The 257,302-nt window shown below is 36.7% G+C and overlaps 2 protein-coding genes and 1 long non-coding RNA gene across 6 annotated transcripts; 2 read left to right on the forward strand and 1 right to left on the reverse strand.

The window, feature by feature from the left end:
- The first annotated feature begins 5,658 nt into the window (after positions 1-5,658).
- NT5E (5'-nucleotidase ecto) lies at positions 5,659-87,613 on the forward strand. Its single transcript, XM_007507867.2, has 9 exons — positions 5,659-6,564; positions 39,511-39,733; positions 49,176-49,364; positions 76,360-76,560; positions 76,859-77,013; positions 78,301-78,406; positions 79,354-79,503; positions 82,079-82,279; positions 83,923-87,613. The coding sequence occupies exons 1-9, from the start codon at positions 6,163-6,165 to the stop codon at positions 84,084-84,086; spliced, it is 1,791 nt and encodes a 596-aa protein (XP_007507929.2). The 5' UTR covers positions 5,659-6,162; the 3' UTR covers positions 84,087-87,613.
- Positions 87,614-111,058: 23,445 nt separating this feature from the next.
- Positions 111,059-230,491, reverse strand: SNX14 (sorting nexin 14). Of its 4 annotated transcripts, none has more exons than XM_056818566.1 (29): positions 230,382-230,491; positions 209,955-210,075; positions 208,824-208,900; positions 208,664-208,742; positions 207,022-207,065; positions 199,774-199,861; positions 196,305-196,389; positions 174,809-174,965; positions 174,132-174,207; positions 173,796-173,840; positions 173,607-173,687; positions 173,392-173,506; positions 171,167-171,322; positions 168,762-168,886; positions 162,051-162,109; positions 160,644-160,670; positions 158,980-159,112; positions 148,088-148,292; positions 145,609-145,692; positions 142,352-142,452; positions 137,045-137,156; positions 131,654-131,694; positions 131,423-131,542; positions 116,185-116,308; positions 115,741-115,905; positions 113,743-113,838; positions 112,401-112,492; positions 112,059-112,115; positions 111,059-111,280 (listed from the first exon to the last, which is right to left on the reverse strand). In XM_056818566.1, the coding sequence occupies exons 2-29, from the start codon at positions 210,057-210,059 to the stop codon at positions 111,242-111,244; spliced, it is 2,688 nt and encodes an 895-aa protein (XP_056674544.1). In that variant the 5' UTR covers positions 210,060-210,075; positions 230,382-230,491; the 3' UTR covers positions 111,059-111,241. The 4 variants fall into 4 exon arrangements, with proteins under 4 accessions (XP_056674544.1, XP_001366641.1, XP_007484344.1 ...); XM_001366604.5 differs by lacking the exon at positions 230,382-230,491 and adding an exon at positions 228,556-229,262; XM_007484282.3 differs by lacking the exons at positions 160,644-160,670; positions 230,382-230,491 and adding an exon at positions 228,556-229,403.
- On the forward strand, positions 229,486-237,291 carry LOC103092394 (uncharacterized). The gene is made up of 2 exons (XR_001628368.2): positions 229,486-229,594; positions 237,072-237,291. It is a non-coding gene; the product is annotated as an uncharacterized LOC103092394 (long non-coding RNA).
- The last annotated feature ends 20,011 nt before the right edge of the window (positions 237,292-257,302 follow it).

Genomic DNA, 257,302 nt, shown 5'->3' on the forward strand with positions numbered 1-257,302 from the left:
CCTGGATTTTTGGTCATCCTTCTCCTTCTGGTCTGATTTTCTTTGGAGGTCATCTTTCATTCTCTTTACCTCATCTTTCATCTCCTTTGCCTCATTTTCAAGCTGGTTGATTTTGGCTTTCAAGACACTATTTTCTGTTTCCAAATAACTTATCTTAGTTTTTAAGTTCTTTTCCCAATTGTCTTCAGCCTCTCTTAATTGTGTTTTGAATTATATTTTGATTTCTTCCAAAGCCTGTATCCGATTTGCTGGGTTTTCTGTTTTATTGCTTGATGTTCCCTCCTCCTTCTCTGTTCTGTTTGCTCTTTGTTCATTGCCTATATAGAAGCTGTTGATTGTAATTTATTTTTTCTTTTTCTGTTGTTTGCTCATATTTACCCTTTCTTTTCTCCCTGCAGTTGTCTGTGCTCTTGCTCCTCTCATTTTTTTTTTTTGGTTTTGGGGTTTTCTGTCAGTCTCCCCTCTTGGAGCTTTGTCAGGAGATCTCATAGTGCAGTCTGTGGGGGAGGGCTATTGGAGCTTGAGCTTCCCTGTCCTCTGGAGGCTTTGATTGGATTACAGTCCAGCAGTCTGTGGGGGAGGGGTGTTGGAGTTTGAGCTTCCCTGATCTCTGAAGACTTTTGATGGGATTAAATCCAGCTAGGTTGGGCTGGATGTGCTCTGAGGCCAAAACCTCCTGGAAGGGGAAAGCAATTTGGAGGGTCTCCAAAGCTGTGACCAAGCTGCCTGATCTGCGTTCCCTCTCCAGCTCCTTCCCCACCACCTGTGTTCACTGCTCTGAGTCTGGCACAGCCCTGTCCGCAAGGTAATCCCTCTAGACCAGCACCTTTGCCTGCCCAGAGGTTCCTGCTGCCAATGGAGCCTTAGTGCTCTAGGTGGGGGAGGGGTCCTGGGACCTTCCTTCTTCCTTCCCCTTAAACCAGAGTGTTCTCGAATTCTGGATTTGGGGGGGGGGGTGCGTCCCTTTTGAATTGTGTCCAGCAGGAGGGTTCCTTGGCTCTGTCTTGTTGTTAGGTTTGATTTTCAGTCCCCTAGGAGCATTTAGTTTGTAATTGGTATAAAGGTTAAAATTATGGTTGACACTGAATGTAATAATTATATTTGGTCACCAAGGATTTTATTTATAAAATCCTAATGAAACACTCAAACTCAGCTGGAAATTTTATGGTGATTTAATTGATATAGTGGAGGAGATTAAGAAGAAGGAAGAAGGAAGGGGCTAGTATCAGGCAGGAATATTAGGAGATCTAGAAAGTATGGTTTTGAGTGTGAAGGAGGAAGGAATCAGCTTGACCTCCAAAGAGGCTTAGCTAAGATGCCCGAACCTGAATCAGCTCAAGGGCAAAACTCACCACCAACACTCCAAGATGTCGAAACACCTAGCACACTCTCAGCCAGAGTCCTCTCCAGGGAAAGAGGAAGAGAGAGGAAGTGACGTACCTTATATGGACAGTTTTACATCACTTTCCTGTGTCTCATCTGTACCAGTGATTGCTTAGCTTGACTTAGGGGTCTGTCCATTTTTCTGCATATGTCTGTTGAAGGCCATTTCCTCAGATAATTAAATCTTGAGTTTGGTGCAGACCTTCCTAATCTTGTTAAACTAAGAAAGGTAGAGAAATGTAGAGTTTCCAAGACCTGATTCTGTTATTCCAAGTATCTCCATTGTTACTGATCATGAAATAGCTAAATCAGATCTTCTAGAGTACAGTCTGATTAGGGTGGGATAGTTTTAAAATTCACATTGGTAAGGAAAGGTTTTCAGAGGTCCAAACTTTTGCTGCCTCTATGCCACCATCTTGACTCCGCCCGACATTTGTATCAATTTTAAGGCAGAAGAGAAGGTGTTTTTTTAAAGTACATGCTGAGGTGACCATCCAATCAAGAAAACTGAGACCAGGTCCTGACTCTGATTCTTAGTGGCTATATGACCCTAGGGAAGTCATTTAAGCTCTCAGTGCTCTAAGCAATTCTCTAAGACTATAAGATTCTGAAAAAAAAAAGCTGATTTGCTTTGGTTATGAGAAAAGGTCTTTGTAAAATGCTACATAAATATTATTATTTGAATAAAGTCATCAGTTCTTAAGCTTCCCTGACTCATCTCAAGACTAACCTAATTATCCTATTTAAAGCTGAAATCTTCCTTCTTTGAATTTCTATTGTGAAGCAGAATCAGTCTTACAACTAGGAGGGAGTGTGGTGCAGTAGAGAGAGCTGAACTTTTAGTTGTTGGACTGCACTTCCAATCATGGTTTTACCACTTGCTACTGAAGACCTAATTTTATGGAACCCCCAAATTTACCTTTGTTCCTTAGAAATTTACCTTCAGGGAAATCCCAGACTTAACCCTTGTCTTAAACTGAACAATAGACCTTAAAGTATCTAATGATCTCAGCCTAGATAGAATTTATAGATATAATCAAATATTAAATACTCTTTTGTCTTAGAAGTTTCTCCCATTGTATCTAGGCCTCTCCTAGTTAATCCAGCCTGGCTGGAATCCTCCTTCCCTAAATTTTAGGTAAGCCAATCAATTCAATTGTTCTTCCTGTCCTTTATTCGTCAAAAAAAGGCATATAAGACCCTAAGTTCTTCAGTTCATTGAAAAATCCTCTTTGGAGGTACAATTTCCCCGGAGGCAAAGACAATGCCAGTTTGTCTCTGTGTGGTATTTTGTGCAGGACTCTGTGTGGTGACCCTTATAGTATTGTCTTCCTTGTCTGATTAAAGACTTGTTCTTTCTAACTACTTTGGTGCTTCTGTGTTTTTCAGTGTTGACACTACCTTTGTCAAGTCTTGGACCTTGAACAAGCTACTTGAACTCTTTTTACCTATGTGTCATTTCTAAAAAGGTCCTTTTCATTCTAAATCTGCTGATACCTGAAACATCCCCTCTAAAAGCACCATGACTTCTAAATGTTCCCTAACCATTTTCTTTGTCCTAGATTGCTTCTTAATTAGTCGACATGTATGTACTAGGCACTAGGCACTATATTAAACACTGGGAACACAAAGAAGTGTAAAAGGTAGCCCCTGCTGTCCAAGAAATCAGTCTAATGGGGGAGACAACAGCTTGTACTGCAGATCTGTTGCTCTGTAAAACAACTCTGTAAAAAATGATATATAAAGGATAAATTAGGAATAGTCTCAGAGGGAAAAAATCTAAGATCTCAGAATAATGTTTTTAAATGCATAATGTAAAATATGTAAGTTTACAAAGGCAACTAATTATTGAAATACAGCCATTAAATTACTTTTAGAAATTCAAGGATCCCATTAAGAATCCCAACTCTATAATATTCTTAACAACTGGTTGTTCTAGTTTCTAATTGTAGGCCACTAATGACTGAGAATTCAATATATGAGGAGGCCATACTAGGGCCCTAATATTTTGCATCTAATTTTTCTCTAATCATTTCCAACAGCTCAATTTTGTTTCTCTAACTAAAGAGTAAGCTTCTTTAAGACACAGTGTATGTATACTTCTTCTGTCTCCTTTCCAAAATAACTAAACATAATGTTGGCATTTAACAAGTCACTCCACAAATACTTGATTGACCAGAAAATTACATGCCAACAAAGCCTGGTTAACTAAAGCAGTAATGGTGAACCCTATGGCATGGGTGCCAAAGATGGTGTTGACTGAGAAAAAAAAAAAACACAGAACTATTAGTCAAAAATCACTCTTTAATTAAAGGAAAAGGGAGTTCAATGCAATAGTAGGCCTCCGCCCAGAGTTGCACCACACAACTGCACAGAATCCAAGGATTGAACTTTGGCTGCTCTGGACACTGACCCCTTGGAAAGCCAATTATGCTTTTCCGAGGAGCCATTCAAGTTGGGGAGCTTAAATAGCTTTCTAGGTGAAACATGGGGGCTGAGGATGAGAAGGACAGTTGATTGACTTTACAATGGTAAGAAAGGAAAATGAGGAATTCCAGACAGGAATAACAGTGAGGGGCTGATGCTTCACAATGGACACAAAAGGGAAAGACCCAGCCCAGGGACAGGCCACCTAGGTAAAGGACTTTAGCCTAGATGGAGAAACCATTGGGACCAAAAAGATACTTAACATCTGCTGAGATGTTATTCCCACCCCAGACCACCAAGAGGTCTATTGTTAGCCTGAGATCAGTAAAGGAAGACTTTCCCTCAGGGAGGAACTCTCATGTGACAAGGTCAAACCCTGGGGTTTCTGCCTCCAAACTAAATAAACTGGGGATCACCAAATCCCTCCAAGCTACAAGTTGGGGACCTCTAGATTCCATATTGACAATGGAATGTGCCATCCCCCAACCTCACCAACACCTCTGCCCCCAGAGTTCATTACTAGTGTAAGAGTTAAATTAATATCCAATACTTCCAAGTATTATATTTATAAAGTTTATTATCTGACAAAATAGAACCAGGTGACTAGGTTTTTTCCTACCTGATTAAAAAGCCCACTCCACCAAAACCAAACATGAAGGAAAAGAGCCAGAACTACAGAACTACACTCAATTTATATCCTGTCTACATCAGCACATAAGGGAAGAAGGAAGGAAGGAAGGAAGGAAGGAAGGAAGGAAGGAAGGAAGGAAGGAAGGAAGGAAGGAAGGAAGGAAGGAAGGAAGGAAGGAAGGAAGGAAGGAAGGAAGGAAGGAAGGAAGGGAGGAAGGGAGGAAGGAAGGAAGGAAGGAAGGAAGGAAGGAAGGGAGGAAGGGAGGAAGGGAGGAAGGGAGGAAGGAAGGAAGGAAGGAAGGAAGGAAGGAAGGGAGGAAGGGAGGAAGGGAGGAAGGGAGGAAGGAAGGAAGGAAGGAAGATGCCTTGATCTGCACTGAATTCATCAGCTATCTCTCTGGGGTGCATAGCACCCATGAGTCCTCTGGAACTGTGGTTGACTGAACTTTAATTAATTATATCTCAGTTTGGGTTCAAGCAATTACTTATTTGTTTGTCACTCATTCACTTCCATTAATGCTACCTTAGATTTTTCAATAGTGACTTCCCATAAATCCCACCCTGAAGCAAACAAGTATATGGACCTCAGTGTTACATTCCTTATTGTGTGACACTGAGTCGTCCTCCTGGATTGGTCACAGAAGTGTTTAGTAATAATAATACAATAATAATAGCAGTGGCGACCAAAATAATAATAAAATTTACAGAGTGCCTCACCATATATCACCTCAGAATTCTAGAGATAGGTGCTACTTTAGAACTCTTATTTTGCAAATAAGAAAACTGAACCAGAGAGAAGTGATTCGCCCCAGGCAGAGTCAATTGCACAGAACTGTCTTTAAGACTTCCAGGGTTGCCCATAAAATATACACAATAGCTTTTCTGAATGGCTGGGAGCCAAAAGCGGCAGATGTGGGGTTTCGGTTTGGCCCACTGCTCTCTTTGCTCATTTTGCCTACTGGGAGGTACACATCGTGGCCAAAAATATATAAAGATCATCCGACCCCTCACTGCTTAACCAAAGCACAGCTGGCAGTCACAGATCTGTCTACTCACGCATAGAGATCAGTCTCTATGACATGGACGCTCAGCTTTTCTTAGATTACAGCACCTACTCAAACTTCACAAGAAGCTGTCGAGGAGGAAAGAAGGTATTTCCAAAGAGGAGGGGTAGACTCTTAAGTAGAGTGCGCTTGTTTGGAGGTTCCTCCCCAATCTCTTCTCTCAAACGCTCACACCCACATGCACACCCACTTACGGGATGATTCTAAGACTGTGGAAGAGAGTGCACCAATTTTAAATTCAAGTCCCGGGGCGCTCCTGCTTCCTTCTTTCTAGCCAGGAATAACTGCTTCCAAAGCGACTCAGAGTAGGTAACAAACTCTGCCCAGCTGGAACCCGCCCAGGGCACAGGACAACCCCGCGCCGGGCGCACAGCCCAGCTTCGAGCTCAGCTCGCTGGGGCGGGCGGGCGGAGCCAGGTGGAGAGAGGGAGAGTGTGCGTTTGGTCCGGGGCCGGGCTGGGAACAGGGGGCGGTGCTCCTCTCTCTCCCGTGGCCTCGAGTGGGAGAAGAGGAGGAAGACTTGAGTAGCTTCTTCTTCAAGGCGTAGCCTTCGCCCCGCCCCTCCACTCTTGAAGCCGTAGAGCGGTCGGTACTGGACTACTCTTCTGGAGCCTGAGGACAGCGCACTGAAGCGGAGCTCCTCTAGCATCTGGCCAGTATGTGCCGGGTCCCGGGATCCCCGAGAGGGAGAGAGAGAGCCGTGAGCTCCTGTGGCCTCGCGCGAGGCTCGTGGTCGATGCTGCCAGGACTGCTGCCGCTGCTGTTTCTGCACGCGCTCCTCTGGTCTGGGGTGATCTCCTGGAAGCTCACCATCCTGCACACCAATGACCTACACAGCCGGCTGGAACAAACAAGCGAGGACTCTGGCAAATGCTTCGTGGTTGAGAAGTGCGTGGGCGGCGTGGCCCGCTTGCACACCAAGATCCGGGAGATACGCGGAGCTGAGTCCAATGTGCTGCTGCTGGATGCGGGAGACCAGTACCAAGGGACCGTCTGGTTCACCGTGTACAAGGGCGCCGAAGTGGCTCACTTCATGAATGCCTTGGGTTATGATGCTATGGTAAGAGGAATGATGCTTGTCTCTAACAGGAGTAAAGCCTTCTCGGGTGTGGGGGAAGTTCGGGTCAACAAAATTATGGGCATACTCCAGTTGGCGAGAGGCTTGTCGGGGTAGAGCCAGGTAAGCTTCTGCCAGGGCTCTGAGTCGTTAAGCTGCTCAGGACTGGGAGTCTTTGAAAGGTGGTCAAGGATTTATTTCCTGGCGAATGTATTTTAAGTACAGTTTATCCCATAGATTGGGATTAAATGAAAGAAATGGGAAGGTTAGAAGCAATTGAGATTGCAAGAGTTACTCAGAATCAGCTAAATTTAAGCTGTCATTCACTGGGTCAAGAATTTTATTAGTGCCTCCTGTGTGCCAGGCACTATATTATTTCTTTAGGGATACAACGAAAGGCAAAAGACAGTCCCTGTCCTCAAAGAATTCACAGTCTAATGGAACAAGTATTTTCCCCTAAAATAATATATGTAAATCCGTTTGCTAACCTTAAAGCCACTCTATAAAATTTAACTATTACCAGTGTGGGTAGATTTTCCACCCACACTAAGTCTTTCCAACTTAGCAAAACCTGCTACCCTTGCCCTACTGCTGGCAGTCAGTCCTGTGAACCTGGGGTCATCCCTGTACTATAAAAAGGATTGTAAAATGGACCCTTAGAGAAGGAATTTAAGCATTATAGCTAGTAGCATTTATGTAGCACTAATATTTGCACAACACTTTACAAATACTATCTCATTTGATCCTCACCACCGTGGAGACAGATGGTCTTATTACCCCTACCCCTTTTTACAGACAAGAAAACTGAGGCAAATAGCATAATGTTAAGTGATTTGCCCAGAATCATAAAGCTAGTAAAAAATGTCTGAAGCCCAATTTGAACTGGGGTCTTCTTGATGCTAGAACCAGCACTCTTATCTACTTATGCTACCTAACATTCATATGTGCAGTTTGTATTGTTGTTCATCTTTCATTTCAAAAAGGACCATCATCATCAGGTATCATCATCAGCATCATCAGGTAATGAGGCAGAGTTGCTTATATATATATATATGTACATATATATATACATATGCATATATAGTATTTCTATATATGTTTTGTGAACATATACATATATGTGTATATATCCTATGTATTTATTTGTATATATACACATTTATATTATTTATTATATGGCATATTATTTAATTATGTATTATATTAATTTTACTATATTGTGTTTATATACACACATATACATATTTATGCATATGTATACACACATGTATCTCTATAAGTACACACACACACACACATATATATATTATATATTTCCATATTGAGAGAGGCAGTGGAGTGTTGCTGGCCCAGGAGTCAAGGAGCAAACCCCATTTCTGACACCTAGCTTTGTGACTCTTGGTAAGTCACTTAAATTCTCAAGGCTCCCAGAGAACTCTGTAAGGAAGTATGTCAAAGCCAATGAATGATTTGTACTGGTAGGGAGAAATTCTTCCCTGAGAGTTTCCTATACCAAAGAAATCACAGGTCCAAGACTACACACATACACACGCATATACACAAATGCACATGTGCATGTACACACACAAAATATAATCATAGACCCAGTCCAACACACACACACACACACTCACACATATATATATATATACACACACACTGAAATCACAAGCCACCCTAGTCTAACACACAACAAAATCATAGACTCAGTCCAAAACACACACATACACTGAAACCATACTCATTCAACATTCTGTAATATAGGGATTAGAAGAAGGGATGAGGGTGATGGAGAGAAAGAGGGAGTGGGGCCAAGAGAGTGAGGAGATCCTTCTCTTCCTCCCTTCCTTCTAAGGGGAGACAGCCAAATCCTGACTCCTTGAAAGGGAGGTATGTCTTCCCAGAGAATATTTTCTGGGAGATGGATGACAGGGGACTAGAGGAGGAAGCATTAGTGAGTTGACAAGATGCACCCCCTCTGAGGAGCTTTGAGAGGCAAGATGATTTCTTATGCCTCTGCTTCCCCCAGGGACATCAACTGTCAGTTCCTTTTCAGGATCTTAGGGCTACCCAACTGTCAAGGAGGGATGTCAGTTCCTTGGGTCAGGCAATCTGGGATCCCTGAGCCCTAGAAGTCATCCCCTTTTGGGGGAGAGGTGTGACCCTCCCCAAATCTTCAGTCCCCTCAACAATGTTGACTAGTGACTGACTCAGACCTAAATCTTGAACAGCAGATGATTTATTGGGGTTTGAGCAGGGAAGAAGTATCAGGGGGTTCAAATAGGAAAGTGGGTAAATAGGGAAACTCTACATTTACTCCCTCTGGCAAATTGGCCCTCCAAAGTCTAGAAGTTCAAGGCTTCTGAGACTTGATCCCTCTTTTTGCCAACTGCCTTAGTCCCTACTCCTAAACTGGCTAAACTTGAATATGAGAGTCCAGGGACAAGTAAGGGAGAGAGAGACCAAAAGAAAAAGGATCTATGAATGGCTCTCTTCAAAAAGTCCCAATCCACAGCCCCACTGCTGTCCTGAAAAGTTTGGTGGAGGTATTCAGGGGTTCAGGAAGGACAGTTGATCTCCAAGGGAACCGGTTTCTTCTGAGCTTCTGGGAATCCACCTCTCTTCTTCCTTCTCCAAGCCAGAAGTGACTTGTCTGTTGGATCTCACAGACTCTGTTCCTTCCTTAGAACTCTCAGTTTGTTCTTTCCCTTCCCCATCTCTCAGCAGGTCCCTTCAAGAGATGATTTCTTGTCCCTGTAAAATCTCTCTTCTATTATCTTATCTTACAATGCATAATGAAATCCTAGACCCAGTCTAGCATACCCCAAAAACTAATTAAAAACTAAAAATAACCAGTACCAAATTTTTCACCTATCCTCAGGACTTAAAAAGTTAAAGCAAGGAAATTCAACAAGGACAATGGTAGGACCCTATGTGTGTAAGTGTGAATGCATGTCTTTATGTGGTGGTTAGTAATAGATAAACCCTAAAAAGCAGCATGAACAAAACAATTTTAAATGTACAAAAGGAAACAAAAAATACAGAAGACACAAATAATGCTGTTTTGCAACTTAACAGAAATTTACAATTGCTTATATAATCGTTTGTCTTTTAATAACTGTTCAGTTCGCCAAAACAAAAAATATTTATTTTTTTTAATGGGAGAAGTAGCTAAATAACACAGTGGATAAATTACCAGACCTGAAATCAGGAGGACCTGAGTTCATATCTGGCCTCAGGTACTTTCTAAGCTGTATGACCCTGGACAAGTCACTAAATTCCCATTGCTGAGCCTTTATCATTCTTCTGACTTAGAATTGATACTTCATATACTTAGTATGATTTTAAAGCAGAAGAGTTGAAAGAAAGAAGGGTTAAAAAATGAGCACTAAATCTTAGGGGCATTGGGAAACTGGTAAAGCAGAATCAAAGATTATTCCCAAGCTCCCAACCCCATTTGGGTAGCATAGTACAATACAGGTGTTCTGAGTCTTTTGATTAATTTTACCTCTTTCACAGGATTGCTATGAGGCCAGTATTTGGTAAGCAGTAAAAAGGTTGTATGTACAAAAATGAATTTCCATCATTATTGTTTAGTCCAACCTCCTTATTTTATAGATTAGGAAATTCAGTTCCATGAGGGAAAGTGACTTGTCCTAGGTCACAGAGCTAGTAAATAATGAATTAGCTATTCAAACCCATGAGGATTTGACCCAGACAGTGGAGAGGGCAGTTTGGAGGTTATCTTCAAAAGGAAAAAACTGAGCCAGAAAGTTCTCTAACAGCTGCTCTGACTGAGGAGAGAGCTTCTTGAATCTCCCCAACCTCCGGGTCACACTAACCTGGGCGCTAAAATAAAATAATTTACTTTGGCACTTGGCAATGCCATTATTGCAGTTACATGCCTGGCAGGAACATTCCAGCTTCTATAATCCTCAGGGCCCAGGCTTCAACTTCTCCATCATGGTGGATGATGCATATGGATAGTTGATGTATTCCCACAAAACTCTAGTTAGACATCCAGAAGGTAAAGAGGAGTCCTTGAATAAAGGAATAGGATTGGGGAGAAAACAAGAGAGCATAGTGCATTTTTTCTGGGAACCCAGGACAAGTAAGAATCAGAGAGAATGTTAAAAAGTGGCAATTCTCCAATAAAATGAGTAAATTGAGACTCGGGAGGAAGGAGGAAGAGGAAAAGTAGAACAAGAAGAAGAAATAACATAATATATTAATTATAATATTTAATAAGAGTGTAATATGCAGAATAATATATTTATATATTGTAATTATATATACTATAGTAATACTATAAGAAGAAATTATAATATAAAATGTTAAAATTAATGATTTTTATAATGCCTTCTCTGTACTAGGCACTAAGCTAAAAAATTTACAAATATCTCCTTTTCTGATGCAAATAGAGGTTATATGACTTGCCCACTTTTGTCCATGGTCACAATAGCCAGAAAATGCTTGTCTGGATTTGAAATCAGGTCTTCCTGACTCTAGATCCAGTGCTCTATCCACTGCCCCAGCTCATGGCTTAGATGGGTAAAGTGAGTTATCTATAGTCACACAGTTGAAGTGGCAGAGCCTGAACAATTCAAACCCATCTCCCCACTCTAGGTCTCATGCGCCTTCCATTGTACCACATGACCCTCTTAGTTACATCTGGCCTTCCCTGCTGGTTTTTGGCTGCTATCCCCATCTTCCTCTCAAGAGGAATGAAAACAGCACAACATTCTTCTAAGAGAATAAAAAAATTTTTTTTTGATGTATTCACACAGCTTTCAAATGTTTTCTTCACATTGGCAGCTGCTATAAGTACAAATGTTGGGAAGAACATGATTGTCTGGTAAGATGTTTTGACTCCTACCTCTTCTGTTATAAAGGGACCAGAGCAGAAACTACTTTCTACGTTTCCTTGGGTAGGAAGTGACCCCTGCTGTGGGGAATCTGCAAAGTGGAAATGATAATATTTGTATTGACCTAGTACATAGAACCAGGCAGCTAGATGGCACATGTTGAGCTTAGAGCTCCTGGTCTTGGAGTCAGGAAGATTTGCTTTCAAATCCAGCCTCAGACTCTAACTAGCTATGTGACCCTGGGCAAGTCACTTCTTTTTGCCTCAGTTCCTCATTTATAAAATGAGGACACAATAGAGAAGAAGTGGCAAACCACTCCAGTACCTTTGGCAAGCAAACTCCATCACATGGAGTCAGACACAACTGAACAACAACAAAAAACACATAGGACTAACATGAGCCAAGTGCTTCAAGAACCACAAAACATTGTTGAAACATGAGTAGTAAGTTAGCCTTACTACTAAACCTTTGTCTTCATTTCCTTTGAGAAGAGTAGAACAAACTTTAGCTTCTTTGTATTTCATATATAAAACAATTCCATTGTCTCCTTTTTTCTGGAACAATTAGCTATATTGTTGCAGAAATAGAATGTTCTGTGATGAGAGTCTTCCTTTTTCCCTCCATTTAAGTTAAATTAGGGAACAGATTAAAAAGTCACTGATAAGAAGTTCAATTTGTTTATGGAAGGAGTTTCTGAGTGAAGATGATAAGATGTATGCCAGAATAGGCAGTTCTCAGATAAAGAAATCAAAACTATTAATAAGCACATGAAAAAGTGTTCTAAATCTCTTATAATCAGAGAGATGCAAATCAAAACAACTCTGAGGTATCACTTCACACCTAGCAGATTGGCTAACATGACAGCTATGGAAAGTAATGAATGCTGGAGGGGATGTGGCAAAGTAGGGACACTAATTCATTGCTGGTGGAGTTGTGAATTGATCCAACCATTCTGGAGGGCAATTTGGAACTATGCCCAAAGGGCGATAAAAGAATGTCTGCCCTTTGATCCAGCCATAGCACTGCTGGGTCTGTACCCCAAAGAGATAATGGACAAAAAGACTTGTACAAGAATATTCATAGCTGCGCTCTTTGTGGTGGCCAAAAACTGGAAAATGAGGGGATGCCCTTCAATTGGGGAATGGCTGAACAAATTGTGGTATATGTTGGTGATGGAATACTATTGTGCTAAAAGGAATAATAAAGTGGAGGAATTCCATGGAGACTGGAACAACCTCCAGGAAGTGATGCAGAGCGAGAGGAGCAGAACCAGGAGAACATTGTACACAGAAACCAATACACTGTGGTATAATCGAATGTAATGGACTTCTCCATTAGTAGTGGTGTAATGTCCCTGAACAATCTGCAGGGATCTAGGAGAAAAAACACCATTCATAAGCAAAGGATAAAATGTGGGAATAGAAACACCGAGGAAAAGCAACTGCCTGATGACAGCGGTTGAGGGGACATGACAGGAGAGACTCTAAATGAAACTCTAATGCAAATATTAACAACATGGCATTGGGTTCAAATCAAGAACACATGTGACACCCAGTGGAATCATGCGTCGGCTATGGGGGGTGGGGGGGAGGAAAAGAAAATTATCTTTGTCTTTAATGAATAATGCTTGGAAATGATCAAATAAAATATTATTTTAAAAAAAAGAATCTGAGAATTCTGTGGGACACTTAAAAACATTAAAGGGCCATTACCACCTGCTCTTGGTGGCCATATTGGGTGGCCATTTTGAAAAAAAAATTTTGTCAAATTGTAACCTGTTGTAATTTTTTCTTAAAAACTGTTCAAGGGGGCAGCTGGGTAGCTCAGTGGATTGAGAGCCAGGCCTAGAGATGGGAGGTCCTAGGTTCAAATCTGGCCTCAGACACTTCCTAGCTGTGTGACCCTGGGCAAGTCACTTAACCCCCATTGCCTAGCCCTTACCACTCTTCTGCCTTGGAGCCAATACACAGTATTGACTCCAAGACGGAAGGTAAGGTTTAAAAAAAAAAACTGTTCAAGGTGGATTACAATAAAACAAATACACTTGTAAAAAAAAAAATGTATGCCAGATCTTTACCAGGAACTTAAAGGGAATGTCTGAATCCTCTTTTTATTGTCTTGGAATTTCCTTGTTTGAAATAGTGCTCAAAATAATTGAACTGGCACTTGGAAATATACTGGACTTCTTTTAGAATGTTGTTGCTAAAGGACGGTCCAGCATGGCATGCTCACATCCAAGAAGGCTCTATGCTCTATAAGTAAATCAGAATATCCATAGCTCAAAGGAAACACTAAATATGAAAATTTAGAGAAATCTCCATCCCAAGGGTTCATATAGGCTCTTTGTACTGGTAGTATAACCTTCTGAGCTCATATTGGTCAGATTAGGCACAGTAGGACTCACTGTGTATTGGTCCCAAGATAGTGATATCATCTTGGTCCTTTTTGAATACTAAGGACAACCACCAACCCTGAGGGTGGGGAAAAGTGAGTTCTTGTGAATAATAAACTAAATCTTTTGTTGCTGAGAAAAAAAAAAGAATGTTGTTGCTAGGAAATGCAATTAACTTTAGATATCAGACTTTTATCATAAATAGTTACTGTACCAATGTAGTGTGGAAAACAGTTTTTCTTGTAATACAGTCCAATCTGTTACAAACTGTAAATAAGCCATGTGTTATAAAATGGGACTCATTTGATATACTTCAGTGAATCTGTTACCAAGTCTTTGTTTTTCATATCCACCACTAGGATAGGACACATGCCATCCATACTATTTCATCCTGTTGTCTATGTCCTACGAATAAATCCACCATGGAGGATCCAGGCAGCATATAGTGGGTCTTCCTTTGTTGCAAGTTCAAGACTCAGGTCTTTTATTCTCGCTACATGATTACTGATCCACCTCTTTTTTCCCAGTTTTACCAATTCTTTGACATTTTCTTTTAAAAAGAAAAAACTTTACCTTCTGTCTTAGAATCATTACAGAAGTGCGAAAAGGGCTAAGCAGTGGAGGTTAAGTGACTTGCCCAGGGTCACACAGTTAGGAACTGCCTGAGGTCACATTTGAATCTAGAAACTTTTGTTTCCAGATCTACCTCTCTATCCACTTTGCCCCAGACATTGTCTTTTATGCTACTTTTCCCATTCAATTCATCACTGTTAATATTGAGTGCCCCCAAAACCTTAGTACAACTTAAAGCTTTATACTTAATGTCTACAATATATAAAATGTTTATCAATTGATTGGCATACCTTTTTAAAAAAACATTTTACTAATGTTTGTAAAAGAAGGATCTGAGAAGGGAACAGTTGAGAGGGGGACCAAGGGAATGGAAGGAGAGAGGGAAATGGGGATAGAGGGAGAGAGAGAATATTCTTCTTCCCCTCTTTTTTCTGGGAGAGGTAGCCAAGTCTTGTCCCCCTGACAGAGAGAATATGTCTCCTCAGAGAATAGTTCTGGGAGATGGAGGATACTCACTGTCACTTCCCTTCAGTGACCTGGGATCACCCCACTATCAAGGAGAGATGTTGTTCCTTATTGTGGAAGAGGCATGAAGAAAGAGAAGATTTGCAGGACAAGCCAAGCATGCAAGAAACAAATCTGGGGACCTGTCTGTCAATCAAGGTGAAGATTCCAAACGGAATGTTCCCAGGAGAGGCAATTGGACCTGGTCAGAGGAGAGGAACTGAGACTTTGGAGCTCTGGGGTTACTGACCAAGAGAGAAACCTCCTTTGGGTTACTGACCAAGAAAGACTGGCTTTTCCTGACCTAGGCAGAGAGAGTGACCTTTGTGGTTTTTGACAGAGTCTGGACTTGAATTACTCAAGCAGAGATTATCTGACTGAAGAAGAAAGAAGATTTAACTGTTGTCCTCCATCTCTCTGGCTGTCTCTGAGTCACAGCTGTGACTGGACTAACAGTTCCCAAAATCCTCCCAATCCTTCCTTGTAGATTAGGGACAAATCTCATCCCTCTCACCTTCAATTTCCATCCTGTCCACCTGAGAAAGAGAACAAGAGTATCATCTCTAAATCTCACAGTTCACCCTAGAGTTATATAGGAAGGTAAGACTGGGGGAGGAGAAAAGGTGGCAGGAGGGCTTCAGGTGGAAGCCTGGGAGGTGAAGGGTGGAGGGTAGGAAATAGTTTGATTTATTAGCCATTAGTGATCAAGAGGCAGCTACAGAGTAACCTCTCTAGCATTATCTATCTCTCTAGCAGCATCTCTCATCTATCTCCATTATAAGTAGGCAGCCTCAGGGTTCCCCTAGTAGCAGCTCTCTAGTCAAAGCCAGAGTATCTATCTACCACAACCAGAAATAGTTTCACAGATTACTTTTTTTTTTATTACATTGGGCTAGACAGTTTGGATCCCTGGGATCCTGAGCTAACATTCCCCTTTTGAGGAGGGATGTGATTCTCCCCAAATCTTCTGACCCCTTTCCTAGCATCAGAAACCAACCAGACCTCAAGGAAAGTGGGGAGTAGGAAACTCTAACACTGGTGCCCTCTGGCAGACTGACCCTTCCAAGTTCTTGGGGTTCAAGGCTAGGTGCCTTGAATCCTCTTCCCGCCAGCTGCCAGTTGATCCCTATTCCTCGGCTAACTAGCTTTTAATTCAGGAGTCTAGGGACAGGTCAGGGAGAGAGAAATGTCAGGGAAAGATCTGGATGGCTCTGGCCAGCATGAGTCCAAATCCAAAACCCCTTTGAGAATTCCAATAGTTATTCTTGAAGAGTCTTAATGGAGGTGTTTTTGGGTCCCAGAAGGAATAACAGGTTCCATATGGATGGACTTTTTCTCAGTTTCCAGGAAAAGCTCCTTTTCTCCTCCACCTCCCAAGCTGGAAGACAGTTGACAGTTGGAACTTCTCTCTCTCTGCCCCTCCTCCACTGCTCTTTAGCTGATCTCTCCTTCAGCTTGGCTTCTCTTTGCAATCCCCTGGATCTCTTTCTTACATCACATGTTCTTTTATTTTTTTATAGCTTTTACATCCCAGTTACTCCTCACTTATCCACCCTTCACCATAGAACCCTCCCTTAATACAAATAAACACAGTCAAGCAAAATAAATCAGCACGTTGGTCATTGTCAAAATATACAGTGTCCCAAAATTCTTTATGCAGTTTTAAGCTTTAATTTAAATTAACTACTAATTATTTATTATATGTTATAACTTATATCATATAATTATATTTATATCATATTTATATAAATTATAATTAGTTGTGTAATAATTATATAGAATTAATTATTATAAATATAAATATTTATTAATTAGTAATAGAATTAAGTTAATTTAAGCTTTCATTTCTTACAATTGCACAGAGACTTTTGGGAAAATATGTCTTCTTCCATATATGTAGTCTGACATCTCTGCTGTGAGACAGGAAGTATGCTTACTATCCACCTTCTCAGGTCCTATCTGGATGCTTCTGAATGATCTGAGTTCTATAGTAGTTCACAGTTGTTTTTTTAATTTACCTGCATATGATTGAGGTTACTATGTAAAGTATTGTCCTAGGTCTGCTCACTTCAATATTCGTGATTTGAAGTCTTTTTTATATATTATAGAAAAAGAACACATTGTCTCTAAAGTCTTACAGAAGACTTAAATTCTAGTCTCACCCATGACATTTCTTTTTAGTTTTCAGCATCTTCTTTCCCATCCCTACCCCTCCCATCTCTAGCCTTAGTCTTTGATTTGAGATTCAACTTTGTCCTCTCCCAAATCCTGAATAGTATAGGCAAGCCCTATTTGAGCCCTTATGTAGGATCCCATCACTAACAAACTTCTCTTGATGTATCTGCCCATGAAGCCCTGGGAGATTTGGGTGTTCCTGGTCAAGGCTCTGCCATAACCAGAGCACTGAATGGTCTTGTCCCCTCCCTGAATTTTAACAAGGGTGTTGCCCTCTATGTGTTTCCTGACCTAATGAGGTCAATATTGTAATCTGCTTTACCTCCTGGAGTTTTCACTCAGGGCTGGTCCTTCTGGCACCTCTAGTTAGGGTATTATGGCTGCTATTGACTACTGCTCTCTGTAGCATTGTTCATGCTAAGGTAGTGGCTTTTCTGTGTCCCCTGGCTTCCCCCCTGGCCATTAAGACACTGCACACACAGACAATTTGAATTTGTCCTTTAGGCACTCAAATTCAAAAACCTTCACCAACACTGGTCTAATTCATTGTCCATCTACAGTAATTGTCCAATGAATTGATGAGCTATCTGCCTTTTCAATTGTGGATTGTAATCTGAGCAATTACTTTATCCATTTACTTATCCAATTAGTTCTTCCTCTGTAGATTGATGTCATATTTTTAATGGTTATGGATGGGATTTAGGAGACCCTATGGTATATTATTGAAATTGACCTAATATTATTGGCAAACAGACTTTTAATTTTTTATGTAGTGTTTGTGTGTGTGTGTGTGTGTGTGTGTGTGTGTGTTCTCTCCTATTAGCAAGTAAGAGGATCAGGTCTAAGCAGTTCATCAGTACTTTAAAAAAAATTCTTACCTTCTGTCTTAGTATCAATTCTAGGTAGTTGAGGTTAACTCATTTGCTCAGGGTTACACAGCTAGGAAGTGTCTGAGGTCAAATTTGAACCCAGATCCTCCCGATTCCACATCTGGCGCTCTATCCACTGTGCCACCTTGCTGCCCCTCCCCAGGACTTTTGAAGGACCCCAAGGATTATAGTATATTCAGAGCAGACCAGGAATCTCCAGAATTCCTGGAGTAGCCTAGAATCCATTGAGGACCTGGAATCCCTTCTTTCTCATGAAGAGGAAGTACTGGTCCAGAAAAGATAGTCCAAGACAACTTTAAATTCAAACTCCCTGACTCTGCCATAAACCCAGCCCTATAGGACCTGAAGGCTCTTTTGTTGTTGTTGTTGTCAGTCTTTTCAGTCATGTCTGACTGTTCACAATCCCACATAGGGTTTTCTTTGCAAAGATACAAAACTAAGGCAAACAGAGGCAAGTGACTTGTCTAGGATCACACAACTAGGATGTGTCTGAGGCCAGATTTGAACTCAGGAATATGAGTATTTCTGATTCTTGACCTGGCCTAGTACCCTATTTATGGTGCCACCTAGCTGCCCCTAAAAAACAAAAAATCCCTAAAGAAAACACCCCATGACTCAGGCATATAATGTGCCATCATAAACGGAATAAAGGAATAAGGAAGAAATTAGCTTTCAGATCTACAGATATGGTAGTAGTCTCTTGGTAACCGAGAATGACGATTGTCTTTGTGCGTTTTGCACAAAGACACTTGTGCGTGAAAGAGATTTAAGTGGAAGAGTCGATGCACAGAGACAGTCCCACTCTCACGGTGTTGGAAGCCTGGGTCCAGTGGCACGAAAAATTGTTACACCTGGAGACTTCCTCAGCTGCATTGGATGGCCCTGTTGTCCTTTGTGCTCCAACACACCTTAAGCACTCCACAGTGCTTTGCTGCATCGCCATCTCAGCCATTGAACCTTCTTATTGGTTTCTTCCGTCTGTTCAGCCGAAGCAGTCTTCACATGCTGGGTGAGCAAAGCCCTGGTTCACCAGGGGTCGACGACCCGATGGCTACCCTCACAAGGTTTAGCCGGCCTGTCGAAGCCATTGCCTGGGGTGTGGCCACTGCCACATGCTAGCAGCTACTGGGAGCCACAAGTGAGAGCTGGGTGTCAGGTGGGGATCAGAGGCTGGAGAGCTGCCCTAGGAAGGCACGACAAGCCCTCCATACCAGAGATACTAGCCCTCTCTGAATACCCCCATACACCCCTCTACAGATAAATAATAGAGAATTACCAAAGGATTATAGAAGAGAAAATGTACAACTTTGATTGTATAAAATTAAAAAGCTATTACATGAACAAAACAAATACTGATAAAACTGAAAGTGAACAGTTAATTGGGAATAATTTTTGCAAGTTTTTTTTTATAAAGGTTTCATTTCCAAGATTCATAAGGAGCTGATTCAAATTTATAAGACTACAATCCATTCTTCTAATTGATAAACAGTCAAAAATAAGAACAGGAAAGTTTTCAGAGGAAGAAAATCAAACTATTAGTAGATGTGTGCGAGAATAAAATGCTCCAAAGCACTAATAATTAGAGAGTTAAAAATTAAAGAAACTCCAAAGTTCTACCTCTTTTTTGGACTACAGTTTGTTCAGTTTTTCCTTTGTCTTAGGAATATTCATATCAATAGAGGTGTGTGTATGTGTGTGTGTGTATGTGTGTGTCTATGTCTGTGTGTGTTCCTATTGATCCCCTATTAAACCACTTCTTTTACCCTGCCTACTGTTATTAAGAACCCTGGATAAAACAGGCAAAAGTCCTTTTACTTTGAGCCTCTTGTCTCTGATGTTCATTATCTGTTCAACATGATTTACTGCTAATTATTACTAAGCTACTTTTAAGCAAGCTGTTATTTTGGTCAGCAGTTAATGTGGCCACATTGTGCTCCTACTGCCCCATCTGAGACATTGGTATAAATTTTGAGATCCCCATATCCTTTACTACACAGATACTCATCTCTATTTTTTGCTTATAAATATATCTTATTGCATGCCTATCTTTTGCAGCGTAATATGCATAAGGGCTGGGGCCTCATTTTATTTTTGTTATATCCTGTAGTGCCTAGCACATAGTCATCACCTAAGGATTTCAAAAATTAAAAATATGTGGAAGGAATAGATAAATGAAATATGTCAATGTCAATCAGTTTGCTGTGCATTTTTGACCTAATGTTTTAATATCATAGAATATCAGAATTTGAAAACTGGAAGAGACTTCAGGATCCAAATAGTCCAAACTATATACAAAAAGGAATCGGTTCCTACAGTTTACTAAGTGATCATCTAGCTTCAACTTGAAGAGTAGTGAGTCATGGCAGATCATTTCACTTTTGGATAGGTCTAATTAGAAGGAAGTTTTCCTGGAACAAGTCTAAATTTGCTTCTTTTCATTTTCCATCCATCATTCCTACCCCCTGAAACCAAACAGAACAAGGCTTATCCCTCTTCTACATGACAACTCTTCAAATATTTGAAGACAGATGTCAAGTCTCCCTCCATGACTCTTCTGTTTTCCAGGCTAAACATGTCCATTTCCCTCAATCTATTTTCATATCTCAAGGCCTTTCACCATCTTGATTGTTTGTACCTTCATCCGTACTTTCTCCAGTATTTGTTAATCATGGTACCCAGGACTGAACACAGTGTTACAGATGAGGTATGACAAGGATAGAGCCAAGTGAGAGTGACCTCTCTACTCTTGGAAGCTCTGCTGCATGTAACACAGCCCAGGTTTGCATTAGCTTTTGGGAGGACCACATTACCCTGCTGATTCATATCACTCAAACAACCAAATATTTTTAGAACAATTGCTGCCTGACCATGAGCTAGACACTGTGCTAAGTGCTAGGCATTCATTCAAAGAAAGGCAAATACAGTCCCGCTCTTCTAGGAGCCCACTTTGATCTAAGAAGACAGCATGCAAACATCTATGTACAAACAGGAAAAATTAGAGCCCATTTCAGAGAGAAGGAATTAAGATTAAGAACTGGAAGAGGTTTCTTGTGGGGAAGACAGGATTTAGGTTGAGATCTGAAGGAATCCAGGGAAGCTAGGAGGTAGGGAATGAGTAGGAAAAGCATTCCAGGCATGAGGGACAGCAAGTGAAAAATGGGATATGGAGTATCTTGTATAAGGAACTGTAAGGAAAACAGTGTATTTGGACTACAGAATATTTAGTAGGGAGTAAGGTGTAAGAAGCCTAGAAAGGTAGGAGAGGAGCAGTTATGAATGACTTTAAAGGGTTTTATATTTAATCCTGGAGGCAAAAGGAAGCCACTTCATTTTACAGAATAGGTAAGGGGTGGAGGTATGGAATAGTCATATCTGACCTTTAGGAAAATCAATTTGATAGCCAATGGTAGGATTAACCAGAGTGGGGAGAAACTTGGAGTAGGGGGATCAACTAGTAGACAACTGTAATAGTTATCAGCTATTTGTGAAGTCTAATACAAGTGCAGTTCTTTATGTTTATTCCAACTGAATTTCATTTTCTTAAAATTCAACCCAATTCCCCAGTCGAGCAAGAGCTTTTTGGACCTTGATGGTCATCTCCTGAGGCAGTGATCACTGCCAGCTTTGTGTCACCTGCAGATCTGAGGAACACATCACCTATGTCTTTATTCAAATCTTTGTCAGTAGCTATGTTAAATATCAGAAAGCCAAGCAACAGTTCAGTCTGTTCTAGGTATTTAATAAATGCTTGCTATTAACTGATTCTATTTAGATATGATAATGAGTAGAGATAAATGCTTCAAACTCTATAACATCTCTTGAATTTGTACCTTTCTGCAGACACACAATAATCATCCTTCTTCAGACTCTCATCAACCTCTTATCCTGACTATTCCAACAATCTCCAAGTGATGTCCCTGCTTTAAGTCACCTTTCTCTCCCATTCATCCTCCACATAGCTACCAAAGTGGTAAGAAATCAGTTATCCTACCAGTATAATTTCCCTGCTTAAGATATGTCAGCGGCTCCTTCTAAGATAAAACACTACCCTTGTTTGGTATCTTAAAGCTCTTCACATTCTACCTCCAGCCTAGTCTTGTGGTACATTTATGCCCTTTTATGCAGAGAATTTTAACCTAGGATCTATGGCCTTTTTTTCTTTCTCATTTTGTTTAATTACACGTAGAAATAATTTTTTAGAAGCAATTTTCAACAATTCCTTTCTGACATTTTTCTATCTAAATTCTCTTATTCCCTCCTTCCCCGCCCTATCCCCAAGATGGTAAATAATCAGATAAGTTATAACAATGTTGCATCACCTTGTTTTTCTTAAAATACTTTGTTAAGTAGTATTAGAATTAATTGGGAGGGGGACTTGTAATCTTTTGTTTTTCATTTAATGTTTTTAAAAACATATTTTGACAAATGGTTTTATAAGTTTTACCAGACTACTAAAAGAATCCATGACTCAAAAAAGAGTCAAGAATCTATGAGTTTGTGCACTCTGTTCCTAGATAAACTTGGTTGACTTGTTCCTCAAGTGACATCCTATCCTCCTGTGTTCATGCCTTTTCATAGGTATCTCTGAGGGCAACTAGGTGGTGAAGTGGATAGAGTACCAAGCCTGAAGTCAGGATCTCATCTTCCTGAGTTTAGATCTGGCCTCAAATACTTATTGGCTGTGTGACCCTGGGTAAGTCACTTAACATTGTTTGCCTTGGTTTCCTCGTCTGTAAAATGAACTGTAAAAGGAAATGGCAAACCACTCAAGTGTATTTGCTGAGAAAACCTCAAATGGTTTCTCATGAAGAGTTGGACATGACTGAACAACTAAACAAGAACTTCAACTCTCAGAATCAGTAGCTTCTTCCAGATCTTAGCTCAAGTGCTGCCTCCTACCTGAGGCCTTTCCTGAACCCCTTTCTTACTGCTTATACCCCTCCAAATACTTCAAATATATTTTATACCTACTTATGTTGTTTCCCCTTGACAGACTGTTACTTCCTTGAGCATTGGGATTATTTCAGTTTTGATTTCAAGTTCCCAGCACCTAGAACAGTACCTGGCATATAGTGGGTGTTTAATAGACCCTTTGTCACTGGATGATTGACTGTTATTGATAGGCATATATGTTGGTGGAAACACAAACTTAATAAAGAATATATTAGTGAAGCTTTCTACAGGGGCCAAATAACTACCCAATAACTTATTTACTAAGATGTTTCCATACTCGTCCATTTTTTAAGCCTGAATGAAGTACATATTTTACTTGTTGAGTCATGGCTAACTCTTGGTCTTCTTGGCAGAGACACTGGAATAGTTTGCCATTTCTTTCTCCAGTTCTTTTTGCAGATGAGGAAACTGATGTAAACAAGATTAAGTTACTTGTCCAGGGTCACACAGCTAATAAATGTCTAAAGCTAGATTTGAAAGCAGGTCCTTCTGCCTCCAAATCTAGCACTCTATCCAGCATACCATCTAGCTGCCCAAGTACACATAATACTGAAGAATTAAATCCACTGGCCAAAATATATAGCCATCACTGGAATAAAATCAGTAAGTCAAACACAGAAGTAGCTATTAAGAGTTTGTTGTATTCCAAGTTATGTTAGATGCTTTAGGAACCTAGAAGCCCTAGAAGACTTCATGGAGGAGGTAGAGATTAGACTGGACTTTGAAGAATAAGTATAATCTATATGGTAGAGAAAATCAGTGCTCCACCAGAGGAAAATACACATGATACATTCAGGAGACATGAATGGAGCAGTTTGGCAGACTGGAGTGGGTAGAACATCCTTGATCTGTCCATCAGTCAAGTAAGAATTACTTGTTACGCGCCTCCTGTCCGCCAGGTGCTGGGAATAAAAAGACAAAAATAAAACAATCTGAAGAAGCTAACCTATCAAAGACAAGAATGAACCAGTGCACTAACATGGAGTTCCCAACAAATATTTAGTGGTGATATTTTAGCAGGGGACACCCTACAATGTTAAGGTGAGTTCCAGGAAGTTTTTATTTAGTCAAAACTACTAGCTGATATTATCCAGAGAAAAGTCACCAACCACCTAATCCTTTCACTCTCTTCCCAGCATGCTAATCTTCCTTAAGGTGATCACTGTGATTTTTCCCTTGCTGTGCATAGCAGGGACAAGAAAAGAATCCTTTCTCTGGTATTTATCTCTCTGTATTCTAATTATGCTATATAACTAATTAATAGCTAACTAAACCTTACACTCCCCTTTAAGAGCTTACTTTTCTTTGAAAAAAAAACAAACATTGCTCTAAAATTATGTACATGGAAAAAGCCAGTTAAGTCCTGAGAATATAGTATTCATTCAACTTTCCATTCCCCTGTCATCTCTGCCAAGGATTATTCCCACTCCATTCAGGTGAATTGTGACCATTGTACTGCCTGGGGCAGGGCCTTGGCCAGGGCGTAATTTGGGTAAATTGAGGTCATTTCCTGTCAAAGATTTGTTGGGCACTATGGGAACAAAACAAGCACTAGGCTATAATTTATACTACTTGGATTTATGTTGGGGGGTTTTCCTACAGTCTGACTTTTGTAGGGCATTCATTCATGGAGGTTTGGAAATAGAACCATCTTCGTCAGCAGTTTGACTTCACTATAACTCAGGTTAGCTTTACTGGCATCCCAGATAGGCTGCTGTTTGTGCAGCAGGTGGGTATTGGGCATTACAGGCATGCCTTGTATGATGCTGACCAGTGTTTCTTCACAGTCACATCATTAATCAGTTGAGCAAAGCCCACCTTAATGTTATTATATTATTAGAGTCATGGGATCACAGATTTAGAACTAGAAGAGACCTTAAAGTCCATTTCATACATATTATTCATGAGGACCAGAGAGGTTAAGTGACTTGCCCCAATGTCACATAATTAGAAAGTATCTGAGATGTAATTTGTAACCAGGTCTTTTTGATTTCAGATCCAATGTACTGTGCTGATATTCTTAAGGAACAGAAGATGAATCATACTGCTCTAGAGTTTATAGCTAGGTGTCACAGTGGATACAGTGACAGACCTAGAGTCTGGAAGACCTGAGTTCAAATCTAACATCAGAAACTACCTGTTTGACTCTGGGCAAGTTACTTAACTTGATTTAGCTCAGTTTCCTCATCTGTAAAATGAGCTGGAGAAGGAAATGTCAAACTGCTCCAGTATCTTTAAAAAAAAAACACACAAATGAGGTCATGAAAAGCCTGACATAATTGAATAGCAACAGTTTACAAAATGTGTCTTGTGTCCATCACAATTTTCAGGAGGAACTCAGCAGAAATATTACTCCCATTTTACAGATGAAGACAACCAGTCAGATCAGAAAGTCCAATTAGCTTGTGCTTAATTACACAGCTACTAAGTATCTAATCTTAAGAAATTTTTAAAAAGCAATGATCTTGTTTTATTTTATATCCTCCTCTCCCACCACACTAGAAATTCCGTGATGGCACTAGAAGGAAAGAGTCTTAGAATAGGACAGGGACTTGAGAGATTCAAACTCTTCATTTTATTGGCATTGAAGATAATACCATTTCTGATCTGGGATCTGACACAAGGAGAGTGTGAAGAGAGTTGACCCTCAAAGTTCAGATTGCTTAACATTTTCTACCAACTTTAATGTTAAATTTCTAATTTTATACTACAAAAGTCACATCCAATATTGCTGTTATTATGTACAATGTTCTCCCAGTTCTACTTTTTTCCCTCTGCATCAATTCCTTCAGATCTTCCCAGCTTCTCTGAAAACTTTTAAATTTTTTCATTTAAGATTTTTGGGCCTGCCTACTTCTGAAAGGATTTGAAGTCACAAATAATTTATAGACACACACATGCACACTGTAAGGAACAAGAAGACATTTAGTCATTAAATTTGATTTCTTTACTCCTCTTCTAGAATGGAGGAATGTCAGAGACATGGTACATCAGAATTTCAGCAAAGTACATAATATCTCTCTTGATATTCATGTGAACAAGATGAAGACAGAATGGTTAGATGACTAATTTGGACCTAAGTCGTCTGAGTTCTCCAGTTAGTGCTCCAGCAGCTTTTTTGAACCTAGCTCCAAATTAAACCAACATGAAGACTAAGGAAGGAAAGGAGAATTGTTCAGGGACCCTCACCAAATTCTATAAACCCAGATTTTTTTGATATTGAATTGAACAATTTTATTTAATTAATTAATTTAGAATATTTTCCCATGGTTATATGATTCATATTCTTTCCCTCCCCTCCTCCCCCCTCTCAGCACCCCACCCCACCCACCCCCATCGCCAATTCACAATTCCACTGAGTTTTACTTGTGTCATTGATCAAGACCTATTTCCGTATTATTGATAATTGCACTAGGGTGATCATCCACATCCCCAATGATGTGAGTCTACATCCCCAATCATATCCCCATTGAACCATGTGATAAAGCAGTTGTTTTTCATCTGTGTTTCTACACCAACAGTTCTTCCTCTGAATATGGATAGTCCCTCATAAGTCCCTCAGAATTGTCCTGGATCATTGCATTACTGCTAGCAGAGAAGTCCATTACATTCGATTGTACCACAGTGTATCAGTCACTATATAATGTTCTCCTGGTTTTGCTCCTTTCACTCTGCATCAATTCCTGAAGGTCGTTCCAGTTCACATGGAATTTCTCCAGTTCATTATTCCTTTGAGCACGATAGTATTCCCTAACCAACATATACCACAATTTGTTCAGCCATTCCCCAATCGAAGGGCATTCTCTCATTTTCCAATTTTTTGCTACCACAAAGAGTGCAGCTATAAATATTTTTGTACAAGTCTTTTTCCTTATGATCTCTTTGGAGTATTATAAAGGTTAAAATTATGGTTGAGATTGAATGTAATAATTATTTTGGTCACCAGGGATTTTATTTATAAAATCCTAATGAAACACCCAAGTCAGCTAGAAATTTTATAGTGATTTAATTGATAGTGGAGGAGATTAAGGAGAAGGAAGAAGGAAAGGAGTAGGTTTTTCTCCCCTCCCCCCACCCCAGCCTGACTAGTACCAAGATTAGGAGATAAGGTTTTGGAGTATGAAGGAGGAAGGAGTCAGCTTGAACTCCAAAAAGGAAAGGGCTAAGCCAAGATGCCCAAATCTGAAATCAGCTCCAGGGCAAACTCACCGCCAAACCCAGACAAAATAACTGCCACCACTCCAAGATTGTCAGAACGCCTAGCAAGCTGCCAGCCAGAGTTGCCTCTCCAGGGAAAGAGAAAGAGAGAGGAAGTGTATAGATGGTTTTACGTCACTTTCCTGCATTTCATCTGTACCAGTGATAGCTTAGCTTGACTTAGGACAGCCCAGGTCTGTCCACTTTTTCTGCACATGTCTGTTGAAGGCCATTTCCTCAGATAATTAAATCTTGAGTTTGGTGCAGACCTTCCTAATCTTGTTAAACTAAGGAGAGTGGAGAAATGTAGAGTTTCCAAGATCTGATTCTGTTATTCCAAGTATCTCCATTGTTACTGATCAGGAAATAGCTAAATCAGATCTTCTAAAGTATAGTCTGATTAGGGTGGAATAGTTTTTAAATTCACAGTATAAACCCAGCAGTGGTATGGCTGGATCAAAGGGCAGACAGTCTTTTAAAGCCCTTTGGGTAGAATTCCAAATTGTCTTCCAGAATGGTTGGTTCAATTCACAACTCTACCAGCAATGAATTAATGTCCCAACTTTGCCACATCCCCTCCAACATTCATTACTTTCCTTTGCTGTCATGTTAGCTAATCTGCTAGGTGTGAGGTGTAAACCCAAATATTTGATAGCAAATAACTCATTATCTGGTTTATAAATTGTGTCAAAAAGAAGTCTCCCATGTTGAATAACAGTAGAGTGAGTGATGTCTATAGTTAGGGACCCTGATTTATTTTGGAACCAATTATAGACTTTTGTTTGGATCACAAGGTTTCCTTGTGTAATCATTCTTTCGGGTTTCCAGTGCATATAGCAAGCTTAATAGCTTGTTTTTCACAGTATTGCCATTTGCATTCAGAATTCTAATTTTGGTGATCTTAAAATTTTATAGTTGAGCCCTTGATAGGCAACATGGAGAAATAGAAAATTGGCCTCAGAACTAGGATGACCTAGTCTCAAGTACTACCTCTGACCTCAGTGGCCTTGAGTAGCTGATTTAATCTCTCTGTCCTCTGGACAATTCTCAGCTTTTCTTTTCTGAAAATTTTCCTCCTCACTGAACAAGTATTTATTCCTTTCCCCTCACAATAAAGACAGAATCCCTGTAAAAATAACACACACATAAAGCAAAACAACAGTAGCTAGGTAACACAGTTAATAGAGTGCCAGACTTGGAATCAAGATGACCTGGGGTCAGATATGCCTTAGATATTTCCTAGCTATGTGATTGTGGGCAAATCACAACCCAATTTGCCTTGCCTTTGCCCTTCTTTCTTAGAATTGTTACTAAGAAAATAAAAGTTTGAAAAAAAATAAAGCAAAACAAAATCTCATTTTGATTATATTTTATTATTTTTTTAATTTTATTTTTGTCTTGAAAAACACATTTCCATATTGGCCATTGTAAGAGCATACATACATAACCAAAACCCCAAAAATAAAACCATAAATACACTGATGGGAAAGATGACTCCAACAGTTCTTTCTCTGGATGTAGATAGCATTCTTTCAGGATTGTGCCAGATCATTACTTTGCTAAGTTTTCACAAATAATCATCATCCAAGATTGCTGTTATGTACAATGTTCTCCCAGTTCTGCTTATTTCCCTCTGCATCAGTTCCTGTAGATCTTTCCAGATTTTTCTGAAATCATCTTGCTTATTTCTTTTTTATTTGCTTATTTCTATAGCACAATAGTATCCCATCACCTACATGTACCACAATTTGTTTAGTCTTTCCCCAATTGATGAACATCCCCTCAATTTCCAATTTTTTTGCCACCACAAAAAGAGCTGCTATAAATATTTTTGTACAATTAGGTTCTTTCCTCCTTTTTATTATCTCTTTGTAGACCCAGTAGTGGTATTACTGGATCAAGGGATACACCCAGATTTAAAGCCCTTTGGGCAGAGTTCCAAATTGTTCTTCAGAATGTTTGGACCAGTTCACAATTCCACCAACAATACATTAGTGTTCCAAAGATGCATATCTAGACAATTCTCTGAGTTGCAGAGAAGATGCTGACCTAGATTGGTAGAGACAGTTTCTTCACTCATGGGTTGACTATATCAATGAAACCCCAGGTCCAGACCACATCTATTCCTAGCTCTGTTCACCAGATACTTTCAAGGCAACCACAAAACCAAAATGCAAGCATAATGACCAGCTCAGAAGTGAAGGCCAAAAGGTTAGCGGCAGCTTGTGGTATCCTTAGAAGATATTTCAAGGGTGTAACTAAATTAAATGCAGAGTTTCCTGTGGTTACCACCCCAAGCAGGTCCATCTCTCAAATGCAAATAAATAGTAAAATACTTTCCGTTCAATTATTCTGACTTTTCTGGGAAGATATTGACTTCATTTCCCCCCCTGCCTTTTCCTATACTAAGATGAATATTCATATTTACATATGGGAGGCAAAAACCAAACATATGAATAGCTCTATACTACTCCTGCTAATAATAGCTTAAAATGTTGGAGAGGGGAAGAGATGGAAAGCCATTTCATTTCCCAATGAAGATTAATTGTGTTCTTTTAAAATGTCCAAGGTCACACTGACCTCCATCCCCAATAAGGGCCCACTGAGTATTGTTGGAATCCACCAGCCATTTACAAATTATGCTGCCTCCCTATAATACCTGTCCTTTAGTGATACGTCATACCCTTCTTTCTTTTAATTATTTATTTGTAATTGTTTTTTATTTTAAATTCCAAATTCCCTCCCTTTAGCCTCTCCCCTCACCAACTGAGAAGGCAAACAATATGATATCAATTACACATGTGAAATCGTGGGAAACAGATTTCCATACCAACCATGTCACAAAACAGCAAGAAAAACAGTGAAAAAAGTATATGCTTCATTTTGTACTCAGATTTCATCAATTCCTTCTCTGTATGTGGATAACAATTTTTATCAAAAGTCCTTCAGAATTTTCTTTGATCATTGCATTTATCAGAGTGGCTGTCTTTCACAAGTGATTATCATTATGATATTGCTGTTAACTACATACAATGATCTCCTGGTTCTAATCACTTTACTTTGTATCAGTTCACATGTCTTCTCACATTTTTCTGAAACTATTCCCCTTGTTATTTCTTACATAGCACAATAGTATTCCAACACAATCATATACTACAACTTGTTCAGCCATTTTCCAATTTATTAGCATCTCCTCAATTTTCAGTTTTTTGCCACTGCAAAAAAGAGCTGCTATAAATATTTTTGTCAATATAGGACCTTTTCCTTTTTCTGTGATTTCTTTGGGACACAGACTTCTGAGGCAAAGCATATACACAGTTTGATAGCCTTTCAGGCATAGTCCCAAATTATTTTCCAGAATGGTTGTATCAGTTCACAACACCAACAGTTCATCAGTGTATTTTCTCACTTCCCCTCCAATATTTATCATTTCTGATAGTGTGAGGTGGTACCTCAAGGTTGTTTTATGTCTCTAATCAATAATGCTTTGGAACATTTATTCATATTACTATAAATAGCTTTGATGTCTTCCTCTGAAAGTTGCCTATTCATAACCAATCTCATAAGCAATGTTTTAAGTGATCAGAACAAGTGACCCCCAAAACAAATGTTTTAGGTGTGCTTTTTGTTCTACACTGACTCACAACATGACTCAGAAAAAGTTCTGACACCCTGGCCAAATAAAATATTGAGCATTTACTTGACATTCATTGCTCATTCAATCCCTCCATTTATGCCTTGTGGGAAAGCTAGTTGGAAAACTAAATAGTCGGAATGTAGAGAGCCAGCTTCCTCACATCCTGGTGTAATGTCAGTTTCCATGTCCAAAAGGTTTTCCCTCTTAGTATCCCTTGCTTCCTACAAAATTCAGCTCATGCCCATCTCCTACGAGTTGCTAGAGTACATGTTTCTTTCCAATAGAATATAAGATTAAGCTTTCCTTGGGCAATTGACTGTTTCATTTTTGTCTTTGTATCACCAGCATCTTCAGAATGTAAAGGGTGAATATTATGGTTGAGACTGAAAAAATCTAAATTTAAATGGTCACCAAGGGAAATCCCAAATAATAAAATACCCAAGTCAGCTGCAAATTTTTATGGAGTTTTAATTACAACAGGAGGAAGAAAATATCAGAGGGAGAGAAGGAAAGAGGAAGAGAAGGAAAGAAGTTTAACTCAGAACCACTCTGGCTCAGGCTGAGCCAAAGTGGGCCTTAAGGCCTTGGAAAGCCAAAGCAGAGAAAGGGGTCAGTCCTTATCACTCGTGTGACCAGTCTGAAGGAAAGTTGTCTGCAGGGCTCCTCCAAGCTCAAGCTCCAGGATTGAACTGAACTCTAGCCCTCTCCACAGGAAGTCCAGAGAACTCCGGAGGCTGTTCTCTACCTCACTTCTTGTGTCTCACAAATGCCAATGGTGGCTCAAACTTGACTTAGGACAGCCCAGAGGTCTGTCCTTTTTTTTTTTTTTGCACATGTCTGTTGAAGGTCATTTTTCTCAGATGATTAAATCTTGAGTTTTGATGCAGACCTTCCTAATCTTGTTAAATGAAGAAGGGAGGAGAAAATGTAGTTTCCAAGACCTGATTCTGTTATTCCAAGTATCTCTATTGTTATTGATCAGGAAATATCTCAATCAGATCTTCTAAAGAATGGTCTGATTAGGGTGGAATAGTTTTGAAATTCACAAGAACAAACCTAAAGTCTAATAGATGCTTAATAAATACTTATTCAATAAATTGTATCATAATGCTTCTATGAAAGAATGTTTCTAAGGGCAACTAGATGGCTCTGAATAGAGAACCAGGCCTGGAGACAAGAGGTCCTGGATTCAATTCTGATCTCAGACACTTCCTAGCTGTGTGTCCCTGGGCAAGTCACAACTCCCATTACCTAGCCTTTACTGCTCTTCTGCCTTGGAACCAATATTTGGTATTGATTCTAAGATAGAAGGTAAGGGTTTTAAAGAATAGAAAATAAAAAGTTATTAATTAAAATAATAATAAAAATAAAGATGCCCTGTTAGTGGCAGAGTAAGGACTTGAACCTGCATCCTCTGGCTCCTTATGCAGGTCTCTTCCATTGAACCATATATGGTACTAACTTTACTCTCTAGGGATGCTAAGCTTTAACTTGCCATCATGTGGAATTAATAAGGTTAAGTTCAGTGAACTTTGCTTATTCCAACCCATTCCTTTCTCCCGCACACCTGACCAGCCTCATGAACAGTGTTTTAAGTGATCAGAGCAAGTGACCCCAAATCAAGAATCTTAGTTGTGTTCTTTGCTCTAAACTGCCTCACAATGTGACTCAGAAAAATTTCTGACACCCTGGCCAAGTAAAATATTGATAAATTCAGAGGAAAGCATGAAAAACACCAGACTATTCTCTTAACAGCTCACAAAAAATTCCTCCCGTTTTGAAATTGCTGTAAAATTGGACAGGAAATGTTAATTGGATTCTACTTTACCAAATGCTAATCTCCTTATTTTGTTTATTTTTTCATTTTGGCCTAAATGGCAACCAGCATTTTAGGTATTTGGCTGATAAAAAAACATTGAATGGACTTGGAGGAAATCCTCATTTCCTGAAAACTTTAAGTAAATATCCCTTTGATAGATGTCAAGTATCTTGATTACTTCATATCCTCTTTTCTGAAAGAAGGGCTGAAACCAAATGAAGATTTCAGTATTATTGAAGAGGTGACAAGCAGGCAGAGTTAGCATAGTGCTTCTATATAGCTAGTGTTTTTTAAGTATTTTATTAATCTTTAGGTTGTGAAAAAGTTTATTTCTTTAAATGCAGTTTTTGGATATAAAATTAGAGTATTTCATATGACTGCAAGGATTTGAGGAACAAATATAAACTAGAAATAAAATAGTCAGAGGAAAACATAAAAGTTTTTAAAGGCAAGGAAATAAGTATGAAGGGCCTTAAGCCAACATGGCCTAGACCTGAGTCTTAAGAGAGAGCGGATCAGTCAGTCAGTCTTTTAACACTCACCACAAGGTCTGTCTAAGCAAGGATTCTAGTGACAGCAGGCCAGCTCCATTTCAGCTGACTTCACCAGAGAGAGTTCCAGCCAGAGTCCTCCTTAAAGAGCCTTCCAGCCAGAGACTGTTCCAAAGGGCCTCTCTCCAGAGCCTCCAGAGGGACAGAGTTGCCTCAGAGGAGCTCCAGTGAGACCTCCTTAGAGATTGTCCTCCAAGAGCTTCACTTCTCCAGAGCCTCTCTCAAGAGATTCTTCCCAAGCGATCCTCATCAGAGATCCTCCAAAAGGATTTTTTTTCTCCTATGTCACCTCCCCTAAGTCCTTACATCTACCAATCACTGTAGACGTTTTCCAAAGGACTGCCCATCTGAATTCCTGCGAAGTCGACTAATCTCCTCAGTAAGTCTGAACCAGTGAAAACACAGCTGAGTCAACTAATCTCATTAAGAGAAAACTTGCCCAACCCTTTTAGGTACCTAGCATCCCATTGTATCAATTCTAAAAAACAGGCATGGCTCAAAGAACTCCTTGCCTTATTATAAGCATGGGTCCAAGTACTTTCATTGTTTAGCAAGGAGTTTTCTCCCCTAAAGCAGTCTTAAGTATGGGTGGAGTAGAGGTCCTCCCATAGCAAGGATTTTTCTCCCCTAAAAATGAAGACTGGGGAGTTGGGGAAATTGTATTCAAATCCTGCCTCAGATTTTACACTCATCATGAGGTGGGGCAATTTTCTTAACATCTCTAAGCCTCAGTTTCCCTTGGTGCTATAGATAAAGAGTTGGAGTTGAGAAAACCTGAGTTCAAGTTCTGATTCTGAAACATACCTGCTTTATGAACTTTGTCCTAATCTTAGGTACCTATCTAGTCACCTAACCATTCAGAGTCCTATGTAACTCTTTAAGACATTTGCAGGCTAGGTCCTGCTCTGCACTGGTAGAGACAATCCCTTTATTGGGAATTTCCTATACCCATAAAGTCATGGCTTTAAAGCTGTGTGACTCTGGGCAAATCATTTAACTTCTGTTTGCCTCAGTTTCCTCATCTTCAAAATGAAAATAATAATAGCACCTGTCTACCAGCATTGTTGTGATAATCAATGAAAATAATCATTGTAAAGTGCTTAGCCTAGTAGCTGGCACAGAGTAAGTTTTAAATAAATGTTAGCTTTATTATTATCTAGTAAAAAAAAAAGATTTTAGAAGAGTGCATAAGGTAATAGACCTAGGGAAAAGTATATGCTATATAACTCATATTGGACTAACAATATAAAATTATGCCTAGAAAATAATTTACCTTTAAAATGCATTAAAAATCAAGAGGTTTGGTGCTAAGGAAGGTCTAATTTCAGTTAATTCAACAAACATCTATTTAGTGGCTGCTTTGTGCCAAACAGTGCTAAGTGTTAGAGAGTCCAAGAAAGTCCAAGTTCTTTTCTTTCTTTCTATACAATTTGTTATTTGATCACAACTGGGTCCTCAATACTGCACAGAAATCTTTTCATTCCTCTCTATTCTCTCTTAAGCTTCCTAAAGCACCTATTCTAAATCTCTTCCCTTGTCTTCAAATGCTTAGCTCCCACTTCACCCCACCCTATCTCCCCTACTTCTTCCCCACCCCACCCCCATTCCTCCATCTCTAAACTGATGATATTGAAGTCATCTAATCTTAGCTGCACCACCTAGGGGAAGCTAAGTGGCCCAGTGAATAGAGTGCTGGACTCAGAGGCAAGAAGACTCTAAATTCACGTGTCATAAATATTTTAGAATATAGAAGTGTTTTTCCTTTTTCCCTCACCTTAGGAAATAAACCTAATAGTGGTATTGCTTGGTCAAAAAAGTATATACAATTTTATAACTCTTTGAACATAATTCCAAATTATTCTCCAAAATGGTTGGATCAGTGCACACTTCCACCAAGAGTATATTAATGTCCCCACTTTTCTACACTATTTGGTAAAAAAAAATAGTTTTTCTACACACCCTTCAATATTCATCATTTTGTCCTTTTATCATTTTAGCCAAGCTATTATGTGTGAGATGATAATCTCAAAGTTGTTTTTATTTGCATTTCTTTAATTGATGATTTAGAGCATCTTTTCATATAATTATACATAGCTTTGATTTCTTCATCCAAAAACTACTTGTATCTTTTGACCACTTAATCCTAGGGAATGGCTCATATTCTTATACAATGATCCCTCACCTATCAAGGGAGTTATGTTCCAGAGACCTCCATGACAGATGAAAATCAGCAAAGTACCGGTGTTATATTTATTTTATTCTTTATATATATAAAGGCTTTATAAACCCTTCATGCTTTCCTTTAAACCTTTTACACATTCTTATTAATCTTTCCCACCCTCAAACACTGAACCAATCAGTACCCAGGATACAGAACATAGCATTGTGGTTGGTTGCCTTTCAGCCAATAGTGTGCCGTGTACAATCTCACAATGGCAAACTTAAGCAATGTAATATTATAAGGAATATTAAGATTGAAGGACAGGGGATAAGGAAAGTTTTGTAATAGGGAATGGAGGAGTTGAAGGGATAGAGGGAATATGGCTGCTAGTGAGTGTAAATCTTGAAATTTCTCAGACTTGTGAATCCTCCATTGGAACAAATTCACTACTGGGAAACATTCCCCATTTTGATGTGAGAACTTGCCAGGATCAGAAATGGGAGGACCTCTACTCCACCCATACTTAAGACTGCTTTAGGGGAGAAAAATCCTTGCTATGGGAGGACCTCTACTCCACCCATACTTAAGACTGCTTTAGGGGAGAAAACTCCTTGCTAAACAATGAAAGTACTTGGACCCATGCTTATAATAAGGCAAGGAGTTCTTTGAGCCATGCCTGTTTTTTAGAATTGATACAGTGGGATGCTAGGTACCTAAAAGGGTTGGGCAAGTTTTCTCTTAATGAGATTAGTTGACTCAGCTGTGTTTTCACTGGTTCAGACTTACTGAGGAGATTAGTCGACTTCGCAGGAATTCAGATGGGCAGTCCTTTGGAAAACGTCTACAGTGATTGGTAGATGTAAGGACTTAGGGGAGGTGACATAGGAGAAAAAAAATCCTTTTGGAGGATCTCTGATGAGGATCGCTTGGGAAGAATCTCTTGAGAGAGGCTCTGGAGAAGTGAAGCTCTTGGAGGACAATCTCTAAGGAGGTCTCACTGGAGCTCCTCTGAGGCAACTCTGTCCCTCTGGAGGCTCTGGAGAGAGGCCCTTTGGAACAGTCTCTGGCTGGAAGGCTCTTTAAGGAGGACTCTGGCTGGAACTCTCTCTGGTGAAGTCAGCTGAAATGGAGCTGGCCTGCTGTCACTAGAATCCTTGCTTAGACAGACCTTGTGGTGAGTGTTAAAAGACTGACTGACTGATCCGCTCTCTCTTAAGACTCAGGTCTAGGCCATGTTGGCTTAAGGCCCTTCATACTTATTTCCTTTTTCTCTCTTTCTCTCTTTTCTTTAATTCCACATTTGTATTAATCAAAATCTGTATAAAACCCAGTTGACTTGGGTATTTGAATAATTGGGAATATTACCCTAGTGACCACCTTATATTTGATTTAAAAACCAAGACACTGTAGTGAAACATATTTTCTGTGGTCAAATTTACTCACCCTCTCTTATATCTATCACAATTTATATCTTCCACCATTTTAACTCACTACAGTTTACAACATCACTCTTTTAACTGTTACAGTTTAAGGCCTTCAACCATTTTAAATCTAACATGAGGTAAAAGGAGGGACATACCCCCTGCTGATAAGCTGTCTTGAGAAATGGGCCACCTATGATAGCTTGAGGGGATGTCTTCTCTATTGATTGATGTTGAAGATATCCCCGGGCAGGTAAGCATGGACCCCCCTGAGGGACAAGCCTTTCCCCAGATCAAGGTTGCCTGGCAGGGTCCAAGAAGGGCTATTTATGGTTGAATGGCTGTCCTAGGTTCAACTCCCTCTATGTCCCCCTGAAATGATAATCCTCTTATCTGACTGTGGTTTTGATGAATTTTAATAACAAGTTGTATTGGGAGGTATTAGGGAAGAGGGAATTGGGATTTCCCTAGATTGAGTTTGAGTCTCTCTCCGCTATTGAGCTGAGGCCAGGCCTCCCAGGCTTACAGTTCAAGCTGCTTCCCTTATGTCCTTTTGTTCAATGACATGATCACAGGAATCCAGGTAGAGCACACAGTTGGAAAAATCCAGGAACAGAGGTACTTCTATTCAGAGACAGGGAGAGAGACTCCTTCTAGTTCGAGGGCCAGGAGAGAGAGAGCCAGGAGACCCACTGTCACTGTCACTCTAAGTTGCCCCTTCCCCCACCAACTGTCATTCTTGTCAATATCTTCTCTCTAACATTCCAACTGCTGTTTGTTCCACCTGAGTGGCAGAAAGTCCAAAAGTTGCTTCAGTTTTCCTTTCCACAGGGAGCAGTAGTGGTGTACTGCATTTCCATTGTGTACAGTATGTATTCATCCACAAAATCCCACAACATAGTGAAAACTCCATGATTCAGAATTAGATTTTTTTTAACCCATAATACAGTGAAGCCGCAATAAGTGAACTGCAATATAGCAAGGGGCAACTGTATATTTGACAAAATTCTATATATATTTAGATATGAGACCTCTATCTATGAAACTGTCTATAAAAATTTTTCCCCAACTTACTGCTTTCCTTCTAATCTTGGCTACATGAGTTTTTGTATTATTTAGTATCTATTTCCATTACTATTCATACAAAAATTTTTTAATTTAATGTATTCAACATTACTCATTTTACATAACACAATGCTTTTTATCTCTTGTTTATTCATAAATTCTTCTCCTATTCATAAAGGTAATATGTTCACTGTTTTTCTGAACTGCTTATACTCTTCCTTTTATGCCTAGGCCATCTATCAATTCTGATCTGATCTTGGTAAATGGTGTAAGATATTAATCTTTATCTTATTCCTGCCAGTACATGTTCTAGTTTTCCCAACAATTTATTTTTTACCAAATAGTGAATTTTTATCCCCAAAACTTGGGTCTTTACTTTTGCCAAATACAATACTATAATATTACTATAATATTTTACCAGCGTTTATTTTATATCTGATCTGTTTCACTGATCTATCTTTCTGTTTCTTAGTCAATACCAGTACCAGTTTTGATATTTTTTGTTTTGTAATATAGCTCAAAATCTAGTACTGCTAGACTTCTTTTCTTTATATTATTTCATTAATTCTTTTGACATTCTTGACCTTTTGTTGTTCCAAATGAAGTTTCTTATTTCTTTTAGTTCAATAAAATGGTTTCTTGGTAATTTAATTGGGATGACATTAAATATATAGTTTGGTTTAGCTATGTTGTGATTAAAACTCTCTGGAGACTATATCTTAATTGATAATTATTTAATTAAATAATAAAAAGTAGACCAGAGAAAAAGAGGGTACTGGACACATGTAGCCAACTAGCAGCATTTTCATTTTAATTATAATGCCTCTGTACACACATGAACAATTCTCATCTTTAAAAATTAAATTAGTCTCCAATTAACTTTTATTTTGTTTTCATTGCTCCTTAATAATAATTTCATTGCATTATTATCTGAAAAATGCATTTAATTATGCTTTTTTGCATTTAACTATAAAGGTTTTATGTCTTTAAATATGCTCATTATTTGTAAAGGTACCATGTACTGCTGAGAAAAAGGTATTTCTTTCTATTCCAGTTTAGTTCTCTCTAGATATCTATTATATCTAGTTTATGTAGGATTTTATTTATCTCCTTGACTTCTTTCTTATTTTTTGGTTAGATTTATCTAGTTCTGAGAGAGGAAGGTTAAAATCTTCCACTATTATAGTTTTGTTACCTATTTCCACCTATAACTACTTTAACTTTTTCTTTAAAAATATGGATGTTGGGGGCAGCTGGGTAGCTCAATGGATTGAGAGCTAGGCCTAGAGATGGGAGGTCCTAGGTTCAAATCTGGCCTCAGACACTTCCCAGCTGTGTGACCCTGGGCAAGTCACTTGACCCCCATTGCCTAGCCCTTACCACTCTTCTGCCTTGGAGCCAATACACAGTATTGACTCCAAGTCGGATGGTAAGGGTTTTTTAAATATATATATATATATATGGATGCTATATATTTGGTACATATAAGTTTAATATTGACAATGCTTCATTATCTTTGGTACATTTTTAACATAATATAGTTTCCTTGTTTATCTCTTTTAATTAGATCTATTTTAGCTTTAACTTTCAGATAATTATTGCTACCTTTGCTTTTTTGCCAGCTTTTTTCTTTACTAGTTATCATTATTATTAACTATTATTAAACTAGGTATACTTGAATTATTTAAGTACTGAAAGTGATTCTAATGTATCTAATTTCTTTTTTCTTTATTCATTTTCTACTAGGCCCTGGGAAATCATGAATTTGATAATGGAGTGGAGGGATTGTTGGGTCCACTACTTAAAAAAGTCAAGTTTCCAGTTCTCAGTGCTAATATTAAAGCCATCGAGCCTCTTGCATCTCAAATATCTGGGTATTATCATCCATACAAAATTTTAACTGTTGGTGAAGAGAAAGTGGGAATCATTGGATATACTTCCAAAGAGACACCTGTCCTTTCAAAACCAGGTAATTTTTCCTTTTATTGCAAACATTATTTTAATCTAATTCAACTTAATAAGATTGTGGCATATTTATTACAGATTCTGCATAAAACCCCCAGATTTTGTGATGTTGGGTGGCAAGACAGCACTGATTTGAGATATTTCTTGATAGGATTAATTTTGTGGAGCTATATCTGAACATTCTTATCATTTGCTCTGCTTATTGAACTATTTTGTTGACATGAATAGAAACTTTGTTTACTCTAGTCTGATAGAAGGTGGAAGAAGACCATTCTTGTCCATATCTCACTAAGGTTCATTCCAACTTCATTCCAGTCCTCAAGTTTTGTGATCTACAAAGTTAAATTCTCTCTTTTGCAGAGTGAATCAATCAACTTAGTGAGGGAGTCAGCTCTGCTTTAACTGGCATTATGTAGCTATCTGAGAAGTGTTGCCATCCATTCTGAGCATGGAATGAGAATTTGAAAATAGTTCATTTGAATTGGAGATGGGGCAAATTAGAAAGATGAGCAGTTTATCACCTCACTCCTTAATAAATATCCACAATCTGATACCACTCTTTTGTTGTGCTGTGTAGCCACCATAAAATCAAAGTTATTGAATTTGAAAAATCAAAGTTATTGAAATTGAAGTTGGCAGGAACAACCATTCCACTCTCAACTTAACTGAGAATCCTTCCAAAAACTTCCAAAAACTTCCCAAAAAATTGAAGACCTCCAATGAGTGGAGATTCCACCACTCCTTAGCATAGCGCAATTGCTATAAATTATGTTAAACGGAAATTTGCCCTTTTACAACTTCCAACCATTGGCCTAGTTCTGTCCTTTTAAGCTAAGCAGAACTGACTGCCTTTCAGCTTCCCCTAAAGTCTCCTTTTCTCTGAACTAAATATTTCCCATGGTTTTAACCAACCCTCTTGGCATATTTTCCAAGCTTCTGACCCTTCTCTTGACACTCCCCATGGCAGCCTTCAGTTTGCTTATTTCTTTCCTAAAATATGGTATGAAGGACTGAGCACAATATTTTATGTGTGCCCTCACTAAGGCAGAGTACTATAGAAGTTATCCTTTTTTGGAAATTATACCTCTTTTCAATATAGCTTCACTTTAATGCATTAGCTATTTTGAATGTCCTATCAGATATACTCTCATTAAAATAAAACTACCAATAGTAATTAATTTAAAATATAGAACTTTAAAGTTTACAAAATATTTTTCTTTTATAACAACTCTGGGAGGTATGTGGTACAATGCAAGTATTTTCCCCCATTTTATAGATGAGGAAACTGAGGCTCAGACTTCCTGATGAAGTCAGGAAGACTTAGTTTGGGGAGTTCAAGAACTTAATCGACTTGCCCCGGGGCAAAGCAAGCAAATGAGTTTGGGTTTTTTTAAGTGTCTACTTTGTTATACTAGGTGTGAGGGATACAAAAAGCAAAAGTGATACAATCCCTTCCCTCAAAGAGTTTATAACCTAGCTGAGGGACTCATGTCTATGTATCAACCAGCATATACAAAATATATACAATATGCAAATTGATTCCCTAATCCATTCATATTTATTATTGCACATGTTCTCTTCTCAAGCTTCCTATGCTTTCCCTTCTCCTGGTCTCCTTTTCTCTTATGTTTCTGATATAACTGAGACTATTTAGTGTGAACATCTCTACTTTTCCTTTTTTTTTTTTTGGAACAACCTTAACTTCTGTCTTGGAATTACTACAAAGTATCAGTTCCAAGGCAGAAGAGCCATAAGAACAAAGCAATTGGAGTTAAGTGACTTACCCAGCACCACACACATCTTTTCTCCATTTAACACATTCAATCCCACTTTCTCCATGCCATGACCCAGCTCTCATGTCTATGATAAACTCCCTCCAAACCTCTTAGCATCCCTAACTTTCTTTAAGACTCAGTTCAAGTGCCACTAACTACATGAGGCTTTTATGTGTCCCCCTGATTGATCCTGACTCACACACACACACACACAAAGACCTTAATATGTACTTTGTATTTATTTATTCACATACATGTTTCTCCCTCAAAAAAACTGTAAGTTCCTTGAAGAAGGAAGCTCTTTGGATTCTGTCTTTCAGTCTCAAAAGAGTATCTGGCACTTAGTAGACAAAAGCTGCTCCTTTTAATTGTTTCAGCTAATTTATTCCCTCTGTCCTCGATAAATCAACATTTGGCCTCGTTGGCAGTATCGACATTTCTGGAAGGGGATCTTAGGAAGGATCAGACATTGTGCTTTCCAGGGTCTGAAGATGACTGTCATCCCCAAATACATAAATTATGCAAATCCCACAAATGGCAATTTACAACATATGTCATTTTCAGGGAATAGTCCTTAATGACTTAGAACACATGCACAATCTGGCTCTAATATTTGAATTTCCACAGATAATTTACACTTTGATGTGCTGAGTCACTGAGGAACGCCTCATGGTATTCAGTCAGTGCCACCATCAGGAGCAGGAAAACCACATGATTCTCACCTTCTACTTACTTCATGAAGGCTCTACTGATTCAATCTTTAAAAAAAAAAAACAACTTTCTTACATTCTGTCTTAGAATCAATGGTCACGTAGATTTGAATCAGAGTCCTCCCATCTCTGAGCCTGGCTCTCAATCTTCTGAACCATCAAGCTGCTCCCTCTTCTGAGCCAATATTGACTATTAATTGCCAGTTTTGGTAGCCTAAGTTTTCATGCGGATAGTTTGGTTCCTCAGATTTGGAGTTGGAGCAAAACGGATTATTTATAAGACTGTTAGCTTATCGCTAACAAAATCAAGTTCACTTAAAACTATAGAATGAAAATGATACTGAGCACAGATAAATTATAGCTTCCCTGCCTTTGGATTGTCCATTCTGGCCTACCTCAAAAGATTGAGGGAGGGCAGCTGGGTGGCTCAGTAGATTGAGAGCCAGGCCTAGAGACGGGAAGTCCTAGGTTCAAATCTGGTCTCAGACACTTCCCAGCTGTGTGACCCTGGGCAAGTCACTTGACCCCCACTACCTAGCCCTTACCACTCTTCTGCCTTAGAACCAATACACAGTATTGATTCTAAGATGGGAGGTAAGGGGTTAAAAAAAAAAAAAGAGGTTGAGGGTGAGCAACTCCTGTCTCCTCATGGACTGACTTTTTTTACTTAGGGCCCCAGGAAGCTACTTTAGATGAGTAGCCTAAGACTTAGGCCCCTGGGCCAGTTCTGTCTTAAAGATGATTTCACTATCAGTTAAGGAAAAACTAACCTGACCTGCATGGGGGAGGTGTTGCTTCTGTGACAATTCTCCAGATAGGAGGAAGGAGGTACATTTCCTCATTTCTCAACCAAGATTGATCATTATAATTACACAATATTCAGGTTTATTTTATTGTTATTTTTGTTTTTTATGGTCATTGTTTACATCATTTTCTGTGTTCTATTTATTTTACTCTGCATCAGTTCATTCAAGTGTTCCCAGTGCTAGACTTAGAGTTAGGAAGACCTGAATTCAAAGCCAGCCTCATGTACTACCTATGAGATCCTAGGCAAGTCACGTAGCTTGTTTACCTCAGTTTCCTCAACTGTAAAATGGGGATAATAATAACACCAACCTCTCAAGGTTTTTGAAAGTGATAAATGAGATGACTTTCATAAAGCTTTTAGCATAGTGCCTAGCACTTAGTTGATTTTTTGTCTTTCATCTTTGAAGGGGACCAGTGATATCACAGAGTGATGTCTTGGATTTGAGTGAAGAAGAGTTGCACAAAGACTTATTCTCTCTTCCAAATTCATCCAAGTTCAATGGCAAGACCAAAGTTAGGATGACTAGTGATTTCATTTTTATTTCTTTGTACACTATAATATTCCATTACTATCATATAGCACAAGTTGTTCAGCCTCAGACATTCCTTAATTAGTAGGAATAGATTTTCTACCAGTTCTCAGCTACCACAAAAAGTATTGACTAGGGACAACTAGGTTGGCTCAGTGGATAGAGTCAGGCCTAGAGATAGCAGGACCCAGGTTCAAGTATGGCCTCAAAAATGTCCTAATTGTATGACCCTGGTTAAGTCAATTAACCCCAATTGCCTAGCCCTTAACACTCTTCTACTTTAGAACCAATAGCTAGTATTGATGCTAAGAGACGAAGTGGGGGTTGTTGTTATTTTTTTAAGTTATTGCTAAACAAATTGTAATATAAATGTAGTGGACTATTATCATGCCTTAAGAAGATATAAAAAATGGAGAATTCAGAGAAATTTGAAAAGACATATAAAATGATGCAAAGTAAAATAAACAATATTAGGGAAATAATATTTTTGATAACCACAACAATATAAAGGGAGAAATAATGAAAGACTAAAGAATTGTTATTAATCATAACTTAAGAAAGCCTCCTTATTAGCATCTTCTATCCCTTCACAAAATGGTGCTAGACTAGAGTGAAGTGAGGCATACATGAATGAGACCCTGTCTTGAGTCACCTTTTCTCTCCACTCTCACCCACTGACCACATGGGTTTAACTGCTATTTCTGTATTCATGACATACACACACACATACATACATACACTCACATACACACACACAACCCTCAGCTCTGTCTTAAGCTCCAGTTTCACATCATGACTGCCTGCCTATTGGGCAGTTACAATGATGGCTTAAAATGTCCCAAGCAGGATTCATTCTCATTCTCCCCAAATTCACCCCTTTTCTCTGCTTCCCTATTTTTGTCAAGGTCATCTCCATCCTCCATGTCACCCAGGCTTGCAACATTGACATCTTTCTGGACTTATCAGTGTGGAAACCTGACTGGAAGTCACAACAACCAAATGAAAGGCTTTTCTAGGGAAAAGGCCCCTCCTCTTGGGAGAAACAAAACCTCAAAAAATAAAGAAGACATCATCCTTGACTCGTCATTCTCACTTCCCTCACATTTCCAGTTGCCAAATGATGTCACTTCTGCCTCAATAGCACTGCCCCACCCCCTCTCTTCACTCAGCCACTTTCACACTAGGTCAGCCCCTTATTACCTCTCACCTGAACTATTGAAATAGACTCCTATTTCCCTGACCCAAGTCTCTCCCCAATCTAATCCATCCTCTCTACAGCTTTGTTGTCCTTTGGTCATTTTAATCATGTCCAACTCTTCATGACCCCATTTGACGTTTTCTTGGAAAAGATATTGGAATGGTTTATCATTTCCTTCTGCAGTTTATTTTATAGATAAGGAAACTGAGGCAAACAATATTAAGTGACTTGCCCAACATCACACAGCTAGTGTGTCTAAGGCCAGATTTGAACTCTGGAAGATGAGGCTTCCCAATTCCAAGCCCCAGTGCTCTATCCACTATGCTACCTAGCTGCCCCATCAACCTCTTAGAAATCTGTTTCCCTCAATGGTCAGTTTAGATGCTTCCTTTTAATTGAAGCCTTTCCTATTTCCTCCCAACTGTTGTATTTGTCTTCCAAATACTTTTGTATGTATATGCTGTCTCTCCCAATTGAATATAAGCTCTGATGTCTAGAAATATTCCATTTTTGCTTGATCTCCCCAGGGCCTAGCACAGTGCCTGGCACAGAATGGACACTTAATCAATATTTACTAATTGATAAATATATTTTCAATCATAGTCAGAATGATGATTTGGTATACTGTTTGACTACTTGTTTCATTGGGAGTTTTTTTATTATTTAAATTGGAGGCGTTATTGGGATGTGACTAATAAAAAAGTAACATCAATAAATATTCAAAAAGAAAAACAAAAGAAAATTTTGTTTAATCCACATATTATTAGGGGCTAGTTGAAGGTTTTTTGTTTTTGTTTTTAATTTTTTAATTAGAGCTCAGAAGGGAAATCAAAAAGAATGCTGGATTTAGAACATGGAGAGAGTTGGGTTGAGATTCTAACCTATAACACTTGCTAGCTATTTTTGTGGGGGAGTCACTTAACTCCTTTCAGCCTAAATTTCTTAATCTGTAAAATAGCAATAATACTATTAGGATTACTAGAATATTATATGAATCAAATTAAAATAATGTGTATAAATTACCTTGTAAAATTTAAAGCAAGATAAAAATATCAGCTATTGTCCCATTTTACAGATAAAAAGGGTTCAGATAGTAAAAATAATATGCAAAAACTGTAAAAATAATACTCAATGAATTGATTATATTTTTATAATTTTTTCACAAACTGCCTATGAATGTGATTTATGTTTTCCTCTGTTAAAATATCCAACCCAATCCATTTTTCAGCACAGTCAATAATTCTATCAAGGAAAGTGGAGGGAGTCTCTCCCACTTCCTGCTTTTTAGGCATTCAAATTTAGACCAGGTTGCTGGTCATCTGGAATTTTCATTTCATAGTTTCAATTATTGCCTCCCTGGCTCTGTATCCCCACAGATAAGTTAGCTTCCCACCCAGGATTCTCAATTGGCCAATTGGCAATTCAGGGGTTCCTATTAGGGTCCTCTATAACCTGCTGTTTCTCCCTCTTTGTCAATAATTCATCCATAAGGATGTCAAAGTCCAAATAAGAAGGATTGTAAAGCTTAATTAAGTGCTTGAACTGCTTTACAACTCCCATTGGTTTGTCTTCATATTTTGAGGTATTTTTCTTAAAACACTCAATCAGCTTGTGTAAACCTTTCGTGGCATATGATATTCAGTACACCACATTCTGGGGACACTACAGGTACCTCCCTTAAAGGAAACATATGAGCTGGTGTGCTTTCTAATGCTTCAGTTTCCATTTCTAATTTAGTTGGTTTATCTGTTTTAGTTGTTTCGTGTTCTTTGCTTTCTGCCATTGTCACTTTAGCCTTGAGTAATTCCTCATATTGAGTTTTCATTCTATCTAGTTTAGTCTCTAGATAGTTAACTTTTAACCTTAGATCATTCTTTGCAGTAGTTTGCTTGATGTTTGCTTTGAAAATGTTTAAAAACTACTGCCCAAGATTCAATCATCATGTAAAAGTACAAGCAAACCAATACTAGCACAGGGACATAAGAGATTAGGTCCAGGAGTGTCGATGAGAATAATGGCATTAAAAAGCCATAGGCAAGTGAATTTTGTATATAATCCAGTATAATAGAGAAAAAGAGATTTGGCAATAAAGCCATATTTAACAGAAAAAAGCCCCACAGTGATTTTATGCAACTAATTCACCAGCTTTTCTGAGAGCACAGAGTCTTTGAGTCAAGTTGACTGGAAAATAGGTTTTGGAGCCACCTAGAGTTGAGCTCACTGTTATTAAAGAACACAGTGAAACTGTCAGCTCTAGCTGCTGGTTCAAATGGACCTCCTGCTGTGATAATGGTTCCAGCTGCCCAATTTGACAGTTGACCTCTTAAAATCAGATTTTCTGGTTCTTTGTTCTACATAACTCTCCAAAACTGTAAAAATAATAGGCAAAAAATAAACTATTTATTGAGAATATAAGGATAAAGAAAGAATTTCTAACTCCAACCCAATAAAACTCCCTGGTTCTGCAGGGAACTGCTTCTCCTGTTTCCACAAGCTACACTGATCCTTCCTGATCTGACTAACCCAAATTTTCACTATTCTACAATAAACTAAACACTATTATCCTTATACAAAGTATATAATTCTTTGTCTCCAAGTTATAAAAATAACAAAGGCTAGCTGGCTGAGCCTCAGCAAGAACCAAGGTAAGACTCTTTCTTTGATCTTCTCAGATATAAAAACAATTTACATAACATCAATAGACAGTCACTAGTGTTTCCCAAGTTGGAAAAGGAAAAATCACTTAGCTTCTTCAGATTTTTCCCTCCTTTCCTTCTACCTTAGACAGTGAGGAGAAAGAGAAAAGTTATCACCTCTTCCCAGAACTCTGAGAGTGTAATTCTGAGACCAACTGCCACAGAAAAACTGTTACCCCTACCCCACACACTGTCAACATTTGAAACTGGCACTGTCTCAAATCTGCTTCAAACTCCAATTCTTTATCAAGCCAGCTTCTCTACTTCTTATCTCTAAATTAATATAAAAAGACTTAATTTCTAATATCATCCTTATAAGATTAAGTTATTTGCTCAAGGTTACAGTTCTAGTAAGTTTCAGAGTTGGGACTTGAGTCATACCAATTCTTATAAATCCAATGTTCTTCCTATTTAATTAACCTATGTTTCAAAAACACATGGCGGGGTGGGGGAATGCATACCTAAATTATTTTTCCTCTGATAGTTGTTGTGGGGACATAAAGTATTTTATAATACTTTAAATGTTATATAGATGTCAATTATTATTAGCATTGCTGGTGTTATTATTTTCAATTAGTAACAGTAGAGAAATATAATACAGGAATTGGCTATATAGAAATTACAGTTCAAATGGATAAATTCAACCAAGGCAAAAGAGAGAGAAGAAAAGGGACAGATTCATTTACTATTAATTATGTTATTTGAAGGCTCTTCATGAATTTGGGGAAGAAAAAGAGAAAGGAAATAAGCATTTATATAGTACCTACTATGTCTCAGGAACTAGGTTAAGTATTTTTTACAAATATCTCATTTGATCCTTAGAACTCTGTGAGGTAGGTATTATTATTATTCTCATTTAACAGATGAAGAAACTGAGGCAGATAGAAGTTAAGTGGTCTTCCCATGGTCACACAGCTAATAAGTATCTGAGACTGCATTTGAACTCAGTCCTCCTGACTCCAGGCACAGCTGCCTCCTCTTCCTAAAAAATTTGGAGATCTCATCACTTTCTAAATTTAGCATATACATACATATCTATATACACATATGCTATATATCCACTATGCTATATATATTAAACTTTCTAAATTCAATTTAAATATATTATAATTTAAAAATTAAATATACATATATATGTATTTAGAAAGTGATAAGAATATATATGCTAAATTTAGAAAGTGATGAGATCCATATCTATAGCAAGTGGATAGAGGTCCAGCTTCAGAATCAGACCTGATTCAATATCTATCTCTGAAACACTCCCTGCATGACCTTAGATAAGTCACCTAATTTTTGGGGGCTCCAGGCAACTATCATCTTAAGATTATGAATAGTTAGAGGTACACTGGGTAGCACTCATAGCACAATAGATAGAGCCAGGCCTGGAGATGGGAGGTCCTGGATTCAAATACTCAGATACTTCCTAGGTGGGTAACCAACAATGGGCAAGTCATTTAACCCCTATTGCCTAATCCTTACTGCTCTTTTGCCTTAGAAGCAATGTTTAGAAGCAGTTCTAAGACAGAAGGTGCTATTGTTGTTTGTTTGTTTTTTAAAGAGTAGAAATAGCAGAGATGAGACCAGCCTGAATTAATGGAGTTTCCCTCCCCCATAGGTCTAATACAATTAATACCATACCACCTTGGTGCATCTGAACCAAGTTTTTTAAAAAACCATTTGGATACTATTTGAAAACTAAATAATCAATATTTATTTTGTTTCTTTTTTAGGAAAATATTTAAAATTTGAAGATGAAATCCCTTCCTTGCAGACCCAAGTGGATAAGCTGAGAACTCTGGGTGTGAATAAAATTATTGCCTTGGGCCACTCGGGTTTTGAAATGGATAAGCTCATTGCTCAAAAGGTTAAAGGAGTAGATGTTGTAGTAGGAGGACACACAAACACCTTTCTCTATACAGGTAACTATTTTGATATGATTATATTGGCAAGTCCATAAATAACTTTAGTCATCTTTCTTTCATTTGCTAGTTTTTATTTCTGTTATTGAAAATTAAATTGTATCAAGTGGCCAGATGTATTATGTACATAATTCTCACTCAAATGGAAGTTACTAAGCTGCTTCCGTGATGTAGTCACAACAGGCAAGCCTTCCTAAAGACACATCTGTATTTTCCTCTCATCATCACAAAAATTCTTAGAACAGTATCTCATTAGAATGTGCCCTTTTCTTTATCTTTGTTAGTTTAAATTTTTTTTATCTTTTTTTGGCTTATTTTTGCATTCCTCCTTTCCCCCCTTCCCAGCGTAAGAATTAAAATTGGGGGTTTTGACTCAATAAGAGAATTATAAAATAATATTGTGGTCACCAATTTTAAAATATTACAGCTTAAATCAAAATGACTTTTAGTAGCTTTTATTTAGAAAGAGGTGGAAAGAGTGAAAGTGGGAAATGTAGATCAAGAGATAGATTCTTAACAAGCCTACCAGCCCTAAGAGCTTCCCCCTACAAAGTGAAGTTCAGTTCAGCACCTGGGCAGGAGGCTTCCTCAGGCCTTGTAGAGCCTTCAGCCAGAAGTCCACCAGCTCAGCCTTCTCTACAGCCCAAGCCACTCATCCAGCAAGCCCATACAGGGTTCAGGGAAAGAGTCTCCTCCAAAGCCAAGGCAAGAATCTTAGCCACTCACTCCAAATGCCAGGAAAGCAGTGGTTCCCCCAGACCATGTTGGTTTCTTTTTATACCCCTTTTTCAATATCATTTCCTATCTCTCCTGCTCTGCAAAGAAACCAATTGTGGTCTTTCAATTTTTGCCTGATACTGCCCAAAGAGGAGCAGTGCTTGTGGCCTTTTGGGGTGTGAACTAGTAAGTGACTTGTGAGTTCCTAGTTACCTAATGGTTAATTGGGGTACTTTAAATTTTCTTGATTTGATTAGCTAAAAATAGACAAAGGGAAAGTTAATCTTATCTTCACACCAGACCATTCCTTACAACAAGAATTTTAAAAGAAGTGGGAAAACAGTTCAACAAAAATTAACCAACATATCTAAAAAGTCTGACATCATATGTAGTGTCTCTCACTCCTGCAAAGAGGTTGGTAGAGGTGCCTTCTCAGGTATCTTCTTTGGAGTCAACTTTATAGGTTCATGGCCTTCAGCTTTAAATGTTTTATTGTTTTGTTTAACCATTTACATTGTTGTAATTGTGTATATGAGACATACACACACGCATGTGATTTTCTGTTAGTGTGTGTGTGTGTGTAGGTATATTTTTCCCTGTTCTTGTATTGATTTAAAATCTTGAACCCTAAGGACTACATTTCCCACAATCCACTTTTCCTTTTCCTGTTTGTGCATTTTCTTACCTGAATGGGATTTTGGAGTTTTGGTTTCTGCTCACCTGGTCCCTCTGACTGGTACAAGCAATAAGGAAGGAGCATTTTGGGTGCTTGCTGGAGTTTTTTTTAATTCCTCTTTGCTCCAAGTTGATTTTAAAAAATAGTATTAAAATAATACTTGGAGTATTAAATATTAATTTTAACCTTTACATTCTGCTTACTTCATTTTGCATCAGTTCATATAAGTCTTCTCATTCTTCTTTTTCTCCTTCATTGGTACTATCTTATTTTTTTTTTGAAAATTTTATTTAGTCAATTTAGAATATTTTTCCTTGGTTACAAGAGTCATGTTCTTTCCCTCCCCTCCTTCCATCCCCTTCCCATAGCTGATACACAATTCCAATGGGTTTAACATGTGTCCTTGATCAAAACCTATTTCCATACTGTTGTTTGCATTAGGGTGATCATTTAGAGTCTATATCCCCAATCGCATCCCCATTGACCCATGTGATTAAGCAGCTGTTAGGTTTTTTTTCTGTGTTTCTGCTCCCACAGTTCTTCCTTTGGATGTGGATAGTATTCTTTCTCATAAATCCTTCCAAATTGTTCTGGATCATTGCATTGCTATTTCTAGAGAAGTCCATTACATTCAATTGTACCACATTGTATCAGTCTCTGTGTACAATGTTCTCCTGGTTCTGCTGCTTTCACTCTGCATTAATTCCTGGAGGAATGTCATTCCAGTTCCCATGGAATTCCTCCAGTTCATTATTTCTTTGAGCACAATAGTATTTCATCACCAACATATATCACAATTTGTTCAGCCATTCCCCAATGGGGAACTCATTTCAAAGTGCATCCCCTCATTTTCCAATTTTTTGCCACCAAAAAGAGCGCAGCTATGAATATTCTTGTACAAGTCTTTTTCCTTATTATCTCTTTGGAGTACAAACCCAGCAGTGCCATGGCTGAAGAAAGAGAAAAATAATGAGAAAAATAAACCTCACTCACAATTCCTCAAACCATTCTCTTTAATTTTTTTTTATATCTGTTGGATCTGAATCACTTTCATTTCTGAGTATATCCTATAACTCCCCTATCTACAAAGCCATTATTATAATGTCAGATAATAGAAAGGCAGTTTAGAAAAATTAACCAAGCCTAACGACAGGTGCAATATTCTACATCCATGACCTACCTGTGCAAATAAGTAAAAGAGGTATATTTTATTTTTTTAAAACACTATTGACATTTCTTGTTTTTAATGTCACTTCTTATTTCACTTTACAAATAAATCTTTCCCATATCCAGCAAACATCCCTCATAATAACGAACAAAAAAAGAAAGAAAATAGGAGAGGGGACATTTCATCAAAACGAAATGATACATCATCTAAACTCAACAGCAATGTGCACCATTCCATTCCTGTAGTCTCCCATCTCTGTAAGGAAGGAAAAGAGGTGCATTTTCTTATCTCTTTATCAGATCCAACTCATGGCATTATAAATATTGTGTTTATTATTCTATTATATTATTATTAATCATTAAATTGAACTATTGTGTTCAACTTTATTTTTGCTATTGTTCTTTCCATTTATATCAATGTAATAATCATTGTATATGTTTTCCTTGTTCTACTTACCTCACTCTGCATCAGTTCATGTGAATCTTCCTATGCTTCTCTGAATTTACAGTGATTATTTCTTAAGACTCACTGTTATTCCACTACTTTTCCTGTACCACAATTTATTTCCTATTTCTCAGTTGACAAATCAATCCTATCACTTTGTGACTAAAATGCCCCAACATTTTTTATTTTTTATTTTTTAAATATGTTCCCCAAATTACATGTAAAAACAATTTTTAATATTCATTTTTTAAGTTATAAATTCCAAATTCTCTCCATCCTTCTCTCCCCTCTCCCCTCCAGATGGTGAGCAATATGGTAAAGATTTTACAAGTAAAATCACATAAAACATTTTTCTATATTAGTCATTTTGTGGAGATCTCAAAAGTAAAAAGAAAGTGAAATATATCATATTTCAGTATACATTCAGACTTCATCAATTCTCCTGGAGGGCAGATGACATTTTTCATCATGAGTCCCTGGGATTATCTTGGATTACTGTGTTGCTGAGAATAACCATGTCATTCACAGTTGTTCATCAATAATATAGCTGTCCCTATGTACAATGTACTTTTGGTTCTGTTCATTTTGCTTTGCATTAGTTCGTGTAAGTCTTTCTATATTTCTCTGAAATCATCTTGTTTTTCATTTCTTATAGTAGAAATAGTATTCCATCATAATCATATGGCACAACTATTTGGACAGTTGATAGAGAACCCCTCAATTTCCAATTCTTTGCTACTACAAAAAGAGCTGCAACAAATATTTTTTGCAAATAGGTCCTTTTCCTTTTTTTAAAATCTCTTTGATATATAGATTTAGCAATGGTGTTAATGAATCAAAGGGTATGCATAGTTTTAAAGTCCTTTACACATAGTTCCAAATTGCTCTCCAGAATGGTTAGATCAGATCACAACTCCGCCAACAGTGTTCCAATTGTCTCACATCCCCTCCAACATTTATCATTTTGTTTTTCTGTCATATTAGCTAAATGAAGTGGTACCTCAGAGTTGTTTTAATTTGCATTTCTTTAGTAAAGAGTAATTTTGAACATTTTTTCATGACTGTAGATAGCTTTTATTTCTTCATCTAAAAACTTCTTATTCATAATTTTTCAGTTTTTTTCACTCCAATATCTTTTGACAGCCTCCTTCAAAGGTAGGTTTTAAGGTCCCACAGGCTTAACAAAAAAGGTCTTCAGCAAAGACATGACTAGGGAGACCATGAATTTCCATTCAAAGGAAATTCAATCCATTTATTCAAATGGCAGGGGCCATTCTTATAGAGCTTTATTCCCATATCCACTTATTTTGTTTGTTCTAACTGAACTGTTGGGCTCTTAAACATGATGACTGGTAGCCAAGATTGACCGGCTATTGGCAAGAAGTCATTGTACTATCATGGATTATTATACCTCCAAGAAAACAAAATGATTTAGTGTCTGTCCCTCCAATTTTATCTTCTAGCATCCTTTCTATCTTCTCATTCCTCTTGCTTTGTTATTGTCATTTTTCACTCTTATCCAAATCTTCGTGACCCTATTTGAAGTTTCCTTGGCAGAGATACTGGAGTGGTTTGCCATTTCCTTCTCCAGCTGGATGAGGAAACTGAGGCAAACAGGTTAAGTGACTTGCTCAGAGTCTCACAATTAGAAAGGTCTAGGATTAGATTTTAATTCCTTTTGCTAAACTAAGAAAATTCCACAGAATAAGGTGTGCCTTTTGCTTAGTAGCTGTATCTAGTTAAATATTTAGTACTATAAATTTAGAACTACAAATAACAGACTCATACATATAGAAATGGGTTGAGGAAATGGGTCAAGTCACTTATTCCATTCTCAGTCAGTTATCCAACATATCATTATTAGAAGATAAAACTTGTTCTAGTAAAAGTCTCATTGATTGGTGCACCCATTAATTCACACCCCAGAGTTCAGATATTTATCATCTGAAATGATAACTTAGGAATTAGGTTATCATGTAATTAAGTTATAAGCTGGTTGAACCAACTGAAAAATGGATTGGATGGGGAGGGTGAATGAGACAGAGAGGGAGTAATTATTTCATTTAATTCTAACACATAGCCAGAAAAATAACAGATTCCTAAAAAGTAATCTTGCCTTGATTTCTTCCCCACTCCTACCCCCAGATGGTAACTGATGTGTGTGTGTGTGTGTGTGTGTGTGTGTGTGTTTGTGTGACAGAGCGGTATTAATTCATTTAATTCTAATGCAGAACTAGAAAAATAACGCCATTTCCATAATCCCATCATTGAAATGAACAGTATTATTTTTACCTTTCCCATCCTCAGACTCTTAAACCCTCTGGATCTATTTCTCTCTCCTGTCCCAAATATTGTACAAATTCAAGATGATTTTGTTTCCATCTGCTGTGTGTTTGTGCAAATAACCTAGGCAATTTATCAGTATTTCCCCCTTAGGGAAGAACTGGGTTTATGGTATTGTAGCATAATCCCTTGTGCATGTTAGAAGCTACAGTTACAGGACCAAGGAAGGGAACGGATATTCCTTTGAAGAAGTTAAATTCAAGAAACAAACAGATCCATGTGATTATCATTAAAAAAAAATGGCACTGAACAAGTTGGATCCTGCTATAGTTATCCAAGAGGATTCCTTTTTTGGTATTCCACTTGACAGGTTCCTAAAGAGTAATCTTGCCTTGTTTTCTTTTTTTCCCCCACTTTCCAGATGGTAACTGAATTTCAGTGTTTACATCTGAACCTCCACCTTTATCATTTATGCATCCAAACTATAGCTATAGCACTTAACATCTGAGTATTTACTTAGAAGACAAATAATAAGAGTTTACATTTCTGTAAGCACATTAAGATTTGCAAATCCCTTTCCATAATAATAACTCACTTTTATATGGGATTTTACAATTTGTAAAGAGCTTTGCATGTATTATTTCATTTGAACCCCATAAAGACCTGTAACTTAGCTGCTTATATTGTCTCCATTTTGTGTGTTAGGGAATGTCCTTCCCTAGGAGTTTCCTGTACCATTGAAGTCCTACTTCCCATCCCTAATCCTCTTATCCTACATATAAAGAAACTGAGGCTCAGAGGCCCACACCACTAATTCCAAATCCAGTGTTTTATCCCCTAAACAATGCAGCCTGTAGAAGGAGCTTTTAATCTTAGAATAGTCCAGAGCTCATTTTAGAAAAATGTGGCTAAAAACAAAGGAATTTGGGGCAGCGAAGGGGCTCAGTGAATTGAGAGCCAGGCCTGGAGTTGTCCAAATCTGGCCTCAGACATTTCCTAGCTGTGTGACCCTGAACAAGTCACTTAAGCCTAGTTGCTTAGCTCTTATTGTTCTGTCTTGGAATTCTAGGACAAAAAGTAAGAATTTTCTTTTAAAAAAGGAATTTGAAAGGACCTTCCCCACAAAACTAATGGTGATATCATTGCAGAGCGAAAGATAAATTGTCAGATGTTCAGAAAACCAACACTAAGAAGTAAATCCCTTTTCTGGGTATTTGTTGAAGCTGCCACTTACCTCTGGCAACTTTCCTTAAGGGTGAATTTTGTGAGCCCTGACCTAGAATAAAAGTGGGATTGTTTGTGTGCCTGGTAAAATAACAGACAGGACCTAAGAGACCCACTTCTGGAAATACCAGATACCCTGTTTTCCTTTTCTCCCTTTGACTATCTAGAGAGCTAGGGAGATTTTCTCCCCTGTGCAATTTTGAATGTTTCCATGTGTTCTGGAAGGAGATAACATTCCTGAGTTAAATCCTATTACACATGATTTAAAAGTTTGTTGAATCAGTCTATTAGAGGGCAGTCAATTTTATTCTAGACTAGATAAAACAGATGTGTGAAATTTTCAAATATTCTCTCTGACTTGGAAGTGTAAGTACTGACTCACCCAGGGTCATACAACTAAGCAGTAATTGAGGTCCAGTTTGAACCCAGGACCTCTCAGTCTCTAGTCCCGCCTCTCAATCTCCTGGGCCACCTAGCTGCCCCACTTAGTACAAGTTTAGTCTTAGCTCTCTGTCCCTCCAGGTCTAGCCCGTCTAAATATGGAATGCTTCCTTGCCAAGGGGGTGACTAGTTCAGCCATAGAAACTCTCAAAGACCATCTATTGATTATTATTAATAACTTAAATAATAATAACTATTAATAAGGACTCATTATCTCTGGGGAAGAGGCTACCCACAAGGATCAAATCCCAGATATTGACTGTTGTAGTTGAGTCATTACAATCATGCCCAACTCTTTGCAACCCATTTTGGAGTTTTCTGGGCAAAGATACTTGAACGATTTGCCATTTCCTTCTTGGTTCATTTCTACAGAGGAAGAAACTGAGGCAAACAAGATTAAGTGACTTGTCCAGGGTCAGCAAGGCAGTGTCTGAGGCCAGATTTGAACTCAGGAAGAAGAACCTTCCTGATTCCAAGCCCAAATGTTCTATCTAGCTGTCCCTAATATTCTTAGAACAAAAGCTTCTCTCCAAGGTTCATTCATTCATTCATTCTTCAATGGTTTATTCAGCAACTACCAAGTGCAGAATACTCTGTTAGTTGCTGTGGGAGGTTTAAAAAATGTACAGGCCAATGAGGGATAAGGTTCAAGTAGAGATAATTATAATGCCCAGGCTTAGATTATCTCAGATCTCAGAGCTGGTCAACAAAGTCCTATCTGAGAGTAATGATCTGTGCCCTCAGGAGAGGCTTAAGGGAGCAGGTGGCATCTCAGTTGGACTTGAAAGAGGGGACAGGAGTTTAATATTTGGAGGAGAAGGTACCTGGACAAATGCACTCTGGCAAGGGAATACAGGGCTTCTTTGAAGGACAGAGCTGACCAGTTTGGCTGGAGGATAAAGTACCCAAGGAATTCAAGTCTAGTAGAGTGGCACTACATTATGGAGCGCTTTGAACTTTACTCAGCAGGCAGTAAGGAACTTCTAAGGATTACTGAACAGGAGAGGACGTGACTAGATTTCTAAATGAGAAAGATTATTTCAAGCTGCTCCTCTGTTTTCCTTGCATTTCCTGAAATCTGAAATCTCTGTCTGGTCACTGAATGTGCTGACCCAGTTTACTTTCAGTCCTATTATGATGGCAGTCCAACTTTCTCAGCATGGCTAATAACAACCAGGGAATCTGGGACTTGGATTCAGATTCTGCTTTCCACTCTTGGTAAATGTGTGACCATATGCTTCATGATGGTGGAAGCATGCACACTGATGATGATGGTATGGTACTTTCCAGCAAGTGGCAACTAGATTAAATTTGATTGCAAAACTTACTCCAGTTTCACAGCACTCCTCATCAAGGTGCCTGTTCCAGAGAGACATGTCTTCAGCTCCAATTTTGGTCTCCTGGATTTTAGGTTGTCCATAAATGTGCATATATTCCATGGGCCAATGTAAGTTACAAGAAGTGCCTCTCCCACCAGTCACTACTCAGAAAATTCAATTCATGGCATTTCCATGAGGACCAAAAACCTTTGCACCTGGTCTCTCTGGTGACCTGTGTTCAGAGAAATAAATCCAAAGAAGAGGAAGCCAAGGGCTTGAGGTCTCAGGCATGCCTTTAAAAACATCACATAGATACTTCTAGCTGTGTGACCCTGGGCAAGTCACTTAACTACAGTGGCCTAGCCCCTACCACTCTTCTGCCATGGAACTAGTATTTAGTATTAATTCTAAGACATAAAGTAACAACAGTTAAAAAAAAAACATATTGCAGCAAGCACAAATATTTTCCATATTTATTTGGTCAATCCAGTTTCCCATGGCTCTCCCTCTCCCCAGCCCTCTCCACAGAGAACCTTGGCTCATGTTTTACAGAAAAATGTGAGACTTTTCACCATGAGTTTCTTCTTCTCTCCTCTTCTTCATATCTTATTAGTCATATGTCTTCTAACCCATATTCTTCACCCCTGTCTCACACGATGAAGTAACCTTACTCCTTAGCAAGAGTAATCCTGTTTAATCAATCCCATTCTATCTCATCTACTCCAACAGATCACTCCCTCTGTCATTCCTACTCAATCACTTATTTTCATTCTCTCCCTCTCCCTGTCCTTCTCCCTCTCCATTTCCCTCTCCCTGTCCTTTTCCCTCTCTCCCTCCCTCCTCCCTTTTCTCTTCTCCCTTCAGTCTATTTGTTGTTTTTATTGACTTAAGTCCTAATGCCTCTTCTAGAAGCAGCTATATAGCATAGTAGGGAAGTTAGGTGGCATAATAGGGGCAACTAGGTGACATGGTGGATAAATCACTGGGCTTGGAACAGGAAGACTCATCTTCATGAGTTCAAATCCAGCCCCAGACATTACTAGCTGTGTGATCCTGGCAAGTCACTTACGGCTATTTTTGCCTTAATTCCTCATCTGTAAAATGGGCTGTAAATGACAAACACTCCAGTATCTTTGCCAAAAAAACCCCCAAAGAATTGGGGTTTTCACAAAGAATTGGACCCAACTGAAACAATTCAACAACAAAGCCACTTTGCCTCATACATGAGGTCCTGATGTGTTAAAAACTAAATGTTCCAGCCTAACAATTCTGCTAATTATAATGGATCACTGAAGGAATGCTAGCACATATGTTCCATGTTGTGGCTATTTGTCCTTTGAATTTCATCTTCAAATGTTATTTATTATAATGATCCGCTGGCGTGTCTAGAGCTCACGCTAATTCTCCTCAGGCTCATTTTCTTCGTACTTCACTTAGCTGTTTCATGAAGCAATGCTGCTCATTAATTTTTATCATCTTTCATAAAGTTTTAGAAATAAACTTCTATTCCAAACAAATAGTGCATTAGGCTGCTTCATCTTTGCACTTGCCAAAGATTGGAGATCTAAGAGTTGAAAGGGATCTTGAGGCCATTTAGTTCAATGCCTTCATTTTACAGAAGAGAAAACTGAGGTCCAAGAAGGTCCTGTCCAAGACCTAGTAAGCATTAAAGGAAGAATTTTAATTCAGACCAATTACAGCCAAGGTTGTTGGGTTTTGTTTTTTTCATTATACTGAACTTCATTTGTTTCACTGGCTGTAATAATTTCTGGGCTCCTTCGGCAGCTAGGTAAAGCAGTAGTTAGAGCATTTGACCTGGACTCCGGAAGAGTTGAGTTCAAATCCTGCCTTAGGTACTTATTAGCTATGTGATCCTGAACAAGTTACCAAACTGTTTTTTCTCAATTGAATTTCTTCAACTTTAAAAATGGAGAGCACAATAACAACTACCTCCCAGGGTTGTTGTCAAGTAAGTTATTTGTAAAATGTCAGCACAATGACTAGCACATAGTAGGGACTTAATAAATCCTTATTTTTTTCTTCCTCATTTTGGTTCTTGTTTTGCATCAGTTAAACTTCTTTAAGACAATAATATTAAGAGGAAGCTAGGTAGTTCAGTGGATAGAGTAAAAGGCCTGGAGTCAGGAGGTCCAGGGTTCAAATTTGACCTCAGATACTTCCTACCTATGTGACTCTGGGCAAGTTACTTAACACGAATCCTTGCTGCTTTTCTGCCTTGGAACCTATACTTGTATTGATTCTAAGACAGAAAGTAAGGGTTTTTAAATATATATATTGAACAGAATTAGTCTAAGTGAGGCCTGGAGTCAACCTAAAAGCATAATATTAACATCATCTTTTAATGCTACTTGTACTGATTATTGAAAGGAGAGATGAATCATTTAATTTTGGCAATATGGTATTAACATTACTGGTTGCATTTTTTATCAAAGTTTTCATGCCTCTTCCATTTTTACCATATTTCATCATTTATTTCTCTTTAGACTGTGCTTTCAGCATCACTTTGTGTAATTCATCCCATGTTTCAATTTTTCATACTTGTCATTCCTAAATAAGAATACTAACACACTATTGGTGGAACTATAAACTGATCCAACCATTTTGGAGAGTAATCTGCAGTTATGTCCAAAGGGTTATAAAACTGTGTATAACTTTTGACACAACAATACCTCTGCTAGGTTTGTGCCACATGATGATCAGGGGAAAATGGAAAAGAACCTATATATTCTTTTTTTTAATTTTTAATTAATTAATTAATTGAGAATATTTTTCTGTGGTTGCAAGATTCATGTTCTTTCCCTGCCCTCCCCCAACTCCCCTCCCATAGCCGACTTGCAATCCCACTGGGTTTTACATGTATCATTGATCAAGACCTATTTCCATATCGTTGATATTTGCACTAGGGTGATCGTTTAGGGTCTATAACCCCAATCTTATCCCCATCAACCCATATGATCAAGCAGTTGTTTTTCTTCTCTGTTTCTACTCCCACAGTTTTTCCTCTGAATGTGGATAGTGTTCTTCCTCATAGATCCCTCCGGGTTGTTCAGGATCATTGCATTGCTACTAGTAGAGAAGTCCATTACATTCGATTGTGCCACAATGTATCAGTCTCTGTGTACAATGTTTTCCTGGTTCTGCTCCTTTTACTCTGCATCACTTCCTGGAGGTTGTTCCAGTTCACATGGAATTCCTCCAGTTTATTATTCCTTGGAGGACAATAGTATTCCATCACCAACATGTACCACAATTTAGAACTTAAATGTTCTAAAATATTTATAGCAACTCTTTGTAGTGGCAAAGAAACTGAGAGGATTCCCATTGGTTGAGGAATGGCCAAGCAAGTCATGGCTTATGATTATGATGGAATACTATTACAGTATAAGAAATGAAAAGCAGGTTAATTTTTTTAAACCTAGAAAAACCTACATGAAATAATGAAGAGTGAAATGAGTAGAATCAAAAGAACATTATGTATAGCAACAGAAATATTGTTTGAAGAATGCCTTGTAAATGTCCACCTCAAGAAAGAACTGATAAATAGAAACAAGCAAGACATAGTTTTATATGTGCATATATCTTTTTTTCAAATTATGCCTTTTCTAGTGCAGAGAAGGATGGGGGGAAATTTTTAATATAATTAATTTTTTTATTTTCTCAAAAAAGGTAGAGTAGTATTGTTACATTTATATATCCTCATTTGTTCAGCCATATCCCAACTGCTGAGGATATACTTCTAGATCTGCTATCATAAGTAATGTTATAATTTTGCTTTAATAAGTCCACATTGTTGAAAAAAGTAATAGTTCCATTAGCATTCAAATCAACTTTCCTTTCTCCTTCCCAGAGCCATTGCAACAAAAAAGTTTTTCATCTTTTCTAGTTTGATGAGTATGAAATGATGACTCAGGGGTGTTTAAATTTTCAGTTGTGTGTTTATTGTAGATTTTGAATCTTATGGTTGTTATTAATATCCTCTTTTTCTCCTTTTGAAAATTTATTTTTCCTGATAACTTATTTAATGGAGGATGTCACTTCAATTCCCAATCTATTTTCGGATGTCAGACTTTTGGGGGAAAGAAAGTTAATACAAAGAGTTTAACCTAATTTGTATCTTCTGATTTTAGCTACACTGGCTTTTATTTGTGTATAAGCTTTTTTTCCCTTAATGTTTTATTATTACTTTATTTTAATAACAAATGTCCACCTAAGTTTTATATGACTTAAAGTATAAGCTGCTGATCTAAATCTATTTTTTGTCAAATTACATTCCTGTTTTCCCAAACATTCTTGTTGAATTAGGAATCCCATCTCTAGTAGTTTGTGTTCTTGATCTTATTAAATACTCAATTGTTTTTCACATTTGTCGCTAGGTATTAACAGTACAATCCACTGAGCTGCTTTTCTGGGGTTTTTAAAATCCAGATTATTTTGATAATTACTTCTTCATAGTTTCTCTATTTTTTAAACAGATAAATTATCCAGATAATTATTACTTTGAGGTCTAGTAACACCAAGCCTCTCTCCTTTTACTCATTAAGTCCCTTTTAACCCTTTATTCAAAGGTTGTTATTATATTGTCTAATTTAATAAATTTCTCACTAGTAATAATAATCATAGCAATAATAAAAATAATAACTGGCATTTATAGAATACCTTCTATTTGCCAGGCACTGTACTAAGCCCTTTACAATGCTATTTAGCACTAAAACTGTAGAGGAATTGGTGATAGCATCATTTTTTCTATATTGGCACATCCCAACCACAAACACTAACTCTTTCTCAAATTATTCAGATCTTTTATTACCATAAAAATTTGTACGTATCTAGGTTTTTTTTAATTAATTCTCAAGTTTTTAATGCATTGTCTTGTTATCTTTGTTGTTTTTGTTATCTTAAATGGAATTTTACTTCTGATCTCTTTCTAGATTTTGTTAGAGATGCAGAAAACTGATGTTTATATGAATTTATTTTGCATTATGTTACTTAACTGAAACCACTGTCTCCTTTTTTTTTTTAAACCCTTATCTTCCATCTTGGAGTCAATACTCTGTATTGGCTCCAAGGCAGAAGAGTGGTAAGGGCTAGGCAATGGGGGCCAAGTGACTTACCCAGGGTCACACAGCTAGGAAGTAACTGAGGCCAGATTTGAACCTAGGACCTCCCATCTCTAGGCCTGGCTCTCAATCCACTGAACTACCCAGCTGCCCCCTGTCTCCATTTTTTAATTGATTCTTTGAGTTTAAGACATGTATAAAGCATCACATTGTAAAGAGAGATGTTTTGATTCTTATTTGCCTATTCTTTAATTTTTTATTGTATTGTTTCTAGAGAAAACATTTGTAACACTTTATAAAGAAAAGAGTGAGGGCCTCCTTGGTCTTCTTGAGAAAACTTACAGTGTTTCTCTGCTTTGCTACCAGTTCTTTTATTTAAATAAACATTTGGTTTAGCTCATCCATAGTAAGGGTTCTTTTATTTCTGTGCTTTAAAGGGCTTTTAATATAAATTAGTGCTGTATTTTGTTGATGGTTTTCTGTGTCTTGATTTAATCATAGATTGTTTTTATTAATATGATTAACTAATATTGAATAATCCTTGCATTCCTAATATAAATCCTCTCCATCCCTCCCTCTTTCCTTCACTTTCCCTTCATACACATGTTATTTAAAACATTTAAGCTTATAATATGTAGCAAGTAAGTTTTGTTTTCTTCCTAATCCGCTCTTCCACTTGCTCCATTTTATAAGCAAGTTCATCCCATTCACATCCATAATTATAATTGTTAATTTTTCCCTTTCTATCATGTACTGTTACAACTTTTTACTATTAAAAGGGAAAGAAAGAAATCCACAGTAAGCATCTGCAATTTACATTGCTTAACTTCAGATCCCATCTCTTCCCCCTTTGCCTATTTCCCTTCTAGTCCAGATCCAGCCTAATAAGTCTTGCCCCTTCCCTTTTCCCTTAGTAATCAGCCCTGGGTAGGTGTAGTTTTATTTTTCTTGAATCCTCCCTTCCTGGACACCACCTACTAATCACATTCCTCTGTTGCCTCCTTTCTGTCCTATCCCCTGTCTTCATCATTTTGTCAAACCTCTAGGACTCTAATCTTGCTCTCTTTTAAATTTCTTTTTTTCCCAGACCAGTTAAAAGTGAAATATATGAGATCCCCATTTCTCCCCATTCTCACTTTTTTGTTTAAATGACCTTCTAGAATGTCCCAATTGCAAGAAATAAATTTCTTTCTCCTCCTTTTTCTCTTTCCTTCCCCTCCTTTGTGTATTTCTTGTTTTTGTTGTTACTTTTTTGTTTTTTGTTCACTCAAGCTCAGAACTTGTCCTTTGTTTTCTTACTGCTCCTGGGAAGAGTGATATTTTCAAAGAATTAAAGTTTTTTTCTCTGCCTTTCAGAATGTAAAACATTGGAATATTCCTTAGCCTTTGTCTGCTGAACATACTTGTTTATAGTTCTCTTAAAGTTTCTTAATCAGATGCTGTATCTTTATTTCAGGCACCATCCTGACTTTCTCGCTAGAATACTTGGAAGTTATTGACCCTGTTAAAAAATACACTTTTCCCTCCTGTAGATTATTCTTAACTTTATAGGATTATCAGTATTGGTACAAGCATTTTTCCTTTGCTTTCTAATAAATCTTATTTCAATCTTCCCTTACCTTTCTCCTTCCTAATATATCTTGTTCCTACATGATTCCAGTGGTAGTTCCACAATATGTGATATGTCTCATTTTAGTAGCTTTAAAATATTTTATCTTTCACTGAGCATCTTGGAAACTTGTCAATCATATTTCTAGATAAATTAAATCGGGGAATGCCTATATAATGGCATAACTTGGATTCTCTTAATTTGCACTTTACTCTGGTTCTAAATCCTCAAAGTAATGATTTAGTTTCATTTTAAATTTACATATTCAAATATGTCTATAATATATTTATCTTAATATAATATTAAATTATAATATGTAATTATATAGAAAATAAATAATATAGAAATGTAATTTATTGTATTATAAACTGTATTAAATATTATTTATATTTTAAATATATTAAATATAATTTATATTAATATATCATGTAAATATATTTTATTACATATTATGTACATTGTATGATATGTAATTATATAAAGTATATGAATATATTAAATGTAATAATTATATAAATATGTTTAACATACATTTATATATTTGATTTTATTATCATTTTTTTCTGACAAACCAGTGATCCTTATGTGGTCTTTCCAAGCTTTGTTTTCCAGAGCATTTCTTTTTATTGTAAGATATCTTGTACATGTCTAATTTTTCTCTTTTTAAACATTTATAACAGTATATAAATTATAATTTTTTTAGTTCTCTCATTTATTTCATCAAACAATCCTCTATTAAAGATCTACTCAATGCAATAGATGTATTTCTTAGGATCTCTTAATACTGCATGGATTCCAGTGCAGCTCATGATCTATTTCCATTATGACTCAACATCTTCTCTGTATATCTATATGTTTATTATTGCTTTTTATACTCAAGTTATCACTGGTAATATATTACAAGCCTACTGATTACTTTTTTGAATGATTTGCAATTTTTTCCCCTGGAATTTTGTGATTTGTAGCCATTGTCCTTCTGTCCAAGATGTGTCCTATGATTCATACTGTTAGTGGAAGACAAGCAATATTAAAAATAAGTGATTTAGTGGAAAGATAGTTGAATATCATTAGAAGTTCTATTTAGTCTTCCAAATGCAATCCAACCTAGTCTTCCTCCCATGCAATCTAGGCCTGCCTCACTGTCCACATTCAGCCCTGATTGCCTAAGTCAGTGGATTGTCCCTCCAGTGGCATAACATACTCCTTCCTGTATAATGGAGAAAGGGCTGGAATTTGGAATCAGAGAACCTAAATTCAAAACCTAGTCATAACACTGTGTGATGAGGGAAGTCATCTCATCTCAATGGGCCTCAGGGTTTCCTCATCTGTGCACAAAAGGGAGTTGGACTAGATAGTCTCTTTGGTTATCTAAATCTATGATACTATGAGCCTCCATTACAAAAAAAAAATTGGGACATCCATTGCTTTGTTAAGGTTTTCCATCTTTTTATAATTTTTCAAGCTTTTCATTAAGAATTCTCATTTTCATCCTTATGTCTATTTTATTAGGGTGTTTTTTTTTCAAACTGAAGATTCTTGTGGACATTACAATCATTTTCTAGGGTTCCATTTGCATTTATTGCTGAATTATTTTATTCTAAAGTCTTTCCTCAATTCTCTTCATTTATTTATTTGTTTATCTGTTTATTTATCTGTTTGTTTGTTTATTTTTAGTATAATCCTTACCTTCTGTCTTGGAGCCAATACTGTGTATTGTATACTGTATATTGGCTCCAAGATGGAAGAGTGGTAAGGGCTAGGCAATGGGGGTTAAGTGATTTGCCCAGGGTCACACAGCTGGGAATTTGAGGCCAGATTTGAACCTAGGACCTCCTGTCTCTAGGCCTGGCTCTCAATCTCAAACCACCCAGCTGCCCCTACTTCCTCAGTTCTCTTACTCCACTCCATTTTGTTCATTCCCTTTTCTTCTCTTTTTTTTTCCCCTTCAGGGAGACTTACTTGTCAGAATTCCTTTCCTTTCCTCTCTCTTTCCCTCCCTCCCTCATTCCCTTCCTTCCTTCCTTTCTTCCATCTATCTATCTATCTAAGTCCATCTGTCTATCTATGTGTCTATCTCTAACTAGGGAAGCAAGATTGATAGGTAAGCCTAGTTCATTTCTAGTTGTTTCAAGTTTATGAGGATTAATAATTATCAGATTTTTCTTTCTTCATTCTCTGAAGCAAACGTTGCTAAATGAGTTATATTTAGCTTCATAGTAGTCATTTTGCTCCCACTTTTGCTGAGCACTATGAGGAGAAATGGCAGAGCATTCTGTATTCTTTGTTATGAAATCAATGAGCTGTCATATTTTTAGTGGCCTATTTTTAATATCTTCTGGTTTTATAGACAGAGGTGTCCATATAGATTTGGTCCTGTTCCTCTAGTTCTGCATTAGCTCAAGACACAGACCATATATCACACCATTCGATTGGCATTCATTGACATTCTAAGAACACAGACTCTCAGCCTCCTCTGAATTTTTCTCTGCTACTCTGCTCGACCCTGTTCAATGGGGAAATCAAAGCAGGTCACACAGCACTGAGGGTTCACAACTGGCCAACCTTCTGTTTGGTAAGTCTTTCCCTACTTAGCCATATTGGTCAGTATTAAAAAAAAAAACATATGATTTAGTGGTAGAGAGAATGATAATTAGACATGCTATCCAGTTTTCCAAATAGAATCCATCCTGTTCAATCTAGGCATTCACCTTCTATTGCTAAGACTGTCCCCTAAATCCTTTACAAGTTGGTAGAACCTGCCAGAATCTGCAATCCCCTAGCATACCTTATATACCTTGAGACTGCCAAACCAACTCCAGGCCACAATGAAGCATCAGAATAGGACACCCATGGAAGCTTAAATGTAATTAAAAATATATTTACAACTGTGTAAGGTCTAGAGTAAAGCATTTTGTGGGGCAGCTAGGTGGTTCAATGGATTGAGAGCCAGTCCTAGAGACATAAAGGTCCTGGATTCAAATGTGTCCTTAGATACTTTCAAGCTGTGTGTCCCTGGGCAAGTCACTTAACCTCCATTGTCTAACCATTACTGCTCTTCTGCCTTAGAACCAATATATAATATGGAAGGTAAGGGTTTTTTTTTAAAAAAAAGAATAATCATTTTAATTATTCAACTGTCTGGTCCTTTGTTATCACAAAGAATGCTAAAATAAATATTTTCATCCAAAAAAAAAAAAAGAATAAAACACTTGTTTTAAAAAAATAAAAATGAAAAAGGCATGATATGGAAATTCCCCATGGCTTCAAGTGCCTCTAATTCCATGACATTCCATCTTCAAAAAGAATTGTTATACATGTGATAGAATTTGCAGCAGTATAGGATAGGAAATAAAGTATTTTTATAACATGACTAAATATTTGGAAATTGCTCTTGACTTTCTGTACTTCTTACTACATGAAGCTACAATTTCAAGGAAATTTGTTATGTACACAATGGAAGTATTAAATGGGACTTTTCCAAGTTCATAAGACTTAAACCACTAGATTCCTTATTTTTCATTCTTTAAAGATAAGGATACTCAATTAGAAATCTGTTAAATGACACCAGGCTCTCTTTTTCCAGTAATCTTGGCTAGATATAAACCTCAGCTTAATTATAAGTGTCAAGAGACTATTCCATTTGTATACAAAATTGCTAAAATATGTTGTGACTTTCAAAGTTTCTAGTTACAATATCTTAACAGGCCAAAAGAAAGATGAGAATTATTACTCTATGAAAGTGACCTTTATCTTCCCTGCTCTGCTTTCCCTTCCTCCAGACATCCACTAAGCTATATGAGACATCTTGTCATGGAGGAACTTTCACTTTAGTTGTTGCCTATCTGCCTCCCTTTGGAAAATGACTCTCCCAGGCTGCTATTTCAAGAAAGCCATGGCTATGCTTCACTTAATTGCCTCATCTATAGCCCCTTTGTCAATTCCTTGACCATAGCTCTTCTTCTCCCTTCCTTATACTTCTAGTTCTGGAACTACAAACTATGATTGAATCAATTCATCCCTTGTCCCAAGATGGGACCTATCAATCTATACACCAGTGGCCTCACTCACTCCCTCAAGAATATGTAGAACCAAAGTGGCCCTCCCTTTTCTATGTGTGTTGTCCCTTCTCTATTAGAATGTAAGCTCCTAGGAAGAAAGGATGCCTTGACTCTAGTATTTGCATCCCAGGAACATTTGTTCAGTCGTTTCAGTTGTGTTCCCACTCTTTCCATTTGGAGTTTTCTTGGCAAAGATATGAATGGTCTGTTTCCTTTCCCAGCTCATTGTATAGATGAGGAAACTGAGGCAAACAGGGTTTAGTGAGTTGCCCTGAGTTCCATAACTAGTAAGTGTCTGAGGTCAGAGTTGAACTCGGAATGATGAGTCTTCCTGACTCTTAAGACCCATTCTCTAGTCACTGCACCAGCTAGCTAACTAACCTGTTTGGCAGAGGGCAGCCCTTAGTAAATGCTCCTGTATTCATTCCTCTGTAAAATAAATTACAGCACTACCTCCTTTCCAAGGCAAGAAATTCATGTTGTTGTTGTTTTTTTCCTTTGATCATAAAGTGCTAACTAAGCACTGTACCACTCATCTCATGTGATGATGTTGGTAGCTGGAACTGGTATCTGAAACTCAGATTTCCCAAAAGCCAGGAAGATGCATCAGGTTAAAAAAGTTAAGAGGCTGCTAACTTGGAGAGGGGGAGACTTCTTTAAACTTAGCACCCTTGATCCAGGAGGAATATTGTTATGGAAATTTTTTTTCCCTGTGCTAGTGATTTGGTGGGTTACATTTGAGTAGGTAGAAGAGGGGGTTAAAGTAGTTGGTGCAGGTGCAAAGCCTAGAGGTCCCACTGGCTGCAAAAGGTCCACTTCATTTCCAGGCTCTCCCTGGTTCATTATGGAGGTTAGTTAGCATGTGAATAGCAGAGAACAAAAAGTCTATTAAAAGAAAAGAAAAAAGTCACTTGTCTGTCTATCCAGACCAAACCAAGGTCATAGAGGATCCCGGGATTCCTTAGGTGCTCTTTCCCAGGAAATCTAAGGGCAGGTAATTGATGCTCACAGTCTTGTGTCTGGGGAGCTCCTTTTTCCCTCCGCAATATTGGTAAAAGGCAGTTAAATAAAGTCTAAGGATCCAGATTCTATGGTGAAACACTCAGTATCTCCAACAGACTCCTTAGCTCTTCTTTGCATAGAAATTCTTAACTTGGGATCAGTGAACTCTCACCAGAAAAAAAAAAAAGTTTTTCAATTATATGATTATTCTTTGTGTTTTATTTTATGCCTTTTAAAAAATGTAATAGTGAGAAGGGAGCCGTTAAATTTCATCGGACTGCCAAAGGATTTTTATTCTGGGAAGTTTATTTTAACTTGTCCTCTGGGGAAGGAGTGGAGTACAGGGTCACCCTGCCCCCTTATGGGTATACCTGGAACTACACTCCCCCAGGGCTTCCAATCTGACCATTTTGCTACTATTCATTCAACAAACATGTATAAAGCACCTGCTGTGTGACTGTTCCTTAGTCCTTTCCAGTCATGACCTTATTTGGGGTTTTCTTGGCCAACATACTGGAGTAGTTTGCCATCTTCTTCTCCAGCTCATTTTACAGATGAGGAAACTGAGGCAGAGTGCAATGACTTGCCCGAGTCACACTGAGGCTGGCTTTGACTCCAAGGCTAGTGCTCTATCCTCTGAGTCGCCTAGCTGTTGTGTGATAGTAGAAAGGAAATACAGCATAATGGATATTACCAGCTTCCAGAAAAGAGGACCTAGGTTCAAGTTCCGCCTCTGTGTGATCCTGAGCGATTTTAGTGCCCCCAGACAACTCTTCAAGCGACGTACACAGATCTGCACTGGTGGAGGGAGTTGCCTCACTGAGAGTTCCCTGGACCGATGGAATAAGGTCCACTAAAAAAAAAAAGCGCCGGTCACTATGGAGGTCAGGTGATATACAAAGATGGAAACAAAAGAGGCTTTGCAGTAAGGCAGTTTATAGTCTATTTCAAGAAAACATCATTAAAGAGCAGCCAGGTGGCTCAGTAGATAGAGATAGATAGATCTGGCTTTAAATATTTCCTGGCTGTGTGACTCCAGGCAAGTCACTCAACCCTCATTGCCCAGCCCTTACTGCTCTTCTGCCTCGTAACCCATACTGGTTATCAATTCTAAGACAGAAGATAAAAGTTTAAAAAATAGAAAGAAACAGGCAAGTAAATACAATACATTCTGAGAGAGAAAATGAGGGCATTATCAATTCAGAGCCGGTTCCTTGCCTCCTTATCCCTTCCCCACTACCCCAGTTCTTGGGATAGAGGTAAAGTACTAGGACCTTCTCTAATGCAGAATTTCCCAACAATTCAATGCTACTTGTGGTTCTGGGAAGAGGGCGGGGCTAGCTATGGAAACATCTGCCATCGCGAGGTCCGTGCGCTTGTCCAGGAGAACAAACTCTCCTCACTTGAAGCTGAAAGTCTTCACTCTGTATTTCCCCTGGAAGTGGGGAGAACGGATCTCGGGACATCTCACATCTCGCACCCCGCCCTGGATCGCATTTGTGCCTACGCCCTTTTTTTTTGTTTGTTTATTGGCTTTCAAATCAGGACCAAGATCCTTTTCAGAGGATGCTAGTAGCACAGCTTTATGCCGTTGGATCGAAGCCTAGGGGTAAGGCTTCTTCTGGCTTCTGGCTAAAAATTCTTCACTCCATTTGGTCCCCTTCCTGACTAACAGACCTTGTTTGGGAAATGCCTTCCATCTGGTCAACGGGGGATTGTCTTGTCCTGGCATAGACGTAATTTGTAAAGACGGTTAAGCCAGGAAGAGTCATTCTAGATCCGTGGTAAAGAAAAGATTTTGAGAAAGGAACCACCTGCTAAAAATAAATAAGCAAATAAATAAATGAAGTGAATTCTTGGGGGCAACTGGGCCTCTCAGTGAATTGAAAGCCAGGTCTAGAGATGGGAGGTCTTGGGTTCAAATGTGACCTCAATTCCTAGCTGTGTGACCCTGGGCAAGTCACTTGACCCCCATTGCCTAGCCCTTACCACTCTTCTGCCTTAGAACCAACAGAAAGGAAGGAAGGAAGGACGGGAGGGAAGGAAGGAAGAGAAGGAAAGGAGAGGGAGAGAAGAGGAAGAATTCTAAGATTGGGTTTGAGAAGGAGTATGGAAAGAACAAGAGGCTAGAAGGCCGAAAGGCCTGGGTGCTAGGTATAAAATCTGCTATTTTGTCCTCCTAGGACCTTAGGAGGAGGTGCTGCAGTAGATTGGGTACTTAGAATTAGGAAAACCTGAGATCACATCCTGATTTCAGGCACTTACCAGCTGTGAGACCCTGGGCAAGTAACTTAGACTCTCTATGCCTCAGTTTCCTCATCTATAAAATGAGTGTAATAATAGTACTTACCTCAATAAGATTATAGTATTAGAATAAAAGGACATATGTAAAGCACTTTGTAAAACTTAAAACTCTAAATGCTATTAGAAATACAGAAGAAAAACATGATTTATCACTTGTTTATATGGGTATATGATTTGGGGTTTCAGTTTTAAAAGATTACTCTATTACAAAAATGAATAATACAGAAATAGGTATCAAGTGATAAGAGGGAAGAGGGAAGGGAGACAACATGAATCATGTAGCCATGGAAGAATATTTTAAAATGTAAAAACAAAAAAATAAATGCAGCACTGAATTCATAAAAATAAATAAATATATGTAATACTACTACTAATATTAAATCATGTAACCTCCCTGAGCTTTCATTTCTTTATGGAGAGTTGTTTTGTTGTTGAGTCATTTTGCAATTGTCTCCCTTCTGGCCTCAGACCCTCAGACTTAGGGGGCAGCTGAGTGACTCAGTGGACTGAGAGCCAGGTCCAGAGATGGAAGGTTCTGGGTCAAATTTGACCTCAGACACTTCCTAGCTAGGTGACCTTGTCACTTAACCCCCATTGCCTAGCCCTTGCTGCTCTTCTACCTTGGAACCAATACATAAGAGTGATTCTAAGATGGAAGGTAAGGGTTTAAAAAAAATTTTTTTTAATAAATGCCTTTGCTCAGACCCTAGACTTAGTAGTGGCATTCCCTTGAGTGCTTCACTCTGCATAGAAAACACCTTCAAGTTGAAGGAGAAATTTTCATTTCACTATTTGTAGACCTTATAATATTTACTATAATATCAATAATTATTTTCTTTATTAAAAGGGGAGAAATTGCTAACTTTTTGTAATATAATTGGACGTGCTCTAGTGCAGCAAGGAATTGCCCACCAAAAGGGGATTAACATGTAATATTCATTTACAAATCAGTATATAGTTAACTACACAAATAATTTTTAAAATATAATTAACAATAAAAAGACTTCTGTGTATGGTAGTGTTTAGTACATTTTATATTTTGTATAGAGGTTAAAAACCTTTGTTTTCATAAAAATCAGCAGCTCTTTAGCATAATTCCTAGCTTTATTTTGTCCTTCTCTCCATTACTTTTTGTGCATGCCTTTTGTATTAAAATCTACATTGCCAACATTGCAGCTTGAACTTAAAACTTGTTGTTCAAATAAATATTTAACTAAAAACTTACTAGCAATGTGACCCTTGGCAACCCATTTTACCTCAGCTTCCTCAAATGATTTTCTTCTTGTTATTCCTCCCATAAAACACCCCATCTCCGATGCCTTTGTTTTGGCTCTACCCCCTTCCCTTACGTGCCTGGAATGTACAACTATCTCACTTCTACTTTTTGGTTTTCTTTAAACTCTGCTCAAGCATCACCTTTCCTAATTCCATCAGCTACCAGTTCCCTTCTCTCCTCTCCCCTCTCCCCAACAAATTTCCCTAACATTTATTTTGCTTGTAATTTTATATTTATTAAACTCTTACCTTCTATCTTAGAATCAGCTCTAAGTATTGGTTCCATGGCAGAAGAGCAGTAAAGGCTAGGTAATGGGAGTTAAGTGACTTGCCCAGGGACACAGTGCTAAGAAGAGTCTGAGGTCAAATTTGAACCCAGAACCTCCCATTGTTAGATCTGGCTTTCTATCCATCCTCTAAGCCACCTAGTTGCCCCTATACTTTTTTTGCACCCTTACCTTCCATCTCAGAATCAATGCTGTGTATTGGCTCCAAGGCAGAAGAGTGGTAAGGGCTAGGCAATGGGGGTTAAGTGACTTGCCCAGGGTCATACAGCTGGGAAGTGTCTGAGGCCAAATTTGAACCAAGGACCTCCCATCTCTAGGCCTGGTTCTCAATCCACTGAGCTACCCAGCTGCCCCTATGCTTTTTAAAATGTGCAGCTTATTTCCCCCAGTAGCTCCCTGAGGGCAAGAGCTGCTTCATGAGCTGTCTTTGTATCCCAGGGCTTCATAAATGCTCATTGACTGATTTCCTTTTCATACCAGAACAACTTCCGTGACATATTTTGTAGCCTGAAATCTGTTACATTAAACCCATCTGCAGCTCTGTGTTAGGAATGCAATGGAAGAAGGTGCTGTTGGCCGCTGAGCCCCCACCCCTGGGTTGCTCTCGTGAGCATAGCTGAGCCTGCTGCCTGCCCCCACTCTAAAGGCTCCAGGAGGATCTGAGCTCTTCTGCTAGACTTCCGGCAGGATTGCATAGACTTTCTGCTCATGGTGGCCCCTCAACACTTAAGCCAAATGCAGTTCTGTCAGCCAGGAGAACGTGCATTCCTCGAGGGCAGGCACTGTTTGGCATTGCTTGCTAAGCGGTGGATTATAGACATGAAGCCTATAGCATGCTCTTCAGCTTAAGGCAGCTCCTTGCTAGCTTACAAACGAACTCTGGAGAAGCCAGGGATCCACCAGGGAGGAACAAGGCATCTGTCAGCTTTTAACAGATTGAATGCTTCTGCTCAGGTTTTTCTCTTCTTACAAATTTCTTTGTTATAAGCTTCCTTCTCTGGAGGAAAGAGGGATGCACAGGGAAATGTAAGTGATGTAAAAATAAAAGGTAAGAAAAATCTATTTCTAAAAAAAAAACAACAACCCAATCCCCAAAATGATTCTCTAGTACAAGAACTCTTTACCTGAGGTCTGTAAGTCACTTAACCCCAATTGCCTAGCACTTCCTGCTCTTCTGCCTCAGAACTGGTACTTAGAATTGATTCTTTTCCCCACCTTTATTAAGTGTTATTTTTTAAATTTAATTATTTTTGAAATTTTTATTTAATTAGTCAATTTAGAATATTTTTCCTTGGTTACAAGAATCAAATTCTTTCCCTCCCCTCCCCTCATCCCTTCCCTTGGCTAAGGTGCAGTTCCACTGGGTTTTACACAATTGTTATTTTAATAACAAATTTCCACTTAAGTTTTGATCCATATTGTTTCCCTCACTTCTTCCCTCCCCCATCCTGGAATTGACAAGCAATTCAATCGGTGTTATTCACGTATTATCATGCAAAACCTATTTCCAAAAATCGGCAGAGGTAGGCAGTCCACAATTACAATATGGCTCATTTCCCATAGAGAGAGGTAGTTCTTCCCAGGCTGGCAAATATTCAGGGAGAATAGTTCTTCCCTCCCCTACAGTGGCTCAGTTCTGCTATTCAAGGTGGGGATGAAAAGGGGAAATTCGGTTTTGCCACATCCTTTGTCAGTATCTTTTTTTTTTTTTTTTTTAGAAAAGACAGCTAGAACACAGAGGTACCTACAAGCTATGGTGAGAATGAAGTCCAAGTTAGGCTCTGTTAAATGATGCTCTGAAAGGATTCAGATGGCATTAGGGTTTAGTTTGCCTGGCTTTATAAGGGACAGGTAAATGATAAGGTTTGGCAACTAAACCATTTGCTGGTGTTGGAGCACAGGGCAAATGTCTGAGGCAGGATTTGAACTCAGGTCTTCCTCATCCTAAGCCTGGTATTCTAGACACTACATCAACTAGCTGAGTATTGGTCATTTCCTATGAATGACCCTAAATTCCAAAGGGCTACCTTGAGGTTGTCAGCCCCTTCCAAAGAATTCCAAATAGGAAGTCAAGGGAAGTTGAGGGTGCAAAGCCTAATGGGGAGAAGAAAAGAGACTGGCTTTAAAGAGTGGGGACCTCCAAAAATGTATTTTGGGAAAGGTTAGTGATGATTTCTTCCACCAGCAGAATGCAAGAGCTGGCAGGGTCTGCTAATCAAGAATGGCTTCATTTATAAGCACATGGATGGGCCATCATCTGAATCTATCCTCCTCTATCCTCCTGTCATTTAAAGTCTTTCTCTATCTGCCTTGGTCCTATTTTCCAAGCTGATCACACATTTTCCCCTTCATACTCTCTTATGTTCCAAGCAAACCAGCCTACCTGCTGTTTCTCCAACATCACATTCCATCTCCTATCTTTTGCCTTGCATGGGAGATACCTCTATGGCTGTAGAGCTTTCCCTTTTCACCTGGACCCTTTGACATCCTTTTCTCCCTTTAAGGATCACTTTAAGTATCACCTCCCTAAAGGAACCTTTTCTGATTTCCTCCAGTAATTAGTATTTCCTGCTGCCCACAAATTATATTTCTTTTTTATATATTTTCTATTTATTTTGCTGTTTATGAAATATTGTTTTCTGTCCTTCACCCCACCCACCCAGTAGCACATAAGCTTCTACGGGCAAGTCCTGGTTACTTTTTGTCCTTACGTCTTCATTGCCTAGCAAGTGCCTGGCACCCAATAAATACTTTGTGAATTAAGTTGAGACCCAACATAATCAGAAAGTTAGGCAGGCAGTTAAAGAGGGGAAGGGGAAAGTAGAATCCAATCGAGGGCAGGGAAAGGGGGGAGAGGTGAGAGGAGTCCAGAGAGACACAAGAACAAAAATGAAAGGAATCTCTGAAGTGGACACAAGGGTTCCTTATGACATGGTGAACTGGGAGGAGGAGGAAGAAACCCTTTCAAACTCTTTGGATGGTATTTCAGGGACATTCTCTAAGCATCATCAGGATTTCATTAATAACAAACAACTTTATGTAGATGCCATGATGGATAAACAGGAGTGGTCATAGGCTGAAGGGCTCATCTGTTATCTGTTTGGTTTCAGGCCGTCCACTTCCATCCAAGGAAGTGCCTGCTGGAGACTATCCATTCATCGTCACAGCTGATGATGGGCAGAAGGTCCCAGTTGTTCAAGCTTATGCCTTTGGAAAATATCTGGGATACCTAAATGTCGAATTTGACAATGAAGGAAATGTAGTCACATCACATGGAAATCCTATCCTCCTAAACAGCAGCATCCAAGAAGGTATGGCAGACTGAGCAACTGGGGAAAAGGGGGAGGGGCAGGGATTTTGCCAACTCCTGAAGAAGATGAGGAATGTTTTTGGTTTTGTTTTCATTTTTTTATTGTTTTTGGAGGAGGATTGTTATTTATTTTATGTTGATGGGCTTTAACCCATCTTTTTAAAATGACACCCTACCAGGGGATCAAAATATAGTTGAGAAAAGGGGCAAATGATGATCAGCTTGAAGTGATCTCCAGAATCAGATCTGGGATAATGTCTATGAGCCATCTCTAACCACAGGGTTTGCTTCTCTTTTAGAGCCAACCATAAAAGCTGATATCGATGCATGGAGGGTAAAACTGGACAATTATTCTAAGCAGGAGTTAGGGAAAACCATTGTCTATCTGGATGGCTCTACACAATCCTGCCGCTTTAGGGAATGCAACATGGGGAACATGATTTGTGATGCTATGGTAAGTGACATGAGACATCTCTAAAATTACCAGTCTGGGATTTAGTGTCTTATGCTTTGCAATTGAAGTGGGTGGCACTGGGGAAATTTCCTTTTAGAATTTTGTTTTTTTTGCAATAACCTACAAGTAAAATCAGGGCATTGTATCTGCCTGGTAGCCTGGTTTGGATACTGGCACTTCAGTAGGGCTCTCATAACAGAAAGACTCTTCAGCATTAGGGAAGTGGGGCATTGTTTTGAAGGGTATATGTAAAAAACAAAAACAAAACAAAACAAAAACCCTATCCTTTTGAGAACTTGATATTGGTTGTCTAAAAAAATTTTTAATGTGTTTTCCATTTAAAAGAAATAATTATCTGAATATGCACAAGAAGCCTACCCAAACACGAAATAGGCATTGTTTAGACTTGGATTGATTAGGTTTAGCTACCCAAAAGTCAATTAGTTGACCCAGTTATTTTTGTACTATATCTGGGATTTGCTTTCAGAAATCCCTATGCTTGACTAAAGAATAATATTTTGTACAAATGTACAAAATGGGGTTTGTCTTTCTTAGGATCCCTAGTGCTTAACTTAGTGCCTGGAACATAGTTGGTGCTTAATAAATGCTCATTGTCTTGACTTGACTATACAGAGGCGACTGAATTCTTCAGCTTGGTAGGATATTACCTAAAGGAGTGATCTACTGATCCCTGGTGTCCTGAAAGGATTCAGATGCCTCCTCAGGCTGAACAGACTTCTCCTTTTCTCTTCTTAGTCACCGTTTCTAATACTGAATAGTCTTATGCACTATGTTATTCTTTAGGCTTTGGAGCTCTTGCTAAGCATTTCTTCAGAAATGCCTCTGATCCAAGTCTATCCAGCAAGCATTTCTTAAGGTATTGGGACAGATGCTGGTGGCAAAAGGGGAAAAAAATTAAATAGTCCTCCCCCTCCAGGGGAATGTCCCCCATTCTACTGGAGGAAAATAGCATGTACACAAAGAAATATCTTCCAAGGAATTTTAGCAGCTAGAATATGGGAAGAATGTGGAATCAAGAGAAGGCTAAGAAGGTGCTGCTTGAGTGAGCTGTGGGTTCCAAAAGGTGAAGGTGAAGGTGAAGAGGGAGAACACTCCTGGAATGGGGCACAGCCTGAGCAAAGGCACAGAGGCAGAATGTAGTAGAAGGACTCTAGAAGGAGCAAACGTCATTTAGCTTCCTTAGTTTTGTGCCAGATGAGTTTCTGGGGTCTTTGCTGAGGAAAAAAACATGAAAGTGTTTGAGATCATTTTGTGCTCCTGTTACAGATTAAGAACAACATTAGACATCCTGATGAAAAGACTTGGAACCATGTTTCCATGTGTATCCTGAACTCAGGAGGCATTCGATCCCCCATTGATGAAAAGAACAATGGTATATTCTTCCATTTGGCTTTGTGCCTTGGGAACGTGGTTCATCCTGTCTCTACTTCTGCTAATGGTTCCATCCTGGAGTGAGCTGCCTAATTTCAGGAAATTCAATCCCAGCAACATCATAGGACTTAAAACTGGAAAGGACCTTAGAGCCAGGATCTTTTGATTCAGAGCATTTCCTCCTTTGGCATCTAATAATAATACTTGCTAACATTTCTAGAGCACTGTGCTAAGCACTTTAAAATTATGTCATTTGATCTTCGCAACCCTAGGATATAGGTACTGTTATTATCCCCATTTTACAGATGAGGAAACTGCCAAAAAGAGGTTAAATGACTTGGCCAGAGTCACACAACTACTAATGGACATCCTGACACTAGACCCAATGCTCTATCTAGCTATCCTAACTAATAGAAAAGAGAGCACAGTTTTATTGCTAAGGTAGTTTAAAAGCTATGCCACTGTATAAATGGAGATTTTGAACCTTTGACTTCATTCCCCAGAAGTCTTTAGTATTTCCCCAAATTCCCTATAATCTCTCCTGCATCTCCACTTTGGCGATATCATGTTATTGATATTAAGTAGATGTATGCACCTCCCAGGCTCTCTCTTTGACCTGCAACTGAGCTGAATTCAGGCAGTTAAACTATATATCTTTATAAATATATATACAATATATATTTATAAAAGATAATATTTAGTCATTGTATATTAATTTTACCTTTACAGCCACCTTGCTCAGGGGCAGAGAGTAAGACTAGAGGCCCTCCTAGAGCTCCCTTCCATCTTTATAATTCCTGGCAATAACTACTAGAGAGTCGATGCTGCTTTCTGCTCTCTCTTCTCCATTCCCTTGACCACTCCACCTGCCCAGCACTAAGGGGATGCCCATTTGGGGTTTCTTCCAGCTGATCCTCTGTTGATGTCACTTGTGATCCCTCCACGCAGGTACAATCACATGGGAAAACCTGGCTTCTGTGTTGCCCTTTGGGGGCACCTTTGATCTCATCGAGTTAAAAGGCTCCACCTTGAAAAAGGCCTTTGAGCACAGCGTGCATCGCCATGGCCAAGGCTTTGGGGAGTTCCTGCAAGTGGGTGGTAAGTTTTGTCCCCTCTCCATCTTGCTTGAGCTGAGGCTTGATGTCTCTAAGATATTAGAGTTTGGAAGGCAATTCCCGGGTCATCTCATATAGCCTTCTCATCTTGTAGGTGAGAAAACTGAGGAGAGGGAAGGTGAAATCACCACCCCTGATGATGGGGACTTCCTATCTTGGCTCCTCAGTTCAGTTCTCTTCCCACTGCGCCATGTACCTCTAGCATGTAACCTCTGTCTCTCTACTGTCAACCCAGCTTGTGGCTGGCCTTCATTCTTTGTCTTCCTCTTGCTTACTGTAGAGAGGAAAAACAAATCTTTCTATGGACCAGAGGCAAAACTCCAAAGCTCTGAGAGAAGCACCCCGATCTTTTTTTAATTAATTTTTTTAGTCTTAAAAAATTTTTATTTAATTAATTTAGAATATTTTTCCATGGTTACATGATTCATATTTTTTCTCTCCCCTCCTCCCTCACCCCCTCCTGTAGCCAATGGGCAATTCCACTGGGTTTTACATGTGGCACCCCAATCTTGATGGAGGTCAACTTCTTCTGAAAAATGACCTTTTTAAAAATTTATGGTTTAAAAAATTTAAGTTCATATTAATGATATTAGGATCATACTGTCTTCAAGCCATATCTTCTGTCTTAGAATCAGTACTAAGTATCAGTTTCAAAGCAGAAGAGCTGTAAGGGCTAGGTAATTGTGGTTAAGTGACTCACCCAGGATCACATAGCTAGGAAGTATCTGAGGCCAGATTTGAAGCCAGGATACAATCATAGATTCAGAAGAAATCTCTTATTCAATCCCCTCCATTTATAGATGGGGAAACTGAGGTTCAGGAAATTAAATGACTTTTTTATTATCACAAAGTAGTCAAACTGAGATATGAACCCATGTACTTTAATTCTAAATCCAGAGTTTTTCCCATGGTAACTCACTAGGTGATGTTTTAAAATCCAGTTTTCTCCTTTTAAAAAAATTTCATATTATGTATAACCCAGAAATTTTTTTAACAAAAATAAAAAGTTCATATTAATGATTCTATTACTTTTTTAGCTAATAAGATTAAACTGTACACTGCACTAAGATTTTGTGGATACACTAGATTTTACATTTTTTTTATGATTCTATTTTACTTTTATATCATCCCCATTTCACTTAAATTCCTCCTTTTCTCCTCCCCAGAGAGTTGGGAGGGACAGGAAGAGAGGTGGAGGAAGACAGGGGAAGGGGGAGGAGGGAGGGAGAGAGAAGAAAGAAAGAAAGAAAGAAAGAAAGAAAGAAAGAAAGAAAGAAAGAAAGAAGAAAGAAAGAAAGAAAGAAAGAAAGAAAGAAAGAAAGAAAGAAAGAAAGAAAGAAAGAAAGAAAGAAAGAAAAAGAAAGGAAAGAAAAGAAAGAAAGAAAGAAGAAAGAAAGAAGAAGGAAGGAAGAAGAAGGAAAGAAAGAAAGAAAGAAGAAAGAAAGAAGAAGGTAAAGAAAGAAAGAAAGAAGAAGAAAGAAGAGAAAGAAAGAAAGAAAGAAAGAAGAAAGAAAGAAAGAAAGAAAGAAAGAAAGAAAGAAAGAAGAAGAAGAAGAAGAAGGAAAGAAAGAAAGAAGAAAGAAAGAAAGAAAGAAGAAGGAAAGAAAGAAAGGAAAGAAGAAAGGAAAGAAAGAAAGAAAGAAAGAAAGAAAGAAAGAAAGAAAGAAAGAAAGAAAGAAAGAAAGAAAGAAAGAAAGAAAGAAAGAAAGAAAGAAAGAAAGAAAGAAAGAAAGAAAGGAAGGAAGGAAGGAAGGAAGGAAGGAAGGAAGGAAGGAAGGAAGGAAGGAAGGAAGGAAGGAAGGAAGGAAGAGAGAGAAAGAAAGAGTAGAGAAAGTAAGAGAGAGAATGAGAGAGACAGACAAAGACATTCAGCAAAACTAACTAACACATGAACTGAGTATGATACTAGTGGGGCAGCTAGGTGGCTCAATGGAAGTGAGAGCCAGGTCTGGAATTGTGAGTTCAAATCTGACCTCAATCATTTAACCCCAGTATCGCCTACCCTTTACCAGTCTTCTGCCTTGGCACTGATACTTAGTATCATTTTTAAGACAGAAGGTAAGGGTTAAAAAAATGTATATAGGGTATCTGAAAACATACACAGTATTCCATACCCAAAGCCCCCACACCCTACCTCTACAAAGAAGGGAAGGGGGTGAATTTTCTCTTCTTTGGTGGATAAGATGTCATATTTAATATCACTAAGAATTAATACTAGCCATATAGAGTGGAATTCATAAATCCACATAACAATGGCATTTGTTAGTCCATTTACATTGTTATTAGAACATCATTTTCTTGGCTCTCTTTACTTCATTCTTCACTGGTTCATCGGTCTTCCTAGGAGTCTCTGAATTTGTTGTGGTTTGTTATTTTTCATTTCATGTCCCACAGTTTTTTCAGCCATTCCCTTCTGGGCAATCCTAGTTACAACCTCCCTTGGAACAATGGCGTGTTCCTTCTGTATCTCCCAGAGAGATTTCCATTCAAGACTTCAGCTCACTTTCTTCAGAAACCTCTAGAACTAATAGTAACTTAAACACGCATCTCCTTCCTAGGCATCCATGTGGTGTATGATCTGAGGAAGCAACCCGGGCAGCGAGTGACTAGTTTAGATGTCCTCTGTACCAAGTGCCGCGTGCCAACTTATGTGCCTCTCCAAACGGACGAAGTCTACAAGATTGTCCTCCCCAGCTTCCTCGCTGAAGGAGGGGATGGATTCCAAATGATTAAAGAGGAATCTTTGAAGCACGACTCTGGTAAGCCCAAGTAACAGACTCTGAGCACCTCTCCATCATGCACGGGTAGAAAACGGTACTTTGTGAAGACAGGGAGGACAGAAAAAACAAAACCAGACCATTAGCCTGGATTGGGTTAGACTTAACTTCCTGCAAAGTAGTTTTTGGGTTAAGGATGAAAAATCCCCATGCAAAGCCATAGCTGATATTTGAAGCTTGCCAAGTTCTTTGCATCCATTATTTCTTTCATTTTCATCTCACAACGTCCCTGTGAGGCAGTTGTGCTTATCTATATTTTGTAGAATCAGAGATCTAGAGGCAGGCGGGACCTCAGAAGCTGTCTAGTCCATCCCCCTCATTTTAAAGGAAACTGAGACTCTGAGGGATAAAATGACTTGCTGGGGTTACCCAGCTAATAAATAGTAGAGGCAAAATTGGAAGCCAGGTCTTCCTGACTCCAAATCCCTCTTTCCGCTATACCATATTTGCTTCTGATATGTCAGGTTTTCCTTTCTGGGTAATCTTGCCTTGTGTTTTAATGCGAATAGGTTATGTCAGGTGGCAAAATGATGGGGGAAAAGGAATGTTTTGGGGTTTTTTAACCCTTGCATTCTGTCTTAGAATCAAGACTATACATTGTTTCTAAAGCAGAAGAGCAGTAAGGGCTGTACAATGGGGGGCAAGTGACTTGCCCAGGGTCACATAGCTAGAAAATGTCTGGAGGCAGATTTGAACCCAGGTCCTTCCCCCACGCACACCAGGTCTGATTATGCACTGAGCCACCCCGCTGCTCCCCCCAAGCACTTCTGATAAAACAAGATGAGAATCAATCTAATAACAAGCATCTATCTATGAAGCATCTGATATGTGCCAGACATTGTTCTAAGCACTAGAAATACAAATATTCTAAATTAATTAATTAAGCAATAAAAAAAGAAATACAAAGTTAAAAGTACCCAGTTTGTCTGCCAAGGCAGCTTCCATTGTAGCAGGAGAGAAGATATGTGCCTCTGGTAAAATGTGTCGGATCTATACAAAATGAATTCTAGGAGGCACTTCTGAAAGCCCTGACACGCGGGGGAATCCACCAAGGTTTTATGTAGAAGGTGGTCCTTGAACTGAGTACCAAAGGAAGCCAGGGATTTCAGGCAGCTAGGGGGTGCCCTGGAGAGTCAAGAAGATCTGAATTCAAATCCGACCTCAGACACTAATGAACTGTTTCATCTTTATAAGTCATTTAAATCTCTTCCTCCTTTTCCTTAGCTATAAAATGTGAATATAATGGAGATGTAAGATCATTTAATCATTGTAAGCGCATAATAAGCATTATATAAATATTAGCTTAAAAAGAAAAAAAATTAGGAGGCTGGATTTAAAATTAGGAAGACCTGCATTTAAATCTGCCCTTAGATACCTAATAGCTATGGGGCTGTAAGCAAGTCACTTAACCTCTGTCTGACTCAATTTCCATATCTGTAAAAGGGGCATAATAATACCTTTGTGTCAGAATGGTTGGTGGGCAAACTTTCCTTCAGGGCTCAATCCCAAGGAGAATGGGGAGGCTGATCCAACTTTCCACTGCATTGCTATCATTGTGAAAATTCTTCTCCTCTTCTCTTTCCTCGTTCTTTTGGCTGCTTACATTTTCTCTGTGTGCTTTCCAGGTGACCAAGATATCAATGTCGTTTCTGAATATATCAGCAAAATGCAGGTGGTTTATCCAGCGGTTGAAGGCCGCATCAGCTTTTCTTCGGGCGGTCACCTTCGAGCGAGCCTCTTCATCATCTCTCTCACATTTGTGGCATTAAGTTTGGTTCTTTACCAGTAACTAAGTTTTTTTTTTTTCCATGAAACTTATGAGGGGGGAGGGGCCACAAACAGACTGCTCTGCAATTATATTTTTAAAATATTGGACAGGGGTTAGGTTCTAATTTGTGCTCAGTGACCTACCATTATGAAGCAAAATTCAGCTTCACAGGGCTCCTTGAAGCAAATGCTTCCTGAATTATAACAACTCATTATTTGGGGGGATTAGAAAGCCACGAATGAACAGGAAAAACACAAGGATGATAAATGTCCCTCACCCTAAGCAAACTTTTTAGCTTTAATGTTTTAGGATTCAGTGGGTCCAAATCTGGCCTCAGACACGTACTAGCTGGGTGACCCTAGGTAAGTCACTTAACCCTGATTGCCTAGTCCTTGCTGCTCTTCTGTCTTAGAGCTGATACTAAGGCAGAAGGTAAGAGGTGTTTTGTTTTGGTTTTTTTTTAAGTTTTATTCTTTTAAAAAAATTTTTTTTGAATTTAAGGATAGTGGGTAACAAACAACAAAAAAATCACTAAGTGGGTACCACTTCCCAGGCAGTTTAAAAATATATTTTTTAAGTCTAGTAGAAACGATCCTCCTTTTCTACACCCAGCCCAGGATGTCACTTCTAGAAGTGCAGACATTTCAGAGAGAGGTTTAGTGTCTTCTCTCATTGTCACTCTCAATTGGTCTCTTGTACACTAAAAGCATTGTTTTTGAGCCATTCTTACTCAATGCCCTTCATGCTTGAAGCAGGTGGTGGAGAACTTGCCCGGTTAATGTGATATGAGTTCCAGGGCGGGATTTTCCTCTTCCTTTTTTTAAAGGTTTTTAGTTGGAATAGCAGTATGACATAATGAAGAGCCTCAGAGTCAGTTTCAAAGAGTTAGCCTCAGGTCCTGACTCTGTCACATACTTAGCTGTGTGTCTACAGGCAAAGCCATTTAACGTCCCAGTGTGCTGGGCAGCTTCCTAAGATTTTAGGATACAAATGAACTTCTGATCCAGTTTGGTAGAGGGAATTTTCACACTAGGATTTCTTAGCATGAAAAAAGTCAGACTTAAAAAAAAAGATTTTTCATACATTTCACTTGGATATTATATACATATATGCATATATATATATACTTAAGCAAAAATGCATGTGATTAATGAAGAACAGATATTTCAAGTAGCCTTATTTTCTCCATGAACATATGCCAATTTCTTTTTTTTTTCCAAACCCTTACCTTCTGTCTTGGAATCAATACTGTATATTGGTTCCAAGGCAGAAGAGTGGTAAGGGCTAGGCAATGGGGGTCAAGTGACTTGGCTAGGATCACACAGCTGGGAAGTATCGGAATCCAGATTTGAACCCAGGACCTCCCATCTCTGAGCCGATTTTCAATCCACTGAGCCATCCAGCTGCCCCCTATGCCAAGTTCTTAAAGAGAGAATCCTACTAATAACAGATTTGGGGTACCCCCTCTAGATTCATCAGTTTTGTTCCCGTTGCTTTTCTTAGCTGGATAAATTTTATAATCTAAATACATGAAAATGGACCTATCTGGATTGTCTGGCTCCCTTTATCAAGGAAAAAAATAATTTGCCTTTCTCTCTGTTTAGCAAACTGTATAGGACAGAAGGCACAGAAAGAAGTTATAGCAAGGAGAAACAGGGTTAAAAAAAAAAAGGAAAAGCTAGATCATTGAGGACCGATATTCTACTACTAGAATAGAAAAGTATGATCCCAGCAGTAAAGATTTGTAGGAAAATGAGGCTACTTACCAGTTAGCCCCAATAGTTTTCTATTCTTTCAACTACCCAGTTTCACTTATGGGTACAATAAGACCTCTCAGAGGGGCTTCCTAGCAAGACTGAGCCCAGGTCATCCAAACAGAGGAGACAATCCATCCTGGGCCCTTAGTTCTCTAAGGGAGAAAGTTCCATCACCCACCACCGTAGCCTATTGGTCTTGGTCTGATGTCTGTTTAATCAGGATGCTTCAATTATATTAGGGTGGACTATTGTGACCAAATACCATGTCTGCGGTGGCAAACCGACAGGATTAAGTACCAACATGCAGCAGGTAGGAGGCATTTAACTAAAATTGGACAATATAAATAATTCTTGGGCTCCACAGGATCAGATTTAAGGCCGTGACTTTACAGGTCATCGAGGGTCAAGCCTCTCACTTTACAGACAAGGAAACTGAAGGCTAGAGGTGAAGCGACTTGCCCCAGGTCACTATACTCATGTAAGTGCCTCTATACATGTTTATATGTATGTATTTAAATGTAAATATAAGTATACAGAGAAGTGGCAAAAATGCTGTCCTTTCCTTACTGGAAGTACCTGGTCCATCTTTGGGAAAGGGCGGAGTGCTTGGAAGCAATAGCTTTATCATCCCACTTTGGGTAGCCAGAAAGACCCTGATAGGAAACCGAAAGAGAAATAAGGGCACTGTGGGCAGGGGTGAGATCTGGGGAGGAGACGGAGGTCTGGAAAGAGAAATTCACTGAAATCCACCCAAGGGAGCCCAGAAACATACGAGCTTTGCATTGGTAATTGAGAAGAGCCAAGCTAAGGGAATTCCCCTTGAAGTACTTGCTTCTCTGGCATAGCAATAGATGACACACGTAAGCAACCCAAGAAGGAGGAATCATCCCCTGACCAAACAAGTGGGGAAAACAGCTGCTGACATACCTCATTTTTGTCTTCTCCTTCCTGTGTCCAAATAAAAGCATCCTAACTGGAAATATCCCTATCTAGCTCTTCGTTAAAAACCTTACTTCAGCAGGTTCACCCACTCGAGTCATAATGCTTTTTTCTACATGCAGCTCAGCTTAACAGTTGGAGGAGCCGTTAATAAGGTCATAAAAGCTAACAGTTTGGGGTGCTCCTTTTTCTTTCTTTTTTTGTAAAGTTGGGATGATTAAATGGATTCGTTTGTTGAAAAATGAGATTTTATACTTTTTTAAATGTAAAAAAAATAAATTATTTTATGATGGTATTAAAGAATGTCAGTAAGTAGCCTAGAGCACTTTGCAAATGTGCACTATGTACAAATTGTAAGCAATCAAATTCCATTGAGGACTGACTAGTCTTGAGTAGTAACTGCTAGCCTCAAAGTATATGGGTGTGTGGGTGTATATTTTTATAAGTGTGTATACATAAGCTTCATTGAATAGAGATGAAATTTTTGACAGTCTCCTTTTGGGGGTTTCCTGGACATCACACATATTTTCTTGGTCCCACCCCATTCAAAGAAGTATTCACAATCCCAGCGCCCTACAGCTATCATCACCTCTTAGGGAGGCACAGTTTCAAAGGTGTTCCTGACTCTCCAGGAATTGGGTACCTTTCAGGGACCTGTGCCAATAAGATCTTTTTAGTCAACTATTTATTAATCAATAAACATTTATTAATAAGCACATGTTATGTTCCAGGCACTATTGTGCTCATCACTGGGAATACAAAAAGAGATCAGATAGTCTGCCCTCAAGGACTTGAGTGACTCCATTTGAAATACACCAATATTTTCAAATAAATGCATTTTTTTAAACAAAAGCATTTGAGACTTTGTTTTAAAAATAGAAACTAAAAATTGTGAAATACTCTTATCTTTTATTTAACATAAAAAAATGGAACTGCAACTTTATATAGAATGAACCAAATGTTAGTTAGGACTTTTTAATATAATTTTCTCAACAAAATTCTATGATATGATTGGACATCCTGCATTTCCCCTTTGACCTATTACCAAAAAATTCAGGAGTTTCATCGGTTTTCCCTTTGGAGCACCTACCAACAAACCATCATTGAGTAGATAATCAATCAATCATAGAAAAACTGAAGCAACAAAGATATTGACTTGATGAGGTAGGGTAGATGCTAGTATTAAATGGGGAGGGATGAATAAGAGCTAGTCGTTTTATTAGTGAATAATTTGGTGGTTGGGATTTTTAAATTCTGTCTGCAAATCTCATAAAGAGGCATGGAAAATGGAACAAAAACTTGGCTGTGGAGTGGGAAGATGGTGATATGCTAGAACCTGGAGGAGCCAGGTTCCCTGTAGATAGCACCAATAAGGAAAATAGAATACAGGATTCTCTACCCAGCCAAGGATTGCACAGAAGAACTTTTAACTTTTATCTTGCAGGAGCCCTAAATGTCAAGTTGACAGTGCAGTGCAAGCCCCATGATCGCTAGTGAGGTCCATCACATGCTGGAGCTTTGTGCCCCACAGCTAGGAAGGACTAACCCTGAGCCCAGCATGGAGGAAGAGCCTCAGATAAAGGGTTCAAGGGCAGGAAGACTTGTCAAGGGAGCTCAGCATGGGAGAGGCCACAGTAGCCCCTGAGCCCAGCACAAGTGAGGAGGAGTCTAGACAAAGTCAAAAACAAGGCTCAGAAGCCCAGTGACAACAGGGAAACCCTAGACAGAGCCCAGGATTAGAGCAGTCCCAAAGTCCTTTGAAGAAGGGACCAAGTATAGGCCCTCACAATGCTATTGAGGAGTGCAAAGGTGGGGCATAATCCAAGAACAGGTGTCCCAACATATATACCAAGGAATACACCAGACTATGCAGAAACACCTCGAACTACCAAGGGATGAGTCTTAAGAAACCTGACCTAAAATAACTATAAAATTTAAAAAAAATAAAATAAAATAAAAATAAAATACTATAAAATTAAAAAAATAATAAAATAAAATAAAAAAATGCATGGAAATGATCAAATAAAATACTATAAAATTAAAAAAAAAAGAAACCTGACCACAAGAACTATGAAGAAAAAGGCATTGAATATGAAACAAAATGAATACTTAGGGAAGAAAATAGCAAGAAAGAAATGACACTTTAAAAAAGACACTAGAGAAGCTCACCCTAGAACAGAATGCCCTGACATTTATAATAAGCCATATAGAAAATAACAACTCAATGATACAAAAAATTTTAATATCCCAAAATTGAAAAAATGCAGAAGAAAATATAACAGAAATGATTATAAAAAATAACTACTCTGGAAAGCAGGTAGAAGGGAGATAATCTAAGAAATACAGGACTACTGAAAATCATGGCCCAAAAAAAAAGTCTGGATACTGTATTTCAAGAAATTATAAATGAAAATTCTCAAGAACTCTTAGAACCAAAATGCAAGGTGAAAACAGAAAGAATTCACTAATAACATCCTGAAAAAAATCCCCAAATAGAAACTCACAAGAATGTCATAGCCAAAAATACAGTGCTTGGAGGAAGAAAGGGGTTGGAAATCATTATTACATAAGAGAGGTACATGAAAAGTTTTAAGTATAAAGGAAGAGATAGCAGGAACCTCATCATCAGAACTAGATAAAGGAAAATCAAATACAATTATACACACATATGTAAAAATTTCACTATAGAAATACATAGGGAGAGCTTCCAGGTAAACATGGCAGCAGTCTAGATGCAAGACTCGTCCTCTCCTCAGCACCCACCAATATAGACTACCTCAAAAGACCAAGAAAACCAAATTCATAAGAATGAAGGGACTCTACAGTAGGACACAGCATTGAAGGTACATGGGATTTGGGCATTTCCACACTATAAGGGGGTGAAAAAGCTCCCACCAAAACCATGAGCTGATCTACCCTCCCCCACCACACCTACGGAGCCAGAGTCAGAGCCAGCACACCCCAGAATCAGTGAGCAAGGGGCACCTCTAGAGTGAGTAAGGGGCCCCTCTAGGTCCTTGGGAGCTGACTAAGACCACCAAAGACCTACCCCTGAAAGCAGCTACACCTGAAACCCCAGTGGGCTGGGGAGCGCAGACTGTGGGCACTCGCAGGAAAATACCACAGAGAAGGGCAGCAAACAGCAGAAGCTGTGGAGATTGGGGAGCTTGCCTCAGGCAAAATCCTTGCTCCTTAGCTCCATACACAGAAAGCCTTCCCATCTCACTCAGATTTCTGACTAAAAAGGGAAGGAAAAACCTCCACAGTGATAGCAAATTGTGCCCAGGAGCAACAACCTCCCTCTAAGAAAAACAGGAAGAAGGGGCTGACCCTGGAAAATTTTTACGGAAGAAAAACCCAGGCTACAGAGGAAATTCAAATAAACCCAAAACCTTCCCAAAACAATGGAAATTGTACACAAGCTCTTGAAGAATTTAAATTGGAGCTTATCAAAAATATGGAAGCCCTCTGGAAAGAAAAGTGGGAAATAATTCAAAGAGAAAATAACAGTTTAAAGGACAAGAACGCCCAATTGTAGAAACAGCTGGAAGCCACAAAAAGCAAGATAGACCAAACCAAAAAGGAAAATCAAAAGATTATAGCGGAAAATCAGTCCTTAAAGACCAGAATTATGCAACTTGAAGACAACGATCTTGCAAAACAGCAAGAATTAATAAAGTAAAGTCAAAAGACTAAAAATAGAAGAAAACATAAAATATCTCACTGACAAGATGACAGATCAGGAAAACATCATGACAAGACTGGTTTAAGATTAGGAAAGGAGTATGACAAGGTTGTAGATTGTTATTTTACTTATTTAATCTATGTAAAGAATACATTGTGTAAAGTGCCCAGTTAAATGAATCAAATGACAGAATTAAAGTTGCCAGGAGAAATATCAACAATCTTCTAATTTTAGTCAATACCATTTTGATGTCAGAAAATGAAGAATTAAGAATACTCTTGATGGCAGTTAAAGGGACAATATAAATGTTGATTCAAAGCTTAATGTAATAGACACACATACACACACATTCTTGGCAACTGGTCCCATAACTTCTTGATAAATAGAGGTAGAAGAAATGGAAGTACTGTCAGATTCTATATTTGGATCCTCAAAAATCATGGCAGACAGCACTTGTAGACATGAAATTAAAATATATTTCCTCCCTTGGAATGAGACATATGGAAAACCTGGACAGTACTGAAAAGCAGAGACAACACATTGTTGACTGAAGTCTTCATTGTCAAAACCATAATTTTTCCAAAAGTAATAAATGCTTTTGAATTGTGGTGCTGGAGAAGATAATTTTAAGATTCTCTTGGATGAAAAGGAGATAAAAGTAGTCAGTACTTAAAGAAACGAATTCAGATTATTTATTGAAAGGATGAATACTGAAACAGCAGTTTAAACACTTTGGCCACATAATGAGAAGATAGGTATCATTGGAAAAGACTTTGATGTTGGAAAAGATTGAAAACAAAAGGTGAAGGGGACAACAGGAGAGAAGATGGATAGTGTCATGGAACAAATGGACATGACGTTGGACCCATATTGGAAGATAATGGAAGATAAAAGAGTCTTAAATACTATAACACATAGGGCCACAAAGCATCAAACATGGTTGAACAATTGAACAATATCAAGAAAGTGGTCTACAGGAAGCACTTGGACATCTCTGCCTACTCTGATATGAAGAAAGAAAGGAAAAGACTATTCTTCTTCTATTCTTGTTCCCAAGGTAATGCTGACCTAGGAATGGTGTAGAGGTTCTAATTCAAATCATTAAATGTATTTGAAAATAGATATAGTTCCTGATAAAGGCAAAGTACCTGGATTTTCCTCTTCTTTTTTTTATTAAAGCAGCAGACAAATGGTAATGGAATAAAGAAATAGAGAGTGTGTTTCAAAGAACTAGGTAAGACCCTTTAGAAAATTCTCATATTGTGGTCCTAAATAGGTTGTGAAAATTAAGAGATTGGGGTACTTCTAGTATCATAAGAAAATGGCATATTAAACCTTGACACATGACAGGAGTGACAGAATAGTATGTCAGTCAAATTTTTCCAAATAAATATCTCCACATAATCTGTAGATCATAACTGGCAGTATCTGAGCTGCTAGAGAAACCACAAGCCCTAAGACACATATAAATTCTTGCCTGAGGCAAGGAATAGAAAATAAACTTATAATTTGAATTCAAAGAACTTTAGACTTGAAGACAGCACAAAGTAATTCAGAGATAGTTGCATCATTGTCCTTCAAAGTGGAGTCCCCAATAACAATTCAATGATATAAGTGTTATATTAATGATGAATAGCCAATAGTTTTTGTATACCAGTGGCTTCTAGTATCATTTTTACTCAGTTGTAAATTAAGTTGTTAACTATAGTAACACTTCATAACCCTCTAGAAAGTACAAGTTTTCTGACACTTAAAAATTATAAGTAACTTTTAAAATTCTGACTTAATTTAGTAAATGTATTTTAAATTATATATATATGTGCATATATATATATATATATTTGGAGGGACTTGTGGAAAGTATGAAAGGAGATAGTCTTGATTGTAATTGGGAGCAAATGCAATTCAGTTGTCATAAAATATGAAATATGATAATGAATTTAAACTTTATACTCTAGACCCAGGACAAATAAAATTTGAATCAAAGCACTGAGCACTGATAACCCCTCACCTCTATTTCTTTTTCTTATATCCATGTGAGGAATAGGAATATAAACACAGAGAGATACTTCCACTTCCTAGCTTCACAAGTAAATCTCTTTCATTCATATTAAAATTATATCTACATGTAATATGAAAAATATGTTATAAAATAAATAAATAATGCAAAAACAAGGCCTTACCCTGCTTTATGAAAATAAATACACATATTTCCCTGAATATAAAATGGAGATAATTGCTTCTATACTACTATCTCATACAACTATTTTGAGAAATGAATAAAATAGTATTACTAAAGTTATCAAATCATAGAGTAATATCTATTTGATTTCAATACATTTTAAATATTTATAGAAATTTTTTAAAAAGTTTTTTAGGTGGCATTTTCTTTTATATCACAGTGTTGTTTATTTTAAAAATATTTCCCTTGCAATATAAAGGCAGGGAAATAAAAACACAATACAAAAAAATGCATTTGATATTTTATACATTTGGTTTGTGGCTAGATTTCACTAAATTTAAATGTAATGTTTCTCATTCTGTATAAAAGTCATTTAAGCTTAATTTTAGTTTTAATTATCATTTTAAAATTTATTCAACTTAAAACATTTTTACAAAGTTATGAAAAATTCAATGTCATGTAGCTTCATTTCAGCTAAAAAAGTAAAGACTTTATGGGGCAGAATTCCAGGTAATCATGGCTGCAGTCTAGATGCAAGACTCTTCCTCTCCTCAGCACCCACCAATATAGACTACATCAAAAGGCCAAAAAAAACAAATTCACAAGAATGAAGGGACTCTACAGTAGGGCATAGCATTGAAGGTACATGGGATTTGGGCATTTCCACACTATAAGGGGGTGAAAAAGCTCCCACCCAAATGGGAGCTGATCTACCCTCCCCTACCCACCTACAGAGCCAGTCAGAGCCAGAGCCAGCCTGCCCCAGAATCAGCGAGTGAGCAAGGAGCACTTCTAGAGTGAGCAAGGGGCACCTCTAGGTCCTTGGGAGCTGACTAAGACCACCAAAGACTTACCCTTGAAAGCAACTACACCCGAAACCCCGGCGGGCTGGGGAGCTCAGACCTTGGGTGCTCTCAGGAAGGTAGCACAGGGAAGGGTAGAAAACAGTGGAGACTGTGAAGATTTGAGAGCTTGCCTCAGGCAAAATCCTTGCTGCTTAACTCCATACAAAGAGAGCCTGCCCATCTCACTCAGATTTCTGACTAAAAAAGGGAAGGAAAAATCTCCACAATGATGGCAAATTGTGCCCAGGAGCTACAAACACCCTCCAAGAAAAACAAAAAGAAGGCATAGACCCTGGAAAATTTTTACAAGGGAAAAACCCAGGCTACAGAGAGGTAGAGGAGGAAATTGAAACAAAGCCAAAACCTTCAAAAAATGGAATTTGTCCAAAAGCTCTTGAAGAACTTGAATTGGAGCTTATAAAAAAGATGGAAGCCTTCTGGCAAGAAAAGTGGGAAATAATTTAAGGAAAAAATAACAGTTTAAAGGGCCAGAACTCTCAACTGGAGAAACAGCTGGAAGCCACAAAAAGCAAGATAGACTGAACTGAAAAGGAAATTCAAAAGATTATAGCAGAAAACCAGAAGATTATTACAGAAAACCAGACCTTAAGGACCAGAATTAGGCAACTGGAAACAAATGATCTTGCAAAGCAGCAAGAATTAATGAAGCAAGTCAAAAGACTGACAAAATAGAAGAAAACATAAAATATCTCACTGACAAGATGACAGAAGAGGAAAACAGGGCAAGAAGGGACAATTTGAGAATTGGTCTAACTGAAAATCCAGAAATAAACAGAAATCTTGACATCATACTACAAGAAATCATCCAAGAAAACTGCCCTGATGTTCTTGAACAAGGGGGCAAAATAGAAATTGAAAGAGTTCTTAAAATACCCTCTAAACTGAATCCTCAAAAGACAACTCCCAGGAATGTAATTCCCAAATTCAAGAGCTTTCAAGCTAAGGAGAAAATTCTACAAGAAGACAAAAAGAGACAATTCAGATACCAAGGAGCACCAATCAGGATCACACAAGACCTGGTAGCTCCCACACTAAAGGACCACAAAGCCTGGAACATGTTATTCAGAAAGGCAAGAGAATTGGGTCTTCAACCAAAAATCACCTATCAATCAAAACTGACTATATACTTTCAAGGGAAAGTATGGGCATTTAGCAAAATCAAAGATTTCCAAATATTTGTAAAGAAAAGACCAGAACTAAGTGGAAAGTATGATATCCAAACACAAAGATCAAGAGAAACTTGAAAAGGTAAATAAGAAAGAGAGGGAAATGGGGGAAAATGTTTTTTTTTTATTCAAACTCTCTTCTTTAAGGGCTATAATTAGATCAAATTTTATATATATATGGGGAAATGTTATTTGTAACTCTCAAAAATGGTATTCATGATTATAGTAATTAGAAGAATCATTCACAGGAAGAGACTGGAGCATTAAGGGCTATAAGATGATATGCAAAAAAAGAAAAAGGGATGGGGGAATTGAGGATGGTACCAAGAGATACTTGAAGAAATAAAACAAATAGGATAATCTTTATCAGGCCAAGATTCACATGGGAAGGGGAGGGGAAGAATACTCTTATAAGAAGGAGAGGAAGAGAGAGCTAATAGGTAATACTTAAACCTTAATCTCAGTGAAATCAGTTCTGAGAGGGAAGAGCATCTATATCCATTGGGGTTTTGAATTCTATTGTATCCTACAGAGTGAGAAGAGAAAACTAAGATGGATAGAGGAAAGGGAGTACAAAAAGGGAGGGAAAGAGAGGGGGGAGGGAACTTAACAGACCCCCCAAAAACAAGAAGGGAACAAAAAGGGAGGGGCCAGAAAGGGAAGCATATTAAGGGACGAGATTAAGGGGATTGATTAAAAGTAAACCACTGGTCTAAAAGAATATAACAAAAGAAGAAAGGACAAAACTAGGAGAGGATATCAAAATGCTAGGGAATACACAGGTGATTTAAGTGGAAAAGCCAATGCACAGAGACAGTCCCACTCTCTCGGCATTGGAAGCCAGGGTCCAGTAGCACGAAAAATCGTTACACCTGGAGACTTCCTCAGCTGCATTGGATGGCCGTGTTGTCCTTTGTGCTCCAACACGCCCTAAGCACTCCACAGTGCTTTGCTGCATCGCCATCTCAGCCGTTGAACCTTCTTATTGGTTTCTTCCATCTGTTCAGCCGAAGCAGTCTTCACATGCTGGGTGAGCAAAGCCCTGGTTCACCAGGGGTCGACAACCCGATGGCTACCCTCACAAGGTTTAGCCAGCCTGTCGAAGCTGGGGTGTGGCCGCTGCCGCATGCTAGCAGCTACTGGGAGCCACAAGTGAGAGGTGGGTGTCAGGTGGGGGTCAGAGGCTGGAGAGCTGCCCTAGGAGGGCATGACAAGCCGTCCATACCAGAGATACTACCCCTCCCTGAGCACCCCATACACCTTTATGGAGTGGCAAAATAACCCAAACTCTGCTCCTAAAAAGGACAGATTCAAGTCTCTCCAAGCCACGGTGCAGCGTGAGATCAGGAAGTTGCAAGACCAATGGTGGGAAAAAAGGCAGAAGAAATCCAGCGGTTTGCTGATATGAAAAACTACAAACAATTTTTCAGTGCCCTCAAGACTGTCTATGGACCATCAAAACCCACCACCACTCCCTTGCTATCCTCTGACAGTGACACTCTCATAAAAGATAAAAAAAGGCATCAGCAATAGGTGGAAAGAACACTTCAGTCAGCTTCTCAACCGACCCTCTTCAGTCGACCAAAGGGCCCTTGACCAAATCCCCCAAAACCACTCCATTGAACAACTTGATGTCCCTCCTTCAATAGAGGAAGTCCAAAAAGCCATTAAACAAATGAGTGCAGGCAAGGCACCCGGTAAAGATGGGATCCCAACCGAGGTGTACAAGGCCTTAAATGGAAAGGCGCTCCAGGCATTCCACATAGTGCTGACCAGCATATGGAAAGAGGAAAACATGCCCCCAGAACTCAGAGATGCCTCCATCGTAGCCCTATACAAGAACAAAGGCTCACAAGCAGCCTGTGACAACTACAGAGGCATCTCACTATTCTCCACTACTGGAAAGATCCTCGCCCATGTTATACTCAACAGACTCCTATCATCTGTTTCAGAGCAGAACCTGCCTGAATCACAATGTGGCCTTCGACCAGATCGCAGCACCATCGACATGGTCTTCACGGTGAGGCAAATGCAGGAAAAATGCCATGAGCAGAACCTGAGTCTCTACATTGTCTTCATAGACCTGACAAAGGCGTTCGACATAGTGAACAGGGACTCATTGTGGGTGATCCTCAGCAAGCTCAGTTGCCCAGCAAAATTCATCAAACTGATCCAGCTCTTTCATGTCGACATGACAGCGGAAGTCCTATCTGGTGGAGAGACTTCCAATCGCTTCAACATCTCCAATGGCTTGAAATAAGGCTGTGTCCTCGCTCCGGTACTATTCAACCTATTTTTCACCCAGGTATTACGACATGCTGTGATGGATCTAGACCTGGGTGTCTACATCAAATACCGACTGGATGGCTCACTATTTGACCTACGCCGCCTGACTGCAAAAACAAAGACAACAGAGAGACTCATCCTGGAAGCTCTCTTTGCAGATGACTGTGCTCTCATGGCCCACCAAGAAAATCATCTCCAAACCATTGTGGACAGGTTCTCTACCACAACAAAACTGTTTGGCCTGACTATCAGCCTCAGCAAAACAGAGGTGCTATTCCAACCTGCACCAGGGAGGCCAACGAACCAGCCATGCATTACAATCGACGGCACGCAGCTTTGTAACGTCAACACTTTCAAGTATATGGGCAGCACCATTGCCAACGACAGGTCCCTAGACCACGAGATTAATGCCAGGATCCAAAAGGCCAGCCAGGCACTTGGGCAGCTGCACTCCAAAGTCCTCCAACACAGAGGTGTAAGCACTGCGACGAAGCTCAAAGTGTATAACGCAGTGGTCCTCAGCTCGCTCCTGTACTGTTGTGAGACATGGACACTGTACCGGAAGCACATGAAACAGGTGGAGCAATTCCACCAACGCTCCCTCCCGTCAATCATGAGGATCTGATGGCAGGACCGAATCACCAACCAGGAAGTCCTCGACAGAGCCAACTCCACCAGCATCGAAGTCATGGTCCTCCAAACCCAGCTATGATGGTCTGCACATGTCATCCGCATAGTCCCACAGCGAATACCAAGACAGGTATTCTACGGTGAACTGTCAGCTGGACTCAGGAAACAAGGCCAACCAAAGAAAAGATTCAAGGATCAGCTAAAGTCAAACTTGAAGTGGGCTGGCATTACACCAAAGCAACTAGAACTTGCTGCCTCTGACAGAAGCAGCTGGCAAACCCACATTCATCATGCCACCATCACCTTTGAAGATGAGTGACATCGACATCTTGCTGCTGCACGTGAACGCCGACACCAGGCCACAACCGCACTCCCCATAACAACTGGCGTCCCATGCCCCATGTGCCACAAACTCTGCACCTCAGCCTTTGGACTCCAAAGCCACATGAGGGTACACTGTAGATGAAACTGCACAAAGACAATATTCATTCTCGATCACCGAGAGACTACTATACATACATACACAGGTGACAAATCATAACTTTGAATGTGAATGGGATGAACTCACCCATAAAATGAAAACAAATAGGAGAGTGGATTAGAATCCAAAATCCTACCATATATTGTCTACAAGAAACACACCTGAATCCAGTAGATACCCACAAGGTTAGAATTAAAGTTTGGGCCAAAACCTATTGGGCCTCAACCAATGGAAAGAAAGCAGGAGTTCCAATCATGATCTCACAAAGCCAAAGTAAAAATAGATGTGATTAAAAGTAATAGGGAAGGTAAATACATCCTGATAAAAGGGAGTATAGACAATGAGGAAATATCAGTAATCAACATGTATGCACCAAATGGTATAGCATCCAGATTTCTAAAGGAGAAACTAGTGGAATTGAAGGAGGAAATAGATAGTAAAACCATATTAGTGGGAGACCTGAACCTACCACTACCAAATTTAGATAAATCAAATCAAAAAATAAATAAGAAACAGATAAAAGAGGTGAATGAATCCTTAGAAAAACTAGAGTTAATAGATATCTGGAGAAAAATAAATAGGGACAAAAAGGAATACACCTTCTTTTCAGCAGCATATGGTACATTCACAAAGATTGACCATGTACTAGGTCATAAAAACACAACAAGCAAATGCAGAACAGCAGAAATAATAAATGCAACCTTTTCAGATCATAACGCAATAAAAATAATGATCAGTAAGGGTATATGGAGAGCCAAATCAAAAATTAATTGGAAATTAAATAATATGATTCTCCAAAATCGACTAGTCAGAGAACAAATCATAGAAACAATAATTTCATTGAAGAAAATGACAATGATGAGACATCCTTTCAAAATCTATGGGATGCAGCCAAAGCAGTACTACGGGGAAAATTTATATCCTTGAGTTCATATATAACAAATTAGGGAGGGCAGAAGTCAATTAATTGGACATGCAAATCAAAAAACTTCAAAGTGAACTAATTAAAAATCCCCAGAAGAAAACTAAATTAGAGATCCTAAAAATTAAGGGAAAAATTAATAAAATCAAAAGTGAAAGAACTATTGAACTAATAAATAAGACTAGAAGCTGGTATTTTTAAAAAACAAACAAAACAGACAAAGTACTTGTCAATCTAATAAAAAGAAAAGGAAAGAAGGAAACCAAATTAACAGTATCATAGATGAAAAGGGAGACTTTACCTTCAATGATGAGGAAATTAAGGCAATCATTAAAAACTATTTTGCCCAATTATATGGCAATAAATATGCCAATCTAGGTGACGTGGACGAATATTTACAAAAATATAAATTGCCTAGATTAACAGAAGAAGAAATAGAATTCTTAAATAATCCCATATCAGAAAAAGAAATTGAACAAGCCATCAAAGAAATCCCTAAGAAAAAATCCACAGGACCTGATAGTTCACAAGTGAATTCTATCAAACATTCATAGAACAGCTAATCCCAATACTATACAAACTATTTGACATAATAAGCAAAGAGGGAGTTATACCAAATTCCTTTTATGATACAAATATGGTACTGATTCCAAAGCCAGGAATGTCAAAAACAGAGAAAGAAAACTATAGACCAATCTCCTTAATGAACATAGATGCAAAAATCTTAAATACGACACTAGCAAAAAGACTTCAGCAAGTTATCACAAGGGTTATTCACTATGATCGGGTAGGATTTATACCAGGAATGCAAGGATGGTTCAATATTAGGAAAACCAGCCACATAATTGACCATATCAACAAGCAAACCAACAACAATCACATGATTATCTAAATAGATGCAGAAAAAGCCTTTGATAAAATACAACACTTATTCCTATTAAAAACACTAGAAAGCATAGGAATAGAAGGGTCTTTCCTAAGAATAATAAACAGTATTTATCTAAAACCATCAACCAACATCATCTGCAACCGGGATAAACTAGATGCATTCCCAATAAGATCAGGAGTGAAACAAGGATGCCCATTTTCACCACTATTATTTAACATTGTACTAGAAACAGTAACAGCAGCAATTAGAGAAGAAAAAGAAATTGAAGGTATTAAAATTGCAATGAGGAGACCAAGCTATCACTCTTTGTGGATGATATCATGGTCTACTTAAAGAATCTTAGAGAATCAAACAAAAAGCCAGTGGAAATAATCGACAACTTTAGCAAAGTTGCAGGATACAAAATAAACCCACATAAGTCATCAGAATTTCTATATATCTCCAACACATCTCAGCAGCAAGAATTAGAAAGAGAAATTCCATTTAAAATCACCCTACACAATATAAAATTTTTAAGAATCTATCTGCTGAGACAAACACAGGAACTATGTGAACACAACTACAATACACTTTCTACACAATTAAAACTAGATCTAAACAATTGGAAGAAACATTAACTGCTCATGGGCAGGACAAGGTAACATAATGAAAATGACCATCCTACCTAAACTTATTTACTTATTTAGTGCCATACTGTTACAGGCAAGGTCCAGCCTCAATCACGACTCCAGGGGTTCCCGACAGTTGGCAAACAATCAGTCAAGAAAATAACAAATGGAAGACAGCTGTGTCTTTATGGCATCTGATAGCTGCTCCGCCATCCCCAGGCTTGATGTTTATTTTTATACCCATTTTCTTGGCACACAGATACATTACCTAACATACATGTCTAAATAGAGATAATTGGAAAAGTGATATATTAACTTTTAACAAATCACTTGATTAACATTCTATATTCTTGTATTGTGATTACAGATTCTTGCAGAATAAAGGTTTCACTAAAGATGAATGATTTCATCACAGATGGCTTAATTTTCTCATTACCCTGTGAGAAATTTTTGAACTTACAATCAAGGAAATTTACTTATTACTTTTAACAAAAAGGAATAATTATTCAGAAGTTCTTGAAGACAACTGGAGGTTGAGGGGTACTGGGAACACAATTCAGATTTAATATTAGATTGGTCATTTTTCAGGATTTACTAGGGAGTTTCTGAGTTACTGGTTTGTGAAATCGAGTCACTGAGGCATGATGAAGCTTAGTTTACCTGTAGTGTACCTGTATATATTTTTTTAATTTTATAGTATTTTATTTGATCGTTTCCATGCATTATTCATTAAAGACAAAGATCATTTTCTTTTCCTCCCTCCCACCCCTCGTAGCCAACGCGTGATTCCACTGGGTATCACATGTGTTCTTGATTCGAACCCATTGCCATGCTGTTAATATTTGCATTAGAGTGTTCATTTAGAGTCTCTCCTCTGTCATGTCCCCTCAGCCACTGTAGTCAGGCAGTTGCTTTTCCTCAGTGTTTCTACTCCCTCAGTTTGTCCTCTGCTTATGGATAGTGTTTTTTCTCCTAGAATCCTGCAGATTGTTCAGGGACATTACACTGCCACTAATGGAGAAGTCCATTACGTTCAATTATACCACAGTGTGTTTGTCTCTGTGTACAATGTTCTCCTGGTTCTGCTCTTCTCGCTCTGCATCACTTTCTGGAGGTCGTTCCAGTCTCCATGGAATTCCTCCACTTTATTATTCCTTTTAGCACAATAGTATTCCATCACCAACATATGCCACAATTTGCTCAGCCATTCCCCAATTGTTGGGCATCTCCTCGTTTTCCAATTTTTGGCCACCACAAAGAGCGCAGCTATGAATATTTTTGTACAAGTCTTTTTGTCCATTATCTCTTTGGGGTACAGACCCAGCAGTGCTATGGCTGGATCAAAGGGTAGACATTCTTTTATCGCCCTTTGTGCATAGTTCCAAATTGCCCTCCAGAATGGCTGGATCAGTTCACAACTCCACCAGCAATGAATTAATGTCCCTACTTTGCCACATCCCCTCCAGCATTCATTACTTTCCATAACTGTCATGTTAGCCAATCTGCTAGGTGTGAGGTGATACCTCAGAGTTGTTTTGATTTGCATCTCTCTAATTATAAGAGATTTAGAACACTTCTTCATGTGCTTATTAATAGTTTTGATTTCTTTATCTGAGAACTGCCTATCCATGTCCCTTGCCTATTTATCAATTGGGGAATGGCTTGATTTTTTGTACAATTGATTTAGCTCTTTATAAATTTGAGTAATTAAACCTTTGTCAGAGGTTTTTATGAAGATTTTTTCCCAATTTGTTGTTTTCCTTCTGATTTTAGTTACATTGGTTTTGTTTGTACAAAAGCCTTTTAATTTGATGTAGTCAAAATTATTTATTTTACATTTTGTGATTCTTTCTATGTCTTGTTTGGTTTTAAAGTCTTTCCCCTCCCAAAGGTCTGACATGTATACTATTCTGTGTTTACCCAATTTACTTATGTTTTCCTTCTTTATGTTTAAGTCTTTCACCCATTTTGAATTTATCTTGGTGTAGGGTGTCAGGTGTTGATCAATTCCTAATCTCTCCCACACTGTCTTCCAATTTTCCCAGCAGTTTTTATTGAATAGTGGATTTTTGTCCCAAGACCTGGGATCTTTGGGTTTATCGTATATTGTCTTGCTGAGGTCACTTGCCCCCAGTCTATTCCACCGATCCTCCTTTCTGTCTCTTAGCCAGTACCAAATTGTTTTGATGACCGCTGCTTTGTAATATAGTTTGAGGTCTGGGACTGCTAGGCCCCCCTCATTTGTGTTTTTTTTTTCATTATTTCCCTGGATATCCTTGATCTTTTGTTATTCCAAATGAACTTTGTGATGGTTTTTTCCAAATCAGTAAAGAAGTTTTTTGGGAGTTCCATGGGTATGGCACTAAATAGATAAATAAGTTTGGGTAGGATGGTCATTTTTATTATATTGGCTCTTCCTACCCATGAGCAGTTAATGTTTTTCCAATTGCTCAAGTCTAGTTTTAGTTGTGTGGCGAGTGTTTTGTAGTTATGTTCATATAGTTCCTGTGTTTGTCTCGGGAGGTAGATTCCTAGGTATTTTATTTTGTCTAAGGTGATTTTGAATGGGATTTCTCTTTCTAGTTCTTGCTGCTGAGCTGTGTTGGAGATATATAGAAAAGCTGATGACTTATGTGGGTTTATTTTGTATCCTGCAACTTTGCTAAAGTTGTTGATTATTTCAATTAGCTTTTTGGTTGAATCTCTAGGATTCTTTAAGTAGACCATCATGTCATCTGCAAAGAGTGATAACTTGGTCTCCTCCTTGCCTATTTTGATGCCTTCAATTTCTTTTTCTTCTCTAATTGCTACTGCTAGTGTTTCTAGTACAATGTCAAATAGTAGAGGTGATAATGGGCATCCTTGTTTCACTCCTGATCTTATTGGGAATGCATCTAGTTTATCCCCATTGCAGATGATATTAGCTGATGTTTTTAGATATATACTGTTTATTATTTTTAGGAATGACCCTTCTATTCCTATGCTTTCTAGTGTTTTTAATAGGAATGGGTGTTGTATTTTATCAAATGCTTTTTCTTCGTCTATTGAGATAATCATGTGGTTCTTGTTGGTTTGCTTGTTGATGTGGTCAATTATGTGGATGGTTTTCCTAATATTGAACCAGCCCTGCATCCCTGGTATAAATCCTACTTGATCATGGTGGATGACCCTTCTGATCACTTGCTGGAGTCTTTTTGCTAGTATCCTATTTAAGATTTTTGCATCTATATTCATTAGAGAGATTGGTCTATAGTTTTCTTTCTCTGTTTTTGACCTGCCTGGTTTTGGAATCAGTACCATGTTTGTGTCATAAAAGGAGTTTGGTAGAACTCCCTCTTTGCTTATTATGTCAAATAGTTTGTATAGTATTGGGATTCTCTGAATGTTTGATAGAATTCACTGGTGAATCCATCAAGCCCTGGGGATTTTTTACCTGTATATTTTTTATGGGCCTTTATGATTGATTTGTATGCTGGCTTCATGAGAATAAGTTTCAGTGAGTGGAAAAGTTCTGGGCTTGGCCTATAGCTGCAGTTTTACTGGGAATTATGTAACTAAGTAAAAGTTAATGCATGATAGTCTTTTGGGATTGGGTTTGAGGGTCTGATCTTTTGGTGATGTTTTAGAGAATTAGGGTACAGGTATTTTTCTCTTGCATTATTCCTTCTGAGACTAGGGGGAATAATAATCCTGTCAATTCCATAGGTAAGGGATATTGATGAGAGAGGTCAAGCAAGGGGGGGCTGAGTGGGCAATCACATCTTGTCAAGGGTCACTCTGTGGCCCCCTTAGCTACCATTTGTGACTGTCAAGGCGTTGTGGCCTGATAGCTCCCAGCACCATACCAATCGACCTCCCAAAAAACTTTTTTACTGAATTAGAAAAAACCGTAATAAAGTTCATTTGGAAGAACAAAAGATCAAGGATATCCAGGGAAACAATGAAAAAAATGCAAAGGAAGGTGGCCTTGCAGTACCAGATCTCAAACTATACTATAAAGCAGTGGCCATCAAAACAATATGTTACTGGCTAAGAGACAGAAAGAAGGATCAGTGGAATAGACTTGGGACAAGTGACCTCAGCAAGACAGTCTATGACAAACCCAAAGACTCCAACTTTTGGGACAAAAATCCACTATTTGATAAAAACTGCTGGGAAAATTGGAAGACAGTGTGGGAGAGATTAGGCCTGGATCAACACCTCACACCCTACGCCAAGATAAACTCAGAATGGGTGAATGACTTGAACATAAAGAAGGAAACTGTAAGTAAATTAGGTGAACACAGAATAGTATACATGTCAGACCTTTGGGAAAGGAAAGATTTTAAAACTAAGCAAGACTTAGAAAAAATCACAAAATGTAAAATAAATAATTTTAATTACATCAAATTAAAAAGTTTTGTATAAACAAAACCAATGTAACCAAAATTAGAAGGAAAGTAACAAATTGGGAAACAATCTTCATAACAAAAACCTCCGACAAAGGACTAATTACTCAAATTTACAAAGAACTAAATCAAGTGCATAAAAAAATTATGCCATTATCCAGTTGATAAATGGGCAAGGGACATGAATTGGCAATTTTCAGTCAAAGAAATCAAAACTATTAATAAGCACATGAAAAAGTTTTCTAAAACAACTCTGAGGTACCACCTCACACCTAGCAGATTGGCTAAAATGACAGCAAAGGAAAGTAATGAATGCTAGAGGGAATGTGGCAAAGTTGGGACCTTAATTCATTGCTGGAGGGCAATTTGGAAATATGCCCAAAGGGCAATAAAAGACTGTCTGCCCATTGATCCAGCCATAGCACTGCTGGATTTGTACCCCAAAAAGATAATAAGGAAAAAGGCATGCATAATGTGAATTTTAAAACTATTCCACCCTAATCAGACCATTCTTTAGAAGATCTGATTTAGCTATTTCCTGATCATGGAGATACTTGGAATAAAAGAATCAGATCTTGGAAACTCTACATTTCTTATCCCTTCTTAGTTTACCAAGATTTGGAAGGTCTGCATCAAACTCAAGATTTAATTATCTAAGGAAATGTCCTTCAACAGACATGTGAAGAAAAAAGGACAGACCTCTGGGCTGTCCTAAGTCAAGCTAAGTCATCATTGGTACAGATGAGATGCAGGAAAGTGATGTAAAACGGTCTATATAAGGCACAATACTTCCTCTCTCCTCTTTCCCTGGAGAGGATACTCTGGCTGAGAGTGTGCTAGGCAAAAATCTTGGAGTTTTGGTGGTGAGTTTTGCCCTTGAGCTGATTCAGGTTCAGGCATCTTAGCTGAGCCCCTTTAGAGGTCAGGCTGATCCTTCCCTCCTTCACACTCAAAACCTTACTTTCTAGATCTCCTAATCTTCCCGCCCAGGACTAGCCCCATCCTTCTTCCTTCTTTTTAATCTCCTCCACTATATCAATTAAAATCACCATAAAATTTCCAGCTGAGTTTGGGTGTTTCATTAGGATTTTATAAGTAAAATCCTTGGTGACCAAATATAATTATTACATTCAGTCTCAACCATAATTTTAACCCTTACAATAAGAATATTCATAGCTGCACTCTTTGTGATGGTAAAAAATTGGAAAATGAGGGGATGCCCTTCAATTGGGCAATGGCTGAACAAATTGTGGTATCTTTTAGTGATGGAATACTATTGTGCTCAGAGGAATAATAAAGTGGAGGAATTCCATGGGAACTGAAACAACCTCCAGGAAGTGATGCAGAGCGAAAGGAGCAGAACCAGAACATTCTACACAGACACCAATACACTGTGGTACAACTATATACTTCCAGGGGAAAGTATGGGCATTCAACAAAATAGAAGATTTTCAAGTATTTGCTAAGAAAAGACCAAAACTTAGTGGAAAATTCGACATCCAATCGCAGAGAGCAAGAGAAACATGAAAAGGTAAATATGAAAGAAAGGGAAAAGGAGAAAAATCTTATCTTTTTCTTTAAGTCAAACTCTCTTCTATAAGGACTACATTTATATCAAGTTATATATATTAATATGTGGGGAAAATGTAATGTGTAACTCTCAAAAATTGTATGCATCATAAGAGTAGTTAGAAGAATCACACATAGGGAAAGATTGGGACATCAGGACGATTTGGTGAAAGGGGGTGAAGAAAGAAAAAGGGAGGGGGGAAATCTTCAATGATACTAAGACTTACTTCAAGAAAAGGTGGGGGGTACTAAATAGAATAATCTTTCCCATACAAAAATACACATGGGAAGGGGAGGGGAAGAACTTTCATATGAGGAGAGGAAGAGAGCGTGAAGTGGTATTACTTAAAACTTACTCTCAGTGAAATCAACTCTGAGAGAGAAGAACATCTAGATCCATTAGGATCCTGAATTCTATCTTATCCAACAGGGTAAGAAAGAAAGGAAAATTAAGGAGGGGGAGGGGATAGGGAATATAAAAAGGGAGGGAAGGAGAGGGAGGAGGGGAAGGGAGCATAAAAAGGGAGGGGCTAGAAAGGGAAGCATATCAAGGAAGGGGACTAGGGGGACTGACCTAAAGTAAATCACTGGTTCAAACGGTTATAGCTAAAGAAGAAAGGTCAGAACTAGGGGAAGAGATCAAAATGTCAGGGAATCCACAAGTGACAATCATAACTTTGAACATGAATGGGATGAACTCACCCATAAAACGTAGACAAATAGCAGATTGGATTAGAACTCAAAACCCTACCATATGTTGTCTTCAAGAAACACATATGAGGCGGGTTGATACTAACAAGGTTAGAATTAAAGGATGGAGTAAGACCTTCTGGGTCTCAACTGATAGAAAGAAGGCAGGAGTTACAATCATGATCTCTGACAAAGCCAAAGCAAAAATAGACCTGATCAAAAGGGACAGGGAAGGTAAATATATTCTGTTAAAAGGGAGTATAAACAATGAGGAATTATCACTAATCAACATGTATGCACTAAATGGTATAGTACCCAAATTTCTAATGGAGAAACTAGGAGAACTGAAGGAGGAAATAGACAGTAAAACCATATTAGTGGGAGACTTGAACCAACCACTATCAAATTTAGATACGTCAAACCAAAAACTAAATAAGAAAGAGGTAAAAGATGTGAATGAAATCTTAGAAAAATTAGAGTTAATAGACATATGGAGAAAAATAAATAGGGTCAAAAAGGAATACACCTTCTTCTCAGCACTACATGGCACATTCACAAAGATAGATCATACACTAGGTCACAGAAACATGGCATACAAATGCAGAAAAGCAGAAATAATAAATGCAACCTTTTCAGATCATAACGCAATAAAAACAATGATCAGTAAGGATACATGGAGACCCAAAGCAAAAATTAATTGGAAATTAAATAATATGATACTCCAAAATCAGTTAGTTAGAGAAGAAATCATAGAAACAATTAATTTCATTGAGGAAAATGACAATGGTGAGACATCCTTCCAAACCTTATGGGATGCAGCCAAAGCAGTATTCAGAGGAAAATTCATATCCTTGAGTGCATATATTAACAAATTAGGGAGGACAGAGATCAATGAATTGGAAATGCAAATCAATATATATTGTGGTTCAGCATAAGAAATTAAATGGACATTCAGGGGGAATTTTGTGAAAGCCTCAGGTGACATGCAAATGTCAGCAGACAACACAGAAAAAGCTTAGAAACCCAGGAATACATAAAATATACGTATTGTATATCAACATATTTTGTCTTTTAATACCATAAATATTTCTTTTACTGTATACACCCCAAAAAAGAAAAATTCAAATTTCTCTGGTACAAATAGAGGACCTAAAAATTTTACATGGATTTGCTTGATCACTGGAGAGGTTGGAAGAGGGGTCCTAACCCCCCACTTTGTGGAAGAGAAACCTTTAAAATCTTGCCCTCAGGGTAGGTCCTCGTTTCACTTTACCGAACCTTTCTTTAAAAACTTGGTTAAAATAGTCCACTGTTTCATACGATAAATAGATGAAATGAAGAGCAAGAAAATTCTGTACAAAACTATTCCAAAGGAAAAAGATCAAAAACAATTTGGGCATTTGCCCTGTGCCATAGGGATTGAGCCATATGTTCCCCAAATGAAAAGCCAACACTCCATCTGTTCCTGTCAGTCCCCTGTTGGCTGCCTGGTGAATACATTCACACTATGGCAGGTCCAGGATCTTGGATCAAAGGGAATGTATTGTTTTATAGCCCTTTGGGCACAGGTCCATATTGCTCTCCAGAATGGTTAAATCAGTTCACAACTCCCCAACAGTGCATTAGTCTCTCCTTTTTCCCATATCCCCCTTCATGTTTTGTCATTTCCCTTTTCTGTCATAATAGCCAGTCTGATAAATATGGTGTGGTGTTCAGAGTTGTTTTAATTCTCATTTGGCTAATACTTAGAGCATTTTTTTTTTGGCATGAGTACAGTTGAGTTTTAATTACTTTGAGAGCTGCCTGTTCATGTCCTTTGACCATTTATTATTTGGGGAATGGCTTGTATTCTTATACATTCAAGTCACTTCTCTATGTATTTAAGAAATGAGGCCTTGATTAGAAACTTTTTGTAAAAATCTTTTGCATCACTATTATTACTTTCCACCCTATATTTTCCCTTTTAGTTTCTACCACATGACCCAATTTGCTCTCTATCAGCCTTAGCCTCCTTCTCCTCCTAATTTCCTGTAGGGTAAGATAGATAGCTATACCCAATTGTGTATGTGTAATAAAAGGTACTTCCTCACTATATCTGATAATACATTAGTGGAGTTCAAAAGGGAGCTTGTTGGGAATGTAACCAGTGGAAGAGATAGGAACCCAGATGGGTTGGCTCCTACTCTCTTTTCACCTCTCCTATGTGAGGCTGCTGAGAGGTGCTGCACAGGTAACAGGATTCCCTGATGTGAAAGGGTGATGGAGAGTTGAAGGGTGATCTCTCCTATCAGACAAACTGGGGGGTAACCCCAAATTCCCTGGCATGGAGAGGACTTGGAAATAAACCTCCTTGGTGACCTTGCTTCAGCGGGGGAGGGTTTGGATTGCTCCCTGTTAAAGCTGTTTTCAGATACCTTCTCAAGGTTCCCAAACTAAGTCACTTGATAGAAATCTGATTGCAAAGTAAAGTGAAATGACTCAGATAAAAGGCAGGGGGGGGAGATGGCAAAGAGGGACTCGGTGTCCCTAATTTGTTTCCTAAACATGGTCTCTTACTCAAGTAGCTATAAGGCAGGCTTGAGTTTCAACATCCTGTCTCAGCTAAAATCTCCCAAACTCTCTCAGAGAGAATGAGAGTGAGAGAAAGAGAGAGAAAGAGAAAGAGACTAAAAGAGAGACAGAGAGAGAGAGAGACAGAGAGAGAGAGAGAGAGAGAGAGAGAGAGAGAGAGAGAGAGAGACTAGAAAATAACAGAACAGGTGCAAGAGGGCTGAAGGGGGGTGGAGGAGAGCTGGGCTCTCCTTGACAATGAGTTCATGACTCCCTCACTTTGAAGGGTCTGATCCTCTGTTAAGATGTTCCTTGAGGCATCAGACTGATGATATCATTTAACAGAAGAAAATTGAATTGATAAGTCTCTTTTATGGCTCTTGGTGAGGTCCTCAGCAAGGAAATTACATCCTGCTAGGTTGAGGTCCGTTCCAAAAAGCCCAAAATATGGATCTTTCTCAGGTCTCTCCTCCTCTCCCAGGATGCTTTGCTTTTCAACCAACATTGCTGTCACTCAAGCCCTTCTTGCAAAATTTCATCTTTCCCTCTTGTACCCTTCCTTACACGTGTCAGTTCCAATGAAAGTAAGGTTTACACGCTCTCCTCCCCACCTCTCTCATCTTTCCCTCCACTGTAAAAGCTTTCATGCCTCTTTTATGTGAGATAAATTACCTCATTCTATTTTTTCCTTCCCCTTTATCCCAATGCATTGCTCCTTATTATTTTTTTTAATATGTGTGAAGTAATTATCTAGGGAACTTGGATCCTGCATGCTCATCCTAGTGATAGGAACCTAGAAGTCATAAACCTAGTCAAATTTCTATTTGTATCCCCAGCAGAGAACACAATGTTTAGCACGTATAAATATTTAATAAATGATTACTCAAGATCCAAGAAGGGCAAGGAGAGGAAGCTGCTATGAGAAATTTATTAATCAGGAAAATTAATAGGAATAAATTAGTTGACCATATCTTAAAATGATCATATTCTTGTGCTTGTATACTATGATTCAAAATTCTTCCCTGTCTACTGTCATGTGAAGAAGCTATATTTTTATCTTCTAAAACTGCAATACTACTGGGAGGCAGTGTGACCGAGTGGATTAGAAGACAGCCTTAGAGTCAGGAAAGTCCTGAGTTCAAGCCTCATCTCAGCTGAGAAACACTACATAAGTCACTTTCCTTCTTGGTGTTCAAGGGAACTAAGACTATGCATTGCAGAACAGTTACCCATCTGCACTGGGAGAGGGAATTAGGAATTTCTTCAATTGAAGTTCTCTAAACTGCTGATATCACAAATCTAGAACTAAAATGAAAACTGCAATAACAAAAAGAAATATGATTTGGAAAAGGTCAAATTAAAACTTAATAAAAAGAAACTTCAAATTTAATCAATAATAAGTTTGTTAGTCTTTATTAAAACAGAAAAGCAATAAAAATTTCAGACACTGAATTACATGACATTTACAAAAATATACAAAGGAAGAACAGAATATATCATATCTCTTCTGTACTAGTGGTATGGCAGGTTTCAATTATTTGGGGGGCTTTTTCCCAGATCCCAGCTTGTTACATCCAGGATGATACGGAAGTAACATCCTTTTGTACCTGGAGTAAAAGTAAACTCAATCAACATAAAATATATAGCAAAAGAAGCATTTCTAAATCAAATTGTATCAAATACTAAAATGATTCTTTTTATTAAATTACCAAGGTGAAATATATAGGACTGATCTCTGTTGGAGACTTCTAAAGATTCTTCTAAAAGATTTCTAAAATATGCTTTTTTTCCATCTCAGTAATTATCTGCTGAACTATTACTCAAACCTCCTCTTCTCCTCACCCACTTGTAACTATGTTTTTATAATGTTGATGTTTATATGATAAAATTCACTCTCATTGGAATTGACTCAATGAGGGAAGAACATACACAATCAATTGGGCATATGATATTATATTCCAATTCTACTCTAGAAAAAAAAGCAATAGGTACCCTAATGCCTTTCTACTTTTTTTGACAGGAAAAGAGGTGAGAAAGAATAAAGCTGAGGCAGCAAGGCCTCAATTACTTCCTCAACAAATATTAGTTTATAGGGTAATAGATTTAAAGCTTAGAGAGGGCCTTAGAAAGTTATCTAGGCCAGTCTTCTCATTTGATAGCTGTCAGGAAATTGAAGCCCTGGAATGTTAAATTAATTTACTTTACTTCTATCTTCTACTACCATCTATGATGGATCAAGGAATGAGAAAAGTCATTAATGACAAATATTTTTTAAAAGAATGGTGGACAAAATCTCAACCCTTATGTCCCTAATAATATAAATGACAGCAAACCTTTTGGGAAAAAAATGAATCAGAGACAATAAAATGTTATGCCATTCATTACCTTATTGAGTTCTGGGAAAAGCTCCTGTATCACAATGTCCAACAGAGCATAAGTCAACTAATATGCCAAAAAAGAGGGAAAATTTGTATTAAAAGGCAATAGACAAAGAAAGGTAGAAAAAAATGCTCACACCATATTATTTCTCTTGACAACTACTGTTTCCAAGACAGAGTTTTAAATATATCACTAATAGTATGCTATGCCTGATATCCACAGAATTTCTTGGTTTGAGCAATTCTAATATAGTTATTCTTGTGTTCTACCCCTGATCTCATATAGCTGAAGGACTCCATTACCTAAGACAATGTTTCAAAGAAAGATTCTGCTTTTAATAAAACATACCTGTTTGTTGAGCACTGGCTGCTGGAGGCCATCAAACAGAAGTCTGATACCTTCATTCTTAGCTTTATCACCAATGCATTTACCTATAAGATCTAAAGAAAGCAACACAATTCAATATTTTTCAAAAAAGGTTACTTCAAAATCATTATCCCACCCACCCCCCTCTCTCTCACACATGCGCATACATACACACACATAGCCATATAGCTCTTTGGATTTCTTGTTTTTTCTCCTACACAAGATTTCATATTCCTTCTCCATGACTTTATCCTGGCTATCCTCTATGACTGTAATGCACTCTTCACCTCATCTCAGTCTCTTTAGAATTTCTGGTTTCCTTTAAGGTCTAACATAAGCTCCAACTTCTGTATAAGGTCTTTCCTGTTCTAGCTATCCCCAAAATTTTGTATTTATTTTGTAGAAATGTTCTACATACTTATATGTGTGTACATTGCCCTCACATGGACAGAAGCTCCTTGGAAGAAGGAGCTATTTAATTTGTATCCCCAGCACTGGGGCAGCTAGGGGGCACAGTGGATAGAGTGCTGGCCCTGGAGTGAGGAAGACCAGAGTTCTAATCTGCCCTCTGACACTTAGCTCACTGGATGACCCTGCACAAGTTATTTAATCATGTTGGTCTTCAATTTTCTCATCTATAAAATGAACTGGAGAAGGAAATGACAACCCACTCCAATATCTTTGCCAAGAAAACCCCAATAATTGGGCAGAGAGAGACACAACTGAACAACACGCCCAGCACCAAGGAACATGGGTAAGTTGTTTAAAAAAAGAAAAGATTACTACAAAATACCAAAATACAAGGTAATTTTGATGATGGGTAGAATGGGAGCGAGACCTTATGCAGAAGATGGAGCTTAATCTAGACCTTAAAAGAATCTCAGAATTCTGAAGAGACAGAGATGAGGAGATAATAAAATGTTTTATAATCATGGAGAACAGCCTGTGTAAAGTCATGGAGAATAAATATGGAATCTCATATAAGAGTAAAAAACAAGAAACCATTTATTTCAAACTAGCTATATGGTTATATGGAGAAAGAGGGATGATGATGAATAGCTTGAATACTATTTATTAGTGAAATAATTCTCAGGAATTATTTTTTTATCAAGTGTATTTAGAGACTTCAAGATTTAACAGTTGAAAATAATTTTTCTTATTCTCCTTAAATCTAGTAATTTATACATAAAAAACAATGTGTAACTGTACATATTATGAAATTAATTTTTGTTATGAAATTGGTGACTTCAGAAAAATGTGCTAATTTAGATTTTATGGACTCAAATTAAACATATATCTCAGTTAATTTTTATAAATGTTGCACCTGGAATGTAGTTCATCATTTCTTCAAAGGTCTGTTTTGCCCGTTTCTGCTTGTCTTGGAGGGAACGAGGTTCAGTGTTTTCACAGAACACAGCATCTAGAAGTACCAAACACAAAGGTCTATCAAAATTCAATAGTTTATGCCTAAGACACCAAGCTACTTAAGGAAAAGAATAGTCATTTTCTTTATTCTAAACTTTATCCAAAGTTTAACCAAAAACCTAGGATTCTCCTATCTACTCTAGGAAAACAAAACAAACAACACTGTCTAGGCTGTCTAGATTGAGTAACAATTACATTAAGGAGAAAAGTATGTAATTCTGATTAAGGACAGATTAGTTAAAAATGGGAAGAGATGGATATTTGAAAAGCAAAGAGACCTAGAAAAGTTTACAAAGAGATCTATCTAATTCCAGGAAATCTTTGTTGTTGTTTTTTAATGAAGACTAAATGTTTTACTTTTCAAAGGCTTAATTGATTTTTTCTCTTTAAAACATTTATTTTAAAATTTTCAGTTCCAAATTCTCTCTTTCCCTTCAGCAATTCCCCCACCTAAAGGAAGGCAAGCCATATAATACCCATTATATATATATAAAGTCACACAAAACATATTTCCATATTAGTGATGTTAAAAAAAAAGCAAAAAATAGGAAGTTAAAGGGGGGGGGGGGCACTGAGTGCTTCAATCTGCACTCATGAGAGTTCATTAGTCCTCTCTCTGAGGTTGATAGTTTTTTTTATCTTGAATCCTTTGGAATTGTTATGGATTGTTATATTGATCAGAATGGCTAAGTCTTTCACAGTTGAGCATCCTTAAAATATTGTTAACTGTGTACAATGATCTAATTCTATTCATTTCATTTAACATACAAGTCTCCCCAGGTTTTTCTGAAACCATCTTTAACTCATTTCTTATAACAATAGTATTCCATCACAATCATATGCTACTACTTGTTCCACCATTCCCCAACTGATGGGCACTTCCTCAATTTCTAATTCTTTGATACCACAAAAAGAGCTGCTGTAAATATTTTTTGTTCATATGGATCAATTTCCTTACTCTTTGATCTCTTTGCGATATAGACCTAGTAGTGCTATTGATAGGTCTAGGAGTATATAGTTTTATACCCTTTGGGCATGGTTCTAAGTATTCTCCGGAATAGTTAGGGCAGTTCACAAGACCACCTCTTCGTGTATCTATTTTTCCTTCAACATCCTTTTCACTACAGAGAATTTGGATCTAATAGCTACATAAAGAGATCTTAAAAAAAAAAATACATATATATATATATCTTTTTTGCCTTCAATATTCATAAAGCCTCAAAAAAACTGATTATACACTGGGATACAAACATGAAATAGGCAAAAATACAGAAAAGAGAGATTCTTTGCACTGCATTTATAGACCATAATAAAATTAGCAAGAAATAATGATGAAAAAAAAAGACATAGATCCACATGGAATCTAAAAAATAATGTATTTAAAAACATTGGAAAGGGGAACAGAAATGTTCATATTTATTTTTAAGCCTGCATGACTGTTTCTTATTCTCCTAATTTCAATGTCAACCATGATTAGTATTGTTGATCCCATTTTTATGAACACATATTCTATTTTTAATAACATATTTTATATCTCTTATAAAACTTTATATTAAACTTCTTCCAGACACAGATGTTACCTTATTTATACTTGCATTTCCCTTAGTGACTAACGCAAACATAGTGAGCATTTAATAACTGGTTTTTGGGTAAATGACATTTTGTTTTCTAAAATGTCTTCTATTCTTTAATAGAATGTGTTCTTTGACTTTTGTTTCAATTTAGCATGCAATACTGCTGTATTTTTTCATATAAAACAATGGGCCATACTCCAAAGGACAATATTCACATAAATATCTTTCTTTAATGCGCTATAAAATTTTTTGAGTAGAGTGACATGCATAAAACTACTCAAAAGAGCACAAAAGTAAATAATACAAATATGGAAAATACAAACCTCTGAGAAGTGTTATAAGTGAAACTAAACGGTGTTCTTGAAACAGCTGCTCTAGTTTGCACTGCAGATAGTAATCAGTATATGTCTCTAAGGTATTTTTCAAGAGGATTCGTATTCCCATCAAGAAATGATGAAGCCAATCAGGAATCCGGAAAACCACTCGACCTAAAAACGATTTATGTCAACCTGTTTTTTAAATTCTGACATTTGTGAATAAAATACATATAAATCAGGCTCGTTGGCATGTTAATATTATATCCATAAAAGCTACAAGTTAAGAAGTTTAACAAGTCAGCAATCAATTCTGATTGATACATTATGTTAAAAAAAATTTAGATCTCCAATTAAAACAGATTCTGAAGTTGGACATTTTGTAGGTGCATTGTCTGGCATCTAACATAAAACTGAGGAAAAAAATTAATATAAGAAAAAATTATCCCTTACCTACATACATTAAGTAATCATAGACTCCCTCTACAGTCATCATCTCCATAAAATAATTCTGATTTTGCTTTCTCTCTGTGTTCTCAGAACGGTTTGCATTATTCTTGAATAGGTCATTGAAAAGCTGTAAATTCAAATTATGATTAGTTAAACATGGATTAAGTCTAAAGTGATGTCATAACTCTTCATGAAACAAAAGAAAATACCTGGTCAATGACTGTTCTCCTCCACCAACCTCCTACACTAATAACTGATTTCATAAAAATTAAATTGGTCCTACTAACAAACACACAAAAAGTAAATTATTTTAACCAGCAGTTCCTTGCAGATCCTGTAATATAAATGTCATGTTATTTTCAGTTTAGCTACAACAGAAATATTAACTACATAAAAATCCTAATCTGTTACTACTGTGGAAAGGAAACAAGAACCAGTTCTGAACTTTCTGCCACTGTGTTGGAACAAGCAACAGTGGGAATAATAGAGAGAAGAAACTGTCAAGACTGACAGTTGGTGGGGGAAGGGGCAACTGGGAGTGGCAGTTGGGTCTTGTGACTAGCACTTCCTTCACATGGGCTGGACTTCTTTCCTGGTGTTGGAGGTGGGAGGATCTCATTCAGCCCAGTCTGGAGTGGAGTACCGCTACTTCCTTCAGCCCAAAGACACAGGCCCTATCAGCTCTGAATGTTAGAACTTTCATTGGTTGCTTGCTGTCTACTGCTAAGATTCTGAAACTGACAAAACTAGTACAGAGAACGGGAGTGGGAGAAGCCCTCCACCAGCCTGTGAGGCCTGGCCTTAGCTCCAAGCTGAGGAAGACTCCAACCTTATTTAGGGACATCCCTTACCCCTCTTTCTTGATACCTCTAAAATCCAAAATGGTTATTAAACTTTATATTATTTGAATTTGCAGTCAGATAAATGGACTATCTTTTCTGGGGATAGAGGGAGCTGAACATCAGTTCAATCATTCAACAACAAACAGTTCTTATTGAACCCCTGCTGCTTCCTTTCACCAGGGGGCATCTCTCTCCTTTGCCTCACCGAGCAATATTCCTCTCTCCCCTCAACTCCTCCATACCCTGCTACAAACTTTCCTTATCCCTTGTTCTTTCACTCCTCCCATCTTTTCCCAGTAAATATTACACTACCAAAGGATGAAAACTAAATATGTACAAGAGTGACTCTTACCCAATAGAGCTGCTTTCCCTTAATTTAAAGTTTCATAAAAGCCACTTTGTGAATGGGTGCTCTTTCTTCTCTCCAAATTTGACAGTTAACATGAGTGTAGACTTATTAGGAATGGATCTAAGTATACCCAACACAACAACCCAACAAAATTAAAGTTCCTTAAAGGGAAGGAATGCTTTCACAAAAACTGTGCCTGGGATAGTGCCTTATATATTTCTGGACTGTAATAAGTGTTTTTTGAAGTGAAAAAGATTAAATAAAATAACATCTCCCTTAGCTCAGTGGTTCTCAACCTTTCTAATGCCGTGACTCCACAATACAGTTCCTCATGTTGCAGTGATCCCAAACCAAAACATTATTTTGGTGGCTACTTCAAAACTGTAATTTTGCTACAGTTATGATTTGGAATGTAAATATCTGATATGCATTATGTATTCTCATTGCTACAAATTGAGAGGTTGAGAACCACTGCTCTAGCTGGTCAAATTATCATAAAGAAGATGCATAGACCAATATCTCATTCTGTACACCAAGATAAGATCAATATGTATATATGATTTAGATATAAAGAGTGATACATAACTAAATTAGAGGAACACAGAATAGCTTACCTTGCAGATCTTTAAAGAATGGAAAAATTTATGACCAAACAAGAGATAGAAAGTATTATAAGATGTAAAATGAATCATTTTGATTATACTAAATTAAAAGGCTTTTATACAAACAAAACTAATGTAACCAAAATTAGAAGGAAAACAATAAACTAGGGAAAAAATTTTATAACAAACATTTCTGATAAAAGCCTACTTTCTCAAATTTATAGAGAACTAATAAGTCAAACTTATAAGAATACAAGTCATTTCCTGATTGACAAATGGTCAAAAAATATGAACAAGAAATTTTCAGATGAAGAAATCAAAGCCACTGAAAAGGATATGAAAAGATGCTCTATACCACTCTTGTTTAGAGACATCAAAACAATTCTGAGGTACCAACTCCCACCTAACAGATTGACCAATATGGCAGTAAAGTAGTAAAAGTTGGAGGGAATGAGGCAAAATTGGGACACTAATACATTATTGATGGAGTTGTGAACTGATCCAACCATTATGGAGGGCAATCTGGAACTATGCCCAAAAGGCTATAAAACTATGTGTAGCCCTTTGATCCGTATCTGTATCCCAAAGAGATAATAAAAAAGGGGAAATAACCTACTTGTTCAAAAATATTTATAGAAGCTTTTTTTTTTTGGTAATGGCAAAGAATTGGAAATTATGGGAATGTCCATCAATTGGGGAATGGCTGAATAAATTCTGGTACATGTTGGTAATGAAATACTATTGTGCTATAAGAAATGACAATTTCAGAAAATGTTGGAAAGATCTGAACTGATCTGGGACAATCCTGAAAGACTTATGGTAGGGAATGCTATCCACCTCCAGAGAAAGAAATGTTTCATACTGGTGTAATTTATGGTTTTATTTTGGGGATTTGGTTATATATGACTTTGCTCTTACAACAATGACCAATATGGAAGTGTGTTTTGTATGACAATAAAACATTTTAAAAAGAAGATGCAAAAACATATTACTATAAGCTAATGATTAAATCAACATTAGCTTATTAGAACTACTCATTCTTTACAATAGTGATTTTCATTTAACTATATATATATATTTTTTGACTTGACAATTTTATTTTTGTGCAAATTCCAGAGAACCTCTAATTTGGAGTACTTTTTTATGTAGAAAAATTTCATTTAATCAATAAGTCAACAGTCTCTTGCCATGTGGTAGTAGTCACTGTACTCTGTGCTAGAAACCTGAAAAAAAAATGAGGTAGTCCCTTCTTTCAAAAACCTTATATTCTTCCAGAGAAAGAACTGTGGGAGTAGAAACAGAGAAGAAAAACAACTGCTTGATCACATGGATGGAGATATGATTGGGGATGTAGATCTAAACAATCGCCTTAGTTCAAATATCAATAATATGGAAATAGGTCTTGATCAATGACACATGTAAAACCCAATGGAATTGCGCATTAGCTATGAGAGGAGAGTGAGAGGGGAGAGATGGAACATAAATCATGTAACCATGAAAAAATTTTCATAATAAATTTTTTTTAAAAGCTTATGCTCTATAAATTAATTCACGTGTTATTTACTTAGAATTTGTGATGACTCCAATACAAAATTCCCCTTCAAACTATCTATACTATTTGCCGTGTGTGTGTGTGTGTGTGTGTGTGTGTGTGTGTGTGTGTGTCTGTGTGTCTATGTTTCCACTTTTCAGGTCCCTCTCTAGAGGTAAACTTCACAAGTTTTCTTCAAATATTAAATCTATAGCTATATATAATGTTCTCTTGGTCCTAGAGGTTTTACTCTTCATTATTTCATGTAGTTTTAAAGCTTTTAAAAAATTAATCTATTCATCATTTCTTATGGCACAGTAATATTCCATTAGTCATATATCACAATTTGTTTGGCCATTTCCCAATTGACGGACACCCCCATGATTTCCAGGTCTTTGCCACCACAAAGAAAACTGCTATAAATATTTTGAAACATGGGTTTTCTTCCTTTTTTCCTGTTCTCCTTGGGAAACAGATCCAGCAATTTTGTTGCTGGGTCAAAGAGTATACAAAGTTTTATAGCTGTCTGGGTGTAATTCAAATTACTCTCCAAAATGTTTGGATCAGTTCACAGTTCCACTAACAGTGAATTAACTCCCCACTTTTCTACATTTCCTTCAACATTTATCATTTTAGCCTATAAACTACATATCAAAAGAGCTTTTTCCCTCTTTAGACTTGACATTTATAACTCGTATAGAAAAAAGTTCAATGGTCAACTAAATCTAGTTATATCCAACAGTCCATTTAGCACTGTATTGTTAAAATTAAAGGATACAGCTTTCCTTTTGGTTAACTATTAATAAACAAACTTCTTTGGGGGAATGTACTTTGTAAGGGAGTTTGGGGATGTTTGTTGTGCCATGACAAAATATGTCAGTTTTTTCCCCCAAAAGAAAAGATAAACTTAATTCAGAATATATAATATGGCCAAAGCCTAAACAGTAAAAAAAACTGACATTACTCTTTTTTTTATTCTGAAAAACAAAAGAGATTTTTTTCAGTAAACTTACTTCTTTCTTTTTTCTTTTTTTTAATTTTTATTTGGTCATTTCCAAACATTATTCATTGGAAACAAAGACCATTTTCTTTTCTTCCCTCCCCACCTCCCTCCACCTCTCCCACAGCCGACACGCAATTCCACTGGGTATCACATGTGTCCTTGATTCGAACCCATTTCCATGTTGTTGGTATTTGCATTAAGAGTTTTCATTTAGAGTCTCTCCTCAGTCATATCCCCTCCACCCCTGTAGTCAAACAGTTGCTTTCCGTAGGTGTTTTTACTCCCACAGTTTATCCTCTGCTTGTGGATAGTGTTTTTTAGATCCCTGCAGATTGTTCAGGGACATTGCATTGAGACTAGTGGAGAAGTCCATTACCTTCGATTGTATCACAATGTATCAGTCTCTGTGTACAATGTTTTCCTGGTTCACTCTGCATCACTTCCTGGAGGTTGTTCCAGTCTCCATGGAATTCCTCCACTTTATTATTCCTTTTAGCACAATAGTATTCCATCACCAACATATACCACAATTTGTTCAGCCATTCCCCAATTGATGGGCATCCCCTCGTTTTCCAATTTTTGGCCATCACAAAGAGTGCTGCTATGAATATTCTTGTACAAGTCTTTTTCCTTATTATCTCTTTGGGGTACAAGCCTGGTAGTGCTATGACTGGATCAAAGGGCAGACAGTCTTTTATCGCCCTTTGAGCATAGTTCCAAATTGCCCTCCAGAATGGTTGGATTAATTCACAACTCCACCAGCAATGAATTAGTGTCCCTATTTTGCCACATCCCCTCCAGCATTCACTACTTTCCTTAGCTGTTATGCTAGCCAATCTGCTAGGTGTGAGGTGATACCTCAGAGTTGTTTTGATTTGCATCTCTCTGATTATAAGAGATTTAGAACACTTTTTCATGAGCTTATTAATAGTTTTGATTTCTTTGGCTGAGAACTGCCTGTTCATGTCCCTTGCCCATTTATCAATTGGAGAATGGCTTGGTTTTTTGTACAATTGATTTAGCTCTTTGTAAATTTGAGTAATTAAACCTTTGTCAGAGGTTTTTATGAAGATTGTTTCCCAGTTTGTTGCTACCCTTCTGACTTTAGTTACATTGGTTTTGTTTGTACAAAAACTTTTTAATTTGATGTAGTCAAAATTATTTATTTTACATTTTGTGACTCTAAGTCTTGCTTGGTTTTAAAACCTTTCCCTTCCCAAAGGTCTAACAGGTATACTAATCTGTGTTCACCTAATTTATTTATAGTTTCCTTCTTTATGTTCAAGTCATTCACCCATTCTGAATTTATCTTGGTGTAGGGTGTGAGGTGTTGATCCAAACCTAGTCTCACACTGTCTTCCAATTTTCCCATCAGTTTTTATCAAATAATAGATTTTTGTCCCAAAAGCTGGGGTCTTTGGGTTTGTCATAAACTGTCTTGCTGAGATCATTTATGCCAAGTCTATTCCACTGATCCTCCTTTCTGTCTCTTAGCCAACCAAATTGCTTTGATAACCACTGCTTTATAGTATAGTTTGAGATCTGGGACTGCAAGTCCTCCTTCCTTTGCATTTTTTTTCATGATTTCCCTGGATATCTTTGCTCTTTTGTTCTTCCAAATGAACTTAGTTATGGTTTTTTCTAATTCAGTAAAGAAGTTTTTTGGTAGTTCAATGGGTATGGCACTAATCAAACTTACTTATTTCTACTACCTCCTTCCCTCAAAACCTCCCATTCCTAGACTCCAATCTGAGCATCAAGTAGGATTTAAATGGCTCATCCTTTTCTTAAGACCCCAGGATAGCAAGGGACCACTGGAATTTTACCCAGCCTATTCCAAAGCCCAGGACATTCTTGTTGTTCATTAATTTAATATCTTCTTTCTGCTCTGCAGAACAGTAGGTATGACCAATAGGAATTAGTTATCATTAGAATTAGATTCAAAACTCAAAATAAAGATTTTAGCCTTCAAGGTAAAAATGTCTAGCACTCAACATAGCTACAGTCTGGGTCTGGGACATGACTACATATAGAACTATACTAACAAAATTTTCATTACTAAAGCAATGACCAATTTAAGCAGTACTATGCAGCTCTGAGTAATATGAAATAAAAGTAAACTTTAGGAACAAACTAATACCCACAGTGTTCCACTAAGTTAATGCTTTTCTCAGACATCAATAACAACAAAGGCACAGAGTAACATAAACAACTGATACCCATGATCTTCTAGAAGAGTAGTTATTTTTTTAATATTTACTTCAGTTTAAAAACACTATGTGAAAATCGAGACCAAAGCAGCTCAGGTCAGGGCCATGAGTTGGGGGGGGGGGGGGGGCGCGCTAGATAGCTGTGGGAAGGGCCCCAGTGGAGCCTCTTGGCAGTGGCCGGAGCTTGGCAGTCAGGCAGGGAGAATAAGGCTGAGGAGAAGGATGAAGAGGCCAAGCGAGGGGAGGAGGGGAAGAGGAAGAGGAAGACCAGGAACAGGAGCTGCCCAAGGAGGAGGAGGAGGAGGAGGAGGAGGAGAAGGAGAAGGAGGAGAAGAAGGAAGAAGAGGAAGAGGAGGGCATGGAGGAGGAGGGAGGGAGGAGGACAACCAGGATCGGGAGCCCCCCCAGGGATGAGGAGGAGGAGGAGGACTGGGAGGATGAAGACTATGAGGATGAGGAGAAGTTCATGGATCAGGAGGAGGAGGAGGGGGGCGGTGAGGAGGAAGAGGAAGAAGAGCAGCAGCAGGAGGGGGAGAACCAGGACGATGTGGATGTAGAACAGGAGGAGGAGGAGGAGGAGGAGGAAGAGGAAGAAGAGCAGCAGCAGGAGGGGGAGAACCAGGACGATGTGGATGTAGAACAGGAGGAGGAGGAGGAGGAGGAGGAGGAGGAGGAGGAGGGCATGGAGGAGGAGGAGGAGGAGGAGGGTCGGAGGAGAAGGAGAAGGAGGAGGTGGTGGAGGTGGAATGCCAGGTCAGTGATGCCAGCTACCACAAGGAGGAGGAAAATGATGAGGGGATGGAGGATGAGGATGAGGAAGACTGTGACTGTGACAGTGATGACATGGATCCAGAAGGAAGAGGTGCAGGGGTTGGAGGAAGACTACCAGGATGAGTATGTGGATGAGGAAGAAGATGCCCCCCAGGAGGAGGAGGAAGAAGAGGGATAAAGATAAAGATAAAGAGGGAATCTGGGCTGAAATTGTTCAGAGGGCCATAGCTGAGTGCCTGTGAAGAGACCCTGCAGCCCCAAGGGGGTACCTTGAGCTCAGCCACTGCCCTGGCCCCCTCCTCCTCCGGGGCCCTGAGGCCCAAAGAGGATGCCAGAAAGCCCCAGAAGATTGTATTGCACAAGGGCTCCACTGGCCTGGGCTTCAACATCATAGGTGGAGAAAATGGAGAGGGCATTTTTGTCTCCTTCATCCTGGCCAGGGGGCCAGCCAACCTGAGTAGGGAGCTGCGCCGAGGAGACCACATCCTCTTGGTGAACGGAGTCAACTTGAGGAATGCCACTCACAAACAGGCCGCGGCTGCGCTGAGACAGGCGGGCCAGTCGGTCACCATCATGGCCCAGTACAGACTGGAAGCTAATTGATGCAGGCCCTTGTGAGGTTGCATTAAGAGCTGAGTTCTTCACTACAGCAAATGAATTCCAAAGATGAGCACTTCCCATGAACCAAGAGACACAGACATTTTTATTCAACTCAGCTTTGGGGAGTTCAGCAACAAATATGATTATTTTCATTAAAATTGGAAGATTTGCCATTTTAAAATTTACATCACATATGATGCTTAAAAAGCAGAATGACACAAGCTTCTTGTCAAAGTAGCATGAGGAATTTTGAACTATAGGATGATACAGATAATCCAGTCTTTACTTTTTTCCTATTTATTCCTAGGCTGAAAAAGAATGAGATACTTTTCTACTTTTTCTATTCTCAAGTGATTTTCCATTTAGAAAGAATTACTGAATACAAACAGGCAGAACATGGTGAAATCTAGGGCAGGTCTCTTTCCATTTCCTGGCCTCCATTTTCTTCTCTGTAAAGGGAAGGTAATTGGATGTAGATGACCTTTATACTCATTCAGCCTGAGCTTTACAGAGTGGCTCTCTCTAGAAAGGAAGAACTAAAATATAAATTACCTAGATTAACAAAAGAGGAAATAGACTACTTAAATAATCTCGTATCAGAAAAAGAAATTGAACAAGTCATCAAGGAACTCCCTAAGAAAAAATCCCCAGGGCCAGATAGATTCACAAGTGAATTCTAGCAAACATTTAAAGAACAGCTAATCCCAATACCATACAAACTATTTGGTAAAATAAGCAAAGAACAAGTCCTACCAAATTCTTTTTGTGACACAAATATGGTACTAATATCTAAGCCAGGAAGACCAAAAACATAGAAACAAAATTAGACCAATTTCCTCAATGAACATTGATGCAAAAATCTTAAATAAAATACTAGCAAGGAGACCACAGCAATACATCACAAGAATTATTCACTACAACCAGGTGTGATTTATACCAAGAATACAAGGCTGGTTTAATATTAGGAAAACCATCAGCATAATTGACCATACCAATAATCTGACTAACAGAAATCACATGATTATCTCAATAGAAAAGACTTTGACAAAATACAACACCCATTCCTATTGAAAACACTAGAAAGTATAGGAATAGATGGGCCCATCCTCAAAATAAGTAGTATTAATTTAAAACCATCAACAAGTATCATCTGCAATGAGGAAAAATTAGAAGCCTTCCCAATAAGATCAGGAGTGAAGCAGGGATGCCCATTATTACTATTATAATATAGTACTAGAAATGCTAGCTTTAGCAATTAGAGAAGAAAAAGGAATTGAAGGGATCAAAGTAGGCAGTGAAGAAACTAAACTATCACTATGATGGTTTACCTAAAGAATCCTAGAGAATCAACTAAAAAGCTAGTTGAAATAATTTTAGCAAAGTTCCAGGGTCAAGATAAACCCACATAAATCATCAGCATTTCTATATATTTCCAACAAAAATCAGCAGCAAGTGTTAGAAAGAAACTCCATTTAAAATCACTCTAGACAATATGAAATATTTGGGAATCTATCTGCCAAGACAGTCACAGGAATAATGTGAATACATCTGTAAAACACTTTCCACACAAATAAAACTAGATCTAAACAATTGGAAAAACATTAATTGCTCATGGGTAGGACCAGCTAACATAATAAAAATGACAATCTTGCCTAAATTAATTTATTTATTGAATGTCGTACCTATCAAGCTACCAAAAACTATTTTATAGAACTAGAAAAAATAACAAAATTCACCTGGAAGACCAAGATCAAGAATATCAAGGGAACTAATGAAAAAAGTGTGATAGATGAAGGCCTAGCAGTACCAGATCTTACACTGTACTATAAAGCAGTGGTCATCAAAACAATCTGGTACTGGCTAAGAGACAGAAGGGTGGATCAATGAAATAGACTAGGGGTAAATGACCTCAGCAAGAACGTGTATGATAAACCCAAAGATCCCAGCTTTTGGGATAAGAACTCACTATTTGACAAAAACTTCTGGGAAATGAGAAAAGAGTATGACAAAAATTTTGTTTAGATCAAGATGGCACACCCAAGATTAAGTTCAAAATGGGCATATGACTTAAACATAAAGAGTGATATTATAAGTAAATTAGGTGAACATAGAATAGTTTACCAGTCAGATCTATGGAGAAGGAAAGAATTTAAGACCAAGCAAGAGATAGAGAACATTATAAGATGTAAAATGAATAATTTTGATTAAATTAAAAAGGCTTTATACAAACAAAACTAATGAAAACAAGATTATAGAAGGGAAGCAACAAACTGGGAAAGAATTTGATAACAAATTTCTCTGATAAAGATCTCATTTTTCAAATATATAAAAACTAAGTCAAATTTATAAGAAGCCAAGCAATTCCCCAATTGAAAAAAGGTCAAGGGATATGAATAGGCAGTTCTCAGAGGAAGAAATCAAAGCTATCGGTAATCATATGAAAAAATGTTCTAAATCCCTCCTTATTACAGAAATGCAAATCAAAACAACTCTGAGATACTACCTCATAACTAGCAGATTGGCTAATACGACAGTAAAGGAAAGTGATAAATGTTGGAGGGGATGTGACAAAATTGGGACACTAATGCATTGCTGGGGGAGTTATGAGGTGATCCAACTATACTGGAAGTATACTTGGAACTATGCTCAAAGGTTTTTAAAAGAAAGCAGGCCTTTTGATCTAGTAATACCACTATGAGGTCTGTATCCCAAAGAGATTTTTTTTAAAATGGGGATGGGCCTATTTTTACAAAAATATATATAGCTGAGCTTTTCGTGGTAGCAAAAATTGGAAAGTGAGGGGATGTCTCTATATTGGGAAATGGCTGAACAAATTGTGGTATATGTTGGTGATGGAATGCTATTGTGTTATAAGAAATGATTGATTTCTATGAAAACTGGAAGGACCTACATGAACTGATGTGGACTGAAATAAATAGAACCAGGAGAACATTATACCCAGTAGCTGAAACATTGTAGGATGATCAAATGTAATAGACATGTAGAGAAAGAACTGTGGGAGTAGAAATGTAGAAAAAAAAACATGTGATTTATCACTTGTTTATTTGGGGTCTTGGTTTTAAAGGATTACTCTATTATAAAAAATGAACAATATGGAAATAGGTTTTGAGTGATAATACATGTAAAACCCAGTGGAATTGCTTGTCAGCTACAGGAGAGGGAAGAGAGACAACTGAATCATGTAACTTTGGAAAACTTATGTGTAGGTTTGTTATTGGAATAAAATAAAGAAAAATTTAAAAATAAAAATAAATAAAAACACTATGTGGTGTGTTTAATTATTCAGTTTTTCAAATAAACTATCATGCAAAATAACTGCAGACCCACAATTCCAGCCACACAAGCTGGCTTCATCTACTAAATGGTTTCCAAAAAAATGTCATCATTTACTTCTAAATCACATCATTATTCCAGTTCCATCCTAACTCCCCACCTCAAAACTGTATATAAAAATAAGTACAGAAGCTGTAAGGAGGAAAAACTCACAAAACAGTGTTCTCACATTAGCCATAAAAAAATTTCCACTCAATAACAGATTCAAACTCATTTTTAAACAATTTAGCAGTCCTCTTACCAACTTATTTTCAGTATCAGAGAATAGTAATTTTATACATTTTGTTGCAACTAGATGCAATTAAAAAGCAATATGCTACTTAGTTTAAATGTTTCACAAAAGAATACCTACTCATGTTAATACCACATAGTACATACTAGTATATTTCCAGCCAAAACATTTTGCAGTAGACAAGACATAAGATTCTTTGTCCCTTCCCAGTTGCCTCTGGACTCCATTCTTAGCCAAAATAAGATCAAAAGAGATGTCACAAATCACTTCTTTTTTACTCCAAATATAAATGTTTTACTGTTCTCCCTTGAATACTCACAGTATCCTTTACAAAAATGTATCAAGTCTTAATCTAAAGTTTTCTTGGCATCCTAACAACATTTCTGCAAAGATTTTCTCTCCTTTGCAAAATTCTGAGGTAGCAGGTAGCAAGTGGTGGGGATGGATAGCCCTTCTCCACAAGACCCACCTCCCTGGATGATGACTGTAAGGGCCTTTGGTCTAAAAGGTGCCTCTGTTCTCAGGGTTCCTCTACTTATCTTCATGTTGGTAGCAATTAGTCAGCAATTGTTGGTGATAATATAATAACACCATATACAATATTTTAATGTATTATGATTTTTTAAACTCCTGGGGGAAAGATAATTTAACTAAAATTAAAACAAAATATTATCTTGAATAAATTCTTCATATAAGGTCTATTTAACATAGAATAACTGTGTTTATGAATGAATAATAACTGGTCTTTTCTGAGTTAATTTCAATAAATTGTTAGATAAGAAATCCTGCATAATATTGATTATACAATCGTTTCCTTGTAGGAATCAATCTATAAGAGGAGATTGTTCTGATGTGTATGTTTTGTGGTACTGGAGTATTACAGAAGATTGAACAAGTTTTATGAAAATTTGCATTGGTGTTTCAGATTTGTGTCATGTTGTGTTATTGGCAAAAAGTTATTTTCTTTACTGAAAGGTCTATAAGCCTAAGACTGTAGGGAAAATAGCAGCATGAGAAAAACAAAAATTGGCAAACAAGAAGGATTGGGGGAGGGGAAAGGAGAAATGAGCATGAGGAAGACAAAAGCTATTTTGTGTTAGCGATTAAAGAGACTGAAGTTTAAGAGAAATAAAAATGAAAGTTGAGTAGACATCTGATCATCCCCACTCCCTTGCTCCAGGGCCTCTAGGTGGAGCTACTGCTTGCCCAACTTTTTCATGCAGCCTAGGGCATGGGCAAAACAGTTAACGCATGGTCACAAACACTATTTGTTGTAGTATTTATGTATTTCTTTCTTTAAATGTTATTGTTGATATTTTCTGTTTCTTATATCACTGTAGTTTTCCTAACAATCCCTCCTCTTACCCTATCAGAAAGACATCCCATATAAAAAAATAGCATTTTTGAGGAAAAGAAAAAAAAAGTCAGCACAACTGAAACAATACACTGATAAGGTCCAAGCACATCAAAATCTAACATTTGTGGACCTTCCCCACCTCCACAAAGGGATATTTTGGGGGAATCTTCTCATATCTTGCATTTGAGTTTTACCTGATCTTAATTGTTACATTTACTTTTTTTTTTTAACCCTTACCTTCTGTCTTGGAATCAATACTGTGTATTAGTTCTAAGGCAGAAGAGTGGTAAGGGCTAGTGTAAGGATGATATTAGAAAATAAGTGTTGTTTTATTAATTTAGAGATAAAAGTAAAGTGGCTAGCTTGAGAAAGAACTGGAGTTTGAAGCAAAGCTGAGAGAGCATGTTAATTTCAGATGTAACAGTTATAACCATTTTTCCTATGTCAATTACTCTCTCTGGCAGTTGGGAGTTGGTCTCTGGCCATTGGCAGAGAAAGACTCTCTCAGGGCTGGAGGAGGTAACATCTTTGCCTCTCTCTCTGTCCGAGGGAAAGATCTGAAGGAGGTTCAGTGATTTCCTTTCCCCACTTGGGAAACACTATTGACTATTTATGTCTTCATAAATTGGTTTATATCTGAAAAGACCAAAGAAAAACCTGGTCTTTGGTTGAGACTCACAGACTCAAGAGTCCTAACTTGATTCTTGTTGAGACTCAACCAGGTAGCCTTTGCTATTTTATAATTTGAAGGCAAAGTTAAGATTTATAAGGATAATAGCAGTAGTTTTATTTAGATAGTATAAATATGGGTTAGTCAGATTACGGAGGATTAGTGTAGCCTGTGAAACACAGGTAAAGTGGTTCCTTGCGGAACCTGGGAGTTTATTTGGGTGGATTTAGAATCCCTTAGAATTAGAAATCCTTTATTTATCTTTATATATTTCAATAAACATTTTAATTTTTATAATAAGACTCTCTTAAGCATCCTTACGCCTGACCCTGAAGGGAATTTCACATTTGCGCTTCACTGAGGATACTTTTGATTAGCTCTATCAAAAGTATCCAAACAGTTTGAACCTGATTGGTGGGTTAAACAGTTTTGAACCTATATTGGAAAAGTTTTTCCATCTAAATATTTTATTTTATAACTCACCAAAATGTATTTTTATACGAGGCAATGGGGGTTAAATGACGTGCCTAGAGTCACACAATTAGGAAGGGTCTGAGGCCAAATTTGAACCCAGGACCTCCCATCTCTAGGCCTGGCTCTCAGTCCACTGAGCTACCCAGCTGCCCCCTGTTACATTTACTTTTGATTTTGGGGTGTGACATTGTTCTCTCCATTAATGTTAACATTCACTGCTGCTATTTATTTTTTTCATTTTTGTCAATTTATAAGGTTTAAGATAAAACTTCAGGGTGGTTTTGATTTGCATTTTTTTATTAGTGCTATGGAGTATTTTTTCATGTAATTGCAACTATTTTGCAGTTTTTATAAGAACTAAATATATGTACTACAAATGGATATTAGTCATGTATGTATATAATTATATATTTTGCATATGAAACTCTTACCAGAAAAATCAGATACAATTTTCCCCATGTATTAACTATTTACCTTCCTATTCTAGATGTATTTATGTTATCTGTGTAAAGTTTTTCAGTTTCAAGTTCTCTTTTGCTTTAAACACGGAATTAGTATTTTTTTTAAAACCCTTACCTTCCTTCTTGAAGTCAATACTGTGTATTGGCTCCAAGGCAGAAGAGTGGTAAGGGCTAGGCAATGGGGGTCAAGTGATTTGCCCAAGGTCACACAGCTGGGAAGTGTCTGAGGCCACATTTAAACCCAGCACCTCCCATCTCTGCGCCTGGCTCTCAATCCACTGAGCCACCCAGCTGCCCCCAGAATTAGTATTTATGTAATTATTGACCATTTAATAGGTTCCAATCTTTTTTCTGACAGTTTTCAAGCACCAATCTCATTTTCCCCATAAGTTCTATAATTTTTTTTCCTCTATAATTTTTATTGTGCAGTTTTGCATAGCTTGGTGCTTATTGGGAAATGTATATGTAGTATTATAGCAATAACTGACGAGCTATAAATATTTTCTGTACCCCTTGTACTGTGACAAGCAGATCCTCATTTAAAGGAAGCAACAATCATGGCACCATCAAGTTCATTATTAAGGTATTTTGGCTTATGATATATGTCTGTTTCCAAACAAAGAAAATCCATAATGCAATTTTTTAATAAAAACAAGGATCTTTAAGAATGGGGGTGGGGGGGGGGAGGTAATCCTATCCTATGCACATCATAACACCATCAACTCACACTGGGCAAAAACCAAAATGATGACAATCAACAATCTTTTTTAACATACCGTACGTACCTTTTTGTTGTTTTCAGAAGTTGGGCTGAGAATTGTTAGTTCTGGTCTACTTGGCTTAGGCTTTGGAGATTCACAAGAATTAATGAAATTCATAATAAAAGGTTCCAAATGCTGGCCCTTCTGCAGTGACACAGAGGTTGATAAAATGTAATAATAAGGGACAGAAACAAAGTAATTAACTATGACTTTGTTAGTAATAACATGAAATATTAAGAAATAATGGCCACTTACCTCTTTCATTAGTTTTCCTGGAACGGATTTTATAATTTTCCCTGAAATTTAAAAACATTAACATGTCATCTTAAATCTTACCTGGTAACAGTCTGTACTTTATTACTATTAATTACCTAAAAAGTTTGAAATGATAATTTCACTTATCATTTACTCTCAATGAAAATTTACACTGTGAAGCAATAAATTATTTCTAAAGATGTAGGAATTTTTTTCTTTAGCCACAGTAATTAATAAATCAATACGTTAAGCAGAAGGCAATCTAGGAAACATTACAAACTTTAAATTCAACTCATTCTACTATTTTATTTCAGAGGCAGTTGGGTAGCAGAGTGATTAGAATGCTAGGCTGGAGTCAGGAAAACCTGAGTACAAATTTAACTTCAGATACTTAATAGATGTTTACTCAGTTTCCTCAAATGAAAAATTACTTTATTTTTATAATAATGCCATCTACCTCCCCCATTGTTATGAAACTAAAAACATTTGTAAAGTATTTAGCACAGTGCCTGACATATAGAAGCCACCATATATGCTAGTTGCTATTACTGCTGTTGTAACTATTATAATCATCATTATTTAATCTATTTACTAATGGGTGCAGTAATTTCTGGTCAGATCTCCTATCTGACAAATTCAGATGCTAGGTAAGTTAAATTTCATTTCTAAAATGCAAAAAAACCTTGAAAATTTTTCTAAGCCATTAACTTTCACACGATCACTACACATATACCCTTTACCTCCCAATTGTGTGCCAAAAGCACTGAGTTACTTGAGTACTTTATGAAATAAGCATTTGGCCTTTTTTTAATAAGAACTCAAGGTATGGCCAAGTTAATGTTTTTCATTCTTGCAAGGATTTACATAATTTTAAACACCATTCCTTCTTTCTCAACATATATACACTATCCTCTCATCCTCTGGCAGATGACCTTTTCCCTTCTATGCACAAATCATTTTTAACATTTACATTTAACTTTATAGAAATCCCTTATGTTAAAAGAGGTCTTCTCCTGCTTCTACACTCAATTTACAGTCCTTAATTAACCAATATCCCATTTTTTTTCTCCTTTTCTCATTTATTTCTCTTCATATCCCAAAACACCTAAGTCCCAATACTCTGATTTGAGGACCAACTCTTCTGCAAATGCCTTTTTTCCAGACAATCAGTGAACACTAGCTGTTAATATAATCCTTAAGATCAAAGATCCCTTTAAATATAGTTTTCAATCAGCCATAGTGCTTACAATATATTGCCATTTAACAGTCCTTTTAGTATAATTTTTAAGTTAAATAAGAATATTTTGCTTTCTTTTGTGCATCAAAAAGATACTACTATGCGGCAGGTAGATGGCTTGGTGGATTGAAAGCCAGGTCTAGAGTTGAGAGGTCCTTGGTTCAAATTAGATGTCAGCTATTTCCTAGTCACTTAACCCCCACTCCCTAGTCCTTACTACTTCTACTACTCCTCTGTCTTAGAATATATATGTGTATATATAACTACTAATAATAATTCACATAATTCTTGAAATTTTGCAAAATGCATTCTTTATTATAATGCCATCAGGAAGGTAAGTAAAAGTATAATTGACACATTTTGTTGATGAGGAAACTGAGACTCAAGAGAAACATGACTTACCTATAATCACACAGCTAGGGTGTTTTGGAGCTGGAATTAATAAATTCAGGTCTCCTGAATCTAAATCCAGAATTCTTTGTACTATATACCATGTGTTTTTTTTTCCTTATTCCACTTCCCCTTCTCCCCATCTAACTATTTCTACCTGCTGCAGCCCTATTCATATTTATGAATCAGCTTGAGTACTATAATTTCCATAAAAAAATTTTCTAGAACTGTCTCTACCAAGCATATACAGTAGTTATTATGTTCATGTCTTAACTCCATTAAGTTGGTAAGATCCTCGGAGAAAATGACCATATATTATATGAAGTATATGAATGTATATGAAATGTATATATATGAAATATATGAAAGTCACTTGCAATTAGAAGACAGTCAATAAATGTTTGGTGAATAAATGAATAAAATATAAGTGGTAATCTTATAGTAGTTTTTTTTTTTGACCCTTTTTTTCCTAAAGAAGTCAGAACAAAAAGCACGGGAACTGTAGAGACATGATTTGAAGGCTTAAAAGAAGAGTGCTGAGGATTGATGGAGGTTATATTTTAAACTTCTAGGTGCTATATAAGGAGATTCTTAAAGCCTTTCTCTCCTTTTAAAAACTAAACCACACATGGAAAAGGGTTACTAATTCCATTTTCAAATTTCACAATAAAATAAAAACATTTTAAAATGAGACGGCTAGCACAATTTTTACCAGTGAGATTTCATGTCACATCTGAGAGCTAGAAGTTTTACAACACTATACTTATGATATGACTTAGGACACACAGGACATTAAAGCCTACTCAAATAGCTCCAACCATAACTTTCAATTAAGACAATCTGCTTCAATTTATATACAGTTCAATATGACCAGAAATTAACAATTCTGGGTTTCATGGTGCTGTGTAGGAAGGCCAAAGGAGAACATCTGAATTAAAAAGCTATAGTTGGAATGATTTAAATAGTATCTAAATCTGGCCTCCAAATATTCTAACACCAAACTATTTCCTGAAACAATAGGTTTAAAAATTTAATTTCATAAATCTCTAATAAAGAAAAATTATTCCCCTAGTCCAGTGATGGTGAACCTTTAAGAGATAGAGTGCCGTGCTTAACCCCCCCCCCCCCCGAATGTGTGCCGTGCCGCTCCCCACCACATGCTGGGTTTTCCCTGCCCCCTCTTACCCCACACAGGGGAGGGAGGAAGTGCTCCCATTGGGCTGCTGGACAGAGGACTGGGTGAAGTAAGGAATGTCCTCAGCAAGTGCTGAGAGGGGGAGGGGAGTGGCCAGAGTACTCTGCTCTCCTCTAGCTCTGCTTCCTGTGAGCCACCCACCTTACCCACTGTGAACTCTCATTGGGCTACTGGGTAGAGGGGTGGGGGCTGTGAAAAAAGTCATCAGGTGCAATGGAGATGGGGAGGTACAAGGATGATATTAGAAAATAAGTATTGTTTTATCAGTTTAGCAATAAGAATTAGAATAGCTGGCTTGAGAAAGAATTAGAGTTTGAAGCAGAGCTGAGAGAGCATGTCAATTTCAAATGTTGGCAGTTATAACCATTTTCTGTGTCAGTTACTCTCTCTGGCAGTTGGCAGTTGGCAGTTGGTCTCTGGCAGTTGGCAGTCAGACACACTCAGAGACTCTCTCTCAGGGCTGGAGGAGGTAATATCTTTGCCTTTCTCTCTGTCTGAGGGAAAGACCTGAAGGAGCTTAGTGTTTTCTTTTTCCAACTTGGGAAACACTATTGACTATTTCTGTCTTCATAAATTGGTTTATATCTGAGAAGACCAAAGAAAGATCTGGTCTTTGATTTGGACTCAGAGTCTGTTAAGACTCAAGAGTCCTAATATGATTCTTGTTGAGACTCAACCAGCTAGCCTTTCTTATTTTATAACTGGAAGGCAAAGTTAAGAATTATAAGGATAATAGTGGTAGTTTTATTTAGAATAGTATAAATTTGGGTTAGTCAGATCTGGGAGGATTAGTGTAGCCTATGAAACACAGGAGAAGCAGTTCCTTGCAGAATCAGGGAGTTTATTTGGGTGGATTTAGAATCCCTTAGAATTAGAAATCCTTGTTATCTTTATATATTTCAAGAAATATGTTATTTTTTATAATAAGAATCTCTTTCGTGTCCTTGTGCCTAGCCCTGAAGGGAAGTTCACATTTGAGCTTCACTTCATTTTAACACTGAAGATACTTTTTATTACATCTATCAAAAGCATCTGAACAGTTTGAACCTGTATTGGCATAGTTTTCCCATCTATTTTTATGTAACTCATCATTATTATTTTTACAGACGGGAGCAGCTCCACCCAAGTCCCTTTGCCTTTCTAGTAATGAACTCGAGGACAGGGAGGGAAGGTGCTGCATGCCCCCAGAGAGCTCCCTGCATGCCATTTTTGGCACCCATACCATAGGTTTGCCATCACCCTAGACATTCATTGGCATGAGTTGAAACTTTCAGATTTTATTTAGGGCTTGCCACTGGTAATTTAATCAACTTTCCAAAAAACAATGAAATTTTAATCCTAACTTTCTTATCATTTCATCTTTTAAAAAGAGCTCATTAAAACAGGGCAACCCACATTCCACAGAATGATTACTATGTAAGTGTTTTTAAACTCAAGACTAAAGCTTTTTTTCATCCAAGTATTTTTTTCTAAAAGTTCTAAATTGTTCATGGAAAATTCAAACAAAATAAAAATACTGATTCAAAACAGAAAAGATTCTTTAGAAAAAGAATCTCATAACTCTATATCTATGTGTTTATAGACAATGAAAAAATTATTTAAATAAAATTTATTTATAGCAGTGAAGCCAAGTAATGAGATGCCACTAAGAATATAAATCTAAGCCAAGAAAAACAAATGTTTATAAAAAAGTGCAATTTCACTTACTATAAACTACAGAAGTGTCATTAAGTTCTGAAACATGAGAATTCCTTAAAATTCAATAAAGAATGAAACAATTTGACAATTAAATTAGTCTAAGAACTTTAGTCTTGGCACTAAAGAAAGGTTGATAAGATCAGTCTTTATTATACCGGATAGAAGAAAATTCCAGAGAGTGGCATATATGGCATACATATTTATTAATAACTACATATGCCCACAAGTGAAAAGCTCTGAAAACATTACTTTTTCAACTCCAATACATTCAAATTTAAGAACAATGAGGTGATAAGACTAAAAGAAAGATCTAAGGGTTGATATAGATGGAACATTGATATAATCAGAGCCCAAATGACACATAGTTTGAAATCCTAAGTTGTCATTTAGAACTGCACCTAGAAACAACTTATAGAAGCAACAGAGGCAACTTATAGAAATTCTTAAGCATAAGAATAACAGGCTATAATAACTATGCAATTCTGCAGATAACTAGAATCTGAATCTAAATGTATTTGTTGGAAGTTCAATAATTAAATTATTACAACTACTAAAATGGACATAGTTTGCTGTGAAGGTTTTTACAAGGTACTTTCCTCACAACCCCTTAAGATAAATAGTAAATGTATTAATGTTACCATTTTATTGATGAGAAAGATAAGGTTACGGTTATATGGCTTGGCCACCATCAGAATTACTAAGTGTCTGAGGAGATGTATATACCCAAGATTCCTAACTTCAAGATCAACACTATTTCTACAATATCATTATTGTCTCTTCTGAAATCTGAAAGTATTTCGTAAACCCATAACTGCTTATCAATTGGATCATCTATTTTAATCCTGTACAAAGTTATTTTTAAATGACTTACCAAGATTTACATCCGGTAGTATTTTATCCAGAAACTGTGTCTCACCACCATTTGGAGAGAGAAAATCTGCCAGAAGTTGGCTATTACTCAATTCTGGATGTTGCAGAAGTTTCTTCAATTACCAAAAAAAAAAAAAAGGAAAGTTTAGCTATTACAACAACAAATCAAATATTTATGACTGAGTCCTTAAAAACTATAGAAAATTTTCAGAATGACACAGGCTAATTCCCCAATTGACAAATGGCCAAAGAATTCTCATGTTTCAGAACTTAATGACACTTGGTATAATAATAATTGATCAATGACACATGTAAAACCCAGTAGAATTGCTCGTTGGCTACAGGAGGGGATGGAAGGAAGGGAGGGAAAGAACATGAATCATGTACCAAGGAAAAAGATTCTTAATTAATTAATTAGACGAACTTGATTTTTAAAAAATCTCCTGATTAGAGAAATGCAAATCAAAACAACTCTGATGTACCACCTCACTTCTAGAAGACTGGCTAATATGATAGTAAAGGAAAATAATAAATGTTGGAGAGGATGTGGCAAAATTGGGACACTAATGCATTGCTGGTGGAGTTCTGAATTGATCCAACCATTCCAGAAGGCAATTTGGAATTGTGCTCAAAGGGCTTTTAAAAAATACATGCCCTTTGATCCAACAATACCACTTCTAGGTTTGTACCCCAAAGAAATCTTAATAAGTTTGCACAAAAATATTTATAGCCACACTCTTTGTGGTGGAAAATGAGGGGGTATCTATCTTTGGGGAATAGCTGAACAAATTGTGGTATATGATGGTGATAGAATACTATCATGCGGAATGAAATGAGCAGAACATTGTACACAGAGACTGAAACACTGTGGGATGATCATATGTAATCAACTTGGCTACTGATAGCAATGCAATGATCCAGGACAATCCAGAGAAAGATTAGAAAGAATGCTATCCACATCCAGAGAAAGAACTATGGGAGCAGAAACACAAAAGAAAAACATACGACTTATCACTTGTTTATATGGGTATAGGATTTGGGGTTTTGGTTTTAAAAGATTAATTTATTACAAAAATAAATAATATGGAAAAAGGTATTGAGTGATAATACCCATATAGCCCAGCTTGTCATCTCCAGGAGAGGAAAGGGAAGAGAGGAGGGAGAGTATATATCAGGAAGCCATAGAAAAATACTTTTTAAAAAATGACACCGGCTATTTAAGAAGTAGCAGTGTGCCTCAGTGCCCTAGAAAAGCCAAGACCATATCAACAATGAAAGTTCTGATCCTATTCTACTGTACTACTTACTAACTTATGAATCTGGGAAGGCAATCTTAAGATACGACAATCTTAGACTATATTAAGAGGGGCCTATCTCTCCCATCAGGAAGAAGAGGATAATATTTTTATATTCCACTGTGGTCAGATCACATCTGGAGTACTCAATTCAGTTCCACATTATTACACTACAACCATTTTTGTCATATCCAACTCTCTCCCAGCAGAAAGTCTTTACTGTAAAAAAATGAGACCATGATTAACATCTCCTTCTCCTCATGAATTCTACTTTTCTAATAGACCTCTTCATATTCCTCCTCCTTTGCATTAGCTTGAAAAAAAAAGGCTACCTCTTTCTACTTTTTTACCAATGTCAATCCTTCTTTTGTGCTCTTGATTCAGTTTCCTTTTCTCTTCCTAATTTTCAGTGTTTCCTTTTCACCTGGCACCTTCAATGCTACCTTTAAACATGACCAAACTTAGAAATAACAACCTCCTTCCCTTATTTTACTATCTTCTCCTCAAGCTACTGTCTTTCTCTTTCCTACCTTACAAACTCCTAGAAAAAGTTTTCTACACCCACTGCCTTCACTTTCTTGTTCCTTTGCAATGACTTCCATCCTCATCATTTCAACAAACTGTTCTCTAAAAAGTCAATAATGATCAGTTTCTCTATTACTAAATATAATGATTATACAGATGTTTTTCAGTTCTTATACTTTGTGAAATCTCTGCTATGTCTACACTACTGAGTATCCCCTCCTCTGAATAGGAGACAAAGTAATAAGGCAGTGGAAGCTCTCTATTCACACACCCCATGAGCATCTGAATGGTCTTCCTTACCTCTTCCTCAACATCCCTAATTCCCTTTAAGGCTTAGCTCAAATGCTATTTCCTTTAGATATTTCTCAATTCCTGCTAACTCCCTCAACTATCATTGTATATTTTTTTATAAATATGCTGCACTGATTTATCTGTGAATATGTTGTTTTCCTCCTAGCAGAATATAACTCCTTGAGGATAAAGATTATTTTACTTTATTGTATGAACTCCCAGCACCTAGCACAGATACTTACACAGAATGGTCATTCAACATATACTTTATGGTGAACTATTTTAAAGACATTGACAAGCTAAAATATATCTAGAGGAAATCAAATCAACATGATGAGTGGGCCTGGAATCATACTACATGAGAATTAGGTAAATGACCTGGGGATGTTTAGACCGAAGGACAGAGAAAGAAGGAATATAACTGCCCTCAAGTATATGAAAGGTTCTCATGTGAAAAAAACTTTAGATTTGTTCCACGTGTATAACACTGCAGAGAGGAAGATTTTAGCTTAACATAAGGGAAAACTTTCTTACATTTAGAACTTTCTAAAAGTATAGTGGACCACCAGAAGATAATGAAATCACTACCTTCAAAAGATGTCTATTTTAAGAATAAAACTCCTATGCCCTCACTTTATTTACTCCTTTAGACATTAAGGTTCTGAGGAGACATCCTTCATTAGAATACAAACACTTCATCAATGTATGTTCTTTCAATTTTTCAAATGCATTTAGTTTTCTATACTTCTCTTGCCTGTGTTTGCATTTTGAAATATCTATTGATCTCCAGTCTTTTAATCAGGAATACTAGGAAGTCCTCTATTACATAAAAGATCCATTTTCCTTTATAAGATTATGCTTTATCTTCACCAGGAAAGATTTTGTTTGGGATTGTAAACTTTAAGCTTTTGCATTCATAAATATAGTTCTTAAAAAAAAAAAAGCTCAAGTCTCTTCTTCATGCTTTACTATTAACCAGCTATATCACCTGAAGCAAGTTATTTAATTTCTCTGGGTCTCAATTTCTTTACCAATAAAAAAGAGGTTTCAACTAGATGATTTTTCTAAGTTCCTCACCACATCTAACATTATAGAATCCCATAAAAGTCTCATCAGGATGTTCTCTAAACTTCTCCCCATCTTCTTTTGAAAACAGCTTAAGTATCTAATGACTAGGGAATGGCTGACCAAAGTTTGGCATCTACACAAAATGGACTATCAAACTACTTAAGAAATGAAATATGAGAATAATACAAGAAATACGTTAAGACTGTGTAAGGGGGAAATTTGGATAACATGTGAAGGGGATAGAGTAAGGATATAGAAGTGTGCATGGAATGAGAATTGTCAGAGAATCAAGGAATCAAATTTTGGAGACAGGGCTAGATGAGAAGCTTGTGAATTTTAGATTTACTCCAACCTGCTTAGTCTAGCAATCAGGAATGTATACACTCCTACTTAAGGATTAAGAGAAGGATGGCCTATGGCAGATGTGCTAGCAAGTGACAAATCAGAAAACAACTGACAGACCCCCTGGGCTGTCCTAAGTCAAGCTTAAGCTATCATTGGTACATATGAGATGAAGGAAGTGATGTAAAAAAAAGTCTATATATTCACATCACTTCCTCTTGCCTCTCTCTTTCATGGCGGAGATGTGGCTGGTGGCAGCGTGCTGGGCATCTGCGTGCTAGGTGAGTGAGTTTAGACTGATTCTTTTTTCCTTTATTTTCAAAAGCACTATCCTCTTAGGAGGCTCCTCATCTCGGAGTAGACCTCGTGGCTAGAAGCCAAGCTAGTTTTAAACTTGGAGGAGGCATCGTGGCTGAAGTCTCTGAACTTCCCTTAGCTTAGGCTAGGCGGGAAAATTCTTATACCTCTTTCTCTCTTCTTCTTCTTAATTGCTTCCCTTTATATTAATTAAACCACCAAAAAATTCCCAAACTTACTTGAGTATTTTTATTGGGATTTGAATTAATCCCTGGCAACCAACTAAATTTATATTCAGTTAAAAAAAAAAACTAAATTTACCCCTTACAAGCTGACAGTTAGAGTTTGGAACATGGGGAGAACCAGGAGAGAGGAGAACTGAGAAAGCAGAGGAAGGAGCTCGTGGACTTTCTTGGTCTCCCCTGAGCTTATCCTTGTTCATGTGAAGAAGCCTGTTTAGTGATTTTACCTTCTTTCGTGGCTGAAAGATATTTCTAGCAGTGCCTCATCTATATAAAAGTTTGATCTGCCTGAAGAAGAAATTCACATTGACTGGAGTGAAGAGCTGGAGAGACTGCCTCCATAGGCTTGGCCTATATCTTGAGTGACCCAGTCATTAGGGTCTCCTTTCTTGATTTAGCAACTTACTCTATTCTTAAATCAAGACTGTTTGGAAGTGGCTATAGAGTTAAGAAGCTAGGAACAGAAAGGGCTGGGATTTTTTAGTTAGCGAGGAAGTAAGAGTAGGTTTAACTCTGTTGAACACTGAAGAGGATCCATGAGGAACCAATGGGTTATGGGAACAGTTAGATATCTAGTTTTAAGGAATTTCCTAACCCTCCCACCTACCCTATCTTTTATTTTATTAAATAAGCATTTTAGTGTTTGAAATCAGTCAGACAACATTATTAAAAGTCTGAGAGCAGCCATCTTGGTCCCAGTGCTTGAGAAGAGTCTTTATAACCAGATTTGAGGTTCCTTCCTCCAGCTCACTCTCTCAGTTCTCCCCCCTCCCAGCTCTCCCCATGTTCCAAAGTCCAACTGTCAGTTTCTCATTCACCCCTCTCTCCAAAATTCCATTCCTTGACTCTCTTGACACTTTTCACTCCATGCACATTTCTGTATCCTTACTCTATCACTTTCACGTTATCCAAATTTTCCCCTTACAATTGTCAGAGTAAAGATGAGCTGATGCAGCATAAAAAAATCTGAACCCTAAATAGCAATAAACACTTAGAATATAATGATATGACATATCATGAATATAATGATACATATATCATAAAAGACTGATTAATATAAAGTCAAGAAGGGAATATGAAGACAAACAAGATGATATTTGTTAACATATCAAAGTTCATGAAGTTTTTTGAAAATAAAAATTGAACAATTCTTGGTTAACTGTTAATCTTTGTTCATTACCAAATTGGTAACACATAAAAAAGTTATTCTATTTATTTTTAATACTTGGATAGATGATGATGATCTACCTGAAGATATTCCTGAAACTCTTCTCTTTTTGATTTTAAGAATTCATAGTTTTTAGGCCCAATGATCCTCTTGGATGGAAGCTGAGCATCAGGAAATGTACCTGCAATGAACATTTATTAAGGATTTTTATCACTATTTATATTTTTCTTTAGAAGCAATTTACAAAATTTTGACTATAAAAAGTCCACATATATAACATTTTATACTTATGTAGCATTTTTCTTCAGAGGCTGTAGAAAATTCAACTTATATGTTATTAAGCATTTTGCCTTTTTTTTTTTTACAAGATCAATTAGCAAGCACCAAACTATGTGTCAGTCACTGGAGATGCAAAGACAAAAATGAAATAGCCCGAGACCTCAAGGAGCTTTCATTCTCTCAGAGATCATATATACATTAAAAAGTTTACACAAAATAAATATGGGGGAGGAAATAACAGCTGTAGAGTTAGGAAAGGTTTCACGGTGAAGGTAGCATTTAATCAGAACTTTTCAGGAAACAAAAGGTTCAAAGGCATGGAAACAAGGAAGCTGGGGATTCCAGATGTAAGGGACAATGTTCCTTTATGATAAATGGAGCAGTTTAATCATTTAAAAGACACAAATATAGTTTTTGGAAAAGCACAGATTCATCTTGTCAAAGGATGTAAGATATTGCTGTGAGAAGAATACTTCAACTCCTAATGCAAGCAGAAAAAGAACTTTGGTTAACAAATACTGCTAATATATATTGTGTATGAATAAACTTTGGGAGGAATATGGAGAGTTTGGGGGAGAAAATGATCTATGGTCAGAATATGAGGACTTTAAACAATATTAAAAATGTAAAATGTTGCCTCACTTATATAGAAATGACTTAATGTTATAAAAAGGCAGGAAAAATATCTTATAAATTAGAAACTAAGAAATTAAGTTTCAAGAGTACCAAAGACCCTCAACTGATCTGCATTTCATGACTAAAGCAGTGTCAACATGGAATCTAGAAACCCCCGAACTTGTAGCCTAGTAAGATCTGATGAACACCAAATTTTAGGACAAGTTTATAAGTTGGAGACTCCAAAGCTTGCACTTGTTCCCTGTTCCCCCAAGAATCCACCTGGAAGGGAATCTCGGGCTAGCAGTTTCAGACTGAATAATGGACCCTAAGGTAACTGACAATCCCAGTTAGGTGGGGCTAAGCAAATGCTGAATACTCTATTTGTCTTAAGTAGTCTTCCCCATTATCATAAACTCTTTCCCAAGAAGACCATACCTGGGCAGGGACCATCCTTTTAGTATCCATTTTAAATAGCTCCTTCCCTTACACCCTAGCTATGATTCCTTTCCTAAGCTTGACAGTATCCTGTCAGTATAGGTCGAACACTCCCATTTCCTTGTAGCTATGGTAATGTCTAGTAATTTCCCTGCTCCTGAATCCCCCAAATGGTACATAGGTAATCCAAATTCTTTTGTTCCTTGGAGTAGTCAATCTAGCACGGTGGGCTCTCCAGGGGTCAGTGACCAAAGCAACCATGGTCTTGGGACTCTGTGTGGGTTTGTAGCGTACAGTTCTGCGAGGAGGCCTAAATTTTAGTGCTAAACTCCTTTCCTTAAAGAGTGATTTTTATGACTATAATAGTTCTGTGTTTTTTCCAAGTTAACAGCAGGTAAAGTCAAAGAAAAGAAGAAATAATAAACTTTAAGAGAATGAGTTATAATTTTAAAAAGATTATGGCTCCATAAGGGAAATTGAGGACAATTCAAGTAAAATCACTCAAAGTCAAGTGGGGGGGCGGGGTGTCTCAAAATCATTAAAATGAAAAAGAATAGTATAATGCATCTGCTTTACTATATTAGTATCCAAAATAGTATAATTCATTTTTATTGTTAAGTAAATGGTTGTATCAATAATAACAAATAAGTATTTACTAAGAACCTACTATGTGCAGGCACTATTATGAGATAATTAATAGAGGAAAGCACTATAATTGAGGGAGCTAAAGAAAGGATTCTTATAAAAAGATTTTAGCTGAGATTTGAATAAACTCAAAAAAGTCAGGAGGCCAAAATGAAGCATTCTCATTCTAGGCATTTAGAATAGTTAGTGAAAGATGCCAATAGTTTGAAAAGTCTTTTATTCAAAAAACAGCTTATGGACAATCACTTTGGTAGCTATGGGGAGGCTGACTAGAAGATGAGGCTGAAAGCATAGAAGCCAATTAAAAGACTACTACCATATGTCCATGTAAGAAGTTATGAAGGCACAATCTAGGGTGGTGATAGTACAACTAAAAGGAAGGGGATCAATATGGAATGATGTGGACTAAATTTCCTGAAATAAGATTCCAAATAAGATAAATTCTATTTCAACAATATCATCTGAGCAATATAGTAATGAACAACAACACTGAAATAAGGATAATCTTAGGGATTTAAGTCCAGGGTAAAAATAAACTGGATACCCACCCTTTTCTGACCCAGGAGAAAGAAATTAAGTCAGAGGTGATTATGCCAGTCATAATATTCCAGAAGAGCTTTGGGGGAAATAGAAAACGACATGGTACAAAGTTGTCAGGGTGAAAGGGGGAACCACCTGAAGGGCAGTCCAAATTAGTGGCTATAGGGTGAGACCTTGAAATCTTTTGAACTTTCCTTACAAACTCTCTGAAAAATGCTTTAGAAAAATACAAGACGAGTGTAAGAATCCTTTCAGTTAAGGCTCTCTAGAAAAGTATGTTAGAGGTGATGGCACTTGAGTTACTCATCAAAGAATGGAATTTGAATGACAGATGAGAAGGGGGTATCCTCTAAGCACAGGGAACCATGCCAGGAGGCAGAAGACAACATGTTGAAAAGCCAATCCAATTCCCTACTATAATCAAACTCTTCTTTAGAGATTATACTTAACTATTATGTGAACTTTAAAATGTTTTTCTTTGCCAGTTTCTCCCTAGATCTATTTGTCACTACCACATCCTCAAGGTATATCTAAGTATATATAATTCAAATTGATAATTTTTGTTTCATCATAAATATTCAAAAGTCACTTAAGAGGTAATCAAATATTTCTAGTCATATCTGTTAAAACATTCATCGAAAATGGTAAATACATACCCAGAGACACATGCACATATACATACATAAAGATAGTTTGGTAATGGTATCCCATTTTTTAAAATTTAAAATAAGGAAGAATTACATAAATCTCACACCCCCCAAATTCTCATGATTAGCTATAGAAATAAAGACCTTGAAATGAAAAAAAAAAGGAAACATACCATGAAATTCTGTTAGTTTTGATTCAAGAACATAGAATTCAAGGTATCTTCGGTAGACAGACCAATGCTCAGGTTCATGCCCAACTGAAAAGTATGTAAACATGAAATAATCAAATGATTTTTCATTTATTTTAAAGTGTGAGATAAAAGCAATGGTTTTAAGACAACAAACATATGATGAAGGAAAAGGCAACCCAAATCCTTAATAAAGATATTCTTCTCACTGTTATTTATAACTTCAACTATAATGGAATTCAAAATAATTTAGACAATGCTCGAGTTAATCAATCATGAGTTTTATATTATAATGATATGCATTTTCTACCATAAAATTACAACATTGGAAGAGACTTTAAGGAACCACATAGATTTAGATTTTAAAATGTAGTTCTAAAGAGATAAAGGTTTAGATTTCAAAGGATGGCTCTTGAAATATAAAAATAATACTGCAGTGAAGGAAAATCTCTGAGGTTATAACATCCAACCACTTCATTTTAGAGATGAGGAAACTGTGGCCCATTCAAGTTAAGTGAACTGTATAATGATGAGTTAGTAGCAGAATATGTCTTCTGATGTAAACTATACACTTATAATTATTAATTAAATTTTTATTTAAGTCAAAAAATGTTTCCCTAAACAAAACATCTGCACTGAATATAAAGCAAGTATGAGTAGTATTGGGGACCACTAAGTAGCCAATGGATAAAGCATATTAGACCTATAATCAAGAGTTCAAATCCTAACCTAGACATATTATCTGTGTCAGTTAACCTCTGTTAGTTAGGGCAAGTCAGTTAACCTCTGTTCCTCCATTTCCTCATCTGTAAGATCAAGATAATAATAGCAGCCACCTCCCAGACTCCTCAGGTGGTTGAAAGGAAAGTGCTCTGCAAACCTTAAGCTGTTATATGAAGATTAGCTACTATTATTGTCCCCAAAAGCAGTTATGGTCAGTTTTAATTTGCCAGAAGATATTCCAACTGTTACAGATGTGAAAAAAATATAGTTAAGTGACATTTCACCTAGGAATAACCCTAACATTATTCTTTAAATATAAGGTCATGGTTACATGAAACCTTATTTACAAGAAATATAGCATGAGTTTAGCAATAAACTTGTTAATACCACAGGAAAAAATAAAATAAAAACATATACCAGTTCTTCAAAAGTCTAAGTTTTATTGCTTTTTATTTTTAGGTTATTCTTTAAAAATAAAAGCATGAAAAGAGTTAAAATCATCAAGTATAAATATGAATATGAACAACTATTTATATTATTTGCTTGATATAATTATTGAATATAGTCATTCAAAATTATTTTTACTAAAGGAAATAAGTTCTTACAACTTTTATAAAATTCTAATGGCAAAAATTTATAACTAATAACTAAAAAGTTTTAGATAGCCTCCCAAAGAATAGTGGGAGCCATATTTCAAGTATTATGCATGAATACCTATCTCTTTTTTTTAATTCCTCCCACCCCTATAAATTTCAACCTACAGAAGCTGCAGAAAAAACAAAAGCAAGTAGTTATGTTCCTAGTGGGAATCAGATGTGGCATTTTCAATGGCTCAAGACATACATTTAAGAAAATACTGGGAGAACAGCAACAACAGCAAAATTGAGCAGCACTGCCTTAGGTAAGTACTGCAGGACTAGGCAGAACAGATGTGGATTTTGGTTATTACCAAAATGCAATACTCAACTACTGTGGGTATCCTTCCTTCCTAATTTCCACATTTTACTTTCTGGCAACAGCAGCTTTTGAAAAAAAAAATCCAAGTAACTGATGCCTTTAGAAGGAAAGGCAGTCTCCCTAATCTCAATCTTACTCTCCTCCTGCTCTCCCTTACCCAAAACTTGCATGATTTGAAGTACTCTTGTTTACAATGACTGCCCCAATTCTTGGACCAAGTCCAGGGCGGTAGTTGCTTATCCTGCTGTGGTTGCTGTTCACCCACAGCATCTATTAGACCAGACCTGAAACAATCAAAAAGAAAATACAGAGCAAAACAGGTAGGCTTTTTTAGAAGTAGGTACTTGACTATGCCCTGTCATTTATAATCATACTACAAATGGTTTATGGGCATGAATATCTTTTAAATCAAATCTTGTACTCGGTCTATGGTGCCTAATCTGTGTGCAATACATGCTAAATAAGCTTATTTGTTGAGGATGATGACAATAAACTCCTTTTAAAAAAAGGAAAATTACTATCCTATGAAATGCTAGGAGTATTAGTTATTCAAGAGACTGTTCAAAAAATAATGACTGACAATGAAGACAAGTAAGATTCTATGTGATTTTTTTTTTAATTCTGGAACTAAAGCAACTATAATATTGTTTTTATAAACACAGATCAAAACCCAACTGTGACAACCGGCACAATGCTCATTAATGCCTGATAAATGGCAAGAAACAAACAGAACAATTCCACTTCACTTTTAAGAAATGTTATGCATTTATAAAATGCTTCCCACCTGCTCTTCTATCATTCCTCTCAACATCAATACAAAATACAGGAATTCTTTCCTTTTTCTCCTTCCTGTCAGCAGAGGAAGGATCATCAAAAAAGTCCACATATGGGATACTTATTTTCCATGCAGCAAGATTTCGGGGAGTACTTGGAGTGCTGACAGCCTCTACTGGAGAGTCATCTTCCATTACAACAATACCTTCTTCAATCTGCAATGAAAATGATATTAACATGATGTGGTTCAATTAAAACTACATCTTAGTTTTTTAACAAACAATATTAATACATGTGTATCCTTCAAAGTAGCCTTTTGGGAAGGCTGCATGCTTATACCAAATATAGTCCTTGCACAAACACCTTCAGTACTCTTCTTTTGGAATTGCCTTTCGGCCTGAAGCAAATTCTTTCAACTTGTCTCCCACATTGTAAACCTGAATCCAATGGAGAGTGGATTTGATTTTCATAAACTACCAAAAGATATTTCACACCAAGTTTAAAGAATAAGAAGGCAAAAAATAGAAGTATGGCTACATAAAACTGACATTTTGGGGTATTTTCAATTTTCAATTCAATTTTCAAAGTCTTTTTAGAAGAATTCAAAAAATATTTTAAGAAATAATAACATCTCTGGAAAAATCATATCCCTTCTATTATGAGGGAAAACAGAAATGGGTTGCAAACAGGAATTAGAGAGGAATTTGCACAGAGATCAGTGTGTTGGACCCTACTGCATGCTGTGGAATTGGAGAGATTGAATTCTGGAATGTGGGGGAGCAGATAAAAGTGGGCACAAAGAGCTGCCAAGGGGATTTTGGACTTCCTGTTACTGGGAGAGCCTGAAGCTGATACTTCCTCCTGCATTCGATCTGTGTGAGCCTAGGAGGAGTTTGGTTTCCTATTCCTTGAAACCAAAGCTACAAGCTCTGGCGTTCCTGTCTGTATAAATCCTGCCTACTTTGTGATCCACTGGTGTTTCCAGTCTACCAAAAGAGTTTCCAGCTGCTCTGAAGATCTGTGTCTGGCCAGCCAGTGAACCTGTCTGTCATAGGAAGGCCTATATCCATCTGGCCAGGATTGATCCCTGAGATAAAGAGTCAACCCAAATTACTTTGAAGAACTATATACCTTGCCTAAATTTATCTGGAAGGATTATAGTATCAGGTAGTCAGATAGCTGAGGAATTTTTAGACAGCCAGAGTAGAAAAATTAGGCAGCCAGAAGACCAGAAGCAGGGGTCTTGGAAGGTGGGAGGTTTAGCTAGAATCCTTAGATTCAAGGTATCCTATGCCCTAATCCTCCCTTCCAGATTACGGTGGTAAAATAAACCCTGTCCTGGTTTTTTACATTGGTCTGAGGTCTGTGAAGTGTACTGGCCCTGTGAGAAGGCTCATGAGGCCCTTCTCAGTGGGGTACCAAGGAATCAACCAATCCTTAGTATCATACCATTACCAACACCATCTATCCAGATTATCCACCTATTGTATAAACACATAAGTTATGATACATATATTTTTAAAAAACCACAATACTTTATAGTCATTCTACATGCATTCAATGAGTTTTTAGAATCTTTGGGCAGCTAGGTAGTTCAGTAGATAGAAAGCCAGATCTAGATTTGGCAAGTCCTGAGTTAAAATCTGGCCTCAGACCCTTCCTAGCTATATGACCCTAGGAAAGTCACTTAACTCCAATTACCTAACCTTTACTGTTCTGCCTTGGAACTAATTCTAAGACAGAAGGTAAAGGTTTAAAAAAAAAAAGGAGAATGGGTCAAGATGGCATGGACCCATCTGATCTCTATCAAACTATCCTCCAAAAAAAAAAAAAAACCCAAAACATAAAATCACACCTCAGAATTAATTCTGTATTAGCACAATCCACAAAAAGGTGAGGTGAAGTAATTGTTCAGCCCAAAACAACTTAGAAGGCCAGTTTGGGGGAATCTAGTACATCTAGAAGGATGGAGGTGAAGCACAGAGCAGCATAGCAGCATGACAGGGCAAGCCCCACTGAGGCCATAGGTCCCGAGTTCAACTGCTGCACCAGCAATGGGACAGAGCTTCTTGAGCTCTCAGCTATAGACAGTAAAAAGGGAACAGGGGGAGGGTAGACAACTGCTCAAAAAGATACTGTCAGGGTTCCCTTGCTGGTAGTTCAGTGCACAAGATTCTTACTGTATTACCTCCAGGCAGATCCAGGAAAAAGTCGTGGGGCGTACTCTAGGGGGGAGGAGGGGCACTAGCACTCATGCACTCATGGCCACAGCAGAGCAGGAGACTCTAGTTACAGCTCCAAGGTGAAAAAGAATACTTTTGATTACCCCCAGACCAGACCAACGAGCCTGAAGAGTATTAGACTTAAAAATTATTAGTGTTTATACTGTTTAGATGATATCTAAAAGTAAGAGGAATGTATTGAAAGGAGGTGGAAGGGGAAAATGGAACAGGGTAAATCACTGCACATAAAAGAGGCATGTGGAAGAAAAAATGAGGGAGGTGGGGAGGAGAGTATGTGAACCTTATTCTCATCGATATTGGCTCAAGGAGTGATAATATATCAATAATATGAGGGAGGAGAGATGAGGGGAGGGAGAAAACATGATTCATGTAACCATGGAAAAAATAAAAAAATATATATTGACTCGAGGGAAGAACATACACAATCAATTGGATATAGAAAACTATCTTATCCTACAGGAAAGTAGGAGGGAAGGGGATGAAAAGGAAGTGGGCTAACAGAAACGAGGGCAAATTGGGGGAAGTAAGGGTCAAAAACTAAACAAGGGGAAATAGGATGAAGAGTAATTATACACAATAACCATAATGAGGCAAAATTTTTCACAAGGCTCTCTCATAAAGGCCTCATTTCTCAAGAGAAATGAGTCAAATATATAAGGATAAAGCCCCAATTGATAAATGGTCAAAGGATATCAGCAGGCAATTCTCAAAGTAATTAAAGCTCTCTACAGTCATGCAAAAAATACTCTAAATCACTAGAAGTTAGAGAAATTCAAATTAAAACAACCCTGAGGAAGGAACCACCCTACATCGATCACACTATTATGACAAAAAAGGAAAATGACAAAACTTGGAGGGGATGTGGGAAAACTGAGACACTAATGAGCCCTCTTAGAGAGTTGTGAACTGATTCAACCACTTTGGAAAGCAACTTCAATCTATGCACAAAGGACAATAAAACAATATCACTACTAGGTTTGTACCCTAAAGAGATTTTTTAAAGGGGGGGGGGTTATCCATGAGTACAAAAATATTTAAGGGAGACCCTTTTCGGCAGGGCAAAGGATTGGAAAGTAAAGGTATACCTATCAATTGGAGAATGGCTGAGAAAGTCATAGTAGTAATGGAATACTGTTGTGCTGCAAGAAATGACAAGAAGGAACTTAAGAAAACCTGAAAAGACTTACATGAACTGAAGCCGAGTGAAATAAGCAGAACCAGGAGAATAATGTACTGTGATAGGAATATTGCACCAAGAACAACTATGAATAATTTAGCTATTCAAAGCACTATCATGATCCAAAATCCTCCCAAAGGACTCATGATAAAAGTGCCATCTACTTCCAGAAAAAAACAAACCGGTAAGAATCTGAATCCAGATTTAAAAAAAACAAATGTTTTTCACTATCATTCTTAAATTTTTTATTCAAATTTCCTTCCACAAAGTGATTAATATAGAAAAAGTTTTACCTGATTGCACATGTAAAATCTATATGAGATTGTTTACCATCTCAATAGGAGGAGGGGAAGGTTTGGGAGAGGAGGGAGAGAATTCAAGTCTCAAAATTCCTTGAAAAATACTGGAAACTTTTTATATGTAATTGGGGTAAAAAAATTTAAAAAAACTTTAAAATAATTTTAATGGAGGGGGCAGCTAGGTGGTTCAGTTGACTCCAGAGAGCCAAATCTAGAGACTTGGAGATGGGAGATCCTGGATTCAAATGTGGCCTCAGATACTTCCTAGCTGTGTGCTACAGGATAAGTCACTTAACTCCCCATGCCTACCATATTGGTTCTAGGACAGAAGGTAAGGATTTAAAAACACATTTAATGGAGTCTGAAATCTCCACATGTTAGAAATCTAAACTACCTTTCCTCCTTTTTCTTTTATACATTCTCTTCCAGAGCTACTGTTAGCTAAAATAACTGCATTTCAAAGGGTTGTTTTGCATGTACTGTTATGAAATCCTACTGATTCTATAAAGTCATCTCTGACCACTTCAATGTAAAGTGATCAACCACTCATTCCTCTTAATTCTGATAGCACTTACTGTCTTGCACCACTCACTACGCATTTACAATAAAATGATATGTTATTCACAAATTCAAGTGCAACTGACTTTTCGGGTTTTTTGCATGCTGAAGTGTGAAGTTTGCTGGTGTTTAAGTTCATAAAAATGGAAAATTTTTTTAAATGAAATTCTACCAAATTAGCTCTAAAAAAGTTTATAAACTAAGCTCAATTAGGATAGTAAATAACTATACAACTGAATTGAACTGAACTAGCTATGCCATTGGAAGGAGGCATGATAATTTATTTTTAAAAATCACCCATTGGTAAGAAAAAAAAAATAACCAGCTTCCCTGCTGGCCAGCAGCCAAGCCTCTTAGGGAACTCTTCTGTGATTTGAGAATCATTTCAATGAATAATATTAGTCAGACAAATGCAACAGATTAAATTTAAGAAATATTTACTAAGAGTTTACTATTTAGAAGTCACTTTGAGGCACTGAGAATATGAAGATTAAAAAAAACATACTACCTATGCCCTCAAAGAATCTGCAATTTACCCAGTGGAATAGTGCGTCAGCTATGGGAGAGATGGTGGGAGGGGGGGAGGAAAAGAAAATGATCTTTGTTTCCAATGAATAATGTCTGAAAATGACCAACTAAAATAATGTTTAAAAAAAAAGAATCTGCAATTTAATAGAGAAGCTAAGAGATGGGCACTAAAGAATCCTCAAAAAAGATGAGTGCAATGTTGGAGAGCGTAAAAGAAAAAAAAATATTAATACCATACTCCAGGATTTAGGCAAAGGTCTGTCAGAAACAATTTTTATTCATTTAACATTGTGCTATATCCAAATACTTATAGTTTAGAAAGAGAAATGTTCAAACTAGTATTGTTGATTTCCTCCCTTTTTCAAGTCCTTGGACATCTTTCTAATCCAAAACAATTTAAGGTAATATTTGGAGTTATCAAAATAGAAAAACAAAGTGATAAAATGTGAAAAACAGTTTGAGGCTAACATTCCAAAACTATAGTCACTAAAATTCGTCACTTAATCTTCAACTAGAATTACTCAATTCCTTCCTTTAACCAATCCTTTCAAGGATTTAAAAGATTTCTGCCTATAGCTTAATATAATTGTTTCTAAACAAGGGAGTATTTCTGTCAGATAGATCAATAGGAGAAATAGGGAATTAGGAAAGGCAAGAACTATTTCTCCTTCCATTTTAGCTATTGTTCTGAACCTTGTATATGTTTTCCTGAGAGAGATAAGGGTTTTAGGCTAGAGAAAATGTCATTCCTTAATATTTTCACTCTGACTAAAAAGGAGGCTTTTAGTATGTCTCTGGAGGGATATTCCTTATAAGTATGATCCTGAAAAATTTGACTTTGTGCCAATATGGCATTTACAAACCTTTAAAGATAATATTTTCCTAGACTCCAGAAAATAGTAGCATGATACTATAGGATCTATTATTTCCCTGCCCAACAATGTCTAGTTTTTCCAACCTATCCTAAAGGGTCAGGGCTTCGTTTTCATGACCTGTTGGCTTTTTTATTTCTTATTAAAGTGGACTATAGGAAATAATAACAATATGTAGGGGCAGCTAACTGGCTCAGTGGATTGAGAGTCAAACCTAGAGATAAGAAGTTCTGGGTTCAAATATGACTTCAGACACTTCCTAGCTGTGTGACCCTAGGCAAGTCACTTGACTCCCACTGCCTAGCCTTACTGATATTCTGCCTTGATCCAATACTATGTAAAGGTTTTATATGTATATTTTTAAAGTAGCATTTATATGGTGCTTTAAGGTTCAAAAAGCACTTTTCAAATATCTCATTTTATCCAAATACTAATCCTGGGAGATGATAGATAGGAGCTATTATACCTATTTTAGGGCTAAGGAAACTAAGGCAAAGGTTAAGTGACTTGCCCAGGGTCAAATAGATACTAAGTATCAAAAGTATGACCTAACTGAGATCTTCCCAACTACAGGTTCAATGCTCTTATCTATCCACTGTGCCATCTAGTTTCAATATCAGTTCCTAAAATTTAAATTTTTCTGTTTCTGAAACTTACACCAAAGTAATTCTCATGTGAATACAAAATGAGCCACATGTTATCTGTGTGGAGATGCTGACTGACTCCAGAAGTTAATGAATCCAAAACATGGTATTAACTGGCAGAGGAAAAAATGAAATCCAGTACTCAAACACAGAAAGTTGATTAAAATTCTGATAGTACAGGGATGTTTTGAGAAGAAACAAATGCTTGCAGAACAGACTTAAGTCTTTTATGTTGAGGATCAAACTATTGTTGTATTATATTTGTTTGAAAGTTTATCTATTTACCTACAGAATTAGCAACTTAAAAGTTGTAAGGGATTTAAAAAACTACCTAGATTCTTGGTTAAGTTTGTTTTATTAATCCTGAATACCAAGTGCAATGCCTTGTATATTCTAGATGCTTGTATGTTTATAGAATTAATTTTAATTAACTAAGGCAAGATATCTATTATTCTCTAGTAATATGGCACTAAAAACAAGCCTCACCATTAATGTGAATCCAAGTTTCCCCCCTCAACTCTGCCCCAGCTCACAAGTGTAAAGATGGGATTAACTCTTCCCCTGCCCACTTTTAGATTTAATCACCAGAAGTATATATCCCCCAACATTTCCTTAACTGAGGGGTGTGAACCTTAAAAATTCTCAGACCCTACTTCATAAGATTTGGTTAAGACCATTCCCCATTTGGGCAGTGAAGGTACTTGATCAGGAATGTGAGAACTCTACTTCACCATACTTAAGCATGCCTTAGGGGAAAATAAAGTTGTAAACTCTTTGCTGAACAATGAAAAAAACTTAAACCCATACTTATAGTAAGACAAAAGTTCTTAAGCTGTGCCTAATTTTAGATATAATACAAAAGGTTGCTAAGTTCCTATAAAGGTCAGGCAACTTATGAACTTACAAGGAGCAAAGAGGTGAAAACTTACTCAGAGATTCTAGTCTACTCAGATGTGAATTACTCAAAAGATTAGTCTACTCAGGTGTGAACTAAGAATGGTCTGTCCTTTGAAAAACGTCTACTGTGATTGGTAGATGTGAGAACTTAGAGGAGGCGACATAGGAGAAAATTCCCTTTATAAGGAGATGAGAAATCTGAGAGCAGGACAGGCTCTTGGGACAGTCTCTTGAGACAGTCTGTTGAAGACAGTCTGAGGGAGGCTGACTCTGGCTGGAACTTCCTCTGAGGAGACTCTGTCCCTCTGAATCCTTGCTTGGACAGATCTTGTGGTGAGTGATAAAAGACTGACTGATCCCTCTCTTCCTAGGCTGGCTCATGCCGGCCTAGGCTGGTATAGCCCTTTTCTCATTATTTCCTTTTTCTCTCTTTCTCTCTTTCTTAATTCCTCATTTGTATTAATTAAATCTCTATAAAACCCAGCTGATTGGGTATATTTCATAATTGGGAATATTTCCCTGGCGACCACCTTATATATTTGATTTTAAAACAAGACACTGTCTTGAAACATATTTTCTGCAGTCACAATTTACTCATCCACTCTTTTATCTACTACAATTTATATCTTCCACTAATTTTAATCATTACAGTTTAAACCCTCAACTATATTTTAATTATTACAGGGGAGGTTCACAACCTACATGCTAAACTGGGTGACAACTCAGAAACAAGTGACTGCCCCCTGGGCAGTCCTAAGAAAATTCTAAAACTGTAATAGGTCCACGTAAAATGGAAGGAAGGCACAGGAAGTGATGCAAAGAAGGATCTTTAAAAGTAGTTACAACTTCCTGTGACCAGGTTTTTTTATTTTCCTTCAAACTTAGCCTTGGAGGAGATACAGCTTGGGACTTTGGACTACTCTTGGATCTTCCTTTAGGACTACCATGTGGGTGAGTGAAAATGCTGACTCCTTTCCTAGTATCCGGAGAGGCTCCCTCCCACATCTTGGAGGAGGCTGCATGGCTGGAGTACATGTTTAATTTATCCGTAGGCCCTCTGGCTGGGGCTTCTGGAAGCCTGCTGGAGTAAAGCCAGGGCTGAAGGAAATAGTCTAGTCCATTAAGCTAGATTTTTTACTCTGCCCTCTTTCTCATTTCTCTAATTTCACTCTTTCCCTCTATTTTATAAATAAACTGCTATAAAAGTCATTTGACTCAAGATATATTAATTTCAGCTACCACATTCTCAAATATTTAGTCCAGCCTTAATTTTTAACCCTTACATAAAAGGAGGCATATCTGCCTGAGAATGCCCTCTAAAATATCCCCAACAATTGGATACTTGTCATCCATTAAGAAGGAACTCATCTGTCCAAGGGAAACCAATCTACTTTTGGATATCCATAATTGTTAATAAGTTCTCCTTACACAGAGCCCAAAGCTGCCCATCTGTAATTCTACTTATTATTGCAAGTGCTATATTCTGTGAATTTTAAATTACTCCACCCTACTTAGACCTTACTTTATGGGAAGATAAAGTTGTAATCTCCTGATTGAACAATGAAGGTACTTAGCTCTTACCTTATAGTGAAGCTAGAACTTTAAGCTAAGTCTCATTTTTAGATCTTAATACAAAAAGGTGTTAAGTAACTATAAAGGGAAAATTAATCACAAAAAGGTCAAGTAACTAACAAAAGGTGAACTTAACAAAGAAGTGTTAAGTAATTATAAAGATATAATCTAATCAAAGATGAGAACTAAAGAATGGGCATTTAGAGGAGGGGACACAAGGGTGAAAGGTCTATATATTTGGCTCGCTTCCTCTCTCTGGGACCTTTTGGCAGCGAAGAGGTGGCTGACAACAGCGTACTGGGCCTTTCGGCATCTTGATGTGGCTACAGCTATTTTCCAGTTTGGTGGTGAGTTTCTGGCTGAAGTTCCCCTCCTTTACTTTCCAATTTTATCCTCCTAAAAGCCTCTCATCTTCTTCAGAATCCAAGAGGCAGAGATTTTAAACTCCCCCTGGCACAGGCCAGGCAGGAGAAATCAGGCCTAGAGATGGGAGGTCCTGGGCTCAAATCTGACCTCAGACACTTCCTAGCTGGGTGACCCTGGGCAAGTCTCTTAACGCACCATTACCTAGCCTTTACTGCTCTTCTGCCTTGGAACCAATACCCAGTATTGATTCCAAGACAGAAGGTAAGGATTAAAAAAAAAAAAACCACAGTGTATACACTAAAAATGTGACAAACAATTGTTGAATGAATGGTGAACAAAATGTTTGCAAAGATTTAGAAACTGAAGGGGTATCCATCAATTGGGGAATAATAGCTGAACAAGTTGTGGTATAACATTGTAATGGAATATTATTGAGCCATAAAAAAAAAATTAACAGGATGAGTTCAGAAAATCTTGGAAAGATCTATATGAACTTATGAAAAGTAAAGTGAGCAGAACCAGGAGAACAATATATGCAATAACAGAAATATTATATAGTAATCAACTGTGAAGGACTAAACTATTATAAGCAAAGCAAGTTTCCAAGATATCCACAAACTACTAGTAATGAAAAATAATATCCAAAGCCAAAGAAGGAACATGTTAAAGTTAAACATACCATCTTCCACTTTTATTTCCTTTATGATTTTTTTTGTATTTGTATATGTGTCTTATCATAGCATGAGCAATATGGAAATATGTACTGCATGAAAGCACTGGTTTACTCTATATCAAGCTATTTACTGTGAGACAGGTAAGGAGCAAGAATCTAAATCCCAAAATGTCAGAAAACTATTGTCAAAAATTACTTTCACAAATAACTGAAAAAAAAAGTTTTTTAAAATAAAACAAACAAAAACACTACCTTCTGTCTTAGAATTTATACTTGTGTGAGTTCCAACACAAAAGAAGCCTAAGCAATAGGGGTTAAAGTGACTTTCCCAGAATCATAAAACTATGAAGTGTCTAAGGCCAGAGATGAACCCAAGACTTCCAGTTTCTAGGCTTGAAAACTGTAGTTCTTTAAGGATATGCTATAACAAACTTTTCATTAACTTATATTGGACTTTCCCTCAACTGGGATGAAGTTTCAGTTGTCACTTAATTCTATTATTAAAAATTGTTCTATATTTCTGCTATTCAATGCAGAATAATACAATTCACTGACCTGATTTATAATAAAATTATTTGAGAAAAATGGATGCTAAGATCAGAATGAATTACATGAAAACAGCAAGTTGTTCAATTTTGGAAGTTAAAAATAGAGGTACATTAGACTTTGTTGGAATAAGGCTATATTATAGTTATGTCAACATCATGGAAACAATACTCCTACATGTAAACAAAAAAAAAACCAGTTTTTGGAATCACATTAACCATGAGCCTATTTCTTTTATGTCATCACCAGAAAATTAAAGGTAATTTTCTGCCTTAGTAACAAAAGTAAAATCAATTCAAGAGGTATTTGTTGAACATCTAGTTAGTATAGACAGGGCACTAAGCTTGGAATTCAGGGTTAGTAAAGGAAAAGTAACTAGCAAAATGCTATATTAAAGAAAAATTATGGAATAAGATATGTGATAGGAGAAAAAAATAGTGAAATGGTAGGTCTAAATTTATCAACTGCAGAAAATCAAAAATCAGATATACATTCATCAAATCAAGAGAAATGGAGTTTTTACTCACAAAGTCATCTTCACCTTCAGTTAAACCATAATTGGGTAACATAGCTCCCTCCATTGTAGTACTCTTGAATACTCCTTTGATTTTGCTTCCTATTTTGCTAATCCCAAATGATTCTCCTCTTTTTTGGGTGCTCCTGGACAAGCAAAAATACATTAAATATAAAGCAAACAATAGCAGTATTTTCTATAATTTGATTATATGATATGTACATTATAGCAACTTCAAAATGTTCATTTAAAGGCTAACATTCAAAAGGTGACTTACAGCAACATAAATCAAAATAAAGATACAAAACTCCATTAAAGTAAAAATAGAGTAATAACTTGCCATAATTACTGATAACTACAATATAATGATGATATAAATTACAAATACTTTGGCCTCTTCAATATTTGATACTTACATAAACTTTAACTGGACAGAAAATAATTCCATTAATTTGTTTTAATAGATAGCAAAAGCTAAAACAGCATTTAAAAACTTTAGAATCTTTTAATTATACAAAGATGGATCTTATTTTATATCCACAGACCAGAAATAAAGAAAATGTCCAAAGGAATGGTTAGAGTGAACATGAGGATAAAGAGCTAATGTAACAACATTCAGCAAAAAAGCTTGAATATAAAAGTTTACAAACTTTAAAAAACAGATAGCCCCAAAGCAACAAAAAAAAGTAAGCATAAAAGCAACTATTTGTTTCAAGTTATTCCTTATTGTTATGTTTCAGCATTCATAAACAAACATTTTAGCCAGCTCATAAACTCATGCTTACCATGTATTACTGCCCTTACAGCAGAACTCTAAACAAAAGGCCATCCTTAGCATTTGGGAAATATGCTTTAAAATACATAATTTTTGCCAGTATTGAAGCAGTCTTTTAACAAGAGACACCAAATAATTTACTGTACTAATATAAATGTAGGAACAAGTGACAATGACTATGATAAGCTCAAAAACCGTAGATGATAACTAACTATATCACATTTCATATATAAGTTTTGAAATATGAAACAGAAATGGAATATTATTTTCCATTAGAAACAAATGGAATTACAGACACTATAAAAATGCTACAAAACAAATGGTTTTATGGAGCACACTAATGAAAAATTTCAGTTCTAATTTCTAGTTCACTCTGAAAGGTTGTAAATTCAAGAATATCATAGGCAAGACATTGCTTCTAACCCATAAATATGAATGCTATTTGCAACATATTTTGAGATTTCTCTAAATAAAATGTTTATTAAGAATGCAGTTGGCATAATTTTATACTGTAAACAAATCACCTATCACTTTTCTTGCAATGACCTCCAGGATTGCAAAAATTAAGTCATATCAATAAACCAAAATTAAATATCATTTTTTTCAGGGTTCTACATGAAGAAGAAATGAATCAGTGTTCTAAATAAAAACAAATAAATAAAATCTAGGAATCAAAAATCTATGATCCAACATATTTGAGAGAATGTTATTTATAACTCTATGCAATGTTATTTCTTAAAGGGATGCCTAAAATATGATGGCTCGTTTAAAAATTAAATTCTTCATTAGCTGATGTAAGGGCAGCAGCACAATAGTATCTTTCTTGTCAGGTGCAGTTTGTGGCATTATTAAACAGGCAATTGTTTGTTTGTTTTTTAATTACATGCTGGCTCAAAACTTACCGAAAATCATCCAAACTTAGGCTACCTCTGCAATAACAGACATGGAAAATCATACATGGAAAAGTGAGAAGGAAAGTCTAGAAACAAGTAACCTCTAAGTCAAAAACCTCTAATTCAAAAAGAAAGTTTAAAATATTAACCAGGGATTTGGTACTGTTATTTATATTGGAAAAAGTCCTTAGGAATCATTTCATAAAAATAAACAGGAACAAAGGGGCAGCCAGGTAGCTCAGTGGATTGAGAGCCAGGCCTAGAGAGGGGAGGTCCTAGGTTCAAATCTGGCCTCAGACACTTCCCAGCTGTGTGACCCTGGACAAGTCACTTAACCCCCATTGCCTAACCCTTACCACTCTTCTGCCTTGGAACCAACACAGTATCAATTCCAAGTTGGAAGGTAAGGGCTTAAAAAAAAAATTAAATTAATTAAAAGGAACACAAGGTAGCATTGTTAGATGAAGAGTGCCTGGACCTATAAGTTTTAGGCTTTAACAAAGAAGAATTTTTGAAAACTTATTATACTTGAAATCTTTCCAAATTAATTATAACTACTCCAAATTGGAGTCATAAGTTGCTTGGTTCATTGTCAGCTGCAGAGAAAGTAGAACATTTTTTTTAAATCTGCACTGTATTTTAGCTTCAACATTTATTAAGTATCTACTGCAGTAGAGATATTTCCCAATTCTTGGGAAGTTCCATTATGTGTATATTTATTCTGTGAAATGTACTGTATAAGAAAAGAACCATTTCAAATCTATTCAGTACTCGAGGTAAAAGGCAGAATTTATTAACACAAACAGATTTGGTTCTCAATTTGTTCCCTTTATAGATTGCCTGAGTAATTTCATTTAGTGATCCACCATATAGCCTTAAAATTATATAGTGAACTTTGGAATATCCAAAGTTTGACATTTCAGTTTATAGAGTAAGCAAGCTCTTCTCTTCTCTAGGTGTTCTTTTGATTATTTTTTATGTATTTAATTTCAAACTAGGTGGGATATGGGGGGAAGAGAGAAAAGGCAGTCCATTTTTATGACTGGAAAGCACCTTGTAAAAATATTTATTAGAGAACATGATCCTCAATAATGCCAAAAATAGATTTACAGTGGATTTCAAAAATAGATTTTACTGTGGATGTATGGCTTCCATTAGAATGGGTAACCAAGAGCTCAAATATATTAATCCTGAACTTAACTAAGTAATTATATCATTTTGTTGAAAGAGTCTTTAATTTTTTAAAGTGATTAAATACTCTACAATACAGAAATTCAACATCTAAATTGTTACAGTATACTCAAGTTGCAAGGCCCCTTATATACTTAATATTTATTAGACTAATTAAAGGATTCATAGTGCCAATACACAATAGTTATATTTTATAAAGAGAGTGAAATTGTCCAATATGCATACCTGTTGAATTTTGAATTTCTTGTTGGTGATTCTGCTCCTCTTAAAAGCTGTCTGAAATACTGACATAGGGGAGGAAAGAAAAGGGAATAAGTAACTACTATGTGCCAGGCATTGTGCTAAGCACATTTTTAAAAACCCTTTTGGTGTCTTAGAATCAATACTCTGTACTTGTTTGAGATAGAATTTCAACTCAAGTCTTTCTCTCTCCAAACTGCGTAAATAAAATTTTGTACCCCTGAAGTACATTTCTCAGCATCCCTTTCCCTTTGTCCCCATGTTTTGTTCTTCCATTGTATCAATAAAGTTATGTGTAACTCTGCCCTCTTTCTCTTCTCCTGAGTGCAGGTTCCAGGAAGCTTCTCTTTACTTTCCTCTACTTCAAGTTATTATTAACAAATCTTATAAAAATGTAATACTTGGAGTATTAGATATTAATTTTTAATCTTACAAAACCCAACATTCTATCCACTGCACCACTATTTGATATTGTTGCATTTTAACTTAAATCAATGTTTATCACCCCCCCAAAAAAGGCTATCTATATCAAATTCGAAATTCTTCACAAAAGGCCTATTCCTGTGAGATGAGAGCTATTTCCACCATGGAATGGAGATGATCTTGAGTTTTCAAGATATATACCTGAAGAAAGTAGGCACTTACAGTTTCTACTGAACAAGAAAGACTTCAAGGGTAGTCCTGATAATACATTGTATTTGTCACCAAAGGATCTAACTAACTATAGAGATATTCACCTTACAATAGTTGGACAAAGGGTGATGAATTTTTGGCCATGGGAACAAGAGTCAACACCACTTTATAAACTAAAATTATATCCAAAACATGATGGAAGAGGAAGGTGAAGGTTATATATAGTATCACCTTATAAAATAGTGAAAAGTGGTTAATCCCTCAGAGGATCAGCTATGAGATACCAGATGAATCCAAGAAAATTTGGAGAAGGAACCAAAAGGCCAGTTGTTCTAGAGGTTTCCACATCTGATGCAATGGACCATATAAAACCATACTCAATGACTCTCAGGTCAGACATAACCAACAATAAGATAAAAGCAGCTCATCAAGGATGTTTCATGGGCGTCTCAGAAGCTCCCACTTCAAACCAAAGTATGGTGCTTAATATAATCACTGAGCAAAATGATGACAGCTAGGTTTCAGGTCATTCTTACTGCTATTCACTCACTTAAGTGGCATCTAACTTTTTATGAACCCATTTGGGATTTACTTGGCAAAGACATTGGAGTGGCTTGCCATTTCCTTCTCTACTTCATTTTACAGATGAGGAAACTGAGGTAAAGGGTTAAGTATTTGAGGCTAGATTTGAATTCAGGAAAGTGTCTTCCTGATTTCAGGCCCAGCACTCTATCCATTGTGACACCTGGCTGCCCTTTCAGGTCATCTACCTTTGGACAAAATAGTCAGAGGTCTGTCCCATAGGATCCTGGCTCACAATTGCTCTAGTTGATTGAGTCATGATAGGTGGAGGGTTTAACTTGAGCTGTCTAAGGTCTACTAGTGTCCTGCCCCATATCAATCCATATCCCAAAAGTGATTCATCACCTGACTTCTGACCTGGGCAGCCAGATCAAAAATATCAGCTATGAAGCACAATAATGCTTTCCCTCCACTTCTCAATTTGAATAGTAAAGAAGAGAAGGACTTATCAAATCAACAACAAAGTCTTACCTTACACCTTTAAAGCTGCATTGCTACTTGTACAATAGACCATGAGGCAGTATGATTTCCATTCCTGGACCCTCAAGATTGCAAGGATGGAGTGGGGGGAACAAGTTACTATAGGCTAACAGCAACTTGAGTCACCAATTACACTAAATGTGGAAACCCTTTCAAAAATACTAGAAGCCAGACACAAAAATGGGACCCATTGCCAATACTGCTAGTCATATCAGTAACAAAAATGGAACTTCCACATTAGGCATCTGACTTAGTACTCAGTAAAATATTTGCAGCAGAAATCCAGAAGAAACACTTGGAAATGACCAACTATGTAAAGAAATATGAAACGTAAGTGACACAATTATAAGATCAACTTTCACATCAAAGAAGAAAATGAAAAGATTACAGATCTAGAGCTAGAAGTAACTTCAGAGAACCCACACTAGAAGTTCAGGCATAAAGATCTACTGCCACTGGTGATATGTACTAACAGTGCACAGTAAGGGACAATAATAGAAACAGGACCCTCATATTCTAAATCTTGCATTTCTAACTAGTTAGCACTAGTTAAACATCCACTGCAAAATCTGTAGTTTCAGCAATTAGTGTAAAGCATGAATTGTAGACTGTTCAATTAACCACTCTGTGTACTAGATCTATAACATTCTATACTAGGCATTAGCTTTGTACCTTCTGTTTTATTCATTGCTTATATTGTTCTTAGAAATATTAATTACCTATAGTAGTCCTCCAATGTATAGCACTCCCTCCCCATATTCCCACTCTGAAAGGGCAACAAAATCTCTCCCTGATAAATGATGACAAGGTAGACAATGAAGGAACATGGAACCTGCACACTGGGGACTCTGGCATTCCAGAAGAATCCTCTAACCTTGTGCATGCTACTTATTCCCAATGGCAACAAACTCCAAAACATACCTCCACCTGAGTTTGGAAAGGGAGATGCTAAGCGATCAGACCCCATAAATATGCCAACCCTGATCCACGGTGTGTGGAAGCTGCCACCCTATAGTGAAGCTTCTATTCCATGCTATAATAGCTCCAAAGAGGCTACTCTACTAGCCCCTCAGCTTTTCCGTCAGCCCTAAGGCTACCTGATGAGCCCTTAGTCTATCCCACCAGCTATCAGGATATTATATGACCAAAAACCACCTCTGCTTCAAATAGAATTCTTCCCTCACTTCTGGATTGAATAGAGTTTGAGTCTCCCATTCCTGGGGCAAGACCCCAATACAGACTTGGGTGCGTTTCTCCAACATCACTGAGCTTGACTCTTTCCCCTTCTTTCTTCCCTTGTGACTCCTTCCCCTGGCAACTCCACCAGAATAGCCAGGAATCAGAGAGACACATCATCAGGGAGGCAATCTTCTACTTTTTTTTTTATTCCTAATCCCTAATCTCCCACACTCCTAGGCTACTTAACTATATACACATTATGGATTGACTCTTTTCTTCCTGGAGAAAAGGAAGATCATCAAATCTTACCATCTTCCCTTTCGCCATGCCCTTAGGTCCTCCAGATCATACAATCAGCTGTGCTTCTATGTCTTCCAGATCTTTAGGCCCTAAGGATATTCCTTTTGTCCTGATGCTGAACATTCTTTTATGTGTTATCTCCTCCAATTAAAGTATAATTTCCTTGAGAATGGAGACTGTCTTATTTCTCCTTTTATAGTAATTAAAGTTCTTTATTCATTTGTTCATCTTATAAAACCTTCTCATTTTGTAGAAGAAGAAACTGAGACCCAAAGAGTCTAAGAGATTTCTCTAAGCTCATATTATTAGTAAATGACAGGCAAATTGCCACTTAGGGCTTACAGCTCTAAGCTCAATGCTCTTCACACTGTACCATATTACTGTCCTAAGATTCTAAAAGAATAGGAAATTATATCAATACTACTTTAACAAACAAAAAAACTAACACTGACCAAGATAAAAGAAACTCCAGACCCATAGCTATACCTTCTCATTAACCAAAAAAAAAAAAAACATCTAAAAGCAAGAGAAAAACACAGTTTGGACACAAACTCAATGAGAGTTCTTGGAAGAGTAGTGAAGTAAGAGCTTAAAAATATTTTTATAAATGGAACGACAGTCCTGGAGGAAAAAATTGTAAAAACAATAAGAGATATGGAGGCAAGCATTGGAAAGGGAATAAATAGCTTGGCATAAAAGTTTTAAAATCTTGCTCAAGCAACTAACTTTCTGAAAATTAGAATGGTCCAAATACAAGCCAATGACTCCAAAAGGCAACAAGAAATATTAAAACAGTCAAAAAAAATTAAGCTATTTCAAAGCAAGTAATAATTTACATGAAAAACAGCCCGAGTAGGACATTAATTCATTGCTGGTGGAGTTGTGAATTGATCCAACCATTCTGGAGGGCACTTTGGAACTATGCCCAAAGGGTGCTAAAAGACTGTCTGCTCTTTGATCCAGCCATAGCACTGCTGGGTCTGTACCCCAAAGAGATAATGGACAAAAAGACTTGTACAAGAATATTTATAGCTGCGCTCTTTGTGGTGGCAAAAAAAAATTGCAAAATGAGGGGATGCCCTTCAATTGGGGAATGGCTGAACAAATTGTGGTATATGTTGGTGATGGAATACTATTGTGCTCAAAGGAATAATAAAGTGGAGGAATTCCATGGAGACTGGAACAACCTCCAGGAATTGATGCAGAGTGAGAGGAGCAGAACCAGAAAAACATTGTACACAGAGACTGATACACTTCTCCATTAGTCGCAACGCAGCGATCCTGAACAACTTGGAGGAATCTACAAGAAAAATCACTATCCACATTCAGAGGAACCACTGTGGGAGTAAAAACACCAAAGAAAAATAACTGCTTGATTACATGGGTCGAAAGGAAATGGTTGGGGATGTAGACTCTGAATGAACATCCTGGTGCAGACATCAACAACACGGAAATAGGTTCTGATCAAGGACACAAGTAATACCCAATGAAATTGCATGTTGGCTGTGGGAAAGGTGGGTGGAGGGGAGGGAGGGAAATAATGTGATTATTGTAACCAAGGAATAATGGTCTAAATTGACTAAATAAACTAATTCAAATGAGGGGGGGAAAAAACAGCCTGAGTAGAAAAAAATTCAAGAATCATTGTACTTTCTGAATGCCATGACCATAAAAAGGCCTACACATTCCATTTCAAGAAATCTTTATTTAAAAAACTGCTGGGATTGCTAAGAAACCTAGGGCACAGTGTAATTAGATCTACCAGGTACCTCCTGAAAGAAATCCTCAAATGAAAACTCCCAGGAACATCATGCCAAAATCCAGTTTCCAGGTCAAAGAAAAAATACTGCAAGTAGCCAGAAAGAATTGAAGTACCAAAGAATCAAGATCACCCATGATTTTTAGCTGCTATAACAGAAGAGAATTTGGAATACAATATTACAGAAGGCAAAACAGAATGGGTTATAGCCAAGAATGGACTCAGAAAAACTGAAAATAATGCTACAGAAGAAAAAAATGGATTTTTAATTAAAAAGACTTATGAACATTAAAGATACAAAGACCATAGCAGTGGAGAAACTTTGAAGTTCACTCACTTAAGTGAAGAGAAACAACAAAAAAAAAGGTAAACATGAATGAATAATGATAAAGGACTAAAGAATAATGAACTCTTTTCATTCAAATATGAGATGATAAATGTATCCCCCCTGAGCCTTACCATCATCAGGGTTCACAGAGGAAATTCAATCAGACAAGGTCTGAAAATATTCTGTTATGTCTTAATGATCTCAAGAAAAGAAGAGAGAAAGAAGAATAAACTGGGGGCAGGTGGTGGAGGAAGGAAAAGGAAAGTTATGGAAAATTCTCTCATATATCTGGAGTGAACAAGTATACAAACAAGGAGAAGAAGCAGAGTTGAGTAGAGAAATCCATTTCACTCAGTAAGGAAATATGAAGGGGAGAAGGAAAGGAGAGAAGGGAATTAGAAGGGAAGGATTAGTCTTAAATTTTAAGGATGTATAAAAAATATTTGTAATTTTTTTAGATGACAAAGAATAGGAATATGAAAAGATGCCCATACATTGAGGAATCGATGAGCAAATTATGGAACATAAATGTAAAGGATTGATTGTGCTGAACTCTCATCAATGAAATAACCAGCCTCAACTCTAGAAGACTGATGATGTAACATGCTTCACACTTCCTGATGGAAAGGTGAAGATCTCAGAGAGAATGAATGAGACATTTAGAATGAAACAAATATTTCTTTTGTGAGGCATGACCAATGTAGAAAATTGCTTTGACTGAGTAACATGTGAATTACAGGTTTAGTTTCCCATGTGTTCGTAATAGGGATGAGGGGTGGGGTTATTAAAACAAAATATACTCATTTTTAAAAGTTAAAAGAGACAAGTTGTATAAAAGAGATGGCAGTCAGTGACAATGGAGAATATTCCCATAAAAATAAAAGCAAAGATTCAACCAAGTATCTTACAAGTTATAGTCATATTTGTGTAGGCTTTAACTATTTGGAATAAATTACATATCTAATCCATTTAAATTTTCATAGTAGTGTTCTTTTCTGCTCTGAAATTCTATAATTTCTACAGGGCATTTATAATAAGAGTTTCCCAGGTTTTCCTATATTACACAATCCTCTAAAAAAAATACAAGGAATCATGTGAAATGAATGTTTCAGTTCAATCCTACCTGACCATATCCATATAGATATGGCTTGAGAATTTATAACAACACTTACCATTTAACTACTAAAACCTGCTTATAATTTCCTTTGGGGAAAAAGTATATGTAGCTTTTTATAGTTAATATGCAATGTTACTAATGAGATATTCTTACACAAAAAAATTTTACTTCTTTCTACCTTCTCTTAAATACAACATCTATTATACTTTTCTCTAACAATTTTATACCCAGTTGCACACAAATTGTGGTGGGACAACTGAATGCAAGGACTAAACATTTTATTTTAAAAACCTCTAAATCAGGTTCCTGCCAACTTACCTCATCACTGTGACAGAACATCGGAGTAAATACATTCTCTAGAAGAGAAAGAACATGCTCGTATGCCTCAAACAGGCACCTCATAGTTTGAAGTTTCACAACATCTATATAGATGCCATCAGCAACTAGGGAAAAAAAACAGAAAAATTGATGTAGAACAATACAAAATTTATTTATTCCTTATGTTCATGATAATGAAAGATCATATACATTTTATATAAATAACATGTTTTATACTCTAGTAAGTCAGCCAAGTCAACAAGAAATTTATGAAATGCTTACATTTTGCTAGGCAAAAAAGGGGGGGGAAAACTCTTTCTACCTTCAAAGAAAGTATATTCTAACAGTAGAAACAGCATAAGTAACTAGGAACATGTAAGTTATAGAGAGAGTAAATAAAGGTCATCTGAAAAGGGAAAGCATTAATAGCTATGGTGAAGAGAATAATTCTCCTGCAGAAAGTGGGTGTTAAGTCAAGTCTTGAAGGAAGTGAGGAGAATTAAGAAGAGGATATATAAGACAGCAGATAATTGTAGGCATGAGGGATATACTAATGCAAAGGCAAAGAGATGGGAGATGAAATGTTGTATTCAAGGAACAGCAAGGAGGCCAATGTCACTGACTCATAGAATACAATGAAGGAAGTAAGGGATAAAAAAGACTAAAAAGGTAGGAAGGAGCCAGGTTATGGTAGCTTTACATGTCAAACAGAGGACTTTATATTTGGTTTCAGAAATAACAGGAAGCCACTGGAGCTCACTGGCCTGGGTGATGGCAACATGATCAAACCTAAGTTTTAGAAAAATCAACATGACAGTGGAGTAGAGAATGGATGGGAATAATGAAAAGATTTGAGCAAGGAAAACCAGTCAGCAGGCTATTTCAGTAGTCCAGATAAGAGGTAATGGGGCTTTAAAAAAGATCATGGCTATCTGAATGGAAGTAAAAGAATATATACAAGAGACACTATAAAGGTAGAAGTGGCAAGATTTGGCAAAGGATTGTATACTAGGGGTAAGAGAGACTGAGGAGGGGCAACTGGGTGGCTCAGTGGATGGAGTCAGGCCTAGAGACGAGAAGTCCTCAGTTCAAATCTAACCTCAGACACTTCCTAGCTATGTGACCCTGGGCAAGTCACTTGACCCCCATTGCCTAGCCCTTACCACTCTTCTGTCTTGGAAGATTCATCCAAGATGGAAGATAAGGGTTTAAAAAAAAGAGAGAGAGAGAGACTGAGGAGCTGAGGATGACCCTGAGGTCCTAAGCCTAGATGACTGATAAGATGTAGGAATTCTCCACAATAATAACAAAATTGGAAAGGCAGAAGTTTAGAGAAAATAATGAGTTTTATTTTGGATAGATTGAATTCAAGATGTTTATAGGACATCCAGTTTGAGCTGCCCAAGAGGCAGATGTTCAATGAGTGACTATAGCAAATAAGAGAAGTTAGGCCTGGATATGCACATCTGGGAATCATCTGCATAGGGATGTTAATTGAACATATAAAATCTGCTGAGATCACCAATGGTATATATAGAAGAAGAAGAAAAGAAGGAGGAAGGAGGAAGGATGAAGAAAAGAAGGAGGAGGAGGAAGAAGAGGGGGAGGAGGAGGAGGAGGAAGAAGAAGAAGAAGAGGGCCTCAGGACAGGGCCTCTGGGAACACCATGACCTGGATAAAGAACCAGAAATGGGGAGAGAAGAAGTAGTTGGACAGATCAAAAATTAATAAAAAAAGAATAGTGTCATAAATGCCTACACAGGAGAGGACCCCCCTCAAAAAAAAAAGGAAAATATGATCAATAATGCTGTACTGAAGACAGGTCAAAGAAGATCACAACTTAGAAAAAATACATTCAATTTGGCAATTAAGAGATTGAAAACTATAGAAAGCACTTGCAGCTAAACGCGCAAGGTGGGAACCAGATTGTAGAGTGTCTGCAGAAAAGAGTGAGTTGATGTATAGGAAATGATTGCAGTGTGCTTTCTCAAGGATTTTAGAATTAAAACAGAGAAGAAATGATATAAGAAGATAACTAGTGAGTTGGATGGATCAAGTGAGGGTTTTCTCAGAGAAATTTAAATTGACACTTAAGCTCTCATTTCTTCATTTGTAAAATTCTATAGGTAGAATAGATCGAAGGTTCCTTCAGCTCCAAAAGACTTTGATCTTGTAGATAGAATATTACAACTAATTGGTTTTTGGTTATAGGAAAGAGCGATGGTCAGGAAAAGAGCTGGGCTCTAGACTTGGATCCAGTTGGAACTAGATTTTTATAATCTGATTTTATATAATTTCTTACTGAAGTTTCTTAATGGGTTAATAAGTATTATAAATATAAAATCTACCTAAAGAAATAAATCTCAAAAACTATAAAACTCTATGTATTATCATTAAAGACTTACTTCTTTGAATCTCTTCCACAATAAAAGGATCAAATCTAATTTTGTCAATACTTTTATCCAAACAATAGGTTTTATATATTTTCTTCACCTCTTCATGAAGAGACATCATTTCATCATTTGATAACTCTGGTCTCAAAATTCTGTCATTGAATTCCTCTGGAATATTAGGAAAAGGCGGAAAAAAAGGAATCACCCTATTTAACAAACAACACTTAAGCACATAACATAAAAGTCTTAATTGTGACAATTGATCATATTTTTTATTTTGTCTATATGATAAAACACCTGAATGAAGACACAAAAATCAGCTGATTATCCAAACATCTAATATGCTTGAAATAAATGTCCAAATATCTATAAAATATTATAAGTTGCCCAATTTTGCACACACAATTAAAATGACAAGGTGAAAAACATCAGCCACTTTCCTCAAATAATATAAGGTATTATTTGCTTAAAATATTGTCAATCTCTACAAATAAGAAATTAACTTAATTCACTCAAATAACAAAAGACAATTTTAAAAAGCTAGTTTATTATTTCCAGAGAAAGCTGCAAAAGCCATTATGTTGCTGAAAAAAAGAGCAGGATCTTTTCAACATTGACTCATATCTGAATTACACTTTTAAACATTACACTTTTTCAACATATTCCTCATATCTGAATTACACTTTTAAAAACTGGGTTTTGCAAGGACTAGTGGAGTTACAGAAAGGGTAGAGAAAAAAGGATTAAATGGTTAAAGAATAATGTCAAATAAGAGTGTGGGGAATTTTTTTTTTAGTTAAAAGATATGTGGTCTCCCCATCTCTTTCAGGCCATAAATGTAAGTTCTACTCACTAGACAAATCCCAGTAATGACAATCCATGGGAGCTTTGATCTATTGTATTTGCAATTTGGGCCATTTGCCCCTCCTGACAAAATCTGGTATGACTCTTGCTCCCAGGGGCTCACCACATTAATGGCAAACTTAGTGCAAACACCCAATCAAGACAATCTACTGTACCTCAGGATACCCAACTTTAAGAGAGCCAACAGGCTCAGCTTCCCCAGGAACTGACATTCCAGGTATGCTCCCTTCACCAGTTAAATAACTCAATGTTACAATTTAATGTAATGTGAAAATGAGCTACAGGTTTTTTTAATTTTGTTAACAAAAATACTATTGCAAAACTTTTACTGTAATGAAATTAGCATCTTTAAGTCAATGGTCTTTTTTAAAAAATTAGCACAACGAACAAAATTATTGTGAACAAAGGATTTTGCTGTAAAATAAGCAAAGTCCTATTCTATTAAGGTGGTCACCAACTGGATCAGGAGGATGTAACAAATTCATCTAGTACAAAAATTGCTTTTCTCTAATCCTTATCTATATTATAATTATTTGTGATATTGCCATGGGTAACAAAATTCTTTAATTTCCCCCAAATATTGCCCAATGTTGCTTTATCTTTTCCCTGTAACCAAAAGACAATAAAAAGTTATATTCTATCCACAAGATCAAAGTCTTTTGGAGCTTGAAAGAACCAACAATCTAGTCTAACTTTTTAATTTTACAAATGAAGAAATGAAAATTTAAGTGCCTTATGAGACCACACAGGTTAAACTGCTGAATGGTGAGCTGGGCTCCAGCGGAAGAAACAAAGGCACAATCCAAGTACCAATTCCAAAGTTAATTCTTTCCAACACCATTCCACATTTTACCCCATAAGGAACATAAATTTTTAAATCTTACTGAATAATTAAGAGTACTCTCCTCTACTCCTTCAATTAACATTTTCCTGATAACAAAAGAACCAGAACATTGTTATTTTCCTTGAGGGATTCAAAAGGAAAGGTAATTCTATTGGAAAGACTGAAAGAAAGCATTCTATGACTGAATTTTTCCTGTAAAAGAGAATTATACCATGGCAAAATTAACAAAATACTACCACTTAGAATCTTGGGCATATATATGTATTTTTTTAATCATATTGAACATTTTGTTGTAATGGGTTGTTTGCTTTTTTTTTTCTAATAAGATTTGGCTGTAGCTAATTAGAGGCCAAATTTTAACATGCAGAAGTGTGCACGTCAGAAAAAGTGGTGGGTGATGTGTTATTTTACAACATTTCAGTGCTACACAAGTGGAGTACCTTTGTAACAAAATCTTACCTGCTCACTCAAAAAATAATTTTTTTTTTAGTTAAAAAGCATATTCAGTAAGCATAAAGGTAAATCTCACCCACGGTCAGACAAAACTGTAACACATGTACTGCTCCTTCTTGTTTCAGAAAATTCATGAAGCGAAACAAAAGATCTTGCTGTTCTCTAATCTCCTTCAATTCTAACTTCAGTACCTTGAAACAAGGTGTAAGACAGTCAAATACTCTGTAATTTTTCTTTATACTCAAAGCAATAAAATAATCTGTTATAAATAAAAGTACTTTCCCTACTTACAGAAGGCTTTTTATTTCTAGGCTCTGCAAATTTCTGCAAAAAAGGAACCAAAGAGGAAGCAGGTTCTGTTGCTTTTTCAGGCTACAAAAAAGAGAATGAACCAATTCAATAAAATTCTTATTTCATTTGGTTAATATGAAACAAAATGCAATACAATTTGAAATGCTTTCTAAAATTGTCAATACTCACTGGACTGTCATCTATGAAGATGATAAGTAAATGATTCACAGTATCCTAATGGGAAATAATAAACATAGGTTGCTATAACAAAAGAAATAAGCTGAAAATTCATTGTATTCTGCCCAGAATCCTGGAAGACATCTCAAATTATGAAAGTTTCTATGTCAATCCAATTAAGAAACAAATGAGACAGTGGCAAAATATTTTCAGTGATGTGCCCAAAAGGGACAATTTTCTAAAGAACTATAGTAACATGTCTCTCATTCTTTGCAGAAGATATGCAAAAAATATTACTCTGACACAGGGAATAAAACTTTTATTTCAGTTTTAGTGCTTCAATCTTACTGGATCAGCTAGGAAATCCAGAGAGGGAAGAAAAACAGAACCAGACAGGATCTCTCTTATAAGTAAAGTCAGGGATCTAGAAAAAGAAAAGAAGTAAAAAATAAGTTATACAATTGTGACATAATTTGGGACTACAATATGCTATATAAATTAAAATCTAACAGAAAATTATTTTCATAGTAGTAAATAGGTTAAATATTAAAAAGTAAACCTTCCACCTAAGAAAACTCATTAGAAAGATAAATTGTGGAATCTCCCACATAAACTATTAAGAAAAGTTAGATAGTGATCTCTCAGGGTTGTTTTAAACACAATCCTTCCAGGACATAGGAAAATGACCTTTTTTAGAATGTTTCTTAGGTCTAGTAACAAAGTTCCTAGTGCCTACAGAGTTGCTTAAAACTATTTGAGAATTTTCTAAAAATTGGAAGGATGATTACCTTACCAACACAAATTCATTTTAAATAATAGCTTTATCTTTGATTAAGAGTGCCATGATATCAACGATAAGGTGAATACCATTCAAGTTTAACACTTAAATTGGTATCTTAATATCTGATGAATATTTTGAAAATAAAAAATGTTTAGGACAATCTCTAATTATATTCTATGACTACCATAATCAGAAATAGCAAGGGAAAAGGATATGCAAATATTGTTATAAAAACTCCCAATACCTGCAGTCTGTTGCTTTGGGAGGCAAAATATAAGGGAAGAGTAATTCAGTAAGTTTCCTCAAATAGTGTAACTCATCTCTTCGACTTCTCAAAGCCACATGAAGCTCTGGCCCATATTCCTCTAAAGCAGCTTGTTGTAAAAACTCTGTATTTTTTACTATAAAGATAAAAATCAGTATTAGTTTAAGCAACCTTAGCCAGTTATCCAGAAGAATAAAAACTACTCAACTACAAAAATCTCAAATTTTGATTTTTATTTGATCCATAATATTCTAACCCCAAACTCTAAACATGAAGCATGCTAATAACTAGTATTTTTTCATACATTAAAGATCAAGAAAAATGCATCAATTAAAATGAATTACGACAATCTCTGGTATAAAAATATTACATATATACCAGTAACGTAAGAATTCCTAAGACAAGAAATGTAGTCAGATACTATGGCTGTCTTCCTAAGATTTGAACTAGATGGCAGAATTGTGGTTGATTTACTTTACTTTCAGCAAATGTATCACTGAGCTACAAGTTAAAACAAAAAGTTTGCTCAACACTGATTTAAGAATTAGTTAGTAATAACAAACAACTAGAAACAAAATACGTAACTATCAACCAAGGAATAGTCAAATATTGGAACTGTATTGATTTAGAATCTTGAACCCTAGAGACATTTCCCACAATCCCCTTTTCCTTTTCCTGTTTGTGTATCTCCATACTTGGAGGGAGTTTTGAGTTTCTGTTTCCACCCATGTAGGCTCTCTCTGACTCAGACTAGCGGGAAGGAGGGAGTTTGGGGGTGTTTGCTAGAGTTTTTTTAATTCCTCTTAGCTCTAAGTGGATTTCAATGAATACTATTAAAATAATACTTGGAGTATTGAATATTGATTTTAATCTTTACAGAACAAAAATGTAATTAACTTTTGCTGTGCTACATGGCAAAGATGAATATGAAAAGTTCAGAGAAGCATAAGAAGGCATATGAATTAAAGGAAAGCGAAGGAAGCAGAACTAGGAAAATGATACACACAATGACAACCCTGTAAAAGGAAGAAATAAACACAGCCTAATTGAGTATAATGATAATGACCAAAGGGAGCCTTGGAAAAGAGGTAAGAAAAGCTACTAACCCCCTTTATCCTTTTTGGACAACTATGGATGTGATACACTACATTTACTGTCAGTCTAAGTTGATATGTTCATTGACTAAACGTTTTGTTGAACAGCCTTTTTTTCTTTTGTTACGATTGCTGATATAGAAACAAAAGATATTAATTTAAAAATTTTAAATAACTAAAATGAATCAACCACTTACAAGCTTTTAAAGCAACTACCTTAATGTACAGGCAACTAATTGCATACCACCTAAAGTGAAATAAAATTCCAATATTCCCAAGAAGGAAATGAAATTGCTGACTTCTAAAATGTAAAGATGGCTATAAAAATATATGATCTAAGAGTTTTCAAAAAAACAAATGCAAGTTTAGAGAGATAAATTTAAAAAACTGTGAGGTTTTACTTCATACCCAGCAATTTTTCAAAAGATGGAAACTGTCAATATTAAAGTGACCATGGGAAGTTCTATACACTAACACATTGTCAGTAAGGCTGTGAATTACCCCCCAAATTTCTAGAAAAGTTTCAAATTATGTACAGAAATTTACAAAATTATTTATGATGTGGCTGATCCAACTACTAGGTAATAGATGAAATACAGAAAGAAAACTCAATTATATGAAAATATTGTGAACATAACTTTTTGTGGTAATTAAAAAGTAGGAAAAAAATGGGTCTTCTTCCTGGAGGATGGTTGAACAAAAACTGTGGCTTATGAATGCACTGGAATGGTATTGTGCCATTAGAAACAAACAAACAAAAAAAGTAGATTTCAAAGAAATATGGAAATACTTGCATAAACCAATGCAGATGAAACCAAGTGTTAATGAGAATGTAAATGATGTGTAATTGTATTTGAGTGAGATGTATGAGAGTGTAAATGATGGTATAATGTGTATTATATCTACAATAAACGTCAGTTGAACTAAAATTAAATGAAAGGTCAAGAATGGATGATGAAATACACCTCACTTTTTTTGGTAGATGGAACAGTTTAATGTTGTATATGCTACCAGTCGAAATCTTTGGTAGGCTGGTTTTCTTTAACTATTTTTATTGCTACAAGGAAAGATTCAGTGGGAAGGAGGAGGGAAAGGAAAGAAATACACTGACAAAATACAAAAGGCAGCAAAACTTTTAAATGTTTGTAACACTTCTTCAAAAAAGATGATTGTAGGATATTTTTAGATGAAGTTAGGAGCTTAAAAGTTACTACCTAATTTTTGTGCTTCTAACAGAAATGTACAATTTCAGAGAATAAATCCATACAAAGACAAGGAAATTCTGGATTAAAAAAAAGATATATCTAATTCATCATCATTTAAATGTATCTTTGGATAAATTCAAGCTCTGAAACTAAGAAACCACCAACTTGATGTAAATAGGCCTGTTTTCTTATCTGTAAAATGGAAATAATTTTTCCACACCTTACCTCACAAATACTGTTCTGAGGAAAGTTTTATAAGCCAGAAAGCATTATGATTTATACTTAATCCTTACCAAAATAAAAACAGAATCTTCATAATTCAACAGAATTTCAGTTAACACATTCCATTAATCATAACCTAAGAAACAGTATTATGAAATGTAATTGACATGAGTTGTCAGAAGAATCCAAAATGACATTTTCTAGTGATTTTGGCTTCTGAATTCCACATTCGTAATGAGCAGGAACAATTAAATAATCAGTTAATTAACAATTAATTTAAAATTGATCAAAATTTACATTTTAGTCAAATCACTCTATCTGTATAAGCAGCACTACCAAGACTTTTGATGCTATATTTTGAGATTTCTGCTAAAAATACCACATCTTAGGCATCTCCCACTCCCCCCTGCCCCCAATTCCTATTCTCTTCTGCTTTTCATCCTGGAGTTCTTCTCATACTTTATTTTTTTTAAACATTATTTGATTTGGTCATTTTCATACATTATTCAATATTCATCCATATCACCTAGATTGCCATATTTATTGCCATATAATTGGGCATAATAGTTTTTAATGATTACCTTAATTTCCTCTTCATTAGAGGTGAGGTCTCCCTTTTTATCTTGGATACTGTCAATTGGGTTTTCTTCTTTCCTTTTTTTTAATTAGATTGACCAGTACTTTGTCTATTTTATTTGTTATTTCAAAGTAGTAGCTTCTATTCTTATTTATTAAATCAATAGTTCTTTGACTTTCAATTTTATTGATTTCTACTTTGATTTTTAGGATCTCTAATTTAGTCTTCATCTGAGGATTTTTAATTTGTTCACTTTCTAGTTTTTTAATTTCCATGCCCAATAGATTGACCTCTCAATTAAGTTAATTGCCCTTCTTAATTTGTTTACATATGAACTCAGGGATATAAATTTCCCCAAGTACTGCTTTGGCTGCATTCCATAGGTTTTGAAAGGATGTCTCACCATTGTCGTTTTCTTCAATGAAATTATTGTTTCTACGATTTGTTCTTTAACTAGCCGGTTTTAGAGAATCATATTGTTTAATTTCCAATTAATTTTTGATTTATCTCTCCATGTACCCTTACTAATTATTATTTTCATTGCATTGTGGTCTAAGAAGGTTGCATTTATTATTTCTGCCCTTTTGCACTTGTTTGTAATGTTTTTATGCCCTAATACATGGTTAATTTTAGTGAATGTTGTAAACCTCAAATTTCCTTAGACTTATAATTGTTGAAAATTTCACCATTGGGATATTTCATACTTGGAAAATTTCTTACTGATAGTCTATTGGAATGGGAACTCCATTGGCATGGGAGGTTCCTTCTCTTCCCTTCTTAAGATTACTTTAGGACAGAAACCCTTTGCTGAACAATGGAAAGGACTTTGACCTATGCTTAAGCATAGAACAGGAATTTCTTTGAGTCATGATTGATTTAGAATTTATACAATGGAGATACTTGGAATAAATCTCCACCCTATTCAGTCCTAATAGGATTGAGTAAGGGCTGCAGCCTAGATCAAAATTTAATTATTCCAATCTCTACCATACTCAAGTTAACAGGATTTAGAAAGGGCTGTAGCAAAGGAGTATAGATTTAATCATTGGAAAATATGACCTTCAACAGACATGTGCAAAAAGCCAGAAACCTCTGGGCGGTCCTGGGTTAAGCGAGAGCCTCCATTGACAGGGAAATTGATGAAGAGTGATTGGTAGATGTGAGGACTGAGGGGAGGCAACTTGGATGGTGTCCTTAAAGATAGGAGGGTCTGGAGACAGAAGGGGGGGAGTTTTTGGAGCGGTGTGGTTCCTGGGCTCTGAGGAAGCTTGCTCTGAAGGAAGCTGAAGGTGGGGGCCTCTGAGACTGTTTCTCCATTTTGGACACGTGAGTAATAGGGACTGATCTCTTTTCTTTGCCCCAGCTATCTAAGGGCTTGGGCCTTTTGGCCCAGCCTAAACAGAAGGGGTATTTAAGCCCTATTCCCTTCTCTCCCCTTTCTCTCTCTCTATATATCTCTAATTCCTTTCTTGCTCCTATTGTAATTAAACTCCAAAAAAGGCTGACGGCTGACTTGAGTTTTTCATTTAGGAATTACATAGCTGATTCCTTGGCGACCTTAAATTAATATATATCAGTCTTTTAAAGTGATTCCCTTGTAACATTGTGGCTGACCACACGGGAGTCTAAAGAATCCTCTCAATAAAACTTTTTCCTTGCCTTTTTACTATACTGTTTCACCACTTAGTTCTTTTTTTTTTAACAAAAAAACTTGGCTTAAAGACACAGCTGCTAGAACACGTGAGTATAAAAAACTTTTTCTCTTTTCTCCTTAAGTTAAATTGGAATCAGCAGTTTTTTCTTTTTCTTCCCTTTAATCTTAAGGGACAGCTGGGTAGCTCAGCGGATTGAGAGCCAGCCCTAGAGGCAGAAGGTCCTGGGTTCAAATCGGACCTCAGATACTTCCCAGCTGTGTGACTCTGATAGACAGAAAACAGCTGTTTTTAAATCTCAGCAACAGGACTCTAAAGTCCTGGCTGGAAGAACTGTTTCTAAATATCCTTTCCCTTAAGGAACAACTTCCTGGATTAGAAAAAAAAAAACCCTGTGGAAAGTTTGTTGCTTTGCCCTGCTCCCCACGTGTTTTGTGAAATTACAAAATATACATATAAAAATGAGTACTACATTCTTTGACAATTATATGGCAGCTGAAGAAGTAGGGGCATTGAGGAATGAAGGATACCTCCAAATTTTTATATTAATAGGTACTGTCATTTTTGTACTCCTCAATACTATATTTAGAGATGAAAAAATAAAAAATATTGAGGATAAAATAAAACAAAATGAGGATAAAATAAAACAAAATGAGGATAAATTAAAACAAAATGAGGATAAAATAAAACAAAATGAGGATAAAATAAAACAAAATGAGGATAAAATAGAAAATATTGAGGATAAAATAGAAAATGTTGAGGATAAAATAGAAAAAAATGAGGATAAAATAGAAAATATTGAGGATAAAATAGAAAATATTGAGGATAAAATAGAAAAAATTGAGGATAAAATAGAAAAAATTGAGGATACAATAGAAAAAATTGAGGATAAAATAGGAAATATTGAGAATAAAATAGAAAAACTTGAGGATAAAATAGGAAATATTGAGAATAAAATAGGAAATATTGAGGATAAAATGGGAAATATGGAAGATAAAATAGGAAAAATTGAGGATAAAATGCAAGCCCAATTAGAAGATCTAAAAAGTTTCTTACAGGATCAATTGGCAAAAAACCACTCTACCAGAAACAGACCTGTTTCTGAACCTTTGAATGAGGAAATTTCCTTCCCTGAAATAGAGATGGAAAACACCTTCCCTATAGCCCAGTTAACAGACTGCTTCTCTCGTGCAGTGCAAATCTTGTCTGAATTTAATCCCCAAAACCCTTCCCCTGCAATCCCAGCTTCTCATGTTCCTTCTCCTACAGAAAACCAAATTCCAATGCAAGGGAGATCTTGTCCTCCTAGAGAAACCTGTCCTTGTCAAACTGACCCACAGGTGCAAAATTCAACTAGAGGCCTGTTTCCTCTAAGAGAAGTACCTGAAATAGGACGAAATGGGGATGTGGTGACTTTAAGACATAGGATACCGTTTACTCCCCAAGAAATAAATGAATTTACACGAAATATCCCCACATATGAACAAGATCCTTTTCTAGTAACAAAAAAGATGGGAGACATATTTTTTCAATATAATCCGTCTTACAAGGACGTTGAGAGCTTACTACAGGCTTTTTTAAGTGAACGTGAAAAAAATAAAATAATTGCTCATGTCAACAAAACCCGGGGGCGTAATGCAGCACATTGGCCATCTCAGGATCCCGAATGGGACTATAATAATCCTGAGGACTATCTACAACTATACCGTTGTAGAGAGGCCATCCTCACAGCCATGAAGGAATGTGCGGACAGTACAGATAAGTGGATGGAACTGGAAAAAATTAAGCAAAAGGAAAACGAAACACCCTCCAGATTTATGGACAGAATTATCGAGTTTGGGGACAGATACTTAGATTGGGACTTAAATAAAGAGAATAGTTTAAGACAAGTTAGAAGAATCTTTGTAAATAATTCATGCAAAGTAATTAAAAATTATTTTAAAACACAATGCCCAAGATGGTCAGATATGGACCTTGAAGAATTGCGAAAAACAGCTATATATGTTTTTAAGGGAAACGAAGAAAAGGAGAAAGAGAATAATGATGACATGGAGGAAATGAAGAAAAAAATGAGATGTGTAATAGATAGGATAACTAAATTAGAAAGTGGGCATGATAATGAACCAACGACAATTGCCCCTCTCCAGAAATCCAATTATCAATCCATTACTTGCCACTTCTGTGAGAAGAAGGGCCACAAAATGATGGAATGTAGAACCTTTCTTAAGATGTTTGGAAGGAATACACAGTTTAATAATGGTTTTAGAAATAATAACTATAGAAATTATGATAATGGTTATAGAAACCAGAATTCTAGAAATTATAATAATGACTATGGAAATAACTATAATGAATATAGAAATAAGAACTTTAGAAACCAGAATTATAGAAATAGGAATTGGGAATTTAATGACAATGCTCAAATTGAAGAAAATTTTAATGATAATACTCAACAATATATGAGAAATGGCGCTCGTCCAAAAATTACTCGAGGTACTAATGACCCTCAGAGAGGTGCCCTTCAGGGGGGTGCCCAAGGAATATCCCAAACACAATGATGGTGCCCGGGGGGGGCTGGGGCACAGGAATCAGAGGATACAACCTTTGATTTCCCAGACCCTGATGTCCTACTACCCGTTGTCCCTATCCACTGCCCTCCCCATACTAATGAACCCCATGTTACCTTAAAAGTGGGTAACACCTATTATGATTGTCTATTAGACACCGGAGCTTCCTGGTCTGTATTAAAGAGAACACCTGATTTACAATGTTATTCTATTGGCTCAGAGAATGTAATGGGAGTATCAGGAATAACCCAAAGAGTTAAAAGACTTCCTCCTAGAATGGTGTCTGTAGGACCCCTAGAGGTACAACACTCCTTCCTTTTGATGCCTGACTCCCCTTTAAATTTGCTGGGGAGGGACCTTCTATGCAAACTCAGAGCCACAATAACCTGCTCCCCAGATGGCTCATTATCATTAGAAGTACCAGAGGAATCTTTAAATTTACTCCCTGTACTTCTCTCGGAAAACCAGGAGGCAAAAGAACCTTCCATTTTTGAAATACCTAAAGATATACCGGAGTCTCTTTGGGCCACATCTTCTTCTGACGTAGGCTTACTTAAATCTGCTGTTCCTGTGCAGATAAAAACTAAATCTAGCCCACCTCCTTCTATCCCTCAGTATCCCCTCTCAAAGGAGGCAATTGAGGGTATTACACCAGTTATTAACTCATTAATAGAACAGGGAATAATAATCCCTTGCAAATCTGAATACAACACGCCCATCCTGCCAATTAAAAAACCAAAAAAAGGACCCGATGGCAAACACATCTATAGATTCGTACAGGATCTAAGGGCAGTGAATAATCACGTTATAAAGAGACACTCCGTAGTTTCTAACATACATACTATTATTTCATCTATTCCTAGCACAGCTACATACTTTACAGTAGTAGACTTGTGTTCAGCTTTCTTTTCCATACCAATACATGAAAACTCCAGGCATATTTTTGCTTTCACCTGGAAGGGCTCACAATATACCTGGTGTCGGCTGCCACAGGGTTATGTCGAAAGTCCGAGCTTATTTGAGCAAATTTTGAGCCAAGACACAGACAATATAACATTTAAAAATAGCAAATTAATCAAATATGTAGATGATCTACTCTTGGCTTCAACAGATGCAGAAACATGTCAAGAAGATAGCAAACACCTTCTTTTGGAATTGCACAAAAGAGGACATAAAATCTCTAAGGATAAAGTTCAATGGTGTCTCCAAAAAGTAGAATATTTGGGATTCATCTTGACTGCGGGTGCTCGTTATATTTCTCCAAAACGAATTGAGAACATTCAAAAATTGAGTGCTCCTACCACTAAGAAACAGCTGAGAGCAATTTTAGGAGCAACAGGGTTTTGTAGACAATGGATTCCTTGCTATGGGGAAATCACTAAACCCCTTATAGCATTAACAAAGGATTCAGTTCCTGAACCCCTCAAATTAGAGCCTGAACACTTGTCAGCTCTAACAGATCTGAAAAAGGCTATCATGTCTGCCCCTGCTCTAGGCATCCCAGATTACAACAAGCCATTTACTTTATATGTGCATGAGCGAAGAGGAGTAGCCTCTGGTGTGTTAACTCAGACTTTGGGACCTTCTCAGCGCCCAATTGCTTATTATTCTGCCCAACTAGACCCAGTAGCAGCAGGAGCACCACCATGCCTTAGAGGAGTAGCTGCTACAGCCTTACTAGTAACAAAAACCGTTGATTTAGTATTGGGATGTCCATTAACAATAATGTGCCCACATGAGATTGAAGCATTATTGGTAAAACATAGAACACAGGCATTCTCGGATCAGAGAATTACAAGGTATGAAATAACCTTATTAAATAGTGAAAATATTACCTTGAAACGCTGTTCAACTCTTAACCCTGCCACCTTGCTTCCAGATTTACCCACTTCAGGAGAACCACTACATAACTGTGAAACATTAGTGTCCATGGCAGAAAAGCCTCGAGATAATCTCTTGGACACTCCCTTAGAAAATGCAGATCTGATTTTATTTACCGATGGTTCCTCTTTTATGAGGGATGGCATACGTTACACTGGAGCTGCCGTAGTCTCAGAATTTGCCACTGAATGGTCAGCTTCACTACCTTCTAACATTAGCGCTCAAGGAGCAGAACTCATAGCTCTAAAACAAGCTTGTATAATTGCCAAGGATAAAAAGGCAACAATTTATACAGATTCTAGATATGCTTTCGGCATTTGTCACTCAGTCGGGATGCTATGGCTCCAAAGAGGATTTTTAACCTCAGCTGGAAAATCCATAGCTAATGCAGAAATTATTAATGAAGTTCTTTCTGCTCTCAAACTGCCTAAAGCCCTAGCTGTAGTTCATTGCTCTGCCCATACAGGTGGCTCTGACCCTGTCTCTAGAGGAAATGACCGAGCAGATGCCGCTGCAAAACTAGCAGCCATAGAAGGACCTGGATTAATTTTAACATTAACAACCACTGATAATTTAAATTTATCACTCTCCTATAATGAAAAGGAAGTGGAAAAATGGAAACAAAAATTTAAAGCAAAACAAATTAATGGAGTATGGGTGTCACCTGAAGGAAAACCCCTGCTCCCTAGAAGTTTCTATAACCAAATTTGCCAATCTATTCATAAAAATGGTCATTTTGGCACCCAGGGCATCGTGGACTCTGTCAAGAGAGTATGGATAGCCCCTGGTATAACTACTGTAGCCTCTAAAGTATGTTCAGCCTGCCCTATTTGCCAGGCATATAACCAACATGCATATCGTGGAAAAGCCTTTGGGGGACGTCCTCTGGCTTACACACCTTTTGAACATCTACAGATAGATTTCATTACAATGCCAAAAGCTGGACGTTATAAATTTTGTCTAGTAATTGTAGATCAACTAACCAGATGGCCGGAAGCATTTCCTACGACCCGAGCCACAGCAGATTTTGTTGCAAAGATACTTTTAAAAGAAATTATTCCTCGTTTTGGCCTACCAGCACGTATTGACTCCGATAGAGGGAGTCATTTTACCGATTCTGTCTTAAATCAAATATATTCTTGCTTGGGGATAACTCCAAAATTCCATGTTCCATATCACCCCCAGAGCTCAGGCCAAGTGGAGAGGATGAATAAAGAACTTAAGACTATGATTGGCAAATTATGCACTGAGACCCATTTAAAATGGCCTGAAATTCTCCCTCTGGCCCTATTTTATCTTAGAAGCAGGCCTAGAGGAGACTTACATATTTCACCATTTGAGATGCTTTTTGGACATCCGCCTATACAGGCTAAGCCTTTCTCCCCGGCTTATACATCGCTATTAGGGGGAGATATTACTATTGCTTCCTATATACAGGAGTTACAGCACAAACTACGTGAACTTCATGAATCCGGAGCTGCAGTACAAGCTGGACCATTAGACTTTTCTCTGCATGACCTGAACCCAGGAGATAAAGTTTATATCAAGAATTTCAAGCGAACTGGAGCAACTGAACCTTCATGGGAAGGACCATTCCAAATATTATTAACTACTCCAACATCTATAAAGATTGGAGAAAGAGACTCTTGGATTCACTGCTCACATGTGAAGAAAGCATCTTCTGCTGAGACTGATTAACTCTATCTTATCATATGAATTGTGACTCTATCTTATCATAAGAATTGGAGATAATAATCCATAGACAAATGGATGCTGGTTTTTTTTCTTTCAAGAATATATTGAATTACTGATTTTTTTTCTTATTTTTTCTTATTTCTTTTCTTTTATTTTTTGATCAGAATATTTGATTTTTTTTTCTCATTTTTTGTACTGAAGGTACACATAATTAATATTAATATTTTTTTCCCTGCAGTAATACAAGTTAATATATATACTCTTGCTATAATATCAATATATGCCTAAAAGCTTTAAACTATGGGAACCTGCCATTTATTGATAAAATATTATAGGACTGTGATTAATGTTTGTGTCTGATTCCAGGAAAAGGGATAAAAACAAGGAGCACAGACTAAACCTGAATAGTGCCAATAGAGCACACATGAAATATTAAAGTGAGACTCAAGGTTGCGACGCTTAACTTATGTTTAAGTCGTAGGACTTCCTTGTATCTACACTCCTTTTGAAGTACTCAAACAAGTACAAAGCTTGACTATCATGCTGGCTCCCTATATCTCTGAAGGAAAAAAATCAGACAAGGGAATGACATTTCCCCATCAAAATAGAATTCTAATTCTTTCCTTCTTATATTATGGCAACTTCCTGTAGTCTTGGCTACAAATGGCTAAGTGAAATATTACTGTATTCTGTCCTACATACTTGTGGGATAGAAATTACTTTAAACTGGACCTATACAAGGCCTATTTTGAATTTTTCTTATGTTTTTGATTATTTTTCTATTCTTTTGATAATTGACACATACACCCCCATAACTGAACATTGCATTCTGAGCTAAACTTGATATATTTTTTTAAATACTTACTTCAGGGGGGATTGTATTTTAATTTAAAATCTAAGAATTTTTGAATTTTTTTGTTTGAGATTGTATTTTTATAAAAATCCAAGACTTTTGTTTAAGATTTTACTGTTATAAAAAATTTTCAAAGATTTTGATTTTGTTCGAGAAAAGATCTTCAAGAAAGAAGCTTGAAACTTTTATATCCAGAGAATGAACTTTTGCAGAAAGATGCCAAAAACCTACACTTCATCAAGAAGATCAAGAATGAACTTTGGATGTGATTGATTGGACTGAACTTTTGATTGAACATTTATTGTAACATTTATGCCAAAAGGGACTGCCCCTAATTTGGCTTTCTGTCAATGCGCCTAGCAAACATTGGTTTTGCTTTCTTTTCTTTTCTATTTCCTCTCTCACTATTCTAATTTCTCCTAGAAAATTGAATATTGTGTATATCTTTAGTTAGAAGTGAATTTAGAACTACAAAATGATTATGTTAAATGATCAATGGGGAGACTAGTCTCCCAATGATCATCAGGGGGGATTGTAAACCTCAAATTTCCTTAGACTTATAATTGTTGAAAATTTCACCATTGGGATATTTCATACTTGGAAAATTTCTTACTGATAGTCTATTGGAATGGGAACTCCATTGGCATGGGAGGTTCCTTCTCTTCCCTTCTTAAGATTACTTTAGGACAGAAACCCTTTGCTGAACAATGGAAAGGACTTTGACCTATGCTTAAGCATAGAACAGGAATTTCTTTGAGTCATGATTGATTTAGAATTTATACAATGGAGATACTTGGAATAAATCTCCACCCTATTCAGTCCTAATAGGATTGAGTAAGGGCTGCAGCCTAGATCAAAATTTAATTATTCCAATCTCTACCATACTCAAGTTAACAGGATTTAGAAAGGGCTGTAGCAAAGGAGTATAGATTTAATCATTGGAAAATATGACCTTCAACAGACATGTGCAAAAAGCCAGAAACCTCTGGGCGGTCCTGGGTTAAGCGAGAGCCTCCATTGACAGGGAAATTGATGAAGAGTGATTGGTAGATGTGAGGACTGAGGGGAGGCAACTTGGATGGTGTCCTTAAAGATAGGAGGGTCTGGAGACAGAAGGGGGGGAGTTTTTGGAGCGGTGTGGTTCCTGGGCTCTGAGGAAGCTTGCTCTGAAGGAAGCTGAAGGTGGGGGCCTCTGAGACTGTTTCTCCATTTTGGACACGTGAGTAATAGGGACTGATCTCTTTTCTTTGCCCCAGCTATCTAAGGGCTTGGGCCTTTTGGCCCAGCCTAAACAGAAGGGGTATTTAAGCCCTATTCCCTTCTCTCCCCTTTCTCTCTCTCTATATATCTCTAATTCCTTTCTTGCTCCTATTGTAATTAAACTCCAAAAAAGGCTGACGGCTGACTTGAGTTTTTCATTTAGGAATTACATAGCTGATTCCTTGGCGACCTTAAATTAATATATATCAGTCTTTTAAAGTGATTCCCTTGTAACATTGTACCATGTGGTGCTGAAAAGAAGATGTATTCCTTTTTGTCCCTATTTATTTTTCTCCACATGTCTACTAACTCTAATTTTTCTAAGATTTCATTTGCTTCTCTCACCCCTTTCTTGTTTAGTTTTTGGTTTGATTTATCTAGTTCGGATAGAGGAAGGTTCAGATCTCCCACTAGTATAGTTTTTCTGTCTATTTCATCTTTGAGCTCCTCTAGTTTCTCCTTTAAAAATATGGATGCTATGCCATTTGGTGCATACATATTGGGTTCAGATATTTCCTCATTGTCTATACTGCCTTTTATCAGGATGTAGTTACCTTCCCTATCTCTTTTAACTAATTTATTTTTACTTTGGCTTTAACAGATCTCATGATTGCGACTCCTGCCTTCTTTTAATCAGTTGATGTCCAATACATTTGGCTCCATTCTCTTACTTTCACCCTATGCGAATCTACCTTCCCCATGTGTGTTTCCTGCAGACAGCATATGGTAGGGTTTTGGATGCTAATCCACTCTGCTATTCGCTTGCATTTTATGGGTGAGTTCATTCCATTCACATTTAGTTATGATTACTAGCTGTGTATTTCCCAGCATTTTGATTTCTACTCCTGGTCCTGCCTTTTCTTCTTTCACTATTTCCTTCTATACCAGGGTTTGTTTATAATCAGTCCCCCTAGTTCCCACCTTTATTTTACTTCCCTTTCTACCACCCTCCCTTCTTATTCCACCCCTTCTTTTCTCCTGTAGTCTTTTTAAAATTCTCCCCCGCCCTCTCCCTCCCTTGTACTGCTTCCCTCCCCACCAGTCCGTTTTTTACCCTTCTACTCTCCTATAGGGTGCAAATTTATTCTCTGCCCCAATGGATTGGGTTGTTCTTCCCTCTTTGAGTAGTTGAGTATTTCCTATCTCCAACCTCTTCAACCTCTTTACCCTTCCAGTATATCTATGTTCTCCCTCCTCCTGCCATGAGCTACTTTGTAACATATCAATTTACACCCATTTGTTTCTTTTCCCATTTCTTTTAGTATTAGCCTCTTTTTTTTTTTTAGTTCTGGTTGTGTATGTATATATGTACATATATACACATACGTATATGTATTTATGCATGCATATATCTATATACCTATTTATGTCTTGTCCTTTCATCCTATACAGTTTGTCACTGTTCCCTCTAAGTGTAATTCTTCTAGCTGCCCAGGTGATAGCAACAGTTTTTAAGCTTTACCAATGACCTATGTTCTTATAGGGATACATATTTTAAGTTATTGAGTCTCTTTAAAAAAATTTTTTTTGTTGTTTTGTTTTTTCTTTTTCCCCTCTTTTCTAATTACCTTTTGATGATTCTCTTGAGTTCTGTGCTTGGACATCAAATTTTCTGTTCAGGTCTGGTCTTTTCTTTACGAATGCTTGGAATTCTTCTATTGTGTTGAATGACCATACTTTTCCCTGTAAGAATATAGTCAGTTTTGCTGGGTAGTTGATTCTTGGTTGTAGACCTAGCTCCCTTGCTTTCCGGAATATCATATTCCATGCCTTTCGGTCCTTCAGTGTGGATGCAGCCAGATCCTGAGTTATCCTCACTATGTTTCCGTGGTATCTGAATGGCTGCTTCTTGGCAGCTTGTAATATCTTTTCTTTGGTCTGATAGTTTTTGAGTTTGGCTATAACATTCCTGGGTGTTGTCAGTTGGGGATTAAATACAGGAGGTGATCTGTGTATTCTTTCAATCTCCACTTTCCCCTCTTGTTCTAGGATAACGGGACAGTTTTCCTGAATAATTTTCTGTAGTATTATGTCCAGCCTTTTTCTTTTGTCATGGTCTTCTGGTAGACCTATGATTCTTAAAATGTCTCTTCTCGAATGATTCTCTAAGTCTTCTGTTTTGTGAATGAGATGCTTCATATTTTCCTCAATTTTTTCATTCTTTTCATTTTGTTTTATAGTGTCCTGTTGCCTTGTGAGGTCACTTAATTCCAGTTGTTGTATTCTGGTTCTTAAAGACTGAATTTCATCCCTGGCTTTTTGGTCATCCCTCTCCTTCTGGTCTGATTTTCTTTGGAGGTCATCTTTCCTCCTCTTTACCTCGTCTTTCATCTCCTTTTTCTCATCTTTCATCTACTTCACCTCATCTTTCATCCCCTTTGCCTCATTTTCCAGCTGGTTGATTTTGGCTTTCAAGAAACTATTTTCTCATTTTAGTTCAAGTGCCTCTGTTTCCAGATGACTTATCTTAATTTTTAAGTTCTTTTCCCAATTATCTTCAGCCTCTCTTAATTTTGTTTTGAGTTCTTCCACAGCCTGTATCCAATTCGCTGGGATTTCTGATTTATCGTTTGCTAATCTCTTCCTCTCAGTTCCGATTGCTGAGTAGAAGCTGTCTATTGTAGTTTCTTTCTTCTTTTTCTATTGTTTGCTCAAATTCACCCCTTCTTTACTCCCCGTATTTGTCTGTGCTCTTGCTCCTCTCTTTTTTTTTTTTGTTTAGGGGCTTCTGTCAGTCTCCCCTCTTGGAGAATTAACAGATCTCTTGGTGTAGTCTCTGGTGGAGGTGTGTTGGGGTTTGAGCTTCCCTGTCCTCTGAAGGTTTTTGATTGGATTAAAGTCCAGCAGTCACTGAGGATGGGTGGGGAGCCTGGACTTCACTGAGTTCTGAAGACTTTTGATGGGATTAAGTTCAGTTTAGTTGGGCTGGGTGTGCTCTGAGTCCAAAACTTCCTGGAAGGGTGGAGCAAATATGGAGGATCTCCACAGCTCTGGCCAGGCTGCCAGGTCTATGCTCCCTTCCCTAGCTTCTTCCCCACCGTCTGTGTTGGAGACTCTGAACTTATCCCAGCCCTGGTTGCAATGTACGCCCTCCAGACCATCACCTTTGCCCACCCAGAAGTTCCCGCTGCTGCTGGGGTCTGGGAGTCTCAGCGCTCTGGGTGGGAGGGGGATGGGTCCTGGGACCTTCCTTCTGTCTTCCCCTTAAACCTGAGTGATCTCGGATTCAGGCTTTCTGGGGGGTGTACCTTTTGAATTAAGTCCAGCAGGAGGGTTCCTTGGCTCTGTCTTGTTGTTAAGTTTGTTTTTCAGTCCTCTGGGAACATTTAGTTTATGATCGGTTAGGAAGGGTCTGAACTTCTACTCCTTCTAGGCCACCATCTTGACTCCACCTCTCCTCTTCTCATACTTTAATTTTAGGCATTATTTGGAAAACCCTTCATCTCTGGCTATAGTCTCAAATGCGCCCAGAGTCAAAATAGGTCAAAAGAAGGAATCATCAGATTGCTTTGCTCCTTAATGTCATTTCCAGATACTCTGAAGCCATCACTTGACAACCTTTTCTGAAGTTCTGTAAATCTTGAAATTTCTCAGACTTATGAATGTTAAAAATTTCCACCTTGGGGAATTCTCAATTGGAACAATTCCCTACTGGGAACATTCCACATTTGGATGTGAGAACTCTACTTGGACAAGAAATGGGAGGACCTCTACTCCACCAGTACTTAAGACTGCTTTAGGGGAAAAAACTCCTTGCTAAACAATGAGGGTACTTACGCCCATACTTATAGTGAGGCAAAACGTTCTTTAAGCCATGCCTATTTTTAGAAGTAATACAAAGGGGTGCTAAGTACCTATTAAAGGTCAGGCAACTTGTAAACTTGCCAGGAGCAAAGAGGTGAAAACTTATTCAGAAGTTTTTCTAGTTCAAACTTACTAAAGGGATTAGTCGACCCAGCAGTAAATTCAGAATGGGCTGTCCCTTGGAAAACGTCTACTGTGATTGGTAGATGGAAGAGCTTAGGGGAGGTGACATAGGAGAAAACCCCCTATATAAGAAAAAGCAGAATCCTTTTGGAAAGATCCTTTTGAGGAGATCGCTTGAGGAAGATCCTTGGGAGATCTCTTGAGAGAGGCTCTGGAGAAGGGAAGCTCTTGGAGGACAATCTCTAAGGAGGTCTCGCTGGAGCTCCTCTGAGGGGACTCTGTCCCTCTGGAGGCTCTCTTAAGAGAGGCCCTTTGAAACAGTCTCTGGCTGGAAGGCTCTTTGAGGAGGACTCTGGCTGGAACTCTCTCTGAGGAGACTCTGTCACTAGAATCCTTGCTTAGACAGACCTTGTGGTGAGTGATAAAAGACTGACTGACTGATCTCTCTCTTAAGACTCAGGTCTAGGCCATGTTGGCTTAAGGCCCTTCATACTTATTCCTTTCTTACTCTTTCTCTCTTTCTTTAATTCCTCATTGTATTATTAATTAAATTCTCTATAAAACCCAGTTGACTTGGGTATATTCATAATTGGGAATATTTCCCTGGCAACCACCTTATACTTGATTTAAAACCAAGACACTGTAGTGAAACATATTTTCTGCGGTCAATTTACTCACCCACTCTTTATCTACTATAATTTATATCTTGCACTATTTTACTCACTACAGTTTACAACCTCAACCATTTTAACTCTTACAGTTTATGGCATCCACTCTTTTAAATGCCACAATTCATGGCTTCACTATTTTAGTTATAACAGTTCATATCATTCATCTAGATACTGCCCCATCTAGATTGTTAGGAAGTTTTTTAAAGTAAGAGATAATAGGTGAATAGCTCAGTTGTTGTTCTGAAGTACATAAAATGTTAGAAGAGCCGAAGAAAGACTTCTAATTGTCATGTCTTATTTCCAGCCCAACCTTCATAATCATGCAAGGAAGAAAACCTTATGGAAAAATCCCACCAATAGCCACCAACTGATCAAAGAATTGTGAGAGCAAGAGAGAAGTTGACATGTGGCAGGCAGGTCAAATTACTGCTAATACCCTGACTATCACTTCTCTTCTCCCTATGCTATACATTCCAGAACAAATAGTCTCACAGACCAGCATGCCTGCTTCAAAGTCAGCCCCCATAGCCATCATCAAGGTGAGAAATTCTTGGAACTGTTCTTGATTCTACTACAGTCAACCAAAACAAGTCTAATCCTTCCTCCATGTGACAGAGCTTTTTGTTTTTTTAAACCCTTACCTTTTGTCTTGGTAGGAATTCCTAAAACAGAAGCACAAGGCTAGTGTGAATCTTAAAATTTCTCAGACTTGTGAATGTTAAAAATTCTCAGACTCTACCTTAGAACATTTGGTTAAGACTATTCCCCATTTAAACAATGGAGGTACTTGATCAGGAATGTGAGAAATTTACATTACTCCACCCATACTTAAGCATACTTTAGGGGAAGATAAAGTTGTAACTCCTTAGTGAACAATGAAGGTACTTAACTCATACTTATAGTGAGGCCAAAAGCCTTAAACTAAGTCTATTTTTAGATCTAATACAAAAAGGTGCTAAGTACCTATAAAGGTCAGGCAACTTGCAAACTTGCAAGGGGCAAAGAGGTGTGAACTTACTCAGAAGTTGTAGTCTACCCAGAGAAGTTGAGAACTAAAGAAGGTGTGGATTAAGAATGGTCAGTCCTTTGGAAAACGTCTACTGTGATTGGTAGATGTGAGAACTTAGGGGAGGTGACATAGGAGAAAATTCTCTTTAAAAGGAGGCAGCTTGCCAAAGCTGAGAGAGACGGGGCTCAGTGGCTGAGCTTAATTCAGCCTTGGAAGCGGAAGTGGAGCTTAGGAGCTGAACTGGTGGGTCTCTCTCTGAACACTAGAATCTTGCTTGGGACAAATCTTGTGGTGAGTGGATTAAAGACTGACTGATCTCTCTCTTAAGGCTTAAAGCCTAGGCTGGCCTAGCCCTTTTCTCATTATTTCCTCTTTCTCTCTCTCCCTTTCATTAATTCTTTAATTTGTATTAATTAAAATCTCTATAAACCCCAGCTGACTTGGGTATATTTCATATTTGGGAATTTTTCCATGGTGACCACTTTATTTTTAATATAAAATTAAGACACTGTCTTGAAACCATATTTTCATGGTCAAAGTTTAAGGCAACCATTCTTTTAACTGTTACACTAGGCAAATGAGGATTAAGGGTCATACCCTTAGAAAACTTCTGTGGCTGGATATGAACCCAGGTCCTCCCAACTCCAGGCCTGGCTCTCTATCCATTGAGTCCTCTAGCTGTCCCTTTAGATTCCTGAGGACAGTTATCATGTTAGGGTTTTCAAGGCAGTGCTCTCTTCTGATTTTCCTTGTCTTGCCACTCCTCAGTTTCCTTTACAGATTCTTTATTCAGATCAAATCCACTAACCCAAGATATCTCTCAAGGGTTTCCTCCTAAATAATCAGCCTTGAAATTCATACCTGCCACATCTAACTGGAGAGGGTAAAGAGTAGAGAGTTCTCCCAGATATACTATTTAGTTTAAGTGGGGCAGTCATCTCTTCATTTTCTTCCTGAACTTGATCATCCTGCCCAAGGCCCTTATCTTCCTACAAGGTCACATCAAGGCTACAACTCAGTCTTTATCTGTACTTCCTGACCCTGGGCTATCTTCCCCCATTAGACAAGGAGCTCCTTTGACAATAAGAACTATCTTTTGCCTTCTTTTATATCCTCAATACCTCACACAGTGTCTATATGGTGCACAGTAGGCACTTACTAAATGTTTGACTAAACTTAACCCATAACCTTTCCCAAGCCTCTCCAACTGTAGCAATTCCCATCTCTCTTAGAAGCTAGAGCTACTTAAGACCTAGAAAAGAAAGGTTCCAGGTACTTTCAAATGGTTAAACATCAGAAACAGGTTTGGTGTTTTCAATGGAAATGATATTAAAGAAGATGCATTACCGTTAGCTTTGCACTACACTCTAAAGACTCCTGGGCCTTTCCTTCAATATGTGTTGTCTCCTCCTACTAGAATGTCAGCTTCCCAAAAACTGGAGGTGTCTTGCTTTTTTTACTTATATCCTGATTGCTTACCACAAGTGCACATAGCATGTGCATATTAAATGCTTTTTCATTCATTTATTCATTCCAATAGGAAAGATAAATCTTCAATGCAAGATCAACATGCCAAGAAACAACACATAGAATCAGAAGGCATTCACTTCTCATAATAACATAGGTCAACAGATGAATACAAATCAAATTTTTTTATTGTTTCAATGCTGTTATTAAAAAGCATATCATGGAGGCAATCTGGCCTCAGATACTTCCTAGCTATGTGACCCTGGGCAAGTCACTTAACTCTCATTGCATAGTCCTTACTGCTCTTATGCCTTGGAACCAATACACAGTATTGATTATAACTCAGAAGGTAAGGGTTTAAAAAGAAACACACACATCATATGCTCACACACTGAAGAAATTAAAAAAACTTTTACTATATGTAATGGAATATTAGAAATTATGAATAAGGGGGCAGCTGGGTAGCTCAGTGGATTGAGAGCCAGGCCTAGAGACGGGAGGTCCTAGGTTCAAATCTGACCTCAGCAACTTCCTAGCTGTGTGACCCTGGGCAAGTCCCTTAACCCCCATTGCCTAGCCCTTACCACTCTTCTGCCTTGGAGCCAATACACAGTATTGACTCCAAGACGGAAGGTAAGGGTTTTAAAAAAAAAAAGAAATTATGAATAAGATTAGAAGCAGAAAATCATGGAAAAAGTTACATGAACTAATGCAAAATGAATTAAGCTACCCCAGAAAAACAAAATACTGGCTACAACAAAGTTAAATTGTAAGAACAACAAAACAAATGAAATTGAATGCTACAAAGTTATAATGACCAAGATTGGCCCCAAAGAAGCTTAAGAAGATACATCAAACCCCCCAACCCCCCCGTTCCCTTCTTTGCACAAGTGGGAACTAATGAATGTGAAGTATTGCATATAATGTCATAATTTTTCAATATATTAAGTTTGCATAACTTTTATTTTCCTTTAAAATAATATTTAATGTTATTCTTTTAATCATAGGGAACTAGAAGGGGCAAGAAGGAAAAACACAAAAGAAAATATAGATGTAAAAAATTAATATAAATTTATTTTATCAAAAAATGAAAAAGCAACATACTATGCAATTTGTTTTAATCTATAGTTTGAAAAGCTAATCTGCCTTTAAAATGTCAAAATAAGGTAGAGGTCAGTTTTGTAAAGAAGCAAGTACACAATGGGTTTCATAATTTCAAAAGGAATTTTGCAGAATGAAATTGGGGCAATGTGATTTTTTTAAAAGCCATACAAAGTTCATAAACAAGAGAAGAGAGGCAAACATTCTTACCTATCAATAATTATTTTGGAAATTCTAGGGAAAAATTATAATTCAAAAAATTTTGTTCAAATTGTATCAGGAAAAATGGGTTACCTTTTTGATTTGCTTTAGATATCATTTCTATGTGTTTCATTGCTGCTTTTAACAGCTTCTTGGTTATAACTGCTGTGATATCCACCTAAAGAAGAAATTTCAAATCAAAGTAAAATATTTCAGAATTATCATTAAGATATCAAATGCAAAAATGCTAATATACTAATTAATGTAGAATAACTGCAGTTAAGATATTAAAACTAAGATAATTAAAATTAAGATAACTATAGCAAACACGCTAATATTCTAAAAGCCATATGTATTCATAGAACATATTGGCTGTAATATACCACTTGCATCATTAATATCTTTCAAATTTCCTTTAAAATGAACATCTGAATTGTTGGAATTAAAAAATTACAGAGTTGCAAAGGCCCTTAGAAATCTCCCTGACAAATCCTAAACGAAAGCACAAACTTCCCCTCAATAAACTTGTGCCTTGCGCATGATAAATATTTGCCGTATTTTCCTTAATAGTACAGACAGCATTGAAGGACTGTAATGTCAAAAGAAGTTTTGTCTTCATTTTTGGCAATACTAATCATTTCCCCTTATACTGAGCCAAAATCTGATCCACTGTCATTTCTATGTATTGGTCCTCTGGGGTTAAGCAGAATGAGTCTAGTCCTTCTTCTAGAAGAAAAACCCTTCAAATATCTGAAGAAGAAAAAATCTGAAGAACTTTCCCCTTAAAATTTCTCTTTCTTAGGCTAAGGATCCCGAGTCCTTTTATTTAAAAAAATAATCTTAACACTATATAAAAAGCACATTTACATATATACTTTAGAACAGGAGAGGATCATACATGAAATTGCAAGTCTATTATGTAGAGCCTAATTTTTAAAGCTGACATATCTGTCTATGATTGCTTCTGGACTTCTTTATGCTCCCTTCTCATCTTGGAGAGACAAGAAGATGTAAAAAATAAATATTCACCCTGTATTCTATACTTTTATTTCACTCTGTAACTGTGAGAACCCCAATCCTAATCTCTCTCTTTTTCAACCTTCCTAATACACTGAAAAGAAAAATAGAACCCTTGTAAGCACAGTCAAGAAAAACAAATTCTCACAAAGGTTAGGTCAAAAAATGTATGGTTGGAGGCAGCTAAGTGGCTCACTGAATAAAAAACCAGGCCTGGAGATATGAGGTCCTGGGTTTAAATCTGACTTCAGATACTTCCTAGCTTTATGACACTAGGCAAGCAAGTTGATCTCAACTGCCTAGCCCTTACCACTCTTCTGCCTTGGAACCAATCCTTAGTATCTATTCTAAGACAGAAAGTAAGGAGGTCTAAAAAAAATTTTGTCTGGTTTTACAGCTTGAGTCTGTCACCTCTCTGCATAGGTCCTGTTGGATTGTAGTTGGTTAAATCTTTCAGTCTTTTTCTTCTCAGGATTGTTGTTGGTATATGAACTGTTTTCTTCCTTTTGTTCACTTCACATGGTATCAGTTCATACAAGTCTTTCCAGGTTTCTTTGAAAATATATCTTCATTTCTGATGACCCAATAATATTCCATCATATCTACATGCTATAATTTATATAGCTTTTGCCAATTAACTAGGACCTCCTTAGTTTCCAGTTCTTTGCAACTATAAAGAGGTACTATAATTATTTTTCTTTCCCCTCTTTTGTTGATTTCTTTAAGATATAGGCCTTGTAGTTACATCATTGGATCAAAAAGTATGCATTACAATGGGAGGGGGTTGGAAGGGAGAGAAAGAACATGAATCATGTAACCATGGAAAAATACTCTTAATTAATTAAAGTTTTAAGACAAAAAAAAGTATGCATTAATTTAGTCACTTTTAGGACATAGCTCCAAATTGATTTTCAAAATGGCTAAATCAATTCATAGCTCCACTAAGGAATTTAATGTGTCTATTTTCAACAACATCTCCAATATTTGTTATTTTTCTGTCTTCCAAACTTGCCAAAATACTGGATATAAAGTGAAATTTAAGTTACTTTAGTTTTGTTTCTCTAATTATTTGGAATATTTTTTCATATGACTATAGAGACCTTGGATTTCTTCTTTCAAAAAACACCTATTTAGACCCATTAACCACTTATTTATATGGCCAGCTAGGTGGTGCAGTAGATAGAGCACTGGACCTGTCGTCAGGAAGACTTCAGTTCAAATCTAGCCTCAGAAACTTAGCTTGCTGTGTGGCATTGACTGCCCCAAGTTTCCTCATCTGTAAAATGAGGATAATAATAGTATCACCCAAAATTGATGAGAATAAGATAATATTTGAAAAGTGCTTTATAAACCTTAAGATACTATATAAATATCAGCTATGTCCTGAAGAATGGAATTTCCCTATATATGATCAATTCTTTATACACCTTGCAAATGAGGCCTTTAGGGTGACTTCCACCCAAAATGACTTTCCTTACCACTTTTTCCATTATTTCCACTGAGATCACTGAATATTTATCCTCCTAGATTATTTTAATTAATATTTTTCTAGCTTGATAAAATAATCTTTTGGTCATTTGACTGTTATGGCACCGAATACGCATATTAATAAGTAAGGTAATGTTATTTTTATGATATAGGCTTGGTCTACCCATGAGCAATTAATATTCCTCCAAATACTTCAATTAAGCATGTCATTATTTCTGTAAAGAATGTCTTATGGCTTTATTAATATATTTTCTGCATGTGCCTTGGCAGGTAGATAACCCAAATATTTTATACATTTTGTAGTTATTATTCATGGAATTTATCTATTTATCTCAGTAAGATTTTCTGGATAACATACAGAAATGCTAATGATTTTTATAAAATGATTTATATACTGTAATTTTACTGAAGTTATTATTTCAATTAATTTTTAGTTGATTCTTTAGGATTGTCCAATTAAACCATTACATCATTGCAAAAAGTAAAATTTAATTTCTTCTTTGCCTGTAATTATTCTCTAAATTTCTTTTTTACTCTCTCTCTACTATGGCTAGAATTTCTAGCACTCTATCAAATAACAGTTGCCTCAAAATTACTATTATTAGTAGTAAAAGCAAATACTCATATAATATCTATCATATGCCAGGCATTATTATGCTAAGCACTTTTCAAACATTCCCACATTTGATTTTCATTATAACCTTGGAAGTTGAGTGCTATTATTAACCCTACTTTATAATTGTGCAAACTGAGGAAAATTAAAGCTTAAGTAACTTACCAACCCTATTAGAAAATGCCTGAGGATAGATCTAAACTCAGGTCTTCTAATCTTCAGGCCCTCTACTGTCCCCTTCTCCAGACTAAAAAGACTAATTTCAAAAGGAACAACTGAACCACATTTAACCACACATTTCATTCTAGAGGACAGAAGGGACATTTAAATTGATAAAAATAAAAGGGAAGAATTATTTAATATATTCTATATAGAAAGGAAGTAACAAATTATTCAGGAGTAATCTTAAAATAAAACCCAGAATTTCCCACTAAAAATGTATACCTTGTGAATTCTTCGGACTAAAACAGATGCAAAAAACCGCAATGTTACTCTTAGCTCGTCAACAAAAGACTCATCATCAGTTACATCCCTGTGAGTAGGCCCAAAAAAAGCACACTTTTAGGAATCTAGAGAATCTTACAACTCAACATAAATTATTCAACTTAAATTACCCACTGTGAAACAGCACCATACCTACAGATACCAAAAATAAAATAAAATAGTGTCTGTCCTTAAGAAGATTACAGTATATGAGTGAGGGGATAAAAAAGAAAAAAAAAATTATGTACACAGATAAGTACAAGATAATTTAAGGTCAGCACAATATGAGAACAGAGGTGGATGTATATAGAAAAGCTTCCTGATAGCTAAAGCGTTTGAACTAAGCCTGGAAGGAATCAAGGGATTCTAGATGATAGAGAGAGAGAAAAATTCTACAACATAGGACATAATAAGAAGTTGAAGATAGTGGCAGTAAGTTTGTAAAAATCTAAAACAGGTAAAGAAAACAATAGGAAATAAAACTGGAAAGATGGGCAGAAGGCAGGGCAGCTTGGTGGATCAGTGGATAGAGCGACAGGTCTGGAAGAAGGCGTTCAAATCCAGTCTCAAGACACTTTCTATCTGTGTGGCCTCCTGGGCAAGCCACTTAACCCCATTGCCTAGCCCTTACTGATCTTCTGCTATGGAACTGACACAGTATCAATCCTAAAATGGAAACCAAGGGTTTTTATTTTTTTCTAAAGAGAGGCAAGAGGCAAATTATGAAGAACTTTAAATGCCAAGCTAAGGCATTTATATTTTGCCCTAAGCAAAAAGGAAGCTACTGAAGACTTCTGAGACATAGAAGGACATATTAGAAATGTCATGGAAAGCCATGACATGACAGCCATGGGAAAGCTGCCTTAACAGCAAGTGGAGAACAACTTGGTACAGAGAAAGACTTGGAGACAGGGAGCCCAATTAGAAAGCTATAATACTCTGGGCAAAAAGTGATGTGGTCCTAATTTAGCACAAGAGGAAAGAAGGGTTATATGCTCAAGATATTGCAGAGGTAGAACTGATAAGACTTGGCAACTCTATATAATGAAAGCATAAGAGAAATGAGTTTTAGAGAGAGAATTGTCAGGCTAACTAGACAGGCCTTAGAACCCTTAATAGGACCTTTATATCCTCAAGCCAGTGTGGCTGGATCAGACTATGTAGAAAGAAGTCAAAACCTTGAAAGGTTGGAAGTTTTGAATGCAGATAAGTGAATTTTATATTCAACAGGGAGTCACTAAAGTTTGGGGATGGGTAGGTGGTTCAAGGGATACAGTACTGGGCCTTGAGTCAGAAGATTCATCTTCCCAAGTTGAAATCCAGCCTCAGACATTCACCAGTTGTGTGCTCCTAGACAAATCACTCAATACCCATTGACCTAGCTCTTCCAGCTCTTCTTGCCTTGGAACCAATACAGAATATTGATTCTAAAAAAGAAGGTAAGAGTTTACCTCCCAAAAAAAGGAAAGACTGAAAATTAAAGAATGTAGAAAGGCTAGTGATGATGATCAGCTAGAAAAGACATGTGTGACTAGAATCTACTCCCCAGGACTCTCTTACCCAACATTCCATTTGCATGTGTACATAAGGAGATTATATTTTGATGTAACCCCACCCCTCTCTCTCTTTTCCTAGGCAGTTGTGGAGGTTGTGTGAGAGTCCAGAGAATTTTACCCATTTATTTTTTACTTAGGCTTTCTACTTTTGTCCTTTTATTTCTTCTATTTCTGATGATTATTAATAAATTTTATAAAATATAATACTTAGTTGTTGGACATTTATTTAAATCTAATGTTGACGAGTCACGAAGGGATAGAACCCTTGATCTTCTTTTAAGATAGCCTTTAAATAAAGATAGGGAGTAGATTGCTTTAAGAAAAACACATTTTTCACCTGCTGAGGCCCTTTTTGCCCACCACCTCAGGGGAACTCTTTGGAGTCTTCCCAGCGTTGGAGAACAGAAGTGGTTCTCTGCCCGCCTGCTTTGATTTGTGGGACTTGGGCTGGGGGTACATGCCAAGCCTGGAGCCACCACTCACCTGCCACGTCTTTTGAGCAGTTTTTCCTGCACAGAAAATACATTTCCCTTATATTACGAAGAGCTGAGACAGCCCTGAGCACAGGGCAGAAGCACAATGAGCTGGAGATCTTGGGATTTTTCCATGCTACCAACCCCATCCCCCTTCTAACTTCAAAGCTGATTTTAAACTGACCCTGGAGGTTTTCACGCAACTGACTGAGAGGGTGGAAACTGAGGATTTAGCCCACCCGGGGGTCTCCCGTGCCATCCTCTAGACCCTAAAACCTTGCATAGCATGGGACAGCTAGTAGCTCAGTAGATTGCAAGCCAGATTTTTAGAAATTAGGCTCTGGTTTCCTGACCCAAACATCAGGTGTAATCTGTATTCTATACTCAAATAACCTTTTGTTCTCCCTGGCATTTTTGCCCCTAAGTGGGAGGAAAAGGAAGATAACTCTTCAAAACCTCTTAACTTTACACAGTACATAATAAGGTAGCACTACCTCTGAACAGGAACTAGAATTGCAACTGATTTAATCATTTGATTTAAAAGCATGGCCCACTCTATTACTACTGTTCCTGGGAGTACTTTTATCGATTGGATACTTTGAAATTTATCCATTCCTCCCCAAGAAAAACCAACTGAAATATATCTTGAGTAATCTGAAGATGCAGAAGAGAGATTCTACCCAGTCTCTGCAACACATCCAATATGGGGTTCATCTACACTATGCTCAGTATGGAAATCCCCCTCAGTATGGGGAACCCTAGAAGTGTGACCAAAGGAATCTAGATGGATGCTGATACTAGGGAGGGGAAGGAACCTTAAAGAGCCTTTTCAAACTCCATTGTCTTATTGATGTTAACTGTTTCAGTTTATTCCCCTCCAAATAGTGAAGAGTATCTGTAATGCAGCTATCAGAATGGGAGAAAAGAACTCTTGGACTGATTGCTCAAATGTAAAATCTTTTAACATTGAGTGCCTATATCCCGTCATGCTTATTGTATTTGCTGTTTGCTTTAAAATTCATTTTTGTTTTTTAAGTTCACATATTAATCTAATCTAATATCTTCCATTACACTATGTCATTTTCAGCTACTTGTGTTTTGGGCATTATCTATATGTTCTGTTACACTGTCTTTATTTGTATCCTCCCCCTATGACTGGACTGAAAAAAATACCATTATAAAAGTTCATAAACAACTTGGACAAATCCTTTTCCATGGCAAAACTACACGTACTTAAGTATGCTGAGTTTTGTCACCAGATCCATCAAGGTCACATGTTGCCTTAATAACCTTTTGTTTCTTTTTGCCCTTGTTAATTTTTATATAGATGACGATGGATGGACTCCATCAAACTGGTTACAACCTGTATACAACCTTTGGAGAATTTAATGAGCTAAAAATTTCAATTGATTTTAAAGGGTCTTCAGAAGTGATTTTCAAATGTCTAGTAGCACCATTACTTCTGAATAATCATTTGCCTACCTTTGAGTTGTTTGTAACAAGAGGTAAGGAGCCATTTAGTAGTTGAAGTGAAGTGCAATAGCATTATCGTATTCCCCACCTCCACATTTATTAAAATGTAATGGATGAGACATCATGATATTCACTATTGTATTCCTCGCCTCCACATTGCAATGGATGGGACATATAAATACATACCTTTTATGGCTGTTACAATCTCATACCAGAGGAGGAAGGTTCCCAAGGGGCTTTTTACCCTGTGATGGGTTATAATCTCATCCAGGAGGGGGGAGGATTTCCCAAGGGGATTGGTTACCCCCGGATGTTTTTTTTTGTTTGTTTTTTGTTTTTTGTGACTTGAGCTTACTCTACCCTTCCTCCAGAATGATCTAGATTCTTGGTGACATTTTAGACCCAAAAGGTTTTCATCAGCAGTACAGAGTTTTGTTTTTTTTCTTCTGGCCTCTCCTGCCAAATTTTGGAATGATGGCAGTAATAGACTTTGTTAGAAATATCTTCACCAAGGTTGAAAGACTGGCTAGATTCTGGAAAATTTGTGACAAGTATCCATGAGTTTCAAAGGTTTTTTTTATGTAACAAAAGTGGCTATAGAGATGCATGTGAATCCCAGTGATAGCAGATTTGTTTGCTATTGTCATTAAATGGGCTTTTGTGATTTGGGGGATTTGGGCACTTCTTTGAATGTGCATTAGCTGCTATACTACTGTTTTTTTAAAAAGCTGTTACTTGGTGAAAATCATGTACACTCACACTGTGGATCATGGCCAAGTTAAAAAGGAAATGGATCTCATTCTTAGCTGAGAAACCTTTGTATTGTGCCTCTACTTGGTTGATACCTTTTCATGGAATGTGAAGTATGTATTTTTAATTTTTTTAATTTTATTATTTTTCCTTATATGTAAAATAGAGTGAGTTTTCTTTTTTCTCAATTTTTGTACTTGAAGCACATGTTACCAGTATTAATGTTCTTTTTTTTGTATTTTGCACTAGGATAAGTTTAAAATGTCCATTAGCTCTAATGTCAATGCATACCTAAAAAGCTTTAGGCTATGGAAACCTACCATTGATTGTTAAATATTATGGGACTTCGATTAATAATTGTCTGATTCCAAGAGAAGGGATCACAAAAGAGCCACAGTGCCAAGGAGCACAAAGTTAACCTGCACAGTGCCTAGGAGCATAACAACCAATCCTGGTGGGATTGATGAAAGGACACTATTCTTTCTTTGGAACCAGACCATTCTGATTTAACTCCTTCAATTCCTCCTCCTAAACCCTTGATTAAATCTAACAAGAAACACACTCTATCATCCCACCTGGCCTGTGAGGTTTTTCCTCATTCTGACCCAAACCAGGACTTGAACCTCTCCCTGTCAGGCCTCTCTCATTCCCCAACCCTCCCATCACCTTTCCTCCCAATCTATTTCTCTACCCTCCCTTACCATCCCACTACTCATACTCTCCCTTCTTCTAACTACCCAATGCCTGCCCATCTCCCCTATAACCCACCTGTACCATCTCTACTTACCTTATTCTCTTGGCAATCCTTTTCTCTGCCCTCCTTCTCTTGACCAATCCCATCCATCTTACTCTGACTCTTCCTCTAGAGCAGTGGTTCTCAACCTTTCTAATGCCATGACCCCGCAATACAGTTTCTCATATTGCAGCGACCCCAAACCAAAAAATTATTTTGGTGGCTACTTCAAAACTGTAATTTTGCTACAGTTATGATTCGGAATGTAAATACCTGATATGTATTATGTATTCTCATTGCTACAAATTGAGAGTTTGAGAAATGCTGCTCTAGACCTCACCCATCCTACTCCTCTCCTTCCTAGCCCCAGACTCGCCCCTGGCCCTTACATATATTTTATATCTTCTACTTCAAATGATTACTAATAAATCTTATAAAATATAATACTTGGAGTTATTGATAGTCATTTAAATCTTACAGACAGGAAGGGATAGGATCAAGGGTGCATTCAGGGGGATGACTGGCCTTTATGTAGAAGAGCCATTTTTTAATCACAAATCAGAATGAAGGAGAGAGTAGAAAATGATATCACATCACTGGTCAGATATGTTGGAGGGGCACTGGATGAATAGTGTTACAAAAACCAAGGAGACAGAATATGAGGCAATGATTACTGACAATGTGAAAGGCCACAAAGAGATCAAGAAGGATAGGGACGGAGCAAAGGCCTTTAGATTTGGCAATTAAAAGGTCATTAACAACTTTGGGGGTCCTTTCTGTAGTTTGTTTTTATTTTATTTTATTTTTATTGGTCACTGATATCTTTGGAAAGAGCACTTTCACTTAATGATGTGGCCAGAATCCAGACTGCAGAGGGTTTATAACAGAGTGAAAGGAGTTAACAGAGGCAATAAAAGTAAATCGCTTTAGCTAAAAAGGGGAGTAGAAATAAAGGACAATAATTTTCATGAAGTGCAAGATCAAATTAAGGGTGTTTTTAAGGATAGGGTTGGTGGGAACATTTTTGTAGGAAGCAGAGAAGGAATCAGTAGATAGGAAGAGACTGAAGGTTAGAAAAAGAATTAGAAGGGTAACAGCAATTTGTTGAAGAAAACCGGAGGAGATGGATCAAGGGGACTTTTAGAGGAGCTGGCTTTGGCAAGGGGAAGATCATTTCTGAGTAATAAGAAATGAGGTTAAGAGAGAAGAGGAAATTCTTGGCTACTAACAAAACAAGTGCATTTAATTTTAAGAAAATCAGATATCAAAAAATGTTCAGGTTATAAAAAAATTTAAATCTCAGGTTATAAAAAAATTAAATCTTAGAAGGATTCTCCTACTTTTGGACAATAAACTACTTTGCACTTCCCTGAAATCTAAAGATATCTGGAAAGTGGAAGAAAAAGCCAACAGTGAAGTCCTTGAGGATAAAGGTGGTACTGGCAAATTTCCCAAAGGTACCACTGTTAACTATGCTTCATAAACCCAGAAAGTGCTTCAATAAGAGTTCAGCATTGAAATGTAGCTCTTGAAACCTAATAATGACATTTTGACCCACCAGTTAAAAATGTCTAGTCACATTACTAAAGAATTCATAATAAGATTCTTCAAGTGGGCTGATTTGTACTATATCTATTTTGTTAGCACTGTACAAGTTAACCTTATATTTTAAGGGTTAGTATTCTCAAAAGCTGGCCCACTGCCTTCTGTGTGCTTTGTAAACCCCTAAACACCTAATTCAGTATCACAAATACAATAAATACTATTAACATTCAAAATTTCAGAGGGAAAAGATTTTTTTCCATTAATTCTTTTCTGAAAATCATTACTATGTTTAATTTTAAAATGTACATTAAAATTTCTCAAATTTATGTAATTTAAAAATAAAATTTGCATACTTACTAATAAAAAATAATAAAACTTATATTTAGAATTGATTAAAAAAACTTTTGAAATAGATTAGTTCTCGACAAAAAAGTTCCATATTTTTCCCATTATATTTTCATCCTAAAGGATAAAGATTAAATTTAACATTCTAGGAGAGGTTGAGGGGAAAATATATCTTTTACATATAAATATACAAATATGAAATAATATGAGGAGGAAAATAGCACTATAAAGTTTTGAATGTATATAGAGAGAGAGAGCCATTGATTCTGCTTGGTAGTCATTCTACGATATTGAGTTTTCTAAAAAAAACAAACAAAAAAAACACAATACATACCTGTACCAAGGATAAACAAAGTTTTCCAACACTAATTCAAGCACCTGGAGAGAAAACATTTTTTTAGAAAAGCAGAACATTAATTCATTTTGGGAAAAACATCATTACATTTAATAATATGAAACACCTGTTAACATTAACAAATTTCTACTGCCAAAAACTAAGATCTCTGAAATGCCCACATCTTTGCAAGATTCCCATAATTAAGAAGTATTCTTGGTGGCAACAATCTAAGTAGCCCCAGGAATAATCAGAAAACTGTCAAGGTGCTCCCAATTGAACTTCAAAGCATGAAGGAAGAATAAAGGGAAAGCAAGTGACATTTATAGTTTGAAAAGAGACTAACATTCATAATTTCATTTGAGCCCCAAAACAATTCTCTAAGGCAGGTAATACAACTAACTAATAGAATACCATTACTAAAGATCAGGGATTAAGTGATTTGACATATTCACAAAGATAGTTAAATCCCAGAGATAATATTTGAACTCTAGTGTTCTTAAAAAACATGTACAGCACACTCTCCACTATACAAGAGTAAAAAATAAGATTTCACACTTGCCCCTTTGCTATTTCAAAAGTAGAATGTATGGGGGATACATATGCATAAATTAATTCCTGGAGACAGATGGAATAGGTCAAAGACTCAAAAAAGGAAGTGTGGAAAATGGCAGTCATAGTAAATTAATTTGCTAAAAATAAGACACCACTAGTCTATATGCCACTATCATGGTACCAAAATCTCCACATCTGGCAGTATGTATGAATGTAAATAGTACTTAATGTGTTAACATAAGTTATATTAGTATGGAAAATGGTATATTTCTAAATTAACAGAGTCTTAAAGTACAATGTACAGAGGTATTCCTATATAAAATAAATGCTAGGGAATGTTTAAAAAAACATGTATGTCACTAGCTTCTTTTGGGTAAAGAGGAATGGAAAAATATAATTAAAGATTTAAAACTAGAAGGTATTTTGGAAATTCAGAAAAAGAAAAATACCAAGAGATTAAATGGCATCTTGCTCCACTTTCCTCCAGTTAAGGAACAGAAAGCAAATTGAAAAAAGGAGAAATAATGAGGCAGGGTTCAGAGGACTTGCTTCTTCCCCAATTAGCATAGTAAAAATTTACTATACAAACAGGTAAAGTCATCAATGTCTATTTGTACTCCAGTTGAGTAAATATTAAAGCTAGAGTCACTACTAAGGAGGATAGGTAATACTTTTAACATCTAATCCCTCTAGCCAATGTCCTTATTTGGAAGTTACCTGGATAGAATGCAAAATGGGTATCTTTCCTTTCTCTCTAATCACAGAAAGGCAATAACAATAATTATTAATACTTTGAACAAGGCATAACAGTATTTCTTTTGAAAAGATTTCTGAACAAAATTAAAATGCTAGATACACAAGCATTCCTAATATGTCACTCAAGTTAGACACAAATTCTGTTTTAGTTTGTACTGTCAGTTTGTAAAAATAAGCTAACTGCACTATAAGTGATATAATTCATACCATACTCTTAATTAAGATTACAAATGAACCATCTGTTGAAGTAAATTTCTTTGAATACTTTACCACGACTTCTGTGCTTAAATGTGCATGTTTGGAGATGCTAAATACTTAAACTATCTATTACCTCTGAGAGAGAGGCATCAACTTTAGATGATACTTTCAGGTCTAGCCAGGGCTGGTAGTTTTCAAGCAGTAAAGTAGGTCTGAAAAATAGAAAGCAATTGAACTGCTTAAAATGCAGAATCTAACATAAAGAGAAAATGAATAATGAACACATTACTTACCTGTGCCTTTCACATTTCACTTTACCACATACAGCACAGCTATGACCTTGGGGAAACAATTCTTGGAGTTCTGAGTGCTTAAAGAAAAAAAAAAGAAGTACTGAGGAATCAATCATATTTCTTTCCAAATAATATTTCAACAATAATTTACATGAAAATGAGCTTTAAAAGAACACAAAATTCTAACAAGTTTTCTGTTATTATAATATTCAAAAAACAGTAACTTGGAAATTTTATCCTGTTTTAAATGTTTAAACAATTACCCCAAAGTTTCCCTAAAAAAGCCTGAAACTTAAGAATTAAGAATTTTGGAAGCCCAAAATGCCATGTCTTTTTATTCCAATCTTATATGTAATTACATATCCAATTATAAAAATAAATATTTTAAATAATACAAATAATTCAATATAAAATACATGTCTAGGGCTGAAAACTGAAGTTTCTATTTTTTAGGCCACCTGCAAGAAAGGATATTTTATATATTATATATATATATATGGAACCCTGTTCCTCTCAAAAGACTTGTCATGTCTCTTAAAGTTTTAATATCATTAGGATGGAGGAGAACAATGATAAGGAATTTGCTGAGAGGAAGATAGAAGATTTTGCTGCCAGTCAAAGGGATAACTAAAAACTGAAAGCATTCTCAATTAAAATATAAATAAATTTGAATTTTATCATAATAGTATCTATACATATTTTAAAAATAATAGCAAATACAAAAAATGTAGTACCAAGCATTCCTTAAGGTCTATAAAGTTCTGCCTTAGATACACATCAGCTATGTGGTCACTGGTTGAGTTACTTAACTTCTGAACCTCATACAATTTTATAAGATCTTAAGTGATACAGCACTTGTAGATTGGCCTTCATAAAAAGAATTTCCTCACCAGGCAAGGGGGAGGAAAGAAGCATTTATACAAGGACGGCCATGTGCCAGGCACTGTGATGAGCACTTTTTACAAATATTTGAAATATTGTGGGACCCTCAGGTTGGAAACCAAGCAACTAGAGATAGTATATTGGTGACATAAAAAACAGAATGGGCATTCAAATCTTAGAGGATTAATTATACCTCACAATATTAAAAATGCTTTAAATGCAATAACATCTTTAACAAATAAATTTTACCTTGGGCTTGTATTTTATTGTGAAAAAAATATTTGGCAAAAGTGTGTCCGGTCCTAATGAGCAGTAGAAAGTGACGACTCCAGCCACAAATGACCAGAAGATCATTAAGATATGAAGATACCTTGCCAAAAAAAAAAATGAATATAAACAAGATATACAACTGAATCCATTTTTCTTAAATAGCATTATTAGCTACTGGAGCAAATTCACAAAATGCAACATGAATATTTTAAAATATTATAGATCTCTCTCCACTTCAAAAGGTAAAAAAATTCAACATCAAATAATTTTTTCATAAAATAACTATTTGCAATTGTATAAGGAATAATAAAGTAAACTTTATAACAACTCTATGAGATCTTTTGAGGAAATGTGTCTAGAATTAATTGATATTTCTTTATACTCATTTCCCATAATAAACATTCACAGAGCCTTATATATGGGAAGATGACAGCATTAGGGATGAAGGGGACCTTAGAGATCACCTAGTCCAACTGCCTCATTTTTCCAGAAAAGTGAACTGAGAGCAACAGATGCTTAGCGACTTTCCTGTAGTCATACAGATTTAAATTAGGATTTAAATCCAATACCTCTGACACAAACCCAACTCTTTTCTGTACTGCACCACATTAAATGTTCATTAAATTGAATTCACATGTATTCATCTCCAAAAAAATTAAAGTATCAATTATAATTACCTCTTTGTAATAGCTAGGGATAAGGTAATCAATTACTATACTAGTTCTAGCACTTATGTATCTAGCAAAAAAAGTTTCCTTTTAATTTTTGAATACACAAGTGAAGAAACTTAAGATCAGAACATTTTCTTTATAATTTTCTATTCAGTTTCTTCCTCACTTTTTAGGTTAAAATGTAAATCTCAGCACCTCTGAGTATTACAGTATAAATAAATAGTTCTAAAACGAATTACAAACTAATACCAACCATATCAAAGAATGTTCCAACTCCCCAATAATCAGACAAAATCAAATCAAAATAACTGCAATTTTAATTAACAGAGAAAATTAATAAAGACAAAAAGGGAAACAACAAATATTGAAGGGGTTTATTAAAAAACAGGCAATTATACTCTGAGTGGAGCTTCAAACTGATTCAGTCATTCTGGAAAGTAGTATGTGAAGAAAATGACTAAATTTTCATACTCTATGAACCAGAGATTCCACTGATTTCCACAGAAAGTCATCTGATAAAAAGAAAGGTTTTATATTGTAAGGATATTAGAAAATAAGTATTATTTTATTAGTTTAGAGATAAGTAAAGTGGCTAGCTTGAGAAAGCATTGGAGTTTGAAGCAGGGCTGAGAGAGCATGTTAATTTCAATTGCTGACAGTTCTAACTGGTTTTCTGTGTCAATTACTCTCTCATCAGTTAAGCAGAGACACTCACTCAAAGACTATCTCTCAAGGCTGGAGGAGGGAAAGATCTGAAAGAGCTTAGTGTTCTCCTTTCCCAACTTGGGGAACGCTATTGACTGACTATTGCAGTTTTTATAGGCGGATTAAACTCTGAGAAGACCAGAGAAAAATCTGGTCTTTGGATTGGACTCTGAGTCTGCTAAGGTTCAGAGCCCTAACGTGATTCTTGATGTGACTCAAACAGCCTTTGCTATTTTATAATTTGAAGGCAAAGTTAAGAATTATAAGGATAATAGTAGCCATTTTTATTTAGATAGTATAAATTTGGGTTAGTCAGATCAGGAAGGAGTAGTGTAGCCTGTGAAACACAGGAGAAGTGGTTCCTTGCAGAACCAGAGAGTTTATTTGGGTGGAGTTAGAATCCCTTAGAATTAGAAATCCTTTTCTACCCTTATATATTTCAATAAATATTTTATTTTTATAATAAGAGTCTCTTTAGCATCCTTGAGCCTGGGCCTGAAGGGAAGTTCACAAGTGAGCTTCACTTCATCACTGAAGATACTTTTGATTACACCTATCAAAAGTATCCAGTTTTTCTATATATTTTATGTAGTTTGCCATTATTATTATTTTTACAATATACAAAATATTTAAAGCAGTACTTTTTATGGTAGCAAAGAACGAGAAAGAAGTAGATACCTAGTACCTAAGGAAGGGATAAACATGCTTTGGTATATGAATATAATGGCATATTATTGAATGATTAGAAATAATGTATGAAGCGGGCAGCTGGGTGGCTCAGTGGATTGAGAGTCAGGCCCAGAGACAGGAGGTCCTGGGTTCAAATTAGGTCTCAGACACTTCCTAGCTGTGTATCTCTGTACAAGTCACTTAACCCCCATTCCCTAGCCCTTACCACTCTTCTGCCTTAGAGCCAATACACAGTATTGACTTGTGAACTTTGGATTACTCCATCCTACTTAGTCTAACAAAAACAGGAATGTCTACACCCATACTTAAGGATTAAGTATTTAGAAGGATTGCCTATGACAGACATGTGCAAGCAAATGACAAAGCAGAAACAACTGACAGACCCCTGAACTGTCCTAAGTCAAGCTTAAGCTAACATTGGTACATGTAAGATTCAGGAAAGTGATGTAAAAACCATCTATATTTTTTGCGTCACTTATTCTCTCCGGCCTCTTTGGCAGCAGAGAGGTGACTGGCGGAGTGTGCTGAGCGTTTCAGCATCTTTGGTGGCAGCTTCTATTGTCCTGGTTTAGCGGTGATTTTTCCTTGATACCATACTGGAAGAAGTTGAGTAGCCTAGTTCTGGTGAGGCATCTTTAATGAGCTCTCTCAGAGTTTAGGATGATTCTTTCTCCTTTACCTTCCAAACACTATCCTCTAAGAAAGCCACTAATCTTCTTCACAGACCTTGGGCAGAGGACTTTGAACTCCCCCTGGCACAGGCCAGGGGGGAGAAATCCTACACCTTTTCCCTCTCCCTTCTCCTTAATTCCTTCCCTTTATATTAATTAATTCACCATAAATTTACAAACTGATTTGGGTATTTTATTTGGGATATTCCCTGGCGACCAAAAATTAACTGAGATTAGGTCACAACCCTAAAATTATCCTTACAGACTCCAAGAGGGAAGGTAAGGGTTTAAAAAAAAAAAAGAAGAAATATAAAGCCAAAAGCCTTTCTTCAATAGATAAGTATTCAAAGGATATGGTCTTCAAAAGAATTACACACTACTAACAAATAAAAGAATTCTCCTAATCACTAATAATAAGAGAAATGCAAGCCAAGCAGCCCTGAGATTTTAGCCTCACACTTGTCAAACTGGTAAAGATGAAAAAAGACAGGAAATCAATATTAGAGGAATTGTGGAAAGACTGAAACCTTATGTACTGTCTGTACTGTGAACTGGTACAACCATAGTAGAAAGCAATTTGTTATTACGTACATTCATGCCTTTTGACCCAGAGACTGCAGTGCTAACAAAGCCACTGATTAAAAAACAGATAGGTTCTCTCTTTAATTCACTTTTGGTGGAACTGTGAAGTGGTCCAGTCATTCTGGAAAGCAATTTGAAACTGCACAAAAAGCTATTAAACTCTGCATATCCTTTGACTTAGTGATACCAGTCCTGGGTTATACTCCAAAGAGATTAAGGAAAAAGGAAAACAAATGAACAAAAATATTTATAGCAGTTTTTTATAGTAACAAAGAACTGGAAACTGAAGGGATGCCCATAAACTGAAAAATGAATGAACAGATTATGGTATATGAAGATGATGGATGGTTTCAGAAAACCTGGAAAGCTTTTTAGGAACTTTTAAAGAATCAAGTGAAGAGCACGCACCAAGAGAACAATTTAAAAATAACAATACTGTAAGGATAATCATCTCTGAAAGACTCAGGAATTCTAATTAAAACAATATCCAGGGGGCAGTTGACTAGCTCAGTGGATTGAGAACCAGGCACAGAGATGGGAGGTCTTGGGTTCAAATCTGTTCTCAAGATACTTCCTAGCTGTATGACCCTGGGCAAGGCACTTAACCCTCAATTGCCTAGCCCTTACCATTCTTCAGCCTTAGAACCAATACCCAGTATTGATTCTAAGACGAAAGGTAAGGGTTTTATTTATTTATATATATCTCCAAACAAAATTCAAAAAATCTCATGAGAAATGCTATCCAAAGAGAGAAGTGGTGAACTCCCAGTGCAGATCAAAGCATATTTTCTTATCCTTTTTTTTTCTGAACATGGCTATTACAGAAATTTGTTTTGTATGACTAACTATACATATTTGTGATGGATTTTGTTTTTCTCGCCTTCCCAAGCAACAGGAGGGGTAGAAGGAAAAGGCGAAGGGAGAGAAATGGGAACTGAGAATAAAAATGAATTTGAAAAAAAGTTACATATTCACTAAAATATTTATAGCAACACTTTTTGTGGTAGCAAAAACCGGAATGCCTATTGTTTAGCATGGCTAAACAAACTGTGGTACAAGAATGTAAAAGAATACTACTATGCTATAAGAAGCATGAGAAAAATTTGAATTAATCATTTATTAAGCACTTATTACAAGCAAAGCATTGTGCTAAGTGTTAAGGACACAAATAAAAGACAGTCCCTCAAGGAATTCACATTCTAATGGAGAAGACATACTTACAGAAAGTTTTAGACAGAAAAGTACCAAAGGCTTTAGGGTATAGTGGTAAAGCAGATAATAATGCCTCTTCATTAGTCAGCCAGTCAAGCAACAAAAATGTATTAAGTACCTATTATGTGACAGTCTACGGTGCTAAGCCCTGGGGATATAAAAAGAGGCAAAAGATAGTCTCTGATCTTAAGTTCACAAACTCATGGAGGAGAGACACCAAACAAACAAATATGTAGAAACAAGCTATATAAAGGATAAATAAGAGATCATTAACAGAAAAAGGCAATAATTAATTAGAATTAAAGAGTTGGGAATGGCTTCCTAAAGAGGATGAAATTTTAATTAGGAATTAAAAGAATCTAGGGCAGTCAATAGGCAGAGATGAGAAGAGAACACATTCCATGAATGAGGACTAGCCAGAGAAACACCTGAAACTGAGAAATAGAGTATCTTGTTCATGAAAAAGCAAGGAGACCAATGCTCATGAATCAAAGGAACACAGCCAGGCTCAATGTATAAGACTAAAAAAGTAGGAGGGAGCTAGGATATGAAGGGCTTTACACATCAAATAGAGAATTTTATATTAATCTAACAGGGGAAAGGGAGCCACTAAAGTTTATTAAGTAGAGGAGTGACATGGTTGGGTCTATTCTTTAGAATCACTTTGATGACTAAATGGAGCATAGATTAGAATGGGGAGAGACTTAAGACAGACCTGCCAGCAGAATATTGGATTAATTTAGGGCTTGGTAGCAATTGTATTTCTATCTAACAATCAATAAACATTAAGTGGCTACTATGTTCCAGGCACTCTGCTACGCCTGGATATGAAGGGTGAGAGATAGTAAGGAGTTGAGGATGTCACTTAAGATGACAAGTCTGAGACACTGAGAGGACGGTATAGGGTAGGAGAGGTAAAAGAGGAGGCTTTGGACATGTTGAGTTTAAGGTATCTACTGTAAATCTACAGTTCAAAATGTCTGAAAAGTTGTTGGAGCCATGAGAATGGAGATGGAGATTGGCTTAACAGAGAGGTGTGGGTAAGATGGCATTTAGGAATAATCAACACAGAGATGATTAAATACAAGGAGCTGATGAGATCATCAAATGAAGTAGTACCAAGGGCCCAAAACATTAAGCCATCTTCTGGATAAGGATCCTTCCTACAAGAAGTCGGAGAAAGAACAGTCAGGAAAACTAGGGAAAAGTGGCACCTAAAAACCTAGAGGGCAAGAAAGAGAAAGTGAAAATGCAAAGGAAGGAGGACTTGCAGACCCAGATATCAAACAATATCAAACAGATATCAAACTATAAAGCAGTGGTTATCAAAACAATTTGGTACTGGCTAAGAGACAGAAAAGAGGATCAGTGGAATAGACTTGGGGTAAATGACCTCAGCAAGACAGTCTATGATAAACCCAAAGATCCCAGTTTTGGGGACCAAAACCCACTTTTTGATAAAAACTGCTGGGAAAATTGGAAGACAGCATGGGAGAGATTAGGTTTGGATCAACATCTCACACCCCTACACCAAGATAAACTCGGAATGGGTGAATGACCTGAATATAAAGAAGGAAACTATAAACAACTTAGGCGAACACAGAATAGTATACTTGTCAGATCTTTGGGAAAGGAAAGACTTTAAAACCAAGCAAGAGCTAGAAAAAAACACAAAATGTAAAGTCAATAATTTTGATTACATCAAATTAAAAAGGTTTTGTACAAACAAAACTAATGCATCCAAAATTAGAAGGGAAGCAAATTGGGAAACACTCTTCATTACAAAAACCTCTGACAAAGGTCTAATTACTCAATTTTATAAAGAGCTAAACCAGTTGTACAAAAAAATCAAGCCATTCTCCAACTGATAAATGAGCAAGGGACAGGAATAGGCAGTTTTCAGTTAAAGAAATCAAAACCTATTAATAAGCACATGAAAAAGTGTTCTAAATCTCTTATAATCAGAGAAATGCAAATCAAAACAACTCTGAGGGATCACCTCACAGCTAGCAGATTGGTTAACATGACAGCAAAGGAAAGTAATGAATGTTGGAGGGGATGTGGCAAAGTGGGGACATTAATTCATTGCTGGTGGAGTTGTGAATTGATCCAACCATTCTGGAGGGCACTTTGGAACTATGCCCAAAGGGCAATAAAAGACTGTCTGCCCATTGATCCAGCCATAGCACTGCTGGGTTTATACCCCAAAGAGATAATAAGGAAAAAGACCTATACAAGAATATTTATAGCTGGGTTCTTTGAGGTGGCAAAAAATTGGAAGATGAGGGGATGCCCTTCAATTGGGGAATGGCTAAACAAATTGTGGTATCTGTTGGTGATGGAATACTATTGTGCCCAAAGGAATAACAAAGTGGAGGAATTCCATGGGGACTGGAACAACCTCCAGGAATTGATGCAGAGTGAGAGGAGCAGAACCAGGAAAACATTATACACAGAGATTGATACACTGTGGTACAATCGAATGTAATGGACTTTTCCATTAGTGGCAATGCAATGACCCTGAACAACCTGGAGGAACCTGCAAGAAAAAGGACTATCCACATCCAGAGGAAACACTGAGGGAGTAAAAACACCAAAGAAAAACAACTGCTTGAATACATGGGTCTAAGAAGGGATATGGTTGGGGATGTAGACTAAATGAATACCCTAGTGTAAACACCAACATGGGAATGGGTTCTGATCAAGGACACAAGTAATACCAGATGAAATTGTACCTTGGCTGGGGAGGGGGGGTGGGGGGGGGGGGGAGAGGAGTGGAGGAGAAAGAGTGGGTGGAGGGGAAGGAGGGAAATAATGTGATTATTGTAACCAAGGAATAATGTTCTAAATTAACTAAATAAACTTATTCAAATGAGGAAAAAAAGAAAGAGAAAGTGATAAAATAGAAAGGGATAAGATGATAGATGTTTCAGATGTTGCACAATCTAATAATGCCAAAGACTGGTGGTAAGAACTTTTCTGGGTCTTCATCAAAGTTGACTTTAATAGTTGTTTCCAGGCTGCATGTCCACAAGGGCTGCTTCCCAGGATAATGACTGCATACCAAAGACTCTTGGGTTCATGGTCCTGAGCTGTCTCTTCAGGGTCTGAGGGGAGATGGTGGTTAAGGTGTTGGTAGTTTAATATAAAAGTCACTCCCTCAGGTTGTCTTACTGTTTCAGGCAGAATGGTTTATGAATGGCAATTGATGGGGACAAATGGCACCTTTCTCCACAGGCACCACCTCCCCAGATGATAGCTGTGAAGGCTAGATTGGAAAGGCTAAAACCTTAGTCTGAAGGATGACTGCAAGGCATAGGATTTTCACTTGTTTATTTGGGTTAAAGTTTTGGGGTTTTGGTTTTACAGGATTATTCTCTTACAAAAATGAACAATACAGAAATGTTTTGCATCTACCAGCTCTAGGAAGGGGGAGGGAACAAAGGAAGCAAGACAATTTGGATCATATAACTTCAGAAATAAAATATCTTTAAATAAATAAAATATCTTTATAATAAAAAAAATAAAAATGTGTTACATCAGATGGCTTTCTGCCAAGGGATGGAAACCAATGGCTGAGAAAAATTCTAGTAATATAAAAAATATAACAAAATTTAAGGGAAAAAATGGGTAAATGTGGAAACAATCTGCTGGGGAAGATAGGATAGGATTGGTAATTAAGAGTTTATACAATCAGGAGAAGATTCAGATCTTCATGGAACTATTGAGAATGAGAGAAGCTATGAGAGATTCTGAGCTAAATAGAAAAAGGGAGGGACTCAGGATGGGGAATGGCCTGTTTTCTAAATAAAGCATAATACTAGAAAAGAGGTGTAGGGGGAGAGCTTTAGGAAAAGGGAAGTTCAGAACCACCTTAGTAAGAAGTGTGAAGAATGTGGAAGATTACAAAGTTCTTTGCATATAATAAGGCCCTCTCTTCCCCCTCCAAAAGATCAAAGCATTTGTATGAATTCTTCCTTCAGAGGTGGAGAGTGGTAGGGATAATACACCAGTAGGGTTGGGAAAAATATATAATGAACTAGGAAAATGGGACAAGGATTATTGAGTAAAGAGAAGCCTAACAATAAAGTGACTAACAATAAAGTGACTTGGAAAGAAAAGGAAAAAACAAAACTACGGTAGTAATCATATTTTAAGTTAGTCCTCTAACTTATTTATCTACTACTGAAACATGACTTCAAAATTAAAGAAACTTTTGATTCAAAAATATGAACTTGATCCTTAGAAGCTGTGATTTCCTTGCAGGAAAATTCCCACTTGATAGTATCTGGGTAGTTAACTGCCTGAGGCATATGGAGATTAAGTGATTTACATAGTAACAGTCAGTCAGGATTTGAAAGCAAGTTTCTACCTTCAAGCCAATGATTAAAATGATTCACTTTTTGTGGCTGTTCTGTACCTGTGATTTTGTTAAAAATAGAGAGCCATGGTGGAAAATATGTCAACTGCCAGAGGAAGTATAAATTCAGAATGCTCATCACCAAATAGCTACAGGGTGATTAATATTTTTTGTAGAGCAATTTTTAAAGAGGATATATGTTTTAATAATACTTAAAAGCTTAGGTTCAAAATTCTACTTACTGAATTTCTACTGTTTCAAACTGATTTTTAAAGTAAATTCTATAACTAGTTGAATGAAAGCAGGCAGTATTATTAAGAACAATTCATTCATTCAAATATTTCTAAAATACTTAGGGCAGTGATGGCAAACCTATGGCATGGGTGCCAAAGAGCCCCTCCACCCAGTTACTAGAAAGCCAGAGGGTCTCAGGGCAGAGTTACTCCCCTGCTGCTCTCCATGGGCCTGAAGACACTCCTCACTTCCCTCACCCTTCTGTCCAGCAGCCCAATGGGAGCACTTCCTCCCTCCCCTGTCTGGGGAACAGGGTCCAGCACTCCCTCTCTAAAAGCTCAAATCACTGACCTAGGAGGTGAACTGGATTTCTTTCTTTTTTTCCATTAAGATGCAATTTCATAAGATTGGGGAACTTTCTCCATAGAAATTCCACCTAGCATTTCAAAAATTGGTTTCCATTTTATTGTCTTAGAGGTACACTGGGACAATGAGAGGTCAGTGGTTTAAGCAGGGGCACACAGCAGGACAATGGAAAGCTCACAGAAAGGACCTGAACCCAGGTTTTCCTAACTCTAAAGCCAGAACTCAGAGAGCAATTAAACCTACCACCTCTCAGAAGGGCACAAAAAAGTTAAATATTTACTAAACCTTTTCATAACCAAAGAAAGATGTCTGAATTGAACAGGCTAAATCATTAAATAGTGAGTTAGTTATCTGTTAATTGAGGTGTGTAAACTGAGACTGAATTTCCCAAGGAAGTTAAAAGAATTCATGATTCAAATTGGGGCTAAACCAAATGATGCATCCTTTCCAAATTTAAAAGAAGACTTTCAAATCTGGCCTCAGACATTTACTAGTTATGGAAGTCACTTAATCTCAACTGCCTAGTCCTTACCACTCTTCTGACTTGGAACCAACAACTAGTCTGGATTCTCAAACAGAAGATAAGGTTTAAGAAAAAATTTTAAATAAATGTCTACCACACTAATCAAGTCCCATTAAAACCTCCAAACCCCTTTTCCTAAAATAGCAATTAAAGATCATTCTTAAGAACAAAATAGAACTTTTATATCTGTAGTCTCAGGAATTCCTTTCTTGCTCCCTTTTAAAGGCGGTAAGTAGGAGGATCTGCTCAGAGCTTAATAATCACAGAAATAGTGTTTGTAAGCCAGGCCAACAAGTTTGTAATACTTTCTCCAGATAACAATAAAAGTAATAGTTTAATAATCCACAGTGAAACTTGCTGGGTTCCTCTCTCCAATTCTCCATTTTTCTCTTCAAATACCAGTTTTGTTCAATCACTTTTTAAAACAAATACTCTGAATCCCTTGGCTTACGAGGAATTAATTCTAGAGTAGATGTGAGGAAAATAACCCAACTTCAGAAGCATGCCAAAAGTGATTTGTTTACTTTAGGAGTAAAATTAAGAGTACAGTAATTATAGATACTTATTTATACATATATCAGACACTAATCTTTACATATGTTATCTTATTGATCCTCACACATTATTACTATCTTCATTTTACAGCTATGGAAGCAGAGGCTTAGAAAGGAAGAATTACTTGCCCTGAGTCAAAATTCAAATGCAGGTTTTTCTGACTTCAAGTCCAGTACCTTATTCACCTTGCCAGACTGCCTTCTTCTAGAACAGATACTAAATAGATAAAGTCTAAGCAATTAGGGTTAAGTGACTTGCCCAGGGTTACACAGCTAAGAAGTATCTGAGTTCATATTTGAATCCAAGATCTCCTGTCTCCAGACCTGGTTCTCTATCCATTGAACTACCTACCTGCCCCTGTTGATTGTGCTTTTAAAAGATTAAAAATGAATAAAAATATTAAAATTTCAAACAAGTAAAAAAATGAGCAGATAAAAATACTACACAATTATCCAAATGCAGGGAAATCTCTTTCCTTCTAAAAAAAAATTCCAACAATCACTTCATAAGTAAGAATTCCAAAAAGAGAATCCCCATTTTCTCTTTCAAAGCTAAGGAACTGGATCCATTGAGGTGTTCAGAAATAAAATCTGTGATTGGCTTACTTTGGAGAAGAAAAAAAGGTCTTTTAGGAGTCTTGGAGGTTCAGGATATATGGAATTCCATAATCTATTTCTGGTTCCAATCAATCAAAAATATTATTTGCATGCTTATCTAATATGACTTTTCTAAATATTTACATTTCAGGGTGTAACCCAATATTCAAACTCCTCCTCTTAAAAGAAAAAAAAGTTCTCTATTCCAGATTTGTAACAGCCTAGTCTTTCATTCACTCAACAAACATTTATTGAGCACCTACCATGTGCCTGGTGTGGTGCTTTATGCTACGTATGCAACAGTCCTTGCTCTCAAAAAAGTTTATGTTATACTGGGGTGGAATAGGGGAAAGAAAAAGTATAAAGTAAATTCAAAATAATTTCAGCAGATGGAAAGAACACTGACAAAGAAGAAAAATCAAGAAAAGTCTAGTATAGGAGATAGCATCTGAGTTAAGCCTTGAAGGAAGCCAGGGATTTCATTAGGCAGAAAATGAGGCAATAATTCTAGGCATGAGAGACTGTTGCCTTTGTTGGACAAGAAGATGGACTAGAATGCTGAATATTAGCAAAAATGTGAAAGTAGGCCAGTTTGCGTGGAATGAAGGACATAGACAGACAGATAACTATTTATCCAGCCCTACTGTCTCTTCTAAGTCTCAGTCCTGCACCACCAAATACCAATTTTACTTTTCAACCTGGATTTTCCCCAAGATCTAGTCTCATTATCTTTCCCTCAAAAAAAAATTCCATCATCCTCCAAATTTCCCTTTCTATATCAACCAAAGGCATATCCTTCCTGTCCCCCAGTTTCATAACTTCAACATTATAACTCTTCTTTATCCCACGTATCCCATCAGTTGCCAGTTCAACTCTACACTGTCTTCTTGAGTCCCTGGCCCCCTTCTCACATAGCCAACTGTGCCCTACCAAGCCTGAGCCTTGTATGATTCTCACCATTCACTATCTTCACTCCTCCAGGCTGAATGAAGCTGGAGAAAACCATGCATCCCTCTGTCTTAAATTCACTACTAATTCTTACATCTCCTTATCAATTCACTATCCCAATTTCCAAGGCACCTCTTCTAAACCTTTTCATATCTCTTCAAATCTCCTCTGGCTTCTTCCTAAAGCCACCAAGTTGCTTGGTTTGGATGTAAGGATGGAGTGGAGAGTGGAGCCGAGAAGATCAGAATTCAAATCTAGCCTTAGACACTTATAGGCTGTGCAACCCTGAATAATTTAACTTGTCTGCCTCGGTTTCCTCAACTGTAAAATGGGGATAACAGCACCTCAAAAAGGCTGGTGTAAGGTCAAATGAGATATTTGTAATGTGCCTAATATGCATAGTGCCTGGCTCCTAGTAAGTATTTTTTTTTACATTTATTTTTATTTTTTAATATATCTTTTTTAACATGTCAATTTAATTTTTAATAATCGTTTTCTGCAATTTCACAATCCATGTTCTCTCCCTCCCATCCCCTGAGGATAAGTAACATGATATAGCTTACACATGTGTTATCATACAATACATACTTCCATGTTCATCATGTTGTGAAAGAAGACACCCATGGCTTACATTAAGAGAAAAATTTATGGAGTAAATAAAGTTAAGAATGAAACACTTCAATCTGCATTCAAACTCTTATCAGTTCCTTTTTTGTCAGTGGTTCCCTTGAAGTTATCCTGGATCACTACATTAGTGATCATTGAACTTTATTGCTGTTATTACTGTGTACTATGCTCTCCTGGTTCTGCTTACTTCACTTTTCATCATTTCATGTCTTTCCAGGTTTTTTTGTGATCATGTTATTTGTCATTTTTTATGGTACAATATATTTCATAACAATCATACACTACAGTTTGTTCAACCATTCCCCAATTGCTGGATATCCCTTCAGTTTCCAGGTCTTTGCCAATACAAAAAGCTGCTAAAGGGGGCAGCTGGGTGGCTCAGTGGATTGAGAGCTAGGCCTAGAGATGGGGGGGGTCCTAGGTTCAAATCTGGCCTCAGACACTTCCCAGCTGTGTGACCCTGAGCAAGTCACTTGACCCCCATTGCCTAGCCCTTACCACTCTTCTGCCTTGAGCCAATACACAGTATTGAATCCAAGATGGAAGGTAAGGGTTTAAAAAAAAAAAAAAGCTGCTATAAAGATTTTTGTACAAAGGCCCTTCCCCCCCGCCCCCCCCCCCCAACTTAAATCTCTTTAAGATACAGATTTAGAAGTGGTACTGCTGGGTCAAAGGGTAGGCACAGTTTTATGACCCTTTGGGTATGGTTCCAAATTGCTCTCCAGAATAGTTGGAGCGGTTCACAGTTCCACCAACACTATTAGTTTCCCAATTCTTTCACAATCCCTCCAACATTTACTGCAGAGTTCATTTAAATTTCTTTAATTAATGATGATTTAGAACATTTGTTTTCATATGACTAAAGATCATATCCTTTGACCATTTGTCAATTGAGGGGATGCTTTGTATTTTCACACATTTGATTCAGTTCTCTATATATTTGAGAAATGAGACCTTTGTCAGAGAAACTTGCTATAAAAATTTCCCCCCAGTTTGTTGTTTCCCTTCTAATCCTCATTACATTGACCTAGTAAGTACTTTTAATGCTTATTCCCTTTCCTTCCTTCTTCCCTGCCACCATGTACCCATCTTCTCAGCTGGGACTCTTGCCTCATATTAAAAAAAAAAAGAAGAAGCAGCAGCCTTCTCTGTAAACTCCCTCTTCTCTCTTCTTCCTCATTTCATATCAGTGGGATGCCTACTAGCACTATACTTTTCCTTCAGGCTCTCTCACCTGAAGAGATATCCTTACTCCAAACCAACTCCTCAACCCATGCAAACAATCCCACTCCATCTCATCTCATCCCTGTCACCCCTACTCTATAGCCCAGTGAAGGTGAATCTTTTAGAGACTGAGTGCCGAAACTGAAACCCTCCTAGCCTTACCCCAGACAGGGCCACTGGGCAACGGGGCAGGTGATGTGAGATATGTCCTCAGGCCCCTGTGGAGAGGAGGAGGGGAGCAGCCACCTCTGGCATACATACCATAGATTTGCCAACACAGCTATAGCCTCAATATCTCTGTCTACTGGTTCCTTCTATATTACCTACAAACATGCCCATGCCTCTCCCATCCTCAAAAACTCAACCAATCCTTCTATATCTCATAACTATAGCTCTTCTAGGGCTGAAGTTTGGAATTAAACTCCCTAAAGAAGTCATCCACAATAGGAGCCTACAAACTCTCTCCCCTCGTACTTCTTAACCCCCTGCAAACCAGATTCAGACATCATCATTCCACCAAATCTTCTCTCTCCAAAGTTATCATTAATTTCTTAATTGCCATGTCAACCCCTGCTCAATAAACCCTAGTAGTTCCCTATTACCTCCAGGATCAAATACAGAAGTCTGTTTGGCATTCAAAGCCCTTCATAATATAGTTCTATCTCCCTCTTTGTCCCTACTCCCCCACCCCAATCGTTCCACTCTTCTTACTACTAGCTACTGGTCATATGTGATCTAGTGAACTCTACTATATAGTTTTTAAAGTCCTATTTAGCTTTCTAGAATCACTGCACATTACTCTCACCTTTATAATCCAGCCAAAGTAGCCTCCTCTGTATTTCTCACACATGAAATTCCCTACACTGTTGATCTCCCGTACTTGGAATGGCCTCCCTTCCTTACCTCAGAAACAAAGAATATCCATATTCCTTTAAGAGGTAGCTCATTATGGTACTGGCTAAGAGACAGAAAGGAGGTTCAGTGGAATAGATTTGGGGTAAGTGACCTCAGGAAGATAGTCTATGATAAGCCCAAAGAACCCAACTTTTGGGACCAAAATCCACTATTTGATAAAAGCTACTGGGAAAATTGGAAGACAGTAAGGGAGAGATTAGGTTTGGATCAACACCTCACACCCTACACCAAGATAAATTCAGAATGGGTGAATGACTTGAAATATGAAGAAGGAAACTATAAGTAAATTAGGTGAACACAGAATAGTATACATGTCAGATCTTTGGGAAAGGAAAGATATTTTAAGACCAAGCAATAGTTAGAAAAAAAAATCACAAAATGTAAAATAAATAATTCTGATTACATTAAATAAAAAAGGGGTTGTACAAACAAAACCAATGCAACCAAAATTAGAAGGGAAGAAACAAATTGGGAAACAATCTTCATTACAAAAACCTCTGACAAAGGTCTAATTACTCAAATTTATAAAGAGCTAAACCAATTGTACAAAAAATCAAGCCATTCTCCAATTGATAAATGGGCAAGGGACAGGAATAGGCAATTTTCAGATATAGAAATCAAAACTATTAATAAGCATATGAAAAAGTGTTCTAAATCTCTGATAATCAGAGAGATGCAAATCAAAACAACTCTGAGGTATGACCTCACAGGTTGGCTGACATGACAGCAAAGGAAAGTAATGAATGCTGGAGGGGATGTGGCAAAGTCCAGACATTAATGCATTGCTGGTGGAGCTGTGAATTAATCCAACCATTCTGGAGGGCAATTTGGAACTATGCCCAAAGGGTGCTAAAAGACTGTCTGCCCTTTAATCCAGCCATAGCACTGCTGGGTTTATACCCCAAAGAGATAATAAGGAAAAAGACTTGTACAAGAATATTTATAGCTGCGCTCTTTGTGGTGGCAAAAAAACTGGAAAACGAGGGGATGTCCTTCAATTGGGGAATGGCTGAACAAATTGTGGTATATGTTGGTGATGGAATACTATTGTGCCCAAAGGCATAATAAAGTGGAGGAATTCCATGGGAACTGGAATGACCTCCAGGAACTGATGCAGAGCGAAAGGAGCAGAACCAGGAGAGCATTGTACAGAGACTGACACACTGTGGTACAATCGAATGCAATGGAATTCTCCATTTGTGGCAAAGCAGTGATCCTGAACAACCCAGAGAGATTTACAAGAAAGAATATTATCCACAGAGAAAAAACTGTGGGAGTAGAAACACCGAAGAAAACAAATGCTTGATTACATGAGTTGAGGGGGATATGATTGGGGATCTAGACTCTAAATGATAATCCTAGTGCAAACATCAACAACATGGAAATAGGTTCTGATCAAGGACACAGGCAAAACCCAGTGGAATTGCAAGTCAGCTATGGGAAGGAGTGGGGGGAGGGAAGGGAGGGAAAGAATATGATTCTTGTAACCAAGGAATAATGTTCTAAATTGACTAAATAAAATTTTCAAAAAAATTAAAAATTAAAAAAAAAGAGGTAGCTCAAGTACCATTTTCTTCATAAAACTGTTTCTGATAACTCATGACTAGAATTCTCTCCTTTATCTTGTTCCTTCAAGGCTCAGCTAAAATCCCACCTTAAATCTCTCCTGATCCCCCTTGATAATTAGATCTTCCCTCTATTGATATTCCCCAGTTTTCCAGTCTATAGCTTTATACATAGTTATTTGACTGTTGTTTTATCTATTAGACTGTGAGCTCCAAGGCAGCAGAGACTATTTTGTAGTAACCTAAGTCAATGGCTCCTTCCTCAGAAACCAAGCAGAGGGCATGACTGTGGCATTTTCCTCCCTTCTTTATGGTGGTGAGCATAAGATGATCCATCCCCTTTCTTTATATCCTCAGCACTTAGCACCATTCCTGGCACATAGCAGTCACTTAGTAAATGCTGCTATCTAATCCTAATCCCTCCTTCCCACAATGCTTTTTATACATTTGGATCTGTTCACTTTATATGCAACATATATATGTCTACCATACATAAATGTAAGTTTCTTGCAAGCTGAGACTGTTTTGCTCTTTGTATTTGTATCTCCTGGTACCTTATAGGTGCCCAACAAGAAGAGGGGAGGAGGTGATTATAGGCATTAGTTAATCCACTATGATGTGTCAGAGAGTATAAAAAGTCAAATCAGCCTAGAAAAAACAAATTGAAGATTATGAAAAACTTTAAAGGCCAAACAGAGAAGTTTATATTTAATAACACAATAAGAAACCATTGAAGTTTTTTAGGAAGGTTAAGTAACAAAATCATATCTGTTTTCTAGGAACATCAATATAAACAGTTCTGTGGAGGATGAATTGGAAAGGAAGGAAATGGAATTAGAGACTAATCAGGAAGCAAGTGCAATAGTCCAGATGAGAAGTGATATGGGCCTGAAACAGAATGTTAGTTGGTTGAATGGTGAGGAGATAGATTTCAGAGATATAGTGGCTAAGACTGGGATGGTACTGGTTTATGAATTTGGGCATCTAGGGCAATGAAATCTTCAATAAAAATAGGAAAGTTATATAAAGAACAGAATTAGAGATTAATCTAGAGGTCAAGGTTCAGAGTTCAACATGAGGGTTTTGTTTTTTTTTGGTTTTGGTTTTGCTATTTCAAGTTAGAGATATCTATGGGACATCTAGTTAGAAATATCTAATACTAAGCCGGTCAGGAGAGATGGAGAGCACCATGAAAGCAAGATATTCAACTGATCCAGCAAAGATGTTTGAGAGGTGGCCAGCCAGTTGAAGAGAATTCTGTTTTCTGATCTTATTAAAGAGTATTCCTAGTACACTAGTCAAGATATCAGCAAGACTTGGATTCATATCTCATTTCTAACATGTTCCGACTGTGTAATCAACAGCAAGTTATTTAACCTATCTGGGTTTCATCTTTCTCAACTAAAAATAAGAATAATATCTATAGCACCTATTTCTCTGGATTATTGAGAGCCTTAACCGTAATAATGCATGCAAAATGCTTTTGCACCCTAAAAGCTACTTAACTGTCAATTATTCAATATCTAGCCATAAGATAAAAATATAAGCCAGTAAAATAAGCTGAACGGAAAAACCTATTTGTTTTTCGTAGTAAACTGGAGTCAAAGAAATTAAGTTCACACAATAGGTAACTAAACTAAGTCTCTGGCTTTTTCCCCAGAAATCAAACAGAAGGCATGACTATGGTATTCCCCTGCCCCTTCTTTAAGGGAGTGGAGGAGAGGATGAACCACAAGCATTTTATTTTCTTAATCAACTTGTTCTGACGGACAACCATAAAGTCCCGAATTAATTTTGCTCTATGATCACAAACTTGGTTCTTCTGATGGAATAGGGCGGTGGATGTAGGCCTGGTGAGCCAGATATAAAAAGAAGGGTCTGAGATGTTCAAGTCAAGATGGCAAGAGTCGAGATGTTGGATCCTCAAATCCACCGTGCTAGTGAAGGAAAAAGGAGAGCCCGCCTGTGTGGGTAGGAGAAGTCCTCAACACCCCAGGGGGTGGCCAGCAGTGACTTCTCAGTCTGGTAGGTGCCTTGACCCCAAGGTCCACCCTCCAATCAGGTCTCAGTCACCTGTGCCAGTGCAGGGAGCAGGGGGAGGGGCAGAGGCAGAGGGCTGGGAGGGGTTGCAATTACCTGTTAAGAAGCAGGGAAGCGACACAGAGACACAGCAGCAGGAAGCAGAAGAGGGGGTACTGGCGGCAGATCTCTCGCCCCAAGTCCAGTCGCAATCGCTGCTTCAGCTTCTCCCCCACAGTCCGCACCCATGGAACCATCTCAGCGGAGACAGCACAGAGAATCTAGGAGAACGCGGCCCCCATCGACCCTCCTACTCCCTTTAAGCTGCTTGCACCGCAGGACTCACAGACGCACTGACGCCACCGCAGCTTCTGCCCACAGCCCCGCCCCGTGGGAGCCTCCAGGAACGCATGCGCATCAACCTCCCTCAGAGCACTTTTTTCTGGGGTCCTGCCTCAGAGAAAAATTCAGCCTGCAGTCCTCAGTTTAAGTTCCAGAGTCTGGTCTCACCTATTGCTCCAGACCAGAGACCCCACCTACCCCGAGTCTTCCATGCACACATTCGCCCCAAGTCGAAGATGGCTGCTGCCCTCTTTTCATTGGGTGCAGATCTTCTCCGGTGGAGGGAACAATTCCACCTAAGTCCAATTACTCCCAGAAAATGGAAAGAAACCAAAATGCCGAGTAATGAGTAATCGAGTAATCGCTGGGAGGAAGCCCAGAGGAGAATCAAAGATAGCGGAAGTGGAGTGACGGAATGGCAGCCAGTCGCAGTGCCTGCTGGGAATTGTAGTTTGCCGGGGCAGCAGTCCACAGGACCCTCTACTTGCCACCTACACCTACCTCCCAGTCCCCGGGAGCAGTAGAGAGGAAGATAGGGTTTGGGTCTAGGAACCCACTCAGGATTTAAGTAAGGAATCTTGAAGCTGTGGAACCAAAAGCTATGGTGGAGGCTGAGACCCACTAGAATAGGGAGGTGCATGGAAGACTCACTGAGGATTGTGGGTGGAGCAACCTGCTAAGGGGGAGGGGGAATCTCTCCACTTGGTTCCACAAACCGCCTCCAGATCTTGCCCGGAACTGCAGGGATGAGAATGGGGCCTGGAACATGAGGTTATGACCGCCAGTCCCTTGGAGGAGGAAAAAGTTGATCTAGGTAACGTTTCATAAACTGGCTTCAAGAGTTTAATTCTGCCACCTAACGTTGTACTGCTACAAAGTGTCAAAAGTTTCAATACAGGCAAAAGTAGATGTTAACTGTCCATTAGCCTTCACAGTATAAAAATATGATTGGAAACAGCTAGATAGCACAGTAGGTAGGTAGAGCACCAAGTCTAAAGTTCAAATCTGGCCTCAGTCACTTCCTTGCTATTATCCCAAGCAAGTCACTTGATCTCGATTGCTATTAGCCTTTGCTGCCCTTCTGTCTTAGAACTGATACAAAGAAGGGGTTTTTAAAAGAATGAAATGAAAATGATCAGAAAAAAACATGGACAAGTCACCTGCTAGTATGCAATGGTGGGCTCTGAAATGCTACACACAGAATGTTAATATTATAAAACTCCACCCCATAGAAGGTTTCATCTTAAGGACCTATGGAAAAACAAGGTTGAACATAAATAATGACTAAGGCTTGGGTAGGTTGCAGTCAAAGGATGGAATACTCGTCTCATAAAAGATTTTTAAAAACCCAAATGTGAAAGTTTTAAAGCTTTAGTTTCACAAACAAAATTACCAAAGAACCCACCCTAAGCACCAAGACCCTTTAAGTCAGGGAATATTTATTTAATTGGCACCTCAGTTGACTATTTTGGTTTATCACTTTAGACTCGGCTGAAGGCTATAAAGTTTTGATTACCACTTAAAAAGCAAAAGAAAAAGTCCAGTAGAAATTTAGCCAGTATGAACATACTTTAATGTATTCTCCCCTACAAAGTACTCACCTTGGGAAGGAAAGTACTCATAATCCAATTATGAGCAGTAGCTCAACACATCTTTGTATCTCTCATTTGTAGTTGTCCTTCAGAGCAGATAGACATTTTTTCTGTGGCTCCTGGATTTAAATACACCAAAAAAGAAAACACCTTTGAACAGCATAATGGTCCTATAGGGTCCACCATATTGACCAGGCTTGAACGACTTTAGCTTTAAAAAAAAAAAATCAAATCTACCTTCAAAAAGATGAATTGCTACTAATATTGATATTTTTTTAATTGCTGCAAACAATTCCAAAAACAGGAGTTCTGATAAGAAAATGAACAATGATGGCATACTTATAGTATAAATACATATAACTACTTTGAAGGAGGTTCTACTCATTTGGATGAATAACTCCAACAATGTATCACTTTTTATTACTCTCCACTTAACTCACATTGCTACAGCAATCATATTTAATTTATTCCTTGCAATATGCTATAAGGTAATATAATATCTCTATTTTACTGGACTATGAAGTTTAAGAAGTTTAGTAGATCTATTCATTTCACATCCAGTAAAATCTTCCCACTATACTATCATCTCCTTTCAACATTACCTACTGTTTCTTTTGTAATCTCTTTGTAAAGCTGTATACTTCTCATATTGTTCTTTTCCTCTGGAAAAGTCACTAAAGTGACTAAAGTAATTTAAGTGACTATCAGTCTTTTTGAGTTATCAAACTCCATTTAAAGTATTTACCAAAAGCCTACATATGCTTTTGAAACATTTTAAATCACTGTTTACAGTGTACAATGATACACATATTGACATTCAGGACTGCTATTAAAAATACATATTATCTACTTTTCTGAAAGAATGCAGCTACGGTCTGCAAGTTTTGTTCTTTTTTAAAAAAAGAATACATATTACAATGCCTTACTCTTTCCTCTTCTGACTTTATATAGTATATTTGATGATGCCATCACAAAACCTCATTCCTTTCTTCACTTACAGAGGGTTGTCTATGATTCTATAAAGCCATGTTAACAAATACAACCTAGGGCAGTTGCGTTCTACCATGCTGGAAAGGAAGACAATGTTAAGTGAAGTCTTTCTGAAAAGCAACCTAGCTCATCTCCAGGAACCTGGCCACTTGGTGTCAAACTGGCAATAGCAGACCATAAAATAAAGTGCAAAATGGCTTTCAGTTCTTTGGGATCCCCTACATTCTTGTATCGATTATAGCAAAATGGTGGGAAAGGGTACAAACCAGAGCAAAAAAAATCAGTTTTTGGACCATCTAAAAACAATTTGGTAATCAGTTAGAGAGAACCTAGAAGGAATGGATATACTGTTGGAGGAATTGGATCATATAAATCTTGACATTGACTGTTGTAATTGAAAACAGTCAAAAGGAAGTTAGAATAGAAGGGCAACTCATAGATTCTCCTTAAAAAGGTATGAGTTGCTACAGTTGGTTTTACTGAGCTTTCAAAAACAATAAGAAACATTTTATGGTTTACTTCCTTATCTTGCACAGTTCATTATAAACATTTGCAAAATAAACATAAAAATAATTGTTGCTTATAAGGTAGAAAAACTGCCACAGAATTGGACAAGATTCTCCAAATTAGATCAATTTACACTTTACTAGTAGGTGACTTCAGTGCAAAGATGGGCTTAGAAAATAATGTTGAAAGTTGGAAAAAATGGTTTAAAAGTAACTATAGAGATAAAAAATGTGTATTTATCAGCTTTATAACTCATTTAACTACAGATTATGAATATTTCAAAATGTGCATGGGGGACATGAAACCAAGAATATCACAAAAATAACTTATTTTGTGTATATGTATATATGTAGAGAGACAGGAAATAGTTCATTACTGATGTTGGAATATTTTTTTATAAAATACATTTTTATTGATAACTTTTGTTTTTACATATCCTATATTTCCCCTTTTATTCCCTCCCCCCTCCCAAGGGGTCATCCCTTATAACAAAGATTTTTTTAAAGAAAAAGAACAAGACAAGGAAAAAAATCAGTAAAACCAGTAAGTATATAAAAAATCTGATAAATAGTCAATGTTCCACACCTCTGGAATCCTATTTCTGCAATGAAGCAAGAAGGAAATATATTTTCTTGTCTGTTTTTGGAGGCTGAACCTGTTCATTGAAATTTCAAAACATTCAGCATTGATGTTTTTTTTTGATTATTGTTCCTTCTATTAACACTGCATAGTCATTGTATGTATAGTTTTCCTGGCTTTGCTTATTTTCATGTAAGTCTAGTCATATTTCTCTGTATTCATCATGCTCTTCATTTCTTAACAGTACAATAATATTACATTCATGTACCACAATTTAATTTAATCATTTCCCAGCAAAAGGTATTTACTTTGTTTCTAGTTCTTTGCTACCTCAAAAAGTGCTGCTATAACACTCTGGTATATATCTATGGATGGAACCTTTGTTTTTGTCAGTCACCTCCCTGGGATAAATCCCTAGCAGTGGAACTTCTATTAAAGAGTATAGACATTTGAGTCACTGCCCAATTCCATTGCTTTCCAAAATGTTTATGCCAGTTCCATCAACTAGGCATTAATGCATCTCAGAGTAATTTTTGAATAAGTACTTTTATACACTCGGGTATCCCAAAATACTAGTAAGGCAATCTCCCCTGACCCAACCTAACAAGCTGCTGCCAAATAATGGCATACAGATAAAGAACAGACATCCATAAAGGCCATCAACAGAAATTTCACTAGTATAAATCTGTCACTATAGCTGAGACCAAAAGAGCCTTGAAACAAGCTAAGGCAAAATAACATTTAATATTCCCAACCATACAGATTATATACCAAGTATATATAAAATATTATAGAAAAGAACAGTATAAGATTATGGATAGTACTTCCTCATAAAACATCGAGAAACAATAGAAAGCTCACAGAAAGCTTGATGAGACCTACAAAAGAGAAATCATCCTATGGGCATTTTAAGGAAGGAACTGGAAAGAAGACAATGAGTAGTTTCATGAAAAATACAAATTGGCTTTAAAAATGTCCAAAACAAACTTTTCCCATCAGGAACAGCAGAATCACCATATCTGGACCCAACAGCATAGTCTCTGATGTACTGCTTAAGGAAGTAGAAATGGCACTAAGGAAAATAAAGGTGAGAAAAGCAGTTAGACTAGGCTAAATATGCAGAGGTCTTTACAGATGTGTTACACACATACCTACACAGACCTCAACTATTAGCATACTTTATGGTAGCAAAAAAAAAAATTGAGGGTAATTGAGAATCATTCTCGGGATGTCAGAAGGAAGATATCAACTCCTTGGAAAAACATATCATGGTTTGTATTATCCCAAAACAGTAACAAGGAAGTTGCAATAAATGAACCTAATTTCTCATGTTAACCAAATCTTATGGGGAGAACTGGGTGGATCAATGGATAGAAAGCCAGGCCTGGAGTTAGGACCTGTGTTGAGTGGCCCCAGATACTCCCTAGTGGTGTGACACTCGGCAAGTCACTTAACCCCCAACTGCAAAGTCCTACCTACTTTACTTCTAAGAACTGATAAGTTAGTATTAATTCTAAGACAGAAGGTTTAACAGTTTAAAAAAATTATCTCGAGAGAATAATCACCACATGCTGTGAGATCAGACTTGGCGAGTGTATAAAAAGGGAATAGGAATCTTCTTGTAAATGGCATCTTTATACTCACAAGATTAATGATAGCACACATATAGATATAAAATATGTGCACATTCAAGTTTGCAAAGAACTTCACAAATTTAACCACCTAGAGGTAGGTATTGTTATTATTCCTGTTTTACCTAGTTATCTTTTGTCAAAAAGATGTATAAAATACAAGATTAAATTGTACTTATTTGGAGCTATAAAAAAGCATTTTGATATACCAACATGGTCAAAGACAAAAAGGTCATTATTTACATGTTTATACATATAAGACACAACCATATATACATATTATATACATATACATGTCACCTTTTATATAAACGTATATGTATACATACATATGTGAGAATGGTACAAAGCTATGCATAGTACTTCCTCATAAAACACTGAGAAGCACTAGAAGAAAAAGTTTACAGAAAACTTGAAGAGAGCTATATATATTCTAAGGGCATTTAAGAAAGAAATTGAGAGGAAGACAATGAGTGATTTAATGAAAAACATTGACTTTTAACATGTCCAAAACAAGGTTCCCCCAGTAATAGCAGAATTGCCACATCTGGGCTCGACAATATAGACTCTGAAGTACAAATTAAGGGAGGAGAAATGGCAAAAAAGAAAATAATGGTGGATAAAGAAAGACTAATTATGCATACAGAAAACGTAAATGTGTGTATATGCAAACAGAAACATATCCTACTATTATTTGTGTTCTTTGCAGTATCAAAAAATGATAACAAAAGAGATGTCCACTGAATAGAACATGATTGTGCTGTAAGGAATTATGAATTCAGAGAAACATAAAATAAAAATGAACTAATGCAGATTCCAGAAACAATAAACATGTAACTACAATAATATAAATGAAAATTATAATAAAAATCAGCTAATCTAAGGTTAAATGCAATGACTCATATTGGTATGCATTTCTCTTCAGCATTTCACCAGGATTGGAAGGTTTAATGTAGAACTTTGCATATACTATCTGCATATACTATCTAACGAAGTCACTGTTAGCCATGACTAAGGTTTTGAAGGGGAATAGATATCAAGAAATGATATAAAAAACAAGTTATAAATGATACTTTAAAAGTACAAATTATTAAAGATTGATTTAATAGAAACACAAAAGTTTATAGACTTCTCCACCAAGAAGATTGTCATTGGATTCATGATGATTCAAACAGAAAAACTTCATATCAAGGTAGGCACAAAACAGGACAATGACCTAGAGTCCAAATGAAAGAAATTCCTATAAATATTTGAGTCCCCAGGATATTCTTCTTTGTAAATGAAATTTTGATTGCTTCAAGCCCCAGAAACTCTTAAATAATCAGTGTTTTACTTAACTATATCCATAGAAGAAAATCTAAGTGACAGATAGCATATGCTGAAAAAATAACAAATGAACTTTAGTAAGAGTTGAAAAGGAGGAATTGGGATAGATTGCCTTTGGAAAACAGCAGAATAGTTTTCAATAGCCCCACATCTCTTTCAGAAAAATGCCCATGTTATTACAATCAATAGTTTTGGTAATACTTTATTAAGTCCTCCCCTTAGAATTCAAGTTCCAAAAAGAAACAGAAAGGACCATGATAGATATGAATGTATTTTGACAATACAATTTTGCAATTAGTAGAAAAAAGGAAATGAAACTCAGAGATAGTGACACAGAGAAACCAGCTGGACAGCTTTACAGACTCTATTGGTATTCATACAATGACAAGAGAGCTAAACAAAGGCCTTCAGCACACTGAATAGACCTCATAGAGGTTTTAAAGAAAGTGCTGGAAAAGAATCTGAAGTAAAGATCACAATTCGAAGACATGGAGGAACTATATAATCTACACTACAATACCCAATGTTTGAGATCACAAATTCACTGAAGTATTTGATGACCACCAAAAAGAACATTTGGGTGCTATATCCTCAGCTAAACCTGAGAAAGCAACTGCAGTAATAACAGAATAAGGAAGCAATTTTGACCCAAATTTGACCCAACTCACTGACCCAATCCTGTGATTTTTGACAAAAATGAAAATTTCTGTAAACTTCACTGAAAGTAGATTACACACTAACAATATTTTTGTCTTCCTCATCTTACCTTCTAGTTATAATCAACTTTGTTAACCCCATCCTTTTCACCTAGAAGTGAATATGAAGTTTTACTTTCCCCCAACCAGGACTTGAAAGTTCCTATTTCTAATATCTTTATATTTTTAAATAAACTTAGAATATAAATTAATCTTGTAAATAGATAGATCTATGTTGCCTCGGTTACCAGGCTTATGACTATAAATTTGTAGTAAACATAAAAACCTAAAAAACAATGTCAAAGTGATCTGTAACAATGCAGAATGGGAAAAAAAATAAAAATTAAATTAAAAATAAAAAAAATTTAAATACAGAATGGTTTTAGCTGCTATATAATTTAGAAATTATGTTTCCTAACAATTAACATATCTCAACATATACCACCTTGAGGTAGTAGGATGGGACCATAAGTCTTATGTCTGTTCAAAGTTCCCAAAGTACATACATATACAAATACATACAGTTTCTTTAAACTCTCATATATAACCCCATACAGTTGTAAATTCTTGGTGGTTTCTCATGTCTAGTCTTTCTTCAAATTCTTCCTTAGATGGAAATCTCTCCTCCTGCTTCTAATATGACTTTTCTTCATAAAAAGCACCAAATTCTACCCAAAGAAGGCCTAATTTGATCATTGACACTGCTCATAACTCATTCCCACCAAAATACCTTTGTGGTTTCTATATGCTGAATTTTAAATTTTTTTTTAATTCAGCAAAGAATTTTAAGTTCAGCAAAACTGGACTAAGAGAAAGGAAACCAGGATAGTGAAGTACCTTGAATATATCACAAGATGATCATATGAAGGAACTGGATATGGAGAAGAAAAGATTCAGTGAGGATATGAAAACTGTCTTCAAGCATTTGAAGGGCTCACAAATAGAAGGATTAAACTTGCTTTCTTTTACAGAACCAAGGACAAGCCAACTTCTACTTACTATGAAGAAAAACATCCTAAAAATTACAGAATGGGTTGCCTCAGGATGTGGTGGGTTTTCCCTCCTTTTGAAGATCTTCCAACAGAAGTTAGACAACCATTTGTGGGGAATTGTGGGACTCTTGTGATGGTGGCGAATTCCTTTTGGGTGAGATGGATTAAATGACTAATGAGTTTTCTTCAAACTCTCAAATTCTTGGGGTAAGGCAAGTTTATTATTTGCCCCTTCTAAGTCCTGAATCTTGTCCCATTAGATTTATCTTTCTTCTGGGCCCATATACTACTAATCTGTCCCTTTATGCCTTATGCCCACCTCCAAAACAAGATTTTCCTTATTCAAAATGGGCTTTATCTTCTTGCTCCTGACTTGAATCTATTACCACTCAGGCTTAAGGCTCCCCTACCACCAACCCCATACATCCACACCCACATCTTCCAGAACATAAAAGGAATTACTTTGGTTAGCATTTGATCATTTCTTTTTAATATTATGCCCATTATCTGAAAAAAAAATCTTAAGAATGAGAGCTGAGGGGGCAGCTGGGTAGCTCAGTGGATTGAGAACCAGGCCTAGAGACTGGAGGTCCTAGGTTCAAATCTGGCCTCAGACACTTCCCAGCTGTGTGACCCTGGGCAAGTCACTTGACCCCTATTGCCTAGCCCGTACCACTCTTCTGCCTTGGAGCCAATACACAGTATGGACTCCAAGAAGGAAGGTAAGGGTTTAAAAAAAAAAAGAATGAGAGCTGAAAGGGTCATTAGCCCAATGCACACATCAAAGATGATCAAACTAAGACCCAGACAGCTTAAGTACCTTGCCACACAAGTAACCATGGTAGACCTAGGATTTGAGCTCTTGTTTCATCAACAAATTCATCATTCTTTCCACATCACCACACCATTACATCTTTATGCCTCTTTGTGTTCTGAGATGAAATTAATGGAAAAATAAGCCTTATATTAGAATTCATATCCCATATACTGATACTATACATACTGCTAAGAGCAAAAAACAACCAACTGAATAATAAAAGAATACATGAGATTCAAATAAGTTGAATGAAATCTTTATAAATGGAGGACATGTTAGGAATACACAATTAAATGAGATCTATTAAATAGAAAAAAAATCCCAGTTCAACAATACCTATTTTAAGTCTTTCACCAGGTCCAGATTTTTACTGCCAAAAGTTTATTTGGAATTATGTGTAAATACCAAAATGCTAAACATCACAAAATTTTTACTATAGTATTAAATAATAACTATTAATAGATACACTCAGACATCATATTTCTGCCCTGAGGCTAGATGTGAGGGAATTGGGGGTGTAATTGGGGTGTTTATCTTGACTTCAATTTGTTGATGTAGGGAACTCAATCTCCCAACACAAAAACTGCTTTACAATATGTGATATTTAATTCCATTGAATCTACTGAGTGATTCAATGTCTGACAGGTGAGTTTTCCCAATCTGAGATCAACTCATTATCCATTATGCCAGTTTGCCTCATTAAGGACAGTGATATATTTCAGAAATTTTTAAAATCATCATGATTTACCTGGTAATGCTGAGAAAATTTTTTAAGTTTATTGGTTTAATTTATAAAGTTTTTTCAAACTAATATGTAACAGATTTCCAGCACAGAAAAACTGGAATCTCACTTCTGGTACTTTTAAAAATGTTTATGGGAAATAAAATTCATCTTGAACAGGGTTTGTTTAGTATGTTTACATTTCTCATCTATATAAAAAGAAAGACAACTTTATTTATTTTATAAGTTACAAAGGAATCCATTGGCTTGGTTTTCCTTTAAAGGCAAGTACTAAAAACCATATTGTAGAGATATTTTGCATACAGCCTTCAAATTCTGTATTTGTGGACACAATAATATTCCCCAAATGCTTTATCATCCCTTCCTCTTTAAATACTACCTACTTGCTACTGCCAACATGATATAGCAAATACTAAGAGTCAAGAAACCTGGGTCTGGCCTGGATACATAATAAAATGGCAGGTTGGAAATTAACCTGTTAGGGCTCCAGGTAACTAAAGACTATAAACTGCAGATCTATTACTAATCTACACTGGTAGAATGAGTTTCCTCATCTGGGAAGTTTCCAAAATTTACAAAATCACAGGTCTTCTCTTTATTATTAAAAAAAAAAGGCATTTCTAGGGTGTGTAAGCAATCATTCATATAAAACTTATAATTTTTACAAAATAAATGCTTCTTCATCCATTTGGGGGACATTCATATTACCTAAGTCTACAGAAGAAATAATAATGGCCTGAATTAGAGTGGTATTTTCATTGGCAAGAAAGTAGAAGTAGAATAGACAGAAGTTAGCAACTAATTTGATAAAGGGATGAGTCAAAGACAACTTGGATTACAGAAATTAAGAGAAACTTGAATGACTAGAGCCTTCAGCAGAAATGCTCAGTAAATTAAATAGCCCCTGCAAAAATTACTAATATACAGATAAAGAAGTTTGGTTTTTTTTTTTACTTTTAAACTCCATGTAGTCTTCTATCTTTAAGATGAATCAAGCCTTTACTTATTCACTCATACTTTGTTGTTGAAGCTTTAGAACCACACCAAACCAGGTCAGATTCTAACTACTGTACTAAGGGGTTACATTGTGCAGCAATAAGATATTCCTAAAAATGTCAAAGTTGAAAACATGAAACTATTCTTCATGAAAAACTATTAACTATGAAAACTGAGAACCTCAATTTGAATTTTAGCTCTACTGTTTATTCGTTTGTATGATCTAAACAAGTTCTTAACCTCACTAGAATGCATTGTTCTTAACAACAAAATAAGAGATTTAGAGACTAAAGGATCTTTAAGGTCCTGTCCATAGATAAAAAGTCTCAGTTCCAACATATAACTGGCACTCAAATATTTGGTAACAACTCATTAAAACATTTCCATTGAAGTTCCACAAAATTATCTAGTTTCATATATTCTATTGTCCAACATAGTTAAGAATTAATGGCTAATAAGTAGTATTCATATGCATATATGTATACAAAATTTTGAAAAGCACCCTAACGTAATAGATACCTTTATTTAGTGATTTAAAGAACACGGCAATTTCACAAAACTAAGTATCACTAAACTATAAACTGACAAAGTTGTTTAAAAGATGTTACCAGCTTGTAGATGAAGTCCTACCAACGCCAAAAAAAAATTGGCAAAGTATGGAAGTGCCAATGAAATTTCCAGTCATTAAATTGACAAAAATTTCTTCCTAAACACACATGTAAATATGGATTATCATGAATAAGGTACAATTGAAGTAATGAGGGAATAATTATCAAACTAACATTGTATGGCAAAATGTTCTAATCTAAAAGTAAATTTAAAACTAAAGTCTTTGCCTTGATAACTAAAGAGCTTAAATGTGACTAAATCTGATGATTATTTCACAGTTCTCATTTTCTCAGCCCTCCTTATGCTTTCCAATTTGCTAGATATAAAGTAAAACTAAAATATCCATATTCATTTGACTTTAAGATTTCATTTCTAGGCATATACCCCAAAAAGGGTCTCTCAGATGCCTAAATATTTATAAGTACACTTTTTATAATAGTATTGAACAGGACAACAAGGTAGCACAGTGGACAGGGCAGGGCCTGGACTCAGAAAGATTCATCTTTATCAATTCAAATCTGCCCCCACCCACCAGCTGTGTGATGCTGGGCAACTTGCTTATATAACCCTGTTTCCTCATCTGTAAAATCAACTCAAGAATATGGCAAACTACTCCAGCATCCTTGCCAAAACAACCCCAAATTGGGTCACAATGAGCCAGACACTACTGAAACAATGAAACAGAAGTCTAAATAAAATCTATGTCAATTAGGGAATAAATAGCTAAACAAGCTGTGATATGGTGAATGACAAAAAATATGAATTTAGAAACCTAAAATGAGATTTGTATAAACGAATGCAAAATGAAGTAAACAAAACTAAGAAAATACACGATGACATAAATGTAAAGAACAAAAAAAAATAATGCAGTGAAATAGCTGGCTATAAAAATAAAAGAAGGAACTTCACCCTACTTCATTGTACATTTTAGGAATTATGGGTATGGAACACTATATATTAGAAGCAGGAGAAATATAGGTGACTTAAACCAAACATATCAAGAAAATGTTATTGAAGATAAAAGTAAACTGGAGAGCATGCCCTAAAAGCTAGAGATGATAGTAAAAGGAATCTAGATAGGGAAATTGATAAAGTATACCTCAAATGCAAAGTTTCATAATGCAAGAGAAGGCATAATCAGAACTTGAAAGTATAGCCTCACAGAGAAAACCAGTGCCTCAAGAAAGAGATGAAAGGATCTTTGGTAAAAAAGAGTGGAGTAAATATGAGAGTAGTGAATAAAGGCCGAGGAAGGTATATAACAAAGTAAGCTAGGAAAAATTTCAGGCAGAATTACCATGGGGGGAATAAAGATGTCCTTTTGACAGAAAGTAAATTTTGTCAGTTTTATAATATTTGAAGTTAACAAAATATTTCTCAACTCTTTAAGGTGATCACTACAAATATTATTTCCTCAGTTCTACATATTACCTGTATATGACCTTAAGCAAGTGACTTAACCTCTCTCAGAGCCTATTTCATCATCTGTAAATTAAAAAGATAAGTAGGAATTAGATAAGTTCCAAGAATCCTTACTTTTAATCAATTTTTTATAAATGAGAAGAGATATATTAAGAGACTGGTTTGGAAGCAGTTAGATGGCTCAGTGGATTGACAGCCAGACTCAGAGACAAGAGGTAGGGATTCAAATCTAACCTCAGACACTTCCTAGCTATGTGACCCTAGAAAATTCAGAAGTTAGTTAATCCCCATTGCCTAGTCCTTATTACTCTTTGGCCTTGGAACCAACACATATTGATTCTAAGATTTTGGAAGGTTAGGGCTTAAAACTTTTTTTTCTTTAATTTAAAGAGACTGCTTTTCTCTAGACAGTACAACTGATAAAGAAATAGGTCCTGAATGTAAGTTTAATGCTTATTATGCATCATTCCCCTACCACCAATCTATCAGGGAAATAGGAAAGAATAAATCACATCGTCTTCTTACAATAGCATCCGTGAACAAGCTGTAGCAACTAGGGGAAAGTAAATTTTTCAAAACAAGCAGTGCTTAGAACACCCTAAGTGGGGTACAGCTGGGTTGCTCAGTGGACTGAGAGTCAGCCTAGAGATGGGAGGTCCTGGGTTCAAATCTGGCCTCAGACAATTCCCAGATATGTGACCCTGGACAAGTCACTTAACCCCTATTGCCTAGCACTTACCACTCTTCTGCCTTGGAACCAATACACAGTATTGATACCAAGATGGAAGGTAAGGGTTTAAAAAAAAAAGAACACCCTAAAATGTTCTAATGCAATAAAAGGCATTTTAAAAAAATGTCTTACAGGACATTTTACCATTAAGAAAGGTAAAATGAAGTGATTTTTCATAACCATTAATAATACCAGCAAAAGTACTTAGCAATGAAATGCTAAAAAGATGTATTTACACATTTCAAAGCTATAAAATTGTTTTAGACGCCTATATAAACTTGTTTTATGGATAAAACTTAAGCCAAGTTCTTGTGATAAAATTCAAGCCTCTTTTCTGGACATTTTTTTCCAAACTTCTTCATATCTAATACCAATTAAGAATTTTTTAAATACTCGGTGATATGTGTAGTTTAAAGAAAGACCAGTCAGAGTATACAGACTCTTTCCAGGACGAATGTACACAACTTCAGTTTCTTACAATTTTTATTTCAAGGTAAAAAAAAATTTTTTTAAATGCAAGAAATCATCACCTTCACTCCATAAATTAAGTGTAAAAAAAATTCATGAACTAAGTCAAAATTATTGTAATAAAGAGTTGAAATGACACAACTACTTACTTTAAGCAATTAGAAATCAATTTGTGGCAAGACAAAACAATGAATGCTGGCATTTCCTATAACTTCAAAGCATGCAATTTACAAAGCTACATTATTTGATCCTCAAAATGTTAAGAAAATTGTAATTAACAAAAATATTTAAGAGCATTAAACTAGGCTTTCTGAACCTGGATTCTGGTCCTGACTTTATTAGTCTGGATCTGCATTATAATAATTGGCTTAGATAATACAATAGATAATGAAGACAATAATTAACAGCAGGATGAATATATAGCACTAAGGGGCACCCACTGTGCTATGCACATTACAAATATTATTTCATTTGATCTTCCCAACCTTTTGAAGTAGGCACTTTTATTATCCTCATTTCACAGTTGAGGAAACTGAGGCAGACATCAAGTGAGTTTCCTAGAGTTACACAATTATTAAGTGTCTGAGGCCAGATTTGAACTTAGGTCTTGTTGACTGCAGGCCTAGCACTCTATCCACTGTACCAACTAGCTGCCTAAATTATCTTTTAGTTCTCTTGGAGCTCCAATAAGCTAGCACAGCATATTTAAACACTAATGCAGATTTGCTAAGATTCTAGATTTAGCCTATATAGGATATATTACCAATATTATAACTGTGGTGTTAAGTTCATATTTAATAGCATATGAAACATTAAAAAATGTGTGTTAATCTTTTGGGAACTTTTTCCATTATTTTCATTTACCCATTACCAAAAAAAGCACTGAAACAAAGCTTCCTTCACTAAAAATTAACATGATCTTTGATAATTAGAATTCCCTAATCTAGTTTTCTGGATTGAAAAAGGAAGATTCTTTTTTAATGCATATGTATCCCAATTACTCCATCTAATAAAAATATTGTCATAAATGAGGAGTTACAATTTTTTCCAAAAGAAGGCAATATTCCCATGATTTGCTTTTAGAAAATTTCAAACAACTTCATTAGATTTTTCCAATGAAAATTTGAAGGACCACTTGTTGAAGTTGTAGAAAAGAAAACCATTCTAGGACAATTTGAACTATGTGGCTGTCAAGATGCTGTCCAATAATTAGAATTCTGACACTTTTATAAGGATGAAAAATTTTTTTGAGTTAACCCTCAATGATACCACTGTTCATTTCCAAGTATGTTCTTAAAGAGCTTATAGTTTTCTTTTTATCGATTGAAAATTTTGAAGTATTCCTAACTAGTCATTTTCCCTAGTTACTTTGAAGTACAGTGCGCTTTGTGGCTATATGTAGAGCATAAGCACTTTCAGACACTAATTACTACGTTTATCTGCTAGAGTACTAGGAGCAAAAGAGTGCTAAGAATGATGAATCTGGAGTCTAAAGATGAGGGTTCAAATTATGACTGCCATGCAATACTTTTCCCATCTGTAAAATAAGGATTGAAGTGAGTCTCTAATATCCCTTTTAGCTCTAAATCTATTATCCAATGATTCAATGCTTCTGCATATATTTGCCTCTAAGGTCTCTTTAAAATAACTAGAAAAGGGAATGACAGGGGCAGCTCAGGGGAATGAGTCAAGCCTAGAGATGAGAGGTCCTGGGTTCAAATATGACCTCAGACACTTCCCAGTTGTGTGATCCTGGGCAAGTCACTTAACCCCCATTGCCTAGCCCTTACCACTCTTCTGCCTTAGAACCAATAACAGTATTGATTCCAAGACAGAAGGTAAGGGTTTTAATTTAAAAAAAAAAAAGGAATGCCAGTATAAATTCAAATGTTCATTACAGATAATTTTATAAATTCAAAGCTTTCAAATACTTCTAAAGGAAGATGTTTGACTTATTCCTGCCAAACTTAAGTTTGCAAGAACTGAAAATGAGCTATACAAGAGCATATAGAAAATAGAAATAGTATAGTCATAGAATTCTCCATTATCAAAATAAAAAACTGTTAGGGGAGGATCACATTACACATTGCAGGTGGGGAGTGTGGAGGTATTGTGAAAATTGGATTAGAGATCCAAAGAGTTAGGTTCTGTTCTATCATTTACTATTGTGTAATACACTTTGGTCATGTGGCTTAAGCTACTTGAGCTTCTAAAACAATTAACTAAACTTAATACAATATGAAGATCGAATAAGTGTATATATAAATATGTGTGTGTATATATATGCGGTTTATAAAACTAAATTAGAGTAAAAATTATTTACAGTGAAACTTAAACACAAAGACACATTATTTTAGTTTTAAACTTAGTAACATCCGTTTCATTTTTTTTTAAAGCTATGGGGTACTTTTTGTGGTCAAGAGTCCAAACCTTTTATTTTTCACAATAAGAATTAAACTGAAGTTGTCAAGTGATAGATAGCCAGTTAAGTTTAGCAAAATAGTGGCAATTTGCTTTACTTCAGGTTTCCTAATCCAAGTTTAAGTGCCCATCATGCTACACAACACTGCCTCAAACATACCAAAGCACAAAATAGGTTAATGCAAAACCCCTAGAAGTCAAGCAACTTCTTAAAATTAGCTTAAGTTTCCGGAGGGTCTCCAAACACCTTTATCCAATAAGATTATGTACAATTATAAAATTCTATTACCTTAAAAATATTATTCTAAGATGGATTTTATAAAACATCCTTAGGAAATGAGACCTTTTTACCTCCAAAGTTGAGCTGGTTCTGAGAAGCAGCTTATTGGTTGGCAACATCTATTGTGCTTAATTAGTTTGCATTGGCCTAGTGAGGTATCATAAAGATAATCATATCCTCATGTCAGAGTAGCAAAATAATTCTATTGATATATTCTTTATATCCATCTTTTTTATGACAGCTTTTATATTAAATTGAATGGGATTCTTCACCCCGTTATAGGATCCTACATTTCATGTTTTCCAAGATGCCAAAGAACTCTGCTATTCTGCATGAATGAAGATTCTGGACAGAAAATTTAAGTATTAACAAATCTTCCAAAATAGTATCAAATGACATGTAAAAATGTTATATTAATTACTTTAAGATATGAAAGTAGGCTTAATTTCAAATTTCCTCCCAGAATTTCCCAATTTTTTTATTATCTCTTACTGCATTATGTCAATGTTTATGATTTTTACAGATTCTAAGATGCAAGATTTTCTCATCCAAATTAGTTGGAAAACAGGCCCAATAGAATATCCTCCTACAACTGCACAGTTAGACAGGAGGTGATCACTATGAACTCAAGTTGCTAGTATGACTGATAAAGGTTTTCTCCAAAGCTTCTGATCCAAGTTTACTTCTCTAGAATAAAATTCATATTTGTATACAAGCATTATTTTACAAAGCACTTTCTTAACAATCCTTGCAATATGTAAAGATTCAAAAATGAAGTAGCTTACCCAACGTCATACAACTAGAAAAACATAGTAACAAGAATGAGAAATGCAAGGTTTACTGCTAACTTTAGTAAGTTCAGAATAATTAGAAAACATTTAACAAACTTGGAAAACTATAGCATGAAACATTAACAGCATTGCTCTCTCACCAGAATGGCTATATGTGGCAATAAGTAATTCCCTACTTGTTCTATTTCATATGGTTATGCAAATCAAATGAGAATACCCAAAGTTATGTGAAAACCAAAACTCTGCAATTTTAATGTTTTATTTTTATTGGAGTAAATGGATAATTAGTAGGGCCTACCATGTTTTATAGAATATTGCCAGTTTACTAGCATAATTATTTCTGGAACAAAACAAACTTTAAGCATCTTCCTAGTAAGACAAAGAAAGAAAAGGTGGTGTTTGAGTTATTGATCATAAATTGATTTAGTTTTAAGACAATAATCAAGCCTACATTAAGAATTATAAAATTTAGTTATGAGAAAATTTCACCCCCCATCCATGCAAAAAGAATTCCTAACACTTTAAAAGGAATTCCTGCTGCTCAAATACATCTAATGAGGTAGCTTTTTTGAATTCCTTTAATTCTCAACTCCCAAATTTCCTATATTCTCTTCTTAGGGCTAAACATCCTGTTCTTTCAATCTATCCTCTCAAGTTGTCTCAAAGGTCTTAATCATTCTGCTTGCTCTCTAAGCATGTCAATATTCACAAAATGTCCCACACATAACAGAATACAATATTTCAAATAAGGCTGGCTAGATAAGAGAATTAATGAGCATTACCTCTTTGATTACTGGAAGCTATGACTTTCAATGCAAACCAACACCGTAATAATTTTAGCTGCCACGTTACACAGAAGCTATGACTTTCAATGCAAACCAATACCTTAATAATTTTTAGCTGCCACATTAATACTGCCAATTAAGTTGCCATCTACCCTAATCCTAAAGTTTCTTTTTCAAACTGCTTTCTAACCATGCTTCCTTCATTCTTTTTTTTGGAAGTAGAATTTTTGAAACAAAAGAGATTTTTTATCTAAATTCCATCTTTTAAATTTGGCCCGATACCATAGCCAGTAAAGACAATTTAAAATTATACAATCCAGTGTTTAGATGGTCCTTGGAAGTTCTGTCATTGAAAAATCCAATAAGCCACCTATGCCTTTAAATATTTGAATTCAGAGTTAAGTACAATATTATAAACTTGGAACAATTAGCATTCTGGTTTGGACTTTTACTTTATCAAGGTTTGGTAAAAGGCAGGGAAAAGAACACCAAACCATCAAGTTTCCCATTCTCTCCACCCTCAAATTTTGTCAACCCATTTCATGGCTCATATTTCAAACGTTAACCATTAAATTTAAATTTCTAGAATAATAAGAGTTGGCTCATTCTAGTTTAACTGATTTATCAAACAATAAACAACTTACGTGTTCAAACTGGAGGAAATGAATCATAAAAACTTTTCACATCCAATTTACCTTTCTGACTTAATTCACATTGACTGATTATTTTTTTACTTATGAAACCATGATGATCTAAATGTATCCATTTAGCTTTAGCTATGAAAACATGGAATGTATGTATAAAAAGCAACGTCTGGGAGTTAAACATCTTAATTTTTCTGTCCACCATATGGATTAAATGGGAGCAGATTCAGTTCTGATTAGCCATGGAAATCTAAAGTATTATTGCTGTTTTAAAAGTTCTTTTTAATGAAGTTGAGACTTTTCCCCACCCCTTACAAGTATAAGATACCTGGGCTCCAGCAGAACAAGGTCCCTCCGAATCTCTTCCAACTACTTCACCTTTTCCAAAAACCAAGGCTTCATTACCTAATTAAGCATTTTGGAATAATTATGAACTCTTTAATAGCTTCTAATTTGAGATGAAAGAATTCAAGCTCTAAAATTCCATTTAGTACTATCAATATTAATATGAAACATTTTTCAATGGATGGACTTACAGGGAAAAAAAAAATCACTTGGGCCAGATAACTAATTCTTTACTTCCTAATAGAAGCTTATAATACTGATTGTTTTTCATCAGAAAAAGACTAGTATGTTAGTATTTTCTAATTTTCTTACAAATTATTAATTTTAACATTACTATTAAACTAAGTCATAATGATCATCTAAAAGAGAACAATGAGAAAACTTCTAAATTGATCATTGGGAAAATTTAAGATAATATTTAATCATTTTAAGTGCATGGAATTTATACAAATTCATAAGATCTTAATTCAGAATGTGACCACTAATTTTGTTACTTGTGATCAAGGTCATCTCTTGCAAATATGAAGCTGTTTCAGCTTCACAAATGATTGTAGTCATCTAATGGAACAAAATTGATATTCATTTCAGGATTTTAAAAAATTCCAGCACTGTTAAAAACACAAAAAAATTGTAACAATTTGTTTTTTAAAAAATCTACTAATAACTTCTTGTGAAACTGAAGGTTCTAAGAAATGGAGCTGCTGACTAGGTTTCTTGAAAATATTAAATGTAGTTCCTAGTCAATGAAGACAGGTATAAAAGTATATGAGATGAATAGAAGGTATAAAAAGATAATTAGGAACTCTCATTAAATGCCAGAAAAACATCATTTAATCCTGCAAGCTAGATGGACAGGGAAGGGGATAGCTCAGATAACTTGGTTGGTAGGTCAAGTAGGAAAAAGGAGTTAAGTCACAATATGCAAAGGGCAGTTAATAGACCTAAAGTCAACCTCAATTTGTTTTAATCAAACTTTCACAAGGGAAAGAGCACTGACTTTCAATTAACCCATCATTCTCCAATTTGTAAGAACTGGCAAGTGAGGCACAATAGTGTTGCTGCAAGATAATTTGTAACTGTGGCTTTAAAACAAATCTGCAAATATCACCATTACTTTCTTTTTTAGTAAACAAAGTCCATTGAAAAACTAAGCTCCCGGTGTCAGACTAAATGTATTTCTTTTTAGAAACTCAAACTTCAATGACTTAAACAATGATCAAAACACAAAAACCCACAACAAACATAATTTGTGTTGTGGAAAAAGAAACTACTAATGGGGGCAAAATTTATATATCCTGAAACTTAACTTCTATAGAATGAATAAAGAACCACACTACATGTGGAAGGAACTCTTCTGGGTAAAAAATAACATTTATATAACTAAGTTTTGTCATACAGAAAGTACTCACAAACTAATATGAAGAATCGTTTTAATATTTGTAACCTTCAATTTTAGATGAATTTTGAACTACAAATCTAGAAAAGTTTCACAGAAACACGTAAGATATTTTTATGTAGGCTAATTATATAGGGTTATTTAATTTGACAAATGAAATTTCAAAGATCCTCTTACTTATTTATGAGAACATTATACAACCCTAAGAATTGGTACTTCAAAGTCCTTCTAGTCTAAAAGTTTTACTCAAATCATGCATCCCCTGTTCAAATAAGTTTATATAACCTCTGATGAAAAACCTCAGAACCTTATATTCTTGTACTGCTTAATAAAAAGCATTTTAGATAGTGCTTAACAAAAAATATTTGGCATTCTACAAACTCACTTGACTATTATAACTTTGTTAAGGGGCTATCTAGTTACTAAGCTATAAAGTCAAATGTGCAACCAATAGCTAATTCAATAAATTACTTTTTAGATTTAGAGAAAAATGAAGTCCTGAGAAGTTGAATGATTTGATCTTTAAATCCACACAAATAAGTAAGAATAAGCCAAGTCTCCAGTCTCTGCCCATGTATTGCTAATTTTAAAAAATGGGGGCTCAAAGTTTATTATGACTAAACTTGGGGCGTTTCCTCTCCAAATAATTCCCTAAATCTTTAGAGAATAGGCCCTTAGGCATTTTATTGCCCCCCCCCCCCGCTTAAAAATTAGCTAACTGCTATAACATGTGTTATAAAATGGCTCAGAATTTGAATTCCTCTTTTCATTCCAAATTAAGCACTTTCCTATTGTTTCAATTCAAGTATTGTACAGAAAAAGGTACAAATGGCTATATATATATATATATATATATATATGTACAAATGGCTAAATAGTGCAGTATATATCTCAGTAGACATTGCACAAATAAATAGCAAGTATTGTTGAATTACATCAAGAATGATTACAAGCTAAGAGTCAAACCTTGTTTCCTGATTTATCCATCTACAAGATGTGATTATCAGTTCCATATATTAGAGGAATGGGGCACCTAAAAATAAAGTTATCCTAGTTAAGTGGAAGAAAAAATTTGTTGAATGTCAAAATCAGAACACATTGGACTTCAAAAGTTATCTTCTCCAATCTTTAATGATTTACCATTCACCTATTTAATCCTTTTAATAATATCCCTAACAAATGGACATTCAGCTTTCACTAAAAGATTTCCAGTAACAGGTATTCATTAAATGATACCCACACATTAAAAATCAACCTTTTTTTTTAAATTAAGAGTTAGGATCCAATATCGACAATGTCTTATCCAAAGAGCTCATGTTGATTTAAAACAAACTTTGTAAGTAAAATGAATTTCAAACAAAAATTTAAGTTATGAATTAGGTTAGAAATATCTTTATATTTTAAAAAGTTTAACATTTATTGAGTGCCTAGCACCACATACAACACATAAAGAAATTCCCTGCCCTCCAGGAGCTTACAATCTAAAGATGACAAAACATACACAAAGGAGGGAAGTAAAAGCTGAAACTGAGACAAGGAGTGAAATAAAGTGAACAATAAAACAGAACACAAGACAATAAAATAAAGTGAGGTGACACAACTCAGACGAGTAACACAAGTTTACTCCAAACAGGATAAGCAAAAGAATGTCACTGGGTCACTAACTGATGTCACCTCCCTGCTCATGCATATATATGAAAATAGATTTAAAGTCTGTTGTCACCATTAAGTATTTTTTCCAAGAAAGCTTTCAGCGTATTCAAATTCTTTAAGATGGAAAATTTAAGATTTTGAAAAAAAAAAATTTATATCACAATATATACAGGCTTATATATGCCAAGACCAATATCAGTGTTTCACTACATGACCTCAAGTCAGTTGGCTTTCTGTGGCTTCTCCTAAACACTTTAAAAATGAAGAATGTAATGTGAGAAATGAATATAAGCAAGAGAATTGGAGGCAATTTTAGGTAAAAAAGAAAATCTGGGTAAAGAAATTCCAGTTAAGGAAATTCTAGACACTAATTTAGATACAATATGTGAAAAAAAAAATCTAAAAAGGATGAATATTCCAAAATGGAATGGACATTAACATGAGCTTAAGTCACTAAAACATGAAGGTAAAACACAAGTATTCTTTCCCCTTATTAGGATATAGACTGATAAAAATATATTTGCTTTCAAATGGACCATCACTGGCCACTTTTTTTAATTTTCATAGAACAGATGAAGATCAGCAAAAATTATTTTAAGAGGCCCAAATAAACATAAAACAAGGTGCTGTGCATATATTACATCTGTGTCTTAACTATTTGAGTGGATTGCCCACTTTATGAATTATCAAAATATTTGCTTTTGTTGTTTTTCTACCATGGACCAGGTCAGAAGTACACAAATACCTCAAACATTTTCCAGGAATGCATTCTCAAATTTTCTATTTAACAATTCCATTTGTTTCACTCATTTCATACTCTTCTTAGATTAACAAAAAAGTCACTCGTCTCACTTGAATTAGGATATTTACCCAATTCTCTGCTTTCTATACTATAATGAACTGCAAATGAAGTTCTAATTTGCCCAAATCCAGGTCAGTTAATATGGTTTGAAAACACATCAAAACCTTCCTCCCCTTTTGCCCTGAGAGTTGGCTGTAGTTCATAACTGAATGAAAGATGCCAATTCCCTTAGGTGTCCTAAAATTCTCTCCAAAGTTGAAACCTCAAAGCATAAAATGAGGTCTTTTCAAAGTTCATCTGACAAGCCTAAAAGAGGCAGGACACAATTCATGAACATTACATAGGTGGTAGGCAGCAGCTTTTCCAAAAACTGCCCTCCAGGGTTTGAAAAATATCACACTTAAAAGAAAGTGCAGAATTTTAGTTACAAGGTACAAAAGAAACTTGTACCAAGTTACAGAAATCTGTCCTCACTCCTATATTTGATGCTATTATCTAGGGTCAGAATTCTCTTGGATTTTTATCACAAAAATTTTTTTTAAAAAAACACCACCTGATATAAAAGAAATATTTGCCAGAAAGGCTTTATATCATCCAAACTTATAAGTCTTTAACCCATTTTATTCAGTACACCAGTTTTGGAAGTAAGGCACAAAATTAGCATTTCATCCAGTATAGTTCAGACAGGTTAGGGCAATGGTTTTCAAAAGATGATCTGGGAATTATTGATGAAACCACACCACCCCCCAGGTAGATTTATTGCTTTTTAACGATAAGACTGTCTTAGATCAATTTATATTTAGTAAAGATTAACTGAAGCACTAATATCACATGAATATTATCCTTCTTTCTCAATTCTAGAGGGTATTTTTAATAATCACTGACTTCTTTATCTTCCCCAGAGACCAAAAAAATTTGAGAACCACTAGAGGTTGGATATATGATCTCTATACCCCACATATAGCAATTAATTAAGTTCCTCATTCTTTTAAGTGTTCTTGACCAATTCAGCTTATTAAGTGCATTTTAAGCTGAGTTCACCTACCTAGCCTCATTTGCACAGTCATCTAACTGTGGAGCATAATATTTAAGCAGATTGATGTTCATTTCCCTCTCCAGAATTCCTGGCAACCTCAACCTCTCACATCCAAATCTTCAGGGGAAATGTATTTGCTAGACAGAGAATGAAGGAACACTGCATGCTGGGAACATGTTCCTAGAAAAGTAGAAATGAACCAAATTACCATGATTTCTCCATCAAAATCCGTAGGAATGCACTTGACTGCAGAATGTTTTCATCTGCACATAAAATTAAAAGCACATTCCAACAAATCTGCTCATAATTCTACCCTTAAAATATGCTATAAATGGGGTGATTCCTGGTAAGATTTTTGCTTTGGATAAGAAAACATTAAGAGCACTATAGACTCATTTCTATTAAAAAGCTGTTAAAAGAAAACAAGATGATGAAATGGACACTCACAATAATTCTTAGACTCTTGAAGGTCCTAAGACATGCTACAAAAATAAGTCTTTATTCTTAGGAAAATATAGTCAGAGCTAGCTTCCTTATGCTATACACAAACTCTTAACAGAGGCAGTACAGAATAGTACAAGTTATTTTTTTTTTTAAATTGGTCTCAAAACAAGCACAAACCCACTAAATTTAAAAGAACAGGTAATTAGAGGATTTTTGGCAGAAGACAGTACTTCACATCTAATCCAAATTAAAAAAAAAAACCCAAAACTGCCTAGAGTTCAAGAATTTTATATTGAGGGAAAGGGTTACAAGGAAACAAGGAAAAGAATCCAGTCACCCTTATAGTTAACTAGAAAATACCACTTAAACTAAGAACTGATTGTTTCTGAAATGAAAATATATTCAAGTACAAGGTTTTTTTTTGTTTCATTGCCTGATTGCCAAGAGTTTCATCAGATGAATATTATCAATCACTATCAAAAAGCTTATTCTTGGCCCAAATTTTGGTTATAATACCATTTTTTTAAACTTGCCTAACAATGTTTCTAGTGCTAAGAATGTTAGGTACACTGAGTTCCTAGTGAGAGGGTGTGCTGTTATCAAGACTGACAACACCTACCTCACTTTTGTAAATACTAGAGAAATTCAACTATCATCATTTCAGCATATGATAGGGACTTTACTTCACAGGTCAACACTGATGCTGAATAGAATCTTTGGAAAGTTAGTGGCATATCCCACTGAGTAGCAAGAAAAATATGGATCAATTTACCACTGAGCCATACTTTAAAACAACATCCCATAATTTTATTACTATTGCATATCTAAGTTGTAAATTCGTTACTCACCAATTCCACATCCACCACTGAATTCAAATGGTGCAGGTCAGAAATATGTTAAAAGTAATGCAGTCTGTAGCTACTGAAGAATTTTCTTCGAGACTATGCTTTTAAGGCCAAAATTTTCTTTTTCTCCAGGCCATTGCCAACTTCCCATCCCAACATTTTATGAATTTCTACTTATCCTTTCAACAATTACAAAATACATCTTACTACCTCCCACAATGTGAATAGATGGTTCATAACTGTTTGGGGGTCAACAGATTAAGTAACATTATCTTAGCAGTCAAAAGGCTGTTCTCGAAGTTGTGGAAGTGTTACAAATGTGACACCTAACATCACATGTATCATTATGCCAAATAACTCAAAATTTGTAAACCAAGTTTTAGTAACTTGCAAAACAACTCAGTTCTTCATTATAATTCCCTGTCTTTCCCAATTTCAACTGTGTCGTCAACTGAGGGAAGTTGTCTTTTAAATATTAAAATTGTTATTTTAGTCAATAACTTAGCAGAAGGCTTCTGATGATAGTTTTACAGAAATTACTGTGACATGTTTTAATAATTTTGATTTTATGTCTATCCCCTTCTCTTTACTACAATTGATTCAAGTTGCAATGTTGGAAATCCTTTCAAGTGTTCAACTTTGGTAACAGATATGGATATTATACAGAATTTGTTCTGACAGAGTAGTCAACTTTTCGGTGAGAGAAATTAATGATTGCTTTAAAAACTCTTAAAATCTCTAGAAACCAGATCTCACCGTATTTCAAATTTGGTAGAAAAGTACTTTTAAGAAATTAATTTTTCAAGGGTGAGGTACCTCTAGTTTTACAAGATACTCTCTTTTTTAAGTGTAGATAGAATTTTAATCATTCCCTCTCCATTTTTAAGACTGTCAAAGCCAAGAACCCATGAACAAAAGCACAAATAGCAATAACCTACATTATTGAACAATTCCCTTGACATATTGACATTTATACTAAAAGATTAGAAACTTGCATTTCCAGTACTCATATCCCATCACATTCCAGATATATAGCATTATTGCTTTATAGGTCATGTAACATTCAAACTATGTTTATATATGCATTGCCTGTTTTCCTTAATCTTTTGATTAGTATTTGATACTGCTTTTACAATAAATTTATGTTTGAAAATACCATGGTTAATATTTCTTCTCAGAACTTCATTGTTCACTTTATCACTAGTTACCACATGCATATTTAGCTCTGATTATATTGCTCAAAAACTGCACCCATATCAGAACAGTGCAAATTATATTTAATTTTAAAAGTAAGATATAATGGCTTGAATTCAGATATTCAAATGAACACTGTCAAGTAATTTCAATTGTATGTGTGTGTATATATATATATATATCTTATTCCAAAACCACTTACATTTACCAGCAAGAAAAATGCTTTATTCACTAATTCTGACTCCCCTTATAAGGATCAGTTCACCCTCCCTCTTGCCCCAATGAAAAATGCCAAATTGTCTTGACAACCAAGCAAACTGTTCACTCAAGAACACTTTTGTGAACCTACAAAAGTGTTCACCCTCAAATTTCTTGGCAATGAGAAGATCTATTAAATGACATTGATCTTTCCCAAACCCCAGACCAAATAATTCTACAGTAGAAATTGAACTTTTAACACCTTGACAGTGTCCCTTTAAACCATATGACAGTAAAGTGCCAATAAGGCATGGCAATAACCTCTTTCATGGGATAATTTAACTCCCTGGCACTGGAAAGTGCTAGCACCAAGGATTACATTAAGAATCAGATATGAAGGCTACATCTAGTTCACTCACTTTCCATAAACCTAATATACTATCTAGCATTATGTTAGAATGTAACAAATATTGATGTAGCCCTCAAACTTACACTAAGTTTTGAGAGAAAAATGATGAATTTTAAAAAGCTCGGGGCAATATATAAAATCAGTGGCAGGAAAGTGTTTCATTAAGCACCAGGAACTAATTTTGCCACCCACTCTTGTTTTCTAGGTTAGTTTCAATAACCGGCAAGGCACATTTACATATATTCCAACGAATACTTATTGACAATTTAAAAGTATACTTTATGTCCCAGCTATCCCAGTAATTGACATACAACATACTAAAATGGTTTATTAAGATAACATAAAAAATCAATTAATGTTGAAACATACAGGCTATTGGCAACCACTATTCTAAAAATTATGTAAGTACAACATACTGAAATGTGTGCAATTCTAAGTTTTTTAAACCAGAAGATCTCTGTACTAACACACATTTATATTAATGACACATAAAAAAAATAAAAACTTTATTACAAAAATAAGTTACACTCGCCTCCAGCTTACAGTATAAAACAATTTTATTTGCAGGAATGCAAAATGATTGTTTGCCATGAGCATTTTGAACATATGACATGTCTAATTTTTCTTGTTAAATTTGCATTTACTGGGGAACTGGTGTGTATAAAACCTTAAGTATAAGCTCTGATCTTCATTGTGGTGCCTATTGGGTATGTGGTATAACTGCAGTATCCCTTTGGGGAGGGGGGAGAAGGGAAGCTCTTTATAGCAAGTCCTAATTAAATTATAATTTTACGTTTACCTTTAGCTAGATAGGACTTGACAAAGTTTTATTTATTTCTCTTTTGAGGGTGATTCAATAGAGGATGCTTCACCACTGAACACTTACTGTCATCAAGGTGCTTTAGAAAATTAAAAACATAGCACAAATGATTGTACTCTACTCTACAGGTTATCATGATCTGCATAAGAAATGGAAAACTGATTCACATTTTTACAGTGATCAGTTATAAGAAATGCACTAATGAAAACATACCTTTTACCTAAAAAGCTAAACTACAGCCATATACTATTTTCTATGATTTATGAAAAACTTCAAAATATCCAAATGTCAGGCTTCACTGTACAATTGTCAGTTTTAGTCTGACTTTTTTTATAAAGGGACACTGCAGTATTTAGTACAAGT

Source organism: Monodelphis domestica, chromosome 2 (genome assembly GCF_027887165.1).
Source record: "Monodelphis domestica isolate mMonDom1 chromosome 2, mMonDom1.pri, whole genome shotgun sequence".
Taxonomy (NCBI): domain Eukaryota; kingdom Metazoa; phylum Chordata; class Mammalia; order Didelphimorphia; family Didelphidae; genus Monodelphis; species Monodelphis domestica.

What these genes read in the sequence shown, in the direction of transcription:
- NT5E (XM_007507867.2), top strand. Translation starts at nt 6,163, where the DNA reads ATGTGCCGGGTCCCGGGATCCCCGAGAGGGAGAGAGAGAGCCGTGAGC. An exon ending in ACATGATTTGTGATGCTATG is followed by an intron (nt 77,014 to 78,300) that starts GTAAGTGACATG and finishes CTCCTGTTACAG; the next exon opens with ATTAAGAACAACATTAGACA. An exon ending in CATTGATGAAAAGAACAATG is followed by an intron (nt 78,407 to 79,353) that starts GTATATTCTTCC and finishes CCCTCCACGCAG; the next exon opens with GTACAATCACATGGGAAAAC.
- SNX14 (XM_001366604.5), bottom strand. Translation starts at nt 228,695, where the DNA reads ATGGTTCCATGGGTGCGGACTGTGGGGGAGAAGCTGAAGCAGCGATTG. An exon ending in TCTTCATAGATGACAGTCCA is followed by an intron (nt 173,688 to 173,795) that starts GTGAGTATTGAC and finishes TCTTTTTTGTAG; the next exon opens with CCTGAAAAAGCAACAGAACC. An exon ending in CTAGAAATAAAAAGCCTTCT is followed by an intron (nt 173,507 to 173,606) that starts GTAAGTAGGGAA and finishes CCTTGTTTCAAG; the next exon opens with GTACTGAAGTTAGAATTGAA.